Source organism: Cavia porcellus, unplaced genomic scaffold (assembly GCF_034190915.1).
Source record: "Cavia porcellus strain 051 isolate PalLab524CR breed Dunkin Hartley unplaced genomic scaffold, mCavPor4.1 scaffold_3, whole genome shotgun sequence".
Taxonomy (NCBI): Eukaryota; Metazoa; Chordata; class Mammalia; order Rodentia; family Caviidae; genus Cavia; species Cavia porcellus.
In genome coordinates this window covers 120,995,969-121,231,916 of record NW_026947486.1, presented here as the reverse complement: position 1 = coordinate 121,231,916, position 235,948 = coordinate 120,995,969, and the positions used below count along the sequence as shown (strand labels likewise).

At 37.5% G+C, this 235,948-nt stretch overlaps 4 protein-coding genes across 6 annotated transcripts; 1 reads left to right on the top strand and 3 right to left on the bottom strand.

Annotated features, from left to right (window-relative positions):
* Positions 1-1,152: 1,152 nt before the first annotated feature.
* Positions 1,153-33,704, bottom strand: Fundc2 (FUN14 domain containing 2). The gene is made up of 5 exons (XM_003462125.5): positions 33,522-33,704; positions 29,315-29,465; positions 12,158-12,233; positions 4,299-4,430; positions 1,153-2,411 (listed from the first exon to the last, which is right to left on the bottom strand). Exons 1-5 carry the CDS (start codon positions 33,658-33,660, stop codon positions 2,334-2,336), a joined length of 576 nt encoding a protein of 191 aa, XP_003462173.2. The 5' UTR covers positions 33,661-33,704; the 3' UTR covers positions 1,153-2,333.
* Positions 33,705-37,700: 3,996 nt separating this feature from the next.
* Positions 37,701-224,154, top strand: F8 (coagulation factor VIII). Of its 3 annotated transcripts, none has more exons than XM_003462126.3 (26): positions 37,701-38,039; positions 58,683-58,804; positions 61,596-61,718; positions 73,872-74,084; positions 85,488-85,556; positions 87,228-87,344; positions 90,601-90,822; positions 91,681-91,939; positions 92,598-92,769; positions 94,459-94,552; positions 119,746-119,960; positions 121,070-121,220; positions 123,077-123,286; positions 143,980-147,082; positions 171,717-171,870; positions 174,176-174,388; positions 174,677-174,905; positions 175,093-175,275; positions 176,686-176,802; positions 177,412-177,483; positions 177,885-177,970; positions 182,158-182,313; positions 214,078-214,222; positions 214,624-214,772; positions 215,719-215,895; positions 220,500-224,154. In XM_003462126.3, exons 1-26 carry the CDS (start codon positions 37,894-37,896, stop codon positions 220,653-220,655), a joined length of 7,053 nt encoding a protein of 2,350 aa, XP_003462174.1. In that variant the 5' UTR covers positions 37,701-37,893; the 3' UTR covers positions 220,656-224,154. The 3 variants fall into 3 exon arrangements, with proteins under 3 accessions (XP_003462174.1, XP_012996707.1, XP_063102700.1); XM_063246630.1 differs by lacking the exon at positions 37,701-38,039 and adding an exon at positions 46,249-46,402; XM_013141253.3 differs by lacking the exons at positions 214,078-214,222; positions 214,624-214,772; positions 215,719-215,895; positions 220,500-224,154 and adding an exon at positions 183,462-188,278.
* On the bottom strand, positions 166,580-167,251 carry LOC106025136 (coiled-coil domain-containing protein 122-like). Its single transcript, XM_063246651.1, is given in 2 exon segments — positions 166,580-167,140; positions 167,142-167,251. Coding segments are annotated over 2 exon segments (645 nt in total). The 5' UTR covers positions 167,226-167,251.
* F8a1 (coagulation factor VIII associated 1) lies at positions 186,627-187,847 on the bottom strand. Its single transcript, XM_063246631.1, is given in 4 exon segments — positions 186,627-187,384; positions 187,386-187,459; positions 187,462-187,654; positions 187,656-187,847. Coding segments are annotated over 4 exon segments (1,119 nt in total). The 3' UTR covers positions 186,627-186,724.
* Positions 224,155-235,948: the final 11,794 nt, after the last annotated feature.

Sequence of the window (235,948 nt, the reverse complement as noted above, 5' to 3'; positions counted from 1 at the left end):
CAATATGTAGCCCACCTTGGCCTGGAACTCACAGTGATCCTCCTGCCTCAGCCTCCTGAGTGCTTGGATAACAGGTGTGTGCCACCATGCTTGGCTGATTTGTTGTTAGTTTCTGCTGTCACCACTCCATTGGTATGGGTTAAATCAAAGGTACAGTTTAACGATGGCTATTGCCATAACCACTATAAATTACATAACAGAGTTCAGACCTCAGGAAGATGTAGAGAAATAGACAACTCAGTGTCATCAGTAAATATGTTGCCAAAGAGAAACAAAGACCTGTAGGTTTAAAACACTCAGATGACCTAAATGTTATATGGACCTTGTATGGGTTTTGAGCCAAACAAAATCAATGTCACTTGAGGTAAGGAAATGTTTAGCTATGACCAGATAGATATTCAATGATATTGAAGAATTCTGTTTTTGGTTTAAGAAGGTATTGTTCTTATGATCTTTACAAAAAGTAATCAACTTCAGCAACACATACCACACAAGTGATTCTTTGGTATTTCACAATAATTGACAAAACAAGTATAGCTATGATTTCATGATTGTTGTAGGTGGATAATGGACACATGGGGAGTCACTAATATATTCTCTACCTTCATGTTTCAAAATTACCATAATAAAAAGCAAAAATTGTTTTTAAATTCTTGGAAAAAATATACAGTAAAGAGACTCATAATATGATTTTGGGATGATTCATACAAAAACAGTAAGTAGTAAAGAGGCTCATAACATTATGATTTGGGATTGACTCATACATATTACAAGCCAAATAGGTTATGTTGCCTTAAATGTTATTTGAATGTAATGAGGAAAATTCAAATAGGTGAATTCTATAAAGTTCTATGTACTGCTTGTTTCCATTTTTAATTTCAATACATCATTCTCCAGATGGTTTAAAAGACAAACATTTTAAATTACAAGATCAAAACGAATATTTTGCATGAAACCACCTGCAGGTTTAAGAACTCTGAGCAAAATTAACCTTTACTAAGGTAAGTTCATGAGGTTATTATCCATATTCAACAAATACTCAGAATCCCATTAAAGTGCAGACCCTGTGAGTACAATAAAGACAACAGAAGCCTTGCCCTCTGGAAAGTGATACTCTAGCTGGAGTTACAGTAAATGTGTTAAGACTCTAAATGTGTGTGTATATCAATTTTTATTTAAAAGAATAATTCTGAGAGTTAAGAGATCATCATGAGACAGCAGATTGCACTTGATGATGGAAATTTATTCAACATATATTGCACCATCATTATTTCTCATTCTAAATGCCTGGAATGCTACCTCCTTCAAATTCTGGTTTAAATGATGTATCTAGGAACACAGAACTATCGCTGCCCCTAATGTATTGAGAGATGTGAAGAATATTTTACATTTCAAATCTTTTTTTTCTTTTAGTGCTGGGGACTGAACCCAGGGCCTAACAAATCCCCAGCCAAGTGTTCTACCTAGCCCTTTTCCAAGCTCTCCTCCTAAATCAGCCTCCCAGGTAGCTGGGATTACAGGCATGTGTCACTACACCCAGCCACATAAAATCTTTTCTAAGAAATAATCTAAGAGCTTCTTTCTTCTCCCACTAAAATACTTGTCTTAATATATAAATAAAGCCTTTAGAAACAGCGATGACATGTATTATCCAGTATGACAGGAAACATTCCTGAACAAGTCATCTAATCATCTGAAAATGGATTTCTAGTTGGTTTCCCTAGATTTTGTCATCAAATACAGTATCTTCAACACAGCATATACCTTTAGCCTAAGTTCATCTCACATTCAGATTTTATCAGTTATAGTTCTTAGGCTGCCATTTTTGTCAGGATAATTATAGCTGGTATAAATAGCACTCTTCCTGTAATCTAAAACTAACTTAAAAAGAAAGTACACACCAAGACTAAGATATCAAAATTGTTCATGCTTAAAGGCAAATGTATTCAGTTCCTTTCCATGTAGCACATAATAAGGTAACTATGTGCTTCTTTGAGGACCCTAACACCCTCCTTAGTGAACGATCTTGCAATGTGTTCTGGCAAGTATGTTATATAGAGGGAAAAGGAACATTCTTGCTGACCTAGAGTTGGCCAAGCAGAGTGTGTACCAGGAGGAGAACTAATGTCTACTGTCTCTTCTGTCACTTTTGAGCTGATAATAGGACTGGTATTAACTTGTACCAACAAACGCCTAGAGAAGCCATTCAGATCTGTCACAACAGGGAGGAAGGCACAGGAGAAGAGAAGAGAGATACTTGATGCTCTATGATGAACTGTAGAGGCTGGCTGTTGGCTGGAAAAAAACAGAAAATGGAAGTATAATTGTCCTTCTTAGGATGCCATGCCGAGCAGAAAGCCTCCAAAAAATCCTCCAGTCACTATAACATTCTTCTTCACAAATGACACAACCTGGAAAGAGAAGATTTAGAAATGGATTATTTTACAAAGGATGTTAATATCAGGATTCATCTCTATTACCAATGATTAATAGGCAACATCCTGGTCTCCTTAAACTACAAATTTTACCATCTCCCTTCTATCCTCCTGAAATGCTCCTGTTCATCTGAGGCTCAGAGGATACACTCAGGCACCCTTCATGGCTCCTGAATGAGAGTATCCTGGCCTTATTATTCCTTGAACTCAGTACAGTGATTCCATCTCCTACCCATGTAAGCTACAAATTCCCCATCATTTTGCTACCCCTATCTCCTTGAATCAGTCTTCAAACCTCACTCCCACACCTGCCCCAACTCCTCTGGTCTTCCACATTTCCCTAAATAAATGGGGAAATCTACCATCAGAGGGAAACAAAAAAGGGTCCACCTTCCTTGAAATAACTGTATTCATTATTTTTTCTTACTATTTACTCTTCAATTTGCTACTTTGTAATTCAACTCCACCACTAAAACTGTTCCCAGTGAAGTTAACTTGTTGCTGAATATTGAACTGAAGGTCTTTACTCCGTTTTCCAAGTCAGAAAACAGCTTCTATGATTTTCCACACTGGATAACAGCACTAGGCTGACAAATAGCTTCCCACCATACAGAGATTGTCATCATATACCTGGCATGCTGAGGTTTCTGCTCAGTATTTTTTCTATTTTGTTAAGTAGTTTACCATTCCACTACTTGTTTTGCAACTTCCAGAAGTTGCTAACATCTCTTGTCACTACTGTTCATTTCCTGTTGTCTTGTGAGTTAGAACTTTCCTTTTGTTTACTCTGTTACCATCTATCAGAAATACTTCACAAGTAGAGAAAGACATATGTGTTTGTCTGCCATGTTTAACCTAAGTACTTCATCTTCTACTATTTACTTGATTATGTAACAGTTTCCTGTCACTGCTACTAGAGTGTGACTGCCTTGAGGACAAAGAGTATTCCGATTTGCCTTTAAGTCCCCAGTGCCTAGCATAAAAAGCCACTCAGTACATGATAACCCTGAGGTAGATACAGGGTATTTTTTCCTCTTCATTAAATCTGTTCCTTTTCCTTATGAAGGAGCTAATGGCAGAATGTCACCATTGAGGCTATACAAGGGAATAGTCACCTTCTTGACATCCCAATCTCAGTTTATTTTTCCCTGGTTCAATGTACTTATTTCTTTGGGATATTTAACACATTTCCAAAGGTAATGAAGTAGCAAGATACAGAGGTTTTCTGTCTCTTTGATGCTAGCCAATATAACCTAACCTGACTTTATGCTCCTGCTATCTGCTTTAAAATAAAGTTTTATAGCAACATAGCCACACCCACTTATTTATATATATCATCTATGGCTATTTTCATTTTACATGATAGAGTTGAGGGGTTATGACAGAGATCGTATGGCCCACAAAGCTGAAAATATTTATAATGTGGCCCTTTACAGAAGTCTGCCAATCCCTGAGCTAGACAGTCCTACTAGTAATGTGCAGAAAAACAGACTGTGGATGTTTCAGAGAGAAGTGGGCTTAGAGACCAAAAAAAAAAAAAAAAAAGATCATACGGCAGTAGGACTCACTTCCCACCCATGGTGGTACTCCCAACCCTACAAGAACTACTTAACTACAGGTACTATCTTTATCACTTTGTGTACTCACTGACAAAGGCCACTGAATGTTTCATTTACGCAGCTTCAAAAAATGCCTTTGAATTAGATGCTTTAACCAAGGCTGTCCTGTACAATATAGCTTTTGTCTTATTATTGCAAGTCCTTTGTAATCTTTAACCTTGGTCCACTGTTTGAGATAGTGGTGTGTCTACTTCACTTCAGATTGTATCCTTCACACATTGCATGCAAATGAAATAAGCCTCACCTCCTCAGCTTTGCTCTTGACCTCAGTTGTTATCTGGTTGCTCTTACGTATCTTCAGCTGCTCTTTGGCTTTTTTCATGTCTGTCTCTACTCGCTGCCAGTCGACTTTAATGTATCCAGTGTGGTTTGCAAGCTACAGTTTCAAGACAAATGATAAAAAGAAATGAGAAACAGAGACTTGTTATTTCTTGTCGTCAGAATAAATCTATGAATAGACAGTCGAAACTCTCTGACTTTCAATTTTTGGAAAAGAATTGCTCTCTGGTTGTTTGTAGACGATGGCATTCGTTAGACATCTACTCAGCACCTACCCTATGCAACCTAGGCACTGGAAATAAAGAAATGGCCCTCATAACTGCTGACAATTCTCTCAATTTATTCATGGTCTTCTCCCTTCTTTACAGAGGTTTTTTTCTTCAGAGTTTTATGTTAGCTTAAACAATAAGATGGAAAATTAAAATCAAAATAGGGAGGTTATTGAAAATAATTTTATTAAGGAATTTTGAATATGATAAGATTGATTCAAGTGCACAGATTTATGATAGGTTAGTGTTATCCAAGGAGCAAAGAGAATGAAAGTAGCCCATTACTCAATCCCCACTAGTATCACTTTTTTCTCTGCCCAATTTTTGGTTGTCATATCCAAAAGAAAATTTTTACCCTTCTAGGGTCTCCTACAGTTGTTCTTTCTATAGACCCTACTTTCTTTTTGCACGAGAAATTGAACTCAGAACCTTGCACTTGCCAGACAGGCATTTGTGCTGCTGAGCTATGCCCCAGCTAAGTCCTTATTTTATTTAATGACATCACCAACCAATTACTTACACAGGACAGGCTGGAAAAAATATTTGTATCATGAACAAAACATTAATACTCATAAAAAGTGAAGTTCTTATATAGATCAGTCAGGATGTAGCACTTGCAACATGAGCAAAGGCAATTCACATAATAAATAGACCAAGAAAAAGTTCAAATTCACAAATTACCTTCAGAATGTATAAATTAAAACAATGAGCCAGTATACAGTTGTTTTTTTTACCAGATTGGAGAAAGTAAGAATATCCTACATTGGTGAAAATATGGGGAAACACTTTTCAGTGATTCTTATTGAGAGCATTACCTGGAGCCTTGTATGAGAACAATTTGACATTCTCTTCCAACACTGAAACTACATGTGTTCTTATGCATGTACACACTGGGTACATGGAAGACTTGATATAGAAATGATGTGCAAAATGCAAGACCAGCATCCTCTTTTATAGATATTTAAAAAACAAGTTTTAAAACTTATATAGAATGGTAAATGAACCAAGAATTTGCCCAAATAATTGTGAAAAGATCAGATCTGGGGCTGGGGGTATGAATCAATGGTGTAGCATTTGCCTGTCATGTACAAGGCAGGGTTCATCCCAAGTTGCGACATTTAACACACTCTGCACAAATCAGTCGTTGTTCTACAGAAAATGTTTAAAAATTCACAAATAAACAAACTTCTTCTAGTTTAATGAAATAATTGTGTTATTAGAATAATTTTATTTGGCATGAATAGTATTATTACTCAAATTCAACCAACTAACTAAATTTGGTCCATTTATAGACCTTTTTTATTATCTTTATTAATAAATAAATTTAAATAATGTGTACAGTCAATGGTACATGCTTTCCAATGGGAAAGTAATACATGTATCACCAGCAGTTTAAACAAGTGGGAATGTATTAACTCATGAAAATAAATTGTATAGCAGGGCACCAGGGTCACACTTCATAGTTTTAAAATAACATTTGCTTAGTATTTCAGTAGTTTTTCAGGGAGTTATATCAAGGAATACATACTTTTTTATTTTAAAAATAGAAGAGGACATAACAAAACATCAGAACAGAAAAATTCAAGCAACATGGTGTTTCCCCACAAGACAACCCAACATCACAGTAGCTACCAGTGTCTCTTTCCTTGAAATATTTAGGTATGCCTTCATACACTATAGTATCAAACATAAAAAGACAGTAAAAAACCATTCAAGAGAATGAAAGTATTACAGGGTATTCAGAACCAACTAACAGAAAAGGAACAATGGTTACTATAGTATCTCCTTGTCCATAAAAAACTATCACATATAATAAAAGCCAATAAGACACAACATGATGAAACCGATGGAGACAGAAGAACAAAAGCTTGGTAGGACTTCAAAACAAGATGACATTAAATCAGCACTAGCTATTATAATGTCTTGTTTTCTTCAAAATAGCTGTTCATACCCTCACAGATGATAAAATCAAACAACCTGGAATTAAACCATTCCAACTAATGAATGAAAACATTATAAGGCTTCAAAGCTATATAATGGGGAATCATGATTAGCACATACTTTTATGTATTCTTACCATTTCTAACACTAGGGAGACTATATGGTATTTATACATGTGAGTTTATTTTGCTTATAAGTATAGTCTCAAGCTGCATCCATTTATTTATAAATATCTCAATGTGATCATTCTTTATAGCTGAGTAGTACTCCATTATATAAAAATACCACAACCTTTTTATTCATTCCTCAGTTGATGGACACTTAGGTTGTCTCCAGGATCTGGCTATTACAAATTGTGCTACTATAAACAGTGGTGCACATATATCACTGTGGTATGATGTTTTCAGTTCTTCTGGGAATACGCCTAGAAGTGGAATAGCTGGAACAAATGGGACTTCCAACCCCAGCTTTTTGGGAAATCTCCAGACTGACCTCCACAATGGTTGCACCAGTCTACACTCCCACCAAACAATGCAGGAGAGTTCCTTTTTCCCCACAGCCTCTCCAGCATTTGTTACTGGTAGTTTTCTTGGTCCTGGCCATTCTTTCAGGAGTGAGATGGAATGTCAGTGTGGTTAATTTGCATTTCTCAAATTACTAATGATGATGAACATTTTTTCATGTATTTATTTGCCATTTGTATTTCATCTGAGAACTGTATATTCATCTCAGATGCCCATTTTTGGATTGGATCTTTGAATTTTGGGGGTTAGATTTTTTTCAATTCTTTATATGTTTCAGACAGAAGTCCTTTGTCTGAAGAACAGTATGCTAAGATTTTTTTCCCAGTTTGTGGGTTTTCTTTTGACTATGCTGGAGATTTCTTTTGACATGCAGAAACTTTTTAAAGAGACTTCATCTCAGTTATTGATTCTGGGAAGTACTTCCCATGTGGTTTGATTCCTGTTCATAAATTCTCTACCTACCCCTATGACTTCAAGGTTTTGACCCAATTTGTCTTCCAATAGATTTAGTGTTTCTGTTTTAACATTCAGATCTTTGATCCATTTAGATTTTAATTTAGTACACGGTGATAGGCATGGATCTAGCTTTAGTTTTCAGCATATGGTGAGCCATTTTTTCCAACACTATTTATTAAAGAGACTGTCTCTGTTCCAGTGAAGATGTTTGGCCCCTTTTATCAAAGATAAGGTGATTGAATGTGTTGGTAGTTGTGGTTGTATCTTCTAATCTATTACATTGATTTTGGGTCTGTTTTGATTCCAGTACCATGTTGATTTTACTACAGTTGCTTTGTAGTATAACTTCAAGTCAGGGATTGTGATGCCTCCTGCCTTGCCTCTGCAGCTTAGAACTGTCTTTGATATTCTACGTCTCTTCTGTTTCCAGATGAATTTTAGGAGTGATTTCTCTAGATCTATGAGGTATGTTGATGGCATTTTTATTGGGATTGCATTCAATCTGTATAACAGTTTTGGGAGAATGGCCATTTTTACAAAACTTATTCTTCCTATCCATGAGCAAGGGATGTCTTTCCACTTTCTGAGCTGCTCTTTGATTTCTTTTTCAGGGTATTATAATTTTTCCTGTATACATCTTTTACTTCTTCCATGAGATTAATTCCTAAGTATTTCATTTTTTTTTTTTTTGGATGCTAGTGTGAAGGGTGTGGCTTCTCTTATTTCTCTCTCAATGATTTTGTTGTTAGTATATAGGAATGCTATTGATTTTTGAGTACTGATTTTGTATCCAGCTACATTGCTGAATTTATTTACTATATCTAGGAGTCTTTTAATGGAGTTTTTGGGGTCTTCTACGTAGAGTACCATGTCATCTGAAAATACTGATAATTTAACTTCCTCTTTTCTTATCTTTACCCCTTTTATTTCTCTCTTGTCCAACTACTGTGGCTAGTATTTCCAGTACTATATTAAATAGCTGTGGTAAAAAGGGACATACTTGTCTTATTGATTTTAAGGTAAAGGCTGTCAGTGTTTGGCCATTTAATGATGCTGGCTGTTGGTTTGTCATAGATGGCCTTTATCATATTGAGGCCAAGACCATCTATTCCAATTTTCTATAAGGTTCTTATCATGAATGAATGTTGGAACTTATCAAAAGCTTTTTCTTCAGCTATAGAAATGACCACGTGATTCACATTTTTGGCTTTATTGATATGGTGGATTACATTTACCGATTTACATATGTTGAACCATCCCTGCATGCCTGGGATGAATCCCATTTGGTCATGGTGTATAATCTTCTTGATGATTGCTGCATCCTTTTTGTCAATATTTATTATTTCTGCATCTGTGTTCATTAGGGAGATTGTTCTGTAGTTCTCTTTTTTAGTTGGGTCTTTCTCAAGTTTTGGTACTAGAGTAATACTTGCTTCCAGGAATGACTTAGGAAGGATTGCTTCGCTTTTGATTTCATTGAAGAGCTTGAGGAGTGTCAGCATTAAGTCTTTTTGTATTTCTTGTAGAATTCCACAGTAATCCGTCGGGGCCTGGGCTCTTCTTTGTAGGTAAGGACTTAATTACATTTTCAGTTTCATTAATAGAATTTGGGTTATTCAGCAGTTTTACATCTTCCTGACCTAGCTTTGGTACTTCATGTTTCCATGAATTGGTCCATTTCTTCTGTGTTATTGAACCTATGAGAGTAGAGGTTTTTGAAGTAGGTGTAGATGATCTTCTGTATTTCTACAGAGTCTGTAGTGATTTTGCCTTTTTCTTTCCTTATTGCATGAATTTGAGCTTTTATTCCCTTTTTAATATAACGTTGGCTATAGGTTTATCAATTTTATTTATTCTTTCAAAGAAACAACTCTTTGATTCATTGATTCTTTGGATTGTTTTCTTAGTCTTTATTGCATTAATTTCTGCTCTGATTTTTATAATTTCCTCCCTTTGTTGGCTTTGGGCTTGTTGTGCTCTTCTTTTTCTAGATGTTTGAGGTGTAGAAACAGGTTGTTTATTTGTATTTGTTCTGTTTTCCTGATGTGGGAACTCAGTGCAATAAATTTTCCTCTGAGGACGGCTTTCATTGCACCCCACAGATTCCAGTAAGTTGTACTTGTATTTTCGTTTGCTTGTAGGTATTGTTTAATTTCTTATTTAATTTCCCATGACCCCCTGATTGCTCAAGAGTATGTTATTCAATTTCCATATGTTTGTGGGATTTTCTCAGTTTCTTTTATCATTAATTTCTAGTTTCATGGTGCTATGATCCAATAACATGCATGGGACAACTTCAATTCTTTTGCATTCATTTAAATATGTTCTGTGGGCTAGTATATCGTCTATTTTAGAGAATGTCCCATGTACTGCTGAGAAGAATGTGTATTCTGATGTTGGATGGAACACTCTGTATACATCTGTCAGGTCCATTTGTTCATAGGTGTGATTCAGTTCTGTTATTTCTTTGCTGATTTTCTGTCTGGTTGATCTGTCCCTTGGTGTCAATGGTGTGTCAAGGTTTCCTGTATGTTATTGCTAATTTGATTTTCATTTCTATTAATACTTGCTTTGTATAACCGGGTGCTCTGGAATTTGGTGCATATATATTTAAGACTGTTATCTCTTCCTCTTGAAGTTTTCCCCTAACCAGATTGTAACGACCTTCTTCATCTCTTCTGATCATCCTTGGTTTGAATTTCACATTGTCTGCAAACAGAATAGCTATCCCTGCTTTTTTTTTTTTTGCTTCCTGTTGCATGAAGTATTGTTTTCCATCCTTTGATTTTCAGTCTTTGAGTGTCCTTTTGTGTTAGATGGGTTTCTTGTAGATAGCATATGGTTGGGTGTTGTTTCTTCATCCATTCTGCCAGTTTGTTTCTTGTAGTTGAGGAATTGAGACCATTTACATTAATGGTTATAACTGTCATATATTGGTTTATTGCTGGCATGTTATCTTTCTGCTGTTGCATCTTATCTTTCCATTGTGTTTAATTGTCTGCTTGGCTTAAAGGGTTTTTCCTAAGTGTATCTAAACTGTCTTCCAGTACTCTTTGCAGGGTTGGCTTGGTGATCATGAAGTTCTTCAGCTCTTCTTTGTCATGAAGTATCTTATTTCTCCATCAATTTTGAAGGACAGTTTTGCAGGGTATATCAGTCTGTCTTGGAAATCATTTTCCTTTAGGATCTGAAATACTTCACTCCCTGCTCTTTGATTTTATTGCTTGTGCTGAGAAGTCTACTGTGATTATGATTGGTTTTCCTTTATAGGTGATCTGTCTTTTCCCTCTGATAGCTTTTAATATTCTATTCTTATGGTGGTTTCTGAGATGGTGATTATTCTATAGCTGCGTGGTTTTAGTTTGGTTATGGCTACCTGGAGTTCTAAATCCTTTACTGATCCTGATGCAAGTTTCCATTCTCATGTTTGGTAAATATTCAGCTATTACTTCTCTAAATATCCTCTTTTTATCCTTTGTGTTGTCCCTTTTTTTTCATTTATATCTATCAATCTTATGTTGTTTTTCTTAGCATCATCTTGCAGCTGTTGAATTGTTATTTCCTGATTCCTTGTAATTTTCAAAAGATTTTTCCTTTCCTGTTCACTAGCTGCAATTTTGTCTTCGAGGTCTGAAATTCTATCTTCACTTTTGTTCAGGCAGTTTTGACAACTTTCAATGGAATTTTTGATTTCCTGTATATCTCTTGGAATCTACTTCATGTATTCTGTTTGTTTTTCATACTGTTCATCCAGGGATTTTATCTTTTTGTTTTGCTCCTCTAGTTTTTTAACTGTGTCTTCTTTAGATGTGTTCAGCATCTCTTTCATTTCTTTTATCATTTCTTTTACATGGGAGATTATTTGTAGTCTGAATTCCTTTAAAGGTTCCCAGAGTTGCTTCTTTATTTCAATTGCTATTATTTCAGGTATTTCAGGTGTATGACTTATATTTTCTTCTATGTACATAGCTCTTAAGGTTTCTTGGGTTGGGCTTGAAGTTTGAGATTATATTTTTGGTCTTTCATTTTGTCATTTTCCTGTATTTCTGTGTTTCAAGTTTTGTTCCAAGGTTTCCCCTAGGCCTGTTGGAAAATCATCTTCTTTGCTCTCAGCTCCTGGGACTCCGACTGCCCATTCCCCAGACTGAGAGAGGGTCATTGGGGGTGGGGCGGGCAGGCCTAAGACTTAGGAGCCAGTGGAGTGTGTCAAGAAGGTAGGAAGTTCCTTGGCCGGTGGGAGTGATGATCTTAAACTCCCGGGGCTCGGAATGGTGTGAGAACACTCACTTCCAGCTACTCAGTTTCCAGAATTTAGGGCATAGGTAGGCCCAGGACCCCTGGAGCCGGCCACGTGCGGCAGGAAGCTGGGAAGTTGGCGTAGGCAGGCCCAAGACTTCCAGCCACCCAGTTCCTAGGATTGAGAGAGGAAGGAATACATACTCCTATCCTCATGTTATACATAAGGAATAAAATTTGACGAGTAATTTATAAAACTTGAGTGAAATAGTTACTAGCATCTAAAATAGTACATATAGTGTAATATGTACAGAACTATGCTATAACTCCTCAAACCTCAATGGTCCCTAATGGAGAAGTAGAATTTTCAAACAGCTAAGAACACTTCACATACAGACCTGAAGGAGAAAAAATCCACCTCCAACAGCTGTTGCAGCCAACTTTCCAACCTTCTGGAATATGAAACCAGTACACCTACAAAAATCAAACCAACATGAGATAAGCTGACAGGCTGTCAGAGGCACACCACATGCATTTCTGGTGATATTCAGATCCTCCTTACCTTGAAATGACCCAGCTCCTTCCTATACCCTACAGAAAGCCAACCCCAAATGGAGCATGACATAAGCAAATCTTGGCTCCACCTCTTACTAAGTCTGTGGTTTTAGGAAGAACTTTAAACTCTCTGGGAGAATTTTTAAAGATGACTGTGGTAGTGGACTGAGTTAGAAGACACAGTGGTTGCAGGGGATAAGGGTAGGACTCTGTCCTGAATGACCTAGGTAGACAGTCATTGGCATTTTTAATAACACAAAAACAAGAAAAGGAAACAGAGAAAAAGGTGGTGAGAAGTATAATGCCACTTAGTTGAATGTGAAATGTCTGTGTTAGTGATGGCAAATCTTTTAGAGCTTTTAATGCTAACAGCCTGTCATGACACGTATGCCATAGGTTCACCATCACGAGCCTATATAATATCTGAGTGGCTACATCTAATGACCAAGTTAGTATCATAATTTGATTTATTATTGTCTCTCTTCTGCCTCTACCTTGCACTAAACAAACCATAAGCTCGATGAGCAGAGAGATTCCATTTTTTTCAGCACTGTACACAAACATACTATAATTATTAACCACTGCTGAAAAGTTTTCCTGGGGCTAGAGATATAGCTCAGTGGCACACGCCTACTTGGCAAGCTCGAGGTCATGAATTCTATCCCCGGTACCAAGTGGGGGGTCCCTAGACTGTAGTTCTTCTCCAGCCACCCACCTCTCCTTTTCTTTGGTCCACTTTATAGCAAAACAAATTCAGAGTTGCCTATAATTGCTGTCACCATGGTCTTTTGCACTCATTCTCTCAAATCCACTCCATGCAGACTTTTCTACTATGTCTTCAATAAAACCATGTTTATCATGATGACACCTAATGCTAGTGTTAACTTTTAATCTTTCATTTCATTGGACCTCAGGGAGCTTAGGAGAGTTGATTATTTTCTTTTTTAAAAAGCAATCAAGTTTACAACATGATGTTATAGGATACACAGTCAAATGGCTACTGCAGTGAAATTAATCCATCATCTCACAAATTTACTTTTTAGTTACAAGAGCAGCTAAAATCTATTTATTTAACAAATACCTGAGTACCATACAATTTTATAGGTACCTATAATCCTCATTGTATACTAGGTCTTTAGACCTGTTTACCCTCCATATCTGCCACTTTGTATCTCTGACCTACATCTCTCCATTTCCTCCCCTCTGCCGACCCTAGTACCCACTGTTTGCTTTATGATCTCTGTATACAGTATTTGACATTTTAAAATAAGATTTCACAGCAAGGTCATGCAGCGCTTATCTTTCTATGCCTGGCTTAATTAACATACTGATCTTCAGTTATATACATGCTGCCTCTATACTGTACTCCATAGTGGGAGCACAAATTTATACTCCCACCAACAGTGCTCAAGGGTCCGCTTTCTCTACAACCTGACCAGCTCTAAGGATCTTTTGTCTTTTGGGAAACAGCTATCCTAACAGTTGTGAAGTAATATCTCACTGTGATTTTGATTTGCAATCCCGTGACTAATGATGAGGATCATTTCTCTGTGTGCTCAATTTCTAGATGCTCTCATCTAATTCCATGACTTTAAATGGTATCTGCTCTGGTCTTGAACAGGATTTCCAATGTAGATAGATTATTGTTACAACTTTTCGCCTGGTCTCCTTATGCCCACTTTTGACCCCTAAAATGTACTCTCAACCCAGCAGCCCATCCAGTTTTTTCTAAAATAAGAGTAAACAAATCATGACATGAGAGTCAGATCCAGACCATTTGCTAAGTCACAAAATAGAAGGAAATGAAATCAGTGTGTTGTAGAGACACCTGCACTCTCATACACAAAGCAACTATTCAGATAGCTAAGATATGAAATCAAAATAACTGCTCATCAGTGAATAAATGGATAAAGAAAACGAGGCACACAGAATGGAGCACTATTCTGTCATTAAAAGGGAACACTGTTCATTTGCAACACTATGGAAGAAGTTGGTGGGCACTGTGTTAACTGAAATACTACATGACTTCAATAACATGTACAACGTAAAAAGGTGAGTTGATAGAAATAATAAAATGCTTTTATCAGAGGCTGAGGGATGGGAGGCTCAGGTAGATGTTGCTTAAAACATAACATTTCAGGATGAATGCTGCCACTTCCACACAGGTGGGATATCTTGCTACCTGGTGTTCCCCTAAGGGCCCTCAGCCAAGTGTCCACAGTTGTTTTAGTCTAGTCAGGCTTCATTAGGCCGTGAGTGGCTGAGACATCCTCCATCTTCAAAAAGCTTTCTAGTATTTCTCCTGACCAGCCACCACCTCTCTGTCCTTGAGGAACCTGCACAGCCCAAGCAGACAATTCATTCTCACCTTACCTCTCGCTGTGATACAGGCTGCAGCTTGGTGAAATCAGGAATAAAGGGGTGGGCTTGTGTTTTTAATTAGTTAGGTTTATTGGTACATTTTAGATTTACACAATGACCATATTCATCATTGGGAATTTGTACCTGTACATGACACACCTTGATTCTTTTTTTTTTCCCATTCCCCAAATCTCCCTTCAACTCGTCTTCCCCACCTTATTTACAAAAGCTTTGTTTCCATTTGTTCTCTTGTTTTCTCTTTTCTTTCCTTTGCCCTCCTTCTTTTCCTAATTCTCCCACCTTAGTTCCCCTTCCCATTTGAACATTTTCTTCCTATTTCATAGCATCTATTATATATTTTGGTCCTTACTTCCATTTTCAGTTTCACACACTAGAGAATGTGGTATTTACAAGCATGTGTCCAATTTGTTTTATTTAAAGAGTATGGTCTCAAGGTCCATCTACTTATCTAGCAATGTCTCCAGTTTATCCTTCTTCGTGGCTGAGTGGTATACCACTGTATTAAAAAAAAAACACATCTTCTTTATCCATTCACTGGTTAATAGAAATTTGGGTTATTCACAAGATCCAGCCATCATGAACTGTGCTATTGTAAACATGGCTGTGTATTCAATCCCCAGTACCAAAAAAAAAAATGCGTGTGTATACATCACTGTTACAATCTTTTTAATTTTTTCTGGAACATGCCAAGAAGGGGAATAGCTGGGTCAAAGAGAACTTCCAGCTTTAGTTTCTTGAGAAAGCTACTGATTTCCACAGTGGTTGCACCATTCTATGCTCCTACCAACTGTGAAGAAGTGTTCCTTTTCCCTCACCGTCCCATTAACATTTGTTATTGATTTTTTTGATAATAGCTATTGTTTCTGGAATAAGATGGAATTTCAGCATTATTCTGCATCTCTCGAATGACTGGTGATATTGAACACTTTTTCAGGTATTTCTTTGCCATTTCTACTTCTTCATCTGAGATGTATCTATTCCTGTCAGATGCCCATTTTTGGCTTGACTCTTTAAATTCAGGGGGTATGACTTTTTTTGAGTTCTTTGTATGTTCTATATACTAGTCCTTTGTCTGAGGAACAGCTACCAAAACTTTTTTTTATTCTGTAGAATGTTTTTTTTACTCTGCTGATTTCCTTTGCTGTATGCAAAAGCTTAAAATTAGTTGAGATCCCACTTGTTAATTGTTAACATGTTCTATGAAATCAGGCTTTTGTTCATAAAGTCTTTTCCTATACCTATGTCTTTAAGAATTTTATGTAATCTCTCTTCCAGTACATTTAGTGTTTCTGCTACAATATTTAGATTTATGATCCATTTTGATTTTAGTTTAGTGCAAGATGAGACACATGGGCCTAGTTTCTGTCTTGGGCATGTAGAAAGCCAGTTTTGACAGAGGCCACTTATTAAAGAGGCCATCTTTCTTTCAGTGAATATGTTTGGCCACTTTGTCAAAGATGAAGTGGTTGAGTGTGGTTGGAGTTGTTTCCGACTGTTCTAATCTGTTCCACTGAACCTCAGGTCTATTTTCCTTTTTGCCAGTAACAAGTTGGTTTTATCACAGTAGCTTTGTAGTGTAGTATATCTTCAAGTCAAGGATTGTAATGCTCCCTGCCTTGCCTTCACTGCCTAAAGTTGTTTTTATTATTCTAGTCCCTTCTAGTTTCAAGTAAATTGTAAGATCGCTTTCTCTAATTCTGCGAGGTATGCTACTGGTATTTTGATTGAGACTGCATTAAATCTGTGGAACAATTTTGGTACTATGGCCATTTTCACTATGTTGGTTCTTACTATCCAAGAGCAAGGGATATCCTTCCATGTTCTCATCTCCTTTGATCTCCTTTTTAAAAGAAATTCAGTTTTCAATGTTAAACTCTTACATTTCCTTTGCTAGATTGATTCCTATGTATTTCATTTTTCTCAATACTATTGTGAAAGGTATGGTAATTTCTCTCAGTGAGTTTGTTATTTGTGCACAGGAATGTTATTCACTTTTGAGTGGTGATTTCATATTCAGCTACACAACTGAATTTGGTTTTAAAGTCTGGAATTCTTTTGGTGGAGTTTTTGGGATTTTCTTTGTACAATGTCATGTAATACTAAAGTAACGACAATTTAACTTCATCCTTATCTCTTTTCCTTTTATTTCTTTCTCTTGTTTAATTGACCTGGATAATATTTCCAGAAGTACACTGAATAGTACTGGTGATAGTGAATGTCTTTGTCTTGCTCCTGATTTTAAAGTTGGGTTATTTTGTTACTCACTTCTACTTTCAATGCACAACTGTATGATAAATGCATGACATAATTTCAATTCCTTTTAATTTACTTAAACATGTTTTGTGAGATAATATGTGGTCTATGTTAGAGAATGTCCCATGCACAGCTCAGAAAAATGTGTATTCTGAGAGAATACACATTGTACGGTAGAACACTCTGCAGACAACTACTAAGTCCATTTGTTCAATTTTGGTTCAGTTCTGATATTTCTTGTTGATTGTCTAGTGACAATGGAGCACTGAGGTTTCCCATTACAAGTATGTTAGTGCTACTTTGATTTTTCATGTCCATTAATATTTGTTTTATATGGTTGGTGCACACGTATTTTGGTGCATATATATTTATGGTTGTTATCTCTTTCTCTTTCAGTTTTCCCTTGACAGGTAAGTATGTAGTAAATGTCTTTGTCTCTTTTTATCAGTCCTTGCTTGAACTTCACTTTGTCTGTAAATAGAATAGCTACTTGGCTTTTCTTCAGGTTCCTGTCACATGAAATATTGTTTTTCATCATTTGATTTTCAGTCTATGAATTTCTTTTTGAGTTAAACATGTATACAACATATTGTTGGATCTTGTTTCTTGATCCACTCTGCCACTTTGTTTCTTTTGATTGCTTAATTGAGACCAATTACACTGATGGTTAGAAGTGGTATGTACTGGCTAATCCTTTTCCTATGATTGTCCTGTTCTTGGTTTCCTGTCTTTTTCCTGTATAACTGCTTGTCTTGCCTGGTGGGTTCTTTCTATTGGTATTCTTGGAATTATAGTCTTTGTTATCTCTTTATGAAATATTCTTCAGATCATTTTGGAGAGATGGTTTGGTGGTCATGAATTTCTTTAGGTGTTATTTGTCATGGAAGTATCTTATTTCTCCGTCAATTCTGAAAGATAGTTTTGTGGAAGTACATCAATCTGGGTAGAAGGCTGTTTTCTTTCAGGTCTTCAAATACTTTACTCCAAGCTCTCCTTGGTCTGTGCTGAGAAGTCTGCTGTGATTCTCGTTGGCTTTTTTACAGATGATTTGTTTCTTTTGTTTAACAGCTTTTAATATTCTGCTCTTGTGAATTTCTGGAATCTTATATGCTTCGATGTATATTTATTTTGGTCATGGCTAACTGTATTTATGTATGTCTCATTTATCTCCATGTCAACCCCTTTTTCCATGCTTGGGAAGATTTTTGCCTTTATTTTTAAGAACTGATTTTTTAATGTCATTTGTGCTACCTTCTGATTTTTTTCACTGACTCTAGTCAACCTTATGTTGTTCTTCTTTGTATCCATTTGGAGCTGTTGGATTGATTTTTCATGGTCTCTTACTACTTTTAAGAAATATTTTTTTCATTTCTAACCACAAACCTGTCTTCTAGATCTGATTTTCTGTCCTCATCTTGGTTCAATTGGCAGCATATACTTTTAATGGAATTTTTAATCTCTGTATATCTATTTGAAACTGTTTTATGGATTCCATTTCTTCCCTATGTTGGGCATCCCTGGTTTCCATCATTTTCCTAAGCTCTTCTGTTTTATATCTCTGTCTACTATAGATCAACTAAGCAGGTCTTTCATTTTGCTTGTCATCTCCTTTTTATTTTAATTTGTTTTCTGTGTCAATACTTGTAAATTTTATGGTAGATGGCTTTATTATTAGTATTGAAGCATCCATAGGAAATGTCTCTCCCTCAGATATTTTCTATATGAGTTGGCACTTGGCCTTTTATGTCTGTCCCAAGATCCTACCTTCCCAATTTATTAGGGATGAGAAGTTACCATCTATTTGGTGCATCACCCAACACCTAGGCACTGGATTATGGTGATGATTATGACCTCAGAAAATCTAAGTGTTGTCATTCAAGGAAGAACAAATGATTGCAGCAGATATGACACCCAGGCTAAAGTAGTCTAATTAGTAATAAAAATAGCATTAAGCACAGCTGAGAAACTGGTAACTATTAATTTAGTATCTTTGTAGAAGCAAGATCTCCTGTTACATAACAAACTCCAACATAAACCAGAAACTTACACACTGTGAGTTTCCCCTCAGTACAGTGATTTTACTGGGGGATGGAGACTATGAGGAATAGGTGAAAAAATAGGCAAATAAATAGAAATATGGCAGACAGCTTAAGAACAAAGGAAGAGCACCCAAACTTTGAGAAATTGTAGAAGAGTACAGGAGAGAAAGAAAGAAGAAGAAAGAAGAATATTGCAGCGAACCAGAGAAAATAGAGACAATATGTTCACGCACATGAAAATAGCAAAAAATCAAGAAAGCTGGAGAAAGAGACCAAAGATGAACAACACAAAACAATAAAAGTAAAAACTTAAACAACAACAACAAAAGACATAAAAAGAGAAACAACCACCGAAAATATTAAAATTCCTCTATTGCCCTCAGTTCTGTGGTAGTATCTAAGTTAGAGCTGAAATCTGTGCTGGGTAACCCTAGTAAGCCTGCTGTAGGATTAGTGCTGAGTTTAAGGCTGAACTTAATCTCTGGATATGGGGGCTGGGGCCAGTCTTCAACTAGCAGCTTTCTGTATATCCAGACACATCTCCTTACCCTGTATGTCTCTGCATCACTCTCCCAGTTGCTGTGGCGCTCTCAGACACAGAGAGCCCAAGGCTGCTCCCAGTCCACTGTACAGTTAGCCCCTCCCAGTCCTTGAACAGCCTCTTCTTTTCCACTCTGCTGGCACATTTTCTTTCATGCTGTTGGGAGCAAGGTAGGAGGGGTGGTGTCGGTTCCACTCACCACCTTCACCACTGCTACTGGCTACCTTGTTGTCACTAGAGGATCTAGTTAGCCACTATGGTACATAACAAAAAAAAGAAAACAAAACTGGCAGCCAATTAGGGAGGGAGCAGCTTCCTGATCACTCGCTCCATGTGTGATGGTGAAATTGCTGCCAGGCTACAATGTCTTTGTTTGGAGGAAGGCAAAAGGGCCAAGTCTTATACACCAAATCTATCCTGTGTGGCTTTAGTCTGTCATGTGACTGCAGTCCATCAGTATATTGGGAACTTCCAGAATGGCAGTTCATGCTGTGTGGACAGGTGACAGTCATGCAGACAACTCTATGGGCCACATGGCTGTTTTATAAAGTCCTATGCTTATGTTTTGTTTGAGGTACAAATGTCTTATTTCAGGTTAATTTCGGCATCAAGATGTATGACCTTCCCTATCTTCCAATTACCTGTGTTTTTAGATGACTTTGTCTCAGTACTCCAACCTGGTACCTCTTCTGTTCAGCTATATTGAATTTGGGCCTGTGTTTTTCTCAGTCCACCTCATCCAGTACAGCTTCTGTGCATGCTTCTTGGTAAAGCAAAAAAAGCCCTATTATGCCTGTCCCACCAAGCCTTGGGAGTACTCCCTTCCTGTTACCTCGCCCTGACCTCATCTGTCAGCCCAGTGAGTTGGAGTCCTACCCTCAGATCACTTTCTTGTACTGCAATTCCAGGAACCTGGTAGCATTCCATCTACTTCCAGTAACATTCCAAAGTTAACTCAGAGGTAGCTATGGACATACCAAAGTATTACAGTTAGGGTTTCAAGGAAAAGGATCTAATACAGGACACACAATTTATAGGATTATTTTATACTATTCATCCAGAGTCAATTGCACAAGAGTGCAAGAAATCTGTCCACATTCTAGAGACCCAGAAAATCCGGCTGAGGGCCTGGATCCCATGGCTATGTCCTGCACAAGTCTGGCTGAAGACCTAGAACCCACGGAAATGTCATTCACAAGTCCAGATGGAGGCCCAGAGCCCATGACAATGTCTCATGCAAGTCTGCAATCAAAGATCTGCACTGGGATCCCAAAGCTCAATGGTGGAAGCCAGAAAGTCTGCACCAGTGGGACAAAGGCTGAGACAGGCAGACTGAGGGATCTGCACTGGAGCCAGGAGGCAATATACAAAGGACCAGAGCCCCCAAAGAGAACAGCAGCCATCTTCAGTGACATCGAGGACCTAAGCTCCTTCAATGATCAGCAAGTTCATATCAGGAAAGCCAGTGTGACAAGCTTCTGCAGGAGAATCAATAGCACACTATCTTCCCTTCATGTCTCTTTTCATGATGTTGGCAACAATCATAAGATGGGCCTTCCTCACCCAGGACCATACTGATTCAGTTCAGCTGATAGACTGTTACAAGCTGACCATTACTTAATCCACCACACAAGGTGGGCAAGCCAATGTAGAAAAATTCTTAATATTCTACCTGCTATGGATTAAGAACTGGTGGCTAACTTAATGCCAGCTGGATTAAATCAGCATGGCACTGAGCGTAGATGATCTACCTGAAAAAAGTTGCCAGCATACACAGAGAGGTAGAAAAGGAGAAGGAAGGCATTAATCCGTTGTTGCGTTTAGACATTGGGCATTGTAGGTTCTCCTACGAGTTGCTGTTTGAGCCGTTGGTTCTCCTGGAGAAGCTTTGGTCCTCACATCGAGCATTGCTTCCTGGCTCTGGAGAGGAAGACATGTACTGCTTGGTTTCCAGGATGAACGCATTATGCTGGCTTCCTGGTATCTGACTGCTTGTCGTCAGAGGAGCTCGGGGACTCCATGTCGCTGAGGATGGCTGTGGTTAACTCATCTCACTGGAGCAACTTCTTTGCTCCAGTGTAGAACCCTCATCCCACCAGCACAGCTTCTTCATCCCACCAGCATGGACTTGCTGGCTTCCACTGCTGACTTTTGGGCCTTCCTGGCACAGATCCATAGAGACTGGCATGAGTCCTTGTGGGCTCTGGACTCGTGGACTCATGGGAGGCATTGTCACAAGCTCTGGGTTTTCATCCGGAGTCATGTGAGACATTCTGTGGGATTTAGGCCTTGACTAAATATTCTATGTTTTTGGTGCTACAGATAGTTCCTGCATTCTCTTGTGTTAACTCCTGGTGACCATTATAAAAATATTATTATAAATTCCATGTCCTGATTCTAACTGTTCTCTGCACAGCCCCTAACTACAACACCACCTAATGTTTTGACATGAAATTTTGATGATTTGGCCCAATTTGAATCTTCCTTATGCTGCTATTCTGGACCCTAAAGGAGAGGTTTGCAAAACTTGCAGTGGGCACAATGCCATCACAAGGGATCTTCAAAGCAAAAGAAAGAGGCAGAAGAAATTAGATAGAATAGTGACTGTGGAAGAATGGTCAGAGAGATATTGTTTCTGGCTTTTGAGATGGAGGAAGGAAGTTGGGAGCCAAATAATGCAGCAGGTGGCCTCCTAAAGCTAGAAAAGGCATAAAAACTGATTCTTCCCTGGAACTTCCTGAAAGGAACATAGTCTTGTTGATACCCTGACTTTAGCCCAGTGAGTCTTGTGTTGGATTTCTAAGCTACAGAACTGTGAAAGAGCTGAAGCTCTGAGAGATAAATGACTTTCCCATGGTCATAGAGCTGATGCGGAGTTGAAGCAACTTACCCTGTTCTCTAGAGAAATGGCTCACCAGGAATCATGCCAGTTCATTCTCTATTGGATGTCTAGAGAAGAAATGGATCCTTGGGGAGCACAAAGCTTTAAAAATTCTCCCATGGGCTCTAGACAGCTAAAATACTAATATGCATCCTGATAGGAGGTGTTTATAAAATGTCAGATTGAGCTTTCTTAGGAAACTGGATCAAGAACTAAGTGAAATACAGTCTTTCCTAATCTTGGGGTCACTCAGAAGCTGACCTCTTAGCAGTGGAGACCTATGCACTTAAAAGACCATTTCAAATATCTAGTTTCCTATCAACAAAGTGTTACTGGAGAATGCAGTGATATATAACACACATATGGACTCTAGGTTCTAGATAATTCTGAATGTATTGCATTTCTATCACTCTGAATAACTGCATTTGAATCACCTACAAGCTGAGTGATTCCAGCAAATGCCTTCATTTTATGAAGCCTTGATTCCTCTCCCTACTTGAAGGAGGTAATGATTAATTACCTCACCGGTCTTATGAGAATATAAAGTGCCTGTCCCAGTGTCTGGCATAGGATAGGTCCTTACCACTGTTAACTGGTACCATCAAGAAAGTGATTATGTCACCCCTGTAAGAATGGCTGTTGTCAGAAAGACTAAGATAACTGCAGGGGAAGATAGGCAGATAAGGGAATCCTTGTACACTGTTGGTGAGAATGTAAATCAGTACAGTCATGGTGGAAAACAGTAAGGAAGTTCCTCAAAAAATTAAAAATAGAACTACCATATGAATGAGGAATCCCACTTCTGAGTTTACATCCAAAAGAAATGAAATCCATATGTCAAAGACATCTGCACTCCCATGTTGATTTCAGCACTACTCACAATAGCCAAAGAATGGAAACAACCAGTGTGTTCAACATGAAATGAATGAATAAAGAAAATATATATATATACCCACATGGAATCCCATTCAGCCATTAAAAAGAATGGAATCTTGCAGCAACACAGAAATATTGAGTGAAATAAGCCTAGCCAGTCTTTACAAGTGCTGCATGATCTTGTTCATGTAAAATCTAAAAAGGCTGATGTGATAGAAGCTGAGAGAACAATGATCAGTTCCAGAGACTAGGGAGAGTAGGGCAAAGGAGAGATGCAGAGAGGTTGATCATTGCATATTAAGTTATAGAGCAAAAATTTCTATAGCACAGTAAGGGGACTATAAATGATGATTTTCAATGCTATCACCATAAAAAAATGATAAATGTGCTGGTGCAAGCCTGTAATCCCAGTGCTAGGGAAGCAGAGGCAGGAGGATTACTGCAAGTTTGAGGCCAGTCTGGGCTACACAGTGAGTTCGAGGACAATCTGAACTACATAACAAGACCCTGTCTCAAAAAAACCAGAAAAAATAAATGATAAATGCGTGAGATTATATTTACCCTGATTTAAACATCGCACAACATATACATATACTGAAATATCACATAGTACCCCATTAATATGTACAATTTTTATTATATGTCAATTAAAAATAAATATAAGTTAAACATTTTTAAAAAGACAATTTCAGTTAGGAATAAGTTCGAGAAATCTACACATAAAAAAAGAAATCTACACATCATTGTGATTACAGTTAAGACTGTATATTGTATATCTGAAAATTTCTCAGAGTAGATTTCAAATGTTCTCATCACAAAAATATAAGTATGTGAGTTGCAGGGTGTGGCGGTACATACCTGTAATCCCAACACCTGGGATACTGAGGCAAGAGGACTAACATGAGCTGACCCTAGGCAACACAGTTAGTCCAAGGCTAGCTTGAACTACATAGTGAGATCCTTTCTCAAAAAAACTAAAAAGCATGTGTTGTAGTTTGGGTTTGCAAGGAGAAAAAGACATATAATTTACAGTATTATTTATAATGGTCACCCAAGGAGTTAAATACAAAGAAAGTGCAGGAAATCTGTCCACACACTGAAGACCTAGAAAATCCAGCCAAGGGTCTGGATTCCATGGCAATAACCTCCACGAGGTCAGATGAAAACCTAGAGCCCATGACAATGCCTCCTATGAGTTTAACTGGAGGCCTCGAGCACACGACAATGATGCATGCAAGTCTATTTCATGGATCTAAGCTGGGAAGGCCCAAGGGTCAGTGCTGGAAACCAGAAAGTCTATGGGATGAAAGATCTGTGCCAGTAGACTGAGGATCTGCACTGGAGCCAGGAAGCAATGCTCAAAGTAAGGACCAGAGCTCCCTCAAAAAGTATCATAGCCATCCTCAGCAACAACAAAGTCCTGAGCTCCTCCAACAATAAGAACAGCCAAGTTCATATCAGGAAGCCAGCATGATACGCTTCTCCTGGAGATCGAACAGCATACCATCTTCCCCTCTATAGCCAGGAAGTGATACGGACAGTGAGGACCAGAGCTCCTCCAAAGTGAACTGCAGTCATTCTCAGAGACAAGGTCCTGAGCTCCTCTAATGATGAGAACAGCCAAGTTTATATCAGGAAAGAAGCTCGACAGGCTCCTCCAGAAGAATCCATGGCAATGGGAGAACCAACAGCATCAAACAACAGCACTCCTGTTCCTAGCCAGGGCTCTTTTTTATGCTGGCAACAATCCTCAGTTAGGCCACCTACACTCAACACCATGCTGATTCAGTCCAGCTGGTGTTTATGTTGACCATCAGTTATCAATCCAGTACAGTATGTGAGGTAATGCATATGTTACATAGTTTGATTTAGTCATTCCATAAAGTATATCCCTAGAAACATATTGGATATCATGAACATAAACAATTTTTACTTTTCAATTAAATTTTTAAAAATCTTAAATGTAAGTAGTGTAAGCATCCAATTAAAATGAAGACTGTCAAATGGAATTTAAAAACACAAGACTTATCTATCTGCTGCTAGAGAAACTGATTTTAAACAAAAGAAATTTGGAAACTCCATGCATGGAATTCCTTGGGACTCTGCCTCATGTGCTGCTTCCCCTGGTTGGTTTTTATCATTACTCTTATAGTGCAAAATTGTAACTCCAAGTAGAACAGCTCTGAGTTCTGTGAATCCTTTCAGGGAATTAGTAAACACAAGGGTAGTCTTGAAAACTCCTAAAACCTGCCATCTAGTAAGTTATTTTAGCAAGATTATACTAATAATCTAATAACTACATAGCCCAGGCTGGCCTTGAACTCATAGAAATCTTCCTGCCTCAGCCCCCAAGTGCTAGAATTACAGGCATGCACTACCACATCCTGATCAACTGCATTTCTGTACATAAGCAATAAATAATGGGAGAAAAAATTCAAAAGTAATAGCATTTATAGCAACATCATAAATATATTGATCTTAGATGCACTGATTTAACATTGATCTATAAGATACATGTGACATATAAAGCACTGCTAAAGAAATTAAGGAAAATTTAAACAGAGAGCTATGCCAGTGTTTACAGATCAATGCAATCATACTGAAAATCCTATCAGTCTTTGGATAGAAACTGGCAGCAAGGTGATTTTAAAATTCAGATGGAAATGCTAAGTACCTAAAATAACCAAAACAGTTATGAAACAATAAAAGTTTTAAGACTTACAAGCTAATTTCATTATTCATTAAAAGTAACTGTCTTAGTTACCTTCCTTGTTGCTGGGACAAAATACTCAATGCTCACAAATTAAAGGAAGTGTTTATTTTAGCTCATTTTGTAGAGGTTTCAGTCCATAGTCAGCTGATTCTAGGGCAGCATGGCAGATGAGAAACAGTAAATGGCATGGCAGGCAGGAAGCAGAAAGCAGTAAGCCTTCTAGACTTTTATCCCATCTAGACTGCACACCTACTGGATTAAGTATCACCCACACTGGGGTTGAAGGGGAATCTCCTACTATCCACACCCAGAACTATGATAAGCCAATCAGTGGACTACTTTATTTACAACACATCCTTAGTCCATATACACACACCTTAGATTCAGCCACCTCCAAAAAGCCCCATCTGTATGGATATATGGCTCTGAGGGGACATCTAGATATAAACCATAACAATAATCATTTAGATACTGGCACCAAAATATATCACTGCCTACCGAGAAGGATGGTTATAATAAAAAAAGTTATCAAGTTTTAATTAGGATGCACAGAAACTGGGAACCCTCATAAACTGCTAATGGACATAAAAGATGGTATGGACACTTAAAAACTGGCAGATACTTGAAAGGTTAAAATATTTGTTTGCAGGGCATAGTGGCGCACATATGTAATTCTAGTATTCAGGAGTCTGAGGCAGGAGGGTCACTGCAAGTTCAAGGTCAGTCTGGACCATGAAGTGAGTTGAAGGCCAGCCTGAACAGCATAGTGAGACCGTATCTTAAAAAATCCAAAAAAAATTGCTTGCCATATAAATGTCCCAGTCATATATATAAGCCTAGGTATTTAGTCAATAGAAATGAAAGCACACGTTCATAGAAAGATTGTACACAAATGTTCATTGCAGTTTTAATAACCCAAAAGTGGAAACTATCCAAATGTCCATCAACTGTAAATAAACACACTGTGGTTCAACCATCTGACAGAACACTACTCATCAATAAAAAGGAATTAAGTATTGATACACAAAAAAGAAATGATGAATCTCAAAATTTTTATGTAGAGTGATGAAGCCAGGTAGAATTTTGTAAGAATGCACACTTAAAAGATCCTAGAAAATGCAAAACAATCTATAATAACAGAAAGATGATGAATGCTCCTGAGACATGAAAGGGAAGAGAGCAGGATTACAAAGAGGTACAAAGAAATTTTTGGAGGGACAGATATGTTTACCATCTTGATTGTGATGATGGTTTTATATATGTGTATATGTCAAAATTCATTAAATTGTATACTTTAAATATATAACACTTGTGATATGTCAATTTATGTATTCAACTGTTTAAAAAAATAAGAAACAAAGGAAATAGCCAAGAAGTTCTTGAAGAAGGTACAAATATCCAAATACACAGGCATACACAAAGAGTAAAGAAGTACAGAGAATAACTGCATTTGTAATATATTAAGTTGGGACAATTGAGTATTCCACATGGAAAAAAGTGAAAATAATACTCTACCATACATAAAACACAAGAAGAATTCCAGGTGAATCATAAATCTAAATATGAAAGGTTAAAACACCTGGAACATGGGATAGGCAAAAATATTCTTTAACTAAAATGCAAAAAATTACTATTAAGGTAAAGATTTATAAAATTGACCACATTAAAAAATAAGATCTCCAGTTCATCAAAAGGTATCATAGCTGGGCATGGTGCACACACCTATAATCCCAGCACTTGGGAGGCTGAAGCAGGATCACTGTGAGCTGGAGGCCATCATGGGCTACATAAGAAAGTTCAAGGCCAGCCTGTACTACATAGTGAGACTCTGCCTGAAAAAAGCAAAAACATAAACAAAAAACATAAAGTAAATGAAAAAAATAACTACAAAACACAGAATTTGTTTAAAAAAATCTAATATTTCATCCAAAGGACTAATAGAATATATTTTAAAAACTCTTACAATTCAGTCAAGGAAAGAATAACTTCAGAATAAAAAGAATAGCATAAGGGCTGGGAATTTAGCTTAGTAGCATAAGTGCCTGCCAGGCATTGCTGGTGAGCACACGGTCATGAGTTCAATCCCCAGCACAAAAAAAAAAAAAAAGAATAGCATGGAACTTAACAAAAGAGATCCAAATATTCCACAAACATACATAAAAGTCTGATTTCACACATACTCAGGGAAATGCAAAGAAAAACCATGATGAGATACCATTATCTATCAGACTGGCTTAACTGGCAAGAATGCAGACAACAGGAACACTCAGTCTCTGTTGCCAGGAGCATAAACTATTAAAACCACATTTGGAAAGTAGTCTGACATTGCCTAGTGAAACAGAAGATAACATATCCCATAATGTAGCATCCTTAGGTACAGACCCTACAGAATGTGTGTGTGCGCATGCACACACACACACACACACACACACACACACACGGATACCTGCATAGAGTTCATATTAGTCCAAAACTGAAACAGGTCAAATGTCAGTCATCAAATGGATAAATGTTCTGTGGCATATTCATACAATGAAATTCTAAACACTAACAAAAACAAAGAAACCACAATTACACACAACATGTCTGAATATACAAAACATGACGTTGAACAAAGAAATAATTTAAAAAGTACACAGTGATTGCATTTATTTAAAGTTCAAAACCAAGTCAACTACAGTAGACTAGTGACAATAAATGTCAAAATTATAAAGAAAAACAACTGCTTAACAACTTTTAGCTTTTCTGGGGTGTTACCCATATTTTTAAAAAACTGAATGGTTGTTACACAGGATTTTATAGTAGTTAAAATGTATAGCTTTATATTTGTGTTACATTATGCTTTCAGCTTTTTCAAATGTAAAGAGCTTCTGAGATTGATGGATTAGATATTCACTTACTAAATTTGCTATTAACATTTTTGGAATATGTCACAAAACCATAATAAAGCTGTGTCACATTACTAGCTGATGTAGCCAATGAGTGGCTACCTCGTTTCATCACTTACTAGCTATGTGGCCTTGGGTAATTTAACCTTTCTGAGCTTCAGTTTCTATAAAATGAGTATAAGTAATAACTGTATTAATTTCTGAGTTATAAGAAGGCAATGAGATACTTATACAAGTACTTTAAACAGTATACAGTATTTACTGAATACTATGTATAACCATCAAATACACTTTAATATGTTTAGATTAATGCTACACATTAAGTAATCAATTTCACTTAAGTCAGGGTGTTTTCATTAATTAAAGGAGAACATTTCTATAACCACAATACTAACTCATGCAGACAATGGACATCTTTCATACATACCATCCTGTGACACCTCCAATTAACAGCTGGGTTGCCACACTATATTTTTCGGCAGAGGGTCCAGATTCTTGCCCAAATAGCTTGCGCCACCATGGTTGCTTTTTAGCCAATTCTGCAAGGTCCAGTGCCTCAAACTTTCCCTCCAAGTTTCCTACAAGAATTAAAATAGTAAATAAGAAAACATCTACTTTTATAATAAATCACTGATTCTCAACTAAATTAAGAGATTTTTCAGCCAGGTGTGGTGGCACATGCCTATAATTCGAGCATTCAGGAGCCTAAGGTTGGAGGATTGCTGCAAGTTCAAGACCAGTCCCGGTTACAAAGTGAGCTCAAGGCCAGCCTGAACTGCATAGTGAAATCCTGTCTCAAAAAGACAAAAAAAAAGTTTTTCAAGAAACATTTATAATATAGATTCTCCAATATAATATAGAATCTCCAAATATAATTCTACCTTAAATAGTAAATCAACTCTGAAGCAAAACTGCAAAACACAGAAACCGAAGATGCCCTAAATTAATAGGCAGAGATACCATGTATATATTATGTAAGATTCAATATTTTTAAGATGTTTATTCTGTCTATACTGATATATAAATGATACAATCACAATTAAAAACCAGGTTTCTACATAACTGACAAGCTGGTTCTAAAAGTGCATGAAAGTGCAAAGGAATTAGCACCATGTTCCAGTTTCTATGGGCTGTACCACAAATCGCCCCCAAACTTCATTGAATAAAAACATGCTATTAGAACTGGGTGTGGTGGTGCACACCTATAATCTTAGCACTCCTTGGAAGGCTAAGGCACAGGGAATGCAACAAGTTCAAGGCCAGCCTGGGCTCCATAGTGAGTTCAAGACTAGCCTGAACTACAGCAAGATCCTGTCTCAAAACAACAACAAAAACATGGTATCAGATTCTGTGGATCACGAATTTAGCCATAGCATTAATGTTAAATCGAAAAACTTACACAGGCCGGAAATTTTACAGTTAGAAAATTGTGCAATCATCTGAAAACTCTACAACCACAGATAAACTGCCTGCTTGCAGAGATCAGACTGTGCTTCCTAACAACATGGTGGTTGGGTTCAAGAGGTGACTGTCTCCAGTGAAAGGAAAACCAAGGGTCAGGCAGAAGCTGTATCACTCTTTAAACCTTAGCCTCAGAAGCCAGGCAGTGCTACTTACACTGAATTCTGTTGAGGGTCACAAACTACTAACCAAATTCAGGGCAAAGGAATACAGACTCCATCTCTTAGTGGGAGGAGTGTCAAAGTCACTTCAAAAAAAAGACAACGTGGAAGAAAAAGCAGTGCCACAATCATTTGGGAAAACACACTCTGCCATAATCACCTTGGGAGGAAAAAGAATAAAATTTAAGGCCAGGGGTTTAGCTCAGTAGTGTAAGCACCTGCTTGGCAAGTGCAAGATCATGAATTCAATCCCTGGTATAAAGAAAGAAAGAAAGAAAGAAAGAAAGAAAGAAAGAAAGAGTTTAAGATATTTCAAGATTTACTATAAAGTTACAGTATAAAACACAGCTAACTAATTTCAGAATTATAAAGCTATGATAGTCAACATACCACTGAACTGACCTAAGGATACACAAATATATCAGTGGAAGAGAATACAAAGTTCAGAAATAGATTCACATAGCTGTCATCTGATTTTTAGTAACAAGGCACCAAGGCAACTCAATAGGGAAAAGCCTGTTCTTTCAACAGTGTTGAAAGTAGTCTACATTCATGCTTAACAAAATGATCCTCAAGCTCTACCTTATATCATACACAAAACAGTAATTTAAGAAAGATACTATATCTTAATTTAGCAGAACCACCCAACAGATAATTAAGGAACAGGGTCTTCTATGGCCTATCAATCAATGTATTTTCCTGTTACAACAAAACATTATGGCTATGTTGAAGAAATGATCACTGAAAACAAAAAGGAGCTTGGGGTTTTGTTTTAATGTAATTTTACAAAATCCCTTAGCTGAATAGCTGGCTGTAGTCAAAAGGGAAATTAAACCAGAGAGCCATCTGCTGCACCCCATTTCCTCCAATCATTCATAAGCTACCATTAAGACTTACAGTTCGGGAAAGTCATTAGCCATGCTTATAGACACCTTGGAATAACCGTTCTGCTTGCTCTTTACTTGCTATTTATGATTAAGTGTTGAAATTCATGTCAGGCTCAAAACTTCTCACTACTTGAAGCTACATACTTTAAGTAAATGAAAGCAATCTGCCCTGCAGGAAAATAATGATCATATTACACATTTCAACTCCATAGTCACCTAAACTTAGTGGTGTGCTTATAAATGTTTAACAAGTGGCTTTGGGTGGGGCTGATTTATTCTACACACCAAATTTGGGAGTATATTCACACATCCTGAGGGAGACATCACTGTTACAGGCAACTGAGTTAGATAGAAATATTACAGGCAGTCAGACAGGGCTAGGTCTTTTTTTTTTTTTTTTTATTTAAGGAGAAAAAGGGAAAAAAAGCAGAAAAGGGGTACAAGTTATACAGAATTTCAGAAAAAAAATAAACAGTAGGAAATCACTAGTTAATGGATTACATATTGTCATCTTAGAAATATTTGTTCAAGTTACAAAATTAAAGCATATAAAGTGGACATTCAAACAGTGAGACTGCAAACAGTTCTGTTCAGTGATCCAAAAAAACTCAGTACTATCATTGTCTATCTTATACACTTAAATATACATGCAGTTATACCCGTTTTAGAGCACTTCCTTTTCCTCTCTTTCGTACAATGACTATTACACATTTTGGGTTTTATTGCTCCCACAGTTCTTATTACTTTTTTTGGAAGAGAGTAAAACCATACGTGACTTAACAGAACAGGGCTAGGTCTTCAAAGGGAGCCAGTGCAGAAGCCCTTGCAACTGTAGGGGAGACAGACATCTCCTGCTGTGGGCCAGGCCTCAAGACAAACGATCAAACAAATGCACCTGCAACCTAAGAACTGATATTCTAAGTAGATCTCTATCACCCTGAGAAAGCCAGGAGTCACCATCCCAAACCCCTACAGAAAAAGTCACTGCTCTTTAAGCATACCCTTGCTATGTGACTCACTTCCCCATTTGTCCCCGATTTAGTAATTTTACCTGAGCAATTAATCTTATTGGTTGACCATAGTTCTGTCCACCTTATGCCCACCTTTCAAGTTCCCAAGTTTTCCCCGTCTTGGACCCGTCTCACCTCGTGGTTTTACTCGATATAAGTCCCTAAAAAAGATAGTCTTTGACAACCCCTCCAGACCCTCTCTCTCTCAGACAGAAGGTTTCTTTCCCTCAATAAATATATTCTGCTCCTAACCTCTGTTGTTCCTAAAATTCATTCTTCGATTTTAGAGAGCATGAACTCGTATCAGACATATAGTAGGTTGGGAGTTTAATTTCCCTATATCACCACTAAACTGTGATACCACTAAAACCTGAGTCAGAAAGTAGTGCCCAATTCTATGGTATTTCTTCCACGGATAAAATAGGTGCAAATAACTTTTAAGAACACAGGTAATAGTGAGTCACAGTGATGAGCTTCATGTATTTTTCACTGCCTCTGTTAACACAATTTAACACTAAGTTTATATAACCGAATCTTCGATGTTTGGCAATCAGATCCCGTGAACCAGTAATTAATTAAATATACCCTAAGAAAAATGCTTAATTAAGTACATCCTAAGGAAAATACAGCCTAACAAAATAAGGACGTGCTCCTCTCCAAATTAAATTACAGGGGATCTTTCTTTGACTAAGTCAATTAAAAAGAGAATTTCAAAGTTCTGTCCCATAAAAGCCACTTCTTTCAAACCCATCAATAATGCTGTTGGTGAGGTTCCAACGAGAATGACGCCCACGAGGCTTCAGAAAGGCACGTCCAGAAGGGCAGAGACAAAGAAGCAGTGTCAAAGAGCCAGAGGCTCAGGAGAACTGAGACGCAACGTCTCAGCTCAGCGCCTGGAAGTGGCACCAGAGGCTGGGCCTGTCGCGCGCGGGACAAAGTTCCAGGCCACTTTAGTCCCTGTCCAGTACCAGTCTGGTACCAGACCCCGGGTGTCTCGCGCGTCCCGTTTTGCCGGGGCTCCACAGGCACCTCCGCAGGGGCCGATGGAACAAAGCCCTGGTATTCGGAGCCCAAGCAAGCGGCTCCCGAGGCGCCGTCCGCACGCGCGCCCTTACCTTGACTGGACGCGGCCATTTCGGCGAGCTCGTCTCGCGAGGCTCCTCGCGCAAGCTCGCCGCGGCGGGACGCCGGGTGGCGCGCAGTTTTCGTCGCCAGCTGGCTTCCGGCATGTGGGGCAGATGTTTCCATTCCCATGCCGGCGCCGGAAGAGGATGGGCGGGGTACTCCGGGCTGGTTTCCCGCCCCTTGGGCAGCTACGTCATAAAATTGAGCCTACACTGTCACAAATCCCAGGGCCCCGCCCTGGTGGCTGCAGGAGATGCACATGCCTAGGTTTCGCCGCAGTGGCGTCTGCGCAATTTGTCCTTTGCTGGTTAAGACTAACAGGAAGGTCTGATGCCGTGGCACAAACCTGTAACCTCACCTCGCTGGGGAGGCAGAGGCAGGAGGTACCGTATATTCCAGTCCACCCTGGGCAATTGAGCAGTTTGCCAGACACCCTGTCTCAAAACAAAAAAAAAAGAACAAAACATCTGAAACAACTCTGGATTTAATCACTATTACCGCATAACTCAAAACCTTTAAGTTTGGAAAACACAATTTTAAAATATTGAAATAAAAATATACTCAAATTTTATAATTCTTACCTATTGTCACTTAGGTTTATTATTCTCACTAATTAGAACAAATGGGTGTGGCCGTAGGCTAGCTATCTCCTGGGTCTGGTCTATGTCCTCCGCAGGTCTGCAGTGTTGCCAGATAACATATGTGAAGTGAACTGTGAAATGTTTACCACCTTTACTGTAACTGTCAGCTGTTCTATCTTCCCAATTGGGACTCAACTCTTAGAAAAGCTAGGTTTCATTAATTTCTTTTGGTTCATTTTGTCCTCTGTAACCCAGGCTGGCCTACAATGTGCAGTGATCCTCCTGCCTCAGCCTCCTGAGTGCTGGGATTACAGGAGTGGCCACCATTTTATTCATTTCTGAACTGAACAAATAAAGCCTAATGGTTAATATCATGTTTGAATTCTACCACTGAAAGCTGTGTAATCATGAGCGAGTTGTGTAATATCTTCATGCTTCAGTGCCCATAAAGTGAAGGCAATGAGGAGCTGTAATGTTGTCACCGGCTGGATCTGAGGGTCCCGAAGCCAAAATAAGGAACTTAACTCACCCCTTTAAAATAATTTCGATGACTATTGCAGAAAAAAACATTTCAAGACTGCTCAGTGAAAGATGTAGAAGAAAGATTCATTAGAAGTAGACATAGGATGCACTCAACCACGGAATGTAGGTGCTTAGAGAGCTGAGGCACCATGCAGTGGGGACTGGGGGACCTTTATGTGTTCTGAGGTGGAAATATGTAGAATTCAATAATCTACAGTCCTACTCTTAGTGGGTAAGAGAGGATAGTCCACCCCTACCAAGATAATAGTCTTTTGCTATGGAAAATCCCCAAAAGATATTACTTTCTTAGGCAAAAGAGGAATATTTGCAGGTAAGAGAAAATGGGCAGACCCATTTGTAGCTGAAACCAGAAGCTATTACAGGATTCTTCACAGAAAGGCAACATGATCTGTTTTATGGTTTTATCAGGTCACTCGGTGGTGGCAATGGGGAGGCAATAATAGAAACTCTGTGATTAATATAATCTCGGTTACTATTGCTTGTGAAAGTCAATTCTTTTGTTCTTCTGTCTCCATTGGTTTTATCATGTTGTATCTTATTGGATTTTATTATATATCATAGTATAAACAAAATATTTTATAGACAAGGAGATAATATAGTAACATTTGTTCATTTTCTGTTAGTTGATTCTGAATACCTTGTAATACTTGCATTCTCTTGAATGGTTTTACACTGTCTTTTTATGTATGATACTATAGTGTATGAAGGTATACTCAGTTATTTCAAGGAAAGAGACACTATGGTAGCTACTGTTATGTCGGATTGTCTTGCGATGAAACACTATATTGCTTAAACTGCTCTGTTCTGAAAAAAATAAAAAATAAAATAAATTAAAAGAATAAAAAATTCAATCTCAAAAATTATTTAACATGTGATTCCATTTATAAGAATTCTGTACATTCTCAAAAAGGATAACAGTATAGTGAAGGAGCACAGATCAGTAGTTAAGGATAAAGGATAGTGTAACCATAAATGGAAAACATGAAGAAGATTTTAGTGGTGGTCAATGTGCTCTGAATCTTAATTGTGTTTGCACAATGTTACAGTCTGTAAAAATGTACAAAAAGATGACTTTCTCTATATTAATTTTAAATAATAAAAAGATACATTTCATTAGTCATAATACAAAACTGAAAATGTTTAGAACCAAAATACACAATGCATAACTTTGGCAGAAAATACAAAAAGGAAAGCAGTAGGCTTAATGAGGGAAGTGAACTTCAAATGAGCACAATTTGAATATGTAGAAACTATAGATAGGATGGAGGTAAGGATATGAAAAACAGAAGCAGCAAAATGATCTTGGTATTTTTTTTCCAGAAATGGATTCCAAACTTACAAATCACCATACATGAAATTTGAAAGTGTTCAACCTTTAAAATACTATTAAAAGACCCTCCAAATTAAACTTTTTACTTGACACTCCAAGTTAACTTTTAAGACTTGATTATCAATTTCATCTTATTACAGGACGATTAGTTACCTTTAAAGGCTGTTACTAACAGGATCTTTCTTGGAAGCCTGATGCACTGAACATACCAGAGCAGGAATGCTTCAGCTGAAATGTAGAGTTGTGCACTGGAGCGCCTCCAACCTTCACTTATGTATCCCGGTTCCACAGACCAGATGTCAACACTTAAATGCCTGGTTTTCTCAGTTTGATATCATCTCCAGTTCTACTGATAATTTTTTATTGGATAGCTGATAATTTTTCTTTTCTTTCATCTTCTTACAGATAAAAATAAACCTGTAGCATCCTATCATTATTACACTTTCACCTTTAGCACCTTTTATTATTGTAAAAATGAGTTAGTTTAGGATTCACTGACTAGGGGAGAGCCACATGCCTCTCCTGTAGTCTGCACCATTCATGGACTTCAGGGGAGACAGCAAGAAGTAAACAAGAAGCTAAGACCTCCTGTGAGTCGGCACTACACGTGGACTGACTAGGGGAGAGCCACACACCAGCCCCTTCCTGCACAGGGTCTGGGAGACAAGAAGAACCAACATCTCCCTCACCTCTGTAAGCAACTGACTGATCCAGAGAAACACAAGCTGTGATGCTAGCTAATGAGGTAAAATACAACTTAATGTTTGTAGCGTTTAGCGTTTCACTGATTTTTCAGGCCTAAAGCCGGTAGTCTTACCATCTGTGAAGAGTATAACAATATGCAACATAGCAACTATGGGGGATCTCCTTCTGAAGGTGTGGCCATTGTTAGTTCTCTATTATCTTGTTTTGAAATCCTGTATTGTTCTCATTGTTTTGTTTGGTTGTGTTTTATGGTTTTATCTTGTTTGATTTTGTTGATGGAATGGGCAGCTATTTCAAAGATAATAAGATATAGTAGCCATTTTGGATTTACTATTATCTTGCTTTGAAATCCTATACTGCATTCACTGTTTTGGTTTTATTGGTTCTATTCTGTTTCTGTTTTGTTTGATTTTACTATGTCTGAAGGTTATCAGCAGCTATTTTGAAGACAGGAAGAGTCATTACAGTAACCACTGTTGATTTCCTATTACCTTGCTTTGAAATCTTGTGTCACTTACACTGTCTTGTTTTGTCTTTATTCTGTTTTATTTTACTTGGTTTTATTCTCTCTAAAATAAAATTCTTTTTCTGTCTTGTTTGAGACAGGCTCTCACTATGCAGTTCAGGCTGGCTTTGAGCTCACTTTGTAGCCCAGGCTGGTCTCAAACTCGAAATGATCCTCCCACCTCAGCCTCCCAAGTGCTGGGATTACAGGCATGAGCCACCACACCCAGCTAGTAAAATAAAATTTTTAAAAAATAAAAAAAGAAAGTCAATTAGAGAGGCTTCAACATCCAGAAGGCTTACTGCTTACTAAGGAAGAGAGAGTAGGCTGGGAATATGAGTAAAAAGTAAACCTCCTCTTCACTTTCACTGCTCCATCCTCTCTTCCTATCCTGAAAGGTTCTCATGCCCCTACTGCTGTCTGAAGTGAATGGGTTAAGTTTTAGCTCAGCCACCCTTCTCTTACTCTGGGTCTTCCTGTGGCTGCTTCTCACTGCCAAAAAGGAAGCAATCCTATCAGTCCTGCAGAGTGTTAACACAGCTGTCACATCCAGTAGTTAAAGTGTCCCAAAACTTGTGCAAAATGTTTGGGAATTCTGACTGAATCCTAGAAAATTTTTTCTCCTGAGAGCTAAAGACATATCAGAGAATAATCAATCTTCCACTTCTCCAATTAAATATTCTCTAGTAAGAAGAACCATGAAGATAAAGCTCTCCATCTGCTTCTTTCTATGCCTTTTGCCATTTGGTTTTAGTGCCACTAGAAGATATTATCTGGGTGCTGTGGAACTGTCCTGGGACTATTTACGAAGTGACCTGCTCAGTCAGCTGCATGTGGAGACAAGGTAAAATCATATTCTCTATAGAGTCTGATAAAGGGACATCATTATGGGTGTCCGACTCTGGTTAGACGGTTAGTATGGCTGTGATGCCTAGTTAAACCGAAAATTTTTCCCACGTAAGATATGCATGCATCTGTGTCAGTAGCGCAAGTGCTACTTGCCACTACTTTCCAGAGATCTTACCTATTAGTTGATATTTTGTGCTGTTTGGGCCATTGGTTCTTTTTGTCACATGCTGCCACTCTGAAATCTAGGGAGTGGGATAGAGGGAGGATGACAGGTAAGAAGCATAAGACAGTAAAACAGCTTCCCTTGGCCAGACTTCTGTAGGTGAGTCACTCAATATTACACACACGTTGAGTTCCCAGTTCTCTGTTGTGTGTGTACAGTATATTTTTAAATATAATATTAGCCATGAGTTCGGAAAGCTTTTCATCTTCTTGGAGTTACAGTGCATTTGAAGAGAATAGATTATTAAAATAACTTTTCCAGTAATATCTATGGTCGTTGGTATATTTATATTTTTCTATATCTTCATCAGTTTTGTTTTTGGTTTTTTGGGGGTTTGTTTGTTTTGGTTTTTGGTACCAGGAATCAAACTCACAACGTTGAGCTTGCCAGGCTGGCACTGTGCCATTGAGTTACATTTCTGGCTATCAGTTTTGCATATATATTTGTAGAAAGCAATCTCCTATTCCTGGACTTGGTAATGTATTGTTATTGAATTACATTACAGTCAGTGATTTTACTTGAACTGATTTGTGTCTACAGTTATATCTCCAATTTCATGCCTTGTGTGGTATATTTCTTTTTCTCTCCCTTTCTCTCACCTCTCTCTCTCTCTCTCTCTCTCTCTCTCTCTCTCTCTCTCTCTCTTTCTTTCTTTCTCTTCCTCTCCCACTATTTCTCCATTTCCCTCTCTGTCTCCTCCCACCTCGCTTTTAAAAAAATAACATTTTATAGGGAAGAATACATGCCTAAAATTGTTTCTTGATTTTATCATTTTATCAAGCAGCATCTTTTGGTGTGATTTATCGATTATTGTTTTTCTTTGTTGCATCAATTTCTGCTTTTACCGTATTAATTTTTTCTTTTCTAATTTCATTGGGTTCTTTTTTTAGTATTTTGACTTATCGAGGTGACTGTTGAAATTGTTTTAAATTTTGTCTTGTTTTCTTTAAATGTGTGTTAAAAAGGTTATGTATATATGATGACAATTTAAATATGTCATATGTACTCTATACTCTTTTTTGTTCTTTCTTTTTGGCTCCTTTCTTTTTTTCCCAACCAGGTAACCGCAATATGACATATATTTATACACACACACACACACACACGTGCCTGTGCATAGTTTTTCCACTCAATAACACATAATTATTGAGAATTCTCTCCAAGTCAAAATATATACCTTTCATTCATTCTTCTTCATGTAAAATTCCATATGACTATACCATAATTTAGTCAGTCTGTTCATCTTATTCATTTTTTTGACTCCAGATTCTTTATTTTTATACACTGATTCCTTGATTTCTTTAAATCAGGTGGTACCATACTGAAAGAAAGGAAGTATTCTTTCTTGCCTTTAGTTTCCAAAAGGACCAGAGCACTTCATATATTTCACTCATCAATGTATGAGAGTGCCCTTCTCTCTATATTTGTATCAGCAATAAGTTTGATCTTGTTTTTTTTTTACCCTTGCCAATTTTATAGGTGCACAATAATATTGCATCATTATTTTAATTGCATTTTTAAATTTCTAATGAAACAACATTTTTTAAAATGTTAATTGGCTAGTGGATTTATTTGGGGGGAACCATCTATGTTTTTTGCCCATTTGGGGGATATTACATTTTTAATTAATTATGAGCACCCTTAGATTATTACAAGTATTAACTCTTCCACACATAGATTGCAAATTTCCCCAAGATCCAATATTTTTCTATTGCTTTTGTTTATTACTCTTACAAAGTTTTTAATTTCTATATGTCTTTCCTTTCACATCTTCAGAACTGGCAGTATTGGTTAAAAATATCTTTCATGGTGAGGAGGAGAAAAAAAATATCTTCCATAGCTCAAGGTTGTAAATGCACTCTCCCTGGTTTTTTTTTGCAAGATGTGGCCTTGGGGTCTATATCTGTGGGTACTGAATCACACTTGAAGTAGTCTTAATGTTTTGTTATTTAAAGTAACATTTATTTTTGGTAAATGTTCTTTGTTACTTTTATTCCCATTTGCCATAGTATTTTTATTGTAAATAACTTTTTGGGCTGGAGGTGTAGCTCAGTGATAGAGCACTTGCTTAGTATGTGTGAGGTCCTGGGTTGAATCTCTAGGATGCAAACAAATACGAAAATTAAAAATTGAAAAAGAGGACTTTTTAGCATCTAGCATCACCTGAATTATCTTCTTTAATATGTTGATGGACAAATAGTTATGCTAGTAGATTTCCTGATATTGAATATTCTTATATTCTTGGAGTACAATTTGATTAGGGTTCACATAATTTGATTATTTCTGGGTTCTATTGCTAAAATTTCTTTAAACACTATATACTTTAATATTTGTAACTAGATTTATAACTTTATTTTACTATTATTACTAGGTATTGATATTAAAGTCTGTTGGAATATCAAATAAATTGATGAATGGTCCATTGTTTTCTATTATATAAAACAGCTCAATTAACATTAGTATTATCTATTGTTTAACATTAGATAAGTCTCACTTATGAATTCACTTGGTCCTGAGGCCCTGAGGATAGGGACATTTCCAATAGTTTAAATTGCTTTTCCAGTTAGAAACTCCTTTAGTTTTGCAATTTTGTTGCCACAGTGTTGCATTGAGAATAACTCTCATTATTCTTTTACTCTATATTTTTGTAATCACATATATTTGCTCATTCTTAAATTCCTGTATCTTTGAGATGTATTTATCTATTTATTTTTCTGTGAATAAGCTTGCCAGGGATTTGTCTATTTTGTTACCAGTGATAGTATTTTCAAAGAACAATCTTTTGGGTTTATTTGTTTTCTCCTATTTACTTTTAAATATGTAGTTTACTTTAGATTTTACACTTATATCTTCTTAGTTTCTTGGAGTTTATATTGCTACATTGTTTCTAGTACTTAGCAAAAGCTATATTTTCCCTTCATTTTTGTCCTTTTTTTAAATAGTGAAGGAATGTAGACTCATACTTCTTTTTCTGAAAATACTTTTTCTATATCCTATAGGTTTCATTAGAAAAGATAATCTTTCATTTTTACTGAGCAGGAAAAAAGGTATTGATTCATTAGCTGTACTGTCTTATTAGCATGCAGCTATACACTACACACATTGATTTCTTATGCAAGAAGTGTTGAAATGTTCATTTTTGCATACTAAACTCTCTATCATTGGATAAAATAAAGCTGAGGTTTCTTATATTTTACTTTCAGTTCTTTTTATGACTGAAAAATATTTCACCTGTTTATGGGCATTTGGGCTGTTATGAATAATGCTGTTATGAACATTCATGTAGAAATAAATCTTTGTGTGGACCTACATTTTCATTTTTCTTAGGTATAGACTGAGGAGTAGAGTTGCTAGGTCATATGAGAATTCTATATTTAATTCTGAGGAACTGCCAAAATGTTCTGCAAAACAGTTGCACAATTTTTCATTCTCCCTAGCAGTAGATGAGGGTTCCAATTCCTTCACATCCTCAACAACATTTGTTACTGTCTTTTTTTACTCAATGAGAATGAAATGATATCTCATTAGGCTTTGAATTTACATTACTCTGATGACTTCATGTGCTGCGGTCATTGCTATATCTCTTTCGGAGAAATGTCTAATCAGATCTTTTGCCTGCCTTTAAATTGGGTTGTCTATTTTTGCATTGACTTGTAAAAGTTCTTTATATGGTCCCAATGTTACACCTTTATCAGATGTGTTATACGCAACTATTTTCTCATTCTGTGGAGAGTTTTGTTTGTTTGTTTTTCTAATAGTGTCCTTTGAAACACAAAGTTTTTCATTTTTATTTTCAATATATCTATTTTTTCCCTTTCAATTGCTTTGTCCTTTTGATATTGCATATAGGAAGTCACTGCCAAATTTAATGTCACAAAGATTTCACCTGTATTTTTTTCTAAAAAGTTTTAGCTCCTAAATTAAGGTATTTGATCAACTTTGAGTTAATTTTTCTATGTCGTATGAAAACAGGATCTGAGTCATTTTATAATTTATGTAGCCTAAAGTTGAGTCCTGTTAACGACCTTGGAGTAGACACCCAGGTAGTCAGTGGCCAGGTATCTAACTAAACAATTAGCCACTTATCTGTTAGCATTGGTCTTGTTAAATAAATCAATATTGTACATCATACATTGTGCTTGATGTTGTAGTGTTAATCAGAGGCATTATAAATAATAAAATTTTAAATTTTAAATAATAAAATTTTGAATTTAATGGAGTAATTCGCTTACCTTCTAGGTTTCTGTTATTCTACTAGAAGTCATGCATATTTATGAGGAAAACATTGATAGGAATTTTATTTTGATAATACTTTTTTCATCTAAATTATTTTGATACTGATTAACAGGATGAGCTGACTCTAGACACATCCTGACAGCCTCTGCCAAGGTTTGAAGTAAACAGCTGAGGACATTCAATTTTACATTATCTGTTCCTGCAGCTGCTCAGCTTCTTCTAAGTAAGGGCCAGGAAATATAATTGGTATTCCGATTGGTTTTAGATAAAAGTGAAAGAACAATTCATGTCATGGTCTATTGTTTCCAAGTACACTTGGCAAGATTTATGTATTGAATTCCAAGGGAAATACACATACACACAAAAATCTGACAAAATTTAGGACAATGCAAAACCTGTGGACCTGGGAACATTTTGTCACTTAATGTGCAGATTATCCTAAAACTGAAACAGGCAAATAAATCACATATTTCTGATGTAAGGGGAAAATATTCATTCTGAAGGAAAGATCTCAGAGTGGGGAACTGTATATTGTTCTGTATAAGTTCATCTTAGAATTGAACTGTATACCTGGATGATACTGATGTGCTTAAGAATTTGTCCAGTTGAGTAAAAATTCCTGCCCTGAACCACATTCTGCTTAGCTAGGGTCTCAGCTTTTTGTTTTTCTGCCTCAAATCTTGTTCTCTATTCTTTTTTTCTTACTCTTCCCTCAGTGGAGAAAAAGGTGTTTCTGTGTGCTCTTCATCCTGTTCTCTCTGTTCTTCCAAGACCTTGCTGTAGAAAACATTCTTTGTGTGTCTCATATCTTGACTTTAGTCTGAAATATTTAAAGCAAAATTACTGTGCTAGCTTGTTTCAAAACACTTATCTCTGGACATAAGTCTGAATCTTATTAGAAGCCAATGGCAAGTTTGGATAAAGTGAGTCAGGTAGACTCAACAGAACCAGAAGTTGTAAAGATAACAAACTAGGGATGTGTTTTTGAATGTGGAGTAACAGGGAGATAAGTGCTTACTGGGACAAATGGATTCAAGGGAGGACTAGTACTCATTGAATGATACAAAATGACTGAAAGTCATAGGAACCTATTTCAAGATTAGTGTGACAGAAATTTTAGAGATGGATGTTAGGGTATTTTAAAATATGAGTTAATGTAATATTAACTAGTGTTTCCAAGAGGCAGACTGAGATGGATATTAATGTGCAAAAATCTCATTTGGAGTATTCTAGGGGTCAATACTTACGGAAGCAAAGGTGGACAGAGGGAGAAGTAGGTTGACAGACAGGCAGGGACCTCTGGAGATGACATGGCCTTCCCAGTTTGGCAAATGTGGCCAGAGTTTGTCCCTTCCCTGAGCAATCCCTGAGTGCCGCTAACCCAGAGAGAGGTGTGGCCTGCTCTGAGAAGGGGCCTGGCTCCTCTAATGATGTTTCAGTATTATTAGTATCAGGGTCATCATCAGAGTTATAGCTTGTGTCTAGATGTCCCTCCAAAGTCATGTGGTCTTAGATGGGGCTTTTTCAGAGGTGGCTGAATCTAGAATGTGTGATGCTTGGATTAAGAGTGTGTGATTACTAAATTAGTCCACTGATTGGTTTGGCATAGTTCTGGGTGTGAGAGCACGTAGTCAGAATAGACTATGAACAGACCGAAAGAAGCTGCTATTGCCACTTCTCACTTGTAGCTTGCTTGCTACCTGCTGCTTTGTGCCTGTCCTGTTTTGTTACGGACTTTTCCCCTCTGCCATTGCATCCTGCCTTGCAGCCAGTTGACATAGATTGAAATCTCTATGAAATGTAAGCCAAATAATTTTTTCCTCCTTTAACTTTGGGTGTTGGGTATTTTGTCTCAGCAATCTGAAAACTAATAAAGACAATAATTAGTCACCCACTATGGTGGAGTCAGCCTCAGTGGGAAGCATTCTATCCTCAGATGGGTGGCTGAGGACTGAGTCCTGGGCCACCCTCTTGTGTCTCTGGAACTGCTTCCCTCATCCTGGTGCTGCTCAGCTCCATGGTTTCATTGGTTTTCGAGGGAAGATGCACATACCTGCCCCCTTGCTGAGCATGACACACTCCTTTCCACAGTGGGAGGTCTTCTGCGAGGGAAGATGCACATACCTGCCCCCTTGCTGAGCATGACACACTCCTTTCCACAGTGGGAGGTCTTCTGCCCTCCCACTTGGCTCAGGATCATGACCCCCAGGGATAAGAGACTTTCCTTCTGGCTTACTAGTCCTATGGCATAATTGAGCCCCAAGTGTTCAGGTGACCCTATAGTTCCTAGATCATCAGGACACTTGCTTCAGGTACCTTGAAAATCATCCTGGGCTGGAAGTGCTGGGGGGCAGAGGCAAAGACTGCCCCTTCTCAGGGATCACTGAGAGTGCTGGGACACATAGTTCCTTTTTTTTGCCACACCACTCTTTGATCCTGAAATCCATATATGATTCTTACTGAGGACAGAGAATCATTTTTGAATCTATACACATACAGCACCCTAGAGGTCCAACCATCTATCTCAGAGACCTGCCTCCAAACTGGGGTTTTAGCTGTGCCTTTACGAGATTCTGCATGGTGCAGAATAAAACAGAACCAGTTGGACTCCATTGTTCATGAGCCCACTCTGGCATCTCTTTTGCTGTACAATGGTCCTATAGTGTGACACGACATTATACGAGATCCCACATCAGTGAATTGAATTCCCTGTAAGACTTCAGATGGTGGTACTCACAGAGGGCCCTACAGAAAGGAAAGGCTAACCTGCACCTAGAATTTACCATTTCTTATCAGAATGTCCTTTCTAGGATAGAACAAATACAGTGCAGTTAACTTGTCATCAAGAAATTGCTTGATCTTCGTGATGAACAGTGCCTTATTGGGAGCTCAGCATTGGTCAGTTTTGCTGGCAGATTTACTTTGGTGACAACAACATAGGTTATTCAATATGACTTCATGCCTTGGGACCCAAGTGTAGATCCTCTCCTTGCCATTGTTGACACTGACCTAGAAAACAACTCATTTGCTGATTGCTCATTAATTTGTATCTATTTGAATTCTGGGCCATTTTTTATATGGTAGAGAACTAGTAGCATTGGCCAAAGTTGGAGAGATTTTCCTTCACCATTGTTTATGAAAACCACCCCTTAATGGTGCTAGAGTTATCTGGCACAACAGAGAAGCAAACAGTGAAAAAAGAACAGGTTTACTGAGGACGTGGAAAAGAGCACACAACCTATGGCAGTTGGGTTATCTCCTTCCACCGGATACAGAGAGGCAGAGGGTTATATAACCTCTGACTGGAAGTGGCAATGGGGTGGGCATTGATGAAGTGTGAGGAACTGATTGCAATTCTCAGTGCACGCAAACAGGAAGGGGAGTTGCAATTAGGGCTGGAGAAAAAGGGGAAGTGGTAGGTGTTCCTGCTTTGGCCGTCTGCCACGTTAGACAACCACCATAACTGTATAGTAATTTATATTAGGGCAAGAACCTTCCAAATGGAGCTGTGGTAGAGTAGCAGTGAATCTTTGTCTTTTACCAGCACATGAAGCTGGCTCTGTAAGAGTAGTCTGGAGTTATTCCTCTGCAGAGCAGCTGGTCACCAGGCATCTGTCTCCCCACGGCCATGAGTGTGGTCTCATTCGAAGGTGTCAGTGCAGCAAAGGTGGCCAAGACGGGCCCTGGCGACCCCCCTGCGCTGCGCACTCAGCCACCTGACCCGCATGTACCCTGAGTAGTCCTATCAGAGCAGCCATTTCCAGGAAGAACCCGCTTGGCAGCGCGCAGCTGGGCCTGGCTCGCAGCCAGCACAGCTACCACAGGGTCCGGGCTTCACCTGGCAGAAGTTCTCAGAGGCCACGCACTTCCTCGGGAATCCTGCGCTCTTGCCACATGGGGTAGGGGTCGTCCCCGCCTCTGCTGCACTCAGGCAGTGCGTGCTTGCGTGCGTGAGAGAGACAGACAGACAGAGGGAGAGAGAGAGAGAGAGAGAGAGAGAGAGAGAGAGAGAGAGAGAGAGAGAGAGCGAGCGCTGCAGAAAGCAGTGCACGGTTTCAAAGAGCCTTCTGAGCCAGTCTCACAAAGGGCGGATGTTGCTTTGGTCCTCCTTCATAGCCAGGTGTGGTGGCGTTGCACCCCTATGCCCAGCACTCTAGGAGGCTGAGGCAGGAGGATTGCAAGCTGGCGCCTAGCCTGGAAGGCTTAGCGAGACCTTGTCTGGAAATAAAAATAGAAACAGGGCTGGGGGCAAAGGGCTGGGGAGGGGTTGGGGGTGACTTCCTCTACCACAGTGAGCTGTGCTCTCCTCCAAACCAAAGCTCCAGGGCGTGGCCCCTGAGCGCGCCCTCTGCGGTTGCATTCCGCGGGAGGAAGCCTCACTCTGTTCTGAGCTGGCTGCCCTGGCGTTGGCTGTGACTGACCTGGGAGGGACAGAGCCTCCCTCTGAGCAGCTGCGGTGTGCGCCCCTCCCCCGTGGCCCTCCCCGCGTCCCTGTTGGGGGGACGCCCACCGCTGTGGGGCGAGGTCAGCCCGGCTCTTTCTCTTTCCGCCGCTGGGCTGGGCTGGGCTCTGATGGGCTCGGATGGGGCTGGGTTCGCCTGGGCTGGACTGGGTTCGGTTGGGCAGGTGCGATAGCCAGATCCCTGGCCCCGGGACGTCTGTGGCAGAGCAGCTCAGAGCAGGTTTCTGCGGTTCATTGCTGCTCTGCTGGGCTGGCAGCGTTTCGGCATATCGTTAACTGAATTATCTGAAGATCGAGCAGGCGAGCCCCTCTCGACGAACATCACTCAAATATTGACAAACGTGCTTCCTCTGCACTGACCTACATTCTCCACTTTTTTTTTTTATTTTTTGGGACAGGATTGCTTTTTGCCCAGGCTGAGCCTGACTCCGGTCCTTCTGCCTCAGCCTCCCAGAGCACTGGGATTAAAGGTTTCTGTCTCTCTGTCTTTGGCCCTGCCCTGCCCTTCCCTTCCTTTCCCTTCCCTCCCTATTTTTCTTCCCCTACACTACCCTTTCTTCCTTTTGTCCATGCCTCCCTTCCTCTCTCCATCTGTCTTTTCTTCCTTCTCTCCTTTTCTTCCTTTTGCATGCAGTTTACTGGAGGAGGATTCTCTGACCCACACCTGTGAGGAAGCGCAGCAAGTAGACTTGTGTAGAGGAAGAAGTTTAACTGATGCAGTTCAACAGAGGTTGTCAGCCAGTTCTGAGAGCTCAGGCCTAGATGGCTCTGCAGAGGTGTGTACTATTGAGACAAGTTGGCTGCACCTAGAAGATGTGATAGAAATATATAATGAATGTTTAAAATATACAAAAAATAATTGCAGTACAACACCCTGTCGTGAATCCCCCCAGGGTCCTCCCTCTTACTTTGAACACAGTCTTTGGTTTTTACCACTTTCTGAAGCAGCTCTGGGGTCCTCTCTCATGAGTGTCTTTATGAGTTATAATAAAAAATATTATGCTGCCAGAGCCATCCAATGGGAAAGCGAGCTCATATGAAAATGAAGGTGTCCTCATCTACAGGACCTGGCACTGTTGAACTTCTGGCTCTTACCCAAAGGTGAAATGACCATGAAAAGAAAACGTTTTGAATCCATTCAAGACATAGAGGCAGCCAGGGCAGCATAACGGAAGTCAGGACAAAGGACTTCCACAACCGCTACAGGAAGTGGCAAGAACAATAGGATAAATGTGTTCTAGTGAGAGGCATTCGTGAAGATGTGCCTTTTAGTGCAAATCACCATCTCCCCATGTACAGATGGGCAAGGTTTTTATAGTGTGGAACAGAGGAGAGGGCGAAGCACAGAGAAACATTGTGGATCTTCACAATTGCTTTCTCACCTCCAGCCTTCTTCAGCTCCTTGTCCCCTATTATTATTATTATTTTTTTTTTTGGTACCGGGGATTGAACTCACAACCTCCTGCTTGCACGGCAGGCACTGATGCCACTGAGCTAAATCCTCAGCCCTCTTGTTCCTTTCTTGTAGAGAGCAAACTGCAGCTCCAGCCTCTTGGGGGCGGGAATCTGCGTATTCCATCACTTCCTCTGGGCTGAGAGGAGGAGATGTTGTTTATGTGCTCAACAGCAGTAAGTTTGGAGAAATATTTCTACAAAAAAAACTAACTCTTAAAGTTCTTATTTTTTAATTTTAAACAGAAAAGTGTAAGAAATAACAGTAAAACTGAGTTTCAAAGAAGGCTATTAAGAGTAACAGTAATCAACATGTTGCATATTGTCATATTCACAGTAGTTGTTCAGAGTACAAAATATAAGCTGAAACATTGTCTAGAAAATTACTAGCACAAAACTTGCGATGAAACAAGAGAAACCAGCTGTATAACTATCTTAACTGTCCTGTGTGTGTGTGTGTGTGGACACACACACACACACACACACACACACATCTTCCCTTTTCCCTTCTTTTCTCTTTCTCCCATTACAGTTTTTCTTTTGAACAGTTTCTTCCCTATTCATAATTTCTATTGTACATTTTGGATCTTGTTTACTCTTACTGTTTCTCACACTAGGGAGACAATATGACATTTACACATGAATCTTATTTATCTCACTAATGAGTGTGGTCACAAATTTCATTCATTTACCTATAAAAGTCTCCAGTTTATCCTTTTTATGGCTGAGTAGTACTTCTTTGTATAAAATACCACATCTTTTTTATCCATTCTTGCATTGATGGGCATTTGAGTTGTTTTCAAGATCTCGTTATTACAAATTGTACTGCTAAAACATGGGTGCACATATATCACTGTGGTATGGTATTTTTAATTCTTGTGGAACACACCCAGAAAGGGAATATCTAAGTCGAATGGGACCTCTAATCATAGTTTTTAAAGAAATATTCATACTGATTTCCATAGTAATTTCACCAGTCTACACTCCCAACAACAATGGAAGAGAGTTCCGTTTTCCCCACAGCCTCATCAACAGTTGTTGTTGGTTAACTTCTTGATGATAACTATTCTTTCTGGGATGAGATTGAATCTCAGTGATGTTTTAATTTGCAACTCTCCTAATGACCAATGATGTTGAAGTTTTTTTCATTTATTTGTCATCTGTATTTCTTCATCTGAGAAGTGTATATTCATCTTAGATGTCTCTTTTGGATTGTGTCTTTGAACTTGGGGGGATCTAGTTTTTTTCAATTCTTTATATGTTCTAGATAGAAGTCCTTTGTCTGAGGAAAAGTTGGTTGAAATTTTTCCCATTATGAGGGTTGTCTTTTCACTTTGTTGGTAATTTCTTTTGTTGTGAAAAACCTTTTTAATAAGGTGAGCTCCCATTTGTTGGTACTTTGTAATATTTGCCTTGCAGTCTGAATTTTGTTCATAAAGTCTCTGCCTACATTTATGTCTTTGAGACTTCTACCTACTTTGTCTTCCAGTAGATTTAGTTTTTCTGTTTTAATATTTAGATCTTTGATTTATTTTGACTTTAGTGCATGGTGATAGACATGGGTCTAGTTTTAGCGTTTCGCATGTCGAATGTCAGTTTTTCTAGCACCATTTTTAAAAGAAAGTATCTTCCTTTCAATGAACACCTTTTGTTCCTTTGTGGAAGATAAAGTGATTTAGTGTATTTCTAGTTGTGTTTGTATCTTCTATTCTGTTCCACTGATCCTCAGGGTTTTTTCCCCCAATACAATACTGATTTTATCACAATAGTTTTGTAGTATAACTTCAGGTGTAGAATTCTAATGCCCTCTGAGTTGCCTTTGTTGCCCATAATTGTTTTTGCTGCTGTAGGTCTCTTCAGGTTCCAAATAAATTTTAGGTTAAAGTTCTGTCTTGCAATGTATGTTACAGTTAGACTAGTAAAAATATTACTGAAAGTAGAATGATACACACCTGGAGTGGTGGGGAGGGGAATAGGGAGTTACTACTGTTCAATATTTCATATAGTTTCAGTTTTGCAAGATAAAGTATTCTGTATTCAGTTACAAAAAAATTCCAGAATTCTCGGGATAGATAGGTGTGATAGTAACATATTTTTAATGTATTTAATACCACTGAACTGCAAGTGTTAAATATTTTTACATGAATTTTACCACAATAAAACATGAAACAAATCTGTATTTCACTTATTTACCAATTTAACCATTTTCACCATTTAAAAATTACATTATTTTTCTACTTCAGTGCTTCCACGTTTATAAAGATAACCCAAACTTCTTACAGACACGAGTGATTGTCTGCTGTGGCTGCTCTAGAAAGGAAAAATAGGACTTTTGTTTTTCGTCACAAGATTAAGAAAAATATAAATAAATGGTAAAATCTCAGTCCAGTTCTTATTCCCAGGTAATCCTAGTCATGATGTAGCTTTCACTGTAAGCATATGAATGCCCACAATGAGAAGCTACTTCTTTTTTCTCCAGGTTTATCTTTCTTTTGATCATTTATAGAGAAACGCATCTCACTGTCTGCTTCTCTGTCCCCTCCCCCGGCGCACATTTACCACCTCTCAAATCTCCTGTGTTTCATGTACTCCCTAGAGTGAACAAAGCATGAGACTGAACATCTACTCTATGCCTAACTATATTGTTAAAGCCATCTTCTTTCCCACTTATTTCTGAGTAGCATTAGTATGCAATTAAGAAGTGAATCAGTGTAAATGTGTGAAATGAGTATTCAATTGTTTTTAACTGATTGAAGTTTGGAGACCAACTTTTCTTACAGGGAAGGATTCTTTCTTTTTCCACATGAGCATTGACTACATTCCTCTGGCTTGTTGAAATAATATCAATTGGTAACGTCTCATCAGAGACAATCATGTTGAGAAGCATAATCAGGAGGAGAGGATTTTTATGGCACATAGATAGCAGCAAAACTGTTCAGGGTGCCAATGATAGAGGGGAAAATACAATTCCTAACCTAATAGATGTCAGATATGCTGATTTTGTGTTCCCTGAAATCAAAGAATGAATTCCAAAGGATAAAGGAGGGTAAGTGTAGGGAAAGTTTGTTAGAGAGTGGGAATAACTCCCGAGGGACAGGAGGAGTCCCAGAAGTGGGTTGCCATTGAAGCCCTTTATCAGGGGTAATTCATATAACAAAGTTACAATGTGTGTCAAACTATAATCAACCTGTAGGATTATAAGTGATATAGGGAAAATAAATATAACTTCCAATTTACTAGATATCAGATGTGCCGAGTTCCCCAAAATCAAAGAATGAATTCTAAAGAACAATGAAGGTTAAGAGTAGGAAATTTTACTGAGAGAGATAGCTCCTGAGAGACAGGGAGGGATCCAAAAGTGGGTTGCCAATAAGCCCACTTTTCAAAGAAAGTTTTATAGAGCAAATTCACAAGGTAGGTGTGCAATGGCAATCAGAAAAACTGAAATGATACCCAGGATTTGGAGGCAGATTTATTTACATTGATGCACACTGATCAGGATCATTCCCAAAATATCAGGCTCTGATCTCTGGTAGTCTAGGCTTATATGAAACAAGCAAACAGGAAGTACAGAGGATTGGTTTATACAACGTGCACCATAGTGACCAGTTATGTATCACAGTGAGCAGTCGTTTCTAAGAAACAGGAGCAACCAGAACTGGAACAGAACTCATTACCCAGGCAACTAAGAAACCAAAGTATGCTGCCTTGGAGGGGAGTATCTTTTGTTACAGGCACAAAATCACAAGGTAGGTACAATGTGGGTCAAAACTATGATCAAGGGGCTGGGAATTTAGTTCAGCTGTTCAAGTGGTTGCCTGCTAAATGTGAGGTCATGAGTTTAATCCCCAGTATCAAATCTGTGATCAACCAATACAATTACAAGTATAGCTGCTTAGGTAATTTTGATCCAGTGGAGAAACAGGTCACATAGCAAGTGTACATGGAAAGAACAAAGACATTCTTTAGGAAGGGATGGATCAGGAGGTCCTGATCACCCACTTGGGTGATTGATGCTTATTTAGACTTTATTGGATCCATTGAGTATAATCTTTAATTTATTGCTTATCGCTCAGGGAGGCATGTAGCCCTGAGCATTCTGTCTTTGAGGACTGGCCTTTAACAAAATATGTCTCCAGTCACAATTGTAATGTATTCTTATCCTCTGCACTGACTTGCTTGAGCACCTAGCCCTGTGTGACTGCCTAGAATATTTCTACTGTCTATAAAAAATAGCTAATATTTCTCTACTAGGGAAGCAGGCCATATACCAAGGGTACATGAAAAGAACAAAGGTATTTGGGGGAAAGGATGGGTCCAAATGCTCTGATCACCCATTTGGGTAACTGATACCTATCTGAACTTTACTGGACCAAGTGATACCAATTATAATATAGTTTCAAGTTATTATTTATCTCTTGAGGAAGCATATGTAGGTCTGTTCTTCCTCAGATGTGCCTCCAGTCACAATTTTGATATCTTTATTACCATTTTTTCAGACTTCCTTGACATCCCAGCCCCTCTTTGACTGTATATTAATTTCTATCTAATTTAGCTGCCTAAAATATAAAGTTAATCAGTACATAAAACCTGTGAGCAGAAATAGTCACCTTCAACCAAGTGGTAACTTCTACCAAATCACCTGGGGCCAGTGTCCCTTCTTCATTAGGACTAACATTGATTCTTTTGATTACTCAACCTAGTTGGGGTTCCATGACATTATAGAGTTCAAGGAAATCCCCCAAAGAGGGTAAAAGGACCTCAACTCAGCCTGCTAAATAAGTTCTTAAATCAAATTGTGGACAAAGAATTTCAGAAAGGGTCAGTGTGAGGCATGGAAAGATTTATTAGACCAAATTTCAAAGTCTGAGAGAATACAAAGAGACACCAGTTTGAGTAGCTGGAGTGGGCACACTCAGATGCAGGAAGCAGATTGGCCTGCTGCAAAAGTAGAAGGCCAGCTTTTTAAGGATTAGCTGAGTTGGGGTGAGGTGCAGTCATTCATTGTCTCAGTTTTGGCTTCCATGGCTCTAGAGGAACCCTTGTGGATGAGTATTGAGGGCAAGTCAGTTCCTAGGACACAATTTCTTGCTCAGGAAGGGGGCTGCCGCCTAACTCATCACAGGGTAATTTCTGCTTGATGCAGGGGGGGGGCTGATCTCATCAGGGGTTGTCTGCCAGACTCTATCCCTCTCCAACCCAAGGGAATTACAAGTTCAACACAATTACAAGTTTAAGACAGTAGGTGTCTAAGCATTGATCCAGGGGGTTTGGAAATGGACTTGAAAACTGGCAATTGGATGTCCTCGTAAATTCTGAAAATTACTTTAGTTACTATATCTCAGTGTCCACTGTCTTTCAAGTGGATAAAGTAGGCTAGGTAAATTTAGGGCTAATAAGCCTTATTTGGTCAGCTTCCTAAATGATTAACATTCCTATGCAGAGCTAACAAGAAATCTGATCCAGAGTTTTAAGACAGTAAGAGACAAAGATTTGAGTTCCCTTTTCTCCTTTATTACTTATCTTTATGTAGTGATGTACTAACTTATTGGACAAGGAAAAAGGAAAAGTTAGGAACCAGTCTTCACCTAAAAAGATTAATAACTGATGCAAAGAACAGCATTTTGGGAACATTTACATAATTAAGTATATTAATCTCTGAAGCAGTTAATGATCCATGAATAAATGGATAATTAAGACTGATACACTGTAGTGTACAGGTACAAATTACCTATAATAAATGTTATTATATATATCTTAAATTCACCAATAAACTTAATTAATAAAAAATATTGTCACACTGGAGGTGAGAATGAATGTATAACTGACTCTGAAGTGCAGCTCCTGGCATCACTTGTACCTTAATATACATGGTCTTTATTGAAAGTTATTTTCTCCGTGTTATTCTTGGTACTAATAAGAAAGGTAGTATAGGGAAAAAAATGGCAACTTGCTAGAGGGCTGGATGGAGAGCCTCTGCAGAGAAATCAGATCAGATGCTATAATTTGACAACATGGAGAGGACTAGATGATTGGATAACGATTCTTATTAACCAAGGTGGTAACCAAAGGGAAAAATAAACTAGGAAGAGGAAGGAAAAGCGCAAATGGAGAACTGAAACCTAACATGCTCACTGAGACTCGGTCTGCGTTGTACTAGGCATGCACGGATGATCCAAAGTCTCATTGAATACCTCAGCTGCTGATAACAGGAGTCAGCGAATTCCGGACCCTTAACAGGAGGATGCAGTGCAGTGAGCAGTGGATCCAAGGGGAAGAGGTATATTGGCTCTCGGTGTGTGCTGGAGATTGAGTCCCAGGGACCCGCAAAGCAGCCAGAGCCACCTGCCATGCCAGAGAAGACCGCGAGAGGACCATACACCTGATGCCAAAGCCAGGCACTGTGCAGTTTTCTGACCAATTTGCGCTGTGCTGGGAGCATAGTGAAGACAGTGTGGAGTGGACCCAAGAGGAAGAACTGCATTGATTTCCAGTGAGTGCTAGGGACTGTGACCCATGGCTGCTGTTGCTGGCTACAGGACATCTTGGAGTTGGGCAGAGCCTGGTGCCATGGTGACATCAGTCAGCCACCCCTGGCACAGAGATGACTGGTAGGATCTTCTAGGGATGAGCCACGCCTCTGGTTGGGACCCAATAAGTAGGTACAAAATTGTCCCAACTCTGTGACGTCCACAAGGTACAGCCTAACTTGCAAATTGACTGGCTCAGAGGCTGGAGGCTAGCCTGCACCATCCCTGCATGCCTGCATGTACCTCAGATAATAGCAAACTGAGGAGGGCAGCAAAAACCCCAGTCAGCACGCTTTGGAAAGACCCTAAGCAATATGGAGAGGGCCAGAGACCCCCAGGACACACCAGTCTGAAAGAAACCAGAAAATATGACAAGAGATAGAACAAAAATAAAGCCTCCAGCTGCTGAACCTGGGAAAATAAGCCCAGGAGAAGTAAATACAGAAGAGAACCAGCACAGTAACCATCCAATACTAGACATAGCATCAGTGGACATAAAGAAATACCTTCATGACCTCATAGACGAATTTAAAACTGTACTTCTGATCCAAGTGAGGCAAGATATAAAAACATTAATTAAAGAAATGATAAGCCCCTCCCAAGAGAACACAGATGGAAGAATGGAGGAACTCAGAAAAGAAAGAGAAACCTTTGATGAAGAATTTAAACATAACCTAGAATATGTGAAACAGATTCAAAGAGATTACCAGGAAACTAAAAATTCCATTGAAAACTGGCAAAATGCCTTGACAGAAACTAAAGTTAGCCTTTTGAAACTTGAAGAGAGATTTATGATATACGATCACAAAAGAAAAGATCTCTTAAAAATAATGAGGAACCAGAAAGAAATAATTCAAAGGCTAGAAGACAACAAAAGGATACATAACTTAAGAATAAAACACATGAGCGAGGAAGCAGGAGTAACCAAAAATGAACTACAAAGATTATTCACAGATATATTAAAGGAAAACTTCCCAAGCATAGGAAAAAGAAATGATATCCAGATAAATGAGGCATGTAGAACTCCAGCCACCTACAACCAAAACAGATCTACACCCAGACATATAATAATCAAGATTCCAGAAATCTACCAAAAGAACAGAATACTAAAAGCAGCCAGGGAAAAGAAGCAGATTACCTACAACAGGAAAATTATCAAAATAACAACAGACTTATCAACACAAACTCTCAAATCTAGATGAGCCTGGGGGGAAATAGTGCAAGCCCTGAAAGAAAATAATCTGCAACCAAGACTGATGTACCCAGGAAAACTCTCAAAATTAGTGGAGAAATAAGATGTTTCCAAGACAAGGAGGAACTGTGGGAGTTCATGGCCACCAACTCAACCCTACAAAAAATACTGAAGGACATTCCAGAGAGAGAGAGGAAAAATACCAGGATTCCAGTAACAGTGGCAGAGAGGCCTCAATGAATGGGGCAGACAGTGGAATGAAGGAGTAAAGTGGACAAATAATAGCAGAAAAATTGAATAGCAGACATGAGGCAGAGATGGTAAGCTACAATCTTTAATATAGGTAGCCTAGATACTCTAAAATAAAAAAAAGAAACAGGCAGAGTAGATTTTAAGAGACAGGTTCCATCGAGATGCTCTGAATAGAAAATACACTAAACCTGAAGGAGGGTTAATAAACTGAAAGTGAAAGATGAGAAAACAATGCTACATGTGACAGGAGACCAGAGAGAAATAGGGACAACTCATCCAGCAGCCACAGATAGATTGGAAAGCTATGACACTTTTGGACAGTGTAGAACTACACAGCTGGAAGGAAGGAAAACCCTATGAGTTTAGTGAGTAAAGGAGTACAGCTCAGATCAAGCTCGGGGGCAGAAAGGTTCAGCAACACTCAGATAGACAACAGGCTGGCCCCCTAATCTAAAAACTAAAGGGGCTAGTGGGACCCAAAACATACAGAGCATCCTAACAAGGTGAAAGGTAAAAAACAGCAAAAAAAAAAGGAAGGCACGGGTCATTGTTAATGGTGTATCAGGATTTAAAAGTCACAGTAGTCTTATCGCTGTTTAGTTTGATTTTATTTTGTTCTGGTCTGTCCACTCATATCAGATTTGAGGGCACAGACATCTGACCCAAAAATAGCAGGTTATACCATGGTAACTATCCTTAATTTCCTATTAACTTAAACTGAAACCCTGTATTACTTACATTGTCTTACTATGACTGGTCTTATTGAAGCTGGTTGGTTAGACTACGGTTTTGCCTTGACTGATTTTATTCGAATTTGGTTTGCTTGATAGTATCAAATCTAAGAGTAGAGGCAACCATTCTGAAGATGACAAGATATAAAAGATATCCATGTCGGTTTTGATTATTAACTGCTCTCAAGTCCTACAATGTCTTCAAAGTTGTGTTTTTATAAAAAATAGCTATGTAATACTATGCTTAACTATACTAAGCCTGATGATGTGGACAAGTCTATTGAAAATAACAAGAGAAAGCATAGTAACTATGGTAGATCACCTAATATTGTGGTCTTATGTGTCTTTTTCATTGCATGTTTTTCTAGGAATTTGTTTTGCTGTCTTGTTATTTGTTTTTCCCTATAATACAGAGAGGATAGATACACATTTAGAAATTCACACATGAGAAGATTTTTTAAACTATTTATGGGAACAGATTATATAATGCAAGATGTAATGAACAGATACTCTGAAGAATAAGAGACACTAAGAAACCCAATGCTAATTTTTTAGCATTATGATATAAAATCTAGCAATACTATTATTCACTGTTCAGAGTGATATTAGTCTAGTCTCTTAAGTTCAATTTCAGCATACTTAAAGATAAGGACAGCTACTACGAAGAGAATGAGAGACACTATGGTAGTCATTATTGTCTTCCCCAATGTCAGATCTTGAAGATCTAAAAAGCTTTCATCATCCTGTAATGATTTGATTAGTTCTATAATATGCAGTATGTATTTAATGTGTGTGAAGATGGGGACAACTATTTGGAAGAAAGTAGAGACAATTAGATAAACAGTGAAGATTTCCAGTGGACTTGCTTTGAAATCTGTGTTTCTTTAAACTGCTTCTTTTTTGAACTGTTTTGTTCTGTTTTGATATGTTTAATCTTACCCTTTTTAAGATAAAAAGCAAGTGTGTAGGTCTGATAACCATATTACTAAGTTTTTGTTGGATCATTGAGCAGAACTGTTGGCAGCGTCACTATTTGAATATCACTGTATGTTTTAATTTTGTAACCTGAACAACTATTTCTACGATGGCAATATGTAACTTATCAACGAGTGATTTCTTACTGTTTATTTTTCTGAAATTCTATGTTATTTCTACCCTTTTTTCTTCTGTTTTTTTTCTCTTTAAGTAAAAAAAAAGAAAGGTAGTATAATTTTAGGTACATATTCACAAAATTTTCATACAAGACTCTTAGGTGAAAGTTCTACCCTGCTTTAGAAATAACATTAAACAATTTAGTAGTTGTTGCTTTGGCAGCAGATTTTTTTGGCTGATGTAGTCTTTGGGCATAGATTTTATGATTTATCATATGGCACCTAATGTATCAGCTGATCTGTGAAAACTGTTTTGATTTGATGGATATTAGGGATTCATATTCAACTTCCAATTTGCATTGTAAACAGTAAAAATCAGTGGGATAAAAGCATTACTTCAAGCTTGTTTTTGGAGTGGGCTCAAAGAAATGCACACCAAAATGAATAACGTTTTCTTTTCTTCACACAGATTTCCTCCTAAAATGCCAGAATCTTTTCCATTCAACACCTCAGTCATGTACAAAAAGACTGTGTTTGTAGAATTCACGGATCACCTTTTCAACATTGCCAAGCCCAGGCCACCTTGGATGGGTAATGAAAATACTGTTGAGTGCTACTTATGACACTAGGTATCTTATTTCCTAGCAAGGACTTGCCAATCTTAGGGACTGTGGTTTGAGAGAACAGCTACCAAAAACAGGTTCTTTTGACCTGGTTTCCCTTACTGCCACCTGGAGGAAAATACACTAGCCACACTTTTCTGTCTCTGCTTTGTCTCTAGATGTAGAGTGCCATGGAGCTTGGTCCCAGATGCATTTCTTTTTTTCTGTGTTAAATCCCTGGGTGATCCTATCCAGTTTCATAGTTTTAAAATACTAATTTTGTAGTTGTGACACCCAAATTTATACCTTTTATTTAGAGCCCTTCCCAAACCCTAACGGCTTACCAACACTTAATGCCAAATAAGTTGAGAAGTTAAAATGGAACACCTTAAATTTCTTTTTTCCTTTTCTTTTTTCCTCTTTTTTATCCTTTTCTATCTCCTTCCCTTTCTCTCTTTCTTCCTTTTTTCCTTTCTTCCTTCTTTCCTAGTTTCTTTTTTATGGTGCTGGTGATCAAAACCAAGGCTTTCCTCATGCTAGGCATACACTCCTGGCCCCTTAGAATTGTTGATGAGAATTATAGATGACAAATATCACCATATTCTAAAGTTGAGGTACTAGCCTACCTATTCAGGACTTATTCACATTGTGGTCAAAAAGCGGTTCTGCAACCTTAGGCCATGATATACCTTCAACCTGTATAAAAGAAGCCTGGAAATTTATTGTTTTTAAAGTTTATATTTGAAGATTCTTTGAGGAGAATTTTTGAAATGTCCCTCTCCCATGGGAGAAAAGAGGCCTCTACCTCATATCAGATTATGACAAGAGAGGCTTCAGGAAAAGCAGTAAAAGACCTGCCCTAGGATCTCTGGAACTTGGGAAACAATGACTAGTGTCTGGTTTGTGTCTGGAAAAACTTTCAAGGTTGGAAGCTAATGCCACAGAATGGAAGGTAGAATATAGTGGAATCTGACTACACTGACACTGTTAGGTGTGAGGCCAAGAATATCATGGAATGAGCCTGGTTTTAGGAAGACCTTATTAAAGAGGTCTTCCTGCCAAGGCTCCATGACTCCTAAAAAAAAGAAAAGGTCTATGTGGGCTGTGTTGATAGAAACAGAGACTAACGAAAGAAATACAACTGACTAGTTAGAGAGAGCATATCCCATGATAAGGACAGTTTCATATTGAGGATGGGGAGAGGCTTTCCAAATAATTTATAGAAATTTTCTAAGAAAGAGTCAGAATTTGGGCATGTGCTGCAACAATGTGCTAATACCACATTGCCATTTCTGCTCCCAAGAAACACCGTATCCTCATGCCTCTTCCATTCCCACCCTCTTTCCATTTGGGCCTACCTTACAGTGTCTAGAGGCAGCTAACATCAGTTGGGGAGGAAGATTAGGACAGGAAATTGAGGAATCAAAAAAACTCCTAACAAAACTACTTTTACCTACTGCAGTTTTTTGAGCCTGCCAGAATTTGGCTGGAGGAGAAAAGGATTTTGAATTATAGAACACATTAAAAGTTTGAAATTAGCAGGGCATGGTGGTGCATCCTTGTAATCTCAGCACTTGGGGGATTGAGACAGGAGGATGGTCACAAGTTTGAGGCCAGTCTGGGCTACATACTGAGTGCCAAGTCAGCTCGAGCTACATAGTAAGACCCTGTCTCAAGCAAACAAAAACAAAGTTTGATATTAGACTGGACTGGACTTGTTAGTGCCTTAAAAGGTTACTATTTAATACTATTTAATACTTTTTAATACTGGAAGTTACTGGAAAAGATTTCAGATTCATCAAAGTATAAGAAAAGGAAATTCTACATAATTCAATTAAAGAATGGCCTTAAGAAAAATAGTTATTTCATCTCACTGAATCTAGTTCATTCAATAAATAATTTATAAGCATCTTATATGCAAATTTGAACTCTTTCTTTCTTGATTTTCTATATCATGGATTAATTAACTGTCCAGTTTCAAAATCCAAATTTATAGAAATCATCTTTACTTCTTCTTTCTCCTGTCTCCAACATCTAGTCCATCACCAGTGAGGCCTATTGTCTGTTACTCCAAAACAAGTGTCAAGTGGTCCTCCTTTACTTCTTATAAAATCAGAAGTTATCCAAGCTCTGTGGCCTACAAGGTCTTCTGTGTTTGTTCTCTGCTACTACAATCTTTTTCTGTCGCTCTTCTGCCCACTCACTTTGTGCCAGCTATATTACTAAACTATCCCAAGTTTATTCCTGCCTTAGGACTTTTGCATTTACTTTATCTGACTTTAATTTAATATTCTTCCACTAGATCTTAGCAAATGCTTCTTGTTTTTCATTCATAAGATCAAATGCTACCTCCTCAGAGAGGATCTTTTTGACCACTACATTCAAAGTATTCTCTACCTCCTGCTTCATCATTTTCTAGCACACTATCATCTTTTATAGTGATTGTAACAATTTGAAAATTTTATTTATTTATTCATTTATGAGGTAAATGTTTTCAGAATTTGCTCTCAATGATATCTAAAACCTAGCACAGTTATTAGAGTAGGAACCCAAATATTAGTTGAATTAATGAATACAGTGAATGAATTACAATACAGTAATATTGCTTTGGAACACCATGAGGCTGAGCTGATGTTGATAGCAAGCATAACTATTCTTTGTCAATAATCATAGGGGCATGCTTCTCTGCTATGACTTTGATCCTCACTTTTACAATAGCAAGTTTTCTTTCTGGAATACTATCTTCCAAGTGACTTTTGAGGGATGTCTCATTCTTGCAGGTCTGCTGGGTCCTACCATCTGGGCTGAGGTTTATGACACAGTGGTCATCACACTTAAGAACATGGCTTCTCATCCTGTCAGTCTTCATGCTGTTGGTGTATCTTACTGGAAAGCATCTGAAGGTAAGTCAAATGCATTCTTGTTGTCCTATAGTCTTGGAAATAGAAAGATGAGATGCATGTGCTTGGAGGTGGTGGCTGTCTTAGCCCATTTTAGGTCACTATTACAAAATACCTGAAACTGGATGTTTTACAAAAGAAAAATGCTTATTTAGCCCACAATTCTGCCAGTCCAAAACCATGATGCTAGCATTAGCTTTTGGTGAGGGCTTCATGGCAGGCAGCATCACCTGGCATTACATGGTAGAGGATGAGACAGAGACAGACAGACATAGAGACAGAGGTTGAGAGAAGCAAGAGAATGAACTAAGAAAGCTGAACTTGCATATTTAACAATTTGTTTTCATGATAACAAATCCAGTTCTATGATACTTCACCCATTCTCTTAACATGAATAATAATCCTTTCCCAAGGTGGTGCTCCTATGACCTAAATTCCAGTCTCCAGGCCATATGCTACAATTAGAATCTGAAATGTTTCCCAAGAGCCTATGTGTAAGTGGTTTGGTCCTCAGCCTGAGACACTATTGAGAGGTGGTGGAATTTAGGGGAGGTGGGGCCAAGTTGGAAGAAGTTGGGTCACTAAGAGAGTATCCTCAAAGGTAATATTGGGATCCAACCTGGTTATGATGGTTAGTTATGCTGTGTCAGTTTGATTGGCTTGAGAGCCAATCAAAGAGATTAGTAAAACACACATCTGGGTGTTTCTAGGTGGGTCATGGAGGTGGAGTCTTGGGGCTGTATTGGTCCCAGACCTCTACCTCTCTGGTATTGTTCCCATGTTCTAATTCCTGGATGTTTTTTAAACTGAGAAGCCTTGATTGGCCAGGACCTTCCATCATAATGTTGCTTTGGAATCAGCCTACCATGGACAAAATCCCCTGAAACAATGAACCAAAACAAACCATTCTCTTTAAATTGTTTGTCTTGAATATTTTGCCTCAGCAATGAAAATCTGACTGATTACTGGACCACTCTTTCTTTCATTACTTGTTGCTAACTACTGTAGGGTGAACAGACCTCCATCACACACTCCTTCTATGATGTATTGCCTTGCTACAGAACCAAAACCAAAAGGACCAAGTGAGCATGTACCAAAACCTTTGAAATGAGGAGCTATTATAAACATTTCCTCTTTTAAAGTTAATTATCTTGGATTTTTTTGACAGTAGCAAAAAGCTGACTAACATATCTTTGAACATAAATGCTCTTCCAAAGAGCCATGTGCTAGCAGCTTAGTTGCTAGCTGATGCATTTTTTGGGAATGATTGGATTGTGAGGTTCTAACTTCATGAATGGATGTATCCACTGATGGGCTTATAATTTGATCGCATTATTGGGAGATAATAAAGACTTAGAAGGTGGTGCCTAGTTGAAGGGAGTAGACTGTGGGGCTGTGACCTTGGAGACAATATCTTGTTGTCAGCCTTTTCCCATCTATGTCTTTCCCCCTCTGCTTCCTGGCTGCCATGAGGCAAGCAATTTTTCTTGTACCTTGACTTTATTCCATGATGATGGTGTCTCACTGTCCCGGCCTGCAGGTAAGTCCACGGAGACCCTACAGGGGGAATGGGGATGAAAAGGAAACAAGAGACACAAAGGACAAAGACAAGACGAAGAAGTACAATCAAGTCTCGTTTATTCAAGGAAGGAGTATCAAATATAGAGTATTGAGGAGGAGGGAGTTGGGTTTTGAGATGTCAGCAGGTAACTTAGCAACAATGACAAGACCGAGGGTTATAGGTCAATTCAAACTTCCTGTGTGCGGGCTCATAAGGCAGACTGATTAGCATAATTCCTGAATAGGCCAAACAAGCTAGGTAGACAAGGTGCTGCTTAACTACCAAACTTAACTCCTAGAGGGAGTTAAGGTGCAGTGGCCTGCAGATGTTAAGGTGGTACGGCCTGCAGATATAAAGTGGCAGCCAATTACAGGGCACAGATCACCCTTTACTTTAAAATATAAGAGGCATATAAGAGGCTACATCCTTGAGGAGACCGTGCCTGTCTTGGGGTCAGGGTGCTTCCACAGGGGGGCCAACCTAGCCTTACCCGTCATTGGAAGGCAGAGCAGCGAGAGGCCCAGTTCGTGTCTTAGGTGGAGGTTGGCATCCCATGTGAGGCCCAGTTGCCCATCTCTGGCTATCCAGTCTATCGCACCAAGGCAAGAGAAATGGAGCAGGCAGCATGCTTTCACAAAGCATTATCATAATACAGTTTTGGAGGCTCCACGTAATTTTCTCTATCAGCCATTCTAAACCTGTAGTAATGGACCTGTAGGTTGCATTTTTATGGCATCCACCCATTGTTTGACAAAAGCCATCAACTTATTCTCATAATCCTAAGAGACAAGATCCAGGCTGTTGGTTCCATCATCTGAAAAATAAAAGCTGAAAAAATCTCTCAGGGGTCATTTTTATCCCTGGAGTCATCTGCATCCTCTATTTGTTGCATTTGATCTATTTGTTTAACCAATCATTCTGGCAGCCATCTCACAGATTTCATCTCAATGTGCATACTGATCCTCGTCCCCAGATAAGGACTGGGTCTGGACCATGCCATGAGTTAGTCAGTGGGTCTCTCCATAGTACAGAAGCAAATTGCTTTTGTGTTTCAGTATGTCAAAAATGGGTGGTTGCTGATTGTCCAGCAGCATCCAGATTTTAAAAATTAAGGATGAATAAGGTATGAGATAGAATATTTTTAGGTGTCCCCCTTGTGGGGTACCATTCCCTCTTTTTTATTTTATCAACAGTGAGTTTTAGGGAGAGATATGCCCTTCCAACTATGCCTTAACTTTGAGGGTTATAAGGTAAGCCTTTTATATGATGAATATTAAGATGTTGACAGAAACGGGCGAAGGCAGAACTAGCATAGCCTGGATTATTATCAGTCTTTAATTGATACGGGCATCCTAAAACTGATAAGGTAGTTAACATATGGCTAGTAACATGTTTGGTAGCTTTGCCAGTCTGGGGAGAGACATAAATGAAACCGCTAAAGGTATCTATAGTTACACGAACATATTTAAGATTGCCAAACTCAGGAATGTGGGTGACATCCATTTGCCATAATGCATTGGGGATAAATCCTCTAGGATTAATCCTAAAGTGTGGAACGGGGAGGTGCCTGGCACAAGAGGGGCAATTTTTTACAATCTGTCTGGCTTGTTCTCTAGTGATCTTGTGCATAAGACAGAGGGTTTTAGCATTGAGATGGTGTAATTGATGACTCTCTTGTGCTGAAGTAACATTGTCATCATGATCACTGGAGCTAACATTAGCTAAAGTACAAAGGAGAGCTTGCAGTCAAGTGTCCCGGTCTGCTGCATGATTACCATTGGCCAGAGGTCCTGGTAACCCAGAGTGAGCACGTAGATATCCAATAAAAAAGGGGCAAGTTCTTTTTATAATAAGCATCTGTATTTGCCTAAACAGTTCTCCAGTGCTGGAGGCACTTTTGATTTGGCCAGCTGTTTCTAGCAGGGGCACAGTGTGCAATATAAGCGCTGTCAACATACAAATTCAAGGGCTGATTGGGAAATGCTGAAAGGTCTGCAGTGACAGCATGCAACTCTGTGACCTGGGCTGATGTACTATTTGTTTGGAATGATACAGTTTGGTTTTGAAAAACATAGGCTGCTAAGCCAGTTGAGGAGCCATCAGTAAATACCAACAAAGCATTTTTTAATGGTTTGAATGATGTGACCATAGGGAAGATAAATGAATGCCGATTGGCAAATTCAATAAGCTTGTCTGGAGGATAATGGTTGTCTATAAGCCCTGTGTAGGAGGCAAGAGTAGTAACTGAGCGAACCTTTGTCCATAAGTGATAGTAGTAATGTATTTAGGTGAGGATGCCACGACCTTTATTTCTCCAGAATAATCATTATCAACTATGCCTGGAAAAACCTGTAGTCTATGAAGCGTTTTGCTGCTGTGTCCTATTATAAGGCCAAATGAATTTTTTGGTAGGGGCCCAAAACCTCCTGTAGGGAGGGCCTGAACTCCCATTTCAGGGGTTAATACTGTGTGGGTAGTGGAACTGAGGTCCAGTCTTGCATTTCCTGTTGTGGCTCTAAAGAGGTCTGAAATGGATTGTTGTTTGTTGGAACAAAGCTTACCGCCCCAGAGATTTGTTTAGGTTTGGGGGCCTGGGGCTGGACCCGATTCCCATTTCCTTGCAGTGGAAGCAATTCTTTTCCATTAATATCCCATTTAGATTTGCATTCATTAGCCCAGTGGTATCCCCTTTTACATCTACGGCATAATCCTGGTGCTTTGGCTTTTGCATTGACATTGGAATCTCTATCTTTGGAGTCTTTTTTGCAGTTCTTTGCAAGATGACCAGTCTCTCCACAGGTAAAACATTTTTGTTTATGCTTTTGAGATAAGAACTGTTTAACTGTAAACCTGATAAGAAGTTTCAATGTCAATGGTACCAAGGATTGAACTCCCAGCCTTTCATTTGTCAGGCAGGCACTTGTGCCACTGAGCTAAATCTCTAGCCCTGGAGACTGAACTCACAACCTTGTGCTTGGCAGGCAGGTGCCTATGCCGCTGAGCTAAACCCCCAGCCATTACTTAATGCTAGTGAGAGAGGAACTCATATTGCTGTTTGTAGCCAGTTTTCTCCATGCTCGAATAGCTGCTGCTTGAATTTGAGCAAAAAGTGCTTTTTGGACCTCTCTGTGGGCCTAGGCATCCTCCCCTATTAACATATCAAGGTTCCACCCATTTCCGGCTTGCATATTGTGCCTGGCGGTCTCTTTGCAATTTTCTATACATTCTGATTTCCACAAAAGATAATCCCCACCTGATAAAGTTGCTCCGGCCAATGCTTGCCAATCTGTAGGTGTGAGGCAAAGAATCCAAGACAGCAAGAGTAGACGTGGCTGTCTCCCTACTGTGTAATCACTGATTTTAATTCTTATCAGTTTGAAATTGAAACCAGAGTGGTGGCCCAAAAAACTCTGCCCTCTGCATCTTTCATTTCTGTCACAGGGAAAGCCTCCATATCATCTACTGCAGGACCTTATTCAGGATGAGGATGTATGCAGATATTTACTTGAAGCCTCCAGTGTTCATTCTCTTTGCATGTCAGTCCTGTTATGTGCAGAGGTTGACCTGATCAGCCCGACTTCCTTCAGTTGTCTACCTTCATTCGCAAAGAGAATGGCCTAGGCAAGGGACTTCCTCAGTACTCTCTGGGAAAGATCTCCCTAGATATCCAAATCTTCAAAATCTCTGTTTTACCTGGATCACATAGACCTCTTTGATACAAATGACCAGGTTCTAGAGACTGGTGTGGTTGACCTAGAGAAAAAAATAGGTTTCTATAGCTGACATAAAACAGATGCATTATCAGGTTTGGCAGTCATGGCTCTTGAGGAAGCATATAGACATTGTTAGGCTGCAGTTGGGAGAGATTGTGATGTGGAACAAGAAATAAGAGAAGAAAAATGAAAACAACTATCCTCATCTCTTTTAAGTGTGTGGATTCCATTTCCAAAGATTCCCAAATCCGTAGAACTCAGTAAACAGGAACAAGTATACAGCCATGACTGTCCTAAGTGTCTGCATAGCATGTCAGTCAGAGAAGAGCATAGCACCAAGATGAACCTCTGAGCTTTCATACTCCATATGATGCCATCATAATATGAATGAAATATTTATTACTAGACAAAATTGAAAATTCCAGAGTTTGATCCTTGATACCAAAAGAAAGAAACAAAGAAAATTCTTTCAAATATTTTGAGGTTCTAACTGAATGTTATATCTGTCTCTCAAAGTTAATAGACTACAAATATCTCAAGATAGGGGCAATGTTATGTTTGTTTCCCTCACACCTAACATGCAATGGGTGCTAACATGTAGTGGGTACAAGAACCAGGATCTAGCAGTCATTAGCCACTTTTTCTTTCTAAAACTATACATGTTCCTCACCTTTTAGAACAGCTTCTTCTAAGTGTATGTCAAACAGAACCTGTCATTTTCTTTTTGTGCTTCCTTGATCACTGCTGATTGCCTGTTTCCTTTTATTTTCTTAATTTGTCTACTAGAAAATTTCAAATTGTATGTGTGTGCATATTGCATATTGTATTTCTATTGGACAGTACTCATCTGTGTGCTTCTAGTAGAATGGCATTTAGCTTATACTGAAGCTTCTGCTCCTGACCCAGTGGCTGATATCAGGTCTGATTAGCCAAGCTCTTCCATCCAAGAAAAACTAGGTTCAAGTATTTCTTTGGAAGGAAGAGTCTGAAGTTTCTAGACTGGGTCACTTACACTGAGAACACAGACCAAACCCTCAGGAAAAGTTGGTGGAGGAAGTCAGTTCCTGAGACTGCATGGGAAAAACAGAGTATACTATAATGGAGCATGACCTGTTATGAGACCTATTCTGACCTCTCTTTTGAGTGTGGCCTGATTGAGGAATTCATCTAGAGAAGACAATTTCATGAAGTTGGGAACATTTCCACTTTAGTCTAAACTTTGAAGTTGGAGCCAGACCAAGGATTCTAAATCTCCTTTCTCATCTGTCTTCCTATGCCTAGAAAACTCTCAATAGAAGATCAAATCTCATGGTATGAAGACAAAATGGAATTTTTGCCCTTTTCTTTGTTTTCTAAGTTTCCAGACATTGCCTCCTTTGCTCCCTGATTCATAATACAGATGATTCCTTGTGATGTGAGCCCCATTGCAGAAGCACACGGTGATCTTACTAATACAATGGTCCTCATGCCAGCTACCTTCTCCTTAACTTTCCCAGTGCAGGGAAGGATAAAAAGCAGTGCCAAAGTTAACTACAACACTATCCAGGTAGCCTGTATAAATAAAGAAGATTCAAGTAAATCATTAACAAGTTATTAGAACACATACTTTATATCATATAGCCTAACTGTAGTTATGTGGTGAGTAAGTTCTCATTCCGAATGGAAATGCCTTCCATTTTCTGGGTTTTTCTCAAGAGACCAAATCAAGTCTATTGTTTCTGGGTAGCTTGCTTCTAAAAAGTGGCTCACCAACTAAATGTTACTGGTTAGGGTTGCTTGCCTCTCCTTTGGGAATTGGATTTCAGGTTCTTCCTGTCTTGAACAAAATGAGTAAAAAGATAGTGGCCAAGTTTATTCAAGAAAGTAAAAGTGAGAAGTGAGAGAGAAACTGGATCTTCAGAACAAGCTTAGGCCAAGTAAATAGAAAAAGAGGGTAACAGCAAAAATAAAAGTACGTGCTGTATCTGGGAAAGAGTGGACTATCATAAAAACCAGCTGTCTTTTTATTTTTCCTTTTGTCTTTTTGAGATAGGGTCTCTCAATGCAGTTTCAGAGTAGGCTGGGACTCACTACTTAGCCCAGGCTAGCTTTAAACGAACATGCAGTAATCCTCCTGCCTCACCCTCCAGATACATTGCCCTGGATGGATGTCTTTCTTTTATTTTGTCTAAATCTCAAGGAAATCCAGGAGAACTTCTACATCTGGGTCCTGAGAGGAGGTGCTGGTATTCCATGCCTCAGGTTGACCTAAGTTCTAGGCCATCCTATTGAAATTCTCTGCCCAAATTCTCTGGAGAAGTGGAGGGCTTTAAGAATCATTTTGTGCATGAGTTCAGAATCTTGTGATTAATGCTAGGATTATTTTCAAAAGATGAAAAATATTTCCAAAAGATGAGAAGTATAAAATAAAAAGCGGCCTTTATTCTGAGAACACGGGGATGACCGGCACCCCCACCGCTGGTGTCCGGCGATCTCTCCGGCGGACACGTGGCGTGGGGGCATGTAAATAGCCTCAGTTTGGGGTGGGACCTAAGGTGGGCATTAGGGATGCACAGGTAGCCCACTGGTCCTAGGTTTGGCGCCATATGTAAATTTCCAGGGGCGGGAAGATGGCGTCACAGGTAACTTCCTACGGGCAGGGGAGATTGGGGCTTCCTGCTTCCGGTTGTGGCTTTCCTAGCTACAGTGTCCTATCTGGGCCAAAACCCTTTCAATTAACAGCTCAAGTCTACTTCCCAAACCAGCTTTTGCCATGCCCTAATCTCCTATCTCACTAGGTCAGAGGAAGGTTGCAGCAAAGGACAGTCAGCATAAAGGAAAGGCCGTTCCCAGTTCTGGCTGGCAAAACTAGTAGCCTACTTCCATGAAGCTTGTCCATTTTGGAGTTTCCAGACTGATGTATAGGATTTTAGAGAGACCAAGGTTCCTACAATCTTGCAGCTAGGGTGTAACAGGGAGCCTGGGGAGGTCTGGGAAAGTGGTATGAACAGTAGTATGGTTTACCAGAGTTGGCTTGGGAGACAAAAATGACAGGCTTGCTAAGGTATAAAGATAGAAAGCACATCAGTGGTTACCTGGTGAACTGGGTGAGAATGGGATGTGAGCTAAAAAGGGTTATGAGAAACTTGTGTCTTACTGAGTATATGCTCAACTTGTAGGTGAGCCTGGCAAAGGATAGAAATTCAGTAAATATCTGCTGAACAAATGAGTGAATGTTTCTACTTTGTATTACAGCTTTATCTTTATATTTCTTTGTCCTTCACCAAACATAGTGTTGTCCGGCTAAGGAAAAATCAAGTTTAAAACAAATCTCTGAATCGTACAGCTACCTGACCCTCACCAGTGCCTATCAAACACTGTAACAAAGTACATATCAAATTTTGTTGAATTAATTTGAGTTAGGCAGAAATACGTAAGAATGGAAGCAATGTGATCTGCGAACAGAATCTTGGGTTCTCAGGTGAGCGTAGTTTTCACTACTTCTGCTAGAATCAGCAGCCTCAGGCTCCTCTGGGCTATTTGAGGCTCCATTTGTAGCTGCTGTTTGTTAATCGTTCAAGTAAAGTTTCAGAAAGTGTATTTATTCTTTTGATTTTCAAAAGATCTTTTTAAAATTTTATTTAAAGAAAAAAAAACAAAACAGAAAAGGGTACAAGTAATACAGAATTTCAAAAAAAGTAAACAGTAAGAGATCACTAGATAATAGATTACATATTGTCATCTTAGAAATAGTTGTTCAAGTTACAAAATTAAAGCATATAAAGTAGACATTCAAATAGTGAGACTGCAAACAGTTCTGTTCAATGATCTAACAAAAACTCAGTAGTATGGTCATCTTACACACCTAAACACACTTGCAGTTGTATCCTTTAGAGCACATTCTTTTCCTCTTTTTTACAATAATGTTTACACATTTTAGATTTTATTACTCCCACAGTTCTTATTACTTTTTTTGGAAGAGAATAATACCAAATGTGACAAAACAAAGCAGTCAGTCAAAACAAAGGATTGACATAGTACATGGTGTAAAAACAGAATACAAGGTCATCAACAATGGCTACCATAATGCCTCTTGCTACCTTCAAAAGAATTGCCTATATCATTAAGTATAATAAAATTGAACAAAACAGTACAGAACAAAACCAATAAAACCTAAACATTGGAGACATTACTGAACTTCAAAAGAAGATAATAGTCAAACCAGAATGGGCACCATAGTGAATCTTATTGCCTTCAAAGTAGTTGCCTATACCCTCAAACTTGATACTATCAAACAGAACACAATAGAGTAAAATCAGTCAAAACAAGATGGTGAGAGAATACAGGGCTTCAAATCAAGTTAATAGGGAATCAAAAAAGTTACTATAGGGGCTGGGGATTTAGCTCAGTGGCATAAGCGCCTGCCTTGTAAGCAGGCAGTTGTGAGTTTGATCCCTGGTACCAATAAAAAGGAAAAAGGCAAAAAAAAAAGTTACTATAATATATCCTGCTAAATTAAAAAAAATTTCCCTTAATTAAAAAAATAATAAAATTTTTTTAAAAGGAGGAGATTGAGATAAAGGAGGACATAACAATATAACAATACAGGTCAGAACAGAACAATTTAAGCAACATAATGTTTCACCACAGGATAACCTGACTTAATAGTAGTTACCATAGTGTCTCTTTCCTTGAAATATTTGAGTATAACTTCGTATACTATAGCATCAAACATATCAAGACAGTGTGAAACCATTCAAGAGGATGAAAGTATTACAGGGTATTTAGAACCAACTAACAGAAAATGAACAATGATTTCTATATTATCTCTTTGTCTATAAAAATTTTTTATACTATCACATATAATAAAATCCAATAAGATACAACATGATAAAAGCAATGGAGACAGAAGGAAAACAGTTTGATGGGACTTTAAAACAAGATGATATTGAATCAGCACTAGCTGTTATGATGCCTTGTTTTCTTCAAAATAGCTGTTCCTATCATCAGAGACAATAATATCAAACAGCCCAGAATAAAACCATTCCAATTAATCAGTAAAAATTTTATAAGCCTTCAAAGCCATATAATGGGGAATCATGATTACCACATACTTTTATATATTTGTATCATTTCTTACACTAGGGAAACTATTCAGTATTCATACATGTGAGTTGGATTTATTTCACTTATGAGTATGGTCTCAAGCTGCATCCATTTATTTATAAATATCTCAATGTGATCCTTCTTTATAGCGAGTAGTACTCCACTGTAAAAAATACCACAACTTTTTTGTCCATTCCTCAGTTGATGGACACTTAGGCTGTTTCCAAGATCTGGCTATTACAAATTGTATTGCTATAAACATGTGTGCACATATATATATCACTGTGGTTCATGTTTTCAGTTCCTCTGGGAATATGCCTAGAAGAGGAGTAGCTAAAACAAATGCGACTTTCAATCCCAGGTTTCTGAGAAATTTCCAGACTGACCTCCACAATGGTTGCACCAGTCTACACTCCCACCAACAGTGTAGGAGAGTTCCTTTTTACCCACAGCCTCTCCAGCATTTGTTGTTGGTGGTTTTCTTGATCCTGGCCATTCTTTCAGGAGTGAGATGGAATCTCAGTGTGGTTTTAATTCGCATTTCTCTAATGAGTAATGATGATGAACATTTTTTCATGTCTTTATTTGCCATTTGTATTTCTTCATCTGAGAAGTGTGTATTCATCTAAGATGCCCATTTTTAGATTGGATCTTTGAATTTTGGGGGTCTGATTTTTTTAATTCTTTATATGTTTTAGACAGAAGTCCTTTGTCTGAGGGAGAGTTCACTATGAATTTTTTCCAGTTTGAGGGTTTTCTTTTCACTATGCTGGAGATTTGATTTGACATGCAGAACTTTTTAATAAGAGGTGATTCCAGTTATTGATTCTGGAAAGTATTTCCCCTGCAGTTTGAGTCCTGTTCATGAATTCTCTAACCTACCCCTATGTCTTCAAGGTTTTGACCCAATTTGTCTCCTAATAGATTTAGTGTTTCTGTTTTAATATTCAGATCTTTGATCCATTTAGATTTTAATTTAGTATACGGTGATAGGCATGGGTCTACCTTTAGTTTTCGGCATATGGAGAGCCAGTTTTTCCAACACCACTTATTAAAGAGACTGTCATTCTTCCAGTAAAACTGTTTGGCCTCTTTATCAAAGATAAAGTGGCTGAGTGTGTTTGTAGTTGTGTTTGTATATTCTAATCTATTCCATTGATCTTCAGCTCTGTTTTGATTCCAGTACCATGTTGATTTTACTACAGTTGCTTTGTAGTATAACTTCAAGTCAGGGATTGTGATGCCTCCTAAAGATCTTTTATATAAAATAATTATATATCTTTTTTGGCAGTGCTTGAGATTAGACCCAGGGTATTCAAACTGAGTTGCATTCCCAACTCTCATTTTATATTTTTTATTTTGAGACTGGGTCTTATTAAGTCCACAAGTTGCCCAAACTGGCTCCAACTTGTGATTCTCCTGCTTCAGTCACCCAGAGTACTGCGGTTACAGGAGTGTACCTCTCTGCCCATCTATACTTATATATCTTTTTGGTGTACAGTGTAATGTTTTGATATATTTATACATTGTGTTTTTAAAAATTAATTTATCCCTTTAATTTTAACGTACATAAAACATGAAAATGTTACATGTTTACAGGGCAACAGAGGATGTTTCTATGCATCTATACAGTGTGGAATGCTTAAATCAGGGTAAAAAGCATTTATCATTGCTGAAAACTTTCAAAATTCTGAATGTCTTTCTTATGTGGAGTCCACTGGCAACAATAAGCTTTATATATTTCTCTGGGTGGACAATTGGCAAAGAAAGAACAATTTTATCCTTTATTTCTTTTAGGAGCTGAATATGATGATCAGACCAGCCAAAGGGAAAAAGAAGATGATAAAGTCTTTCCTGGTGAGAGCCATACTTATGTCTGGCAGGTCTCAACAGAGAATGGTCCAATGGCCTCTGACCCACAATGTCTCACCTACTCATATTTATCTCATGTGGACCTGGTGAAAGACTTGAACTCAGGACTCATTGGAGCTCTGCTGGTATGCAAAGAAGGTATGCACAACAAAGGGTAGGACTGAGAGGAAATACGCAGAGAAGTATAAAGAGAATTATTGATAGCTATGTTATTTCTTCTGAAAGATGTTTCTTTCTCCTAGCATTATGTCCATGGGAAGAAAAAGAGTCCAGTTACTGGGAGGAGCAGACTTCTATCCTGGGTAACCCCAGTGAACTCTAAATTGAACTCAAGAGCAGCCAGGATCCAGAATATATGTCTGTTTGCAAAGAATTGCTATTTTCCACTTCAAATCTGTGGGCTATCTAAATTAGTATTTTCATTGTCCTTTGCCTTTCGCAAATTTTGAGCTATGCTCCTTGAATGTTTCAGAATGGAAGTAAAAACATTCAAGTATGTGATAAGTGGCACATAGACTAGCTAGTGTGCTGTTTGTAAGCTGAAAGTGTATAAAAACCTGAGGAAAGTAAGCACTAATTTGTAACTTGAAAGATTATTCTAAAAATAATCTTAATTTTACTTAATCTCTTTTAAATTTATAGATTAACAGAATAAACTAAACTAGGAAGCAAACTTTATGTAATTTTATTTTAACCCTATTTTTGTGCTAGAGTCAGTTTTACTGCAACATTTTTGTTCTAGTTGTCCACTGTGAATAGCCATACCATTTAGTGGTTAAAATTCAGTGATTTGTCATGTTTTATAATTTTTGGGTCTCATAGAATTTGAAAGTGTATTGTGCCTGAGTTTTTTTAGAGGTCAGAGCTGAAATCATCTCAAAGGTGACTTTATTAGTATGTTTGTTACCTGGGCTTGAAAAACTCAAATAGTTGGCCATCTCTCCACAGTATTGCTCTAGCTTAGATGCTATAGGATGTTTTCAAGTGAGAGCCTATCAGACATAATACCACTTTTTCTAATGCAACTCGGAAATCACACAACTTCACTTCTGTCACATTCAGCTAGAACGCTTCATTAATGCTAGTATGTAGAATGGGACTCAACTTTCAACCTATGGAGGATAAGCAAAGAATTTGTAAACATGAGCTGGGTGTGGTGGCACATGCCTATAATCCTACTACTGTAGGAGACTGAGGTAGGAAGATTGCAAGTTTGAACCCATCCATCCTGGGCAACTTGGTATTTTAACAGGCTTCCACATGTTTTTTAAATATTTAAAAGGGCTGGAGATATATTTCAGTGCTAGCCTCGCAAAAAAGAGAATTTACAAACATAAATCAACATACCTTTCTGAATAACAATGATAGATGTGCTTCAAAACCACAAAGACAGGAAGGAGTCTAGAAGTATTTGTAGTTTGTAAAGTTGTATTTGGTTTAGTTTCGTAGCCATAATTCATAACTAATTGCTAAAACTCTATAGCCTGTTATGTGTGTGATGTAATGGCCAGTGAAGTCATCAAAACAAAAGCATTTACATGTGACATAAAATAAATATGCTTAAAACCAAAATAATTTCTTGACAGGGAATTGAATTAAAATGTCAAAAGGGGATCTAGTTATGGCTAAGATAGAGTAAACATATTCTACTCCTAGGAAACAGGGATTTAGCTCAGCTGCATAAGTGGCTGCCTGGCAAGTATGAGGTTATGAGTTTGATCCACGGTACCAAAATCAACCAAACAAAAAACATATTGTACTGTTTTCCTCCCCACTCAATTAAATAATAAAATATGCAGCTTAGTTCTTTGAAAGTTCTCAAATGTAAGTAGGACAGATAGGCAAAAGCATTCTGTGTTCTCCAACTTGAAGAAAAGACAACTTGAAATTTGAAAGTGATCACTATGTTGCAACAAGAGTTTCAGGGAGGGGAAAGGTAACTCCAACTGCTCACAGTTGAGAGAAGCTCCGTTTTTTTCCTTTCCTCCATTCTCTCATGTCCCAGCCCTAGATATGCCCATGACAGTGAGGGTGGTTGGCTAGAGAAGCCTACAGGAGCCGAAAGTGAGGCAAGGGGATTACCTTACATGTTGCATTACCTTACATGTGGTACATTTGTGGCAGTTGACAGTTTTCTGATAGAGAACCAAAACTGGAAGAGCTCACAAAACTGGAAAATTGAGAGCAATAAGAGATACATAAGATCTCAGAAAAGTAAACCTACAAAGCTGCCCACGAATTCCTGGATTCCCACCCAACATGCACCTGCTAGGAGAAAACTGAGAACTGAGACTTCCACTGAGCCACCAAACTAAGCACTGGGTGTTCACAGGGTGGACGAGGACAACACAAATGGCACAACAAAAACTTGAAAAATTGAACTGACCCTAGAACCACAGCCGACGCAATTCTTTAAAACATGTCTGATGATTGAAAGAATATTGTGTGATGGAGTTTTCAATGTATGTAGGTATAATATATAAAACAAAAGGAGTGCAATAGAAGGAAAGTAAAAGGAAATTCGTGGGTTCCATTCAAATTCATTCCAATGAGTGGATGGCAAGACACTGGTTCCCCATAAACAGTGAAAAGTTAAGAATATATTTTGTAATCCTTAGAGCAACCAATAAAATATTATACAAATGAATATAACAAAAATTTAATAAACAAATTGGAATGCTTAAATAACTCAAAAGAAAGCTGATAACGGGAAAGACAGAGAAAATCAGAGAGAAGGGAGAAAAAGTATAGTAAGATGATAGGCTTATGTTTAAACATATCAATAATTACATTAGATGCAAATTATCTAAACACGCGACAGTGATACCTTGGTTATTGCACAGCTCCAAGCCTACTGAAACAGCAAAATCAGAAAAACATTGCTTGGTGTTCTTACTTTGCTTGATACTCAAACCATAAATTCGACATGAATAAACCTGTCTGGCCAGGAGTGAGTCATACATAGCATCTTGTTGGGAACACAAGGGAATGATGCTTCAGTCTAAGCACCACTCTGGCCCAGACAGCACTGCGTTAAACATTCATCATTGTGCTTTAATTTTATACTTTATTTGCATAAAATATCATAACCATAGCTTCAAAGAAAGTTAATAATACCAGTAGTAAAGCTAAGAGGAAAACAGAACCATGATAAAGTTAAAAGAAGAAATCATTGTGAAATTTGATAAAGTCTTGGAAAAATGAATTTATAAGTGTAATTTTTCGGCCTCAGAACCAAATATTTGGTTTTCCATTATTTCTTATGGGAAAAATTATGTTCAGTTTTTGAACTTTTTGGTGTTTAAACACCAATTTGGAGTGAATTATAGCCAACAACTGAGGTATCACTGTTATTAAAAATAAAGCTTAGCATAGTGGATTTTAAAAAAAGCATGAAGTGATTATATTTTTATAAGGAACAACTCAAAAATAATGATATAGGTAGGTTAGAAGTATAAGGATGGGAAAGGATATATAATGCTGAGCCTGGTGTGGTGGCACACACTTGTAAACCCAGCATTTGGGAGGCTGAGGCAGAGGGATCACCGTGAATTCAAGTCCAGTCTGGACTGCATAGCAAGACCTTGTTTAAAAAGAAAGCGAGAAAGACAAGAAAGAAATAAAGGAAGGAAGGAAAGGAAAGGAAAGAAAAGAAAAGAAAAAAAAGAAAAGAAGGAAGAAAGAAAGAACCAGAGTACAATAAACCTATAACCAAAGTACTGTGGTATTGCCATAGGATTGATATATAGATCAATGGAATAGAGTTGAGAGTCCAGAAATAAACCCCTAAATTTATGGTCAATTGGTTTTTGGCAAGACCATTAAATGGAGCAAAGAATAGTTTGTTCATAGCGCTGGAACAGCTGGACATCCACATGCAAAATATTGAAGCTGGACCAGTTCCTCACACTGTATACAAAATGTATCACAAAACTTAATCAAGAATTAAAACTATACAAAATAAAAATACAATATAGGATTAGGTTTTCATAACATTGATTCAGCAATGATTTTTTAATATTGCATCAAACTTGAATTTCATAGGATTACATAAACAAGTAAAAGAACACTTGGAATGGGAGAAAATACTTGCAAATCATATCTCATAAGTGATTTATATCTAAAATATGTAAACAAATTTGAAACTCAACAATTAAGAAGATATATATATATATACTCGTTTTAAAATATGCAAAAAATCTGTATAAATATATCTCCAAAGAAAAATATTCAAATGTTCAGCAAGCACATACTAGTTAGAATGTATTGCACCAATTTAGATGCAGCTGCTTTGAAAAACACGTTGGTGGTCTTTCAAACACTTAAACACAGAATTATCATATGACCTAGTAATTCCTTGGTAGAGTCTCTCATTAAAACACCATAGAGAGTCCCAAAATAGTTGTACACAAGGATGTCCAACTGACATGGTGCAAATACAATTCAGTGAAGGGAGGATAGTCTCTTCAATAAATGATGTTGCAATAACTGGCCATTCATAGGCAAACAATGAATCTTAATCTAATCTTTACACCTTACACAATGATTATCTCAAAATAGATTGTGGATCTAAAATGTAAAATATCTATTGCACAATAGATAGTGCACTGGACTTCCAAAATGGTCGTTCAGAGCCATAAATGTTTTAGATACAGAGTAAAAATCTTCATAACCTAGGAGTAGAGAGCTCTAAAAGGACACTAAAACAATCTATTAAATATTTGATAAATTGGACTTCATCAAAATAACTTTTGTCTTATAAAAGACACTACCAAGAAAAATGAAAAAAACAGCAACATATTCAAAAAATATTTGCAAAAGTCAGTTGAAAACAGTTGTTATTCAGTGAGCTTGTACAGTAGTTTTGTTTCCTTGAGAGAAAGTGTTAATTTCACAGGTGGACTTTTCTGTGTCCTTTATCATGGCTTTATGAGTAACAGCACACATTTTTTAATTTCCTAGCCCAAGATAATTTTGGATTCTAAGTATTAAGGGTTCAGGAGAGAAAAAGAAAGGGAGAGGGTCATAAACAATAATCATGATATTCAAAATAAGCCTGAAAATGAAACTGTCCAATGAAATAAAGAAATATAATCCTAAGAAAGACAGTCCAAAATTAAAGCATGAAGCAAGCTCACTTGTACCATTAAAAACATTACATAGTGATACATATGGTGTTTCTGTAGAATATGAGTATGAATAATTATATTTCATAACATTTTGTTCACTTAAAATTACAAAATAAAAACTTGTAAGAGTAAATGCTGCTCCCTATATTAATTGCTCATATACCTATTTCAACTAATAGTGTATATTGTTTTTGTAATTTTTCTTTTCCAGTTTTGTGTGTGTGTTACTGTTATTTCTAGTAATTAATTTCTATTACATTTTATAAAAGTAATGATCTGGAACAAATTTGAAATTAAAACATAACCCTTTACCCCAGATAGTTTTAAAATTTTTTTTTATTTTAAAGAGATTAAGACAAAAGAGGACAGAACAAAGCAGATCAGAACTATCTAAGCAACACAGCACTTCACCACAAGACAACACGATATTAACAATAGCTACCATAATGTCTCTTTCTTTGAAATACTTGAGCATACCTTCGCATACAATAGTATCAAATATAACAAAATAGTATTAAACCATTCAAGAGAATGAAATTATTACAGGACATTCAGAACCAAATAACAGATAATGAACAATGGCTACTACATTATCTCACTTTCCATAAAAAATTTGTTTATATTATCACACATGTTAAAATCCAATAAGATACAACATGATAGAATCAATGGAAACAGAACAACAAAAGCATGTTAGGACCTCAAAGCAAGATGATATTAAATCAGTAATAGCTGTCATAATGCCTTGTTTTCTTTAAAATAGCTGTTCATACCATCACAAATAATAAAATCAAACAAAACAGAATAAAACCACTCCAACTAATGAATGAAAACATTATAAGTCTTCAGAGCAATGAAATGGGGAATCATGATTGCCATAAAATCTTATGTACTCTTACCATTTCTTACACCAGGGAAACTATGGTAATTATACATGTGAGTTTGATTTGTTTCGCTTATGAGTATGGTCTCAAGTTGCGTCCATTCATTTATAAATATCTCAATGTGATCATTTTTTATAGCTGAGTAGTACTCCATTGTATAAAAATACCACTTTTTTATCTATTCTTCAGTTGATGGACACTTGGGTTGTTTCCAATATCTGGCTATTACAAATTGTGCTGCTATAAACATGGGTGCACATATATCACTGTGGTATAATGTTTTCAGTTCTGAGAATATGCCTAGAAGTGGGATAGCTGGAACAAATGGGACTTCCAATCCCAGCTTTTTGAGAAGTCTCCAGACTGACCTCCACAATGTTTGTACTAGTCTACACTCCTACCAACAGTGCAGGAGAGTTCCTTTTTCCCCACAGCCTCTCCAGCATTTGTTGCTATTGGTTTTCTTGATCCTGGCCATTCTTTCAGGAGTGAGATGGAATCTCAGTGTGGTTTTAATTTGCCTTTCTCTAATGACTAATGATGATGGACATTTTTTCATGTATTTATTTGCCATTTGTATTTCTTCATCTGAGAAGTGTGTATTCATCTAAGATGCCCATTTTTGGATTGGGTCTTTAAATTTCAGGAGTCTGATTATGTTTTAGACAAAAGTCCTTTGTCTGAGGGACAGATCACTAAGATTTTTTTTTCCATTTGTGGGTTTTCTTTTCACTATGCTAGAGATTTGATTTGACATGCAGAAACTTTTTAATAAGAGGTGATCCCAGTTATTGATTCGGGAAAGTATTTCCCATGCGGTTTGAGTCCTGTTCATGAATTCTCTACCTACTCCTTTGTCTTCAAGGTTTTGACCCAATTTGTCTTCCAAAAGATTTAGTGTTTCTGTTTTAATATCCAGATCTTTGATGCATTTAGATTTTAGTTTAGTACATGGTGATAGGCATGGGTCTAGCTTTAGTTTTTGGCATATGGAGAGCCAGTTTTTCCAGCACCATTTATTAAAGAGACTCATTCTTCCAGTGAACCTGTTTAGCCCTTTTATCAAAGATAAGGTGGTTGAGTGTGTTTGTAGTTGTGGTTGTATCTTCTAATCTATTCCACTGATCGTCATCTCTTTTTGATTCCAGTACCATGTTGATTTTATTACAGTTGCTTTGTAGTATAACTTCAAGTCAGGGATTGTGATGCCTCCTGCTTTGCCTTTGCTGCTTAGAATTGCCTTTGCTATTCTAGGTCTCTTCTGGTTCCAGATGAATTTTAGGAGTGATTTGTCTAGATCTATGAGGTATGTTTATGGTATTTTCATTTGGATTGCATTGTTTCTTATAACAGTTTTGGGAGAATGGCCATTTTCACAATATTTATTCTTTGTATCCATGAACAAGGGATGTTTTTCCATTTTCTGAGTTCCTCTTAGATTTCTTTTTTCAAGAGTATTACAATTTTCCCTGAATAGATCTTTTACTACTTTCATTAGATTAATTCCTAAATATTTCATTTTTTTGGATGATAGTGTGAAGGATGTGGCTTCTCTTATTTCTCTCTCAGTGGTTTTGTTGTTAGTTTATACAGATGCTATTGATTTTTTGAGTATTGACTTTGTATCCAGCTACACTGCTGAATTTATTTATCTAGGAGTCTTTCAATAGAGTTTTAGAAATCATCTATGTAGAGTATCATGTCATCTGCAAATAATGATAGCTTAACTTCCTCTTTTCCTATCTTTACACCTTTTATTTCTCTCTCTTGTCTAATTGCTTTGGCTAGTATTTCCAGTACTATGTTGAATACGAGCAGTGATAATCCTTGTGTTGTGCCTGATTTTAAGGTAAAGGCTTTCAGTTTTTGGCCATTTAATATGATGCTGGCTGTTGGTTTGTGGTAGATGGCCTTTATCATATTGAGGTAAAGACCATCTATTCCAATTTTCTGTAAGATTCTTATATGAATGAGTGTTGGACCTTATCAAAGCTTTTTCTGCATCTGTAGAAATGATCATGTGATTCTTTTGGCTCTATGGCGGATTACATTTATTGATTTACATATGTTGAACCATCCCTGCATGCCTGGGATGAATCCCACTTGCTCATGGTATATAATCTTCTTGACCGTTTGCTACATCCTAATTGCCAACATTTTATTGAGGATTTTTGCATCTGTGTGCATTAGGGAGATTGGCCTGGAGTTTTCTTTCTTAGTTGTGTCTTTCCCAGGTTTTGATACTAGAGTAATATTTGCTTCCAGGAATGATTTAGGAAGGATTTCTTCCCTTTCAATTTCATTGAAGAGTTTGAGGGGTGTTGGCATTAAGTCTTCTTTGTACTTCTTGTAGAATTCTGCAGTGAATCCGTCTGGGCCTAAGCTCTTCTTTGTAGGTAAGGACTTAACTATATTTTCAATTTCATTAATAGAGATTGGGTTATTCAGCAGTTTTATATCTTCTTGACCTTGGTACTTCCTATGTTTCTAGAATCTGTCCATTCTTTCTGTGCTATCAAACCTATGAGAGTAGAGGTTTGAGAAATAGGTATTGATAATCTTCTGTGTATTTCCACAGAGTCTATAGTGATTTCATCTTTTTCATTCCTTATTGCATGATTTTGAGCTTTTTCTTTCTTTTTTAAATAAAATTGGCTAGGGGATTATCAATTTTGTTTATTCTTTCAAAGAACCAACTCTTTGATTCATTGATTCTTTGGATTGTTTTCTTAGTCTCTATTGCATTAATTTCTGCTCTGATTTTTATAATTTTTCCCTTCTTTTGGTTTTGGGCTTCACTTGCTCTTCTTTTTCTAGATGTTTGATGTGTAGCATCAGGTTGTTTATTTGTATTCATTCTATTTTCCTAATGTGGGAACTCACTGCAGTAAAGTTTCCTCTGAGGACCACTTTCATTGCATCCCACAGATTCTGGTAAGTTGTACTTGTATTTTCATTTGCTTGTAGGTATTGTTTAATTTCCTCTGTGACCCACTGATTTCTCAAGAGTGAATTATTCAATTTCCATGTGTTTGTGAGGTTTTTGCTGTTTCTTTTATCATTAATTTCTAGTTTCATGGTGCTATGATCTGATAACTTGCATGAGATAATTTCAACTCCTTTGTATTTACTTAAATATGTTCTCTGGGCTAGTATATGGCCCACTTTAGAGAATTTCCCATGCACTGATGATACAAATGTATATTCTGATATTGTTGGATGTAACACTCTGTATACATCTATCAAGTCCATTTGTTCAAAGGTGTGATTCAGCTCTGTTATTTCTTTGCTGATTTTCTGTCTGGTTGATCTGTCCCTTTGTGCCAATGGCGTATTAATGTCTCCTGTTATAATTGTGTTATTGCTTGTTTGATTTTTAATTTCTGTTAATATTTGTTTTTTATAGCTGGGTGCTCCCAAATTTGGTGCATATATATTTAAGATTGTTATCTCTTCCGCTAGAAGTTTTCCCAGTATGTAATGACCAACCAGTTTTCCCAGTATGTAATGACCTTCTTTATCTCTTCGGATCATTCTTGAAGTTCACATTGTCTGAAAACAGAATAGCTACCCCTGCTTTCTTGTTGGGGTGTTTCTGTTGTCTGAAGTACTGTTTTCCATGCTTTGACTTTCAGTCTATGAGTTTCCTTTTGAGTTAGATGGGTTTCTTGTAGACAGCATATGGTTGGATGTTGTTTCTTGATCCATTCTGCCAGTGTTTCTTTTAATTGGTGAACTGAGACCATTTATATTCATGGTTATAACTGTTATATATGAGTTTATTTTTGACATGTTATCTTTCTGTTGTGCATCTTAACCTTTCCGTTCTGTTTAATTGTCTGCTTTGCTTAGTGGTTTTGCCCTATGTGTATCTAGAATGTCTTTTAGTATTCTTTGAAGGGTTGGTTTGGTGATCATGAAGTTCTTCAGCTGTTTTTTGTCATGGAAGTATCTAATTTCTCCACCCATTTTGAAGGACAGTTTTGCAAGTTGCATTAGTCTGGGTTGGAAATCATATTGCTTTAGAATCTGAAATACTTCACTCTGTGCTCTTCTTGACTTCACTGTTTGTGTTGAGAGGTCTGCTGTGATTATGATAGGTTTTTCTTTATAGGTGATCTATCTCTTGTTTCTAACAGCTTTTAATATTCTATTCTTATGTTGGATTTCTGGGATGGTGATTATTATATGTCTGGGTGTACTTTTATTTTGGTTATGTTTATTTGGAGTTCTATATGCTTCACTGATCTGTATGTCAGTTTCCATTCTCATGTTTAGGAAATTTTCAGCTATTGCTTCTGTAAATAGCCTCTTGATACCATTTGTGTGGTCCCCTTCTTTTTCATTTATCCCTATCAATCTTATGTTGTTTTTATTTGCATCATCTTGCAGCTATTGAATTGCTATTTCCTGATTCCTTGTTATTTTTAAAATACTTTTCATTTCCTGTTCATTAGCTGCACTCTGGTCTTTGTGATTTGAAATTCTGTCTTCACTTTTGTTGAGGTGGTTTTGACAACCTTTAATGTAATTTTTGATTTCCTGTATATCTCTTTGAATCTGCTTCATGCATTCTGTTTGTTTCTTAAATTGTTCATCCAGGGATTCTATGTTTTTGCTTTGTTCCTCTAGTTTTTTAACTGTGTCTTGTTTAGATATGTTCAGCACTTCTTTCATTACTTTTATCCTTTCTTTTTGTACCTGGGAGATTATTTCTAATTTGAATTGCTTTAATGTTTTCCAGATTTGCTTCTTTATTTCAGTTGCTATTATTTCAGGTATTTCAGATGTATGGCATATATTTTCTTCCATGTTCATGGCTCCTAGGCTTTTTTGGGATGGAATGGAAGTTTGAGATTGCATTTTGGTCTTTCGTTTTGTCATTTTCCTATATTTCCATGTTTTGAGCAATGTTCCAAAACTTCCACTGGGCGTGTTGGAAATTGCCTTCTTTGCCCTTAGCTCCTGGGACTGAAGGAAGGTTGCTGAGCACGGTCCAATCAGGCCCACAGGAACTCCCATGCCACCTCTGGTGTTCCAGGAAGCTAGGCTGCCTCCTAACCACTGTGTGTGATGTCCAACAGTCTCATTGGGCTAGCACCAATGTGCTGGAGCTCACCTCACATGCACTCAGCTCCCCTGATTGAAGTAGGTCACTGGGTGTGGTCAGAAACCTCCCAAGCCTAGTCTACTGTGACTGGAAGTTGGGCGGTCCTTAACCGCTGAGATTGATGATGTTAAACACTCCCATGGCCAGGGCTGTTGTGCTGGAACTCACTTCTGGCAGCCCCAGTTCCCGGGATGGAAAAACTACCCCAGATAGTTTTAGAAACACTAGTATAATAACCCTTACTTAAAAACAAAGAAACAACAACAAAAAGCACCCCAATGTTAAAGGCAAACAATAGACAAAGGATGACATGTGTTATTTACTCTCTGGCAGTTCACGAAGAAATGTCTCCTCCTACTGGTGATTTTCTATGATGAGGTTTTTAAATGAAAGATTAATGCTCTTGTCTCTTTTTCAGGGAGTCTGACCAAAGAAGGGACACCGAACTTGCACCAATTTGTACTACTTTTTGCTGTATTTGATGAAGGTTAGTGAGCTCTAGTCTAAATTTTGGATTCCTAAAAGAAGATATATTATCTTAAGATCATATTTCAGAATGTGAGTTGCTTCTATTCAGAGGAAGTGATTATAGAAAACTATATTACTATTCAGAATAGATCCTAAGTATAGTAAGGTAAGACGCATATATTTTGTGGTAGTGTCCATCTTAGTTCATTTTGGGCTGTTATAACAAAATAGCTGAGATTAAATACTTTATAAGAAAAGAGGTTTATTTAGCTCATCGTGCTAGGAGTCTAAGAGCATCGTGCCAGCATCAGCTATGAGGTAAGAAAATAGAGGAATTGGGTAGCAGGAGTTGCCCCCTTCATGAAATCTACCAGCAAAGCTTTTTGGTCACATTTGCTGAATATCTAACATTATCTTCATCTCTTACTAAATGTGCGACATCTGGCAAATTCCTTAAATTATCTGTGTCTGTTTCTTCAACTAATATTGAAGTAATACTATTTTTTCATAGGGTTATTGTAAGATTTAGGCAATTTCACTTAAATACCATCAATAGTGTTAGAACTTCTGCTTCCCTCCCAAAGTAATCAACAGCCATAATAACATTACAATCTCCTTCTCTCCCTTTTCACCAACCTACACTGCCATTTTCATAACTGAGGCCCCTATAATGTATCTCCTGACTAGTTTCCCAGTTCTTCTGGGAACACTCCATTCCTAATACTCCGTTGTTATGATAATAGCTGGAGAAATTTCCAATGCGCTCACTCTCATTGATTTTACAGAATAGGTTGAAAAGCTTTCAGGTTGTGGGATTTCATTTTTACAAACCAGGATAAAGCAATTATGACAGGGATAAGGACTGACAGCCCTTTTTGGGGGCTGATGTTCATTTCCTTCCTTTTAAATAAATCATATAAGTGCTTGGTTTGGGAGCACATATACTAAATAAATCAACTAATAAAGATTAAAAACCTTATGACTAAAGATAACAAATATTCTCCTTTTCCCTAGTTATCATTTGTCATTTTCTCTGCTATTGTCATAAAAATTATAAGGAGATATCATCAATATGAGCAAGAAATGTCTACCTTTGATAATTGTCTTCTCCCTCTCACTTTGAGATAATAAGTTATCTGTCTTTTTTGCTGACAAAAATGCTTATAGTGAGTGGTTTTTGTCCTAAGGGAGGCATGTTAGCTCTCTGTTGATGAAAAATACCTTAAAAAGCTTAAAGGAGGAAAAATTTATTTTGGCTCACAGTTTTAGTCTGTGGTTGGTCTAAAACATGGTGAGGCAGGCATGGTGGATGGAGTAGAAGAGGAAAGCTGCCCACCTCATGGCAGACGGAAAGGAGAACAGGGCTAGGGGAAGGCCTAGGGACAAGATTTCCCCTTCCTGGTTGTGCCTCCAGTAACCGACTTCCTCCAACTACACCTTACCTCCTCTGTTTTCCACTGCCTCTCAATTATGAATCTATCCATATATCAATCTATTGATGCAGTCAGAGCCCTCATGATCTGATCATTTTACATAAACCTCAGTTCTGAACATGGCTGTACTGGTTACCAAACCTTTGACACATGAGCCTTTGGAGAACATTCCAGATCTGAAACACATAGAAAGGGAAGGGGATGGTCATTCGTGACTTGGAACTTTGCTCACTCTGTCTTGCTTTCTCTCTCATCAGGGAAGAGTTGGCACTCAGAAAGAAAGGATGCCAGGACACAGGCTTCAGATTCTGCACCTGCTGGGGCCTGGCCTAAAATGCACACAGTCAATGGCTATGTAAACAGGTCTCTGCCAGGTATGTACACATCTGCTTAACAGTCCTCAGGTTTTCTGAATTCAACATGAGAGGTCTGTTCTCTATGTCTCAGACTGCTCTGCATCCTAATAGAAAGCCCACTGGTTTCTGGCCTTTAACATTCTGAAGATCACCTGAAAATGAAGGCCTCCTCATGTACACTGGACTATGACCAGATTTGTCTACCCTTTTACTTAAATATGCATGGGCAGTCAAGGTTGAACATACATTTAAGGACAAGTCTTTGCAAAGATAATATGCAAGGATAAATGAAGAAAAAATCTTAGAGGAAAGGAGAAAGAGATAATGCTAAGAACAGAAAAGAACTTGCCAGAGCTTATTTTCACAACTAAAGAAGATGTGGCATCAATAAAGTAACAACAGGTTCCAATAAAAAGAACCAATAAGAATAAGAACATGTTCATACAAATCAGAAATATGATGTCAAAATACAAACTCAATAGAAAGTAGATAGGAAAAATGTTCCCAAAATACAGCAAAAAATGCTAATAATACATTTTAAAATCGGCTTAAAATAAATGACAAAAATGTTAAGAAACAAGAGATACAAGTCTTCCTACTAAAAACTATCTTAAGATAAGAAAGGAGCCCCACACATAATTATCACTGTAGCATTTCAGCATACAAAGATAAGATATAAAACTTGCTGGGAAAACAAGTCATGAAGAACTGAAAATAGGGCCTACAATATAATGGAACAATATCTTAAAAGTTCTAAAGGAAAGTTTTTTTCTGAGTTACATTTTTGATGGTTTGATTTTTTAAATTAATTTTTATTGGGACATGTTTGCCATACATAATGATCACATCCATCATAGGGAATTTGTACCTGTACGTAGTAAATTTTAATTCTTTTTTTTCCCCACTTCTCTCTCCTCCCTTCTGTCTTTCCTTCACTATTTACAAAACTTTGTTTCCATTGTTTTCCTTCCATTCTTTTTAAAATTCCCATTTTTTTCTTTCCCTTCTCCAAACCCTTCCCTTGCTCCCCTTCCCATTTGAACATTTTCTTCTTCTTTTCCAATATCTGTCCTCTATTTTGGTCGTAATGTACCCTCTGGGTTTCTCACACAAGAGAAACAACACAATATTTAAACGTGCGTCTGACTTATTTTGCTTAACATTATGGCCTTGAGGTGTATCCATTTACTTAAAATTGTCTCAACTTTATCCTTTGTGCAATAGTAGTTCTCCATTGAATATAAAAATCACATTTTATTTATCCATTCACCCATTGATGGGCATATGGGCTGTTTACTTGATTTAGTTATTATAAATTGTGCTGCAAATAACACAAATGTGCATATATCACTATGATATGATGCTTTTAACTCTTTTGGAAAGATACAGAGAAGGGGAACAGCTGAATTAAGTGAATTTTCTACTTCTAGTTTTTTGAAGAATCTCCATACTGATTTCCATATTGGTTGTACAAATTTACACTCTCATCAACAGTGGAGAAGAATCTCTTTTTCCCACAGCCTCACCAGAATTTGATATTAGTTGATTTCTTGACGACAGCTATTCTTTCTGGAGTGAGATGAAATCTCAGTGTTGCTTTAATTTGCATTTTTCAAATGACTAGTGATGCCAAACACTTTTTCATATATTTATTTGCCATTTATAGTTCTTCATCTGAGAAGTATGTAATCATTTTAGGTGCCCATTTTTAGATTGGGTCTTTAAATTTGAGAGATCTGATTTTTAAAGAATTTTTTACATACTTTAGATATAGATCCTTTGAGTAATACCTGGCAAAAATTTTTCCCCATTTTTTGGGTTGTCTCTCAACTCTGTTGGTGGTTTATTTTGCTGTGCAAAAGCTTTTTAATTTGATGTGATCTCAGATGTTTATTCTTTGTAATATTTCTGTGCAATCGGGCTTTTGTTCATAAAGTCTTTGACTACACCAATGTCTTCAAGTTTTGCTTATTTTATCTTCCATCAGATTAAGTATTTCTGTTTTAATATTTAGATCTTTGATCCATTTTGACTTAATTTTAGTGCACAGTGAAAGATATGTTTGAATCTTTGGCATGTGGAAAGCCAGTTTTCCTAACGCCATTTATTAAAGAGGCTATCTTTTAGTGAAGATGTTTGGCTTCTTTGTCAAAGATAAGGTAGCTGAGTGGGTTTGGAGTTGTTTCTGCATTTCTGTTCTGTTCCACTGATCCTTTAGTCTGTTTTTCTTTTTCTTTTTTTCAAGTATCATGCTGCTTTTATCATGGTAGCTTTGTAATACAGTATAATTTCAAGTCAGGGACTGTGATGCCACCTGCTTTGCCCTTGTTGCCCATAATTGTTTTTGCTATTCTGGGTCTCTTCTGGTTCCATATGAATTTTAGGGTTGTTTTCTCTAATTGTGTGAGATATGTTGTTGGTATTTTAATAGTTTATATTAAATTTGTATAATAGTTTTGAGATTATGGCCATGGTAAACATTATTTTAAATCTATAATTTTAACTAAACGAGGAAATGGCTTTGGGATAGAATACTTATTTTTCAGAAATAGAAGAAGCTACAAGTCAGGGAATATGTACTAGAGTAAAACTAGAAAGTAAATGAAAGAACTTGGATGACTAAGCAAACTAAGAAAATAATGAAGGATGGGGAGGATATTTTCTTAATTATTTTCTGTATAGTTCCACATTAAATATGCATAATTTTAGAATTAAAAGAGAAATTAATCTTTAATACATTCAAGACGTGGCTATCACATAATGTATAGTATAATGGAGAGATTGATAATGACCAATCATAACAATGAATGCATAATTATAAACCAAGAATTACTCTGAAAGAAATTACATAATTATATGTGAGTACATAATAAAGGAATCTATCCAGATTCCCTGAAATATCACTTGAACTGAGCACTGAAGATGTTAACTGTGTTGCCATAGTTTGTGTTAGATTGGCTATGGGAGGTGACAGTAGTGATAAGGAAAATTCACTCCTGTATAATTGAATCTTGGATGGTGCCATTCACTGAAATAAGTAACTCTGGAGGAGAATAAGGTGATGAATATTGCTTGTCCATTAAGTTTAGCAGCATGATGATCACTGACAAACTTGGCAAGAGCTGTTGGTTTGATAGTAACCCCAGTTTCTTTGGTATGTTAATTTATGTGTAATAAAACTTGTGTGGTCAATTTGTCTATCCTGCCCTAGCAAGTGTTTTCCATTTCAAATTCTGTATTTCTTAGCCATAACTGTCTTATTTCTATTTTACAGGTCTGATTGGGTGCCACAGAAAATATGTCTACTGGCATGTGATTGGAGTGGGTACCACCCCCGAAGTGCATTCAATATTCTTTGAAGGTCACACATTTCTTGTGAGGAACCATCGCCAGGCTTCCCTAGAGATATCACCAATAACTTTTCTTACTGTTCAGACAGTGTTGATGGACCTTGGACAGTTTCTACTGTTTTGTCATATATCTTCCCATCAACATGGTAATATCTTAGGTCTTCAAAAATGAGTATCATGAAAATCTAGTTATATTTTTAATGGAATTTACTGGACATTACAGGAATGTAGTATGTTGCAGAAGTTGCAATTATAGAATTAGAATTATGTTAGACCTCAGCTGAGACTTCCTAGTTGCTAGCATCCCCGGTAAAGATTTTACCTGGAATGTAAGAGGATTTGAGTATTATTAGTATGGGTGAATTTTTAGTTAGATGTCAGTTAGAGAAGAGAAGTAGCTTAGGGATAAGTGACACAGGGAAAATGAGGAAGACAGTACATCATTGGTTTTCTTGCCTGGCCCCATTAACTTCAATACTAGGGAAAGAGGGACTACAGTTTGTAAGTGAAGATATGTTTTCTTTTAAACATTTGAAAGCCTAAACCAAACTAATTCCCCATCTCCACAGGCATCTACTGATTTCTATACTTGCTTCATTGGATTGCCATACAAATCACTGATTTAATAACAGTTTATTTGAAAAAATAGGTTCTCCATTTTTAATTTGATATACTCAAAACCAGTTTTATAAGGGAAATATTCATTTATGTATTCCTAGAGTAAAATAATGAATTTTGAAAAAAAGGGCAAAACATATAGGTATAGTCCAGAAAAAGGAAAATGGCAAAAGAAAGACCAGGGGAAGAAACCAGCCAGTATCGGATAATCTATACAAGAAGAAATCCCTATATGAATATGGCTGAGAGGAGTACTGATGTGGAAAGAGAGGCACTTAGGGCAAAGTCTTGAAAGCCTAAGAAGAGAAAAAGAAATCATGAAATTTAAGGTAAGACGTTCTAGTCAGAGTCTGACTGTTTTTTTTTTTTTTTTTGCCTGACTCTAGCTGGCATGGAAGCTTATGTGAAAGTAGACAGTTGTTCAGAGGAACACCAACTGCGGATGAAAAAGGAAGAAGAAGAGGAAGGTTATGATTATGATGATGTTGATTCTGAAATGGATGTGTTTAGGTTTGATGATAACTACTCTTCCTTTATCCATATTCGCTCTGCTGCCAAGAAACACCCTAAAGCTTGGATACATTATATTGCTGCTGAGGAGGAGGACTGGGACTATGCTCCTTCAGTCTACACCTCTGATGACAGGTAAACACCTTTAGAGTCTTGCTGCTACTCTTCTCCATACCCAAAACATCCTTACCAGTGATTCAAATGAAATTCTTGAGCTGCATTTAAGGGGTAGTACAGGTATGAAATTGAACAGTGTTGTGTTAGACAACTGTTTGCATCATGACAAAAACAAAACAAAAACTAAGATAACAACTTTTAGGAGAAAGGGTTAATTTTGTCTCAGGTTTCAGTGGGTTCAGTCCATGGTCACTTGACAACTTTACTTTGGGCCCATATTGAGGCAGAACATCTTGGTGAGAGCCTATTTTGGACCAGGCCTGAAACAGCAGGATAAAGTAAAAGGGGCCAGGCATCCATAGATCCTCTTCAAGACCATGCCCCTGGTGATCCAACTTCCTTCCACTGGATCACCCCTTAAAGGTTCCACGACCTCCCAATTGCTTCCTGGGCTGAGAACCACGCCTTCACACATGGTCTGTGGAGAACACTGAAGACAAACTGCAGCAGTTATTGACATATTTGGAGACCACCACAGCAAAGTATCAGATATATTTGTACTGTGTTTTTCACATTCTTTGCCTGGATGAAACCAGATCAGTTGTTTTAGAACTGAATTTTTTTGTGTACCTAAGATTTTCTATCCCAAAGCCTCATATTTTTGTCTCTCAAACAGAAGTTATAAAAGTCAATATTTAAACAATGGTCCTCAGCGAATTGGTAGGAAGTATAAAAAAGTCCGCTTTATGGCATATACAGATGAAACCTTTAAAAGCCGGAAAACTAGTCAATATGAATCAGGAATCCTGGGACCTCTACTTTATGGAGAAGTTGGAGACACACTTTTGGTAAGTTAAGGAAAAGGCTTGAGATTAGGTAAGAATGAGAAGTCTGGAGGTTTTGGGTTTCTATAATACTTCATAATTCAGCTTGTTTCCAAAGGATATGACCTTTTAAAAAGTATAAATACTGCAGAAATAAATGCTGATTATATATGTTATAAATGAGTACATAGGGTAAAATTTAATGTCATCCTATAAACCCACTATTCTTTGAATTTCATACTACTTAAACTTCTATAGGTATCCTTCCAGAATATTTTTCATTTTTTATATAGGAGTCAGATTACTACAGTTTGTGAGTTTTAAATTCAGTTTATGATCTGCTTTTGAACACTTAGTGGGCTTAGAAGGGCTTTGCCTTTTTAAACGATTGCAAAGAGAAGAAGGGGCAGAGTGAAGAGAGTGGAGAATATACAATAAAGCCTAGGGTGTTTACTATCTGGTGCTTTCCAGAAACTGTGTGCTGACCCAGATCTAGGTTATTAAGAATCTTTAAGGGGAAGGTTAATAGAATATTCAGTGAACAGTGCTTTAAATGAATATGGGTTTATTATTTCACAAGAAGGGAAATATGGTCCATTTTATGATAGTAGGTGTATCAAAGAATTTGAGAATCAGTCCCGGACCCACAGCTTACTTCTCCAGTTTAACAAAGAAAAGCATAAGACAGTGAAATCACATCTTTAGTGTATTACATGAGAATCATTTATTGCAAGAAACATCTTGCAAGAATTTTCATTTTATTGACAATTTAAACTAATTCAAAAATTTAAAAATTAAAATGTACAGTATTACAAGTGAATCATTATCTTGGTAAGGATTTGTAAAAAGCTTTTAATAGACATCATACTTGATAAAATTAAAAAAAAAACCTGCTTAAGGTTAGGATAAGACAGAGCTGGGAGGTATCGCCATCTCTATTCAGTGCTGTTCTGGAAATATCAGTGAGTGTTCTTAAGGGAAAAAAGAGAAAATTTTAGTATTGGAAAGTAATAAACAGGTTGTTATAGGCTGGGAATGTTGCTCAGTGATAAGGCACTCAGGTAGCATGTGTGAGGCCTTGGGTTCGATCCCCAGCACCACAAACATAGATAAATAACTTCTTTAATAAGAAACAGGCTATTTGGTGGACTTATCAAATGAGTGGATTTTAAAGCAGGAGTGCAAATGGGAGTTAATTTTCCCCCTCATCTCATACATGTTCAGATAAGAGGAAGGATTAACATCTTGGTCTTCCTTGCTGTCTCCATGTCCTGTCTTCCTTCTTTTCCTTTAAAGTCCTTACATCAGTATAATCCTCCTATCCTTTCTTGATGCTGTCATCAACTGCCCTCCTAGGCATGCTTCTTATTTTACCACAAGAATCCCTATTTGTCTCTCTTCTCTTAAGGAATTTAGTGCCCAAATAATGGAAAAGCCTGAGAGGCGGGAGTGTCTCCTCAATTCATGTGAGAAGGCACAGCAAAAACTTCCTGAAGCAATTGAAATAATTTTTAAAGAAATGGAAAGAGACTTTTAGTAAAAAACCTAAGTAGCTGTCTAAATAATTTCATGGCAAGAACAAGCACCTTGAACATTAGCTAGGCTAAAACCCCTATAATGTAAGTACAGGCAGCTTTTGGTTTTCTGGAAATAGGTTACAACTTTCTTATTGGTCCTAGTTGATTTGATTCTATATCTCATTTTTACTTTCAGATTATATTTAAGAATCAAGCAAGCCGACCTTATAACATCTACCCCCATGGAATAACTGATGTCAGTCCTTTGCACTCAAGAAGACTGCCAAAAGGTAAATATGACCTCATTTTAAAAACTTGTTTCTATTATTACATGGTTGAATTTCATAATGATTACATATGCCTAAAACATGATTATTTTCACATCTCCTTTCCTTTCCTTTTCTCCAACTGCCCTCCATCTCTTGGTCTCCTTCTCATTTGGAAAAGATTTATGCCCCTGTTCCCTATTAGATATCTTTTATTTTGTTTTTTAATTTATTTATGGTTTAGGTTTTGCATATGCAATATTTAAGTTTATGTTTCTGATTTATTTTGCTTGACATTATGGTTTCAAGATACATCCATTTTCCTACAAATGACTCAAGTTTATCCTTCCTTATGGCAGAGTAGTACTCTATTGTGGATAAATACCAAGTTTTCTTTATCCATTCATCTGTCAATGGACATGTAGAACTCTTTCAAATTTATCGGTCATGAATTGTGCTAAATTGTGCTAAAACATGGGTATACATGTATCATATGATATCTTTAACTTTCAGGAGGAAACCTAGAAGGTGAATAACTGGGTCAAACGAAATTTCTAGTTTCAGCATTTTGAGAAATCTCCATACTTTATAGTGGAGATACAGTGTACTAATTTACATTTTCACCTACAATGTATAAGTGTTCCTTTTCCCACAGCCTCTCCAGTATTGATTATTTGATTTCTTGACAATTAGCCATTCTTTCTGGAGTAAAATGGAATTTCAAAGTTGTTTTAATTGGCATTCCTTTAATGACAAGAGATGTGAGACAGTTTTTCATTTATTTATTGGCCATTTATACATCTGAGAAGTGTCCATTTGTTTCAGTTGCCCATTTTTGATCAAGCCTTTTTATTTTGGGGAGAGGTATGTTATGGCTTGCATCTAGATGTCCCCCCCAAATCCTCATGCAGTCATAGGTGGGCCTTTCAGAGGTGGCTACATCTAGAGAGTGTGACACTAGGATTGATTCATGGTGCAACGCTAACATTAAGGGTGTGAGTGCTATCTGCTCTAAGGACAGGTAGTCTGCAGAAGCTATAAGGGACAGAAAGTGGTTTGTTGCTTGTAGCTCATTTGCTAGGTGTCTTCTGCCTGCCCTGGTTTGCTATGAATTGTTTTTGTTCTGTGATGCCCTCTGCCATGCCACTCTGCCCTGGAGCCAACTTACTATAAACTGAAACCTCTGCAAACTGTGAGCTCAATAAACCTTTCCTCCTTTAACTTTGTGTGTTGGATATTTTATCTCAGCAGTGAGAAAAGTAACTAACACAATGTCTAACTATTTTATTTCTTTATATGTTCTAGACATTAGTCCTCTGAGGAATACTTGGCCAAATTTTCCCATTCTTTAGACTGTTTCTTCACTCAGTTAGTTGTCTTCTTGGCAATGCAGAAACTTTTTAATTTTATATAATACCATTTGTTGATTCTTGATACCATTTCTTGTGCACTTGAGATTCTGTTCAAAAAGTCTTTCCCAATGCCTATGTCTTTAAGAGTTTTACCTATTTTATCTTCTGGTACACTAAGTGCTTCTATTTTAATATTTATATTTTGAAGCCATTTTGACTTCAGTTTTGTACATGGTGGGAAATATTGGTGGTGTTCATTCGATCTTCTGCATATGAATGGCCAGTTTTCTCAGTACTGTACCATTTGCTAAAATGGTTATCTTTCTTCCAGCCTATGTTTTTGGCCTCTTTCTCAAAGATCAGATAGCTGAATGTGCCTGGGATTGTTTATGCATCCCTTAATCTGTTCTGTTGATCCACAAGCCCGTTTTAGTGCCAGTACCATGCTGTTTTTATCACTGTAACTTTGTAATATGACTTGAAATCTGGGATTGCATTGCCTCCTACTTTGCTCTTGTTCAGGATTGTTTTTGCTACTCTAGGTCTCTTCTGGTTTCATATGAATTTCTGGATTGTTTTCTTTAGTTCTGTGAGAAATCCAATTGGTAGTTTGGACTGGGATTGCATTAATCTGTATATCAGTTTTGGAAATATGGCCATTTTTAAATATTGGTCCTGCCTATCTAGAAAGAAGGAATAACTTTGCATTTTTTAAAAAAAATTATTTTAAAAAGGGGGAAACTAAACACAACAAAACAAAACAAAACTAAGCAGATCAGAAGAAAACAATGTAAGAGACACAGATTTTAAACCAACAACGGGAGATCATTACTGTCTATCATATTATATCTTGTTTTCCTCCAAAAAGTTGTCCATATCTTCACACACAATGAATTCATACAAAACAAAGCAGTATTAAAATGATCAGAACAGGATGATGAAGGCATTTTAGGGCTTCAAAACCAGATAAGTGGGAAATCAACAATAGCTGCCATAATGTCTCTCGTTTTCTTCAAATAGCTATCCATACATTCATGTATGCTAAAATTAAAACAAAACAGACTAAAATCACTCTGAAGAAAGAATAACAGTATTGCTGGATTTCACAGCATGACACTACGGAATCAGCACTGGATACCTTAGTGTCTCTTTTTCTTCAAAGTAGCTGTTCATTTCATCAAACATTATATAATTAATTCTCATAAATTGTTTAGGAGAAGTTCTATGCATATATGAGTCTCTACATGTATACCTATTCTTTCTGTATTACAGGGAAAAAAAAACAAATTCCTAGAAAAACACAAAACAAAAAAGACAAATAAACAACAATAGCAAAGAGCCCAAAACATTGACAATATAGGCCTTCAAAACAAGGTGGTATGAGCATAACTAAGATTGTTATTTTACATAATGATCTTCAAGAGTTCCTCAGATCAACATAAAATAATATGCACAGTTGATCCAATCCTATGAATGTTAACTGTTTTGTTCCAAGAATTTATAGAATTTGTAGCACAATCATTTTAGCTATCTTGTGTGTTTAATTATAGATATATTTTCTTTTCCCTTCTTTTTTTCCCCCTCACTTTCCCTGAGACATTATTTTCCCCCATTAAGCAGATTCTTATCCTTTCACTGTAATTACTGAGTTTTTTGTATCTTCTGTACTCTTACCATTTCTTATACTAGGAAGACTATACAGTATTTACACATGTGAGTTTGATTTATTTCACTTATGAATATGGTCTTGAGTTGAATCCAGTTACTTATAAATATCTCAATGCGATCATTCTTTATAGCTGAGTAGTACTCCACTGTATAAAAATACCACAAATTTTTATCCAGTCCTCAGTTGATGCACACTTAGGTTGTTTCAAAGATCTGGCTGTTATAAATTGTGCTGCTATAAACATGGGTGCACATATGCCACTGTGGTATGATGTATTCAGTTCAGAGGTGGAATAGCTAGGTAGAATGGGACTTCTAATCCCAGCTTTTTGAGGAACTTCAGACTGACCTCCACAATGGTTGCAGCAGTCTGCACTCCCACCAACAGTGCAGAAGAGATCCTTTTTCCCCACAGCCTCTCCAGCATTTATTGTTGGTAGTTTTCTTGATCCTGGCCATTCTTTCTGGAGTGAGATGGAATCTCAGTGTTATTTTAATTTGCATTTCTTTAATGACCAATGATGCTGAACACTTTTTCATGTATTTATCTGTCATTTGTATTTCTTCATCTGAGAACTATGTATTCATGCCAGATGCCCATTTTTGGAATGTGTCTTTGAATTTTGGGGATCTGATTTTTTTAATTCTTTACATGTTCTGCACTGAAGTCCTTTATAAGAGGGACTGTTCACTAAGATTTTTTCCATTTGTGGGTCTCCTTTTCACTATGCTGGAGATTACTTTCAACAGGGAAAAACCGTAATAGGATGTGATCCCAGTTATTGATTTTGTGACGTGTGGTGTGATTCTTGTTCATGAATTCTCTACCTACCCCTATGTCTTCAAGATTTCTACCTATTTTGCCTTCCAACAAATTTAGTGTTTCTATTGGTTTGGTGGTCATGAAGTTCTTCTGCTGTTCTTTGTCATGGAAGTATCTTATTTCTCCATTCATTTTGAAGGACAGTTTTTCAGGGTACATTAGTCTGGGTTGGAAGTTGTTTTCCTTTAGGTTCTGCAATACTTCACTCCATGCTCTTCTTGACTTTATTGTGTTGAGAAGTCTGCTGTGATTCTGACAGGCTTTCCTTTATAGGTGATCTGTCCCTTATCTCTAGCAGCTTTTAATATTCTGTTCTTATGTTGGATTTATAGGATGGTGATTATTATATGTCTGGGTACAGTTTTATTTTGGTTATGTTTATTTGGAGTTCTATATGCTTCACTGATCTGTATAGCAGTTTCCATTCTCCTGTTTGGGAAATTTTCAGCTATTACTTCTGTAAATAGTCTCTTGATATTTGTGTTGTTATCTTCTTTTTCGTTTATATCAATCAATCTTATGTTGTTTTTCTTTGCATCATCTTGCAGCTGTTGAATTGTTATTTCCTGATTCCTTGTTATTTTTAAAAGATCTTTCCATTCCTGTTCACTTGCTGCAATCTTGTCTTTCAGGTCTGAAATTCTATCTTCTCTTTTGTTGAGGGGGTTTTGGCAACTTTTGATGGAATTTTTGATTTCCTGTATATCTCTCTGAATCTACTTCATGCATTTTGTTTGTTTCTTATATTGTTCATCCAGATTTTGCATTTTTTTGCATTGTTCTTCTAATTTTTTAACTGCCTTCTTCAGATGTGTTCAGCATTTCTTTCATTACATTTACCATTTCTTCTTTTACCTAGATTATTTCTGATCTGAGTTCTTTTATAGCTTCCTAGAGTTGTTTCTTTACTTCAGTTGTTATCATTTCAAGAGTTTCAGGTGTATGCCCTACATTTTCTTCAGTGTCCACATCTCCTATGCTTGCTTGGGTTGGGCTGGAAGTTTGAGATTGCATTTTGCTCCTTCGTTTTGTCATTTTCTTATATTTGCATATTTCAAGTGATGTTCCAAAGCTTCCCCTGGTGTGCTGGGAATCACTTGGCCCACTTTTGGCTCCCAGGGCAGACTACAGGCAACTTCTAGCCACTTGGAGCTCACTGGATAGGGCCCATGTAGGCCTGTGGGGACCTCCCTTGCATTCTCTGTGGTTTGGGATGCTGGGTGTGGTCTTATCAGTTGGGAACATCGTTGCAAAGCTTCCTAGTGAGCTGGGATTCAACTCACACACATTTAGCTTGAGGGAGTGAATTCAGTCACCTGGTAGCTGCTTGGAGGTCGCTGGGCATGGCCTATCTTTGCATTTTAGAATATCCTTTTTGGTCTCCTTTTTCAGGGTATTATTTTTAATGTAGAGATTGTTAACTTCCTTGGTTACGTTAATTGCTTAGTATTTGATTGTTCTTGATTTTATTGTGAATTGCATTGCTTCCCTAATTTCTTTGTCGTTGAGTTTATTATTGATGTACAGGAATGCTATTGTTTGTTGTGTGTTGACTCTTAATCATGCTGTCTTGTTGAATTGGGTTATTAATTCTGGAACTATTTTGGTGGAATTTGGGGGTCTTCTATATAAAAAATTATGTTATCTGCTAATAACTATAATTCAATTTCTTCTTTTCCTATACATATCCCTTTTATTTTTATCTTATTGGATTGCTCTGGCTAGTGTTTTGAGTAATATATTGAATATGAGTGGTGATAGTGGATTATCCTTACCTTGCCCTGATTCAAGAGGAAAAGTTTTCAGGTTTTCTTCATTTAATATATATATATATATATATATATATATATATATATAGTTTTTTTGAGACAGAGTATCATTATATAGTTTAGATTGGCTTTGAACTCACTATGTAACCCAGCCTGGCCTCAAACTTGGAGTAATCCTCTTGCTTCAGCCTCCTAAGTGCTGGAATTACAGGCATGTGCCACCATGCCTCACAATTTTAATATAATATTGATGGTTTGTCATAAATGGATTTTATGAGACTGAGATAATGTCTTTCTATATCTATTTTATTCAGGGTTTTTTAAAAATCATGAATGAATTTTGGATTTTTCCATTTTTTTCTACATCTATTGAGATGATCATGTGATTTTTGTCCTTCCTTCTGTTTATCTGATGTATTAGATTTAGTGATTTGCATATGTTGACCCATCCTCCTTATATATTTGAGATGAAGCCTACTTGGTCACAATGTATAATCTTTTTGATTTGTTGTATTCTGCTTGCCAATGTCTTCTTTATTTATTCATTCATTTACTTATTTATTTAGTGTCTGTGTTCTTTAAAAGGATTGGTTTGTAGTTCTCTCCTTTGATTGAATCCTTATCTAGTTTTGGAATCAGGGTAATGCTGGCTTCCAGGAATGAATTTGGGAATACTCCTTCTGTCTCAGAGAAGAGTTCAAGGAGTATGGATGTTATAGCCTCCTTGAAGGTCTTGTAGAATTCAGCAGTGAACCCATTAGAACCTGGGGATATTTTTGTTGGATATGTATTTCCATATCAGTTGAATTGCCTCTTATTAGATTGCTTGGGGTTTTTAAATCTTCTTCATTCAGTTTTGGTAATTCACATATATCTAGGAATCTACACATTTCTTCTAAATTCTCCAATTTATTGGAGTACAGTTTCTCAAACTAGTTGCTAATATTCTTTTGGATTTCAGTTGTATGTGTTGTGATTTTACCTTTTTTTTTCTAATTGCACTGATTTTGGTCTTTTCCTCCCTTTTTTAGGTAAGATTGGCAAAGGATCTGTTTTTTACATTCTTTCAAAGAACTAAATTTGATTCATTGATTCTTTATATTGTTTGTTTAGTCTCAATTTCCTTCATTTGTGCTCTGATGTTTATAATTTTTTTTCCTGTACTAGCTTTGGATTTGGATTGTCCCAGTTTTTCTAGAACCATGAGATACATCATTAGGTTATTTATTTGAACCGCCTCTATTTTTTTTTCACAGTTGTAAACTTCTCTCTTAAGATTGCTTTCTTTCGTTGTGTGCCATAGATTCAGGTGTGCTATAATGTACTGGAGTTATCATTTGATTCTAGGACCTGTCTAATTCCTTCCTTGATTTCTTTTGTGACCCATTGAGTGTTCAGGAGTATTTTATTGATATTTATAAAATTTCTTTGCAGCTGGAAGTTGTGGCATATGCTTGTAATTTCATCACTCAGGAGGCTAAGGCAGGAGATTGATGTTAGTTTGAGGCCAGCTTGGGTTACAAAGTGAGTTGAAGGCCAACTTGAAATGTATAGTGAAACACTGGCTCTGTAGTTTCCCTTGTGGTTAATTTCTATTTTCAGTGTGCTATGATCTGATAGACTAGATGGGATTCTTTTGATTGTTTTGCAAGTATTGAGGAGGTTTTATGGGCTAGTTATGGTCTATTTTGGAGAAAATTTCATTTGCTGCTGAGAAGAATATGCCTTCTGTTTTACGGTCCAACACTGTGTCTATGAAATTCATTTTTTGAAGATGTGGTTCAGCTTTGATATTTGTTAATTGATCTATTTGTCAAAGTGGAATAATTAGGTCACTTACTATGTGTGTTGGTGATTATTTGATATTTCATCTCCAACAATGTTTGTTCAATGAAGTTAGGTACCCCAGTATTCAGTGCATATATATTTACAATTGTTATCTCTTCCTGTTGAATTTTTCCAAGTTAATATGTAGTGGCCTACTTTGCCTTTTCTAATATTTTTTTCTTAAATTAACTTTGCATGAATTTTGTGCCTTTCCTTATTTTGGTAAGATTGGCTTAAGGTTTGTCTATTTTAATGTTTAAGAAAAACAACTCTTTTATTCATGGATTCTCTGTATTTAGTTTTAGTCTCAACTTCATTAATTTCTGCTTTGATATTTATCATTTCCTTCCTCATACTTGCTTTGGATTTGTATTGTTCTTGTTTTTCTAGCACCTTCAGGTGCATCATTGGGTCATTTATTTGTGTTCATTCTGTTTTCGTATTGTGGGAATTCACTGCTATAAACCTCCTTCTTACAATTGCTCTCATTGTGTCCCATAAGTTCCAGGGTGTTATTCTGGCATTATTATTGTTTGACTGCAGGCAGTGTCCCATTCCTTCTTTAATTTCATCTGTGACCCACTGATTATTCAAAAAAGTATCATTTAATTTCCATGTTTTTGTATAGTTCCTGTTGTGTCTTTTGTTAATGATTTCTGGTCTCATTGCACTATGATCTGATAATATACAGGGGAAAATTTAAATTCTTTTGCATTTACTTAAACATGACTTATGAGATATTATGTGGCCTGTTTTGCAGAGTCTCAAGTGCTAATAAGAATGTGTATTCTGTTGTTTTTGGATGGAGCACTCTGTAGCTATCTATTAAGTCCATTTGTTCTAGGGTTTGGTTCAATTGATATTTCTTTGTTGATTTTTTTTGTGTGTAGTTGATCTGTCATTTTATGATAGTGGGCTATTGAGGCCCCCTATTGTAATTTTATTGGTGTTTATCTGGTTTTTCGTGTCCATTGGTGTCTGTTTTATAAAGTTGGGTGCACTTGTCTTTAGCGTATGTATGTTTATAATTGTTATCTCTTCCTGTTGAATCGTTCCCTTAACCAATATGTAATGAACTTCTTTGTCTCTTCTGAATAGTCTTGATTCAAAATCTAACTTGTCTGAAATTAGGATAGTTACTCTTGCTTTTTTCTAAGTTCTTATTGCATCAAAAATTGTTTTCCATCTTTTGATTTTTCCATCACTGAGTTTATTTTGTATCAAATGTGTTTCTCGTATGCTGCATATTGTTGGCTTTTGCTTTTCATTCATTCTGCCAATCTGTGACTTTTTTGGGGGGAATTGAGATGACTCATATTGAGTTATTATTCAGAGGTACTGACTTATTCCAATCATTGCATTATTTTCCCATTGCTGTTTTCTTTATTTTTTGCTTAGATGCTCATCCTATTAGGTGTATTCATTCTTTTTGACTTCTTGGCCTTGTTGGCTTCATTTTGTCTTTCTTGGATATTGCTGAGAATTTTTTGAAATGCTGGTTTGGTGGTCATGAATTTCTTAAGCTGCTCCTTGTCATGGAAATAGCTCATTTCCTTGTCAATTTTGAAAGAAAGTCTTTTAGGATACTCAAGTTAAGCTTGGAATTTGTTATATTTCAGAACTTAAAACACTTCACTCCAAGCCCTCCTGGCATTTAAGATTTGTGTAGAAAGTTCTTTATATTTCTAACTGGTTTACCTTTATATGTAATCCATTACTTTTCTCTAATAGCTTTTAAGATTTTTGTACCTGCAGTGGAGGAACTTTAAGTATAGAAAAGTGGTTCTCTTTTGGTTGTGGCTATTTGGAGTTCTGTATGATTTACTTACCTATATATTTCTTTCTTACCCAATGTTTGGGATGTTTCCTGCTATTCTTTTTTTAAGGAGAAAAAAACAGAAAAATCAAGATGCAAATAATCAAAAAATAACAACAACAAAAGCAAAATGACAAAAGAACACAGTAGCAATATAGGATTTCAAAACAAGATGATAGGAAATTAACAATGGTTGTTATATTGCATATTGTTACCTTCAAAATAGTTGATCAGATTACCAGATGCAGACATGCAAGATTGATCAAACAGTATAATTTCCCTTTGAGCACTTTCTTTCCCTTTTACTGTATCTATTGTATCTTTGGGATATTATTTACTCTGTCAGTTTCTTATGGTAGTGAAACAATATGGCGTTTATGTGTGCAAGTCTGATTTATTTCACTTATGAGTCTGGTTTCTAGTTATATCAATTCACCTATAAAAGCCTCAAGTTTATCATTTCTTTATGGCTGAGTAGTTTTCTTTTGTGTAAAAATACCACAAATTTTTTAATCCATTCCTTGGCTGATGGACACTTAGGTTGTTTCCAAGATCTGGCTATTACAAATCTTGCTGTTATAAATATGGGTGCACATATATCACTGTGGTATGATGTTTTCAATTCTGGGGAAATACCTGGAAGGGGAATAGCTGTATCAAATGGGATCTCTACTCCTAGTTTTTAAAATCTCCACACTGATTTTTATAATGGTTTCACCAGTTTACACTCCCACCAACAGTGGAGAAGTGTTGCTTTTTCCCCACAGCCCCACCAGCATTTGTTATTGGCTGACTTCTTTTTTAAAATTTTTTATTTTATAAAGAAAAACAGAAAAAAGGATAGAAATTATATAGAATATTAAAAAACAGTTGGAAATCAATACTAGTTAATATAGTACATATTGTTATCCTACAAGTAGCTGTTCAGGTTACAAAATCCAGATGCAAAAAACTGATCAAACAACCAAACAATGACAGCTGTTGACTTCTTGATGATAGCCATTCTTTCTAGGGTGATATAAAATCTCAGTGATGTTTTAACTTGAATCTCTTGAATGACCAATGATGTTGAACATTTGTTCATGTATTTATTTTCCATTTGCATTTCTTAATCTGAGAAGTGTTTATTCATCTCAGATGCCCATATTTGGATTGGGTCTTCGAACTTTGGGTCCTGATTTTTTTTCAATTCTTTATACATTTTAGATAAAAGTCCTTTGTCTGAGAAACATTTGACAAAAATCTTTTCCCAGTCTGTGGCTTTTCTTTTCACTCTGTTAGTAACTTCTTTAGACGTGCAAAGAGTTTTAATAAGACGAAATCCCAGTTGTTTATTCTTTGATGTACTTCCCGTGCAGTTTAGTTTTTGTTCATTAACTCTGCTTACTTCTATGTTCTTGAGATTTCTATCTACTTTGTCTTCAGTAGGTTTAGTGTTTCTGTCTTAATATTTAGATCTTTGATCCATTTTAGCTTTAGTTTATTTGTTTTTGATTTTTTTGTCTTTTTTTGAGACAGTATCTCTTTATGAGTTCAGGCTGGCCTTGACCTCACTTTGTAGTCCAGGCAGGTCTAGAATTTGCAAGAATCCTCTTGTCTCAGTCTCCAGAGTTCTGGGATTACAGGTGTGCACCACCACACCTGCTTTGACTTTAGTTTAGCGCATGGTGATAAGAATGGGTCTAGTTTAAGTCTTGAGCATATAGAAAGCCAGTTTTTCCAACACCACTTATTAAAGAGGCTTTCTTCCAATGAACATGTTTGGCCTTTTTGTCAAAGATAAGGTTTCTGTCATTATTACTGCAAACAGATTTTTTGTGTCATTTGTGCTATCTTCTAATTTTTCACTTATTTCAACTATTCTTAGGGGGCTGGGGATATAACTCAGTGGCACAGCACCTGCCTTGCAAGTGCAAGCTCATGAGTTCGATTGCAAGTACCAAAAAACAAAAACAAAAACAAAAAACCCTTACCAATTATTCTTAGATTAGTCATCCTTGCACCATCTAGCAGTATTGGAACCATCTTTCTTTCATGTTTTTGTGGGGTTATTTTAGGTGTGTTTGAGTATTTCATCTTTGAAGTTATCATTCTCTTCCAGTTCTTTTTTTTTTTTTTTTTTTTTTTTTTTTGTACCGGGGATCGAACTCACGACCGGGGGTGCTTGCAAGGCAGGTGCTTATGCCACTGAGCTAAATCCCTAGCCCCTGTCTTTCAGTTCTGAAAATCCATCTTCACGTTGGTCAGTTCTGGTGCCCAAAATGATTTTTTTTTGTTTTTTTTTTTTTTTTGCGGTACCAGGAATTGAACTCATGACCTCGTGCTTGCCAGGCAGGTGCTTATGCTGCTGAGCTAAATACCCAGCCCCTCCCAATATGAATTTTAATCTCCTGGATTTTTGATTGAAAGCTTTTCATGGACTCTAAGTCTTTGGTAAACTGGTCATTCATATTTGTATCATTTCATTTAGCTCCTCTGGGTTTTTATTACTGTCTTCTCAAAGCTCCTGCATCTTTTTGGCTATTACTTCCATTATCTGATCAGCTATATATTTTCTAATCCTGCTGAGTATCTCTTTGAGCTGTTTTCTGATATCTTCTGTTATCCTTTCCATTAGTTAAGATGTGTGGCATGTGTGTGCTATTCTGCTCCTCGGTGCCTCCTGGATTGGTTTCAGGGGAGTTGAGAGTTTTGGGGGGGTATTTTTTGTGTTGTCTTCTCATATTTTTGCTGATTTGTTCATTTGTTTTCCTATGTTTTGTGCTGAGGTTTGTGCCTCCTTATAGTCTAAAGACTTTGTTGCTAGTATAGTTTTCTTTAGTTGCTTTTCAGTGATGTACTTTGAATTATAATCTTTTTCGACAGCCCTAAGTTCTGATTACCTTGGCAGATTTGGAAGAGTAGGATGCAGTGTGGTTTGCCCAGAAACCAAGTTCTTTGGAGATTTACTCTAGCATTATGAATGTCACAGATGTAATCTGAATATTGACTTACAGAGATATAGTGACAGTTATGTACCCCTGTTAATAACAAGTAAATCTGCTACAGCAGTATCATCCAAGACAAACAATACTAACATACCTTAACAGTCAGTTATGTACTGCACTTAATCTTAGAGACAAAAATTAGTAATTATGGTGTAAACTCTAAGTCAACCCAATTATTGATTTACAGCTAATGTGTACTAAATGCAACAGCTATATCTCTGCACGTGGCAGAAAAGAATTCAACAATAATTTTACAGAGTTAACCACCCAAAGATTAACAAAGCTTTATGGCTATACTATTTTTTTTTATTGGTACCAGGGATCGAACTCATGACCACCTGCTTGCAAGGCAGGTGCTTTTGCCGCTGAGCTAAATCCCCAGCACCATGGCTATACTATTGAGGATGTAGGTGCAGGGACTGAGAGAATGCAAGAGGAAAATTTTTAAACCTTAAACTTTATGATATGAGAAGAGGAGAAAGAAGAGGCATAAAGGATTTTATTAGGAAGTAGAAGTATACTTATAAAATTAGGTAAAATTAAGAGAAAAAACTGGTAAGGAATAAAAGGTAAAATAAAAAGAGAGGAAAATTAAATGATTTTTTTTTTGGTGTGGAAAATTGAACTCATGATTTCAGGCTTGCCAGACAAGCGCTCATGCCACTGAGCTAAACCCTTGGACCCTGAGAACTAAATGTTGTGTTTTTGTTACTGGGGATCGAACTCAGAACCTCACACTTGCCTGGCAGGTGCTTACACCACTGAGCTAAATTTCTGGCCCTAATGAAAGGAATTATACAGTGAGTAAAAATAAGAGAGAAATAATTAAAGGGAGAAGAGTAAAATATAAAGAAAAAAGAACAAGAAGTAAGAAAAGAGATAAAAGCAACAAAGAAAGACAAAGGAAATTTCTTCAAGCCCTGGTGAAGAAGAAATGAGGGAAGGAAAGGAGGGAAAAAATGAAACAAGAGAAATAAAACAAAAGCTAAAAATAATACACACAAAAGAACAAAAACACTAACAATAAAAATAAAAACGAAAAAAAATTTACCTATGATTTTGTACATGTGTTTTTCTACCATTTTGGGGGGCAGCATCCAAGTCAAGGTGTATCTCTGCTCATGCGGGTAGATAAAGATGGCAGTCAGACCCTGAACCTGTGCTGGATGCAGGCCCTAGCCCATAGTGGAATTAGAGCAAGAGTGTCAGCTCTGCCACTTTCAAATCCAGAGAAATTCAGGGTGAGTCTGACCTCTGACTGTGGGGGTGTGACCTGTATATCCTTTAGTTAAAACCCTTCAGAGGATCTGTTGTCATCCTGACCATAGCTGTCTCTAGTGACAGTCCCTCCCCCACGCACTTTGAGAATGTAACACTGTGCCCTGAGTTGAAATCTTGTAGCTGCTCCAAATTCCAGGCTCTAACCGTCAACCCCTCCCTTGAAGGTTTTCTGACCAAGCACTCTCTCCAGTAAGGCTGGTGCTTGGACTGGAGTCACTTACCATATGTTGCAGGTCACAGCATCCAGCAGTTCATTAGTTTTGTTTTAAATTTTATTTAAAAGGAAAAAGAGAAAAAAACAGAACAAAACAAAACAGTGTAAGGGTACAAGTAATACAGAACTATAAAAAAAAACAGTAAGAGATCACCAGTTAATAGATTACACATTATCATCTTGAGAGATAGTTGCTCAAGTCACAGGATCAAAGCATACAAAGTGGACATTCAAACAGTAAGACTGCAAACAGTTGTGTTCAATGATCCAACCAAAAACATTAATATGGTCATCTATTTAACACCCCTAAACACACTTGCTGTTGTATCCTGTAGGGCACTTTTTTTCCCTCTCATTATTACAACAAAATTTACACATTTTGAGTTTTATTGCTCCCATAGATCTTATTACTTTTTTTTGGAAGAGAATAAAATCAAACATGATAAAATAAAGCTGTCAGTCAAAACCAAGAATAGACATAGCACATGATGTAAAAACAGAGTACAAGGTTATCAACAATGGTTACCATAATGTCTCTTGCTTCCTTAAGAAGAATTGTCTATCTCATTAGGTATTATAAAGTTGAACAAAACAGTAGAGAACAAGACCAATAAAACCTAAACATTGTAAACATTACAGGACTTAAAAGAGGATAATAGTCAAACCAGAATGGGCATCATAGTGAATCTTATTGCCTTCAAAGTAGTTGCCTATACCCTCAAACTTGAAACTATCATACAAAACAGAACAGAGTCTAATCATTCAAAACAAGATAGTGGGTATATTACAGGACTTCAAATAAAGTTAATAGGAAATCAAAAAAGTTACTATAATATATCCTGCTAGTTTTTATTTATTTTTCCCCTTAGTTAAAACAAGTAATAAAAAATAATTTAAAAAATTTTTAATAAATAAGGGAGAGATTGAGATAAAAGAGGACATAACAACATAGCAATACAAGTCAAAGCATGACACTTTCAGCAACCTAGTGCTTCACCACCAAATAACCTGACTTAATAGTAGTTACCATAGTGTCTTTTTCATTGAAATATTTGAATATAAGTTTATGTACTATAGCTTCAAACACATCAGGTCAGTGTAAAACCATTCAAGTGGATAAAAGCATTGTAGGGTATTTAGAACCAGCTAACAGAAAACAAACAATGGTTTCTATATTATCTCTTTGCCTATAACAATTTTTGTTTATATTATCACATATAATAAAATCCAGCAAGATACAACATGATGAAACCGATGGAGACAGAAGAGCCATAGTTTGATGGGGGCTTCAAAACAAGATGGTATTAAATCAGCACTACTATTATGATATCTTTTTTTCTTCAAAATAGCTGTTCTTTTCATCACAGACAATAATATCAAGCAGCCCAGAATGAAGCCATTCTAATTAATAACTGGAAATTTTATAAGGCTTCAAGGCCACAAAATGGGGAATCATGATTACCACATATTTTTATATATTTGAATCATTTCCTATACTAGGGAATCTATTCAGTATTCACACATGCGAGATTGACTTATTTCACTTATGAGTATGGTTTCTTTTTTTAATTTTATTTAAGGAGAAAAAAAAGCAGAGAAAGGGTACAAGTTATACAGATTTACAGAAAAAAATAAACAGTAAGAAATCACTAGTTAATGGATTACATATTGTCATCTTAGAAATAATTGTTCAAGTCACAAAATTAAAGCTTGTAAAGTGGACATTCCAACAATGATACTGCAAACAGTTCTGTTCAATGATCCAATAAAACTCTGTGATATCATTTTCTATCTTATACACTTAAACATACATGCAGTTATATCGTTTAGAGCACTTTCTTTTCCTCTCTTTTGTACAATGACAATTACACATTTTGAGTTTTGTTGCTCCCACAGTTCTTATTACTTTTTTGGAAGGGAGTAGAACCAAATGTGACATAACAGAACAGAGTCAATCAAATCAAAAGGGTGGACATAATAGATAATGTAAAAGCATAATACAAGGTGATCAATAATGGGTACCATAATGCCTCCCGCTATCTCTAATAGAATTGCCTATATCATCAGTCATAATAAAATTGAACAAAACAGTAAAGAACAAAACCGACAAAACCAAAATGTTGGAGACATTGTAGGTCTTCAAAAGTAGATAAAAGCCATCGGGAATGGGCGTCATAATGAATCTCACTATCTTCACAGCTGTTGCCTAAACTTTCGAACCTGGTACTATCAAGCAAAACAGAATAGGGGGACATCAGTCAAAAACAAGATGGTGAGAGTAACACGGGGCTTTAAATCAAGATAATGGAAAGTCAAAGTGGGTTACTATAATATATCCTGCTCTTTTTATTTATTTTTCCCTTAATTAAAAGGATAAAAATTAAAAAGTAAATAATGGAGTGGAGATTGAGATAAAAGAGGGCATAACAGCAAAATAGCGCAGATCAAAACATAACCATTTAAGCAGAATAGTGTTTCACCACAAGATAATCCTGACATAAAAGTAGTTACCATATTGTCTCTTTCCTTGAAATCCCTGAGTACAACTTCGTATACTGTAGCACCAAATATATCAAAACAATGTAAAACCATTCAAGAGAATGACAGCATTACAGGGTATTTAGAATCAACCAACAGAAAACAAACAATGGTTTCTGTATAATCTCCTTGTCTTTAAAAGTTTTTGCTTATACTATCATACATAATAAAATCCAATAAGATACAACCTGTTTAGACCAATGGAGACAGAAGAACAAAAGCTTGATGAGACTTCAAAACAAGATGATACTAAATCAGTATTACCTATTAAGACGTCATTTTCTCCAGAATAGCTGTTCCTATCATCCAATCTTCTCTGCCTCATTTCTGTTGAGCTCTTTTTCTGTCATTAGTTGTCAGTTTGTCTTCTTCATTTTGTTCTCTGCTCCATTCATTGTGGCCTCCCCGCCACTATTTCTGGATTCTTTGTATTTTTCTTTTTTTAGAATATCCTGCAATACTCTCTGTAGAGTTGAATTGGTGGTTGCAAATTCCCCCAGTTCCTCTTTATCCTGGAAGCACCTTGTTTTTCTATCAATTTCCAGGGACAGTTGTGCAGGATATCTCAATCTTGGCTGGAGATTATTATCTTTCAAAGCTTGAATTACTTCCCCCCACGCTCTTCGTGATTTGATGGTTTATGCAGAGAAATCTGCTGTAATACTGATGGGTATTCCCTTGTAAGTGGTCTGTTTCTTGTCTGACAGCTTTTAATATTCTGTTCTTGTATTGAATTTCTGGAATTTTTATTATTATATGCCTGGGTGTTGCTCTGTTTGGGTTGTAGGTAGCTGGGGTCCTGTATGCCTCATACATCTGGGTATCTTTACTTTTGCTAAATTAGGAAAATTCTCCTGGATTATTTCTGTGAGTAGCTTTTGTAGTTCATTTGTTTGTGTCCCTACTTCTTCTTTTATGTTCTTAATTCTTAAGTTATTATCATCTTCTTGTCTTTGTATTATTGCTGTTTGTTTCTTTGTTACTTTTAAGAAGTTTTTCATTTCATTCTCCCATATTACAAATCTGCCCTCCAGTTCAGATAGTCTGTTCTTAGTTTCTTTCAAGCTGTTATGCCAGTTTTCAATAGAGTTTTTAGTTTCCTGGTAGTCCCTTCGAACCTGCTTCACGTATTCTATGCTTTCTCTATTTTCTCCATCAAACAATTCTCCCCTCTTTTTCTGATCTTCCATTCCACCATCCATTTTTTCTTGGGTGCTGCTTAGCATTTCTCTAACTATTCTGCATACTTCTAGCATCTAGTCATTGATAACTTCATTCCTGAATTGATCTATGAGGCTCTCTATATGGCGCTTTATGTCTATTGGTGCTTTGTCTGCTATTGCCTGTTTCTCAGGATTGGGGGCCGAGGAGCCTTTCTTGTTGCTGCCTCTTCCCATATTCTTTGTTCCTTATATATGCAAGCTTATATAGGAGGCCTAGCTTCCCTCCCTGTCAGCCACAGCCTGATCGAATTGCGCCGGGTAGGTGTTCTCGCCCACCGCAGCGCACCAGGGAGATATGGACCAGGCAGCCTATGTGGGGCCCGCCCCTCCAGGCCACTCTCAGGCTCGGGGATCTGGGTTGTGCTAGCCTACTGGGTCTCTGCCAGCAGAGTCACGTAGGCTAGGCACTTCTCACCAATCCCGCTTGAGAGGGGGATATGTGGCTGAAGTCGCCACAGCGCCCTGCTCCAAAAAGTCTGCCCACTCCCAGGATGTCTTCCGCTGGAGTCAAACTGTGGTAGAGTGTTAGTTTCTCTCATTCACCTCACCACAAGGCAGTGCACAGCTCCCCGCCCATCCTGCAGAGCTTCCACGTGTCTCTCTCCTTGCCGAGCCAATGTAGACGCAGCCGCCGCGCAGTGGGAAACACAAATCATGGCTTCCAATGGCGCGGGTTCCAGCCTCCACACTGAGACCCCTCTGTTCCTGTTCTAGCACCAGGACTGCATTCCAAGTTGGTTTCTCTCAGCCCAGTTCGTTCCTGGGTCAGCAGAGCATATCTCCACCTGCTTGGGTCTCCTTACTCTGCACCATTCCTGAATTCTGAGCCGAGTCTTTCAGAGAGCCTCCGTAGCTGCTGTAATCTGTCCACCATGTTCTCCCGGAAGTCTCCTATGAGTATGGTTTCAAGCTGCACCCATTTATTGATAAGTATCTCAATGTGATCCTTCTTTATGGCTGAGTAGTACTCCATTGTATAAAAATACCACAAATTTTTTTATCCATTCCTCAGTTGATGGACACTTAGGTTGTTTCCTATATCTGGCGATTACAAATTGTGCTGCTATAAACATGGGTGCACATATGTCACTGTGGTATGATGCTTTCAGTTCTTCTGGGAATATGCCTAGAAGTGGAATAGCTGGAATAAATGGGACTTCCAATCCCAGCTTTTTGAGAAATCTCCAGACTGACCTCCACAATGGTTGCACCCATCTACACTCCCACCAACAGTGGAGGAGAGTTCCTTTTCCCCACAGCTTCTCCAGCATTTGTTGTTGTTGGTTTTCTTGGTCCTGGCCATTCTTTCAGGAGTGAGATGGAATCTCAGTGTGGTTTTAATTTGCAGTTTCCTAATGACCAGTGATGATGAACATTTTTTCGTGTATTTATTTGCCATTTGTATTTCTTCATCTGAGAAGTGTGTATTCATTTCAGATGCCCATTTTGGATTGGATCTTTGAATTTTGGGGGTCTGAGTTTTTTTAATTCTTTTAATTTTAATTTTTTAATTCTTTTAATTCTTTTGTCTTAGACAAAAGTCCCTTGTCTGAGGGGGAGTTCACTAAGATCTTTTCCCAGTTTGTGGGTTTTTGTTTCACTATGCTGGAGATTTTTTTTGACATGCAGAAACTTTTTAATAAGAGGTGGTGCCAGTTATTGGTTCTGGGAAGTATTTCCTGTGCAGTTTGAAACCTGTTCATGAATTCTCTACCTATCCCTATGTCTTTAAGCTTTCTACCCAATTTGTCTTCCAATAGATTTAGTGTTTCTGTTTTAATATTCAGATCTTTGATCCATTTAGATTTTAGTTTAGTACGTGTTGATAGGCATGGGTCTAGTTTTAGTTTTTGGCAAATGGAGAGCCAGCTTTTCCAACACCATTTATTAAAGAGACTGTCATTCTTCCAGTGAACCTGTTTGGCCCCTTTATCAAAGATAAGGTGTTTGAGTGTGTATGTCATTGTGGTTGTATCTTCTAATCTATTCCATTGATCTTCGGCTCTGTTTGGACCCAGTACCATGTTGATTTTACTACAGTTGCTTTGTAGTATAACTTCAAGTCAGGGATTGTGATGCCTCCTGCCTTGCCTCTGTTGCTTAGAACTGCCTTTGCTATTCTAGGTCTCTTCTGACTCCAGATGAATTTTAGGAGTGATTTCTCTAAATCTGTGAGGTTTGTTGATTTTTATTGGGATTGCATTAAATTTGTATAACAGTTTTTGGAGAATGGCCACTTTCACAATATTTATTGTTCCTATCCATGAGCAAAGGATGTCTTTCCATTTTCTGAGATCATCTTCAATTTCATTTTTGAGTGTATTATAATTTTCCCTGTATAGGTCTTTCACTTCTTTCATGAGAGCAATTCCTAAATATTTCATTTTGTTGGTTGCTAGTATGAAGGATGTGGCTTCTCTTATTTTCTCTCTGTGATTTTGTTGTTAGTGTATAGGAATGCTATTGATTTTTGAGCATTGATTTTGTATCAAGCCACATTGCTGAAATTATTTATTATATCTAGGAGTCTTCCAGTGGAGTTTTTGGGGTCTTCTATGTAGGGTATCATGTCATCTGCAAATAATGATAATTTAACTTCTTCTTTTCCTGTCTTTATGCCTTTTATTTCTCTCTCTTGCCTAATTGCTCTGGCTAGTATTTCCAGTACTATATTAAATAGGAGTGGTGATAAGGGACATCCTTGTCTTCTGCCTAATGTTAAAGTAAAGGCCTTCAATTTTTAGCCATTTAGTATGATACTGTTTGTTGGTTTGTCATAAATGGCCTTTATTATGTTGAGGTAAAGACCATCTATTCCAATTTTCTGTAAAGTTCTTATCATGAATGAATGTTGGACCTTATCAAAAGCTTTTTCTGCATCTATAGAAAAGATCATGTGATTCTGATTTTTGGCTTTATTGATATGGTCGATTATATTTATTGATTTATGTATGTTGAACCATCCCTGCATGCCTGGGATGAATCCCACTTGGTCGTGGTGTATAATCTTCTTGATTTGCTCCATCCTATTTGCCAATATTTTATTGAGGATTTTTGCATCTATGTTCATTAAGGAGATTGGTCTATGGTTCTCTTTTTTAGTTGGGTCTTTCTCAGGTTTTGGTACTAGAGTAATATTTGCTTCCAGGAATGACTTAGGAAGGATTTCTTCCCTTTCAATTTCATTGAATAGTTTGAGGAGTGTCAGCATTAGGTCTTCTTTGTATTTCTTGTAGAATTCTGCAGTGAATCCGTCTGGGCCTGGGCTCTTCTTTGTAGGTAAGGACTTAATTACATTTTCAATTTCATTGATAGAGATTGGGTTATTCAGCAGTTTTACATCCTCTTGATCTAGCTTTGGTACTTCATATGTTTTTAAGAATCTGTCTATTTCTTCTGTGTTATCAAACCTTTGAGAGTAGAGGTTTTCAAAATAGGTGTTGATGATCTTCTGTATTTCTGTAGAGTCTGTAATGAGTTCCCTTTTTTAATTTCTTATTGCATGAATTTGAGCTTTTTCTTCCCTTTTTAAAATAAGGTTGGTTAGGGGCTTATCGATTTTATTTATTCTTTCAAAGAACCAACTTTTTGATTCGTTGATTCTTTGGATTGTTTTCTTAGTCTCTATTACGTTGATTTCTGCTCTGATTTTTATAATTTCCTCTCTTCTTTTGGCTTTGGGCTTGACTTGCTCTTCTTTTCCTAGCTGTTTGAGTTGTAGCATCAGGTTATTTATTTGTATTCGTTCTGTTTTCCTGATGTGAGAACTCAGTGCAATAAATTTTCCTCTGAGGACGGCTTTCATTGCATCCCACAGATTCCGGTAAGTTGTATCTGTATTTTCATTTTCTTGTCGATATTGTTTAACTTCTTTTTTAATTTCCTCTGTGACCCACTGATTACTCAAGAGTGTGTTATTCAGTTTTGATGTGTTTGTGGGGATTTTGCAGTATCTTTTATGATTAATTTCTAATTTCATAGCACTATGGTCTGATAGCGTGCAAGAGATAATTTCAACTCTTTTCATTTATTTAAATATGTTCTCTGAGTTAATATATGGTCTATTTTAGAGAATGTGCTGCTGAGAAGAATGTGTATTCTGATGTTGTTGGATGGAACACTCTGTATATGTCTATGAAGTCCATCTGTTCACAGGTCTGATTCAGGTTATTTCTCTGCTGATTTTCTGTCTGGTTGGTCTGTCCCTTGGTGTCAATGGTGTGTAAAGGCCTCCTGTTATAATTCTGTTATTGCTAATTTGGTTTTGCATTTCTATTAATACTTGCTTTATGTAACTGGGTGCTCTGGAATTTGGTGCATACATATTTAAGATAGTTATCTCTTCCTCTTGGAGTTTTCCCCTAACGAGTATGTAGTGATCTTCTTTGTCTGTTCTGATCGTTGTTGGTTTAAAGTTCACATTGTCTGCAAACAGAATGGCTATTCCTGCTTTTTTTTTTTTTTTTTTTTTTTTTTTTTTTTTTTTTTTGGATTCCTGCTGCATGAAGTATTGTTTTCCATCCTTTGACTTTCAGTTTGTGAGTATCCTTCTGGGTTAGATGGGTTTCCTGTAAACAGTATATGGTTGGATTTTGTTTCTTGATCCATTCTGCCAGTCTGTTTCTTTTAATTGGTGCATTGAGGCCATTTACATTAATGGTTATTACCATTTTATGTTGGTTTATTGTTGACATGTTATGTTTCTGCTGTTGCATTTTTATCTTTCTGTTCTGTTTGTCTGCTTTGCTTAGTGGTTTTTTCTTTTGTGTACCTAAACTGTCTTTCAGTATTCTTTGCAGGATTGGCTTGGTGATCATGAAGTTTTTCAGGTGTTCTTTGTCATGGAAGTATCTTATTTCTCCATTGATTTTGAAGGACAGTTTTCAGGGTACATCAGTCTAGGTTGGAAATCATTTTGCTTTAGGATCTGGAATACTTCACTCCATGCTCTTCTTGACTTTATTGTTTGTGCTGAGAAGTCTGCAGTGATTCTGATAGGTTTTTCTTTATAAGTGATCTGTCTTTTCTCTCTGACAGCTTTTAATAATCTATTCTTGTGTTGGATTTCTGGGTGGTGATTATTATATGTTTGAGTGTATTTTTATTTTGGTTATGACTATTAGGAGTTCTATATGCTTCACTGATCCTGATGTCAGTTTCTGATCTCATGCTTGGGAAATTTTCAGCTATTACCTCTCTAAATATCCTCTTGACGTCCTTTATGCTGTCCCCTTCTTTTTCATCAATCTTAGGTTGTTTTTCTTTGCATCATCTTGCAGCTGTTGAATTGTTGTTTCCTGATTCCTTGTTATTTTTAAAAGATCTTTCCTTTCCTGTTCACTAGCTGCAATCCTGTCTTCAAGGTCTGAAATCCTATCTGCACTTTCATTGAGGTGGTTTTTACAGCTTTCAGTGGAGTTTTTTATTTCCTGTATATCTCTGTGCATCTGCATTATGTATTCTGTTTGTTTCTTATATTTCTTGTCTAGGGATTCTATCTTTTTGTTTAGTTCCTCCAATTTTTAACTGTGTTTTCTTTAGATATGTTCAGCATCTCTTTCATTTCTTTTATCATTTCTTCTTTTACCTGGGAGATTATTTCGAGTTTGAATTCCTTTAAAGCTTCATGGAGTTGCTTGTTTATTTCAGTAGCTATTATGTCCGATATTTGAGGTGTATGGCATACATTTTCTTCTATATACATTGCTCCTAGGGTTTCTTGAGATGGGCTGGAGGTTTGAGGTTGTAATTTGGTCTTTTGTTTTGTCATTTTCCTATATTTCTGTGTTTGAAGTGTTATTTGAAAGCTTCCTCAGTGTCTGTTAGAAATCCACTTCTATGTTCGCAGCTCCTGGGACTCTAGCTCCCAGTTCCCCCAGGGCCGCTGGGTCTCTGGAACTCGTGGTGTTCACTTGCTTGCTTTGAACTCTGCAGTCCCAAACAAGCTGGGCTCCGAGGACAGTGTGCGCTCGCCTGCTTGCTTGTAACTCCACAGTTCTCCGAGCGCAGCCAGAACGGGGCAAGCAGAGTATTTTCTAACTACAGTGCAGCATGTTAATCTGTTTTAATGAGAGAATTTCTACTAATTACAATGTCAACAGATCCTTTCATGCATCAATCATAAACATTAAAATTTGTTTTGATAGTTACACTCTTTTATCAGTACCCTTACAGACCATATTATATTTCTACCTGCAGTTCATCTGGAATGTGAAATGGGGGGGGGGAGAAGAAGGGGAAAATAGGGGTTATGTCAGTGGGAAGAGGGGGAGGTAGGAGAAATGACTGTATGTAAAGAATAGACAAGAGGTTAAACTCGGTTGGAATTATTTTTGTAGCTGGGTTAAAGTGCTACTATTGAGGAGATTTGAGAAAGTATTTGTGTAGTCAGGAGGAGGTATGCAGATGGGTAGAAGTATATTTAAAGATTGAGGAAGGCTGTGAGATTGTTGATATCTGTTAATATATTTTTCCTTAGTTTTATAGATCTCATTTGCCTGTAGATACAGATGAAGACATCACATTTAATAATAACTAAAATTCTGCTGCTCCTTGCCCCTGGTGTGTTAATACAGAACCTCAAGCCCCAATCTAAAGTTATACCAGATCAAGGAATACTTACATAGGGTCTCACATAAGTTATTAAAGAGTCCCTTGGTGTGTTTTTGCTATTATCTCTTGGTGATATTAATATTGTGCTGCCTAACAGATTGGCACTTCTCTACTCCAAGTACAAAGTGCTCTAAAATTTTGAAGCTGATTCTTTTAGCACAAAAGTCACATTTTCCTCTGAGTATAGATTTTGGCTACATTTTACACTTTTTTTGGTAACAGGAATGGAACTCATGACCTTGCCTCTTGCAAGGCAGGTGCTGCGCTGCTGAATTATATCGGCAGCCCCAATTTTCACTTGATACCTAATAATCTCTGTACTTTTAGCATCTGAATAATTCACAACTTCAGTTTTTATTTACTATATTGTTTATTGCTTAAAATTTCATGACATTTTCTCATGGATTAGACTTTCAATCATAAAAGCATTCATGGTTTTTAAAATCTCCTTTAATTCTGTTTCTTTAATTTTAGTATAACACAAAGCTTAGCTAGTTTACCTTTTCCATGATGGTTTTCCTTCCTTGTATCTATAAAAAGTATTTTAAATATTATTATTTTTATTTATTTTTGGTGGGAAATAGATCTGCTGATTTCAACTCTAACAAGTAATAGAATTCTCTAAGACACTTTTTTATGGTTAAACTTGTGAGACTCTTGAACTTATAAGTGATATTTCAGTTTCCATTTACTGAGAAGCTTCATCTTGTACACACAGGTTTATAGAACCCTTTCAAAAACAACATGACTATTGTTTAAAGAAAAACTTTAAAGTTGAATTTGACAGAATTTACTTGACCAAGGCATGATAATGCACAAATTGGGCAACATTTGCTTCATATCATCATGTTTTGGCAGCTGTTAGCCTGTAATTGGCTAGAGGTTAAATTGCTATGATATTATGAGATACAGATACTTGTTACAAAAATATACTTCTAAGTTAGGTTACAGCCTATTTATACATCAAATTAGGTCACAATTTACTACGTACAAAGAAACCTTTAAACCAAATTTAAAATGTATATGAAACCAACTTTAGGCCAAATTTGTTATGACTCATGTTAATATGACTCCTAATGAGTTGTTTCTGGGTTTGGGTGTGGGTAGGTGTAAAACATTTGAAAGATTTGCCAATTATGCCAGGAGAAATATTCAAGTATAAGTGGACAGTGACTGTAGAAGATGGGCCAACTAAATCGGACCCTCGTTGCTTAACCAGATATTACTCCAGTTTCCTTAATCTGGAGAGAGATCTGGCTTCAGGACTCATCGGCCCTCTTCTCATCTGTTACAAAGGATCTGTAGATCAAACAGGAAACCAGGTGAGTTCATCATTTCCTAAGTGCTGAGTTGTAAGCTAAAAGTGGAATGAGATACATATGAATTTCCAAATATATTCTGTTCCCTCTTAGTGTATGCTCCCTAATGGCCTCCAGAAAATATAGCAGCCCACAATATAGTGTGCAATAAAAACAGAAAGAAATTGGTTTCCACTTAACTTTTACTGAATTTGAGTATGATGTAATTCTGACTAGATTGAAAAGCCAGGACCCTTTCAACAATTATCATTTCCAGTCTGAGACTTAGCTCTCTGGATGATCTTGCTCATTTTTACATGCCCAATTATCACCTATTTTTAGATGACCTACAAAAGTCTAGAATTCTCTGAACATTCTCAGTGTTTGTGATTCAAAAGCACCTTAAAATTAATGTCTTCAGCGTCTCACATAATGAATGGAATTTAGTAGAAACCATTTTGTTGAGCAAAGTACAGAGAAATAAGATAAAATCTTTCAGAGTACATTTTCAATTTGGATCACTTCTGCCTCTTTAAAAACTAAAGCTGAATTAATTAATTTTTAGATATCAAATGCCTTGTGGAAGGGCAGTAGCTAGATGATTGGAGTTTAGGACCAGTGCTAATTTTGTTGCCATAATTTGGATCTTTACAGAGTTAAAAATTCTCTAATCTCAACATGGAGAGAATGAGGCTATAGACTGTACCAAAAAAAACTCAACGTGCATGAGGTCTTGTGTTCAGAGGAAACTAAATTTAGTGCTTCCAGTCACCTTCTTGCTCTGAGGACACCCCCTTAGCTCTAAACATGCACTTTCTGTTTATAACACCCACCCCATTCCTAGGCTCTGGTTTGTGATGTAACAGTGACCCTAAGAGAAAATGAAATTGAACCAAAGATAGTTCCTATCTGATGGTATCAGTAGCTTTTTCTTTTTTTCAGCACCGGGGATTGAATCTAGGGCTTTCACTCTGAGCTATTATCCCTAGACCTTTATTTTGAGACAAGATCTCCCTGTGTAACACAAACTGCCAGCAAGCTTGTGATCCCCCTGCTTCAGTTTCCTATAGTGCTGTTACAGGTGTCCATCATACTTGACTAATAGCATTTCTTTCATTACATATGATTAACAGATGATGTCGGACAAGAGAAATGTGATTCTATTTTCTGTATTTGATGAAAACCGAAGCTGGTACCTCACAGAAAATATGCAGCGCTTCCTCCCAAGTGTAGCTGGAGTGCAGACCCAGGATCCAGAGTTCCAGGCCTCCAACATAATGTACAGTGAGTATAGCATCACTTGAGTCCAGTGGCTATTGGATAAAGAGAAATTGATGCCACTAAACTTATATCCAGACAATTAATTAATTTAAATGCCATGGAAGAGTCATAGTTCTTTAACAATTGTTACCTATAAATACATAAATAAATGTATAAATGTGATCATACAATACATATTTTAAAAATCCAGTCACAATTTTTTTTTATTCCAATGTTTACTTGGCTGCCCCTTCTCTTTCATTTTTATTTTATCTTCTGCATCCCACCATTTCACCAATGATTTCATGCTTAGGTAATTCATTTTAAAACACTTTCTCTGTGATTATATAATCATATAATACATACATTCTATTGATTGCTTAGGTTTTCCAGGTATTGCAGAGATTTTATTACTTCACAGTTCTGGAGACTAAAAGTCTCAGATAAGGTAGTCAGATGGGTTGCTTTCTTCCTTGGCCTTTCTTTTTATAATATAGATGTCATCTTCCCCCAGTACCCTCATATGGTCAACCCTCTGTATCTGTCCATGTTCTCATCTCTTCTTATAAGGTTATTATGGTCTAGCCTAATGACTTTATTTAAACTAATTGCCTATTTAACAACCCATCTACGCAAACACTCACGTTCTAAAGAACTGTAGGTTATGACTTCAGCATATGAATTGGAAGTGGGCACAATCCAGCACATCACATACATACATATGTATATTGTGTATATATACACATAAATCTAGATAGTCAAAAGACATGATAGAAAACTTCAGTTTACTACCTTATAGAGAGAAACAAAATAAAATATCAACAAGATAGCACTTTATACCTATCACACTGGCAAAATTGTGTCAGCATCATTATTAGCAGGCTTCTAGGTAAAAGGGTATTTTCATACAATGTTAACAGATAAATAGTATAATCGTTTTAAAAACAGATTGAGGTACATCCATTAAAATAAAAATAAATGCCTTTTGAAGTTTTGATTATAGTTAAAATGGAGTAAGCACTTGTCACCTGTCTCTTCCACAACTAAAAATTCTGAACCAAATGAATGGAGACAGTGGTGGAAAAATTATACTATCAGTTATACTTATCTCAGAATGTGGCTTCCATTATGAGTCTATGCTCCTTGTCTCTAACTTTTAGCTTCAAGTTGAGCCTTATGTTTAGCTTAAACTTTTTTTTCTTTTTCCTTTTTATCGGTACTGGGTATCGAACTCACAACTGCCTGCTTGCAATGCAGGTGCTTATGCCGCTGAGCTAAATCCCCAGCCCCCTGAGCTAAATCCCCAGCCTCTTAGCTTATACTTTTAGTAATAATGATCTTTATTCTTCAGGGTCAGAGTTCACAAAGGATACAATTAAAAAGAGTAGGCTAGGGACAGGGATGTCTGTCAGTAGTGACATGCATGACAACCTGGGTTCAATCCCCAGTAATGCAGGGGGGAAAAGATGACCATATTAAGTGTTAGCAAATGTATGAAGGAAGAACTCTCATACATTGCTGTTAAACATCTTAATTATCTGGGTTAAAGTTTTTTCCTGTACCTTAAAGTTTTTTCCTGGTAACTAATTTGTAGGGAAATACTTTGAGGCCATACAAGTACCTTGCTCCTCATCCCACAATCCTCTGTATCATATAGCATTTAAATTCACCTTTGCCATTATAGTCCATGACTTTCTCCTTACTTGGGATTGAGGCCCTCCTGACCAGGTGTTAACTATCTACTTTTTGGAAGGTTTCATGCTGTCTTTCTTTGAGAGGTAATGAGCATAACGGACAATAATTTCTAGTTATGTCACAACAACCATAATTTGAAATAATTGTTGGATACTATTAATTTTTTATTTTCCATTTCTTTGCAGGCATCAATGGTTATGTTTTTGATAGCTTGCAGTTGTCTGTTTGTTTGCATGAGGTGGCATACTGGTACATTCTAAGTGTTGGAGCCCAGACTGACTTCTTATCTGTCTTCTTCTCTGGATATACATTCAAGCATAAAATGGTCTATGAAGATACACTTACCCTATTCCCATTCTCAGGAGAAACTGTCTTCATGTCGATGGAAAATCCAGGTTAGTTATTGTATGATCTTTTCACCAACAGCTGTGCTTGCCCCACTAGCCATTTACACGCTCACATTTAGCCAGATGCTAAATAATTCAAATGGTTTTGATATGTGATTTTGATCATTGCATGCCATTTTAATGGTGGCATCAACTCAAACACTTAAAAATCTTTGCTCTAAAAAGGTGTTTCATTTTCTTTTATTTATTTATTTATTTATTGTCTTTTTGAGACAGGGTCTCTATGCAGTTCAGGCTGGCATTGAAACTACTTTGTAGCCCAGGCTGGTCTTGAACTCGCAACGATTCTCCTGCCTCAGCCTCCTGAGTGCTGGGATTACAGGTGTGAGCCACCACACCCAGCTAGGTGTTTCTTTTTCTATCAGCCAAAGTTTAAAAATGTGTTAGTAAACATATATTTATACATGTAGTCAACATTTGGAAGCCAAATATATTTCTGTGTTCCTTGTGAACTGTTTGTGTTGCTAGATAAAAACCATCTAGAAGCCTTTGGAAAGTGCGTAGTAATCTTCCTTCGCACACAAACCCCCAAACCACTTGAGACCTTCAAAACAAATGTGACACTCAGCTCCTCATCTTCCTTCTCCTCCAGAAACTACTGCAAGGCTTTTTGAGACCACTATTCTTAGATCTAACACAGACTGTGTTCTACTCATACTGCATGGGAACAAATATGAGACTATGCTATACTTCCTAGTCACTACCATCATCTGCAGAAGGAAGCACATAAAACCACTAGATTATAGTTGTCTTCATGGGAAATTTCTGAGGAATAAAAATTAATTTCATCATACTTAATTACATGGTTACCTTCATACCAGGTAACTTTTCTTTCTTCAAGTGATATGTTTTTGTGAGGTATGAGTGAAGAAGAACCTGGCAGAACCCCAATAACAACTTTGAAAGTATCTTGCTTGTTCACGATTGTGTTTATACATGTATTACCTGTCCCAAGTAAGTTGCAAGCTCCCTGAGGGATGAGATCTTGTCCATTTTGTTCAGTATTATGCCCCAGTGTCTATAGTACTTGGTATATAGTAGTAGATCCTTAATAAACATTTTTTAAAGAATGAATGAAACATATGCAAAATGACTATGTACAAGGATATATGTGGCAGCATTATTTAGAAAAGTGCTAATGAAATGGACATCTTTGTCTTGTTTCTGATTTTAGAGTAAAAATTTCAGATTTTGACCATTTAATATAATATTGGCTGTTGGTTTGTCATAAATGGCTTTTATAAGATTGAGGTAAAGACTATCTATTCCAATTTTCTATAGAGTTTTTATCATGAGTGATTGTTGGACTTTGTCAAAAGCTTTTTCTGCATCTATTGAGATGATTGTGTGATTTTTGTTTTTGGTTCTGTTAATATAGTGTATTACATTTATTGATTTGCATATGTTGAACTATATGTTGGTTTAATTCTAACATTTCTGTGTTGATTTTGTGTCTAGTTGATCTGTTTGTGAGAGTGGGGTATAAAGCACTACTACAATTATGTTAGTGCTTACCTGTTTAGTTTTCATGTCTATTAATATTTGTTTTATGTAGTTGGGTGAACCTGTGTTTGGTACATAAATATTTATGATTGTTACTGTTTCTTCTTAGAGTTTTCCCTTAACAAATATGTAGTGGCCTTATTTATTTCTTTTGACCAGGTTTGGCTTAAAGTTTGCATTGTTTGCAAATAGAATAATTACTCCTGCCTTTTTCTGGGTTCCAGTGGCATGGAGGATTGCTTTCCATCCTTTGACTTTTAATCTATGAAATTCATTTTGTGTTAAATATGCTTCTTTTTTATTTTATGTTAAGAGAATAAAACCAAACAAAATATTACAGGATAAAGCCAATCAAAACAAAACAGTGGAAGTGATACAGAACTTCAAAACAGGATACTAGGAAATCAACTGTTACTACCATAATGCTCTTGTTATCTTCAAAATTGCTGCCCAAACCATTAGACATAAAATCAAGCAAAACAGAACAGAATAAAACCAATCAAAACAATACATTGAATAAAACAAAGTAATCAAGCAGAGCAAAACAAAACAGTGAGAACAATATTGGATTTCAAAAACAAGACAGAAGGAAATCCCCAATAGTTGCTATATTGCATACTGTTATCTTCTAAATAGATGCCCAGACTATTGGCTTTAGGCCTGTAAAGTCAATCAAACAATGTAAGTATTAAGTTGTTTTTGTATCTCAATTGCTGCCACTCAGTCTGTGTTCCTTTGAATCAGCTGGTTGCTTATGAGAGGAGTGGCCTTAACTATTCTTATCTCCCAGTCCCCATGCCACTGGTTCATGGGAAGGGTGCTTCCTGTTTCTCCTCCTCGCCCATGGTCACCAATGGCTCATTGGAAGGGCACTCCCTGTTTCTCCTTCTTGCCCAGTTACCCTAAATGTGTTTCTTGAATACAACATATTGATGGATCTTGTTTCTTGATCCATTCTGTCAGTTTGTTTCTTTTGATTGGTGAGTTGAGACCATTTACATTGATGGTTATAAACGATATGTATTGGCTTTCCTTTTTCATGTTGTTTACCTATTGTTTGTTCTCTGTCTTTTTCCTCTGTTTAATTGCTTGTCCTGCCCGGAAATTGGTGTTGATATATTTGTGGTCTTTGTTATCTCTTGCTATTATGTTCTTCAGATCATTCTGTAGAGTTGGCTTGATGATCATAAATTTCTTCAGTTGTTCTTTGTCAGAGAAATATCTCATTTCTCCATCAATTTTGAAACATAGTTTTGTAATGTATATCAACCTGGCTGGAGATTGTTTTCCTTTAGGGCTTGAAATATCTCATTCCAAGATCTCCTTATTTGGAGAGTTTGTGTTGAGAAGTCTGCTGTGATTCTGATGGACTTTCCTTTATAGGTGATTTTTTTTCCTTTTCTCTAGCTGCTTTCAATATTTTGTTCTTGTGCTGAATTTCTGGAATCGTGATTATTATATGCCTATGTGTAGATTTTTCTTGGTCATGGCTATTTGAAGTTATATATGCTTCATTTATTTGTATGTCAAATATTTATATACATGTTTGGGAAGTTTTCTGCCATTATTTCTGTGAAGAAGTTTTTAATGACTTTTGTGCTGTCTCCAGCTTCCTCACTTATTACAATCAATCTTATGCTGTTCTTTGCTTCATCCCGTAAGTGTTGGATTAATTTTTGTGGTCTCTAGCAATTTTTAAAATCTTTCTTTTCCTGATTGCTAGTCACATTGTTGTCTCCCAGATACGATATTCTATCCACACCTTCAGTCAATCATAGTTTCCGTTGTTTTCCTGAGTTCCTCTATTTTTTTTAATCTATGTCTGCTTTAGTCTTTCATTTTGATCATCATTTTTGCACCTTAGGGTTTATTTTTTCTATGGCCTCTTCCATTTATTCTTTTACTTATGCTGCTATCATTTCAGAGAGTTCTATTTGTTGGTTTCTGATTTCCTCTATTTCTTTGTGCTCTGGACTTGTCCTGGTTGGGCTGGGTCTTTGAGATTGCATTTTTGTTCTTCATCTTGTCATTTTATATTTTATTTTGTTTTCTGTGTTGATACTTGTAGATTTCTTATGTTAGATAGCCTTATCACTGATGTGGAGCCTTTCAGTGGATGAGTCTGTTCCTTTGGATGTCTTCTAGATGTATGTGGTTCTTGGTTCTTATATCTATCCCTAGAACCTACCTTCCCAATACATTAAGACTGAGGAGTTGTTATCTACTTGACTTAGCACATTTCTTTGGTACTAGATTATGGTAAATTATGGTGTTGGTTATGATTCCTTGCAATCACAGTGTTGTCACTCTTTTTGCCAGTCATGCCATCCCGGTGGAAGAAAGAAACCAAATTCTTACTACTCTTACTGGGCTAGGTCAATGGAGAAAGGGAGGAATGCAAACTCATACTCTTCTTGCCAGCTTTGACTCCTCTCACTGGCACCACCATCCTGGGCAGTGGAGGAAAGGAAGAGCCAAACTCACACTCCTCTGGCCTGCACTACCCTCTGGGAACAATCCCATCCTTTCTTTTATGTTGTAGTATCTTGCTCCTTTTTGTTACTATTACTGAGGTGAATTCCTTCTATATAACCTTTTTGTAGAATATTTATATGTATATGACAGTGAGGCATTAGAATTGAATTTCAGACTAGCAGGAATTCTCTTTATTACAGAAGATTGATTATGTGAGTTTTAATATAACTTCTGTCTAGTCCATTGAGATCAAAGTTGCACAGTTATTTCTTTCTAATTTGAAAGAGAAAAAAATTAATAAAACAGTTTCAAAACAGGCTAGTAGTAGAGTAACAATAATATACTGTATATTGTCATAATAATTGTTCAGAGAACAAGACATAAGCATGAAATATTATACAAACAATATTAATACAAACATTTCAATTAATGCAGGATTATTTTCATTTCAAGAAATCTTTCTTCCTCTCCTCTGCTTATAAAGCAAACTTGTACTGAAAAAGTGTGCCATCTTTCCAATTTTTTGAGACTTGGGTTGAAAAGAGTCCAACAAAACCACTGATGCCAGCCTGTATTAACCCTATTGCTATTGTGAATGGCTGGTTTTTAATATCAAAGTGTGACCCTTATTCTGGAAAAGTATGTTCTCCTGGACTTTTTTGAAATCCAAAGGCAGCCACTGTTGTCTCTTTTTTTAAGGAGAAAAAGAAAAAAAAAACAGAAAAAGGGTACAAGTAATACAAAATTTAAAAAATAAACAGTAAGAAATCATTAGTTAATAGATTACATATTCTCATCTTAGAAATAGTTGTTCAAGTTACAAAATTGAAGCATATAAAGTAGACTTCCAAACAGTGAGAGTGCAAACAGTTCTGTTCAATGATCCAAAAAAACTCAGTAGTATGGTTATCTATCTTATACACTTAAACATATATGCAGTTATAACCTTTAGAGCACTTTCTTTTCTTTCTTTTTTTTTTTTGTAGAATGACAATTACACATTTTGGGTTTTATTACTCCCACAGTTCTTATTACTTTTTTTGAAGAGAGTAAAACCAAATGCAACATATCAGAACAGAGTCAGTCAAATCAAAAGGATGGACATAATAGATAATGTAAAAACAAAATACAAGGTGATCAACAATGGTTACCATACTGCCTCTTGCTATTTTAAGAAGAATTGCCAGTTATAATAAAATTGAACAAAACAGTAAAGAATAAAACCAAAGCATTGGAGACATTACAGGACTTTAAAAGAAGATAATAGTCAACCGGAATGGGTGTCATAATGAATCTTATTGTCTTCACAGTTTTGCCTATACTTTCGAAACTGGTACTATTCTAGGTGCACTTAGGGTGCACCTCCAGGCGCTGGGACCTGGTTTGGGCTAGCCTACTGGGTCTTAGTCAGCGGCGTCACGCAGGCCAGGCACTCCCCACCAATCCCGCTTGAGAAGGGAATATGTGACTGAAGTCACTGCAGCATCCTGTCCCAGCCAGGCTGCCTGGTCCCAGTATGTACTTTGCTGAAGCCTCCTACTCTATGGAAGGGTCCCCAATCTGCTCACTCACTGCAGGTCGATGCAGGGCTCTTGGCCAGTCCCGCTCTCAACTCCGTTCACCGGTTCCCACTCCCAGAGCTTTCGTGCCTCTCTCCTTGCCATGCTGATTGGGATGCAGCAGCGGCTGCAGGAAATTCAAATCACAGCTTCCAGTGGCGTGGGGTCCAGCTTCTGTGCTGAGACCTTATCTGTTCCTGTTATATCACCAGGATTGCATTTCCAGGTGGTTTCTCTTAGTTTAGTTTGTTTCTGGGTCGGCAAAGTATATCTCCCCTTGCTTAGGATTTCTCGCCTGGCACCATTCCTGGATTTCAAGTGCGGTTTCACTGGGCAGGGCCCTAAAACGTTCTCAGTGGTGTAGTAAGGCTGAATGGTATGTGGAGTATACTGTGCAGACTTTCAACTCATGCCACATGGCACACCAAAGCTCTCTGGCCTCTTGGGGTCTCTGGGTGTGACTCTACCAGGTTCCAAGCAAAGACCCACCGCTGCACAGCTAGGTAGGGATTGCTTCAGCTCACAGGCAGTAGCTCTCAACTACCTGGAGGGCACTTAGTAGGGCCCAACTAGGACTCAAATGATAACTCAAAGGTCCCCCAGTATTCAGGGATGCTAGGCAGGAGAGTACCAGGTTTCATGATGAGTGCTACAGCTGCACAGTTAGGTAGAGATCACTGTGACAGGTTTCAGCTCACACACAATGGCTCCCTGCTACCTGGAAGTCCATGGGTAGGGCCCAGCCAGTACTGGAGTGATGACCCAGAGGTCCCACAGTGTTTAGGGATGCTGGCTGGGGGCCTAGCAGGTTCCAAGCAGAGTCCCGCAGCTGCACAGCTAGGTAGGGATCTCTGTGGCAGGCTTCAGCTCACATGTGGCAGCTCCCTGCTACCTAGAAGTTGCTGGGTGGGCCCTATTGAAAAGCATTTTCACAGCAAGAAAAACTGCCAACAGAGTAAAAAGACAATTTACAACATGGGAGAAACTGTTTGACACCTGTTCCTCAGACAAATGATTACTATCAAGAACATGTGAAGAACTCAAAAAAATCAGTCCTGCTAGATTTAAAGACCCAATCCAAAAATGATAATCTGAGATGAATACACACTTCTCAGATGAAAAAATGAGAAAAGCAAATAAATAGGTGAAAAAATGTTCAACATCACTGGTTTTGAGAGATACAAATTAAAACAATACTGAGATTTTTATTTCATTTCTGATATTTCATATCAGAAGAAATAACCTTTATCAAGAAATAAACCAATAAAAATTCTGGTGGAGTTGTGGGGGGAAAAGAACACTCCTACACTGTTGGTGAGAACATAGACTGGTACAACTACTGTGGAAATCAGTTCGGAAATGGCTCATAAACTAGGATTAGAGGTCCCATTTGACTCATCTCTTCCCCTTCTGGATATCTTCCCAGAAGATTTAAAAATTTCATACTGCAGTGATATATGTATGACCATGTTTATAGCAGCACAATTTTAATAGCCAGATTTTAGAAACAACCTAAAAGCCTATCAACTGAAGAATGGTAAAAAAAAAAAAAGATGTGATATTTTTATACAATGGAGTACTACTCAGCCATAAAGAATACTAAACTGCAAGTTTTCTTAGGTAAATGGATGCAACTAGAGATCCTACTCATAAGTGAAATAAATCAGACTCATGTGTAAACATCATATTGTCACCCTAGTGTGAGAAGCTGAAAGAAAAGATTATATATATATATATATATATATATATATATATAAAATAGTTATACTAATTTTTCTTAGTTCACTGAAAAGAAAAGTTTGTGCTAATATTATTTGGACAATTAAATGTAAATATCTTGTATTCTAGGTAATTAATTTAAAGATAACAATAAGCAATGTATGCACTGTTACCCTCTAATTATCATATTTTGAAATAGTTTTATTTTTTCTCTTTAAAATAAAATTTAACAAATTATTAACATGGGGTCCAATCCCAGTATACCCTGCCTCAACATGGTTTTACATGATAATAGAAGAGAAATAAAATATCTGTAGAAACTATGAATTGGACTGGTATTAGTTTAACTTAGTTGTTAAATTGAGAAGACAATTCAACACTCAGCAAGTGGAATAAGAGACAAAGAGCAAGGTAAGCATCTTCTGTGTTAAGTGTCTTCAGGACATATTTGTAAGTTTGAATATAAAAGAAATAAACAAGAATGCAATTTATAAAAATTATTTCCAGAACAAGAAGGAACAAAAGTCATAAAGCCCAAAATAAGTAATTGATTCTGGATTCTAGAGGAAAGTAAAAATGAAAAACTTGGCATATTAAAGCAAACACAAGATGTAGCTTCCATCATTTAAGGCAACACAGGGTGTACACAAAGTTAAATGGTAATTCAATGGGATGAAACTCTAGTTAATCTAGTAATCTAGTAAATATCCAAAACTGTGAAAACACAAAGTAGAATAAGTGCAATCAATGTCATGGAGACATCAAAAGACACAACAGTGGACTTCCGGGAGAACATGGCAGATAGATAGCAGCAGCTTCTGAAGCTCTATGAAAAACCACAGTTGAAATCCAGGAATGGTGCCAGGCGAGAAATCCTAAGCAAGGGGAGATATACTTTGCCGACTAAACTAAACTAAGAGAAACCACCTGGAAATGCAATCCTGGTGATATAACAGGAACAGATAAGGTCTCAGCACAGAAGCTGGACCCCGCATCACTGGAAGCTGCGATTTGAATTTCCTGCAGCCACTGCTGCGTCCCAATCAGCATGGCAAGGAGAGAGGCACGAAAGCTCTGGGAGTGGGAAGCAGTGAGCGGAGTTGAGAGCGGGACTGGTCAAGAGCCCTGCATCGACCTGCAGTGAGTGAGCAGATTGGGGACCCTTCCATAGAGTAGGAAGCTTCAGCAAAGCACATACTGGGACCAGGCGGGCTGGCTGGGGCAGGATGCTGCAGTGACTTCAGTCACATATTCCCTTCTCAAGCGGGATTGGTGGGGAGTGCCTGGCCTGCGTGACGCCGCTAAGACCCAGTAGGCTAGCCCAAACCAGGTCCCAGTGCCTGGAGGTGCACCCTAGCAGTGAAGCCTTCAGTACGTTGACCTGGAGGGGCAGGCCCAGCAGAGGCTGCCCAGGTCTGTGTCTCCCTAGTACACTGCAGTGGGTGGGAACACTTAGCCAGCACAATTCAAACAAACTGTAACCTACAAAGAAAGAAACTGGGCCTCCTATATACGCTTGTATAAAAGGAACAAAAAATATGGGAAGAGGGAGCAACAAGAAAGGGTCCTTGGCCCCCAATCTTGAGAAACATGCAATATCAGACATGGCACAATAGACATAAAGCACTATCTCCCGAGCCTCATAGATGAGTCCAGGAATAAAGTTATTAATGACCTGAAGCAAGATATAATTAGAATAGTTAGAGAAATGCTAAGCACCACCCAAGAAAAAACGGATGGTGGAATGGAAGAACAGAAAAAATGGGGAGAATTGTTTGATGGAGAAAATAGAGAAAACATAGAATACATGAAGCAGGTTCAAGGAGATTACCAGGAAACTAAAAACTCTATCGAAAACTGGCATAACAGCTTGAAAGAAACTAAGGATAGATTATCTGAACTGGAGGGCAGATTTGTAATATGGGAGCATGAAATGAAAAACTTCTTAAAAATAACAAAAAAACAAACAGCAACAATACAAAGGCTAGAAGATGATAAGAGGATATATAACTTAAGAATTAACATAAAAGAAGAAGTAGGGACACAAACAAATGGACTACAAAAGCTATTCACAGAAATAATCCAAGAGAATTTCCCTAATTTAGCAAATGGTAAAGATACTCAGATGTACGAGGCATACAGGACCCCAGCCACCTACAACCCAAACAGAGCTACACCCAGGCATATAATAATCAAAATTCCAGAAATCCAATATAAGAACAGAATATTAAAAGCTGTCAGAGACAAGAAACAGATCACTTACAAGGGAACACCCATCAGAATTATAGCAGACTTCCCGGCACAAACCATCAAATCATGAAGAGTGTGGGGGGAAATAATTCAAGCTTTGAAAGATAATAACCTCCAGCCAAGATTGATATATCCTGCACAACTGTCCCTATAAATTGATGGAAAAACAAGGTGCTTCCAGGATAAAGAGGAACTAGGGGAATTTGCAACCACCAATTCAACTCTACAGAGAGTATTGCAGGATATTCTAAAAAAGGAAAATACCAAGATTCCAGAAAGAGTGGCAGAGAGGCCACAATGAATGGAGTAGAAAGCGAAATGAAGAAGACAAACTGACAACAAACGACAGAAAAAGAGATCAACAGAAATGAGGCGGAGAAGATTGGATGGTAGGAACAGCTATTTTGGAGAAAACAAGACATCATAATAGCTAGTGCTGATTTAGTATCATCTTGTTTTGAAGTCCCATCAAACATGTATTCTTCTGTCTCCATTGGTCTTAAAAGGTTGTATCTTATGGGATTTTATTATATATGATAATATAAGTAAAAAATTTATAGACAAGAAGTTTATACAGAAACCATCGCTCATTTTCTGTTAATTGGTTCTAAATACCCTGTAATAATGTCATTCTCTTGAATGGTTTTATAGTGTCTTGGTATGTTTGGTGCTACAGTATACGAAGTTATACTCAAAGATTTCAAGGAAAGAGTCACTATGGTAACTATTTTTATGTCAGGATATCTTGTGGTGAAACACTATTTTGCTTAAATAGTTATGTTTTGACCTGCGCTGTTCTGTTGTTATGCCCTCTTTTATCTCAATCCCCCCTTTTTAATTATTTACTTTTTCTATCTTTTTAATTAAGGGAAAAATAAATTAAAAATAGCAGGATACATTATAGTAACCTACTTTGATTTCCTATTAACTTGATTTGAAATCCTGTATTGCCCTCACCATCTTGCTTTGACTGATTTTCCCCTATTCTGCTTTGCTTATAGTACCAATTTCAAAAGTATAGGCAAAACTGTGAAGACAATAAGATTCATTATGACACCCATTCCGGTTGACTATTATCTTCTTTTAAAGTCCTGTAATGTCTCCAATGCTTTGGTTTTATTCTTTACTGTTTTGTTCAATTTTATTATAACTGGCAATTCTTCTTAAAATAGCAAGAGGCAGTATGGTAACCATTGTTGATCACCTTGTATTTTGTTTTTACATTATCTATTATGTCCATCCTTTTGATTTGACTGACTCTGTTCTGATATGTTGCATTTGGTTTTACTCTCTTCAAAAAAAGTAATAAGAACTGTGGGAGTAATAAAACCCAAAATGTGTAATTGTCATTCTACAAAAAAAAAAAAAGAAAAGAAAAGAAAGTGCTCTAAAGGTTATAACTGCATATATGTTTAAGTGTATAAGATAGAAACCATACTACTGAGTTTTTTTGGATCATTGAACAGAACTGTTTGCACTCTCACTGTTTGGAAGTCTACTTTATATGCTTCAATTTTGTAACTTGAACAACTATTTCTAAGATGAGAATATGTAATCTATTAACTAATGATTTCTTACTGTTTATTTTTTAAATTTTGTATTACTTGTACCCTTTTTCTGTTTTTTTCTTTTTCTCCTTAAATAAAAAAAAAAGAAAAGCATGGATGAAGTATTTCAAATCCTAAAGGAAAATAACTTACAATCCAGATTGATGTACCCTGCAAAACTGTCCTTCCAAATTGATGGAGAAATAAGATACTTCCACAACAAAGAACAACTGAAGAATTTAATGACCACCAAACCAACCCTGCAAAGAATACTGAAAGATAATCTAGATAGATATCAAAACAACTACAACTCCAAGAACATCAACAGAAAAAAGCCACTAAGCAGAGCAGACAACTAAACAGATGGGAAAGATAAAGAACAGAAAGATAATGTGACAAAAATGAGCCAATATATATCAGTTACAACCATTAATGTAAATGGCCTCAATTTGCCATTTAAACAGACTGGCAGAATGGATCAAGAAACAACATCCAACCATATGCTGCATACAAGAAACCCATCTAACTCAAAATGAAACTCATAGACTAAAAGTCAGAGGATGGAAAACAATACTTCATGCAACAGAAACTGCCCCTCAAAAGCAGGGATAGCTGTACTGTTTGAAGACAATGTGAACTTCAAACCAAGAATGATCCAGAGAGTTAAAGAAGGTCACTACATACTAGTTAGGGAAAAACTTCAAGAGGAAAAGATAACAATCCTAAATATATATGCACCAAATATGGGAGCATCCAGCTAAGTAAAACAAACATTATTAGAAATGAAAAATCAAATAATCAGTAACACAATTATAATAGGACATTTGAACACCCCTTTGAAACAAAGAGACAGATCAACTAGACAGAAAGTCAGCAAAAAACAGGATTGAATCAAACTTGTAAACAAATAGACTTAGTAGATATGTACAGAGTGTTCCACCCTACATCAGAATATATAATCTTCTCAGGTGCATATGGGATATTCTCTAAAATAGATCACATACTAGCACATAGAATATGCTAAAGTAAATGCAAAAGAATTAAAATTATTCTATGCATATTATCTGATCATAGTGCTATAAAACTGGAAATTAATGACAAAAGAAACTGCAAAAGCTCTATAAGCACAAGGAAATTAAATAATACACTCCTGAACAATCAGTGGGTCACAGAAGAAATTAAAGGAGAAATTAAACAATATTTACAGGCAAACAAAAATACAAATATATCTTACTGGAACCGATAGGATGCAATGAAAGCAGTCCTCAGAGGAAAATTTATTGTGGTGAACTCCCACATCAAGAAAACAGAATGAACACCAGTAAACAACGTGATGCTACACCTCAAACATCTAGAAAAAGAAGAGCAAGCCAAGCCAAAGCCAAAAGAAGGGAGGAACTTATAAGGATCAGAGTGGAAATCAATGCAATAGACTAAGAAAACAATACAAAGACTTAAGGAATGAAAGAGTTGGTTCTTCAAAAGAATAAATAAAATTGCTAAGCCACTAGGCAACCTTATTTAATAAAGGAAAGAAAAACTCAAATTCAGGCAATAAGGATTGAAAAGAGCAAAACCATGACATGACATGATTTCAGACCCGGTGGAAATACAGAAGATATCAATATCTACCTCAAAAACCTTTACTCTCATAAGTTTGATAACAAAGAAGATATGGACAGATTCCTAGAAACATATGAATTACCAAAGCTGGGTCAAGAAGATGTAAAACTGTTGAATAACCCAATTTCAGTTAATGAAATTGAAAATGTAATTAGAACCTTACGAACAAAGTAAAGCCCAGGTCCTGTTGGATTCACTGCAGAATTCTGCAAGAAATTCTAGAAACACTTAATGCCAACACTTGTCAAACTCTTCAATGAAATTGAAAGGGAAGCAATTCTCCCTAATTCATTCTGGAAGCAAGTATCACCCTTATACCAAAACCAGAGAAAGTACCAACCAAAAAAGAGAACTATAGGCCAATCTGCCTAATGAACATAGGTAGGGAACATAGGAAAAAATTCTCAATAAAATACTGGCAAATGGAATGCAGCAAGTCATCAAGAAGATCGCACACCACAACCAAGTGAGATTCATCCAATGAATGCAGGGATGGTTCAACATACACAAATCAATAAGCATAATACATCATATCAATAGAACCAAAGATAAGAATCACATGATCATCTCATTAGATGCAGAAAAATCTTTTGATAAAGTCCAGCATTCATTCATGATAAGAACCCTATGGAAAATCGGAATCGATGGTCTTTACCTCAGTCTGATAAAAGTCATCTATGGCAAACCAACAGCCAGTACCATATTAAATGGTCAAAAGCTGAAAGCTTTGACTCTAAAATCAGGAACAAGACAAGACCCGTCCACTATCACCACTCCTATTCAATATACTGTTGTAAATATTAGCCAGTGCAATTAGACAAGAGAGAGAAATAAAAGAGTAAAGATAGGAAAGGAAGAAACTAAACTTCAAAAGTCAACATTCAAAAGTCAATATCATTCCTGTACACAAACAACAAACTCACTGAGAGATAAATGATAGAAACCACACCCTTCACAATAGCATCCAAAAAATGAAATACTTTTGGATCAACCCAAAGAAGTAAAAGCTGCATTCAGTGAAAATTACAGTAATCTGAAAAAAGAAATCAACAAGGATCTCAGAAAATGGGAAGATATTCCTTGCTCGTGAATAGGAAGAACACTGTGAAAATGGTCATTCTCCCAAAATTGTTATGCAGATTTAATGCAGTGCCAATGAAAATATCATTTGCATACCTCACATATCTAGAGAAACCATTCCTCAAATTCATCTAGAACCAGAAGAGAGCTAGAATAGCAAAGGCAATTCTGGGCAACAAAGGCAAGGCAGGAGGCATCACAATCCCTGATTTAATATTATACTACAAAGCTACTGTGATAAAATCAGCATGGTACAGTAATAAAAACAGATCTGAAGACCAATGGAATAGATTAGAAGATACAACTACGAATACAAACACACTCAGACATCTTATCTTTGACAAAGGGGCCAAACATGTTCACTGGAAGAAAGTCTCTTTAATAATTGATGCTGGGAAAACTCATTTTCTACATGCCAAAAACTGAAATAGGCCCATGCCTATGACCATGCATTAAAGTAAACTCAAAATGGATCAAAGATCTAAATACTAAAACAGAAACACTAAATATACTGGAAGACAAAGTAGGAAGAAATCTTGAAGGCGTAGAGATCTGAAGAGAATTCACGAACAAAAATCAAACTGCATGGGAAATAATTCCCAGAATCAACAACTGGGATCTAATCTTATTAAAAAGTTTTTGCATGTCAAAAGAAATCTCCAACAGAGTGAAAAGAAGTCCCAGGAATTGGGGAAAAAATCTTAGTCAACTGTCCCTCAGAGAAAAGATTTCTATCTAGAGCATATAAAGAATTTAAAACATCAGGCCCTCAAAATTCAAAGAGATGGATACACACCTCTCAGTTGAAGAAATACAAATGGCAAATAAACACATGAAAAAATGTTCAACGCCATTGGTCATTAGAAAAATGCAAATTAAAACCACACTGAGATTCTATCTCTTTCCAGAAAGAGTGACCAGGATCAAGAAAACTACCAACAACAATGCTGGAGAGGCTGTGGGGAAAAAGAAACTCTCCTGCACTGTTGGTGGGAGTGTAGACTGGTCCAACCATTGTGGAGGTCAGTCTGGAGATTTCTCAAAAAGTTGGGACTGGAAATTCCATTTATTCCAGCTATTCCACTTCTGGGCATATTCCCAGAAGAACTGAAAGCATCATACCACAGTGATATATGTGCACATGTGTTTATAGCAGCACAATTTGTAATCGCCAGATCTTGGAAACAACACATATCCCCATCAACTGAGGAATGGATATAAAAGATGTGGTATTTTTATACAATGGAATGCTACCCAGCTATAAAGAAACAGCACACTGAGGCTTTTATAGTAAATGGATGTGACTTTAGATTATATTTGTAAGTAATAAATAAAACTCACATGTGTAAATACTATATTGTTTCCCTAGTGTAAGAAACTGAAAGAGTAAATAAGATATAAAATCTTCAATAATATTGTGAAATGATAGGAAACTGCTCAAAGAGGAAAAAATAACTCAGGGAACAAGAGCAAAGGAGGAAGAGATGTAAAATATATAAATTCATATATATATACAGTTAATATTACTGAGATGATTGTACTACTAATTCTATTAGTTCTTGGAACAAAACAGATAACATCCATAGAATTAGACCAATTTTGCATGACTATTTGGTAATTCAAATAAGACTTATGAAGACAGCTATGCAAAACAACAAAAATTGTTATGTTCTTACCACCTTGCTTTAAAAGCCTTCATTCTTACTGTTTGAGCTCTTAGTTATAGTTATTTATTTGTTGTTTTGTTTTTTCCTCTAATACAGAGAGGATAGATGTACATATATAGGCTTACACATGCCTAGAACTTCTCCTAAAGTGTTTACAAGAGAATTGATTTTTAGTATATGTGATAGTATGAACAACTACACAGAAGAAAATGAGACACTATGGTAGCCATTGATGATTTCCTATCATTTTGATACAAAAGCCAATAATGCTTTTATTCTTGGTGCTGATTGGTTTTAGTCTGTTTTCAATTATTTGATTCTAATACTATGAGGATACGGACAGCTATTTTGAAGAAAGCAAGAGACACTGTGGTAGCCATTATTGATTTCCTAGTGTCTGGTCTTGAAAGGTCTTAATGTTCTCAGTCTTGTGTTTTGATTGATTTTATATTATTTTGATGTGTATTAACTTATTTTATTGTGTGTGAAGGTATGGACAACTATTTTGAAGAAAATGAGACATTATGGTAGCAAATGCTGATTTCCTGCTTTTTGTGAAATCTTGTGTTATTTGCATTGTTTTACACTGCTCTACCTTGTTCTGTTTTGTTTTGGTTTGCTTTATTTTGTTTTATTCTCCTTAAAATAAAATTTTAAAAAATACAAAAAGGAAGCTTTTCAATAGGGTGAGACCCCAGTTATTGATTCTTCATGATAGCTCCTGTGCAATCGGGGTTTTGTTCATAATGTCTTTACCTACACCAATGTCTTCAAGAGCTTTACCTATTCTATCTTCCAGAAAACTTAATGTTTCTGTTTTAATATTTAGATTTTTGATCCATTCTGAATTTAGTTTAGTGCATCATGAAAGATACGGGTCCAATTTTAATCTTTGACTTATGTAGAGCCAGTTTTTTCCTGCACCATTTATTAAGGAGCCTATTTTTCTTCCAGTAAACATGTTTGACACTGTTGTCAATGATAAGGTGGCTTAGTGTGTCTGGAGTTATTTTTGCATCTTCTAACCTATTCTGTTGAACTTTGGATCTCGTTTTTTGTTGTTTCTTTTGCTGGTACATGGTGTTTTTATCACACTAGCTTTATAGTATGATTTCAAGTCAGGGATTCTGATACTCCCTGCCTTGTCTTTGTTCCCCAGAATTGCCTTTGTTAGTCAAGGTCTCTTCTTGTTCCAAATGAATTTTAGGACTGTTTTCTCTAATTTTTGTGAGATACACTACTCGAATTTTGATTGGAATTGCATTAATTCTGTATAACAGTTTTGGAAGTATGGTCATTTTCACTATATTAGTTCTTCCTACCCAAGAGCAAGGAATGTCTTTCCAAATTCTAATATCCTCCCCAATTTCCTTTTTCAGAGTAATATAGTTTTCAATGTAGAGGTGTTTTTCATTCTTCATTAGATTGATTCCTAGGTATTTTATATTTTTTTGGATGCTATTGTGAAAGGTGCTATTTCCCTGGTTTGTCTCTCAGTGAGATTGTTTTTTTGTGTACAGGAGAGCTATTGATTTTTGAGTGTTGACTTTGTATCCAGCGATGCTACTGAATTTATTTATTAGATCTAGAAGTCTTTTGGTGGAATTTTTGGGGACTTCTAATGTAGAGTATCATGTCATCTTCAAATAACAATAATGTTTTCCTTTACTATCTTTATTCCTTTTATGTCTTTCTCTTGTCTAATTACTCTGGATGAAGTTTCCAGAACTTTGTTGAATAAGAGTGGAGACAGTCGACATCCTTGTCTTATTCCTGATTTTAGAAAGTTTTCAATTTTCATCTATTTAGTATGATGTCTACTGTTGATTTGTTATAGATGGCTCTCATAAGATTGAGATAAAAACCATCTATTCAAATTTTTTGTAAGGTTTTTATCATGAATTGTTGCTGGACTTTGTCAAAAGTTTTTCTGCATCTATGGACATGATTATATGATTTTTTTCCTTGGCTCTGTTAATATGGTTTATTACATTTATTGATTTAAATATGTTGGATGAATGCCACTTAATCATGGCATAAAATTTTCTTGAAGATTTGCTGCATTCAATTTGCCAGTATCTTATTAAGGATTTTTGCATTTATGTTCATTAAAGAATTGGCTTCTAATTCCTTTTCTGACGAACCCTAACCCTACTCCAGTTTTGGTATCAGGGTAGTACTTGCTTCCAGGAATGAGTTCAAGTGTATTGCTTCCCTTTAAATTTCATTAAAGAGTTTGAGAAGTAATGGTGTTAGGTCTTCTCTAAATTTTTGTAGAATTCAGCAGTGAATCTGTCAGGGCCTGGGTTTTTCCTTATTGATAGATTTTTTAATTACATCTTTGATTTCATTTATTGATATTGGGTTATTTATGATTTTATATCTTCTTGATTCAGCTTTGGTAGTTCATATGTATCTAGGAATTTGTCCATTTCTTCTGTATTTTCCACCTTACTAGAATACAAGTTTTCAAAGTAGGTATAGATGATCTAATTTCTGCAGGGTCCATTGTGATTTCATGCTTTTCATTCCTAATTGCATGGATTTGAGTATTTTCTTTCCTTTTTTTGATAATGTAGGATAAGATTTTGTTGATTTTATTTAATCTTTCAAAGAACTAGCTCTGATTCATTGATTCTTTGTATTGTTTTTTCAGTCTCCAGAATATTAATTTCTTCTCTGATCTTTATACGAGCTTTTGGTTTAGCCTGCTCTGCTTTTTCTAGAAGTTTGAGCTTCCCCATTAAGTTGTTTATATGCACTTGCTCTTTTTTTCAATATGGGTATTTATTGCTATAAATTTCCCTCTTAGGATTGGTTTCATTGTATTCTATAAGTTCAGTTATGTTGTACTGTCATTGCCATTCAACTATAGAAACTATATAATTTCATTTTTAATTTCATCTATGACCTCCTGGTTGTTCAGGAGGGTGCTATTTAAACTCCATGTTAATAATTTATTTAAGGTTTTTCACTCTTAAAATCCTGCTGTTGTAACTGAGACACAACTAATTCCTTTCATTTGCTGAGGAAGATAGAAATTGAGTGAGAAAATGGAAAATGGACAGAAGTCAAACTGATAAAAAGCTTTTAAGTCTGATAGGCCCATAGAGTTTGGAATGGTAATCAAGAAAGACTGTAGTTATAGCCACATTGGTTGAACAAGATGTAGTGGTGAACTCCTGTAATCCAAACACTTGGGAAGCTGAAGCAAGAGGATCACTACAAGTTTGAGGCTATATAGTGAGTTCAAGGCCAGTCTGGACTACATAGCAAGACCTTGTCTGAACACACACACACACACACACACACACAGAGAGAGAGAGAGAGAGAGAGAGAGAGAGAGAGAGAGAGAGAGAGAGATTGATTGACTTTTGTAATGATATCTTCTTTTATTACATGTGTGACTACAAATAAATTTAGACAGTATAGTTAATTCATAAATCTCAACCCAAGAGCTTAAGGAATGGATTCTTTCATTAAAATAACAATAAAATAGATAACCCAATAAAATGTAAAAATTTTTACATATATAGAATGCAAAATAACAAAGGAGATACAATCACACGTATAAAGAAAATTAAAAGAATTATAGTTTCCTCAGTGACAGCTCGGCTGCTGATCTCCTCAAATTTTTATATAGCCATGGGGTAGCTGGCGAAGATTAGGACTTTTTCAATGCTACAAATAGGCTAGTCTCTTGCCTCTGAGATCTAATGTGAATTTGGGGATGGAACAAGGTATAAAGCTGTTGTCTGAATATGATGCAGTGTGGACTGGTTCTCTCTAGATCTGAGGTTTAGTTATTGGGTAGAGATTTTTTTCACAATACCTCAGGATAAGTACCTGGTTTCTGATGTCTGTGTCTTATTGACTCTCCTTTATAATGGTGGTAAACATTCTGTAATCACTTCCTGAGAATTCCTGCCTTAGAGAGAGATTTTCTGTACCCTTGATCATTAGAAAATGATTTTTTCTCCTTTTCCTTTTTATTGAAAATTTGACTGCATACAGAATAGAATTCAATGTGCAATTACCCCATTATCTCACATGGCTCTGTGGATATGCTTTTCATAAAAGCTTCCCTTTGAGTTAAAATCAGATGAAATTAAAAATATCTTACTTACAAAGGTTATTAGGTGAGATAATTAAGGTACATGATGGGTAGCTTGGTAAATATATGTTTTGTCCTTTATGCACCTACTTTTCTGTCATATAAGGGCTTACTATTGATTCATGGAATTCCTTCATCCAGCCAATCCTACCCATAGTGGACATTAAATGTAACAAGCACCATGATGGTCTGTGTTACCCCCTTGTGCTGACTTACCTTACTAAATTATGACAATGTATTAGTCAGTTTTTCATCACGGTAACAAAATACTCAAGGCAAGATATCCATGAATAAAAAAAGTTTATTTAGCTCAAAATTTTGTATGCTAAAATCTAAGTGGTGTCTGGCTAGGACCTCATGACAAATTATGAATGGCAGAACACATGCAGGGGAAAGATCACATATCAAACCATAAAATAGACAGCTGGGTGAGATCAGACTCAGCCTTTTATAACAAACCTGTCTTGAGAACTAAAAGGTCACATGAGCATTGCCTAGTCTTCTCTGAGGGTACACCTTTAAGGATCTGAGGACCTCTTAGTAGGTCTCACCACTTATATTTTCCACCAATCCTAATAGCAGCAATCAGGACCAAGTCTTTACCACATGGGCCTTTGGGAAACAAACAACATTCAAATCATAACACACTGTGTTATGTAATTTCAAAGAATTACATAATGAGGTTGATACTATCAGCGTCATTGTCAAATTAGAAAACTAGTGCTCAGGGAGCTATATGACTTATTCAAAGTCATATATCTGGTAAATGGTAGAACTATGATTTGAATCCAGGCAACTAGAGTCTATAACCTGATGTTATATAGCAATAAAGCCTAGCCTGTGTAAAAAAAAAAAACTTTACTGAATTAAATAACTGTCATCATCATTATCCATTTTGACCCCAACATCATTTCACTTCTTACTTGCAGCCGTTTCTTGTGGTCACAAACAGGCATAACACAACAGTAGCAATCCAAAAACTACTTTTAGCATCACATGTTGTGAATATAACTCAGTTCCCTGTGTTATAATGATCTTAACAAGTATTTTTTCATTTATCTAAAATGGGAGAGAACTGCTAACAGAGAACTTTCTTAGAACCTGGGTGACTAGTAATCAGAGTCTTATTCTTTCTCATCTCCAGGTCTATGGGTTCTGGGGTGCCACAACTCAGACTTTCGGAACAGAGGCATGACAGCCTTACTGAAGGTTTCTAGCTGTGGCAGGAGCACCGGTGATGATTATGAGGACACATATGAAGATATTCCAACACACTTACTAAGTGAAAGCCATCTCATTGAACCCAGAAGCTTCTCCCAAAATTCAAGGCACCCTAGCACCAGGAAAAAGCAATTCAAAGCCATCACAATTCCAGAAAATGACACAGAGAAAACTGGTTTTCAGTTTGGAGAGAGAACAGGAATCAATAAAGTAAACAATATCTTCTCCAATGATTCGTCGATGCTCTTGAGACAGAGTCCAACTCCATTTGGGTTATCCTTATCTGATCTTCCAAAAGTCACATATGAGACTCTTCCTCGTGATCATTTATCTGGAGCAATAGACAATAATGAGGGCCCATCTAAGGTGGTACAGTTCAGGCCAAAGGTCTATCAGAGGGGAAATACAGTATTTACTCCTGAACCAAGCCTCCAATTAAAATTGAATAAGAATTGGGAAACAACTGTACCAGTAGAGTTGAAGAAACTTGATTCAAAAGTTTCTAGCTCACCAGATAATTCAATGGTCTCACCAACAATTCTATCAGACAATTTGGCAGCAAGTCCTGAAGAGACAACTTCCTTAAGACCCCCAAATATACCAGTTAGTTGGCAATTGGGCACCAGGATATTTGGCAAAAAATCATTTCCAGTTATTGGGTCAGATGTTCCTCTGAGCCTCAGTGAAAGAAATAATGAATCCAAGTTGTTACAAGTATCGTTAGTGAGTACTCAAGGGAGTTCACTGGGAAAAAATGTATTATCAATAGAAAGTGACTTATCACTAAAAGAGAAAATAACTCACCCACCTGCTTTACTGGCCAAAGATAATGCTTTTTTGAAAGTTAATATCTCTTTGATAAAGACAAACAAGACATCTAATTATTCAACAATTGATAGAAAAACTCACATTGATAGACCAACATTATTAGTTGACAATGGTACATCAGTCTGGCAAGATACTATATTAGAAAGAGATACTATCTTTCAAAAACAGCTGTCATTAGTGAATGATGAAGCACTTGCTGACAAAAGTACTACAGCTCTGGGGCTGAATCATATGTCAAATAAAACTTCATCAAAAAGTATGGAAATAGTTGCTCGAAAACAAGTAGGTCGTGTATCATCAGATGAAGAAAACTTAGGTAAGTTATTTTTCAAGATGTTATTCTTTCCAGAGCCAGCAGATTGGAAAAAAGGGACCAGCAGAAAGAATTCCCTGAACTCTGGGCAAGGGGCTAGTCCAAAGAAATTATTATCCTTAGGATCAGGAAAGTCTAGAGAAGATCAGAATTTCTTGCCACACAAGAATAAAGTGGTAATAGACAAGGATGAATTTACAAAGGACGCAGAACCCAAAGAGATTATTCCAAACAATAGGAGCGTATTTCTTATTAACATGACTAACTTAAAAGAAAATGATACACACAATCAACAAAAACCAATTCAGGAAAAGATTAAAAAAAAGGAAGTACTAACCCAAAAGAATGTAGCTTTGCCCCAGGTATACCCAGTGACTGACACTAAGAATTTCTTGAAGAAACTTTTCTTACTGATCACTAGACAAAACATAAGTTTAGATGCGGGGGCATATGTACCAACACTTTTGGATACCAAATTGCTAAATGATTCAACAAATAGGGCAAAGATTCACATGGATCAACTCTCAAAAAGAAGAGGACAAGAGGAAACACACCAAGAAAGCTTGGGAAATCAAACCAAGCAAATGGCTGAGCAGCATCTAAGTACCAAAGTGATATTTCCTAATCCAGCTGAGAACATTACGGCCCAACGCAGTAAGCGTTCTTCAAAACAATTCAGATTCCCACTAGAAGAAACAGAGGTTGAAAGGGGGCTAATTGTGGATGATACTTCGACACAAAGATCCAAAACCATGAAGCATTTGACACAGACAGGTTACAAAGAGAAAGGAGGAAAGGCCATTGCTCAGTCTCTTTCATCAAAGTCTCCTATGAGGAATCATAGCATCCCTCAGATAAAGAGCTCTGTATCACCCATTGCAAAGATATCAGCAGTTCCATTCATTAGATCTCATACAGATCTCATACAGTTCTCATCTCAAGACATCTCTTCTCAATTTCTAGCATCAGCCTATATTTATAGCTTTAAGGCTAAAAGTTCAATGGCCCAAGAAGACAGTCATTTCTCACAAGTACCCAAGATAAATAACCTTTCTTTAAACATAGTACCCTTGGAGATAATCAGAAATCAAGGCAAGTTTGGCTTCCTGGGGACAAGTGCCACAAACTCAGTTGCGTACAAAAAACGGGAGAACACTGTTATCTTGAAACAAGTCTTGCCTGAAACATTTAGCAAAGTTGAATTTCTTCCTAAAGTTCTTATTCATCAGAGAGACCTTTTACTTACAGAAACTATCCATGAGTCTCCTGTTTACTTTGATCGCATGGAGGAGAATCTTCTTCAGAAAACAGCAGAAATTTTAAAATGGAATAAGACAAATGGACCTGGAAAAGTACCCTTTCTAAAAGGTGCAATAGAAAATTCTGAAAAGATGAACTCCAAATTCCTGGGTCCTCTTGCTTTAGAGGATAATTATGCTATCCAGATACCAAAAAATAACTGGAGATTCCAAGAAAAGTCACCAAAACATACAGTTTTAAAGATGAAGGACCCCATTTTTTCTCTGAACCCTGGTGAAAGCAATTGTACAATAGTAGCAATAAATGATGGGCAAAATTGGCTCCAGGAAGAAGCCACTTGGGCAAAGCAAGAAAGTACTGGAAAGTTGTGCTCTCCAAACCCATTTGCCTTGAAGCGTCATCAAAGGGAAATAACTCCTACTACTCTTCAGCCAGAACAAGAAGACATTTACTATGATGATGACATCTCAAGTGAAACTAAGAGAGAAGATTTTGAGATTTATGGAGAGGATGAAATCCAGGGTCCCCGTAGCTTTCAAAAGAGAACACGACACTATTTTATTGCAGCGGTGGAGCGGCTCTGGGACTATGGGATGAGTAGGATCCCTAGCATCCTAAGAAACAGGTATGACTCCACTGATTATTCCTTTGTCATGCTATTGTGATTTTGGAATTTTTTAATTTTTAAAGGTTAAAAAGCAATAAAAATTATAGAGAATTTCAAAACAAGGTAATAGGAGGTTAACAATAGTTAATATATTGCATATTGCTATCTTCAAAATAGTCACTCAAATTACAAGACATAGGCATGAAAAATTGATCAAACAATATAAACAAGAACCGTTCTGTGTGTGTGTGTGTGTGTGAGTGTGTGAGTGTGTGTTTTCTTTTCCTTCCTTCTTTTCTCCTTTTCCCCATCCATGACTTTGGACTTTACCAGGTGCTAAAATAGCAATAGATTCTCAAAAGCAATCTCTGGACTCTCACTTCAGCAGGTGGCAGAGTCTAGATGAAGCTGAAGAGTGAGCAAGATGTCAGTTCGTACTCTGGTGGCAGGGAAAGGAGAGAGTTTTCAAGAGGGAACAGGAGGCATGGTCAAGAAGCAGCAATGGTGTAGAAAGTCAGCCTCTTCTAGGCAAACTCTGAGCTGCAGAAGAAATCATATTCTTGTAAAAGCTCCCTGAGACAGGTATGAGAAAGAAGTGTGTGGTAAATAGGTTAAACATGTGGGGAGAGTTTTTTCCCAAAGCATGGGGAATTCAGAAGACAAAATGGAGTGGTTTGAGTTTTAGGGGAACAGAAGGAGGTTGTGCAGGGGAGAGGAAGCACACACACACACACACACACATTTGGAAAGCAAGTATAAGCATAGTCAGTCAACAAATATGGATGGGGTGCCTAACTATATGCAATGGAGAGGGCACTACCCTTCCTCTAGGACTTGTATTGTCTAACTGCTGACCAGTTCTTCTACTTAATTTCTCTTCCATGCGCTCCCACCCTGAATTCTTCACTGTACTCATCGTGCTTGTCCTTCTATTGCTCAAACATGCTGAACTCATTCCACTTTCAATACCTTTACATTCTGTTTCCTCTGCTGCGAAGCCTCATCAGTTGGCCTTTCATCACTAGCACTTTGAGCTCAGCTTTACACAGAGAATTTCCCCCAACCACTGCAGCTAAAGTAACTACCACATTGTGTTTTATCTTCTGAAGAACACCACTAAAATCCTCCGTTTCAACTGATTTGTTCTCACTGGTGCTGCACTCCAATGTCTACATACTCACTCATCAATTTCTCCTTTCCCACTGGATTAATCTCATTAACATCAAGCATGTTTCTTTTAACAGTCCTTCATTCATTAATTACTAAAACCCTAAACTTTGAAGTTTATTCTTAAGTCCTCTTTTTCCCTCATGACCACATCTAATCCATCAGAGGATCTTGTTGACTATAACTTTAAGAACAAGCAGAATTTGATTATAAATGGAAAGTTAGGTAAAGTGGAGATGTATTTCTGAAATGGAAAGGTCTTTATGATCGGGTTGGGGGCATGAGGAGGACATATAATACAATGTTACTCTAGATACTGTAAAAGTGATATTTTATTTTTAAAACTTTACTTATTTTCAAGTTCTCTAACAATACTTAAACATTGCTCCTGTAACAATAAATCTAAAAAAATAATCAAATCAGACTGCACCAGTAGACTATAATCAGATGGTGGCTCACACAGATGAATACAGTTCCCCAATACCCACAGACATGCTGGCCTGATCACTGCCTTTGTCCCTTACTATGTGTTCCTTGCACAGCCTGGAGGCCCAGGCAACAACAGGAGAGAGCAGGCAGGTGACTGGTAAGTGGATGCTAGTCCCTGTTTGGCTATGGCTTTGTAGTGGTCTTCTTGGGGGTCTTTTCTGGTTTTTTTAGACAGTCTTGCTGTGTTTTCCAGGCTGGCCCTGAACTTGTGGGCTCAAGTGATCCTTATGCATCAGCCTCCTAGGTGCTGGGACTACAGGCATCTAATTCATCTAGCTCCTAAAGGTCGTACGCAGGGGGCTGACCCATAAGGTGAACACCTTTTCTTTTGTCATGTCCATACACAGTGGCTTACATGATAATCAACACACAGCTGCAGGTTCATTTTGAGATCCATTGAAGGCTGTCCCCTGACTATCAAAGGCTCATCCCACACTCAGCTCATCAAAGAGCACAAACCATAAGAGACAGAAGAAGGACCCTATATACTTGCCTATCAATGGTGGTAGGGGGAGTAGTTTAAACTATTATATGACGTTAAGAAAAGAAAAAAAGCAGAGCCCTTGTCTAGCAGGTATATCTTCTTGGGTTAGTTAATAAGGTTCTGGTCAATGTAAATGGAAATTTACAAAATGAAGCATTATCATTGGAATGAAAACTTACCTGAATGGACTGATCTCTTGCTTCACAGTGGTAGCAAAGTGCTTCCATATCAGAAAAAATCAATAACAGGAAATTCAGCTTCAGCAGGCACTTAGAACAAATTATGGTTGTGTCCTTTGCTCTTGAGGAAGAACATTGGATTCAAATGTTATGCAGTATCTAGAGGGACTGGACTGGAAGAGGCTGCAGAGCCACAGGTGGTCACAAAAGAAAATGAACCAAAGAGTCCTGAGTGTCAGCATAGTCAGGCTGTCCAAGATGGTGCAGATCACCAAGTGCTTTTCCAGAGGAACTAGGCTCTGAATTGGAACTGTCTGGCCTTCATGAAAGCCAAAGTTAGCAGAAGGAAGGAAATAAGAAAGATCAGACCAGAAAAAAAATTAAATAAAAACAAAAAAACCCAGATAAGATCAACAAAACTCAGAGTCAGTTTGGTAAAAAGCTAAATAAAATTGATAGAAATACAAGATGCGGGAATGTTATCTAGAAAACATTGAAATAAAATAGCTGCCTCCCTAGAATTCTATACCCATCAAAAATATGATTTAAGAATTAAGGTGAAATAAATATATTTTCAAACAAGTAGAAATAGAGAAACTTTACTCCTACCAAAGATGCAATAAAAATGTTTTAAATGTTATACATGAGGTAATATAATGATTCTAGACAAAAGATGTGAGAGGCAAAGAGTAGAGTGCAAAGAAAGGGTAATCATGTGGATAAATATAACTTGTACAGTTTACATCAACAATGACAGAGGTTAAGTTGTATAGAATTTTTTCATAACAAGTTTACCACCAGCCACATAGGTGTCTTGAAAATCACTGCTAAACATAAGCTAAAATTGGGGAAGAAACAGATGCCTGTCAATGTCTTTGTCATTGAACATATAGATTCAGGCAAATCCCCCACTACTGACGATCTGTTTGGTAAATGTAATGTGATCTGCAAGAGAACCATGAAAACCTTAAGAAGGAAGCTGCAGAGATGGAAAAGTTCTACTTCAAGTATCCTTGGGTCTTAGCTAAACTGAAATCTGAGCATGAATGTGGTATAACCATTAACATCCTCTTCAAGTGGAAACTAGAAGCCAGAAAGTATTAGGTGACTATCACTGATGTCTCAGGACACAAAAACTTTACTATAAACATGATTATAAGTGCCTTGTAGGCTGATTTGCTGTCCTGACTGTTGCTGCTACTGTCCATGGATTTGAAGCTGATGTTTCTGAGAATGAACAGATCTGTGATTATGCCCTTCTAGCTTACACATTGACTGTGAAACAGCTAATTGTTGGTGTTAACAAAGTGAATTCCACTGAGTCACCCTAAAGCTAGAATAATATAAGGAAAAAATTAGGGAAGTCAGCCATACAGTAAGAAAGTTGGCTACAACTCTAGCGCAATAACATTTGTTCTCATTTCTAGTTGGAATGACAATAGTGTGTAGGAACTACGTGTTGATATGTCCTGGTTCAAGGGATGGAAAGTGTTATGCAAAGATAGTAATGCAAATGAAATCAAGCTGACACATCTCTGGCTTACATCCTGCCAATAGCTTGTCTAACTGACAAGCCTTTTTATCAGCCCCTCTAGAATGTCTACATATTTGGTGCCATTAGTATTGTTTTTGTACGCCAAGTGGACACTAGTATTCTCTAACTCGGTGTGGTAGACATGTTTGCTCTACTCCATGTCACAACTGAAGGAAAGTCTGTTGAAATGCACAATGAAGCTTTGAATGAAGTCCTTCCTGGATAAATGGTGTCTTCGATGTTAAGAGTGTGTCTGTAAAGGAATGGAAGTACAGCTCCATGGTAGAATACTTCCCTAACATGCACAAAGCCCAGGGTTCGACCTCTAGCACCATCACTCACTAAACACAAACTAAATAAATAAATAAAAGTGAGCCTGTCAAACATGTTCTCTATGACAACATGGTGGACAACAGCAAAGATGGAAGCAGGGGCTCCACTGTTTAGGTAATTATCCTAAGGCATCCGGGCCAAGCCAGGGCTTGATTAGTCAGGTGAGATACCATCATGGAAGTGAAACCAAGATGCAGAATAATACCTGGAAAACAATAAGTACCTAGAAATATGTATAACAGGAATTTTCTGTGAAAAAATATGAGGTATTTGTGGAAATCTAGAAAAAAATCACAAAAGAGGAGATAAGGAGAGAGGAATTAAGAGAAGTTAACAAGGGGATACAATGGAAGCACATTATATACATGTACAGAAATCCCACAGTGAAACCCATTATTTGTACAGTTAATATGCACTAATGATTATAATATAAAAGGAAAAATATGGACAATTACCAAGAAACTCTGAAAGTATCTAATTAAATGCCAGAATATACTATGTATATAGATTGAAAAACACAATATTTGAAAATATAAATTAAATCTAAGACTGATCTGTGACTCAGTTCAACTTGAATGAAAATCTCAACAAGTCTTATTTTCTTTTTGTAAAACTCAATAAATTCCTTCTAAAATTAATATAAACATGCAAAGAGCCAAGAAGAGCCAGATCCCACATAAAGAATAATAAAATGGGAGAAAATGTTATACAACATATTGAGAATTACTTTAAAGTTACATTAATTGAAACAGTATGATCATTGTATAAGAGATGGGCAAATAGGTAAATTATGTAGAATACACACAATAGTCAAGAAGCTCCCCAGACCCAGAATACAGCTGGCCTGGGAGCACAGGCCTGCACACACCTATAGAGGGCAGAGTAATCAGCAAGATCAGCAATGTGTAAGTATCTGAAGCAGCAGTGCTGAGCCAGCAGTTGGATTCTGGAGACTCCACTGACAGAAGACAGCCCCCACATCTAGAGGCCAAGATCATGTCCATACTCAGCACATTTCTGGGATCTCACATGGACACTCACAGAACTGTAAACACCAGAGGTATTTTACTACTTTTATTCTTCCTTATTTGTCTGATTGGCTATCCCTTTCCTGTCTGGTTGGATGTCATCTTGTTTTATTTTGAATTTTGTGTTTATTTTTGTTTGTGGGCTTTTTTTCTTTTCTCTTTCCCTGGTCTCCTTTGTTTTTCCCTTTTCTTCTTTTATTTTTTATTCTCTTTGTCTTTCTTCTTTTTTAATTGTTTAGGGTCTTAACTTTCTTTTTAATTTTTTTCTATTGATATTCTTCCTCTCTTTCCTCAACTACTTCTTGAATTTAAACTCTCAAGTGAGTAAACATTGTGTTTTTCCTTTCTGATTACTTCTTTACATCCTATTTCATTCTTTCCCTTTTGTGTCCTCCAGTTTCTCAAAACTCAGGTGATCAGCCTTTGACCTCCAGCCTTGATGTTATTGTATTTGACCTCATTCATCACTTTATCCTGCCCACTGCATACAATTACATGGTATATGTTGTCATATAATTTTAGAGTTTGCTTTTGTGGTGGAAGGTAGCAGATTAATGGTTACCATAGCTTGTCAGTAATTAAGTTGCACTTGAAACTACTGTTATTACTAACTGTACGATTTAGCCAGGACATCATACATGTTATAATCATTTTTCTCCCTTATATGATAACATTGTGATTATATGGGGTCATAATCATCACCATAGCCCACTACCAAAGGACTGGGTACTGAGTCAAATAGTAACTTTGCATCCTTTACAAATTAGGACAGTAGGTTCTTGGGATAGCTGTAAAGAACCACCTACATCTAGAGGACATCCCTAAAGAACAGATATTTTCTAGGAAAGTTTCAACACTAATGATAAAGCTATATATCATAAGAAATCAGCAAGCATCAACATAGAAAATGAAATAAAAATTTTTAAAAGATAATAGAAAATGACAAGACACAGAAGCAAAATGCAACCTCAGAGCCCTAGGTCACATGGGACAAGCCCAGAACTCAGTGAAATAGACAAAACTGTAAGTCAAATAATGGAACTCCCTGAAATCAAAGCAACAAAAGTAAAAAAAAAAAAAAAAAAAAAACAACAAGTGGAAAAATCTTTAGGAAAAAATCTCTCAGGTACAAAAATAAATGATGCTTAAAATCAAAGATATTAGAGAAGACACAAATAAAAGAATACATGAGCTTTGAAAAATGATGGAAACAAAAAATTTCCAACATAGGAAAGAAAAGAAATTCATGAAACAGATTCACAAATCCGAGAGTAAAACCTCCATTGAAAGTATATGCAACAAATTGAATGGAGAGGATAGAATTTTAGATATTGAAGACAAAATTGCACCTAGACATCATGAAAAGAAATATATTTTTAAAATAGCAAGAAATAATTAAAAATCAATCCAACAGCTACAAGATAAAGGAAAGGAGAATAACGTAAGATTGGAGAAAGATGGAGACAGCACAATGTCATTAAAAAAAAAAAAACTCATCACAGAAATAATGGCAGAAAACTTCCTAAGCATGGATAAAGAATTTGACAAATAAATGAAGCATACAGTACTCCAAACAGCTATGATCCAAAGAAAACTACACGGACATATAATAGGAATTTCAGATATTCAACACAAGAACAGAATATTAAAAGCTCTTAGACAAAAGAAACATCACCTATAAAGGAAAGCACTTCAGAATCATGGCAGACTTCTGAACACAAACCCTCAAGTCAAGAAGAGGTTGGAGTGAATATTTCAAACTTCAAATAACTTTAAAACTTTCAAATAACTTCCATGCTAGACTGATATACCCTGCAAAAGTATCTTTCAAAATTAATAGAGAAATAAGACACTTCATGACACAGAACAACGGAAGAAATTAATGATCATCAAATCAACCCTACGAAGAGTACTAAAAGTCTAGTCAGAGAGAAAAATGACCACAATTCGAAGAACAACAACAAAAGAAACCAACAGACAGGGCAAGTAATTGAACAAAGGGTGAGAGCAGGGAACAACAGCAAGACAATGTCATGACAAAGATAAGCCAATACATATCAGTTGTAACCATCAATGTAAATGGCCTCAATTGACCAATCAAAAGAAACAGACTGATGAAATGAATCAAGAAGCAAAATTCAACAATATTCTGTGTACAAGAAACACACTAAGTGAAAAAGAAATTCATAGATTAAAAGTCAAAAGATATAAAACAATCTTCCATGCAACAAGAACACATAAAAAAGCAGGGGTAGCAATTATGTGGCAAACAATATGAACTTCAAACCAAAAGTGATCAAAAAGATAAAGAAGGTCACTGCATACTTGTTAGGGAAAAAAATTAGGGGAAAGAGATAACAATCATTAATAGGTATGCACCAAATACAGGATCATGCAACTATATAAGACAATTGTTAATAGAAGTAAAAAATCAAATAAGCAATAACACAATTTTAATGGGAGACCTTAATACTCTGTTATCACAAATACAAATATAAACTAGACAGAAAATCAGCAAAGAAATATCCAAAAGGAACCAAACCTGTAAACAAATGGAATTAGTAGCTATTTACAGAGTGTTCCACCCAACATCATCAGAATACACACTCTTCTCAGCTGCACATTGGATGTTCTCAAAAACAGATCTTATACAGGCCGCACAACACACTGAAGTAAATGAAAGGAATCGAAATTATTCCATGCATATTATCTAACCATAGCCCAATGAAATTAAGAATTAATGGCAAAAGAAACTTCAAAAAAACTCTATACACACATGAAATTTTTAAAAAAACATCCTCCTAAACAACCAATAGGTTACAGATAAAATTAAGGAAAAAATTAAACAATATCTACAACCAAACAAGAATACAGATACAACATACTGAAACTTATAGGATGCCATGAAAGCAGTCCTAAGAGGGAAATTTATAACAGTGAATTCTCACATCAGGAAAATAGAATGAGCACAAATAAACACCCTAACGTTGCATCTCAAGAAAAATAAGAGCAAGACAAGCACAAAGCTCATACAAAGGAGGAAATTATAAAAATCAGACCAGAAATTAATACAGTGGAGGTTAAGAAAACAATACAAATAATTAATGAATTGAAGAGCTGGTTCTTTGAAAGACTAAATAAAATTGATAAACCCTTAGCCAACCTTATCAATCAAAAGGAAAGAAATGGCTCAAATTCATGCAGTGAGAAATGAAAAGGGTAAAATCACTCCAGATCCTGTTAAATTCAGAAGGTCATCAACATCTACTTTGAAAATCTTTACTCTCATAGGATGGAAAACAGAGAACAAAAGGACAGATTCCTAGGTATGTATGAAATGCCAAAGCTGAGTCAAAAAGATTTTTTAAAAATTGCAAATAACTCAATATTAGTTAATGAAATTGAAAATGTTGTTAAAAACCTACCAACAGAGAAAAACCCAGGTCCTGATCGAGTCACAGCTGAATTCTACAACAAATTTAGAGAAAATTTAATGCCAATACTCCTCACACTATTTAATGAAATTGAAAGGTAGGCAATTCTCCCTAACTCATTCCTGGAATTATGCATTACCCTGATACCAAAATCAGAGAAAGACCCAACCAAAAAAGAGAACTACAGGCCAATCTCACTAATGAACATAGATGCAAACGTTCTCAATAAGATACTAGCAAATGGAATAAAGGAAATAATCAAGAAGATTGTACACCATGACAAAGTGGGATTTATCCCAGGAATGCAGGGATGGTTCAACATACACAAATCAATAAATGTAATACACCACATCAACAGAGCCAAAGACAAGAATCACATACTCATCTCAATAGATGCAGAAAAAAACTTTTGACAAAGTCCAACACTCATTCATGATACAAACACTACTGAAAACTGAAATATATGGTCTATATTTCACTCTGATAAAAGCCATCTATGACAAACCAACAGCCAACATCATGCTAAATGGACAAAAAACTGAAAGCTTTTACTCTAAAATCAGGAACAAGACAAAGCTGCCCACTTTCACCTCTCCTATTCAATATAGATCTAGAATCATTTGCCAGAGCAATTAGACAAGAGAGAAATATAAATGGAATAAGGTTAGAAAAGGAAGAATTTAAAGTATCAATATTTGCAAATGACACGATACTCTACATAGAAAACCTCAAAAACTCCACCAAAAAACTTGTAGATTTAATATTCAAATTCAGTAGTGTAGCTGAATACAAAGTCAACACTCAAAAATCTATAGCATTCCTGTACACAACAGACTCACAGAAAGAAAAATCAGGAAGATGCACCCTTAACAATAGCATGGAATACATTGAAATATTTAGGAATTAAGCTAACAAAGGAAGTAAAAGATCTTTATATTGAAAATTACAGTACTCTGAAAAAGGAACTCAAAGATAAAATGCATAGATATTCCTTGCTCATGGATAGGAAGAACCACTATAGCGAAAATGACCATACTCCCAAAACTTATACAGATTTAATGCAATCCTTATCAAAATACCATTAATATATGTCACAGAACTAGAGAAGACATTCCTAAAATTCATTTGGAACCAGAATAGACCTAAAATAGCAGAAGTAAACAAAGGCAAGGCAGGAAGCATCACAATTTCCAACTTGAAGTTATTCTACAAAGCTAATGTGATAAAATCAGCATGCTACTGACAAAAAAACAGAACTGAGGATCAGTGGAACAGGTCAAAAGCCATAACTACAGACACACTCAGCCACCTTATCTTTGACAAAGGGACCAAACATGTTCACTGCAATAAAGATAATCTCCTCAATAAATGGTGCTGAATAACTGGCTTTCACATGCCAGATACTGACTAGACCTATGTCTATTGCCATGCATGAAACTAAAGTCAAAACAGATCAAAGATATAAATATTAAAACAGAATCACTAACTCTACTGGAAGAGAATCTAGGCAGAAATCTTGAAGATAAAGATGTAGGCAGAGACTTCAGGAACAAAGTTCAGACAGCATGGAAAATACTTCAAAGAATCAACAACTGGGATAACATCTTACTAAAAAGCTTTTGTATATCAAAAGAAATTGCCAATAGAGTAAAAAGACCACCCATAAACGGAAGAATAAATTTAGTCAACTATCCCATAGATAAAGTACTTATATCTACAACATATAAATAACTGAAAAAAAATGACTCTGCAAATACAAAGACTCAATCCACAAATGAGCATCTGAGATATATGCACCTCTCAGATGAAGAAATACAAAGAGCAAAATATATGAAAAACTGTTCAGCATCATTGGTCATCTGAGAAATGTAAATTAAAACAATATGATTTCATCTCACTCCAGAAAGAATAACTATCACTAAGTAATTAACTAATTAAAAATGATGGCAGAGCTTTGAGGAAAATAGAATCCTTCTCCTGGTAGGAGTACAGACTGGTGCAACCACTGTGGAAATCAGTGTGGAGATGCCTCAAAAAAAAATTAGAATAGGAGGACACATTAGACCCAGCTATTATCCTTTTGGGTATCTTCCCAAAAGAATTAAAAATATCATACCAGAGTAATATATGTGCACCCATGTTTATACCAGCACAATTTGTAATAGCTAAAACTTGGAAACAATACAAATGCCCATCAACCAAGGAATGAATAAAAAAGATGTGGTATTTGTATACAATGGAGTACTAATTAGCTGTAAAAAAGATAATGTATAGACTTTCATAGGGAAATGAATGAAACTTGAGATCATACTCATAAGTAAATCAGACTCACATGTCACTAATTATCATATTGTCTCCCTAGTATAAGTAGAACGAGTAAGTAAGATTCAAAATGTATAATAGATATTGTGAAATAGGAAGAAAGTGTTCAAAAGGAAAGAAAAACTGGGATGGGGGAAGGAGAAAAGGAAGACAAAGGAGATAAGATAGATTACTAAATGCTGTTTGTTCATTGAAAAGAAAAGTTTGTGCCTATTTTGTTTGATCAGTTTTTATGCCTATATCTTATATGAGCAACTACTTTCAAGATAGCAATACGCAATGTATTAACCATTGTTATTCTCCTATCTTGTTTTGAAATTTTGTATCATTGTTTTTATTTTCTCTCATTAAAATAAAAAATTAATTAAATATAAAAAAGAAAACATAAAATAGACATTTATTCTGCCAAAAATGAATATACACTTTAGGAAAACATATAAATATTATAATACTAAATTTACTGACACATTGTGAGATTCATATAAGTTACTCTTGGCCCTTACAATTGTAAGAGTAGCTCAAAGTGGTGGCCATCAGCTTCCAAGCATTTACTAGTAAAATGCACTCCTGCTTGGGTAACCTTGGCCGCTGAGATTGCTGCACATGCATTTTCAGTTTTTTCTTTAAGGGCCAGTAGTGTAATGAATTTTCTGAGCTGTACAACATCCTCTAGTGTCTCCCATATGAGGGTAACCCACCTGTTGAAAAACACCATACTATTTTTCTTTTCCCAAAGTGTGTATACAATTTGGTTCACAAACAAAAGTATATGACAAAATTGAACTCATGACTATCCTACCTCAGCCTCCTGAATGCTGGCATGGCTTGATCTTTGTAACTTTGGTTTGAAATTATTATACTAATTATTTTCACTAATGATGTTCATCAAGAATAAAAGTCTAAACATTTCCTTTTTTTTTTTTGTGTCCTCATATGATCTTGGCATCAGAATGATATTAGCTTTGTAGAGTGAATTTGGAAGTGTTTGTTCTTATTCTATGTCATGGAATAGTTTAAGGGAGCATTGGTGTTATTTCTTTATAGTGCTGATAAAATTAAAAGTAAATATATCTGATCCTGGGTTTTTTGTATCAGAAAACTTTATTACTGTTTTAATATCATTGCTTGTGATTGATCTGCTTAGACTTTTTGTATTCTTTTGCATCAATATTAGGAAGCCACATGTTTCTAAAAATGTATACATTTCTTCAGACTCTCCAATTCATTGGAATATGTTTTCAAAGTAATTCCTACTGGTCTTCTGGATTTCAGTGGTATCTATGGTAACATCCATCATTTTATATCTAATTCTATTGATTTGTGTCTTCTCTTTCTTTGGGTGAGTTTGATAAAGAGTTTATGAATCATGTTTATCTTTTCAAAGAATCAGAACTTTGATTTATTGATCCTTCGTATTGTTCTTTTAGCCTTTACATCATTAATTTCACCTCTGATCTTTATTATCCCTTTCCTTCTATTGCTTTTGGTTTGGTTTGTTTTTGTTTTGATAAGACCATGAAATCCCTCAGAATTTTTAATGTATGCACTTAATAGCTATAAGCTTCCCTCTCAGAATTATCTCTGTGTTCTACACTATCTAGTATGATATGTTTTGTTTGTCATTTTATGCTAAGATTTTTAAAAATCACTCATAATTTCCTCAGTGACTCATTGATCACTCAGAAGTATATTACATAATCTCTCTGTGCCTTGTGTTTTCATAGTTTCTATAGTTTCCCCTACTGTTAATTTCTACTTTTATTCCAGTATAGTCTGGTAAGACCATGAAATTCTTTCAATTCCTTGCATTTGTTAAGACTTGGTATATGCCCTAAAATATTATCTATTTTGGAGAATGTTCCTTGGGCTGCTGAAAAGAATGTGTAATCTGTAATTTTTCAATGGAATGTTCTATAACTATATATTAGGCACATTTGACCTATGGCAGTTTGACTTTGATGTTTCTTTGTTGTTTTGGGGGAGTCTGGATGACCTATCTATTGTTGAGAGTAGAGTACTGAAGTTACTGCTATTATATTGGGGTCTATGTGTCTCCTCATGTTGAGTAGTGTTTGCTTTATGAAGCTGGGTTCATCAACGTCCAGTGCATGCACGTGTCCATTATGAAAATCAGTGTGGAGAATTCGCAAAAAATTAGAATTAGACGTCCCATTCTACCCAGCTATTCCCCTTCTGGGTATTTTCCCAGAAGAATTAAAAATAACATACACAGTGATATATGTGCACTCATATTTATAGTAGCACAATTTGTAATACCTAGATCTTGTAAACAACCTAAAGAACCATCAGCCGAGGAATGAATAAAAATAGATGTGGTATTTTTATACAATAGACTACTACTCAGCTCTAAAGAAGAATAGACTTGAGATATTTATAGGGAAGTGGATGCAACTTGAGACCATACTCATAAGTGAAATAAATTAAACTCGCATGTATAAGTGTCATATTGTCTTCCTAGTGTAAGAAGCTGAAAAAGTAAATAAGATGAAAGATGTACAATAGGTATTGTGAAATGTGAAGAAAATTTTCAAAAAGAAAGAGAAACTGGGATGGGAGAAAGGAAAAAAGAAGGAGGGGAAAAGGATATATATATATATATATATATATTACATATTATATATATTTATATGTGATACTTACACTAATTTCTCTTAGTTAATTGAACAAAACGTTTGTGCCTATATTGTTTGATCAATTTTTCATGCTTATATCTTGCAATATGAGGAACTACTTTGAAGATAATAATACACAGTGTACTAACCATTGTTATTCTCCTACAATCTTTTGAAATTTTGTACCACTGTTTTTTCTTTAAATATATATCAATATATAGTAAATAAGATGTAACAATTATTATATCTTCTTGGCAGGTTGTTTCTTTTAGCAATCTGGGGGGGGGTGTCCTTCTTTGTATCTTCTAAGTTTGTCTTGAAGTCTCCTTGTCAGATATGAGCATAGCTACTCCTACTTGCTTTCAGGTTCTATTTGTGTAGAATGTTTTCCATCCTCATTATTTCAGACTATGTACAGTATATTTTTGCTAGTCAGTTGTGTTCTTGCAAGTAGCAAAGTGTTGTGTCTGTTTTTTAATCCAATCTGATATTCTGTATCTTTTAATCAGAAAGATAAGAACATTTACCTTCAGAGTTATTATAAAAAATACGTACTAATTCCTGTCATTTCATTGTTTTTCTGATGTTTGACTTTCTTAATTCTCATTATTTATCTACTCTTCTGTGTATAGGATTCTTTTAACTATCTTCTGCAATGCTGGTTTACTGGTCATGAGTTCCTTTATGCTTTTGCCTTGGACGGTCTTTATTTCTCCTTTGATTCTGAAAGATAAGTTTGCTCAATAGAGTAATATAACTTGGCAGTTATTTTATTTCAGGGACTGAAATATATCATGCCATGGACTCTAGGTCTTTGAAATTTCTGCTGAGAAATATGAAGTTATAGATTTTATATCTCAAATATCTGTTATAGCTTAGCTCTAAAATTCCACCCAAAAGTGTACGGTATTGAAAGGTGGGAATTTTGGAAGATAAATTGTATCATGGGGGTGCTACACTCATCAGTGGATTAATCCACTGATAAATTAATAGCTGAATGTGCTGTTAAGAGGTGAGGCCTGGCTAGAAGAAGTGCATCAATATACATGTGACCAAAAACGGTAGGTTCTTGTCCCTGGGTCTTCTCTTCTCATTCTGCTTTTTGGCTGCCATGGCTTGTGCAGTTTTCCTCTCCCAGGTTCTTTTGTCATGCTGTTTCTTCCTGGGAGCCAGTCAGTCATGCCACAGAACTCTGTGAAACTGTGAGCTAAAATAAACTTCTCTTCTACAAAGTTGAGAGGGTTAGGTATTTTGTCTCCAGTGACAGAAAGTAACCAATACATTGCTTTTATAAGTGACTTAAAATTTCTCTTTTCAGCTTTCAACATTCTTTCCTTCCTCTGTATGTTTGGCATTTTAACTATAATATGGTGTGGAAAGATTATTTTTTTTTTCTATATACTATAGAATAAAACAAAAAGCCTATTTGGGGTTCTAAATGCCTCCTACAAGTGGATGCTTACACCTTTCTCAAGATTTAGGAATTTTTCTGCTATTGTTTCCTCAGGTAAATTTTCAATGCCTTTAGTCTGTACCTTAGAACCCTCTTCTACAACAGTAAGTGTGTAAGTTTGGTCTTTTAATCATGTCACTGAGTTCTTGAATTTTCATTCATATTTGATTTTTCTTTATCATTGTCTGAGTGTGACAAATCAATAACCTTGTCTTCAGACCCTGAAATTCTGTCTTCTGCTTAGTTTTGTCTATTGATGAGGCTTTCCATTGAGTTTCGATTTTATGTGTTGAGCATTTCCAAAATTTCTGTTTGATTCTTTTTCAGAATGTCTATCTTTTTGTTAAATTTCTCCTTCAGATCCTGTATTATCTTTCTTAATTGACTCAGTCATTTATTTGCATCCTCTTTGAAGTCATTGACCATTTTAAGAATCCATTTTTTATTTGTCCAGTATTTCATCCATTTCAGTGTATTTACATTCAGTTATTGATGAATTATAAACCCCTGGAGGAATCATGTTGCCCTACTTTTTAATATTCTTTGAGTTTTTTGTTAGGATTTGTGCATCTGTAGGGGCAAATATCTCTTACACTTTTATGTGAGGGTCTTTTTAGTGAGCATCCTTCATTTGTGGGCACAATCCCTAGTACCACTCAGAGAGCAGAACACATACCACATTAAAGATAGCAAAAAGACAAAAACTGATACTAACACAAAGTGAAAATGAAGTAGAAGCAATAATCATAACATTACTAAAAATAGAAAAGAAAAGGGCAATACTATAGAATAAAACAAAAAGCTATATATTAATGACAGTAAAAGTAATAATTCACTAGTAAAAATACAAAGGGGAAAAGGGAAGGGAAAATGAAAGATGAAAGATTTAAGAAAGAAAAAAGAATAGCTGGATGTGGTGGTGCACACTTATAATCCCAGCACACGGGATGCTGAGGCAGGAGGCTTGTTGTGAGTTCAAGACCAACCTAAGCTACGAAGTGAGCTCAAGGCCAGCCTGAACTGCATAGCCATACCCTGTTTCAAAAATACAAAAAAAGGAAGATACGATGTGAAAGAGGAGAACAAAGATAAGAATTCATTCAATTAAAGAATTTTAAAAGTAAATGAATGTAGATAACAGTGAGAGGTTAAAAATTAAATAAACAAAAAAGAAAAGGAGTAAAAGGAAAAATGAAAAAGAAAAATATGAATCAAAAAATTCCCCACATTTAAGTGCTTGGATTGATAAAGTTTCTTGCCAGTATTGATAGTATTAGAATCCACCAAGTATGGTGGAAGGGTAGTGAATCATTCCCAGGGTCTCTTGTATTTTCTGTATTCTATGAACCTTTTTCGCATGTAGAACTGGTCAGTGGTACACTATCTGCTTGTGTGTATTCACTTCAAAGGCTTTTTATTGTTTGTTTCCTTCTGTGTACCCAGAGCCACTGCCATCCTCAGCTAGCTTTGTGACCTGTGGGCTTATGATGTATTCCACTTGCTCCCAAGACTGATGTCACTATATAGCCAGGGATGTGGCAAATTCTAAATGGAGGTGTATCCATGATCATGTTGACAGGTGGGGAAAGCAAACAGGCCTCTGAGTTCTGTGCTGGAAGTAGGCTGCAAGGAAAGCCAAGCATTCCACTGGCATCCATTCCAGTGCTTTCAGTTCCAGCCCCCTCAGGAAATGCACACCATGGAAATGGCTTCTCACCACAGAGGGCAATTCTGCTGGCTACTGTGTCTTCCACAAGCTGAGCTTCCCCTCTACTTCGACTTCTCAGTGAGCCTGTGGCTAAACTTCCCCCACTCCATGACTATGTCTTATGGCTGTTTCCCACTCAGTCATTGTGGCAACATGTTCCCAGGGGTGCTGAAGCAAAGTTGTTCTGTGACTTCTGGTCCCTGGAGTAGTTCACTCTCAAACAATGAGCTACCTCTCAAAACAGCTCCTGAGTGAGCCACTCTCCCCCAAAACCCTATAAGAGGAGGCACTTTCACAATGTGTAAATCTTCACACTGTGCTGACAGCTAGCAATATTCATAGGCTCCTTTGGAGGCTGGTGCTGCCCATTTATCATTGGGGATACCAGCATTCTCCAGGCTTACTTTGTGTTTGCACAGTTTGGTTACACACACACACACACACACACACACACACACACACACACACGCACACATGCATGGGCGCGTGCACACACACACACATACACATACCCATCCATCTCAGTTGAAGCTGGCATTGTGAAGTGCTTCATTCTTTTCTCTGTGGATTTTGGCTTTCATGTGACTTGCTTCCTTTCTTTCTTTCCTTTTTCTTTCTTTCTTTCTTCCTTCATCTGTGTGTATGTGTGCATGTGTGTGTGTGTGTGTGTGTGTGTGTGTGTGTGTGTGTGTGGTCCTGGGGACCAAACCCCAGAGAGCTTTAGCTTCTACACCTAAGCTCCTTGTCTTTTTTTTTTTTTACTTTAAGACTGGCTGGATGAACTGTGATCTTCCTGCTTTAGCTTCCCAAGTAGGGATTATGACATGTGTCATCACACTTGGATCTGCCACCTCTCTCCTGACTCTCAGAGTCTTCTGCTTTTTCCTCACAATACACTTTTCATTTTTTTATTTTATTTTATTTTTTAATTTTATTTAAAGAAAGACTAAACAAAACAGAAAATGCATAGAAATAATACATAAATTCAAAGAAAAAATAAACAGTAAGAAATCACTAGTTGATGTTTACATACTGTCCTCTTACAAATAGTTGTTTAAGATACAAAAGTATATGTTCATATAAGACTGCAAATAGTTCTATTCAACTATCCAACGAAAATTTAGTAATATGGTTGTGAATCCTATACACTTAAACATACATGCAGTTATCCACATCTTTAATTATGTTGAGATTTAACAAACCCAAGCAGGCTAAAGTCATTCTGAACAAAGAATAATAGTATTGCTGGATTTCACCTCATGACACTCCAGGATCAGCACTGGGTTTTGTAGTGTCATTTTTTAAAAATTTTATTTAAAGAAAGACTAAACAAAACAGAAAATGGGTAGAAATAATACATACTTTCAAAGAAAAAAATAAGAAATCACCAGTTGATGATTACAGATTGTCCTCTTACAAATAGTTGTTCAAGATACTAAAGTGGAGCATATAAAGTGGGGATTCAAACAGTGAGACTGAAACTAGATCTGTTCAACTATCCAACAAAAACTTAGAAATATGGTTATCAATCCTATACACTTAAAAATATATGCAGTTATCCATATCTTCAATTATGTTGAGATTGAACAAACCCAAGCAGGCTAATATCCACTCTGAACAAAGAATAATACTATTGCTGGGTGTCACATTATGACACTCCAGGATCAGTACTGGGTACTTTAGTGTCTCTTTTTCTTCAAAGTATCTGTTCATTTCATCAAGTGTCATAAGATCTGTTCTCATAAACTGTTTATAGGTTCTACACATGCATGAGTCTCAACAAGTATTTCTATCCTTTCTATATTAGAGGGAGAAACAAAACAAAGCAAGACAAAACAAAACTCATTCCTATAAACACATGAAATGAAAAAGACATATACATTGTACAAGGAGTTCTACCGTAGTTCCTGTGTTGTCTCTTGTTATCTTCAATAGAATTGACTATATCAGACATAGTATAATTGAATATATCAGTACATAACAGTATTAATAAAAACACAACTTTGTATATAGCATAAAACTTCAAAAACAGGCAGTCATCAAACCAGAATGTGTATCGTAGTGAGTCTTGTCATTTTCAGTGTAGCTGCTTATACTCTCAGACTTGATACTATCAATTGTATCAGTTTTGAATAAAATCTGTTGATAACAAACAGCAATCAAACAAACCAGATTTAACTAAGATCAGTCATGATAAAACATTATAAGTCATACAGGGCTCCAGATTAAGTTAGTAAGAAATTAAAAATGATGACTGTGCTATATTCTGATGTGTATTTTTTAGAAATACTAAAAATATTTATTTGGAAGAAAAACACTGAAATTCAAGAATGATTTCCATTTTTTCTGAACTAAAAATGTTAACATAAAAACTAAAATATACAAGTCACAAAATGTTTGAAAGCATTCAAAGATTAGAACATGAATGCTATAGTTCAGGTAAAAGATGACCCTTGAACATGTATCAGGGCAATGACTAAGTATAGTCAGAAGAGATAGAAAAAATGAAACAAAAGAAATAATAGTAATCTTCTGGAATTTGAATTCATTCTCTTAAAAAAGACTGGCTGTTTTGGAAAGGAGGTTACATCAATGGTCCACTCACATCAAGCAGTAAGTACATTGTTTGGGGGAAGAAATGATGCTCCCAAGATGGTAATGTGACTGTACGTGTCCTTTATTTTTATAATTATTGATGAAGCTTTACTTGCTTAATTTTTGTCTTTTTTGACTATAATATTCTGTTGTAATTTAAGACCAGTTTTTAATGTCCTCTATTTCTTTTCTTAATTTTTCATGTGTCTTTTTTTCTTCTTCAAGAAAACAAGTCTTTTCAATGATAGATTCTTTTACAGTTATAATCTCATTCTTAAGCTTTGAAATCTCTTCCTGAATTTGTGTTGTTTCATCTGGATTTTGGAGGTCTTGCTTAAGTTCCTCTTTCATTGTCTTCAGTTTTTTAATGAGATCTCGCTTTTCATCAAGTTCAGTCATAAATGACCATTTTCTTTCTATTTCCCCTAAATTATCTTTATGTGTCTTTATTTTTACATAATATGCATTATATTTTTTCATCTGTTCACAAAAATCTTCTTGGGCTGATTCTATATCAAATTTAAGCTTTATATTTTCTTTATGTAAGGACTTGATTTGAATTTCCAGGCTTTCACATTGAAGTTTGGAATTCTCAATGACAGCATCTTGCTGATAAATTTGCCTCTCTGTTTCTTTAGTTTCTGCAGAGACTGCTGCTATTTGTTTTTCAAGTTCCTGAAGTTCATTCTGTAAATGGAACAGAGCTTGTTTGTTTTTTTTCTATTTCTGACGTTTGTGATTGCTGTTGCTTTGCAATTTGCTCTACAGTATCAGTTAATGAAGAAGTTTCTTGCTTACACATGGCTCCTTCCTAGCTCCAATTCTTCACATTCACCTCACTTCTCCGGTCTATCCTGATGTTTTTGGGATAGCTGTCTGTGCCCTTAAATCTACTGCAAGTAGACAAACTGGGACAGAATAAAATCTATCTAAGCAGAGCGGTGCAAGTAATGTGGGTTTTAAATTCCACACTATTAACAATATACACTATTAACATCTTCTGCCATCTTTTTAAAGACTCTACCTCCTCTTTGACTTCCCCAGGGTACACTGTGCATTTTTGGGTTTCACCAAGACCCTTGGTTTTAAATTGGCGGGGGTGGGGTGCAACCTGCTATTTACCTAAGTGGTTCCGAACCTTCTCTCTCCTGGACTTGATCTCTAATTGTATTCCTTTACCTATTAAGACCTGTCTTTCCAACCTACCCACAAATACTGGTCTAGTTGCCCCTATTACTTTCTGGTTCTCTGTCACATAGAGCATTGTTTTCTCATATTTTATTTTCAGTCCATGTACTCTTTTCCATGTTAATTATATTTCCTAAAAATAGCATCTTGTATAAAATCTAGCAATACTATTATTTACTGTTCAGAGTGACATTAGTCTAGTCTATTATGTTCAATTTCAGCATATGTAAAGATAAAGACAGCTACTACGAAGAGAATGAGAGACAGTATGGTAGCCATTATTGAATTCCCCAATGTCAGGTCTTAAAGACCTAAAAAGCCTTCATCATCCTGTAATGACTTGATTATTTCTATAATGCTCAGTATATATTCAATGTGAGTGAAGAGGGGGGACAACTATTTGGAAGAAAACTAGAGAAAATAAAACAGACAGTGAAGATCTCCAGTAGACTTGCTTTGAAATCTGTGTTTCTTTAAATTGTTTCCTTATAAACTGTTCTGTTCCATATTACCATGTTTAATTTTACCCTCTTTAAGATAAAAAACAAGTGTGTAGGACTGATAACTATATTACTGTTTATTGGATCATTGATCAGAACTGTTTGAAGTGTCATTATTTGAATGTCACTTTGTATGCTTTAATTTTGTAACTTGAACAATTATTTCTAAGATGACAATATGTAACTTATCAACCAGTGATTTATTACTGTTTATTTTTCTGAAATTCTGTACTATTTCTACCCCTTTTTTCTGTTTTTTAAGATCTCTTTAAATAAAAAAAGAAAAGAAAATAGCATCTTAGTGGACTCTGCCTCCTGATCTACTCTACATGTGGTTCTTTTTTTTAAAATTTAGTGTATCAAGGCCATTAGTATTAGAGATTATAACCAACCTTCTCTGCCTCATTTCTGTTATGCTCTTTTTTTGCTATCAGTTGTCTGCTTTTCTCCTTCATTCCACATTCTTCCTCCTTCACTGAGGCCTCTCTGCCACTGTTCCTGGAATCCTAGTACTTTTCTCTCTCTCTAGAATGCTTGCAGTATTTCTCTATAGAGTTCGATTAGTGGTCACGAATTTTCCAAGTTCTTCTTTGTCTTGGAAGCATATTGTTTCTCCATTAATTTCTAGAGACAGATTTTCAGGATATATCAATCTGGGCTGGAGGTTATTTTCTTTCAGGGCTTGGAATATTTCACTCCAGGCTCTTCTTGACTTGATGGTTTGTGTCAAGATGTCTGCCATTATTCTGATGTGCCTTCCTTTATAGGTGATCTGTTTCTTGTCTCTAACAGCTTTTAATATTCTGTTCTTATATTGAATTTCTGGGATCTTGATTATTATATGCCTGGGTGTAGCTCTGTTTTTGTTGTAGGTGGCTGGAGTTCTGTATGCCTCCTACATCAGAATATCATTTCCTTTTCCTATGTTTGGGAAGTTTTCCTTAATTATTTCTGTGAATAGCCTTTGTAGTTCCTTTGTTTGTACCCCTGCTTCTTCATTCACATTCTTTATTCTCAAGTTATAGATCCTCTTGTCGTCTTCTAGCCTTTGTATTGTTAATGCTTGTTTCCATGTTATTTTTAACAAGTTTTTCCTTTCACAATCCCATATTGCAAAACTGTCCTCCAGTTTGGATAATCTATCCTTAGGTTCTTTCAAGCAGTTTTGCCATCTTTCCATAGAGTTTTTAATTTCCAGGTAATCTCTTTGAATCTGCTTCATGTATTCTATATTTTGTTTATATTCTTCATCAAATGGTTCTCTCCTTTGTTTCAGTTCCTCCATTCTTCCATCTGTGTCTTCTTGAGGGGTCTTTAGCATCTCTTTTATTAATCTTCTTATATTTTGCTTTATTTGGCTAAATATTTCACTTTTGAACTCATCTATGGGGTCCCAAAGATATCTCTTTATGTCCACTGGCTCTGTGTTTGATATTGCATGTTTTCTGTTTTCATCCTCCTTTGTATTTACCTGTCCTGGGTCAATGTTCTCAGGGTTGGGACCTGGGGACTTTTTGTAGTTGCTTCCTCTTCCCATCGTTTTTTGTTTCTTCTAGGAGGCCCCAGTTTCTTTCTTTGTTGGTCACAATGCTTCTGAAGCACACTGGCTAGGTGATCCTTCCCACTACAGTGTGCTAGTGAGTTGCAAACAGGAGCAGCATATGCTGGCCCCTCCCCTCCGGGTCATTCAACCTGCTAAGGCCTTCACTTCATTAGTGTGTGCCGCCTCCTCTGTAGGGAATTGATTTTGGGTAACCTGTTGGGTCTCAGCCAGGTCGCATGACCCAGGCCAATCTCACCCAACCAATCCCGTTTGGGAAGGTAACAACTGACTGAAATCACTGCTTCCCCTTGTTCCTGCCAGTCCTACCTGGTCCCAGAATGCCGTGTGTTGGAGCCCTCTTCTCTCTGTAATGGTTTGATTCCCATCACTCACCACAGGTCAATGCAGGTTCCCTGCTAGCTCAGCTCTCTGTTCAGCTTGCCGACCCCCAACCTCAGTGTGACTGAATTTCCAGTGAGTCAAAGCAGCAGGAATTCTGACAGCTTGGTAAGCCGCTGCTGCTCAAATTCGGGTGCTACAGTGGGAGCACTGAACCTTCAGCTGTTCCAATAGTAGCACTGGGACTGTATGTTTGATTGGTTCTTCTTACCTTAGTTTCTTCTTGGGATGAGAGAATTCTCCTTCTGTTCGGGACTCCCCACACTGTATTATGTTGAATTCTAAGTTGACTATCTCAGGGAGCCTCTGTAGCCTGCTGTTATTTATCCGCCATCTTTGCTTCTCCCCCAATTTTCATTTTTTTTAAAGACAGTAAAATTCAACAAAACAAAACAGAACAAAGCCAATTAAAACAAAGCAGCAAAATTGGTACAGAACTTCAAAGCATCATATTAGGAAAACGTCAGCTACCATAGTATATCTTGTTATCTTCACGATAGTTGCCCATTCCATCAGGTATACCAAAATCAAACCAAAAATAAAACAGAATAAAATCAATCAAAACAGAATATTGAATAAAGCAAAACAATCAGAACAAACCAAAACAATTAAAACAATATTCTCACAATATAGTTCTCTCTCTCTCTCTCTCTCTCTCTCTCTCTCTCTCTCTCTGTCTAACTGAATCAGTGAATATTAAATCAAGGACCTTCATAGAGTTACATTTTAGCCCTTTTTAACCTCATTTTGAGACAGGGTCTCACTAAGTCACTGAGTAGCGCAGGCTGGGCTCAAATTTGTGATCTCAACCTCTCAAACCTGTGCCACCATGCCAGCTTAGTTTCTATTTTTCTCCCTTGCAGAGTCACACAAAACGAAATTCTATTCTGCCATCCTGAAGGGTTTTGTAGAACAATATCTCAACAAGTATTTTTGAGCACCTATTTTATGCCAGGCACTATTCCAACTGCTAGTAATACAACAGTGGACAAAGCAGACAAATCCCTAGCTTTCATAGGATTTACATACTAGTAAACCTAGAGAGAGGATTTTTTTTTTTTTTTGTCTGTTTTTGAGACAGGGTCTCGCTATGCAGTTCAGGCTGGCCTTGAGCTCACTTTGTAGCCCAGGCTGGTCTCCAACTTAAAACGATCTTCCCACCTCAGCCTCTTGAGTGCTGGGATTACAGGCCTGAGCTACCACACCCGGCTCTAGAGAAAGGATTTTAAGGAGGACAGAGTGGTTGACTATGTAAAATGCTGCTTATATGTCTTGTAAAATCATGCAAAAATTTGAGTATTGGCTTTAGAGGCCGTTCATATGACTAAATGATCTAGATGATCTTCATCTAGACCTCTTTTGTGAACTCCTAGCCCCTATGTATCTGCCAATTTCATTCACATAGTTGCTCCAAACCATATGCTCTAGCCTACTCCTTCTCTAGGTTTCGCATCTCAGTGAATTACATCACCATCTGATTCTTTGCCCAAACCAGGCACCTGAAAGTTCTTTAATTCTTTTCTCTCTCCTCTCTGCTCCATTGCACTTGAAATCCATCATCAGTTCTGCTAACTATATTGCAAATACAGGGACGGCAAAGATGTGAGGCATTTTTACTTCCTTGGTTCATCATGATATTGCTTTTCCTCTGCTTTGTCTCCAGGGATCATAGTGGCAGTGCCCACCAATTCAAGAAAGTAGTTTTCCAGGAGTTTACTGATGGTTCTTTTACTCAACCTTTATACCGTGGAGAATTAAATGAACACTTGGGACTCTTGGGGCCGTACATAAGAGCAGAAGTTGAAGACAATATTGTGGTAAGCTAAGGACAATGAAATTACAAGAAAATTAATTCTACCTGTTTATTTTGTTTCTGATTATTTAAAAATGTCTTCTTACTTTTAAATTGTCTTGGGTGGTGCTAGGAGTGGGAGAGGGGTGAAACCCAGGAACTTGAGCACCTGAAGCAGGGCTCAGAATTGTGATCCTCCCAACATACTTCCCAAGTGCTGGGATTACAGGTGGGCACCACCACACTGAGCTAAGAAATTTTAAAGTATAGAAAAATAAGTCAAAAAATAACATCTTAATCATCTTTCAAGTATACAATCTTGTATTTGTCCTATGTGCTTTTTTCTTTATGTATTTGAAATCATGCCATATATAATTGTTCCTTAGTTTTTAAATATTATCGTGGAATAAACATTTCTTGTGTCATCAAAAAATATTTCCTGAATTTTAAAACAGAATTATATTAACCATTGTTAATCTCCTATTATTTTGTTTCGAAGTTCTGTGCCATCATTTTTATTCTTTTTTCTTTTAAAAATAAATAAATAAATAAATAAATAAATAAATAAATACCATTTTCTAGCTGGACATGGTGGTGCATGCCTGTAATGCCAGCACTAGACAGGCTGAAGCAGAAGTATCATTGAATTTGAGGCCTGCTTAGGCTACATAATGAGTTCAAGGTTAACCTGAACTACATAGCAAGACTTTGTCTCAAAAAAATCAAACAAACAAAGAAAAAACATTTCCTAAGTATAAAAGATTGTAATAGTCTGTTCTGTGAATTTATGGAACTGCAGTTTACTTAATCATTTATTTTGCACAAACCTTTTAGACAATTTCTTTTTTCACTATATAAATAATTCTGTGATCACACATCTTTCCCTGGGATAAAATTTCAGAAGTATCATACACCTGAATATTTTAAGACTTTCTGTTATGAATTGTCATTGTCTTTTGAAAAGTTGTCTTTTTTGGAGGGAATGTTTTTCTTGTTAATATTTCTTTGTATAATAGCGACTAACCATTCATGATCTTAGTGAAAAATGTTTTTCTAAGTTTATTATATCTTAATTTTCTCTTTGCATTTTTATTGGTATCTATTGATTATATAGGCTTTTATACACACATAAAATGTTTTTTTCTTTTACCCTGTCACCCCCTTTGTTTCACCATTCCTCCATAGTTTTATACTTTTGGAGGTTTCAATGCATATAATATATTTTCATCATATCTGTCCCTCCTTCTTAATTTTATATATGAAAAATTTTTAAATAAAATGGATCTGAATTTTTAGGTAGTAACCTATAAATATTTCCTTTAATTGTTTTTGTGTTTATGAGAATTCCTTCTTATCCAGAGATTTTTAAAAAATTTTACATCTTGCTTTTATATTTAACTTTTAAATATATCAATCATTCTGTAGATTTGAAGTTATTTTAGTGCATTTTGTGAGACCAACACTGAAGTAATTTTTCCAATAATAACTATCCATTTCCCAATTTCTTTTTTATGCTAAGGATGTGGGATTGTGGATATATTTTTTCTAATTTCAATTTCATTTTAGTTTCCCTACATTCTATAATAAATGCATAATTTTTAACATCTGAAACATAAATCATTTTAAAAGATAATATACATTCATCCTGGAACTAGTCATGAAGTACTAAATATGTCATTATTAACTCCTGGGGTTATAGTCTTTTTTTTTTCCTTTGTCTTTTTGAGACAGGGTCTTGCTATGCAGTTCAGGCTGTCCTCAAGCTCACTTTGTAGTGCAGGCTGGCCTTAACTTGCAGCAATCCTCCTGCCTTAGCTTCCTGAGTGCTGGAGGTACAGGCATATACAATCACACCGGGCTTGGTTATAGTCTTTTAAGATTCCTGTAGTGACAATTTACCTCTTACTTTGGAATTACTCATTTTTTTGAGGCAAGACCTCACTGTAGTTCAGGCTGGCCTTGAACTCTCTATGTAGCCCAGACTGGCTTCAAACTCATGGCAATCCTCCTGCCTCAACCTCCTGAGTGCTAGGATTACCACATCCTGTTTGGAATTACTCTTAAATAATTAATAATTTTCTCCTTTCTAAACCTGAGTTCATGTCCTAAATTTAGAATCAAAAATTCCTCAAACTTTCCTTCATAGATCTTCAAGCTTGGGCTCTATAACAACATCTGCCCTCTGTACTCTTCCACTAGGGTGTCGCACATTTGGAAAATGGCCAAAATGTGAGCATTCCTATTAGGGATATAACCCTTAAATTTAGGACTTTAATAGACTAAGCGATGATTCTAACATTTGAGTTTTATTTGCTTGTTTTACTCTGCAGGTAACTTTCAAAAACCAGGCCTCTCGTCCCTATTCCTTCTATTCTAGCCTTGTTTCTTACAATGAAGATCACAAACAAGAAGCAAAACCTAGAAAAAACTTTGTTAAGCCTAATGAAACCAAAACTTACTTTTGGGAAGTGCAACAATATATGGCGCCCACTGAAGATGAATTTGACTGCAAAGCCTGGGCTTATTTCTCTGATGTTGATCTGGTAAGCATGTCTTCATTGTGCTTACTACTTTCTAGTTTAAAAGAAATGATCTTTGTGTCATATGCTAAGAATTTTGGTATTTGTCCTAAGTACAATGAAAAGTTTTAGGTAGGAAAGGTGACATCATATTTGTATCTGCAAAAGATCACTCTGAAATCTATTTAGAAGGATAAATTGTACTATGGGCAGATTGGAAGCAGGCTAGAATGCCATAAAAGTCAATGGGTGACCTAATCTGGTTCCTAGGTAAAAGAACTTATACTAATAGAATTGATGATTTCTCTCTAGGAAAAAGATATGCACTCAGGCTTGATTGGACCCCTTCTGATCTGCCACAGGAACACACTGAGCCCAGCTCATGGGAGACAAGTGACAGTGCAGGAATTTGCTCTGCTTTTCACTATCTTTGATGAGACCAAGAGCTGGTACTTTACTGAAAACATGGAAAGGAATTGCAAGGCACCCTGCAGTATTTACAAAGAAGATGCCACTTTTAAAGAGAATTATCGCTTCTATGGTAACATATCCCACATCCAAATGTTACTGTGAAATGTAGTGTGCACTAGAAACTTGAACATTTCATAACTTGCAAGTACATATGTGGGAGTGGACTACTCATAGATATCAGTATTATTTGTGAAGTAAAGGGAAAGCAACATCTACAATAGATTTTTAACAACCTTGTCTGCGTTCCTCTTCTCCAGCAATCAATGGCTATGTGATGGACACCCTACCTGGCTTAGTAATGGCGCAGGACCAAAGGATTCGATGGTATTTGCTCAGCATGGGCAGTAATGAAAACATCCATTCGATTCATTTCAGTGGACATGTGTTCACTGTGCGGAAAAAAGAAGAGTATAAAATGGCAGTTTACAATTTATATCCAGGTATATGAGCTAGTTTGGCTTTCTTCTTCCTAGAGTATTTGTTGAGTGCTTACTTCATTTTTATTTTTTGTGGTACTAAGGATTAAATCCCTATTCTTCACATTAAGATCCATCCCCAACTATTTTTAAAAATTCTGATTTTGAGTCAGTGTCTCACTAAGTCACTAAGTTGCCTGGGCTGGTCTCAAATTTATAGTCCTGCCTCAGCCTTCCAGCATTCTGGGATTACAGTCATGCAATAATATGCTCAGCTGAGTACTTTAAATGTTCTAACTACTGGAGATAAGTGAGTGGATAAAGCAAACAAGCTCTCTGGTTTTAACTAACCTACTTTTTCAAGTAACTTTATACTACAGAGAGATACATTAACAAATGAACAACATAATTTGAAGTACATAAAATTGCTACAAAGGGAATAGAATAGAACAAATGGATGATTAACATCACAGTACCTTTCTAAGAACACTTTTTCATTTTCCATCTCAAATCCCACACGACACCAGTAGTTATCTAAAGAATGGTTTGGTTATTTATGCAACCAGTATATTGATTAAGCACTGCTCACAATGTAGATCAAAACACAATTTTACATTAGTTCTGTGTTGTCTCTTTAAAACTGGTTTAACCATGGAACTACACATCACCTGTTTCTTCAGAAGAGCTGTGCCTTTTCTGCCCACTCAAGTAACAAAACTGCATGCACTTTATTTCACAAATATAGTTCAAGTTAGAAATTACAATGCTCATTCTAAGATAGTAATTAAATATCTGAACTTTTAACTTCGATCTTCCCAGGCTGAAAGTCTGCACTGGGAGGATTGTGGTTGAGTCCTCTGTTTCTCCTGCTTGTGTTTTTTGTACTTCCCCTTCCTCCAGAATCCCTTGCCAGAGCTTGCTTTAAACTCCATCACAGACACATTAAAAGTAAGGTATTGAGACTGTTCTAATCTACTTAGGACTGCTGCCATTGTTGTAAAGTACCTTGACACTGTGTACACCTCGCAGACATTCAAGGAGCACTCTTTCTCTTACACTGCACTTCCAAGGGATCCTTGGAAACTCCTCTTTTGGGATCGTTCCTCATGAAATCTCCTTTGCCTGCTTAGGTTCCACCTTTACTTTGGTGGCCACTTATAATTCATTCCTGACCCAGCTTCTTCCCCTCTAGGCAACCCACTCCCCTGTTTCCATCATCAAAGCATTTGGTAACTTTGTCTCTCATTTCCCAGGAGGCAGCTGGTCAAATTCAGTTTCAGATGTCAGTTTCAGGAAGCACTTGGGGTTTGAGAAGTTCAGGAGTGGTGGAACTGAACTGGGTACATGTCCTTCAATATTCTGCGACAGCCGGTGTATTTCATGCTCAGTTTTTAGCAAAAAGAAATGGATTTTGTTCCTTTTGGTTTTGAAAAGGGGCTTTTGAGACCATGGAAATGCAACCATCCAGAGCTGGAATTTGGCGAGTAGAATGCCTCATTGGCGAACACCTGCATGCTGGGATGAGCGCTCTTTTTCTGGTGTACAGCAAGCGTGAGTAGCACTGTGAGCAGAGACTCACTGCCTACCAGCCTATTTCTACACAGCTTTCCCCTTTTTTGGGGTGGTTGGCTTTGTTGAGAAATAAATGCAAGTGAATACCATTATTAAATTTAAAATGAATATTGTGAGAAGAAAACAAAGTCCTCTAAAGACAGATATACTGGAAGTTGTCTATACTTTGAATATATGCAATAAGCTTGTACTAAAAAACAAAACTTCTTCATTTTCACAATGACAGAGTTTGTAACTGAAGTTTAACTCAATTATCAAACATAACTTCCACATGTCACTTGGAAGAGTTTGAAGATTTAGCCTTAATCAAGTAAAAGAACTACCACTGGTCTACTTATCTATGGGCCCTAGTTTCCTCAGCTGCAAAATATGAATAGGTGTAATACCTGTCAGTTAGAATAAACTACAGACATTGTGCTACACAATAGCACAACAAAAGATTTAGTACAGCTCTTGGTAAATACTAAACACTAAAATATTAGTATTTGTTGATGTCCTCTCATTTTCATTGACTTATTTTCACTGACATATTTAAGAAGCTAGGTTGTGTGCATTTTTAGCTCTAGGTTCCCCTTTTTATGATTTCAGAGTGTCAGATTCCCCTGGGAATGGCTTCTGGACACATTAGAGATTTTCAGATTACAGCTTCAGGACAATATGGTAAATATTATTATTTTTGTTTCAAGAACCTGGGCTGGGTATATCTTTTTTTAATGTCTGTTAGACAGTTTGAATAACCAATCCAGAAATCTGATTTATTTTCAATGAACATATGTAATAAAAAAGGTGTATCACTTGGTGATGCTGGTAACAAATTGTAGTATCAGTTAATTAGAATTGCTAATTAAATCAACAAAATTATTAAATTTTAGAAAATGAGATGTACAACAATGACAAGCAAAACCTTAGAGAGAAGTCAGTACTGCTAGGCTACAAACCTTTGTATTCCAATGTCTGTATTCTCCACAACTAGAATTAAACTTTATCAAGAGTGATACCATTCCCAACTGTCTAGGACCAATCTAGTTGAATATAATCTCTCTCCTGTTTCTTGTACAAAGGACAGTGGGCCCCAAATCTGGCCAGACTTCATAATTCTGGAATGATCAATGCCTGGAGCACCAAAGAACCTTTTTCCTGGATCAAGGTTAGAATTCCTCTTATTCATCTTGCAAACTCAAAGTATTACACATATCCTTTATACTGTAGTCATTTCTACCAAATTTCAGTTAACACATGAAAAAACTGAAAAATAAAATGATTTATGATTTCTATAGAAACAATCATGAACAAAAGATTTTGGGACATACTTGAGTATCCTAATATGTCTTATTTCTTTATATATGGATTAAAACAACTGAATACTTTCTCTTATATTGAATTTATTACTTCCCAAGATCATGTTTTCTATTCTTATGTCTCCAACTAAGTAGATACCTTTGATCCCTCCAATATTCTGTATTTTAACACAAAACAACCACCATATCAAAAGCAAAGAAATTATAGTTTCTTTTCTAAAACTGAATCTGTCTCCCTCAAAAATTTTATACCACTGGGTAGTAGGAAATACCTACTAAATTTAGTCCAATCTGGAAAATTAAAATGGATTAATACCAGAAATACTGTCTTTAGATGAACTCAATTTCTTTTTTTGTATTTTAAAGATGGTAAAACAAAACATAATAATACAGAACAAAGCAGATCAGAAGAAAACAATGTGACACAGATTTCAAAGCAAGACAATAGGATATCAATGGTGGCTACCATAATATCTCTTGTATTCTTTGAAATAGTTGTCTATATCTTCACACACAATGAATTCATACAAAACAAAATAGTATAAAACTGATCAAAACAAAATAATGAAAGCATTACAGGCCTTCAAAACCAGACAATAGGAAATCAACAATGGCTACCGTTAATGTCTCTTGTTCTCTTCAAAACAGCTGTCCATACCTTTATTATGTTGAAATTAAATAATACAAAACAGACTAAAACCACTCAAACAAAGAATAAAATCATTACTGGATTTCACAGCATGATGATAGGAAATCAGCAATGGCTACCATAATGTCTCTTTTTCTTCAAAGTAGCTGTTCATTTCATCATGTATAATACAATTGATTCTCATAAACTCTTTAGAAGTTCTAGGCATGGATAAGCCTCTACATGTACATCTATCCTTTCTGCATTAGAGGGAAAACAAATTACTAGAAAAAGAAGAAACAAAAGACAAATCAATAACAACAGCAAGGAGTCCCAATGACTTTATAGGCCTTCTAAACAAGGTGGTAGGAACATAACTAAAGTTGTTTTTTTACATGGTGATCTTCAAAAGAGTTCCTCAGAAAAATATCTAAATTTGTGTAAACACACTTAAGATATCTAAGATGATTGTGTTATAAATTCTTATTAGTTCTTGGAACAAAATAGTTAACATTTATAGAACTGGATCAATTTTGCATGTTTGTGTCTGGTGATGTGAGGAACTCAATTTCTTTTAAAGAACTCAGTCTTGCAGATTTTCTCACTTCCCTGTTTCCTTTAGAGCAGCATCAGCCAACAGACACACAACGTGAGCTGCAAACACAGATCACATGTGTAATTTTACATTTTTTCCTAGAAGGGGAGTCGGGTCAGGCAGCTACTCTGGTAAAAAGGTCTGAACAGGCACAAGGGCACTAGGCAACCAAGGCCAAGCAATTAGCAGCAGACAGTCAGCAGGCTCCATGCAGATACACTGCTGCATTGTTTGTGCCTAGATAATGTAAAACTTATTTCCACCTTGCTGACTTCCTCCTAGAGAAGTCTCACAGTAACACTGGAATACATTGCTGGATAAAAACATGAAGCTATTGAATCTCTAATTGAAATACTCTTCTAAGGTACAAATTATAATGTAGAAAAGATTTGAGAAAATGAAATAGAAAAAAATTCAGTTACAGAATGTAGGTAGGCTGTCAGGGCCTTATTAAATCTGATAATAAGTACAGTTTTAGTGATAGAGAAAAGAATTCTCATGCACTACATGAAAAAAAACAGTACAGATCAACTCAACAAAAATCACGAAAAATCATGATGACATTTTCAGTTGTTTATGCCATAATATGAAGAGTAAAATGGAGTGCCTTCTGTTGGAAATATTATCTTAGGTGGAAAAAGATAGTGCTGCAGCTTCTGAAGACATTGTCACTCTGGGTCCTCTTGTTTTATTTATGTCCTTCACTAATCACTACTCGACATCAATAAATAAAAATACAGAAGTGTAGCGGTGGTGGTGAGAGTGGGTCTCTGTGTGCTTGTGCATGATTCCCCTACTCAAATGTAAGTTCCATGAGGGAAGGGTTCTTTTTGTTTACTGTTGTGTTCTTACTACCTAAAACACTGCTTTGCACATAGCAAGTGCTCAAAAATAATCTTTGAATGAATAACTATATGAATGGAACTTACAGTCAACTCAAGCACATGGTCATTAAGCATAAGAGTCATGACCAATTCAGTTAGTATATACTGGGAATCTATGAGAATGTTGTTGGACTTGGGTGATATGGCAGTGACAGGTGTCTTTGTATCGCTTACATGGCCCTCACCCTCTTTAAGTACAGACCATTCCTTATCTCTGCAATTATTCACGCATTCATTCCAAAACATTACTATGCCTCAGTATTATACTAGATTCCATGTTAGTTTCTGGGGCTGGAGAAAATATAACAGCTAACACAGAGTGTCTATTATGTGCCAGTCACTGAATTCAGCACATTACATGTATAAACATTTTAATCATTCGAGTTAAAGTATTATCTCCATTTTACAGATAAACAAATTGAGACTAAAAGTTTAGATGACACAAACTGGTTCCCCGCATTAAGGATCTCAGTCTAATAAGGAAGGCAAACAAGCAAAGCAACCTTTATAATATGGTATAATAATTTGCCAGAACGAAGTTAGATACAACATGAAGTGCATAAATAAAGTAGCTAGGCATGATGGAGCATGCCTGTAATCCTAACACTCACAGGTGAGGCAGGAAGATCAAGAGTTCAAGGCTAACCAAAACTACTTAGTGAGACCCTGTATCAAAAACAGAACAGAACAAAACAAAACAAAAAAACTAGAACTTGGGACAGGGAATAAAGCTCAAAAAGAGTGCATGCTTAGTATACCTGAAATCCTGCATTCAATGCCTAGCATCAAACAAAAGAAAGTAAAAAATTGTGCTGTGTAGAGCACCTCCCTTAAGTATTTTACTGGGTTTAGCTTGCTTTTCCCATACTCATGTTAGTCAGACTGTTGGGCTCTGAGATATTTCTTGAAGTGTAAGAAAAAGATGATGCCAAAGTTAGTGGATATTCAAAACTTTAATCTGAGTTTTTTCCTTTTGTTTTTTTGCAGCTTGATTGACAGTGTTAAACTTGAATTTTGTATCTTCATTTGATAGTTTATAAACTAATAAGAGTTTGGGTAGGATCTATATATTTAATGTCACTGTAGTTTAGCACTGTAAGCAATAGTCTTTATAATATAAAAATGTCACTGTTAAATCATGTCCACCTAGACATATATTGAAGTTTTCTTCTTCCCACAAATAAATACCACCAGGAAAATTATTTTATAAGGTTTGAACTAATACTTACATGGTGTATCAACTACAGTTTCAAAGAAGTAAAGACTAAAAGATTAATTATATGTGAAATATGCATGTAAATACTTAGTTTTATGTTCATTCCATTTGTATTTTTATTTATTGTCTTATGTTCTAAGAGTGGGACTTTTGGTCTTAATATGCTACCTAATATGTATCCAATAAAAATACCCTTATAATGATAAAAAAAAAATAAAGTAGCACTAAATTTGTCTGCATGAGTCAGAGAAGGTTAAACAGGAGAAATCATTTCCCCACTGACACTCCTCAAAGGTAGTTCAGCTCATTATTGGGAGCAGTATTGGGATGAGGCTGGACTGGAGAGAGGGGAGGAAGTGGGTTTTGGCTAGGCTGATACTAAGGAGCAAGTAAAGAAAGCACTGGGTTAAGTTTATCTATATGTGCAGTATAATGGCTATGTGTGTAGGAAAAAAATGGGTGAATGATTTGAAAGTGGTCTGGTCCTAAAGCAAGCAGGGATCTAGGTATGTACCCTTTCCACTCATCCCATTTGTCCCTCAGCCTCACAGATATGTCCACATTTCAACATTGCCGTCTGCTTCATATGCACATCTAAGATAACAAGGGGCACATATGTTGCAATATAGAGTCTTCCTAAACTAATAACTAATTTTAAGAGACAGTACATATATTTAAACATGGTTAAAATAAAATATTGTTTTAATTGGTAGGTGGATCTGTTGGCACCAATGATTATTCATGGCATCAAAACCCAGGGTGCCAGTCAGAAGTTCTCCAGCCTCTACATCTCTCAGTTTATCATCATGTATAGTCTGGAAGGGAAGAAATGGCTGACCTATCGAGGGAATTCCACTGGGACCTTAATGGTATGTAATTAGCCCTTTCAAGACAATGCATTAATACTTTAAAGAACTTTTGACAGATTTCATATATGGAACAAACCGTCTTAGATTCTACACATTTAACTCCAAAAAAGAATTTTCTACTTATGTGTAATAGGGATGATTATGGATATAGGAAAAAGATGTAGTAGTGTCAAGACTCTCAGATGATAGAAATGAACAGATGCTCTGTTATTGAATGTCCAAGAGTCAGTAATTTAAAATAAAGTGAGTTTAGAGATCAAAACCAAGAATGCAGATAAAGAGTTGTACCTTTTACATGAAACAATGACTGAAACCTGGGGAATTAATTCATTCTGTACCAGTGAGCTCACGACCCTTTCTTAATTAAGCAGGCCTAGCATCATTGTCTACTCACCTCTCATACTTATGCCCCTGATGAACTGCTCCACAAATCTGTTCAATTCTTCCTTTGTGTGCCCCTTTTGTGTCTTCCTTCTGAAAATTCTTTGGGAAAACTTCAATTTTGCTCCATGAAACTGTTGCTTTACAATCATTTAATTAGTGTAGTAATCACATATCTAATGAAGGTTAGAAAACAAACCTATTTGAGCTTTGTGCTTTATTTGGTGGTAGATACTTGACTGTGTTCTGGTTATCTCACTTTGTGTTATCTTAATCGCTGTAAATGAGGGTAAATGTCTCTTCTTATGCCATGTATCTGTGTGTACATATATATCTTTCTATCCTTTTTACTCTTTGATTAGTTAGGAAATGCTTGTCTGTTCTATTGGTTTTGCAAAAAATTGACTCTCAATTTTTAAAATGAAACCTAGTTTTGAAAGAAATGTTCTTTACCTCAATTTGTTTGAAACTTTAAAAAACATTTTATGTTCTTTTGGCTTGTTTATTCTCTTAGAATTTAGACTTTTAATGCCTATTTCTTTTATTTTCAATTGTTCTTTACATTGAGAAAGATAAAGCAGGTATCAACCACTCATGAGGGTTATTCTTTTAACAAAAAGTTATTGAGCAGCTATTATGTTCTACAGCAACAATTATGAGCAAATAGTATGGTCTAATACAGGAATTAAAAACTATAGCCTACTGATTTGGCCTAAAACCTAACTCTGCACATAATCTGAGTTAAAATGGTTTTTATATATTTACAGGTTTGCAAAAACAAAGAGACAAAGAAGACCATGCCACAGAGACCATTTGTGGCCTGTAAAGACTAACATATCTCTATCTAGTCCTGTACAGAACAAAATTTGTGGACCGCTGGTCCAGTCTAATGACAGAACAGATGCCTGGGCTGTTAACATTAATCTTCATGTACCAGAACCCTTCATTCCCAGAGCTTGCCTGATTTACTAATATCAGTCTTGAACATCTTCTTCCATGTTATGATTCTCAAGTATCTTTATGCCTTTGAACCAGTTACATATAAAATACACTTTCAAAAGCAATACTAGTCCTTATAGGAGCATCTTGTAAGGGGAGAGAGGATCCCAAGCCCCTTAAAGGATCCTTTAAGGATCCTTAAAAGATCACTGCTTCACTGCCACTATTTTTAATAGTTTGCAATATTTTAGTGTATATTTTGAACCATCTAGATGAGGATCTTTCCCCTTTGATTCTCAAATTAAAAAAAAAAAAAACAACAACTCTGTTCATTCTTTTAAAATATTCATATTTGGCATGTTAGAAATCAGTGTTCCCAAGCATGGTAACACACACTTGTAATCCCAGCACTTGGGAGTCTAAGGCAGGAGAGTGTCCATGAGTTCAAGGCCATCAACATAGTGAGTTGAAGACTACACAGCAAGACTCTATCTCAAAAAAAAATCCAATGCTGGGAATACAGCTCAGTGGCACAGCACCTGCCTGGCAAGTACGAGGTGATGAGTTTGATTCCCAGTACCAAAAAATAATCAGCATTTATTTTTATGTTAAAATGATATAAATGAACTCCTGAACTGCTGCAACCTGGCAATAGCCCAGCTTTCCCTGTTATTTCTAAGATATACAAAGAGACAATGGCAGGCTCCTTCCTTTTTCCTTTGAATAGGTGGTGGCAGTAGCTGCAGCTTCTTGTGCAGCTATGGCCAAGATTAAGGTTCAGGACCTTTGCGGCAAGGAGGAGGAGCTATTGAAACAACCTAACAAAGTATGGTGAAGCTGGCACAGCTTTGTCACCAAAGTGACCAGCCGGCACATGGCCTCTAATCTTTCCAAGATCTGAGTTGTCTGCAAATCCATCACTTGTATTTTCACCTTTATTAAGCAGACCCAGAAAGAAAACCTCAGGAAATTCTCCAAGTGTAAGAAATAAAAGCCCCTGGACCTGCAGCCCAAAAAACACAAGCCTTGCACCACAAGCTCAAGAAGCAAGATGAAAAGCTGAAGACTAAGAGGCAGCAGTGGAAGGAGCAGAGGTCAAGGCCTGAGCAGTGCAGCAGCAGCAACAAAATTCAAAACTCAGGGGAAAAAAAGACAATGACAAATGGGAAACAAAGCTCCTTGTTTCCCAGAATTATGCGTATATAACCCTCTGGTTAGCCTTCCCCCACCTCCTTAATGCAAAGAGTTTAGACCAGCAGCCTATAGGCTTTTCCATAACCCTAAATCCAAAACTCATCACCAGTAATGCTGCATAACCATTGAACAGTTTGGTTACACAGTAAGAAAAAGTACCAAGGCCTATACTCAAGGTCAAGAAGAACATACCAGAAAAAAGCCAAAGAGCAAAGCAGCACACACCTTAACTGATTTTGTAATCTGTTGAAGGAGACTTTCTGACCCATTATGAAACTTCCTGACATCTAAGTAAGAGTAGCATGGTATGGCTGAACTGCCACAGATGGGCCTCCCCTGTATTTCCCATTATTTCCACAGTTGAAGACGTGGGAGTAAAATCAAAGCAAAAATCCTAGAGTCCTAACCATTTCAAGACACTGAACCCACAGTAACAACCTACAGCAATCCCCCAGAAAAAAAAATTTAACTTCATCCTTATGTATCACCCCAAAGAATTGTATATAACTTTAGCCTAAGAATGCATGTGACTGAAGTTGAATGAGTAAAAGATTATATTCCACAGTTTGAGAGAAAGGTTATATTCCACAGAGTATTATCACCCTGAAAAATGTTTTTAAAAAATACATAAATAAGAAAATAACCAGGCATGGTGGTGGATGCCTGTAATCACAACTACTAAGGAGGCTGGGGCAGGAGGATCACAAATTCATATCTAGCCAGGGAAACTTCATGAGACCTTGTCTCAAAATTAAACTGGCTGGGGATGTACCCCAGTAGCAGAACAGGTACCTAGCATGTGGGAGGTCCTGGGTTCAATCCACAGTATAGTACTGGCAAAAAAGAAATGAAACAACCTAAATTGCTTACCTTGTAAAATCTAAACCAGAAAACTTCAAAGTGGTGCTTTTTAAAATATTATTTACTACTTGTACATCCTAACGCCTTTAAATGTAATATTTCAGCATAAACATGGTATCTGACATTGGAATGGCATCCTGTTTTAACCAAAACAAGGATCCTGCCTTGCATCTACAGTATGTGATGCCATAATACCAAAGAACCGCACTTTGATTTTACATACTTCTGTTAAATAAAATTTGCAGCAAAACCCCATATGGATGAAAGTTGCAATACAGATTACATACATCTGTTAGAAAGGAACCAAAATTGTGACTTCCATCTCAACTAGTTAACACTGCCATTGGAACTGTTGAGTTGGATGTATTTGTCTTGCATTGATCCCAGCAAAAGCCTGGTGAGAGCTTCTGCTACAGTCACTCTTTGTCCAGCAAGGCCTACATGCAAGGGTTACTACACATATGAAATGAATACACCTCGGTTCAGCTTCTTGCCTCCTGACAAGATAGTCACATATTACACATAAGGTAAATCTCAACACCAAGTCAGGAAAACCAGAGTAGCTTTATCATAAATTTAGGGCTGCAGCAAAAAGAGAGTAAGACATGATTTCTCTGAGTGTGTGGAAGTGAAAAAAAGGAGAAACTTAGTGACTACTAAGACACAGAAATTCACTACGAAATGAAAACGACAACTAATTCACACAGCTTACATACTCGCAGCAGTGCAATCCCGGATGCTCACCAAGGAACAATGATAGAATGAGAAAAGGAAGATTAAAAGGATTATCATTTTTAATGTTGCAGTTTTTGGAAGACAGCCGTATCCTCGACTTTCATTCTATCATAATTGAGGGGTGCCTCCCCCCATATCATTGAAATGAGGACATTCACTCAACTAAATTCCCGAGGTGGCAATCTGAATGACAGAAAAAGAACCAGTGGCGACATCTTTTATTTCTCCCTTACACGCAAAGGTTGGTTACCAGACAAAAAAGAAAAGACAAGACAGATGTCTGTCTGGTTAATGTGATCTATCAGACACATGTCTGTCCTGAGGGAGAGATGGTTTCCTGCATAATGAGAGGAAGTAGGTGGTTCTGCTCAGCAGTCAACAGAGGCCACATCACCTGCAGCAAACTAACGGCTTCCGTGTCTTTCTCGTGGGCAGCCATGACCAAAGACTGCAGCAACCGAAAGAGCTCCTCAGGGAGGTGGCTGCCACTCTCCTGCCAGTGACTGTCCAGAGCCTCCCAGGAATACTTCTCCAGCGCGTGGGAGTGCTTGGGCAGGTGGTGGCTGCAGCAAAGCAGGAGCAGCACGCAGGTCACCTCACAGCGAAAGACCAAGTCGGAAAAGGCAGCCGGCACAGCCAGAGAGGGTGCTGTGGCTACCAGAGCCACAGCAGCAGCAGCAGCAGCAACAGCTGCTGCATCAGTAATAGCAGGTGCGCCAGTAGGGTTCTTGGAGAGCAGGACTGGGGCCTGAAAGGATCCGGGCTGGGGACCCGGAAGCAGCTGCAGTGGTTGTTGGCTCTGGGGCCCGGGAGGCACTGGCAGCAGAGAAATCTGTGGCTGCTGGTGTAGGTGCACTGGGTAGCCACCATGCTCTAGCGCCAGGCACTGCATGACTGTCAGGATTGCCAGAGCACCTGTGTAGTCGCACGCCAACAGCTGGAAGGAGGCAGCATTGCCTGCCCAGCGACTACAGCACAGTCAGGGGCAGAAGGGGCAGTTGCAGCTAGGCTGCACGATGGAAGTGGTCAGAGAGGGGGCCGGCTGGCCCACGTCGCGCAGCGCCTTCCGGGGCCCGTGGAATAGCGCCTGCTGGGAGCGCGCCACGTCCAGATGGCACCACGCCGCGCAGGCCAGGCACTACTGGGCGCACAGCTCGTGGCCCAGCGGCCTGAACTGCTCGCCGGCCTCCGCCAGGTTGGGCTTCCGCAGAAACCGCTTCTTCAGCTTGTTGGGACACCAGCGGGTACCGGGCCAGGAAGTCGCCGGCCTCGGGGCCAGGGCCAACACAGCTAGAGCCGATGCCGGCGCCACCGACGCCCCAGCCCCCGCCCACCAGGCCGGACTCCGAGGCCGCCATGTTCCCTGACCCCAGGATTTCGGGGTCCCCGCGACGTGCTCTGCGTCGCGTGGCGTCACATTGCATCACGTTATGCTGGGGCCTAGCGAAAGGACCAGACGCGACGCGACGCTACGTGACGCGACGCGAGGAGAACCAACCACCGCGACCTCCCGACCCAGCGCCTGCTCTAGGTGGCCCCGCCCCCTCCCCGTTGCCCTGGTGATATGCAAAGACTGGCAGGAAGGCGTGGCCAGGCTGGGAGGAGCCCAGACCACCGACACGTGCTCCCCAGGAAATAACAGGGGCGGGCCCTGGCTGTAGGCTGGCATGTCAGTGCATCCTGAGAAGGATTCCAGATTGTTGCGCAGGCGTGGCCTGGCCTGGCGAGGCTCCAGCTGTTGCTAGGTTACAGCTTTTCACCACGGGATGCAAAGAACGCCTCTTAGCTTTTTTCCACACTTGACCTCAACTATGAACTTGACCTCAACTATGCTCAAAACCCTTGCTTGCCCTGAGCTCCGCGTTTGCATTTCCCTGGATCGCGCCGCCCACCACAAGTCCCTCTGGCTTGCGGGGATGGGGGGTCGAAGCGCCTGAGCAGGCACGAGACCGCCGCTCTCCATTCCAGCCCGGGGTTGGGAGTGGGGGGGAGGGGTTTAGTGCGGTCCGGACCCACAGCCACAGTCTCATGGGAGCCATCTTTGAGGGGTTGCATCCGGCGCACAAGCCTTGGCATACTCAGAGCCTGGGGTGTGGGCAGGCGTCTTCTGTACCCACCCCACCGTCGCCCTTCCCAACTGGGGGCACCCCATGCACTGTCACTGGGAGACCCAGCTCCCACCCGGCCCCCATCCCCAAACACCCCACCCCCGGCCACCACCTCCATCCCCCATGGCCATCTCTCCTCCACCTCTGGATGCAGACCCTGGTTCCACCCCTCCCCTGAAGACTCCCACCACCACCACTACCACCACCACCACCACCTCCCCAACCCCCCAAGCCTTGTCCGTCCCTCCTTCCATCTCTGGATGCCTTCTGGAGACCCTGATCCCACCCGCCCCCATCCCGAAGACCTCCACCTCCACCACCATCTCCTGTCCGGCCTCCCACCTCTGGAGGCCTCCCGGGGCCCCGCTGCACCCCATCCGAGCCAGTCCCTAAATCCCTGCTCCCAGGCAAACTCAGCAAAGTAGGCTTCTGGGGTTCTCAAAACACTTTATAGGCACAACCAACTAATGGATAAGCCAGGTTGGGGCAGCAGGGGAGTTGTGGGTTGGGGGTGCGGCACCGCTGGGCTGGTGGGCAGGTGAACGGAGGGGGGGGGCAGACGGCAGGGAAGGCCCCCAGGGCAGGCATCAGGACTCCTGCTCCTGGTCCTCATCAGTCGCAGCAGCGACAACGGCGGAATCTAGGGCCGGCCAGGGGCCAACCTGGAGATGGTGACGGTTCTGAAGAGGTTGAAGAGGAGCACATTGTTGAGGATGGCCAAGTCGAGCAACTCTGGAGTGATGCGTCTGTGGGGCTGGTAGCGGGCTTCACCGCAGGCTAGCTCCAGCAGGGTGGCTGTCAGGACCTACAGGATGGCGGCCAGGAACACCGGAGCAGAAGAACTCGGGCGCTGAGATTAGTGGCCATCGCATAGGGTGCGCTTCACATGGCTCACTGAGAAGATCAGTTCAACTCTGGTGGTGGGAGAGCGGGCTCGCTGCCTCCTGGAACGGCGTCGGCGACAGCAGCACAACCCCTGATGGCTGCTCTGGCTGCTCCTTTGAGGCATGCTGCGTGACACCTCCGTCTCTGTCTCCTCTTGGCTCAACTCTGCTCAGGTCAGCTAGGCTCCATGTCCGCACTGCACTGGTCTAGAAGCTGCTACTCCTCGGCGCTGTCCAGTACTGGCGCTGTCCACGGACACTACTAGGTCTCCTAGCGACCCGGGGTGGCAGTTGGTAGGACTACGGGCGGGGAGCTCCACGCCACGCTCCACGGCCGGTGGTTGGCATTACAGTTTCTGCGTGCAAATACGCGCTGCCTCACTGGAAGCATAGACTGCACGACGATCCCCCACAAACAGACCCCACCCCCACCCCCACTCCGCACTGCACACCTACACGCGGCTCCCATAGAGTCATTCCATGGCCGCTCATTGGTCAGGGCCATGGCTTGGCATGCCATGTTGTGGGGGATGGGGGTGACATCACTGCTCTGCTCTGGTGCACGCGCTGTCCCACGGGAAGGCAGCCGGCTAGGGCACCTCTAGGACCAGTGCAGGCTGGGGCATGGGCCCAGGAGGGCCTCCAGGCCTCACCCACCTCTGGTCACAGGCTGGCCTCCAGGCCCAGGCTGGCTGCTGGTACCAGGCCGGCCTCCCAGCTGTATCCATGTCCAGGCCCAGGCTGGCCTCCAGAACCAAGCTGGCCTCAGGACCGTGTCCAGGTCCAGGCCCACGGTGTCCTCCAGGCCCTGGACGTCCTCAGGGTTGCATCTACCTTCAGGCCCAGTGGGGGCCCCAGACCGTGTCACATGGAGGCTGCATCCATGTCTTGGGCCAGGCCGGTCTGAATGCTCAGGCTGGCCTCTGGTCCTCATCATGTCCAGTCTCAGGCCCGCCTCCACATCCAGGCTGACCTCCACGTGGTGTGTAAATCTGAGACTGGCCCAGGCCTGGTCCAGGCCATGTTCATGTCTGAGCCTGGGCTGGTCCTTGCACTGCGTCGAAGTCCAGGCCCAGGCCCACCTTCAGGCCCAGGCTTTTGGTCTGTAATATGACTGCTGCAAGGCCAGCGTCAGGCCCATTCGGGCATCGAGGCCACATCAACATCAAGTCCCAGGCTGGTCTCTAGGCCCAGGCCGTCCTCAGGGCCAGGTCCATGTCTTGCCCCAGGCTGGCCTCCAGGCCAAGGCTTGCCTCAGGGCTGCTTCCACATCCAGGCTCCAGCTGGCCCCCAAGCCCAGGCAGGCCTCTGGTCCCAAGCCAGCCTTCCAGCTGCATCCACGTCCAGGTCCAAGTTGACTTCCAGGCCCAAGCAGGCCTCAGGACTGCATCCATGTCCAGGGTGTCCTCCAGGTCCTGGATGTCCTCAGGGTTGCATCTACCTTCAGGCTCAGTGAGGCCTCCAGACTGTGTCACATGGAGGCTGCGTCCAAGTCCTGGCACAGGTCGGCCTGAACGCTCAGGCTGACCACCAGTCTGCATCACGGCCAGAGCCAGGCCAGCCTCCGGGCCTTGTCCATGTCCAGGCCCAGGCCGTCCTCCATGCCGTGTCTAAGTCTAGGCCTGGCCCTGGCCTGGTCCTGGCTGTGTTCATGTCTAGGCCTGGGCTTGCCTCCGCACTGAATCCAGTCCAGGCCCAGGCCTGCCTCCAGGCCTGCACCTCTGGTCTGTATCATGACCAGTGCCAGGCCGTCCTCAGGCCCAGGCTGGTCTCTGGACCATGGCCATGTCCAGTCCCAGGCTGATCTCTAGGCTCTGGCTGTTCCTGGACCAGATCCATGTCTTACCCCAGGCCGGACTCCAGGCCAAGGCTTGCTTCAGGCCTGCATCCACGTCCAGGCCCAAGCTGGCTCAGGACCATGTCCGTGTGCCGGCCCAGGGTGTCCTCCAAGCCCCAGACGTCCTCAGGGTTGCGTCTACTTTTAGGCCCAGTGGGACCTCCAGACAGTGTCACAGTGGAGGCTGCCTCCATGTCTCGCTGTAGGCCAGCCTCCATACCCAGGCTGGCCTCTGATCTGCATCATGTGCAGTCCCAGCCCAGCCTCCACGCCAAGGCCGACCCCAGGGCTGTGTCTACATCCGGGCCCAGACTGTCTTCTACACCATGTCTTAAGTCTAGGCCTGGCCCAGCATGATCCAGGCTGTGTTTATATCTAGGCCTTGGCTGGCCCCTGCACTGCATCCAAGTACAGGCCCGGGCCTCTGGTCTGTATCACCTTCAGTGCCAGGGCATCTTCAGGCACAGGCCAGCCTCCAGGCCACGTCATCATCCAGTCCCAGTCTGGTGTCCCAGGGGCTGGCCGTCCTCTGCCCACGTCCACATTCAGGCCTTGGCTGGTCTCACATCCACATCCTGTCCAGTCCAAGACCAGCCCCTAGGCCCCTGCCAGATTGTGGCTGGCATCGAAGTGGAGCCCAGGCCCAGGGCCAGGCTGGTCTCTGGGCTGTGTCTAAGTCCAGACGCAGCTATGTCTAAGTTCAGCCCCCAGCTATGTCTAAGTCTCGTCCAGGCCTGGCCCAGCCTCAGGGTTGCTTCTCAGTCTAGTCCGGGCCCAGGTCCGGGCCCAGGATGGCCCACCGCCAGTGGCCATGTCTAGGCCTCACTGGCCTCTAGCCTGTGTCCAAGTTCAGGCCCAGGTCGGCCTCCAGGCCACGTCCAAGTCTAGTCCATTTCAGGCTCAGGCCCCGGCTGGCCTCTGGTGTGTGTCTAGGCCCAGACTGGCCTTTAGGCCTCTAGGCCTCCTGGCTGGACCCTCTCGACCCCTCCCAGTGGTCCCTGGCAGCCACTCACTCATCGGTGGTCCTCCCAGAGACGATGGCCTGTGCTTGGACAGTTCCAGTGGGTGGAAGCCTTACAGGGTGAAAGCAAGTGGCCTTTGACATTGGGCTGCTTCGACTTAGCATTTGTGGCTCTGATACAGGAGGTGTGGTGTGGCAAAGCTGGCTGGGAAAATGAGCGGGACCTGTCAATCACAGGATCCCACGGCAACGCCCGAACCCTGCATGTGGACCTCCTCTCGAGCTCCCACGAGATGCGGACAACTTAAAAGGAGACCGGACATCACAGGACGCTTGCTAGCAGCGTGGCTTTCCATGGTAGCCCACACTGCGTTTCTCAGATGCAGCATGCAGTTTTAGTTTTGCGTTTCTCTTCTTTTTTTCTGGTTCTGCTACCCAAATTCGCTCTGCTTCTCACTTTTCAAACAGATTTTTTGGCTCCATCTTTAGCTTGTCTCGTCATCGGAAGCACGAAGGACCTGGAATACTTTTGACTGGTGAGCCGGTTAAAGGAACTAACTACCTGATCGATAGCACGGTTGTGCTGTGCCTCCACGTGGCACAGCGCCCAGGCCACACCACTTCACTCCATCTCGGGCCTGTGGAATACGTGCCCTATTGCGTTAGGATAGGCCAACTTCTGAGTATTCACTCATCACTCAGTGGCCTCTTGGAGTTTTTTGACTGTAGAGGAGACATTATTTTCCTCTACTCTCTTATGATGTCTTACATACCACAGACAATCCAGAATAAAAGCATACATATTTTATTTGGTAATTCTTACTTGAGCATGGGGGACATGATAAATGAAAAATGAATGTCCAGGGAAGGAGTTACAGCTGACTATTTTTGTATGTACTAGTTTGGAGAAACAATAGTGAATCAGGAAAATGTAATATGATAATGGGATTTGAGCTAGGAAAGTTAGTTTTGGAAAAGTAACTAAGAGATGGGTTGTTTGTTCAGATCTCACTTGGCTTCCACATCCATGTCTAATACAGTGATACCTCTGAACTAATTGATAACTGGTTCCAAAGAGTACCAGAAAAATTGTATTACTAGTGATTCATGAGGCAATTGATACTGCCAATAATAGCTTGCCTGTCAAGTACTAAATAAACATTGAAGACCAGGACAAAATTTTCATGTCAAAATGTATCCTGTACCAAATTCCAAAAGTTTCAAAGCAGTCAAATACCAAGATATTATTGTAATTAAACCATCTTTCTTCCTCCTATCAGGAAGAAAAAGGAACATTAGAGTGTCCTTGCATCTGCCATTTCTTTAACTCAAAATAGTACATGAAGGTGACTTATTTTGGGGTAACACATATTGGTCTTGTACATCTCCAAATGTTTCAACAAATGTTCCCCTTTCATTTGAGCACCTGTTTTCAATATTGAGAGTACATACCCATTGATAGATTTATCAGTTTGTTTCTTTACACTTAACTATTTCACCAATTTGTGTTAATGTAGTATAATATCTTTATGCCACTAATACAAAATGTTGATAACTGGACATTGTGAACCCTTTGATGTTATTCTTTTTTCAAGATTGCATTAGTTATTCAAGATCACTTTTAATTTAATATAAATATTAGATTTGGCTTTTACATTTTTTCAGAAACAGCCATTGAGATATTGATAGGGATGGCATTAAATGAATAGATAACTTAAAGTAGAATCACCATTTAGTACTAAATCTTCCAATCCATAGACATAATACATCTTTCCATTTCTTTAGTTCATCTTTTTCATATCTTTCAGCAAGATTTTATAATTTTCACTTTGCAAGTCTTGCATCTTTTTTTTTTTTTACCCCAGGAGAAATGTGATCTTTATTTATTTTAAAGAGGGTAAAACAGAATAAAATTAATCAAAGCAAACCAATGTAAGAGATACAGGCCTAAAAACATTACAAAATCAATAGTAGTTACCATAATGCCTTTTGGTGTCTTCAAAATAGCTACAGATAACTTCAGACATAGTAAAAATCAAACAGAACAGAATAGAATAGAAACAATAAAAACAAGACAATGAAAGCAATAAAGGACTTCAAAACAAGACAATAGCAAATCCAAAAATGCTACCATAATATATCTTTCTATCTTTGAAATAGCTGATCCTGCCATTGGATTTGACATAAACAAAACAAAGAGAATAAAACCCATCCCAACAAAACAATGGAAATGACATAGAACTTCCATAACAAGATCATAGGGAATCAACAATGGCTGCAACCCTCAGAAGGAGACCTCCCCCTCGATAGCACACTGTGTACTACTATCCTCTGAATCTATGGTCAGACCACTGGGCTCTAGACCTGCATGTCAGTGAAACACCAAAGCACCACAGGCATCCAATCGCATTTCACCTCCATAGATAGCATCACAGCCTGTGTTTCTCCAGATAACTTGATTGCTTGGGGGTGGGGTGCTGTGGGACCATACTTCTTGTTTACCACTCCACACACCGGAAGGGGCTAGGGTCTGGCTGTTCCAGTCTGGTGGGGGTCCACACATGGTAGTGATTCCCAGACTAGGTTTTCTGCATCTTCTTTTTAAAATTTGTTACTATATGTATTTTATTCTTTGTAATGCTGCTTTAGATAAATTGTTTTGTTAATTTATTCCAGATTATTCAATGCTCATATATACAAACAACTGATATTTGTAGGCTGACTTTTTAAAACCAGGAATTGAACTTGGATCTCATGCTTGCTAAGCAGGCACTGTGCCACTGAGCTAAATTCCTGGCTTGTGTGCTGATCTTATATACTGTAATATCATTGAATTCATTTATTAGCTATAATAGTGTTTTGTGAACTCTTAAAGGTTTTCTACATAACTCATGCATATAAGAATTTTACTTTTTCTTCCCAGCATCAATGTCTTCTATTTCTTTTTCTTGTCTGATTTCTCTCACTGTGATTTCCAGTATAATTTGAATAGAATGCTGGCTGTAGTGGTACCTCTGTAATCCCAGCACTTGGGAAGCTGAGGCAAGAGAGAATTGCCACAAGTATAAGGCCAGCTAAAGCTACACAGTGAGTTCAAGGCCAGTGTTAGCCACATAACAAGGTCCTGCTTTTTAAAAAAAGTCAATAAAAACAGTGAAGCAGCCATTCTTGTCTTGTTATGGAGGTTAATGGAAAACCTTTATTTCTTCTTTTTTCTTTTTTCTCTTTTTTTTTTTTTTTTTTTTTTTTTGAGACAAGATCTCACCATGTAGTTCAGGTTAGTCTTGAATTCACTATGTAGCCCAGTTTGGCCCCAAACTCATGACAATCCTGCCTCAGCCTCCCGAGTACTAAGTTACAGGTGTGTGCCACCATACCTAGCCAAGGGAAAACTTTGCAATCCTACACTTTTTTATAGTACTTGGAATTTAACCTAGAGCTATACACATGCTAAGCAAGTGCTCTGCCACTGAAGTACATCACCAACCCTTCTTATTTTATGTTGAGACAGGTGTTGCTAATTGATCCAAATTGGCCTTGAACTCCCATCTTAGCCTCTGAAGTAGCCTGGATTATAAACGTGCACCATTTTGTCCAACAGTCTTCCATCACTGATTATAGCATTCTGCATATTTCATAAATGCTTTCAACCATGTTAATGAATTTCTCTTCTAGTTCCAGATTACAAGTGTTTTTACTTTGAAATGGTGCTTGATTTTATGAAATTAATTTTCTAGTTCTGCTAAGATAGATATGGGTATTTCCCCCTGGATTATACTAATGTGGAGTCAACTGATTGCATCATTTTGTTATGTTTAACCACTCTTGCCTTTTCAGGAAAGCACTTAAGCAAAAAAAAAAAATCTTTATAATATGCTACTGGATTTAATTGAATAATATTTTACTGTTTTTGAAGCTATATTCATAACATTGATTTGTACATTTTTTTTCTTGTGTTATCTGTCTGGCTTTTATATCATAATAATACTGATCTTGTATTATGATTTAGGACATTTTCTGTACTTTTTGTATCTTTTGGAGGAGTTTGTCAAGAATTTGCACAGTGAATTAATACATTCTCTTCTGAAACAGGTTTCAAATCAAGGCACAAAAATTGACTAACAAAGTACAAGTTAGTGTGTATAGTGCAGTGGTTTCCATATGTAGGAAGAGCGAGTTACCACAGCTTTAACGGATTAAAGCAACATTATCTTAAAGTTCTATAGGCAGAAAACTGACATAGATCTCAGCTTTCAGGGCTTTTTTCTACTTTCTAGAATCCACACACATTGCTTAGCTCATGGCCCCCTTCAACTATCTTCAAAGCCAGAAAAGTTGCGATTTTCTGACTATTCATAAATTGTTATATCTTGCTGGACATGGTGGTGTACAACTATAATCCCAGCAGTTGAGAGGCTGAGGCAGGAGAATACTTATGAGTTTAAGAGTAGCCTGGGCTACAAAATGAGCTCAAGGCCAGCCTAAATTGTATAGCGAGATCCTGTCTCAAAAAGACAAAAAAAAATGTTATATCTTCCTTTGACTTTCCCACTTCTGTACTCCACTTTGTCTTATAAGGCCACTTGTAATTAGGGGGAACCAAAATGTATAATCCATGTCAGCTAATTAGCAAGCTCAATTCCATCTGTAAACTTTAGTCCCACTTACCATACAACATAGAACATTTATAGATTGTGGAGATTAGGATATGAGCATTTGTCTACCACATAGAATTTAGTCACAAACTGGTGACCACCATTTATTAGTTATATAATAATCTGAATCTTAACAAAAGTGTATCAGAAACTAAGAGCCCTCAACAGCATTTTATATTGATATATACTTCATTTAAAAACACTTTTTCTCTTTTTAGTAACACATATAGTTTATATGGAATAATGGACTTCTTTCAGGCATATTCATACATGCATATAACATACTTTGATCATTTCCATGCCCCATCACCTTAATTGCCCTTTTTTTACCACATTCTTCAATTCCCTTCCTTTCCTCTCCTCTATATCTCTTCTATTTTAATGCACACACTCTCTCTCCCTCTTTCTCTCTCACTCAAATCCACATGAAACAAAATATATGATATTTGTCTTCCTGAGTCTAATTTATTTCACTTAACATAATGATCTGGAGAAACAATGTCATATTTATGTATGTGATATCTGGTTTACATGTGTATCTGATTTATTTCACTTAACAGTATGGTCTCAAGATGCATCCATTTGCCTAGAAATGTCTCAAATTTATATTTCTTATCCATGAGCAAGGAATATCTTTCCATTTTCTGAGATCCTCTTTGACCTCCTTTTGCAAAGTACTGTAGTTTATTTCGTTTGCTAGATTGATTCCTATTTAAATTTTTTCTAATGCTATTTTGAAAGGTGTGTTTTTCCTAATTGCTCTCTCAGTGAGTTTGTTATTTCTGTGCAGGAATGCTATTGATTTTTGAGTATTGACTTTGTATCCAGCTATACAATGGATTTTGGTTATTATACCTAGAGGTCTTTTCATGGAGTTTTGGGGGACTTCTATTGTACAGTATCATGTCATCTGCAAATAATGAAAATATAGCTTCTTCCTTTCCTATCTTTATTTCTTTCTCCTGTCTAATTACTCTGGCTAATGTTTCCAGGGTGTTGTTACTGACTTTGTAGTGAAAGCTTTCAGTTTTTGACCATTTAGTATGATGTTGGCTGATGGCTTGTCACAGATTACTTTCATCATGTTGAGATAAAGACCATTTATTCCAACTTTCTTCAGAGTTTTTATCATGAATGGGTGTTGGACTTTGCCAAAAGCTTTTTCTGCATCTATTGAGATGATAATGTGACTTTTGTCCTTGGTTCCATTGATATGGTATATTGCATTTATTGATTTGCATATGTCAAACCATCCCTGCCTCCCTGGGATGAATCCTTAGTCATGGTATATAGTGTTCTTCATGATTTGCTGTATTCTATTTGCCAGTATCTACTTGAGGATTTTTGTGTTTATGATCATATAAAGATTGGCCTTTAGTTTTCTTTTTTGATTGGGTCTCCTTTGGTTTTGGTATCAGGGTAATACTTGCATCTAGGTTAGACTTTTGGAGTGTTGTTTCTCTTTCCATTTCTTTGAAAGGTTTGAGGTGTAGTGTCATTATATCTTCAATACATTTCTTGTACAATTCAGCAGCAAATCCATCAGGACCTGAGCTTTTCTTTGTTGGTAGGCTTTTAAATATACCTTCAATTTCATTGACTGATAATGGGTTATTTAGAATTTTTATAGTTTCTTTTTTTTTTTTTTTTTTTGGTCTTTTTCCTTTTCCTTTTTATCAGTACCGGGGATCGAACTCACGACTGCCTGCTTTCAAGGCAGGCACTTATGCCGCTGAGCTAAATCCTCAGCTCCAAGAATTTTTATAGTTTCTTGATTTAGACTTGGTGTTGTAGTCAGGGTTGTATACAGAGAACAGTTCAGATCAGGACATGGAGTTTATATTTTTATAATGGTCACCGGAAGTTAACACAGGAGAATGCAGGAAATCTATCCGCAACACCAACGACATAGATTATATAAGTCAAGAGCCTAAACCCCACGGCAATGTCCCACATGAGTCCAGATAAAAACCCAGAGCTCAGGACAACGCCTCCACGAGTCCAACTGAAGTCCAGAGCCCACAAGAAGGACTCATGCCAGTCTCTTTTACGGATTCGTGCCGAGAAGACCCAAGGGTCAGCGGTGGAAGCCAGAAAGTCTATGCCAGCAGGATGAAGGAGCTGTGCCAGTGGGATGAGGGTTCTACACTGGAGCTAAGAAGTCACACTCACAACAAAGAGCGGGGCTGTCCTGAAAGGCACCACAGCTGTTGTCAGCGACACGGAGGCCCCGAGCTCCTCTGACGACAAGCACAGTCGGGTACGTGCCAGGAAGCAGCGTGACGAGTTCATCCTGGAGACCAGGCAGCACATGTCTTCCCCTCCGGAGCCAGGAAGCAATGCTCGATGTGAAGACCAAAGCTTCTCCAGGAGAGCCAACAGCTCAGACAGCAACTTGTAGGAGAACCCACAATGCCTCCTTAATGCCTCAACCCTCCACATCTCCCTTCTTCTCCACCTATTTATCCTGGCAACCCTCCTCAGGTGGAGCATCTTCTCTCAATGCATGCTGATGTAATCCAGCTGGCGTTAAGTTGACCACCAGTTTTCAAACCATAACACTTGGTATTTCATATGTATCTAGGAATCTATTTCTTCTGTGTTTTCTATCTTATTGGGATACAGGTTCTTGAAGTAGGTATTGATGATCTGTATTTCTACAGGATTTGTTGTGATTTTACCCTTTTCATTCCTAATTGCATGGATTTGAATCTTTTCTTTTTTAATAAGATTAGCTAAGGGCTTATCAATTTTATTTAAACTTTCAAGAAAGAACTCCTTTTTAAGAACTCTTTAATTCTATGATTTTTTGTATTATCTTCTTAGGCTGTATTGCATTAATTTCTGCACTGGTCTTTATAATGACCCCCTTCATATGAGTTTTGGGCTTGACTTGTTCCTGTTTTTCTAGGAGTTTGAGGTTCAACATTAAGTTGAGCTCACTTTATTTTCCTGATTTGAGAGTTCACTACTATAAATTTGTCTCAAAGGACTGCTTCCACTACATCCTGTAAGTTCCAGTATGTTGTATTATCATTATCATATTTAATTATAGAAACTGTCTAATTTCTTCTTTAATTTCATCTGTAACTCATTGGTTGCTCAGGAGAGTACTATTTAAGTTCCTTGTGTTTATGAAGTTCTTGTGGTTTCTTTTGCCATTGATTTCCAATTTCATTGCACTATGGTCTGATAGCATACATGGATAATTTCAATTCCTTTGCATTTACTTAAGCAAGTTCTTTGAGTTAGTATGTGGTCTGTTTTGGACAATTCCCATGCTCAGAATATGTATTCTGATATTGTGGTGGTGGAATACTCTGTAGACATCTGCTAAGTCCACAGGTTTGGTGCAGTTCAAATATTTCTTTCTCTAGTTGATCTATTTGTAACAGTGAGATATTGAGGTCCCCAATTATAACTGTTTTAGAGCTTACTTGATTTTTCATGTCTGTTAATATTTGTTTTATACAGTTAGGTGCATTAGTATTTGGTGCACATGTATTTTTGATAATCTCTTCTTGGAGTTTTAACAAATATGTAATGACCTTTTTGGTCTCTTTTGATTAGACTTGGTTTGACGTTCACTTTGTCTGCTATCCCTGTTTTTTTCCAGATTCTTTTTGGATGAAGTATTGTTTTCTGTCCTTTGATTTTCAGTCTATGAATTTCTTTTTGATTTAAATGTGTTTCTTGTATGCAGCATAATGTTAAATCTTGTTTCTTGATCCATTGTGCTACTGTTTCTTTTAATTGATGAATTGAGACCATTTGCATTGATGGTTATAAATGATATGTATGGACTTATCCTTGCCATATTATTTTCCTGTTTTTGGTTCCCTATCCTTACCCTCTGTTTAATTACTTGCTTTGCTTGTTGGATTCATTCTGTTGGGGTTTGTGGAGTTGAAGTCTTCATTATCTTTTTCTAGAATGTCCTTCAAAACATTTTGGAATACTGGTTTGGTGGTCATGAATTTTTTCAGGTGCTCTTTGAAATGGAATTATCTTACTTCTCCATTGATTTTGTCTTTTTGAGACAGGGTCCCAGCATGATGCTTCGGTTGGCTTGAGCTTTATTTGTAGCCTCGGCTAGTCCTGAACTCACAGTGATCCTTTTGCCTCAGCCTCATGAGTTCTGGGATTACAGACATGTACTACCATGCCAGGCCTCTCCATTGATTTTGAAAGATAGTTTTGCAGGGCACATCAGTATGAATTGAAGGTCATTTTCTATTAGAGTTTAAAGTACTTTACACCAAACTCTCCTTGACTTAAGGGTTTGTGTTGGGAAGTTTGTTGTGATTGTGACGTGCTTTTCTTTGTAGGTGATTTGTTTATTTTAATTCCTTACAGCTTTTAATATTCTGACCTCGTGCTGAATTTCTAGAATCTTGATTATTATATGCCTTGATGTAGACTTGGTCATAGCTAATTGGAGTATATGCATCATTTATATATATATATATATATATATATATATGTCAAATTCTTTTTGCATAGTTCACAAGTTTGCTGCCATTACTTCTGTGCACATTTTTATATCATTTTATCTATTTACTGCCTTTTCATTGACTGTGATCAATCTTTTTTTAAATTTTATGTTTAAAGAGGGTAAAATTAAACAGAACAAAACAGACCATAAGATAATAATGTAAGAGAAACAGATTTCAAAGCAAGACAACCAGAGATCTTCACTATCATGTTGTCTCTTGTTTTCTTCCAAATAGTTGTCCATAACTTCACATACAATGAATTAATACAAAACAAAATAGTATAAAACTGATCATAACAGCATGATGAAGGCATTTTAGGTCTTCAAGACCAGACAATAGGGAAGTCAACAATGGCTGCCATAATGTGTCTCATTCTCTTCAAGATAGCTGTCCATACCTTCATGTATGTTGAAATTAAACAAAACAAAACAAAACAGACTAAAATCACTCTGAACGAAGAATAATAGTATTGCTGGATTTCACATCATGACCCTACGGAATCAGCACTGGGTACTTAGTGTCTCTTTTTCTTCAAAGTAGCTGTTCATTTCATCGCGCATTATATAATGAATTCTCATAAACCGTTTAGAAGTTCTATGCATGCATGAGTCTCTACATGTGTACCTATTCTTTCTGTATTGGAGGGAAAAACAAAACAAATTCCTAGAAAAAGATGAAACAAAAAAGACATATAAACAACAATAGCCACGAGCCCAGAATACTGAAAATATAGGCCTTGGAAACAAGGTGGTATGAGCATAACTAGGGTTACTTTACCTAATGATCTTCAAGAGTTCTTCAGATCACCATAAAATAATATGCACAATTGTTCCAATCTATGAATGTTAACTATTTTGTTCCAAGAACTTATAGAGTGTATAGCACAATCATCTTAGCTATACTAAGTGTGTTTATATAATTGTAGACATTTTTCTTTTCCCTTCATTTTCATTTTCCCCCTTTTTCCCTGAGATATTATATTTCCCCTTTAAGCAGATTCTTATCCTTTCACTGTAATTATTGAGTTTTTTTGTATCTTATATACACTTACCATTTCTTACACTAGAGAGACTATATAGTATTTAAACATGTGAGTTTGATTTATTTCACTTATGAGTATGGTCTTGAGTTGCATGCAGTTACTTATAAATATCTCAATGTGATCATTCTTTATAGCTGAGTAGTACTCCACTGTATAAAAATACCACAAATTTTTTATCCATTCCTCAGTTGATGGACACTTAGGTTGTCTCCAGGATCTGGCTATTACAAATTGTGCTGCTATAAACATGGGTGCACATATATCACTATGGTATGATGCTTTCAGTTCTTCTCGGAATATACCCAGAAGTGGAATAGCTGGGCCAATTGGGACCTCCAATCCCAGCTTTTTGAGGAACCTCCAGACTGACCTCCACAGTGGTTGCACCAGTCTACACTCCCACCCACAGTGCAGAAGAGTAACTTTTTCCCCACAGCCTCTCCAGAATTTCTTATTGGTAGTTTTCTTGATCCTGGCCATTCTTTCTGGAGTGAGATGGAATCTCAGTGTGGTTTTAATTTGGATTTATCTACTGACCAATGATGCTAAACATTTTTTCATGTATTTATTTGCCATTTGTATTTCTTCGTCTGAGAACTGTGTATTCATCTCAGATGCCTATTTTTAGATTGGGTCTTTGAATTTGGGGGATCTGATTTTTTTCAATTCTTTATATGTTCTAGACAGAAGTCCTTTATGTGAGGGACAGTTCACTAAGAATTTTTTCCCAGTTTGTAGGTTTTCTTTTCACTATGCTGGCGATTTCTTTTGACATGCAGAAACTTTTTAATAAGACGTAATCCCAGCTATTGATTCTGGAAAGTATTTCGCGTGGGGTTTGATTCCTGTTCATGAATTCTCTACCTACCCCTATGTCTTCAAGGTTTTTACCTAATTTGTCTTCCAACAGATTTAGTGTTTCAGTTTTAATATTCAGATCTTTGATCCGTTTAGATTTTAGTTTAGTACATGGTGATAGGCATGGGTCTCATTTTAGTTTTTGGCATATGGAGAGCCAGTTTTTCCAGCACCATTTATTAAGGAGTCTGTCGTTCTTCCAGTGGACATGTTTAGCCCCTTTGTCAAAGATAAGGTGATTGAGTGTGTTTGTGTCTTCTAATCTATTCCATTGATCTTCAGATCTGTTTTTATTGCAGTAACATGCTGATTTTGTTACAATACCTTTGTAGTATACCTTCAAGTCAGGGATTGTGATGCCTCCTGCCTTGCCTTTGTTGCTTAGAACTGCCTTTGTTATTCTAGATCTCCTCTGATTCCAGATGAATTTTAGGAGTGATTTCTCTAGATCTGTGAGACATGCTAGTGGCATTTTGATTGGAATTGCATTAAATTTGTATAACAATTTTGGGATAATGGCCATTTTCACAATGTTTGTTCTTCCCATCTGTGAACAAGGGATGTCTTTCCATTTTCTGAGGTTCTCTTTGATTTCTTTTCTCAGAGCATTATAATTTTCCCTGAATAGATCTTTTACTTTTTTGTTAAATTAATTCCTAAGTATTTCATTTTGTTGAATGTTATTGTAAAAGTGTGGCTTCTCTTATTTCTCTCTCAGTGGTTTTGTTGTTAGTGTATAGGAATGCTACTGATTTTTGAGTATTGACTTTGTATCCAACTACATTACTGAGTTTATTTTTATATCTAGAAGTCTGTCAATGGAGTTTTGGGGTCTTCTATGTAGAGTATCATGTCATCTGCAAATAATGATAATTTAACTTCCTCTTTTCCTATTTTTACCCCTTTTAGTTCTCTCTCTTGTCTAATTGCTCTGGTTAGTATTTCCAGTACTATATTAAATAGGAATGGTGATAAGGGACATCCTTGTCTTGTGCCTGATTTTAAGGTAAAGGCCTTCAGCTTTTGGCCATTTGATATGATGCTGGCTGTTGGTTTGTCATAGATGGCCTTTATCATATTGAGGTAAAGACCATCTATTCCACTTCTCTGAAAGGTTGTTATCACGAATAAGTGTTGGACCTTATCAAAGGCTTTTTCTGTATCTATAGAAATTATCATGTGGTTCTTACTTTTGGCTCTATTGACATGGTGGATTACATTTATTGATTTACGTATATTGAACCATCCCTGCATGCCTGGGATGAATCCCACTTGGTCATGGTGTATGATCTTCTTGATAATTTGCTGCATCCTATTTGCCAATATTTTATTGAGGATTTTTGCACCTGTATTCATTAGGGAGATTGGCCTATAGTTCTCTTTTTTGGTTGGGTCTTTCTCAGGTTTTGGGATTAGAGTAATGTTTGATTCCAAAAATGAGATAGGGAGAATTGTTTCTCTTTCAATTTCATTAAAGTTTTTAGGAGTGTCAGCATTAAATCTTTTTTGAATTTCTTGTTGAATTCCACAGTGAATCCATCTGGACCTTGGTTTCTCTTTGTTGATAGGGATTTAATTTCATTTTTAATTTCATTAATTGAAATTGGTTTATTCAGCAGTTTTACATCTTCTTGACCCAGCTTTGGTACTTCATATGTTTCTAGGAATCTTTCCATTTCTTCTGTGTTATCAAGCCTATGAGTGTAGTGGTTTTTGAAACAGATATTGATGATATTCTGTATTTCCACAGGGTCCGTAGTGATTTCACCTTTTTCATTCCTTATTGCATGAATTGGAGTTTTTTCTTTCCTTTTTTTAAATAAGATTGGCTAGAGGCCTGTCAATATTATTTATTCTTTCAAAGAACCAATTTTTGATTCATTGATTCTTTGTTTTGTTTTCTTTGTCTCTATTGCATTGACTTCTGCTCTGACCTTTATAATTTCCTCCCTTCTTTTAGCTTTGGGCTTGACTTACTCTTCTTTTTCTAGATGTTTGAAGTGTAGCATCAGCTTGTTTATTTGGGTTTGTTCTGTTTTTCTGATGTAGGAGTTCACCACAATAAATTTTCCTCTGAGGACTGTTTTCATTGTGTCCCATAGTTTTCCAGTAAGCTGTATTTGTATTTTCATTCACCTATAAATATTGTTTAATTTCTTAATTTTCTCTGTGCCCTATTGATTGCTCAAGAGTGTATTATTCAATTTCCATGTGTTTGTGGGGTTTTTGCAGTTTCTTTTATCATTAATTTCTAGTTTCATGGTGCTATGATCTGATAACACGCATGGGATAATTTCAATTCTTTTGCATTTACTTAAGCATGTTCTGTGGGCTAGTATATGGTCTATTTTAGAGAATGTCCCATGTACTGCTGAGAAGAATGTATATTCTGATGTTGTTGGGTGGAATACTCAGTATATATCTACTAAGTCCATTTGTTCATGGGTGTGATTCAGTTCTGTCATTTCTTTGTTGATTTTCTGTCTGGTTGATCTGTCCCTTGGTGTCAATGGTGTGTTAAGGTCTCCTGTTATAATTGTGTTATTGCTTGTTTGATTTTTAATTTCTGTTAATATTTTTTATAGCTGGGTACTCAAAAATTTGGTGCATATATATTTAAGATTGTTATCTCTTCCTTTTGAAGTTTTCCCCTAACTAGTATGTAGTGGCCTTCTTTATCTCTTTGGATCATTCTTGGTTTAAAGTTCACATTGTCTTCAAATGGAATAGCTAGCCCCGGCTTTTGGGGGGGATCCTGCTGCATGTAGTATTGTTTTCCACCCTTTGACTTTCAGTCTATGAGTTTCCTTTTGTGTTAGATGGGTTTCCTCTATACAGTATATGGTTGTGTGTTGTTTCTTGATCCATTCTGGCAGTCGGTTTCTTTTAATTGGTGAATTGAGGCCATTTACATTAATGGTTATAACTGATATATATTGATTTACTTTTGACATGTTATCTTTCTGCTGTTGAGTTTTTACCTTTTCACTCTGTTTAATTGTCTGCCTTGCTTAGTGGTTTTTTCCTATGTCTGTCTAGAATGTGTTTAAGTATTGTTTGCAGTGTTGATTTGCTGGTCATGAAGTTCTTCAGCTGTTCTTTCTCATGGAAGTATCTTATTTCTCCATGCATTTTGAAGGACAGTTTTGTAGGGTACATCAGTCTGGATTGGCAGTCATTTTCCTTTAGGATCTGAAATACTTCACTCCATCTCTTCTTGACTTCATTGTGTTGAGAAGTCTGCTGTGATTCTGATAGGCTTTCCTTTATAGGTGATCTGTCTTTTCTCTCTGACAGCTTTTAATATTCTGTTCTTATGTTGGATTTATGGGATGGTGATTATTATATGTTTGGGTGTAGCTTTATTTTGGGAATGGTTATTTGGGGTTCTATATGCTTCATTGAGCTGTATATAAGTTTCCATTCTTATGTTTGGGAAATTTTCAGCTATTACTTCTGTAAATAGCCTCTTGATATCATTTGTGCTGTCACCTTCCTTTTTATTTATGTCTGTCAATCTTCTGTTGTTTTTGTTTGCATCATCTGGCAGTTGTTGAATTGTTATTTCTTGATTCCTTGTTATTTTTAAATGATCTTTTGTTTCATATTCACCAGCTGCCATCTTGTCTTTGAGGTCTGAAATTCTGTTTTCACTTTCATTGAGGCATCTTTGCCAACTTTCAATGGAAGTTTTGATTTCCTGTATATCTCTCTGAATCTGCTTCATGTATTCTGTTTGTTTCTGATATTGTTCATTCAGAGTTTCCATCCTTTTGCATTGTTCCTCTAATTTTTTAACCATGCCTTCTTTAGATGTGTTCAGCATTTCTTTCATTACACTTATCATTTCTTCTTTTACCTGGGAGAGTATTTCTGATTTCAGTTCTTTTATAGCTTCCCATAGTTGTTTCTTTACTTCAGTTGTTATCATTTCAGTAATGTCAGGTGTATGGCTTTTATTTTCTTCTGTGTCCATGTCTCCTAGGCTTGCTTGGGTTGGCCTTGAAGTTTGAGATTGCATTTGATCTTTGGTTTTGTCATTTTCCTATGTTACCACTTCTGAGCAATGTTTCAAAGCTTCCCCCATGTGCCAGGAATCACCTGGCCCACTTTTGGCTCCTAGGGCAGATAGCAGGCAACTGCTAGTCACTTAGAGTTTGCTGGGTGGGGCCCAGTAAGGCCCTCTTGGACTCCTGTGTGTCCTCCTGTGATTTGAGACATGGGGCATGGTCTCACCACCTGGGAGCCATGTTTCAAAGCTTCCCTGTGTGCTGGGTTTCCACCCACACACACTCAGAGCCTGGGACTGAATTCAGGCCCATGCTAGCTGCTTGGAGTTCACTGGGCATAGCCCAGTTAGGCCCGCTTGGATCTCCAGTGCATCCTCTGGTGATTTCAGATGCAGGGTGTGGTCTTACCACCTGAGAGCCACGTTCCAAGGCTTCCCTGTGTGCTAGGTTTCAATCCATGCTTGCTCAGGGCCTGGGACTGGATGCAGGCCCCTACCAGCTCGACTCTGATCAATCTTATGTTATTCTCTTGTGCCTCATCTAGCAACTGCTGGATTTATTGCTGATGGTGCCTTGCCATTTTTGAGAAATCTCTCTCTTTATGATCACTAATTGCAATCTTGTCTTATATATCTAATATTCTGTCCTCACATTGGTTCATTTTATTGTATATAATTTCAATAGAATTTTTAATCTTCTGGATATTTGTGTGAATCCATTTCATGGATTCTATTTCTTTTCCATGTTGGGCATTCATGGTTTCCATTTTATTTTTTAACCTGTTTCTATTCTAGATCCACTAAGTGCTTCACTATGGTCATGATCACTGTAGTTATTTGAGACATTTCTTTTTTTATATACCAGTGATTGAACTGACAACCTCATGCTTGCCAGGCAGGTGCTTATGCCACGGGGCTAAGTCCCCAGCCCCTGGCTGAGACATTTCTGATTTGACTTTTTTCTTCCTCATTGCCTGGTAGGTTTACTTTGGTGAGCTAGAAGTCTGGGGTTGCATCTTGCTGTGGTGTCTTCTCATTTTCTTTTCCTTTTCTTTCTTTTCTTTAGTTTAATTCTGACATGATGCTAATTAATTGCTTGTGGCAGTTAGCTTTATTGCCAGTATTGAGAACTTTTAGGAAATGACTACTTTTCCTAAATGTCTTCCAGGTATAGCTGGCTTTTGAGTTTTGAGTCTTGGCTAGGTCCTACTTCTTAAATTTTTTGGCAGTTAGATGTTGCTGACTATTTGGCCTAACCCATGGTTCTTTGACTGTGGCATATAGTATTGTTTCTGCCCCAGGAAATCTCAGTCTTGGTGTACATGTAGGAACAACTGATTAGAACAATTGTGTCACCTTGACTAAAGTAGTACAATCAGTAAGAACAGTAGCACCACACACAACCTAGAAAGTAACAACTGTGATAACTACTAATTTGCCACATTTAACCATATGAACAAGATTTATAGTTATGTAACAAAATCTAAAACATCGTGGAAATTGTATACAGTAAATATCTCAATTTGGTGATTTTAGCCTCAAGGGAGAAAATGTAAATGGGGTTAGGGGGAAAATAGGGAAACAGAAAAAGAGAAAGATATTAGAAACAGGGTTGGAGGACACAGGAAGATTCCATGAACTTTGAGAAACTGATGAAGAAGAGGGAAAGACAGAAGTAAAAAGCAAAAACAAGAACAGAAAAACAACCACAAAAATCTATCAACATTTTTCACACTCATATAAAAACAAGAACACTCAAAAAAGAGAGGGGAAAAAGAAGTAAACAAACAAGAAAGAAAACAAATGTCCGCTTTAGGGCATGTCTATATTGTCACTGGTAGACACAGAGGGCAGACAGAGCCCAAATTCATGTTGATTGGACCAAACAAGCCAGTACTAAAATTACTGTGGTGTGATAAAAATTCCAGCAAGCCTATGCCTTTATTTCCACTAAAGTTTAGGTTACTTTTGGTTTCTGGCTGTGAGACACAGACCCAAGATTTTTAGCCCACAATAATCCTAGCGCCTCCAGCTGTCTTGAGTTTGGTTCGCTGCCAGTTTGAACTCAGCTCCATGACCTCCTTCTAGCTTAAACTTGGCTATGTCTCTGCCTGACACTGAGATCTGCTAGATGGTACCAATCTGAAACTGCTTTGAGTTCTGAGTTCAGCTGGCCCCTTTCCAAAGCGGCAAGCAGCTAATCACCCTATCCTGGGGAAGTGTCTGAACTAGGATAACTCATCAGCCACAGCAGTCTGCAGTGTTCACTGCTCCATTCCACTGGTCATTTTCTCCATGGAGGCTTCTGGGATTGCCAGTAGTCACAGTACCTCTGCAGTTTCTAATTACTTCTTCCATGTTGTGAGACAAGGCTGAAAAAGAAAACATCATTTCCTATCTCATTCTTGTATGTTGAGGTCCATCTCTTTGCTCTCCCCATGGGCTCCAATTCTTGCTTCAGATCCTTGCTGGGTCCCAAGGATCCACTACCCTCCTTGTTCTCTTCCTCACATTGCTATATTCCAGTGTCTGGACTCCAAATCTGTGAGACGTTGTTGCTCTGCTGATCACAACTCTGCCATCTTCCCTGAAGTCTTTCCCAAGGATTGGGTCTTCTTGAGTCTTCTAAATTTGGGTGTCTGATAATCCATTAGTGGGATTCAGTCCTCATAAACCGATCTCAAATTCTACTTATACTTTCTTCTGTTTTCTTCATTACCACCTCCCATAACCTCTCAAACCTGCTCTCCCATCCCCCTACTTTCCAAGCATAAAAATATCATCATGAAAACCTATTATTTTCTCTTTGCTTTTTTCTTCTTTATATCTTTTTTCTTCTATTTCTCAGACTATTCTTCATCATGGCCATTTGTTCATCTTCACGAACAACTTGTAAATTATGTGTTGATATGTGATTGTTTCTCTGGATGTTGATAGTATCTTAGTTGTTCTCTCCTTGTAATATAGTGCTAGGGATTGACTCTAGTACATTGAATAGGTTGAGTAAGTACCTAAATATTGAATCACACCTAAAGCCCAGGACAAATCACAGGGAAAAATTTACTAGATAAAAAGACCTCCACTATAGCAGTAGAGCTTTCTATCCCAACTGATCTAAATTTCAACACAAAAACACAGAATTATAAGGAAACATGACAAAAAAAGTCACCAGAAATTTCTAACCATCCAAAGACTGACTTCAGAGGCTCTAAAGTGGATCAAATTCCAAAGAGCTCAGAATACTAATAGTTAAAATGATTAAAAAGCTCAAAGAAGGACAAATATGGAAATGGATGAATTAAGGAAGACAACACAGGATATGAAAAGCTACCTCAATAAAGAATTAGATGCTATAACAAGAGACACTATGTAGCCACTTTGATTTCCTATTGTCTTGTTTTGAAATCTTGTGTTATTTGCATTGTTTTGCTCTGATCTGCTTTGTTCTATTCTGTTTTGTTTTATTCTCTTTAAAATAAAAAAGAATTAGATGCTATTGAAACAACAAGTAGAAATCTTGGAAATGAAAATCTCAATTGAAATTTTCAGCAATGTGGAAGATTAGTCAGACGACAATATTAGGACTTCAGGACAAGTTCATGGTGTAGAACATATACTGAGTATGATGAAAAACTAACAAGAAACAATCAAAAGATAATCCAAGAAGTATAATGTGAATCTAAAAAGCCAAATTTAAGAATCACTGGACTTGAGGAAATGGTAGAAGTACACTAATTGTATAAAAATGTGTTCACTGAAATTATTGCAGAAAATTCCCCAAATCTAGGGAATGAGATGAAGTAAAAGATGCATTTAGAATACCAAATAGTCATGGCTAGAAATAATATTACCCTATCACATAATAGTTCAAATTCCAGAAACTCAAAACAAGGAGAATACTGAGATTTCTTACAGAAAGTCATCATATTACTTACAAGGGCAAATTGTCAGAATAACAGCAGATTTCTTGACACATACTTTAAAGCCAAAACCGCTTAAAGTTTTTCAAACCCTAGAAGAAAATGCTGTGAAGATCACTATATGATAGATGACTAGATTACCATATGCTGCAAAATTATTCTTCAAATCTGATTGGCAAATAAATACCTTCCATGATACAGATAAACTAAAGAAGTTCATGACCACCAAATGGGTACTAAAGAAAATACTTAATCCTAAACAGAGACAACGAGGACAACAATATCAAAGAACCTAAAGGAAAGAATAAATCTCACTGTGAGAGTAAACAAAAGAAAAACAGAAAGAACTCAAGCAATGAAAAACAGTATAATGGTATATATGTGAATGGTCTTAACTCTCCAAACAAAAGACCAGACTTTCAGAGTGGATCAAGAAAAAAGACCCAACTATATATTACCTGCAAGAGAATCTTAGAGATGATAAACAAATGCAGCAAAGTGGAAGGTTATAAAATCAATACACAAGAATCAGTAGCATTCCTGTACACTAATAATGAATCCACAAAAAAGAAAATAATAAAATAATTTCATTCTTATAGTTTCAAAAATATTAAATACCAAGAATCAACCTAACCAAGGAGATAAAAGATCTCTGTAATGAAAATTACAGAATTCTAAAGAAAGAAAGGGAAGAGGTCATTAGAAAATGGAAAGACAACTCTTGTTCCAGAATAGGCACATAATTGAAATAGTCATATTTTTAAAATTGGTATATAGACTTAAAGCAACCACAATCAAAACATCAATTGGAAAAACCTTTCTAAAAATTTTTATACAACCAGTAGTAATCCTAAATAATCAAAGCAATCTTGAGCAGGAGGCATCACAATTCAAGATTTCTTTTTTGTTTTCTATGGTTTGGTGTGATATGGTGTGGTGTGGTGTGGTGTGGTGTGGTGTTGACAAAGAGTCTCATGTAGCGCAGTCTGGCCTCAGACTCAGTGATTCTTCTGCCTCCACCTCCCAAGTACTAGGAATACAAGCATAAGCCATCACACCCTGCAATATTTGAAGGCATATTGCAAAGCTATATTTTCAAAAGCAGCATGATACTGGGGTAAAAATAGATATGTAAAGCAAAAGTGTAGAACAGAAGATACTGAAATAAATCCACAAACCTTTAGCAACCTGATTTTTTACAAAGGGACTAAAAAATAGCACTGTAGGAAAGACAGCCTCTTTAACTAATAGTGCTGAGGAAACTGGTAACCACATACAGAAAACTGAAATTAGATCCATATCTCTTACCATGTACTCAACAAAAATCAAAATGGATTGAAGACTTAGATATAAAAAAACTTTGAAACTGCTGAAGGATAACGTAGGGCTTCGATGGTGAACTTTCTAGAGCTTTCAATGATATAAACACCTCCTCTGGCACATGTCCCATAGGTTTGCCACCACTGACATAGAGGAAACAATTAAATCCGTAGGCAAAGGCAAAGATTTCCTGAAAAAAAATACAGTAGTATAGGAAACAATATCAAGAAGTAACATGTGATTATGTCAAATTAGAAAGCACATGGTCAGCAGGCATTTTGTGGGGACACAGATGGACATGGCTCCCACTAAATACATATTTAAATAGGATTTCCTTCAGACCATGGTAGAACAGGACTAAAGTTGGACTGGCATGGCTCCTAGCGGTTCTCTGGGCAGGCAAATTACTCACAGACCATAGTAGTGTGGAACTAGAGCTGAGTCACAGAGTTTCTTTAAGGTGCACAGTTGTTGGTCTTATATTAGTCCATTTTATGTTCATATAACAAAAAACTTGAGGCTGAATACTTTATAAATGAAAGATTAACTTAGCTCATAGTTCTGGAGGTTCAATACCATGGCACTGGTTTATGCTCATCTATAGTGAGTCAAATGGCAGATAGGATCATAGCAGTGGAGTGATATGTGAGAGGGAGAGATCATATGACAATAAAGAAAGACAGAGAATGATTCAGGGGCCAGGCTTGCTCTCCTATAACAACTCGCTCTTGTGAGAAGTAACTGAGAGATCCCATGAGAACTACCCTAATCTTTTCTGAAGACAGTGCCTCCAATGACTTCCTACTAGGTTCTACCTTTCAAGGGTCATATCATCTTTAACATCACTACAGTAGGTACCAAGCTTCCAAACCACAGCTAAATCATAGCCACCCGTTACTAGGAGTGTAAATGGGACTTGCCCCTCCCATGCGCCTGAATGGATAAAGATAGTATCCAGACTATGCACAAGTGAGTCCGGAGATACCTCCATGGCAGGTAAGCTGCTTCTGCACTCAGGACCATAGTTTGAAGCCCACCACCAAGATCCAGGCTTGCCTTATCAAAGCAACTATATTTGGTGTGGGGCTCCACTGAGGTTTCTTAACCTCTTACCTGGGTCCCAAGACTCCAACAAAGGTACTTTTGACCACAGATGGCTGCCAAATCATTGTTCCTGTGCAGGAGAAATGAGAGCAAGATATCTCCTATTCCATCAATTTACTGATGTCATTTTACCAATACTGCTTTTCTAATTGCTCCCAGCTGATACTATACAGGAATAGCAAAATTCTAACTAGTTTCTTCAGCTTTAATAAATGTTATACAGGAAGCCATAGTAGAAAATGACTTCATTTTATGCCAGGCCAGACATAATCACCTTGTTCCACTCCTCCTGGTGGTTTTCTCTTTCACACATACTATCCTAACATCTGTCTATTCAACATGGCTTTACTTAGACATTTACTGTGAAATATACATGGCAAAATTAGAAGTAAGATGTGAAAGAAATTGCTTTCTATTTTGATTTTGCTTTCCATTTATCCTTGGTAATCCCTCCTAACAGGTCTTCTTTGGCAATGTGGACTCATCTGGAATAAAACACAATATTTTTAATCCTCCAATTATTGCACGGTACATCCGTTTGCACCCAACTCATTATAACATCCGCAGCACTCTTCGCATGGAGTTGATGGGCTGTGATTTAAACAGTAAGTGCCAAGCCATTGCACATCTTTTCATTGCTCAAGCCTAAACAGAATATCTAACTTACCTGAAATCAGGAGGAGGGGTTAACAGTCTCAGGACACTGAACAGAACTATTAGAAATAAAACCAAAACGGGCCTGAGAAAACCTGGGAATTCATTAGACTAATCATGTGATTTCCCAGAGGCAACAGCATCCCATATTTCTCTTACCAAGGAAAATCAAAGTTAAATATAGCTGAGCAGAACTGACCAGCAGTGGCATGTCAGTAGTAACAGAATTTGTGTAAATTTATTGTCTAAGAACTGATCATGATTACAGTAGCCCTAGAGTATTGGAGCCAGCCTAGTGAAACACATGCGGTAGCCTGTCCTTGTGCTAAAACTCTCTTGTCATTTCTTTGAGGTTGCAGTATACCACTGGGAATGGAGAGTAAACTAATCTCAGATGCACAGATTACTGCTTCATCCTACTTCACCAATAGGTTTGCCACCTGGTCTCCTTCACAAGCCCGACTTCATCTCCAGGGGAGGACCAATGCCTGGAGACCTCAGGTAAGAAGCAACATCTCTGCCACTCAACTGATGTAGAGCAGAGAGTGGGGCTTGAGAAGAATAAGGAAGCCCTTATTTCTTCAGAAGTGTTTTTGTTAACTGTTTCCCTAAAAAAGTGTCTAGGAAGGTTGACTATGAGCATACAGCCACAAGCTTTTTAGTGAATATCTGTGTGATTTCACACAGCATTCATTGAGAGGAAGAATGATCAATAGTTGAATTTTCCAGAAGATGAGTCTGTGTCTAGTATGGGACTAATATGTGTCAAATAATAATAGTACATTTTAACTTTAGCTTTACAGATAACTATTCATAAGTAGCTTTCTTCTAGATCTCTTGGTACTGAAATACAAAGGGTTACCATTACAAAGATTTCACTAGACAAAGATATTTTCCAGAGTCACCAAGCTTACTGTTTTCCATTACTAAATAGCTTTTTAGCAGAGCTAATAGAATTAATTATCTTTACTCTTCCAGGAGTTTATTTTAAATGAAATAGTTTTTATATGCATTGTCAATGTATATATTTGTCAGTCTGCATATTGCTCTTATATTCACTCAGCATTTATTATACACCTATTAAGTGTTTGCTCTGAGGATACAGGAATGATTTGTGAAAAGGCTTTGGTCCTAAATTTTCTTTGTCAAATAAGGAAGACTTGTCAGCTGTTAAAATGAAGAGAGATCTAGGCATGGTGCTGCTTGCCTAATAATCCCACCACTTTGAGAGTTCAAATCCCCACTGAACAATTTAGTAGTGAGATCCTGTTTCAAAACTTGAAAAGTCACATGGGTGTAGTTCATTGTGAAGGCCCCAAATCCAATCCTCAGTACTCAAGGAAAAATTCAGGGTGACACATGTTATGATATGATTAAGAATGGAATTGGAGATTTCTAGGAGCAAATGGTGACTGACAGACTACGAGTCCAACACTATGTTCCTCAGGTGAATAATCCAAAAGAGTGGCTGCAAGTGGACTTCCAGAGGACAATGAAAGTCACTGGAATAATTACCCAGGGAGTGAAATCTCTCCTGACCAGCATGTTTGTAAAGGAGTTCCTCATCTCCAGTAGTCAAGATGGCCATCACTGGACTCTCTTTTTACAAAATGGCAAAATAAAGGTATGATGTTCTCATAAGAAAGACACAAAACCTCACTTAGAGCTTCATTTTTAGAGATAAACCAGGTTGATATGTGATCCGACTCTCAGGGTAAAATTTACTGAATTTGTGGTACAAAAACACCATTAACAGCATCCTAAGAGAACACAGTGACTCTAATCAAGAATATAAAATACCAAGAAAATGACTGTTATGGTCTGTATTCAGATGTCTCCCCAAAACATCATGCACTCATAAGTGGAGTTTGGTGGCAGCGGCTGGATCATGGAAGTGTGATACTCATCAATGGATTTATTTGAATGAGTTTATAGCTAAATATGGTGTTGGGAGGTGGGGCCTGGTTGGAGAAGCAGGTCTCTGTGGGCATGGCCTGGAAGAGTCTGTCTCCCTGCTCCTACCTTGATCTCTCTCTGCTTCCTGCCACCATGCCATGAGGCGTTTCTCTTCTGTGATGCCCCTCTCCTATGTTGCACTGCCTTGCAGCCGAGCAACTGTAGACTGAAACCTCTACAAACTGTGAGCCAAAATAAACCTCTCCTCCTTTAAGTTTAGAGTGTCAGGAATTGTGTTTCAGGGATGAAAAAGTAACTAAAACAATGACAGAGAAGAGCCAAGACCAGATTCTCACATCGATCTTGATGTCCTACAGGTTGATGGCAAAAATCAGAGAGCTGAAGAATGAGTTGTCTAATGTTTAGTGATGCCTGTGCTGTCCTCTTGTCAGCATCCCAATTTCTCAAGCCTTGTTGAATTTCAATTTTAGTGACACAAATAGTCTTCACTAGATTTGCTAGATACTTTGAATGGCAGTCATTATAAGCATGATATGAAGTCTTGGTGACCCATGGGTAGTAGAAAGAATCGCTCATCTCTGTCATATTGTCAACCTTCTTTTCTACCAAGAATTAACCATTATGGGTTACTTAGCTTTTTGTTACTCTAACCAAATATCTGAGATAATAAACTTATAAAGATGAAAGCCTTGTTCAGAATATATAACAACAACAAAGCCAGGATGGTGGTAAATAGAATAAGTGAATCTAAAATTGTCATCTAGGAGATAAAAGTGTTGACTAACATCAAACCTTGATAATTTGATGCATGTTACACTTCCTAGGATAACAAGTATGAAGTAGTACATTATGAAATAAGGCACAGGACTCCCAAAATGATAGAAGAAAATATATAAATAGATGGAACATACTCAATAAGTCTAAATGAGAGGAAGCAGATAAAGAAACATGAAACAGGCAGGGAAAATAGAAAGATAGCAAAGTTAATTAAAAATATAAGGTGATAAAAAATAGATTGTATATATTTAAAATGAACAAATATTTCAGTTACAAGATGAAGTATTACTCAGGAAAACAAAACTAAAATCTCTGCCCTTTACAAGAGACCTATTTAAACGTTAGTTACAGCAAAGTATCAGATCTAAAATGAAAAAAAAAGAAATTATGCAAATATTATCTAAAATATGTGTGTTGTACTTCTATTGATGGCAGAATCTTTCTATGTATGCTCCTTGGTACATAGCGGACAGTATACCAGTGGGGTATTGCATTTGGGGCAAACCTGGGCTTCGATGACCCTCTTGTGCTGAGATAATAACACACTAGCTGACTCATGACAAACCTGGACTTAGCCTGGCATCTAGTGCTGAAATGGTGAAAGTGATGACAGACTCAGTGAAAATGCAGCCTATTTAGAAAATCTGCAAAGTAATCTGAGAAACTACTTTTAAGATAACAATACACAATATGTTACCAATGTTAATCTCCTGTTGTGTTGTTTTTGAATTCTGTAACATTGTTTTGTTCTTTTTTGTTTAAAAAAAAAAGACACAAACAGAACCATGCTAGGAAGGGCTGAAATGAGTACCCAGTCCTTGGCTTCCCACATGAGTTGAGTGCCAGCAAACTTCAAGAGAGTTCAGGAAACCGTGACTCCAGCCTAGGACTCAAAATATGGTGCCAGAAATCCATCAGGCAGAACTCAATATGGGAGAAGTCTTGGAATTTAAAGCAGCTCTTTTAAGGAAACTCAATGAGCCTGAAGAAAACACACAATTTCAGAAGTCTACCAGAGAAACTTAACTAAAACATAGAAACAATTTTAAAAATAAGAGAGAATTTCTTTTGCTGAAAAATACACTGGGCAAAATTAAAAACACATTAGAAGGTATCAGCAGCAGAATAAACCAAATGAAAAGGAGAATTCGTGAACTTGAAAACAGACTATTTAAAATACACAATTTGAGGAGAAGAAAGAAAAAAGAATGAAGAGAAATGAAGAAAACTTACAGGTACTTTGGCACAGTAGTAAACAAATTATCCAGGTTATTGAAGTTCACAAGGAACCTGAGCATGCAAACAGAGTAAAAAGCTTATTTAAAGAAATAATAGCAAAAAGCATCTCACATCTAGAGTACGATACAGGTATCCAGGGCAAGGAAAGTTAAAGGAAACATCACTAGTCAGATGTAACTCAAGCAAAGCTACCTAAAACATTTATAATCAAGCTCTTAAGGGCAAGAAATAAATAGAAGATTCTCGAGGCTACAAGAAATAATATACAAGAGAGTCTCAATTTGTCTGACAGCAGACTTTTCCACAAATTGATATTCTGAGAAAGAAAAAAGCCCAAAAATAATGAGCCAGTGAACATCTCCAGAAGCTGAAATGATACCAAAATAAAATAGAATCAAGGAAATGATAAAATTCTGAAATTAATGAATTAAAAATGTACACATTTAATAAAGAGAATAAACAAAACCAAAGGTTGGTTCCTTGAAAATTTACCAACTTCTTGTAAGACTGGGCAAAGTATTTTAAAAAGGTACAGATAATCAATATAAAATGAAATTAACTCAATGAAAAAGGAGACATAAATATTTTGCAAAAATAAGGGAGCATATTTTTTAAACTTAGTAAGTTTGGAAAATTAGGTCATATGAATAAATTTCTAGTAAGTATAACTTACTCATGAAAGAATATGAAGTTAGATGTGATAACACATATCTGTAATCCCAGTACTTGGAAAGCTGAGGCAGGAAGATTGTCATGAATTTGCAGCCAGTCCAGGCTACATACTGAGCTCAAAGCCAGCCTGAACTACAGCGAGACCCTGTGTCAAAAATTTTAAAAGAAGGAGGAAGAGAATTGAAAACCATGATACTTATATTTGTGGACTTCAATTGGTATTCAAAAATCTTACGATATGGCTATATTAAATATTCTACTAAATTTTCAACAGAGAATATAAATCTCACAAATATTCTTCCAGAATATGAAAAAATATGGTACATGAATTCCTAGAATGATAGCATAACCTTGACAGTAAAACCCAATAAGGACAAGTTAGGGAAATAGTAAACCTATTTTATTCATGAACATTGTGTTCTCAGCTTTTCAGTATAACACAATATCTGAGTTAATCAAAGTCATGAGACCAACTGACTATGGACTAAAGCCAGCAAAATAAACCAGCTAAATAAAATGAACCTGAGCCAAAATAAATCTTTTATCTTATTACTTTGATTCTCTCGGATATTTATTACCGTAACATAAAGCTAATTGAAAATAGATCCCAAACAAAGTATTAGCAATATTTATCTAAATTGAATCCATCATGAGAATTCAAGGTTGGCTTAAACACTGGGAATTTCATATAACTCATCACATTAACAGAATGAAATGTTGTATGACCAATAAATGCTGAAAAAACTTTTCATAAAATTCAATGTTTTTAATGAAAAAAATTAGCAAACTTGTAATTGCTATGTACTGCAAATATGTACTAATAAAAGTAAAAATTTTTAAATTGGAAAAATAAGACTAGAAGAAAAATTATGTAATCTGATAAAGCAAGTATCACAGTATTATATTTTGTAGTGAAACACTGAAAGATTTTCCTTCAGGCTATCCACTGACTCACAGGCAGGCTTCCTCCACAGATCCAGCATGACGACATACCTCAAGTCTTGAACTCTTGCCTCTTTCTTTTCCCTCTTACAGCCTCTCGAATCAAACTATTCCTTGCTGTGTTGCTTGTGTTACCATTGTAAACTTGCTACCACCACATGTGAAAACAGTTTCATTAGGTAGCTAGTGACAATGGCTATGGTTTATTGAGTCCTCATTGTATGCTTATCTGCAATGGCAAACCCACTCACAGAGGAGTCAGCTGGCTGATGCCTGATGATTTCCACCTCAAATGACCTAACAGGTGCTAGATGTGACCTTGGGCAGAGCATTCAGTTGCACTGAGAGTTGGAAAGTAGGTGACAATATTTCAGATACATGGCATAGCTAGAGTCAAAGGCCTCCACAGCAGGCAAGTAGGCTGCGCTTAAATTTAGATATCACTCCCTGGTTCCCTTGCCTATCTAATCGCCTGCCAGGTTTGAGTTCAGGTCAGTGGAAGCGATTCAAAGTCAGAGAAGTGCCGGTTTATTGTAGTGGGCATTATGGTGAATGCCAAAGAAAGTAAGGGCTATGTTGGGAGAGTAATCAACAAAGCAAAAGGACAAACTTTTGTCTGGCTGGGGTGGCATAAAAACGAAGTTTGCTCAGACAACTCAGAAATGGTCTTTCTTCTTTCAGGTTTTTCAGGGAAATCAAGACTCCTTCACACCTGTGATGAACTCACTAGACCCACCACTAATGACTCGCTACCTTCGAATTCACCCCCAGAACTGGGCACGCCAAATCGCCTTAAGGCTGGAAGTTCTAGGCTGTGAGGCCCAGCAGCTCTACTGAGGGGATGCCATACCTTCCTATTCAACTCCAAGACATTCCTTGACTCAGGGCCCTCATCCTTCTGAGGGTTCTGGGTTACAGACTGCCCCACATCATATATGGCACCGCCCCCTTTTTTAATCAGTTTAAGTTGTACACTGCTTTGAAACCTCCCAAATTATTACTGATGCATTTCCTGAAAAGTGAGGACTTACATAGCCTTCCTCTCTTGTAGAAAAATGGTGTGTTGCAAGTTGCCAGAAAATATTCATGATGTAAGCTTTTCAGATTAAGTTTTATACATTTGAAATAAGACTTGTTTGTTGTCCTGATCAAGCATGGAATGAAACAAGTTTTGAAATCAAAAGTCGAGTCATTTTCACAATCTCAAGATGGAGATAAGAGCTACTGCATTAAAGTCTATTTGATTAAATTTAATATTAGAAGGATGTATATATAAAGCCACTCTCTTAATTCTTCTTTTATTTTGCTTTTACTTTTTATTTTTTCTGTTATCTTGATTTTTGTCTTAATTCTAATCAAAAACAGGTTAAGAATGTAGAATTATTGGGAACCCCGAGGTGAAATAGTCTTTTTTAAGTTTGTGGTGAGCAAGAAAATTAATGGAAATAATTGATTTTTAAAAATATGTTTCAGTGTGAGAAAATGAGGGAAATCCATAGCTGTCTGGAATAGAAGATATAAGCTTTGTCATTTTACTCTTTGTCTCACTCAAATAACACAACAATGTAACGGGAAATTCCTGATAAATAACACAACAATGTAATGGAAAATTTTATTTCATGACTAAAAACCACCTATAAAGTTAAAATTTTAACCATGCTTCTATAGAACTTAGTAATCTCATTTTGACATTTTTCTCCATTAACTATGCATCTCTATTTCTCAAATGCCGTTGAAATCAGTTCTTTTGCTTTTCTGCTAGTTTCTTTAATAATGAGTTAAATAAAACACTGACACATGCAAGTGCTTTTGAGAATTGTGTTTTTACTTGAGAAGTAAAAATGTGAACAATGACTTTTTTTTCTGAGACAGGGTCTCACTGTGTAATTCAGGCTGGCCTTGAACTCACTATGTAGTCCAACCTGGCCTCGAATTCATGGCAATCCACCTGCTTCAGCCTCCTGAGTCACAGGAGTTCACCACCATGTCCCAAGTGCAATGATAGTTTTAAAATAAGTAGAGGCATTGGATAGCAGGATGGACACTTTAGAAAACCAAGTTAGTGATCACAGTGAACTGATGGTAAAACGTGTTGTAATTTATGAACAGTAAAATAAAATAAGAAATAAATCCTCAATCTTGAGGAAGAGTTTACAGAAAGACTAAGAGAGAAATGGTAGCTGCTACCCAAATGACATAAAGTTTCAGTGCAATGCAGAGTCTTAACAACACCAAAACAAAGTATAGTCTGCAGGTCAATGTTAGATTCCAGGGATAGCAGAGCTATAAAAGCTGTACAGATTTAACATTCAGCAGTGTGGGTTATGATTGCATTCATAGTGCTAACCAAGATGAGACTTTCAGTCTCATTAATTTTATTTCTCCAAGTAAAGAACAAATTTTCAAATATCCTATCAGAAGCATATATTATATACAAGAAGAAAGTTAAGGTGATATAATCAATTGAATGAAGGTCTTAACTTTCACATTCTTCTGAATCTATCAAATGAGAAAGTGAAAAAGCAATTCTATTTACACAACCACATCCTAAAATACAGACCAGGGGTTGGTGACTTTGAATAATTCTGCAAATTGAGGTGAAAGTGGGTGTTAAACTAAGGAAAACTCTTTAAGAAACTGTCTAATCAAGCAATTTGAGAAGTAGCTTAATGTTAAAGATCTAGTCAACTCCACTTAGAGACACTAGCAGAACATAGGGTTTGATTTTCTTGAGAGGGAGGATGAAGGATCTGTGATGTGGAAGACACCTGGCATGACTCAGTGGTACCTAAGAGGATTACCTGGGTCTGCCCACATCCCCCCACCAAGTCTTGAAAGACCATTGGCAAGGACCAACTAGGACCAGAGTACAAATCCTAAATTTCTTGTCTCAAGGAAAGTCAGGCTCTGAGATACAAAAAAGAGCAAGCTAAAGCAGCATTTCACTTCATATAAATCCCAATCTTGTATAGTTCCTTCCTTTCCCCTTCCCTCCCTTGCTAGCTTCTTCTGAGTGTGTTCCTTAAATAAACTACCTGTACTAGAATTCCACTTTAGAACCAGCTTCCAGGTAACCCAAATTTAAAACATTCAGTTATCAAGCTTTAAATGGCCCATATTGGTATTTACATTGGAATGTTATTAAATTAACAAATTATTAAATAGAATGCTGAAGTTTTAATGATACAGAGTCGTTGTATTGAAGACTATTGTGGAAGGAAGCTGCTAAGGTAGTCTTGTGGCTTAGTTGAGTGCCTGTGGCGCAGAGTCTCCTGAAAGGCTGCGCTCACATTGTGCAACTCAGTGGGTTGCGGGTATCTTTCCAATCAGGCTCAAGGGGCTGGAGTCACGTTCTCATCAGCTGTTGACTAGAGATAACTCCACACCATAGACGACAACACAACACTGTGACCCAGTGTTTTTTGTTTAAGCTACCAAGTTTTGAGGTAATTTGTAATGCAACAATAGTTCATAAATACAGATCCTGGTATCTGAAAGTGGGATGCTTCCCCCCAAAAAAATAACTTAAATATGAGAGCTACTTTATAGAGTGAAAGTTGGCGAAGTCTTGGAGCACTTTGAGTGTGACAGAAAAAAAGCCTGTCTAGAACAGACTGGACAGAATTTCTAAACAGAGGTATTAAAATCTGAGTTCTTGCGGACAGTGCTGTGAGGGTCCAGAAAGAAGTGTGGAACATGTTATTAGAAACTGGATGAAGCCAGGGGTGATGATGCATGCCTAAAATCCTGGCACTCAAGAGGCTGAGGAAAGATCTCTCTGAGTTCAAGGCCAGCCTGGGCTACGTAGTGGGTTGAAGCTTGAACTACATAGCATAACCCTGTAATTAGGAAAAAGGAAAGAAAAGGAAAGGAAAGGAAAAGAAAAAAAGAAACAAGAAAAAACTGGGTGAAAAGGGATCTTACTACGGTTTGTGTCCAGATGTTCTCCAAAAGTCTCTTGCAGTCATAGGGCTTTTTCAGAGGTGGCTGAATCTGTAGTGGATATTGCTGGTATTAAGGGTGTAAGTGCTGTACCCACACTAGGATGGGTAACCTGCATACAACTTAAGGAGCAGAAAGAGGCTTGTCATCTTCCTTTGCTTACTTTTACTTTCTTCTGCTGTCATGAACTATTGCCATTCTGCCTTGGATCCAGCCAACTATGGACTGAACCCTCTATGAACTATAAGCTAAATAAACATTTCCCTCTTTACCTTGGTGTGTCAGGCATTTTGTCTCTGCCCTGAGAAAAGTAACTAAGACAGATCCTTCTTGTATAATGGCAGAATGTTTAGCAATACTATCAGCAGCAGCAAAATAAAAAGTGTGAAATATGTGTAATGAATTGGCTGTTCTAGCTAAGGAGATGTCCAAGTAAATGAGGAGAACATCTAGTTTATCCTCATTGCTTGTACTAAAGGATGTGTGAACAAGTTATCAACATAAATTGTATAGTTTTCATGTTTCTGCATATGAGTTAACTGCTCTTGTGTTTGCATTTAAAACTAGCATTGCACAACATAAAAATGAACAGTAAAATTCACGCCTAATAATTCAAAGTATTTAATGTTTTCTACTACTTTTAGCTTAGTGATGAATAAAGAAAAACTTAAAAGAAAGAACAACTGGTTACCTTCTTCTCCTTTTCTTCAAAGTCACCAGTTTGAGTGTAAGTACTCAGTTCAAATAGAAAGTAACTCAGGACCACAGATGTTAATATTTATATTTTACACTCCCTTTGAGTTGCACCAAACTCCCATGTTCATGGGCATTGTAGACATTGTATGAAATAGTGTCAAAACATGGAAGGGGACCTGTACACAGCATTTGTTTACTCTGTTCATGTGCATGCTCTATTGTCCCATTAAACCACTAAGAAACAAAACATCAAATATAAAATCATTAGCCAGACATGGTGGCACATACTGGTTATACCTGCACTTGGGAGGCTAAGGCAGGAGGATTGCCATGAGTACAAGGCCAGCCTGGACTACCTAGTGAGTTCAAGGCCAGCCTGAGCTTCATAATAAGACCCTGTCTCAAAAAAACCAAAATAAATGATAAAATGATTAAAACACTTAAGGTATTGATATCAGGACATTAATGTAAACATGAAGTCCTTCAGGGTACAATCACCTGAACAACAACCATGAAAGTTGTCATTGAAAATGGATCCTTCATACATCAAGCCCTCAGATGGCTGCAGCCCCAGATTACATGTGAGTGCAAACCATTAAAGACCCCCAAGTTAAGACTCAGACACTCTAAACTTTCAGATCTACAGAACTATAAGGAATTTTACATCTGAAGGACACTGACTAGGAATCAATTGTTCCTCAAAATGTCAGGCCCTGATATCTAGTGATGTAAGGCTTATATAGGATAAATAAGCAGGAAGTACAAAGGTACAGTATTTGGCTGTCTTCGATTGGTTCTTACAGTATGCATCATAAAGACCAGCCTTTTCTAGGTGACAAAAGTAACTGGATATGTAACAAGAAATTTTACCTGGGCAATTAAGAAACTGAAGTACACTGGCTGGGGGGTATATTTTCTGCTACATGATCACATTTTTAAAAAGTCAAATACATAGCCAATCATCCTATGATCATATTAATCTTTTTCCCCTACTGATTTGAAATGCCATCTGTATCCTCTATTAAATTCCATGTGTACACTTTTGCAAGGTGCAGCAAATACAGTGTGGTGAATAAAATATGGAATTCTTCAAGCCTAAGAGGTTACAACTACTGAGAGAATGAGCTTCAGTATCAAAACAGGTGTGTATGTCTGGACAGAAAAATGATGTCTGTGTTATCTGTCTAGCAGAGGGAGACTGGGGTAGGATCAAGTGCGTTTGATGATATCATAAAGTGGTAGAATTCTATCTGGACCTCCAGAAAGCTAAAGGCTGGTTTATGCTGAAGACTTCTGCCCTCTGAGTAATGACACCCAGTTCCATCGTTCTTTGAATACCTTGATGCTCAGTTGATTTTCTGGTAAGTGGCTTCCCACCAGACATGGTCTCTTTAAACCTATCACAGTCAATGGGTAGATCAGTTATAAATATCCTAATAGAAACCCCAAAATATAATGGCTCAAATAGGGGTTTCTTTTTCTAATACCAACCAACGTGGAGGTGAGCAGATACAGTTATCAGTACAGTGGCTTGAAACCGTGATAACCAGAGTATGCACCGTTTCCTTGGCCTTTTGTTCTTGGACATTGCCTCATGATATACGATGGCTAAGCAACTAGGAAACAAAGTTTTGTAAATGAGGGAAAGAGAGGTTGAAGGGATGGGGGGATAGTGGGAAAAAAAGAAGAATCATAATATATAATATACAGGGTACAAACACCTTCTGATGAATGTGATCATTATGTATATGCAAAGTGTACCAATAAAAGTATTTTTTAAAAAAGATAGCCAAAAGCCTTCCCCCAAAAAGGCTACCTATCAGATTTCCATTCCAGATTGTGTTTGTTGTATTACCTCTACAGTCATTCATAGCCCTTTTCATTTACTGCATCCAGCTACAGAAGCTGATCACAGGAATGGCAAAGAAAGAGAGGACTGAGCTCTTCCCTAGGAAAACTCACCATCCATTCATTTAAAAATAGTAAACACTCGAATAGCCAGGAGAAAAGGCTGAAGGGACACAAGAACAGAGGTGACATTGAGTAGCCATGCAACTAGTATGAAAGGGCATGATTCTGGATGTATTTGGTAGATAAGTTAACAGGCTTTTTCTGATTGATAAGTTGTGGAAGTGAAAACGAAGATGCATTTTGCTTTGGACACTGCCCATGTTGAGGACCCACTTATATAAGTCAGTGAATGATTCTTGTGCTTGTGACAGTTGGGAAGCTTTTGGTAATTAGAACTAAACGACCATTTTCTGATTTTGCAGATAAAGCTGCTCTGGAAAGACCTAAAGACAAAGGGCCAAGTATGTAACTCAGCGGCACAGCTTTTGCCAGGCAAGCACAAGGTCCTGACATCAATTTCCTATACTGAAAAAAAAAAAAAGACAAAGAAATCTCCCGTTGGTAGAGTAAAAGTCATGGAACTCCAAAAGCTGCTTTGCATTGCGCTTCTGCTTTGCTCACTGACCTGTGTCTTGTTGGATGCAGAACCTTCCCTTCTTCACATTTACCTGACTTTGGGATGCAAGAAAAATCAGGATCAAAACCAAGCTTAAGGGATGCATTTGCTGTTAGGAAGAACAATTCTTTTTTTTTTCTTTTTTTAAAATTTTATCTAAAGAAAAAAAACAAAACAGTAAAAGGGTACAAGTAATATAGAATTTCAAAAAAATAAACAGTAAGAAATCACTAGTTAATAGATTACATATTGTCATCTTAGAAATAGTTGTTCATGTCTCAGGTCAGGAAAAACTATTTTTGTGGTTTAGAATACGTTTACAAGAAGGCTAGATGTACTGGTTTGGTTCAGTTTAGCTCGCCAAGCATTAACCCTTTATGTCCCAAATTCTGTGCCACAGACAGGCAGACAAAATCATAGATACCAGCCTTCGATGGGATTTGGAAAAAACTACCATAAAACAAAGGGACACTTAAAGCTGTTTTCAGAGGAGTAAGGGAAAGCTTGACTAAGGATGTGAAATTTCAAATAAATCTGGTGTTCTGCTCATCTACAATGTAAGGTAATGGTGTTGAACCTTTTAGAGAAGAAGCACCAAACTGCATCCCTAAACTCACTTATTTATCGCAAAGTGCCCACACTGCAATGAAGCCTCAATACTGAAGTTTTAGTTTGGGAAAAACATCTGCTATCTGATGCTCAGCTCCCGGGATGACTCAGCTCCCATGCCGGTACAGAGAGCTCTGCATGACCACTACATCTCATGTGCTGTTGGTTTGCCACTGCTGAACCAGGAGTCTCAAAGATGTGCTTCCAGCATACATGCATACTCTGCTACAGTGACTGCTGGAAAGCATTGTGCAGGCAAGTGGTGAACCCTCTGAGCCATATGCGGCAGATGGTTTCCTTCTCCCCTAAAGTCTTCCCTTGAGGTAGAATCACTATGCCCTCTCTTTGTGTCCCCATTCTCTAAAGAAAATACTCAACATCTCCAACCTTAGTTTGACCAACAGACTTCCTCCAAGTTCCTGCACCTCACTTCCTTTGCTCCTGGGGTTGGTGGCCTTCTCCTTCTCTCCTGCAACAGTGACTCTTCGGCCTCCTAATGAACTCCCAGGCCTGGGGCTGAGGATTTAGCTCAGTGACATAAGCACCTACCTGACAAGTATAAGATCTCTGGTACAAAAAAAAGCCTACTCTAGACAACAGAACTTCACCTGAGATTTTCTTGTTGACAGTGTTTGCTTTTCTTCCACCAAACATGCCATAAATTTGCTATCACCGTTCAGGATCTGGGGTAGAGATTATTGTTCCTATTTGATTTGTGAGGAACCAAAAATGATCTCCATCTGAAGACACTGTTTTGCAACAATCTATATCCCTTGAACATCTTAGAGGCAGCAGGACAAGGTGCCTCATGACATTGGGAGATCATGATGTTTGGGATAGTTGTTTGAATTTGAAGGTTCAGGTGCCACCCCGTTGCTCCCTTGTCTTCCCCTCTGTGCTCTTTCTGCAGGAAACCAGACATCTCGGCTGAGCAACTCCAGAGCTCACCTGGGTGAGCTCATCAGGTCTGCCTTACCTCCAGTGGCCATTCTGGCTTTTGTGTTAGCCCTGTGGCTAATAGAGACTCTCTACTGCCTCATGTAAGCTACTGTGGGGCAAGGACAGTGGAGGACAGAGGGAATGTGAGTGGTGAGGGAACAGAAACTAGCTGTGCATTTGTAGTTAAGGGAGCATCTGAAGGAAAAAGATTCCAGGAGTAAAACATCATGTTTGAATTTTCTTTCCATTGGGTTCAGGAACTACACATAATAAATACATAATTAATTTTGTTTTCAGGTTCCTGAAAATGTAACATAATATTTACTTACATAAATCATATGGAGACAAATACATTCCTGAGGAAATCAAAATAGTTAAGCTAATTTTTGTCAATTCATCAGAATTTACTGAAAGATAACTACTCACCTGTCTCTGTATCTTTTTGTTTGCTTGCTTGTTTGTTTGTTTGTTGAAAAAGTCTTTCACTATATAGTCTGGGCTGGATTTGAACTTGTTGCGTAGCCCAAAGTGACCTCAAACAGCGATCCTCCTGCCTCAACTCCCCAAGAGCCTTGACCACAGGTATACACCACCACACCTAGCTGATTCTGTCTTGGCTGCTAGACATACAGAAAAAGAAGGCAAATAATTACAAACTGGTAGGTCAAGTGCTATGGTAGGAGTCAGTGTCCATGTCAGGGGAATCTACGAAAGTGATCAATAAAGAATAGTATTAGAAGAGATGAGAGAATAATTGGCTGGTTGGCTAAAAGAAATAGATGAAAATAGAAAAATATGGGGCTTTTCGGTGTTCAAAAGCCAAATTGCGTCCAAATTCTCTGATTAGAAGTTGAGATGTAAGAAGAGAAAATAATGCGCTGAAAACCCCTCATGTATAGTAGACAATGGGCTGGGAGCCCCTCCTGGAAAGCAGGATCTGGGCTTCACCCAGGCCTGCACAGCAGGATTCCATGGTTAATGCAGAGCAGGGACTTCTGCATGTTTCCCATTCTTCCTCTTTTCACATGCAATATTTACAGTGGTTCTCCTCTTCCTAAAACATCATGGGTAAGGGCAGCAGAGATAAGGAGCAGATAACTTGTAGTTCATGGGTCACTTAGTCACGCTGAGCCACACCCAGACTTGAGGGACTGGAGCATCACCCAGATACTCTGGACTCTGAAGTGGACACAGCAATGACTGAAGAAAAGGGTGTGTCAGATATTGGAGGTCAGATATCTGAGAAGCAGACAAGGAAACAAGAGTTGGATGCTGGGGATCTCATTTGGGGTCACCAGTGGGGGGAAGATGGGGGAAGGTGCTGCCTCGAAAGCTCCACAAAGCCTTGGTTGACTCCTGCAGAGTTGTCCTTTATTCGCTCCATGTAAGTGGGTTAGGGTCACAGCAGCGCTCTGCAGCAAGAACTGCGGAAGGCTGTGCCAGCAGTGGTGGGAGACACAGACCAGCCCCGGTGAGATCAGAAAGATACAGTCTGTGGCAGAGATTGGTTGTATGTTCACCAGTCCTGCTCTTTCTTCACAAGAAAAGTGTGAACGACAAAAAAAAATCACCACAGAAATGAAGACCCACCAAGGAGAAGAGACACTGATAAAAAAATAAAGAAGACATGGAAAACAGGATACGAAACGCAGACAGCAGATGGAAGTATAGACTTTAGTGAAGGTAAGATCAAAGAAAAAATGGTACATGCAGGAGATACATAACTGCTTTCTTTGATGAAAGGAGCCAAAATAATCCAACAGAAAAACATACTTAAAGTTAAAAATTTTAAATGTTGCAGCAAAAAAGGAACATTGCAGTCTATAATCATAAAGGGCACTCGACACTGGTCACATGGTAGACTCTCTAATAACCCTTGATTTTTAATTCAAGCATTTTTTTTTTGGTCTTTTTCTTTTTTTATCGGTACGAGGGATCGAACTCACGACCACCTGCTTGCAAGGCAGGTGCTTATGCCGCTGAGCTAAATCCCCAGCCCCAATTCAAGCATTTTTTAGTGAGGGTTTCAAACCACTTTTGAGCCTCCTCCCTCACCCTGTGTACTTGCTTGAGAAAATATTTATGAAATATTCTTGTAGGGAAAAATAGATTATAATAAAGGATACACAGCTTCATAAACTGGCTATTTAAAACACAAGCAAAGCATCTCAAAATTTAAATGAAGTATTCAACATTGATTATCTCCTTGTAATAGTAAATAGGTTGTTTGAAGTATGTTGTTGGTTATATTCATTTTGCTCTTCTTCTCTGTCTGCACTTTCCAATCTTTTTACAACAAGCTGTATTGTTTGGTTAGTACATTTTTAAAAAATACTTTGAAAATGAAAGAAGAAACACTATCTGAGCACACGTCTTCCACTACTTCCAATCCCAAGTGTACGAGAAAATACTCTTGCTCTTTTCTCAAGTCATTGAAGCGTTTTTTTCAGTGTAGAATATTGTAATTCATATTAAGAGAAGAACTGTCTAAAGATCAGTGTGCCCTGGAGTCATATAGTAGTTTCCTGCAGAGAGTAGATAGGAATGTAGACTATAGCAGCTAAGATTTCACCATTTCTATCTCCTTTTGTCAGCATTCTTGTGGGTATACCTGCACACTACAAGACTCAGTGTGGTCCCTGGCTCACCAGATTCTGAGACAGTGGAGAATATGCTGTTTGTTTAAAACTAAGTTAAAATTAAATTGTTTTCCATCTTAAATTATCTTTGTCTTCATTTTTCCTTCAAAAGTGCAACTTCAAAATGTGAATAGCCTTATTACTATTTTTATTATAGAATCAATATTTACTGCATCATTTTCAGAAAATACAAAAAGAAGAAAAATCTTAGCACCCAGAAATAAAGGTTATCATCTTGTTTTGTTTCCTCTTAAGCTTCTTATCTATTCCAAAAACTGTTCTTTTAAAAAATAATTCTGCTTTAATAAATATTAGGAAACAGAAGGACTCTACCCCAGGATTCTGAGACCATTTGATAGGCTAACATGACTCTTCACGAGAGGATAAAAGCAGCAGTATTTACCAAACTGATTTTAACATAAGATTTTTTAAAAAAGTAGTACACATCATTTCATCATCTATATAAAATAGTAAAGATGTTTCTATGTATTCACCATTGCGAATGTAATGCAAGTAATGGTTTTCGTTTCGTTTTGTTTTGCTTTGCTCTGCTTTGTTTTTTGAGGCAGGTTCTCACTCTGTAGTCCAGGATGGCTTTGAACTCGCTTGGGTTGGGTTCAAACTTAAAATATACCTGCTCAGCCTCCCAGACAACAAAAGAAACAACAGACACTAATATATAGGAGCTAAGGGAAGGTTTACGATCACTAAAAGTCACCAGATTCACAGTGAGTATAGGGGAAAAAATAGAGCAAAATGGTTTTAAAAACTGCAGCTTGATCAACAAAGAAGTAAGTTTAATGGTGTGGTCAAGGAAGATACGGTTGCTCAAGTGATTATTGCAATTAAAAAGAAGCTAAATACTTTGTAGGAGACAACAAGAAAAATGGCTTGAGGCTGTCTCAGGAGTTGGCCAAACTCCTTTGTAGTTCGCCAAACTCCTTTGTAGTTCAAAAGTGTAAGGTGTAAACTTATTTGAATGTTTTTGCTTTGAGACAAAAGCAATGGGGCAACATGCTCACACAAGACTACCTAGAAATATTTCCCTAGGATTCATTTCACTGTGCTCATCCATCTAGGCACTCAGAGGCTGCGACAGCTATGACCTAAGTGGGCTAGGCTACTACTTTAGCAGATCTTGGCAGCATTCACATAATGCTGGTTGTGTAGGTATGCAAAATACAAGAGTGAAGGTGTCTTCCACCTGGATTTCAAAGGAAGGCCTGGGATAGGGGTCAAACAACACTGTGTGACAAGGCTGGAATTCCTCGCAGGAGCCACTGAGAGAATAGTGTGTGAAGCTGTGGGAATATGCGGTGGAATACCAAAAGTATAGTAGAGATCCCAGGAAGTTGGAGATACAAGGATTATGGAACATCTGCTGAGGAAAGGTGCAATCTGTGAGCAAAGGCAGCTCAAGATGGAGCCCCTGTGGGATGCATCCAATGAAGTCACGGGGCCGAGCCCTCTGGAACTCACATCTCATCACCATGTGCCTCAGATGTCTGATGTGCAACTACAGGATTTAACGTCTGCTCTGCTGGTTTCAGTCTTGCTTTGATCCAATCTCTATTCCCCTATTTCTCTCTTTTGAAGTGGGAATGCAAGGGCCATGGCTGAGTGGCACAGCACTTGCCTGACAAGTTCAAGAACATGAGTTCAATCCCTGGTACCAAGAAAAATTGCATCGCTGAAATGGAAATGTTCTCCCTGGGCCATTGTGTATTGGAAGTATGCAAGTTTTTTTTTTCAGGGGCTCATTGCTAAAAGTTGCTTTGAGTCTCAAAGGAGACAGGACTTAGACATTTGGACAATGCTGGAAATTTGAGACTTTGAAAATTCCTTAAGATGTACTTCCAGGCATGATGTATCATACCTGTGATCCCAGCACACAGGAGGCTGAAGCAGGAGGATCTCCTTGAGTTTGAGGACAGCCTAGGCTGCATAGTGAGTTCAAGGCCAGCTTGAAATGAATAGGGAGACCCTGTCTCAAAAAAAAGAAAAAGATGGGCTAAATGCATTTGCACAGTGAAATAGACATGAGCTTTGGGGGTCCAGGGGTGAAACATTAGCATTTAATATGAAGTGTCTACCAAAGACTCCTGTTTTGAGGGTTTGACCCTCAATGCAGAATGTTCAAAAGTGGAGCCTAGTTGGAGAAAGTAGATCACTAAGATGTGATTCTGAATAGTGGCACATTTCGTCTCCAGCCCCTCCTTCTTTGGCTCTTTCCTTTTCATTCTGCTTCCCGACTCCCATAAGGTAAGCAATTTTCCTCCACCATGCATTTCCACCATGATGTTTCTGCCTTGAGGCAGACCACAGTGGTCTCAACCTCCAAAATCATGAGCTAAAATAATTCTTTAAATTGCACATGCATCATATTTTGTTAAAGTGACACAAAGGTGACTAATACACTCCCCCAAAGTAACTCTTATTCTCTCTTTTAACACTATAACGTTGGCTGATTTAAAACTTTATAAAAACTAAGTCAAGGGGGTGGGGATGTGGATCAGTGGTAGAGTTCTTGCCTTGCATGCACAAGGCCCTGGGTTCAATCCCCAGGGCTACAAAAATATTCCTAAGTCAAAGCCAGGTGTGGTGGTGCACACATGTAATTCTGGTACTTGGGAGGCTGATACAGAAGGATTGTGAGTTTGAGGCCCACGTGAGTTACATAGGAAGTTTAATGCTAGCCTGGACTACATAGCTGATTCTTTCAAAACAAACATATACAAAAACCTAACAAAACTAATACATATATACTCTTCATTTATTCGAATTATGTTTTAAGATTCACATATGTTATGCATATGGCTATAGTTAGCCCATTTGTCTCTCATTCTATGTAATGTCCTTTCATTCGAAAGCAACTCTACTCTTTGGCTGTCAACTATAGAAGGACGTTTCTATTGCTTGTGGTGTTTTATCTTCTTTAAATAAAGTTTCTATGGATACCATTGCCCATATCTCATAGTGCACATGTACAAATTTATCTAAGGGGCATATCTATGATAAAGCTGGTCAAAGAGTAAGCGACCATGCCTCTTATTCTACAATGTCAGCATCCTTGAGGCATTGCACCAATTTATATTCCTACCAACAGTGTATGATTGTTCCCATTATCCTATATCCCTCATAACATGAAACACAACAGCCTTTTCCATATTTCTCCAATTTAAATTACATGTTATTGTTTTCATGTGTATTTCTCTAATAACAACATGAAGATCTTTTTCTGTGTTAATAGATCATTTGTACTCTCTGATGGAATTCTTGTTAGTGGATCTTGTCTATTTCTAATTAGCAGTTTTGTTTATTCCTTATGGATCAGTAGGAATTCCTTATATTTTCAGTATACTAATTTTATAAGCTATATATGTGAAAATACTCTCAGTTTGAGGACTGTATTTGCACACTTGATTTGTATGATATATTTTGATGACTGGAAGAACTTATTTTAATGTAGTGAGGTGTTTTTTTTTTTTTTTTTTTTTTTTTTTTGGTCTTTGGCTCTATGCAGTTCAGGCTGAACTTTTTAGCTCATTTTGTAGCCCAGGCAGGTCTCAAACTTGCAAAGATCCTCCTGCCTCAGCCTCCCAAGTACTGGAGTTACTGACATGTGCCACCATACCTGGCTTTTAATGTAGTGATGTTTGACAATCATCATTCTCTATGTTAGTATTTTTGGTATCTAAGAACTCCTTTACTATCCCAAAGCCATAAAAGAATTCTACCATGTTGTCTTATGAAAGATTCATAGTTTTGCCTTTCACATTTAAGCCCTTAAGCTACTTGGAATTAATTTCTATGTGGTATGAGGTAAAGTTCATTTCATGTTCTCATATTGTGAAATGCTATAATTTTCCACTTATGAACTTTGGTCTGAACTTCTGTACCTAAAGGCAGTTCTAGGAATTGAGACGAGTGAGTAGTTGCCATAAATTCCCAGAAGCAATAAATTCCAAGGAGCAAAACCAGATTCTGAACAATGACCACTTGAGCTAGCCAATGATAAAAGAAAAGGTACGGGAATGTTGCGAACTGATCAGCTGTGTGTGCATCCATTCCCTGAGTCAGCTAGCTGCCTTACCCTCAGGTACTTTTCCATTCTGAGTTTTGCCTCAGTAAACACTTTAACTAAGTTTCACTCAAGGGGGCCTCTCTCTTCAATTCTTCTGACATGCAGTGGTTTAGAGAAAGTGTTTACTCCACCTCACACTAGTCTCAGCTTTTGTTATGAGTTTCACCACTTAGTGACTTTCCCTGCTGCTTTGCAAGGCCACCTCTGTCATCTCATCAAGTACCTACGTGTACATAAAGTTCCCCCCACTGCCTTCCACCCACCCATTTCTGTACCTCTCAGTTACCATAGTTTTCTTACAGGTCTTGTGATTTGGAAAGCATTTTGCCGTTCTAGAGCACTTTGGCTTTATTCTTGCTTGTTGTAACTCCACACTTATTTTAAAATTAAATTGGTGAATTTCACAAAACAAAGATATCTGTTGAGGTTTTTGTCAAAAGTGCATTAAATCTCCAGGACTTCATGCTACTGACATCTTAACGAAAACTTGAAGGAGCCTTAAAAATGATGAGCAGGATTTAGCTCTTCATTTTTAGTTCTCTTTAGTAGATAGCAATAGTTTTATAATTCTCTCCTTAAAGTATATGTGTATAGCTCATTATTCCTAGATATTTGGTAGTTTTGGATGTCGTCATAAACAATATCTTTAAAAATTCTATTTTTTCTATTGTAGGTGTATAGAAATGAAATTGATTGTAAATCAGCCTTGATAATAGTGTTTGCCAGTTTCAATAGTTTATCTATAGATTTTAAA

Coding starts and splice junctions, on each gene's coding strand:
- Fundc2 (XM_003462125.5), bottom strand. CDS start 33,660: ATGGGAATGGAAACATCTGCCCCACATGCCGGAAGCCAGCTGGCGACG. Junction 12,234..29,314: donor ATTGGAGGTGTCACAGGATG/GTATGTATGAAA, acceptor TGATTTTTGTAG/GTGTACTGGTTTCATATTCC. Junction 2,412..4,298: donor TCAAGAGCAAAGCTGAGGAG/GTGAGGCTTATT, acceptor TTCTCTTTCCAG/GTTGTGTCATTTGTGAAGAA.
- F8 (XM_003462126.3), top strand. CDS start 37,894: ATGAAGATAAAGCTCTCCATCTGCTTCTTTCTATGCCTTTTGCCATTT. Junction 85,557..87,227: donor TTTTGCTGTATTTGATGAAG/GTTAGTGAGCTC, acceptor CTCTCTCATCAG/GGAAGAGTTGGCACTCAGAA. Junction 123,287..143,979: donor CATGTCGATGGAAAATCCAG/GTTAGTTATTGT, acceptor TCTCATCTCCAG/GTCTATGGGTTCTGGGGTGC.